The sequence below is a fragment of the Rhamphochromis longiceps genome, linkage group LG12 (genome assembly GCF_057381845.1).
Source record: "Rhamphochromis longiceps isolate RC_006_pf linkage group LG12, R_longiceps_female_GT1.1, whole genome shotgun sequence".
Lineage (NCBI taxonomy): Eukaryota > Metazoa > Chordata > Actinopteri > Cichliformes > Cichlidae > Rhamphochromis > Rhamphochromis longiceps.
The window spans coordinates 35,031,871-35,257,211 of NC_140568.1; the positions used below are offsets into that span (position 1 = coordinate 35,031,871).

At 39.6% G+C, this 225,341-nt stretch overlaps 18 protein-coding genes, 2 long non-coding RNA genes and 1 pseudogene across 30 annotated transcripts; 11 read left to right on the top strand and 10 right to left on the bottom strand.

The window, feature by feature from the left end:
* Positions 1-9,234: 9,234 nt before the first annotated feature.
* Positions 9,235-13,879, bottom strand: LOC146657732 (uncharacterized). The gene is made up of 3 exons (XR_014914217.1): positions 13,516-13,879; positions 11,877-11,953; positions 9,235-11,518 (listed from the first exon to the last, which is right to left on the bottom strand). It is a non-coding gene; the product is annotated as an uncharacterized LOC146657732 (long non-coding RNA).
* Positions 13,880-28,190: 14,311 nt separating this feature from the next.
* Positions 28,191-46,444, bottom strand: hic2 (hypermethylated in cancer 2). Of its 3 annotated transcripts, none has more exons than XM_085426043.1 (2): positions 46,323-46,444; positions 28,191-35,574 (listed from the first exon to the last, which is right to left on the bottom strand). In XM_085426043.1, exon 2 carries the CDS (start codon positions 35,510-35,512, stop codon positions 33,749-33,751), a length of 1,764 nt encoding a protein of 587 aa, XP_085282169.1. In that variant the 5' UTR covers positions 35,513-35,574; positions 46,323-46,444; the 3' UTR covers positions 28,191-33,748. The 3 variants fall into 3 exon arrangements, with proteins under 3 accessions (XP_085282169.1, XP_085282168.1, XP_085282170.1); XM_085426042.1 differs by having other exon boundaries at positions 46,315-46,441; XM_085426044.1 differs by lacking the exon at positions 46,323-46,444 and adding an exon at positions 37,666-37,837.
* A 1,708-nt stretch (positions 46,445-48,152) lies between these two features.
* Positions 48,153-49,431, bottom strand: LOC146657734 (uncharacterized). Its single transcript, XM_085424250.1, has one exon. The coding sequence runs from the start codon at positions 49,429-49,431 to the stop codon at positions 48,565-48,567; it is 867 nt and encodes a 288-aa protein (XP_085280376.1). The 3' UTR covers positions 48,153-48,564.
* Positions 49,432-52,670: 3,239 nt separating this feature from the next.
* Positions 52,671-55,937, top strand: LOC146657735 (uncharacterized). Its single transcript, XM_085427026.1, has one exon. It carries the CDS (start codon positions 53,990-53,992, stop codon positions 54,854-54,856), a length of 867 nt encoding a protein of 288 aa, XP_085283152.1. The 5' UTR covers positions 52,671-53,989; the 3' UTR covers positions 54,857-55,937.
* A 318-nt stretch (positions 55,938-56,255) lies between these two features.
* LOC146657736 (uncharacterized) lies at positions 56,256-58,436 on the top strand. The gene has a single exon (XM_085427027.1). It carries the CDS (start codon positions 57,316-57,318, stop codon positions 58,246-58,248), a length of 933 nt encoding a protein of 310 aa, XP_085283153.1. The 5' UTR covers positions 56,256-57,315; the 3' UTR covers positions 58,249-58,436.
* A 3,284-nt stretch (positions 58,437-61,720) lies between these two features.
* Positions 61,721-66,854, top strand: LOC146657737 (uncharacterized; annotated as a pseudogene).
* Positions 66,855-67,099: 245 nt separating this feature from the next.
* Positions 67,100-74,161, bottom strand: LOC146657738 (protease-associated domain-containing protein 1-like). Its single transcript, XM_085426045.1, has 5 exons — positions 73,946-74,161; positions 73,606-73,706; positions 73,383-73,492; positions 68,233-68,400; positions 67,100-68,127 (listed from the first exon to the last, which is right to left on the bottom strand). Exons 1-5 carry the CDS (start codon positions 74,019-74,021, stop codon positions 68,007-68,009), a joined length of 576 nt encoding a protein of 191 aa, XP_085282171.1. The 5' UTR covers positions 74,022-74,161; the 3' UTR covers positions 67,100-68,006.
* Positions 74,162-76,307: 2,146 nt separating this feature from the next.
* il12b2 (interleukin 12B 2) lies at positions 76,308-84,375 on the bottom strand. 2 transcript variants are annotated; one of them, XM_085426057.1, is made up of 7 exons: positions 81,617-84,375; positions 81,258-81,500; positions 80,852-80,954; positions 80,510-80,700; positions 80,080-80,228; positions 79,871-79,981; positions 76,308-76,503 (listed from the first exon to the last, which is right to left on the bottom strand). In XM_085426057.1, the coding sequence occupies exons 1-7, from the start codon at positions 81,804-81,806 to the stop codon at positions 76,351-76,353; spliced, it is 1,140 nt and encodes a 379-aa protein (XP_085282183.1). In that variant the 5' UTR covers positions 81,807-84,375; the 3' UTR covers positions 76,308-76,350. The 2 variants fall into 2 exon arrangements, with proteins under 2 accessions (XP_085282183.1, XP_085282181.1); XM_085426055.1 differs by lacking the exon at positions 76,308-76,503 and having other exon boundaries at positions 79,221-79,981.
* A 149-nt stretch (positions 84,376-84,524) lies between these two features.
* Positions 84,525-87,052, bottom strand: LOC146657740 (transcription factor BTF3-like). Its single transcript, XM_085426058.1, has 6 exons — positions 86,964-87,052; positions 86,023-86,091; positions 85,827-85,940; positions 85,276-85,477; positions 85,120-85,173; positions 84,525-84,887 (listed from the first exon to the last, which is right to left on the bottom strand). The coding sequence occupies exons 2-6, from the start codon at positions 86,089-86,091 to the stop codon at positions 84,841-84,843; spliced, it is 486 nt and encodes a 161-aa protein (XP_085282184.1). The 5' UTR covers positions 86,964-87,052; the 3' UTR covers positions 84,525-84,840.
* Positions 87,053-87,350: 298 nt separating this feature from the next.
* Positions 87,351-94,281, top strand: utp15 (UTP15 small subunit processome component). Its single transcript, XM_085426054.1, has 12 exons — positions 87,351-87,520; positions 88,085-88,196; positions 88,699-88,791; positions 88,955-89,139; positions 89,963-90,141; positions 90,503-90,628; positions 91,478-91,613; positions 91,808-91,892; positions 92,086-92,241; positions 92,390-92,491; positions 92,672-92,805; positions 93,591-94,281. The coding sequence occupies exons 2-12, from the start codon at positions 88,107-88,109 to the stop codon at positions 93,889-93,891; spliced, it is 1,587 nt and encodes a 528-aa protein (XP_085282180.1). The 5' UTR covers positions 87,351-87,520; positions 88,085-88,106; the 3' UTR covers positions 93,892-94,281.
* Positions 94,282-94,505: 224 nt separating this feature from the next.
* On the top strand, positions 94,506-142,210 carry LOC146657742 (rho guanine nucleotide exchange factor 28-like). 7 transcript variants are annotated; one of them, XM_085426047.1, is made up of 41 exons: positions 94,506-94,692; positions 95,335-95,421; positions 95,524-95,556; positions 101,436-101,577; positions 102,663-102,772; positions 102,998-103,184; positions 106,456-106,639; positions 107,619-107,820; positions 108,111-108,186; positions 109,433-109,479; positions 110,034-110,127; positions 117,884-118,005; positions 118,193-118,575; positions 120,304-120,478; positions 120,887-120,998; positions 121,204-121,284; positions 122,080-122,122; positions 124,603-124,692; positions 125,278-125,401; positions 126,257-126,401; positions 126,663-126,718; positions 127,978-128,035; positions 128,560-128,698; positions 129,315-129,445; positions 129,534-129,674; positions 130,041-130,291; positions 130,366-130,491; positions 130,594-130,711; positions 131,045-131,299; positions 131,390-131,466; positions 131,580-131,758; positions 131,857-131,954; positions 132,086-132,283; positions 132,569-132,700; positions 132,853-132,986; positions 133,078-133,125; positions 134,231-134,335; positions 137,450-137,614; positions 138,274-138,525; positions 138,713-139,091; positions 141,143-142,210. In XM_085426047.1, the coding sequence occupies exons 3-41, from the start codon at positions 95,524-95,526 to the stop codon at positions 141,331-141,333; spliced, it is 5,583 nt and encodes a 1,860-aa protein (XP_085282173.1). In that variant the 5' UTR covers positions 94,506-94,692; positions 95,335-95,421; the 3' UTR covers positions 141,334-142,210. The 7 variants fall into 7 exon arrangements, with proteins under 7 accessions (XP_085282173.1, XP_085282174.1, XP_085282175.1 ...); XM_085426048.1 differs by lacking the exon at positions 95,335-95,421; XM_085426049.1 differs by lacking the exons at positions 94,506-94,692; positions 95,335-95,421 and having other exon boundaries at positions 95,509-95,556; positions 132,853-132,980.
* LOC146657743 (uncharacterized) lies at positions 132,707-136,455 on the bottom strand. The gene is made up of 3 exons (XR_014914095.1): positions 135,583-136,455; positions 133,062-133,119; positions 132,707-132,950 (listed from the first exon to the last, which is right to left on the bottom strand). It is a non-coding gene; the product is annotated as an uncharacterized LOC146657743 (long non-coding RNA).
* Positions 142,211-142,407: 197 nt separating the features above from the next.
* Positions 142,408-156,588, top strand: osmr (oncostatin M receptor). The gene is made up of 17 exons (XM_085426059.1): positions 142,408-142,489; positions 142,675-142,826; positions 143,052-143,202; positions 144,762-145,034; positions 145,129-145,258; positions 145,770-145,918; positions 147,753-147,886; positions 147,984-148,125; positions 148,882-148,967; positions 149,095-149,302; positions 152,107-152,289; positions 152,376-152,477; positions 153,678-153,833; positions 154,044-154,196; positions 154,333-154,414; positions 154,516-154,600; positions 155,448-156,588. Exons 1-17 carry the CDS (start codon positions 142,408-142,410, stop codon positions 155,853-155,855), a joined length of 2,676 nt encoding a protein of 891 aa, XP_085282185.1. The 3' UTR covers positions 155,856-156,588.
* Positions 156,589-157,844: 1,256 nt separating this feature from the next.
* LOC146657745 (uncharacterized) lies at positions 157,845-162,813 on the bottom strand. The gene is made up of 5 exons (XM_085426060.1): positions 162,649-162,813; positions 162,174-162,228; positions 161,308-161,376; positions 158,795-158,879; positions 157,845-158,545 (listed from the first exon to the last, which is right to left on the bottom strand). The coding sequence occupies exons 1-5, from the start codon at positions 162,733-162,735 to the stop codon at positions 158,497-158,499; spliced, it is 345 nt and encodes a 114-aa protein (XP_085282186.1). The 5' UTR covers positions 162,736-162,813; the 3' UTR covers positions 157,845-158,496.
* A 772-nt stretch (positions 162,814-163,585) lies between these two features.
* ykt6 (YKT6 v-SNARE homolog (S. cerevisiae)) lies at positions 163,586-168,558 on the bottom strand. 2 transcript variants are annotated; one of them, XM_085426062.1, is made up of 8 exons: positions 168,486-168,558; positions 167,839-167,975; positions 167,621-167,703; positions 166,771-166,871; positions 166,564-166,668; positions 166,296-166,361; positions 165,648-165,749; positions 163,586-165,537 (listed from the first exon to the last, which is right to left on the bottom strand). In XM_085426062.1, the coding sequence occupies exons 2-8, from the start codon at positions 167,940-167,942 to the stop codon at positions 165,502-165,504; spliced, it is 597 nt and encodes a 198-aa protein (XP_085282188.1). In that variant the 5' UTR covers positions 167,943-167,975; positions 168,486-168,558; the 3' UTR covers positions 163,586-165,501. The 2 variants fall into 2 exon arrangements, with proteins under 2 accessions (XP_085282188.1, XP_085282187.1); XM_085426061.1 differs by having other exon boundaries at positions 168,315-168,527.
* Positions 168,559-174,472: 5,914 nt separating this feature from the next.
* On the top strand, positions 174,473-179,007 carry gck (glucokinase (hexokinase 4)). The gene is made up of 10 exons (XM_085427028.1): positions 174,473-174,712; positions 174,834-174,996; positions 175,112-175,266; positions 175,348-175,467; positions 176,001-176,096; positions 176,195-176,294; positions 176,408-176,591; positions 177,218-177,373; positions 177,712-177,945; positions 178,255-179,007. Exons 1-10 carry the CDS (start codon positions 174,632-174,634, stop codon positions 178,400-178,402), a joined length of 1,437 nt encoding a protein of 478 aa, XP_085283154.1. The 5' UTR covers positions 174,473-174,631; the 3' UTR covers positions 178,403-179,007.
* A 1,813-nt stretch (positions 179,008-180,820) lies between these two features.
* On the top strand, positions 180,821-182,702 carry myl7 (myosin, light chain 7, regulatory). The gene is made up of 7 exons (XM_085427029.1): positions 180,821-180,943; positions 181,086-181,187; positions 181,423-181,498; positions 181,673-181,777; positions 181,867-181,945; positions 182,251-182,299; positions 182,396-182,702. Exons 1-7 carry the CDS (start codon positions 180,836-180,838, stop codon positions 182,498-182,500), a joined length of 624 nt encoding a protein of 207 aa, XP_085283155.1. The 5' UTR covers positions 180,821-180,835; the 3' UTR covers positions 182,501-182,702.
* Positions 182,703-185,483: 2,781 nt separating this feature from the next.
* LOC146657749 (myosin regulatory light chain 2, atrial isoform-like) lies at positions 185,484-188,558 on the top strand. The gene is made up of 7 exons (XM_085426066.1): positions 185,484-185,591; positions 185,743-185,844; positions 186,222-186,297; positions 186,473-186,577; positions 186,667-186,745; positions 186,845-186,893; positions 186,973-188,558. The coding sequence occupies exons 1-7, from the start codon at positions 185,484-185,486 to the stop codon at positions 187,075-187,077; spliced, it is 624 nt and encodes a 207-aa protein (XP_085282192.1). The 3' UTR covers positions 187,078-188,558.
* Positions 188,285-197,472, bottom strand: agpat9l (1-acylglycerol-3-phosphate O-acyltransferase 9, like). Its single transcript, XM_085426064.1, has 14 exons — positions 197,393-197,472; positions 196,890-197,079; positions 196,718-196,784; positions 195,308-195,456; positions 195,065-195,210; positions 194,691-194,765; positions 194,489-194,578; positions 194,304-194,397; positions 194,088-194,203; positions 193,788-193,843; positions 193,493-193,578; positions 193,246-193,374; positions 192,958-193,037; positions 188,285-192,758 (listed from the first exon to the last, which is right to left on the bottom strand). Exons 2-14 carry the CDS (start codon positions 197,031-197,033, stop codon positions 192,650-192,652), a joined length of 1,341 nt encoding a protein of 446 aa, XP_085282190.1. The 5' UTR covers positions 197,034-197,079; positions 197,393-197,472; the 3' UTR covers positions 188,285-192,649.
* Positions 189,097-191,452, top strand: LOC146657751 (uncharacterized). The gene is made up of 4 exons (XM_085426065.1): positions 189,097-189,224; positions 191,043-191,088; positions 191,172-191,214; positions 191,314-191,452. Exons 1-4 carry the CDS (start codon positions 189,097-189,099, stop codon positions 191,421-191,423), a joined length of 327 nt encoding a protein of 108 aa, XP_085282191.1. The 3' UTR covers positions 191,424-191,452.
* A 2,787-nt stretch (positions 197,473-200,259) lies between the features above and the next one.
* Positions 200,260-219,035, top strand: LOC146657752 (A disintegrin and metalloproteinase with thrombospondin motifs 12-like). The gene is made up of 24 exons (XM_085426063.1): positions 200,260-200,643; positions 200,786-201,144; positions 205,731-205,908; positions 206,062-206,270; positions 206,352-206,435; positions 207,229-207,353; positions 207,456-207,605; positions 208,392-208,535; positions 210,156-210,300; positions 210,388-210,480; positions 210,633-210,778; positions 210,954-211,123; positions 211,703-211,836; positions 212,004-212,124; positions 213,056-213,300; positions 213,502-213,643; positions 213,762-213,888; positions 214,536-214,746; positions 214,878-216,032; positions 216,128-216,280; positions 216,479-216,655; positions 217,118-217,264; positions 217,393-217,546; positions 217,737-219,035. The coding sequence occupies exons 1-24, from the start codon at positions 200,526-200,528 to the stop codon at positions 217,853-217,855; spliced, it is 4,806 nt and encodes a 1,601-aa protein (XP_085282189.1). The 5' UTR covers positions 200,260-200,525; the 3' UTR covers positions 217,856-219,035.
* The last annotated feature ends 6,306 nt before the right edge of the window (positions 219,036-225,341 follow it).

Consider the following 225,341-nt stretch of genomic DNA (forward strand, 5'->3'; position numbering starts at 1 on the left):
TTTATCAGTTTTAATCTTTTAACTTTGTGCATCAAGCAAAAATTTAATTATATGCAACATTCTCTGACTTGAATAAATTAGTTTAACATTTAAAGCTATTTTCTACACATTCCAGCACATAAAATAAAATATTTTTTGTGTTTACACTCACTCTTTCAAATAGATGCAAGTAAAACGCAGCAGAAAATAAATAAAGTCAAAGACTCAGCGGTCCTGTTGCTCTATTTTCACCTGTAAAGCAGGACTGCGGTAGGCGGAGGTTTACCCTGGTGCAGGTGTGCTGCGGTCAGTTGAAGAATCCGCGAGTTTCTCTGTGAGTTTCCCATTATGTCGTTGTGCACTCGGTGCTTGCTTGGAAGTTTAGGGGTTTTTTTCGCTGTAAAAATAAGTTTTCTTCCCACGCACGATGGACGCTAATGTTTTTGTCACTTTTTATGGAATCAAACTCAAAGTAAGGTCAGTACTTCCACGCTTTAAACGCTGCACGCTCATACTCTCTCCCGCACTCGATATATGATCCATTGTTGATCTGCACACAGCTGTTGTCACTAACGGCGCACTCGCTTACGGTTTTAGTAACGCAGTAACGCAGCGTTCCTACGGGAAAGTAACGGTAATCTAATTACCCATTTTGCAATAGTAATCCCTTACTTTACTCGTTACTCGAAAAAAGTAATCAGATTACAGTATCAGGAATCAGGTGTAAAACTCTATTGAAAACCTATTGAATGAGGTCGAAAATGATGCTGAAAGTAGCTTTTTCATCTCCTTTGTGATTGATGTCACCCAGCATTTCCTAAGCAACCCCCAAGAACCACTCACCCAGGAGCTGAGGAATACATATTTTTCTCTTACAATTAGTGGTTGCATCACAACCACTATGGCAGACAACTCTCAAACAATGTGTGCATGATATTGTGCAAGAAACCTGTGTAAATCGTCCGTTTGGGTTTAATAAGGATTATAGTTACGGGTATGATTACTTTGTTTGAAAGGAATCCTGATGTCATGGTGGCTACATTCACTACATTGGTAAACATAAACATGTCTAGAGGATATAATTGGCATGAACTGAGCTAATGTTTTGCTCCTACTGAACATATTCTAACTGAACCCTTTGGAAGGACTCCGGATCCAACAACTTATCATTACATTTTCACTAAAAAGGATCTTTTCTATTAATAAAACTGTCATGTTCAGATCACCTTGACAGAAGACGACTCCAGAGTGAACGTGCTGTTTAGTGAGGGACATACCTTCAGTGTTTTCCTTTACAGCTATATGCTTCGAAGTGGCCGAAAAATGATAGAACCAATTATAAAAGACAATATTGTTCTGTTTTTTTTTTTTAAAGTTATCTATGATCTGTTGGTAAGACCATAACCTGAGGTGTCCTGGTGATAGCCGTTCATTCACTTGAGCTCAGCTGTTTTAAGGGGATTCATAAATGGAAGATGAGCCTGCCGCTGACTGTGGTCCTGGGGCAAATGCAGCCATACGTGATTTGATTGGAGGTTTTAGGGGTCATCACATGGTCATCTGTAGCCAGCTGACAAGCTGAGCCGCTCTCTGATAAGAGACCAGACGGGCAAAGGACAAGGCGAAGCATGACCAGGCAAACAACACGTGATCCTGACAAAGATCTTCAGTTATTCTTGTTTGTCCTGTATAGTCTGTAAAAATCTCAGTTCTAAAGTGTGTCATGCTCAGCTCCTCTTAGTAGTGTTGTAGTTCTCTCAAGGTTTTATAGCCAGAGACTTTTAGCTATTCAGCTCCATTTAACTGACATGTCCACACTAACAATGGTGCCTGGTCGGAAACACATTCACACATGAGTACATTTGTTTTGTTTATCCACTTTCAGTCAACGTGGCCGAAAGAAAAGTTTAGTTCATAAAAGATGTGAGTTTTCAGATTTTCTCCCTCTGGCAGGCTTTCGAATAGAATGTACACAAGATCGAAATGATAAAAAGTCAATTATATGTTGTGATAAATTATGATAAATGGAAACCAGGAACTGATTTTAAACTAATCATATTAAAGTAATTAGCCCTATTATCCTTCTAATCCTATAAGCCCAGACATACACAAACACATAGAAGTTTATTCTGTACTTTATTTTTCCAGTAAATAATTTTCCCCTCTCACTTGGCCTCACCTCTGCTTATTCTTCTTCCATTCGTCCTTGCTCTTCAGCTCCTCCTTATCCCACTTCCACACTCCATTCCTCCCCTGCCTGTTAATGGAGTTTTGGCAGCAAGCCAGGGGAAGCCTTAACTCTGCAGGTCTTCCCTCCTTGGCAGAGCTCCCAGTGTGTGTGTGTGTGTGTGTGTGTGTGTGTGTGTGTGTGTGTGTGTGTGTGTGTGTGTGTGTGTGTGTGTGTGTGTGTGCGAGCGATATAAAGCTCTGTCTCATAATCACTGCCATTCAGCACCTCTTTGGAGTGTGTCCGTGTTTACACGAAAGGGGTCATGGAGCAGGCAATAGCTCTTTCTCTCTCTCTTTCACATCAAACATGCGAACACACTATGCACAAACAAGAAAGACACATGACACATGCTTTAACATACAATCAGAGAGAGAAGGTTTATCACAGGGGTGCATAGAGTCCTGTGAAAAGTACTTCATTACTGCTTCCTTAGGAATTAAGAGGGTAAGTAATCAAATGCACTTGTGTAACTGATCATCAGCAAGTGTGACCAGAGGTTTGTGTGGAGTGGACATTCCAGCAAATGTGCCCCATACAATGCTCAGAGAAAGTACAAACCCCCAATATCTATCTATCTATCTATCTATCTATCTATCTATCTATCTATCTATCTATCTATCTATCTATCTATCTATCTATCTATCCATCCATCCATCCATCCATCCATCCATCCATCCATCCATCCATCCATCCATCCATCCATCCATCCATCCATCCATCCATCCATCCATCGGAGGTGGTGCTGTGGCCTTCTGCTGCTGTGGGCTACAGCAGCCCCTCTGCATCAAAGTTTGATGCTTATGTGTTCAGCGAGGCTCTTCTGTTCTTCTACCTTGGTTGTAACAGGTGGTTATTTTAGTTACTGTCGTCTTCCTATCAGCTTGAAGCAATCTGATGATTCAGCCTCTGACCTCTGACATCAACAAGGTATTTTCGCCCAGAGAACTGTCGCCCACTGGATAGTTTCTCTTCTTCTCTGTAAACTCGAAGCGATGGTTGTGTGGGGAAATCCCAGCGATCAGCAGGTTCTGAAATACTCTGACTAGCCCCTCTGGTATCAACAATAACGACACGTTCAAACCCCTTTCCTTCCCATTCTGATGCCAACTTCAGCAGGCAATCTTGACCAAGTCTACATGCCTTAAAGCTTTGAGTCGCTGATATATGATTGGCTGATTAGATATTTGCCTTAATAAGCAAATGAACTGACATATCTAAGAAAATGGTTGCTGAATCTGTGTAGCTTGACTTTACTGGCATATACAGTAGTTGTTGCTATTCTAGGAATATGGCCTGACTGGACAGTTGGGTGAAGTGGGGAGCTACACCTATATTTTCAAAAAAGGATTATTTTGAACATTTGAGTCATCAAGGATAAAGAAAAATGCGAGGAAACAAACCCAATAGGTGCAATTTAATGTCAGATTCACCAGAACATGTATAACATCATCATGCTTTTGAACAAGATATTTTAATGAGGTTACTGTGACATTCAGCCAGTTGTGATTTCTTAAAGTGGTCTCGTGCAATAGTTCACCATGCTTTCTCAAGGTCTTTGAAAAAAAATGTTTTTGTCTGCTTTTTCACTTATTTTCAGTCCACTCACGGTGACTGACCTTCTTTTGTTTGTTAAGCCACTTAACACTGACTGTGAGTCATTCAAGCATAAAAAAGGGATGAACCAGTGATGTGTCCACACATAACAAACAACTTAACAAAGAACTAATTTGAAAATTGTAGCAGCCAGTAGCAAAACATAGATGAACAGTATCTGTAAGTCACATCCTTAAGAAGAAAAACCACACAAAAAACCCCCAAACCTGAACCTGAGAGATCTGGTTCTGATCCTGTTACTCAGCCTCATCAGCAGGGTGGCTGGGAAAAAGCCATCCTTAAAGAAGGTAAACAGGGACAAATGGAAGGCTGTTACATAAAATCATAATATTATGTAATATGGTAAATTATGAAATTTGTATAATTTACAAAAACTGTATACAACAATTATCTCCTCATGAAATTGTAGCTGCGGTGTCATATTTTTGTTTGTTTGCTTACCATGGTGTAATTACTGAAATGAATGTCATTTTAATGGCATCAGAATATCTTATCAGACAAAATATAATTATCTAAAGGTTTTGAAAGATCAAAAATACTCTGTGAGTATTTATTTCCCCTTAGGGCACTTCATGTTTATGAGTAATCAATAGTCGATAGTCAGAGATTTTCATTATGCTTTTTCAAATTATTTACACATATATGTGTTTTGTACATGAAATACTGTGAACACAAACAAGATTGGAGGCTAGTAAGTAATAAAGACATACAGAGGGACTCTTAAATTATGCTATGACTTTAGCTTCCTTTAAAGATTTTAATAAAGTGTTGACAAATTAACCGTGCAGCTTTATGCCCTGCACAGTTAATTTGTTTATTACTTAGTCTTTCTGGGTGATGATGGACTGGTAGCACTACAAAAACTCATAAAATTATTATGTGATTCAATTAATTTATTGTGATGTCATGTATTTTCAGGTCTTTCAAGTCAGACTGTGTGTAAGGCATACATAATCTAGCGTCAGTTAGTTTTAGAAACCATAAAGTTAGTTTGTTGCCATATTAAGAATCTTAATTCTGCTGCAAATGAATGAAAGTTGTGGTGTAATATAACACAAACTTAACTGCTAACATGTACATGAAAGGCAATGTCTTAAGTTTTCTTTGTGAAACTGATAGCTGCATGTCAACAAGGTAACACTGTGCAAAAGATGTTTCAAGTAGTAAAGAACCCCATAAGCAACGACATGATCATGCAGGTTTGGGATAAAGCAGCGGGTCAACTGAATTTAAAAGAGAATACTTGATGCAAATGTTAATCATTTTGCAGACTCTTTCACTTTTGATTTCAGTAATTATCATCTATCATCTGTCAGATTTCTATTGATGTCAAAAGCAGGCTGGTATTTAAAATGGCACATGCCAACGCCACAGGTTATCTGCATGACTGCATATAAGATACATGAACTGCATTAATACTTTCAGCATTTTTATTTATTTGTTTGCTCTCTGTTTATTTCTAGGTCAACGACTTCCAGCTATTAGCTTGTACCACATAGTATGCGTTAAAGTGTGTTAAAAGTACATGTAAACAGCTTTACACTCATTATAATCATCTGTAAGTCTTAATTTGTAAGTCTGTAAGTCTTTTTGGCAATACAAGCTTGGAGCTGTCAGCAGGTTAACATGTACCACAGGTTTTAATATGTGGTTTTGCAGTGGTTACAATCGCTGGTATAAGGAAGTATCTCTGTTATCTATTTATCTCTGCTGCAAACATTCTCCTTGCTGTTTCTGCTCTGCTCTGTTTTCGTTGTTTAGTCTGTTATCCCCCGCCCCCTCCCTAATAACTACCCTGTGCAAGCCCGAGGGAATGAGGGCCCTTCCCTTTATATTTGTATGTTAAAAGTGGGTGTGTGAGCAGTTTTGCTGTCTCTGTTTGAATGTCAAATAGCCTTGGGATCACTGGGTGGCAATTCTGCCTCTTGAAGAAACGACAAAATACTTTCAGCTATGGCACTGACTACCTTGGGGCCTGTCCAAACACAATTATGATTTACTGTGTTAGAGCGTTAAATCAGGACCCTGATAAATAACTGATGTAAGTCCTCTAGTGTTTTATTTTTTTTATATTTATTTTTTTTATTTATTTTTTGCCAGTATGTGTTTGCGGTATGCATCTGGATACATGTAAGGTGTGCATAACTACAAGCAAAAATCTGATGGCTCTTTCTTGTCTTACACTAAACAATAATCTAAAAGAAGGAAACAGTTGGTTAACATTGATTGATTCTTTGGTCCAGGCATGCTTAAAACAAGTAAGACAAACTGAGATCACCAGATTACATTTGTAATTTCGCTCAACATAAAGCACACAACACAACATGCATTCAGATTGTTTAGTGACAAACAGCGAGAGCAAAGCTCCTGCTGTGAAACAATTGGTGTTTGAGATCATGTGATAAAGTGAACTGAAGTTAGGTTTCTGTTTGCTCTGCCTGCTCTTTCCCTGTAGACCTCACTACTGGAAACACTGAACTAGTTCAAGTAAGCTTGGATTACTTACTTTTTGAAACAGTCTTGCAGTTTTTTCTCGGTTCAGATGTTTAAATCTTTTCTTTTGAAGACAGTTTTTGAGTAAAACATCACATCAGCAGCACTTTTTATTTCTCTTTGTATGAAGACACAAAATAAATGTATTTTTTGTTTGCAGTAGTAAGAAAAATATGATGAAACAAATGTGATGATTAAGACTGCGATATATATTTAATATAGTGAACATGCAATAGATACAATGACCAGTGGGTTAAACACTAGGTCCAAAATCCCCTTTTTCTTTAGCATTTTCCAAGAAACAGCAACACTTAGCTTTAAAATGGTTTAACAATTCTCCAAGCAGATTAGGATGCCTACTGCATGCTTGCAGAGGATTGAGCAAACAAGCACAGACTCGAACAATGCAGAAAGACAGATTATCTATCCATAGTGGCACATGGCTGCCACAGCTACAGATTTTCTTCCTCTTATTTCCACAAGCGTGCAACCATGACGCAACTCCTTTCAGATATGTGGCACAAGCGAACATACACCCAAAGACACGCCTATAGCACACACCAATACCCGAGCACTTGAGCCCGATCACCTGGTGTTTCTTTCTTCTGTATGAACAAAGGTCAAATTACATTCAACAATAAAAATAATTGTATAAGCATGCACAGTTAATTCAGTGTTTGTTTTCACATCCGAGATTATTGGCTTCAGTCATTCCAAGGGAAATATAAGTCTTGGGTTTTGACAGTGCTCTCTGGAGAGTGTGTTTTCTTTTTCCACAAACACATGTTAGAGCTTTGCAGAGACCCCGTTCCATTCATCTGTACATGCAGAGAACAGCTAAAAGCAGCAAATAGGGGTAATATACATCTCAGAGAATGGAGAGCCAGCGGCACTTATTCAAGTCACAACATCTGTGGATCAAATGTATGCTGGTCTATTGCACCTGCACTCACTGGAGAGTTATATACAGCATGAATTCTCTGTTTATGACTGTTGAGTACATGGAGAGAAACTGGCAGAACACAAGCAAATGACAAAATGGGCTCAGGAGCGCAAGATAAATTAACTTCAGAATGTTTTAAGGATATTTTACATTTACATTTTCAGTAGATAAACATGTGTCCTTTTACACTCTAAATACTAAATCCTTGTTTTTTGCTTTTAATGATACAGAAGTGTACGCAGTGCATATAGAAAACCGATGAATGTATTTCTCAGTAACTGCTGTTAGAAGATGACAGGATCACTTTTTGTTTAAGGGATTATGCCACCAATGCTCTTTACTGTTATAAACGACTTACTATAAACAGAAACACCACAACAAAGGAAACTAAGCAGTGATAAAAAAAAAAAAGTGATGAAAGTAATAAATGTTTAAAACACAGTCATGGGAGATTTGTATGTACCAAAGCTATAAGAAGTCTCAATAACAGTTGTGATGTAGAAACACTGCATCATGTAATGTAGACAACCTGAATTCAGTGTCCTCTGTGGCAATCACTGATACATGACTGATATGGAGGTAAACGCTCCTTTCCTATCTGCAAACACAGAGCTCATGGTTCCTCTTCATTATACCCAAGAACATTGTGTCCAAACAGAGGTGTAATGCAACTGTTTTCAATGAGAATATAAAACTTGAATCTGCTCTTGAATAGATTGTGCAACTAAACATGTATCGCAAGCAAAGGGTTTATATAAGTCATACATGCACACACACAAAGACTGGTGGTGCTGCGTTGGTAAAACTATCTGCATGACCACATTGAACAGGTCTGATCCAGTCTTAAGGCTTGGAATCCCGCAGGGCCAACGAGGGTCTCAGGGCCCCAGTGGTTGAGAATAGCTAGGTGATCTATATTCATTGGCCAGCTTTGGTGAGGCCTGCTGTCATGGCCTCCCCACCCCCCATGACAAGCCAAACCAGGGACCTGTGTGTGTACGTGCTCCTCATGGTGCTAATGCAGTCTGACAGAGATGAATGGACCTGGACCACACGGTTTTCAGCAACGAGTGTTCCAGCGTGAGGGGAGTTATCTGCATGAAGCAAAAAGTGGGAAGGAATGGAGAACGCGTAGGTGAGGACAGAAGAAAGGGAGAAAAAGGAGAGACTGCAAGGGTGGGAGGAGGGAAGAGAAGAAGAAAGATAACATCAGGTGAATAAAGGACTGAAAGGGGGAGGATGCAGGTGCTGGTCTCAGTCTAGACTAGGCTGGTTGCACCCCCACCCTGTGCAACCAGTTCCTAATTGGCACTGCATCTCCACTGGAGGCGAGGATGGAATAGATCATTTAGGTAAGAGAGTGGTGAATACAAGAGAATGACTAAAGATAGACAAAAATATTTCAGAGGTATAGCAAAAGGACCATGAAGGGAGAGTTGATAGTGATGAACAGGACAGGGTTTTGCAGAGGAGGAAGAAGGAAAAACAGGAGAAAGGGCAAGCAGAGAAATGGGGGCTGGTCCTATTAATGTTAATCAAAACAGCCCTGACGGGTCCTAATGAAGGTTTCATAAGAAGGTTTATTCATGATTTCTCCTCATGTGCTCAGTGTCACATATCCATGTCAGAGAGGTAAGAACAAAAGTATTCATCTTTGGTGCCCTTGGTTAATTTGTGCAATTGAAGGAGTAATATTTTATTTAAAAAATAAATAAAATAAGAAAGCATGATCAGTTTTGGTTGCTTGCTGGGCTGCTGGTAACTGTAGCCTTTACCACCACATGACATGACAAAAAAATCAAGTGCAAATGATAACCTTAAAAAAACATGCAAAAAGGCAGAAAAACACCTTTACACATATTCTAAGATCTTTGTCTCTCTGACTAACAGAGCCTGTTTTTGTTTTTGATTTTCATCTACCAATTTAAAGCAATAATCATTGGCACTAAAATGTAGAGTGCTAAAAAAGAATGCAATGCCTTGTAATTTTACAATTTGGATTCAGGGTTTTGTAAAAATAAAAACAGCCGAGCTAAATGCACAAAGTTTGTGTGATGTGCAAATAGTGCAATTAATATCCCAATGTTTGGAAAACTCGAGTTTTGTGCCTCCTTCGTGCTCTCCCAGGGTTTCCTTGCTTTAAATCACATGGAATATTTCCAGTGGTGTGAAAGCATTTGAAGTGTGTATTTGAAGTATGCAGTGTATTTTCCAGTACTGAATTAATTACAGTTTTCTGTAATTTAAACAACCATTGTGCTAAATCCACAAATAAAAACTAAATTTGCTGATTTCAGTTTGTGTGGCGCAATGAGAAAAAGGGTAGCGAAATTAACAATTTTTGTGGAGCAAGAATATGGACAATACTTTTAATTTATTTCACAAATCAGCAAAATACGAGGCATGAAGTGCAAACGGTGCCCACGTCAGAAACAGCTATTAACTGATGCTAACATGAAAGCAACTGAGAAGGCAGCATGCTAACACAAAGGTGGTAACAAGGATGAGGTTAAACCTGCCCATCCATGCCAAGCAGCCAAAGCTTGATCTTCAACAAGTAACAAAAGCAATGAAGTTGTGCTTGCAGCCTTTCCTTCTATTGTTAAGGGGTCTACGGGCTGGTTTTCAGCCAGGCGTTGTGTTAATATTTTAATACTAAAAGCAAGCATCATGAGTTAGAGACTGAGGACCCAAATGCAAACTCCAAAATAAACCAAATAACAAAAAAGTGAGCCAACAAAAACACCACAGTTCAAAGTCAAATGGCAGACTGGAGTCAAATCAGGCAGGGGACACACTGGGAGGCTAACAGACACTGCGACAAACAGTGATGAGAAGATTATTTATGCACATGGGGTGATCACGGAAATAGAAACAGCTGGGGAAAACTAGGCACAGGCGTAAACCAACTGCCTAACAATAACTAATGCAAAGGATAATCACTTCAGTAGATAAGCAAACTATACTGAAAAAATGGAACCAAGGAAACTAACCACAAATAGCAGACTGCAGGAGCAATAACCAGACCTCACATACAAGAACTAAAAGTTGTAAAATGCAATTGTGCAGAAAATTCAAAGCCACATGGGGGAAAAAAGAAACACAAACAAAGAAAATAGACTCACAATAAAACCAAACAGAAAACATAATCAAACCATCAACTCATGACCCAAAAGAATACACACTTGTACACATGGACACTTGGGGGGTTAAAATAGTAAATGAAAACAAAACTGTCTCTACATAGAACACAGAAACCAAAGTATTTAAAAATAAAAGTAAACCACGAAAAAAGGAAAATACCAACACATAATCTAAATAAACTTCAAAACAAGATAAAAAGCTGAGCATCATGACAGAAAGATCACGTGTGTGTTATTATTAGGAAAGTATTTCGTGTCACTGTGTGAGGCTGTAAAGTGAATTTTATACGTATCGAGTATAAAATATGTAACTAGAATGAACATTGTGTGGCTCTCTGGTCACGATCATTTCATTAGCAAAGAAGCAGCCTGTCAGATGTTATTGTATAAGAAACAAGAACACGTTCACTTCTTCTTCTTTTTTTAATCAATAACATGATTAACATTTTATGCTTTTTAGAAAAAGGTCTAACTGGATCACAGTTTGCTGTGGAGCTGGTGTCATTTTTGGCTTGACACAGTTCTTACTGTGTTTGCTTTGTAAACGCACAAAGCCACTCGTGACATAGTTAGCAAATAACATTTGGTAAAACACTCTAGGTGACAAATTTGTTTAGGAATAGTTGTGTAAAAAAATAGTTGAGACAGAACGGCAGCAGATGAAAGGTTTTTTATACAGAGTGGTAGCACTTCAAGATCACAGTGACTTCCATTAACATCCATCTGATGTGATTATCCAGCAGGATTTAATAAGTACAGCTGGATGAGCTGGAGAATAAAACACAACACTTAATAAAAATACACGTTCACTATAATGTACACTATGGCTGTTTGTCTGTGTGGGCACAGTGCTGATCATTGGTCTTCCTTCCCCAGATACCTGGTGGATCAGCTCTCAGTCATGTGTGTACCCAGTGCCTGTTATGGTCATTATAATGACTATTTTGCACTGGACGTGCACACAAACACTTTCTTGTTCCCTTTCTGTCGATCGTCTGAGGTGGCAGCATTGATGTGTTTATGTAGCACATGTACCACGCTGGTTCCCATTATGGACCTGGGGCTCTCTCATCTCCGTCCTCCGCTCGCCACGATTAAAAACACTCTCCTGTCAGGCTAATGAACATGCGAGAAAGCAAAGAAGGAGAAAAGAGTGGGAGGAAAAACAGAGTGGGGGGTGGTCAAGAAAGATACAGAATAAGAGGAAGATTGCCAGATATGTGGATGGATATTAATGAAGGAATGAAAAGAGGGGAGAAAAGGGGAAAATCTTAGCTTGATCTAATATAGGAGAAAAGTTACATTAAACGAAGCCAAAAAATTTTTGGCTTCGTTTAATGTACTGTTTCAGAAATTTAGTACAATGAGCAAATATAACTATTATTATACATAATAAGTATATAACAGGTGGATAAACCAAAAAACTAAATTGGGTTTATTCAGAAAACAGTAACAGTGTTAAGTTTCTTTTTACCAAACAAAGAAGTTCTTCTCTGGGTCTGAAGCAAATCACATCAAACTGCGATGCGATGGTTTTTCAGTAATTTGTTCCTGGTTTGATACGTAAAGAGACATTGGAGCATTAAGATTAGCCTAATTTATATGCTGATATGGTGGTTTATCTGATGTTAGTGGATAAACATAATGAAAAAGAGGCATTAGGCTTAATTACTTTTGATCCTTCATGACTGTAACGACTGCAGGAAGAAAAGAGAGCTGTGGCATAAGCATCACTTAAAAATACAGTACATCAATCACTGGTGTCATTTTCTGAGTGACAAGCTGTTCAGACCTGATGACCGAATTTCACTAAACCCCATTTGCCTAGAAACCCCCAAAAACCACTTACTTATATAAATACATAATAAACAGCTGCAGTAGTTGCCTTTTCCCCCTTTAAAGCCGACCACATACCTCACAGACTGCACAGTGCTGCAGTGAGACTGGAGCGAGACAGTGATGACAAGATTATTAACTCTGACAACCCTGCAGATGTTCTGCTCCTTTATTCTGCGTGTTAAATGAAAGTGAGCCAAGGTAAGAGGATGATGATGACCTTTGTAAATGCCCAAGATGTAAATGGCTATTTGTACAGCAAATGTTTGCATGTACAGTGTCACATTTGAGGACTTTGAAATGTAACGTCCATGAATGATGATCAAAAATAATTCCATCAGCTTGTTAATAAATCATTTTCTGGCTCTTCGCTGTATCTGAACTAGATTAGAGGGAGAAATTCATAAAATGAGAAAGGGGGGTTGCTGTGGCAACACTAACGACACCCACCCCCACTGTCTTTGTGTGCGGACTCTTTCCTCAACGTACATGTAACTGCAGCTATGCTGAGGTTGGTAGTACAAAGCCCTATTAAAACAAATAACTGGTTTAACCTGGCAAGTATGCCTATGTTTGATAAGGAATTTCCCCAGTAAGAGACAGCCACAGGCTTAAGATGGCAGTGCCAAGACTTTGATATATTTGATTTAATTAGGTGTAACAACAGCATGGCTATTGCAGCATAAGCAAAACGCAAGCAAAACACCAAAGGCCTTCACATGGAACATGGTCTCATTATCTGACTGAAAGTATGTGCAGCTATAAAAGCAATTCAACCAGACTGAAATGCTAAAACAAACACACAATAAGGAAGTTTCTTACTTTTATCTATGTTCCTTTGATGGTTTGCTTATTTTATACAAACAAAAAAGGATAATCAGTTGAAGAAATGTGTATTGTTATTGTTAGCTGTAATTTTCTGAGTGCATTTTAAGTTTAAAAAGCATCTTGTTTCAGGCGCAGAAAGGAGCAGAGCGGCAGGGGTGTGTTTTTTCCACTGGTGTGTTTATGCCACGTTTATGCAAGTGTCATATTCAGTATTTACGTGTACTTCTTTTTTGTTTTTCGTTTGCTGAATGTGTGTTTACATTTGCATAAATATGCAGATGCATCTGGTGTCACACTGCAAACACTGTGCTGTCTGTGTTCTATGTTTATCTGGAGGGCGTAAAAGAAAACAATTGTCTTTAGTAGTTTGGAAATAAGCGTTTTTAATCCAGAAGAAAAAAAAATTGTAGCCTATGTGAAGAAAAGGCAAGTAATATTTTAGCTCTCACCTTCTGTCTGGGATAAGATGAGTGAAGAGCCCACGCTGATGTGCTAGAGGTGTAGAGAGAAGCTTAAGACTCCTAGGCTGATTACTGATTACCACAGTACTGCTGAGTATGCTGAAGCACATAGGCTCAAGGTGGGTTGGGTCACTATGATTAAGGAAAGAGAGGGTGGGTGTTGGGCGCTGTGGATTGTAGAGCGAAAGGGGGACAGGGCCAGTGAGACCCCACCAAGAGGACGAGCTGCTGAGGTGTGGCCGAGTGAAGCGGTTACAGGCAACATCCCCATTCTCTCTGCATTTGGTGAATGTTCACATCCAAAGAAAACACAACATAAAATCCTGTCAATGTTATGTAACTTCAGGGTTTGAAGCGCTGCTTGGGAGACTCAGCATTAAAAGTGCCCATCACAGCTTTAGACCTCGACCCCTTTTAAACACTAGGGGAGAAAAGGGCCGCACTGAAAGCCTGGAGCAAATCCTATCAGTTTGTGTACAGCTGTGGAGTCTGGTCTTGAGGGGAGGAGGTTCACCACACTAATGAGGAAATCCAAAAAGAAAATGTGGTTTGGCACAGTAACCACAAAAGATGCTGAGTTTAGCTTTAATCTAATGTGTGTGTGTGTGTGTGTGTGTGTGTGTGTGTGTGTGTGTGTGTGTGTGTGTGTGTGTGTGTGTGTGTGTGTGTGTGTGTGTGTGTGTGTGTGTGTGTTCACACAGGGTGTACGTGCATGTCTTCATTTGCTCCCTTGAGGTAGCTCATGATTTTATTGCCTTTCGACTTATTGCCACGGTGTAACTGTCCAACTGCTGGAGGTGAGACCATAATGAAGTTGTCTTTTATTAGCTCAATGTTCGAAGTCAAGAGTCCAGGATAGTCACACAGATTTTTGCATAGATGTGTGTGTGCATGTGTGTGCGTTTGGGATAGTAAGATAGAGATTAAATGAGTGCCACTTAACTTTTACATGCTGGAACATATTTGTTGGGAGATTATAGGCTTGCAGGTGTACCCTTGTGCAAACACACTTAATTACCCCCGACAAGTGTTTAAAGACCACAAGGTTTCCAAACTATCATGTACACTTTTTATGCTGAAAGCCTTTAAGTGCTTTAAAATGGCTTTTCTGTCTGATTTTTATTCAGTACTTTTCCATGCTTTCCAGTCACTCAGAGATTTCTATTCATACATGACCTGAAATTTGCTACATTGCCATGACAAAAAAAAAGATTTTATAGGATACTTCCAGTTTATTTCATTTGGACATATTTCACATTAATGTGGTTATTGAGGTTCTTTCTATCTGGGCCAAATTACTGATATAATAATCAGATTGTTCATCAGTGTACGCCTGTTTCGTTACATTTGTGAGGCTGACTCTCTGGTAAGTGTCAAACTCCATGGCAAAAAAAAATGGTTTTTAACACCGAAGTGCTAAAAACGGCGGATCCTTCTATGGCCACTAAATGGCAGCTTGAAAAACGAACGAGTCAAAATACAGAAACAGACAAAACATGTTTACAAACATTTCTGGTATTTATAGTTATTCTTGTCCTGGTGAGAACTCCACAGGGTGGCTTTTTTATATAAGCAGTTTAAACCACGGCTTATAACTTACAGCTTGTGTGATCACTTTGACTTTTAAATGGGTACCAACACATCTGTCTGTAACTGATAGCCATCAGTTATGTCTCACCTCAGCCAGTTCTAGTCACTAAAGCGATCTCTCGGGTGTGTTTGCATTTATTTTTTTTGCATTTTTAAAAGCAGTTAACAGTTGCAGGTAACCAAGCTAGCATTATCTAGCTAACCCTCTACCAAATTACGGTCACTTAACATTTCTAAAGAAAAATATCAAGATTATCCCCCCCCCCCTCTTTTATATACAGTCTATGCTTTCTCTGAAATTTAGCAACTAACTTAGGTGCTAGTTCTGGGTTAGTACAAGTGGCAGTTTGGTTAAAAATGCTAAACTTCTAAGAACAACTTTGCCTTTCCAAAAGTTAGAAAACTAACAATGCTAACAAATAGAGCCACAAAACTGCATTAATGCAAATGTTAAGACTATGATACTATTATCCCATAAAATTAACATATTTTTTGTTCTAAGTTATCTAATGATTGGATCGTAATCAAGTGGCAACAGTTAATCCAATCTCAAGGGATGAGAAATGACACCAATACTAAACAAGCAGTTCCTTGAGCGGTCACCTAAAGACTAGCAGACTAAAACACCCCCATGGTAATATGCAAAACCTCAACAATAAAAATATCATATTTAAAGAAAACAATTGGTAAACTTGGACTCTGTAGCTGTATGGGGGAGTTCTTTCATAACTTCATTCATTTAGATACTGGTAAGGTGTTAAAAGTAAGGATGTGACTAATTTAATTTACATGCATTCTGGCACTTCCAGCTAATTCAGACCTCTCAACAGTATTGTACTGTATGCTTTTTCTTCCTTTTGGAACATATTAATAGAATCATGCAACAAATAAAGTGACTTGCTTCATGGTAAACTGTACTGAAAGTCTTTGCTTCACTTTTGGTGATTAAAATTCAAGGATTTAATTCGTCTGTTACTTTGCTCCAATTATCAGGTATTTGTATGTAGATGATAAATTATGAGAACACGATCTGGTCACATTCACCTTTTATGTCAACAACATAAAGCAAAGTCCTGAAACCAGCAAGTTTTTCATAAAGTCAGTTATGTTAATGCACTTTAGAGAGGTGTGCCAGCCAACTTACAAAAGAAATATTGTGCTGCCTACCTTTTCTTTTTTCTTTTTACATCCCAGTTGACAGAAATAAATAATAAAACCAAAAGGACCAATATTATCAAAACATCAACAACAACAATACACTTGCAGAATTACTGCTGTCAACCATTTTTCTGTGTTTTTCATTGGTACAAAGATTTTTTCAAATCAAACTTTTAACAAAAAGCGAAGTCTGTGTGTTCACTAAAGAAACTGTGACATAATTCTGAAAGAATCCAACTGACGTTTTTGTCTTCTGAGAACATAAATCTAATTAAGTTACCTGCACTGTTATCAGTTTGCTCTGCTGTATTGTAGTTAATCCCTTGTGTAGTGGAGAGTGGTTTGAAATGTTGCTGACTTCACAGTTATATTGTCACGTTATCAAATCCTTTTGCTTCTAGTAATTGATTCCATTGTTTCAAGAGTTACGAGAGCCTCGTACCTAATTTTTCACAAGCTCCCAAAAACAGCTTCTTTAAAAACTGCAGTTGCAAAGAAATGAGAGGCCAGAGAAGCTGATTTTTCTGAGTCATGTGGCACCATTGAAAGAGAACTGACCAATATCACGACAATGAAGAAGTATGACAGCAGAGCGTCTTATGACCAGCAGATTCCCTCCCACAGTAAATCAATAATCAATAACACTGGGTCTATGTAATGTTAACTCCAAACATGGGGTTATACATTATGGAGAAACTGAAATGTTTGCTCTAATCAATTACATGAAGTCCTTTCTATGACTTATTGTATCATCTGCTCTTTGTGCTCATCTGAGGAAAATTGATATTGCTGCGGAAGCACATATTAGTACAAAATAGATAAGCTCCTCGTCTTTCACTCGTGTGAAATCTAAAAACTGCTCACAGGTTGCGAGCCACAGCATATTTACCATCCTGCCACATATATACGCGCTGCCGCCAGGAGGGTGGAATTGCCAGAGATTTGCTTCAACTTGCCCATAGACATTCCCCAGAAACCATGGCAACCTCACAAGGTATAGCAAGAGCGTGTGTGTGGTGTGTTTACTTGCCTTTAAGGGTCTCCAATACCCATCAGCTTCACATAGTCTGACACAGTCCTGCCCTTGCTCGAGCCACTCCACATCTTTCAGCAGTTGAATAGGGTCAAGCCTGCATGGCAACAATCTCTTCTTCCATTGTGGATCTCTGGGCTTCTTAAAAGAAACCAGGAGGGCATAAAACTCATTCACTGTCTCACCCACTCACTCTCTCACACACACACACAAGGACACAGACACACACTCCCTCTCTGTTTCTTGCACACACACAAACACATATGCACAGAAACCAACATGTACAGCCGCAGAATGTGGTGATCTCGTGGGAATAGAAGAAGTAAGTGCAATGCAACCTCAGACTGACCCTTGGTGAATGACGGTGCATGCATTTGTGCGCACCCACGCACATATACACACTAAAATTATCAAGCACCATGTTTCCAATGGGAAATCTAGCAACACCATCTTTTCTATCTTTAACACTTTCCTATAACTACAAGGTATATTCTGTTTTGATTTGTTATGTACATTTGAAGGTGGATTCCTGAGCAGTGCTGGCTGTGGGTGAGGACAGCTAAGGGTCAGTTTACACATATCTCCCCTTCTCTCCTGCTCTCTCCCCCCTCAATTATTCATACACTATAACATCCTTTCCTGCTCCCAGCCAATCATCACACCCCCCTTCGCTTGGGGGAGGGCATGGAGAAACTTGGGAGAGAAGAAAGAGCTGATGAATCCATGGACTCTGCAAGAAGCTGCCACTCACTCACCCACCGTGGACTCCATTATATCCTGTAAAGTACCAGATATGGGAATATCTAATTCCACAAGCACAAACTGTGGATGGTAAGCACACAGATGTGCACATGCACACTTATTCCATGCAGCACCTTTTCTCTCTCCCCACTTCTCTAATGCACTCGCACTCAAGGAATCCTTCGGTGAACAATGCGGCCACAACTGCGGTGTAAGCATTAGCATAGTAATGGTGTCTTGAATACAGGGCTAGGCACTGCTCTTACATTATTAGACTCATTCCAGGTGCCTTCCATCTAAAAATGACCCTATTCAGCTGTGACTTCAGGCTTTATGTGTCAGTGCAGCGTTTTTCTTTTAGGGATTACTGATATTAACGAAGTTCATCTAATTGTGTATAAAGAATGCACAAGAGTGCAGATGTTCTCCAGCGTGAGAGGATTATTTATGATTCTTGCTTGGACAGAAAAAAATGGGAGGCCAACCAAGAGATTTACAGTATTTCTTTATTTGGCAAATGGCTTGAATGCATTGGTAAGTAGAAAATTTAGGCTCCATTTCCTTTAGTATTGTATTCATTCTATCTGCATTAAAGGTGGAGTTTTGGGCAAGAAATACTTTTAGTTACTGGTTGAGTTTTATGAGTGGGTGCAATCCCAACTGCAATCCTTATCATGATTATGAGGAATATTTCAAAAGGACAAAATACATGTCTGCCACACATACAAACCACTTGTCATCTGTATTTTAAAAAGGGCCCAGTGAGTCATATATCATTGCACTAACCACTGACCATGCTCATGCTTTAGCCTGGTTAAATTAGGTCCCTTATTACTGTAAATTAATGGTTTTAATTTAACATTTAATGAGAATACATTGTAATTATACTGTAATAAATAACAAACATAATAACTACATGATAGTTTCATTGGATAAATACATACTGTTGAGTGGTTGATTGAGAAACTGGACAAACAGTGTAACTGAGGCTACCATTTACCTCCTTCTCACAGTGCACTCTTACTGCTTCAGGGCAAAGGGTGTAGTTCTCTGCAGCCAGAAAGCTTTCCTTCTACCCTATAACACACAGCCCTTAGCTTTATCTTGGTCCTCCTTTCTTCTTTTTTTCCTGCACCTCCTCTGTCTTTGAATGCAAAGTAAAGACACCAAGGGGAGTAGACGAAAATGTTCAATGAGATCATATGAAAAAAAATGGACAAAGGATTGAGAGGGAAAAAGCAAAAAACTGAATATACCGCATTCTAGAGAAAAAGAGAGAGAAATAAAAATGGGTAAGAAGCAAAAAAAAAGGGAAAGAAATAAAGAGAAAGGGAAGCCGATCAAATCCTGTCCAATTACAGCAGGAGCTGAGGCGTAAAGTGAAATGGTTTGGCGATGGAGGAGGTATTCTCAGTAACCTAATGTAACCAGATAGAGAGGAGAGGAGGACTGAGGCATTTGGACCTAGAAATGTGAGAAAAGAAAAGGTCATTGAAGGATGGAGATAAAGGGGTGACAAAAGTAACAAGACAGACAAGGGACAAAGACTCCCAGTAATGATGAGAAGCGGTTTGGGTGTATGACATCCTTTTGCTATTCAAAAAAACAGAGTGTTGTGCTGCAAAGGAGAAAATATTTGAAAATTCATAGGAAATAATATGTTTCTGTGATGGTGAGATATAACGATATTTTGACAGGATCGAAGCATGAGAAGAGCGAAGAACAAGAATTAATTGTCGAACTTCTCCAAATGAATGTGCAGTGTGCGATTCCTCTTTTTTAATTTTACAAAGTCTCAAAATTATAACAGCTTCGTATAAAGGATTCCTATACTCAACATCCTGTTCGCCTTTAATTAGGGATAAAAAAAAAGGACAGAAGAAGAATTCCTCAGAAACTGAAGTGTGTGTCTTGACAGTATCGCTGGTAGATCTTCTGAGGCTCTTTCATGGCTTGGCAGGGTTCATCCTTTCAGCATATTCCCTTTTTTCTTTCTCTGTTTGTACTTTGGCATATCCTCAGAAGTGATTAGAAACTAGAGTGAAAGAGAACTGACGTGCAAGAGATTAATACATACAGCTTCTTATGTAAAATCTTTAGTAAATGCAGAGATCCTTTTGTAGTTTCTCTGTGTAGTCGTTTTGAGACACAGAAACAAAAAATGTCTCATGATCTCATTAGTAAATGTACATTTATGTTTAACTGTATATAAGCAGCAGGAGGTAATTTAATTGGGGTGTTTTTCAACACGGAATTATCTGTGTGATTGTGGCTGCGCATGTGTGCGATAAGTGTGTTTATGCACACACTTTGATTAAGAATGAAAGTCAGGCAGTGAATGACAAATTAGGGGCAAGTTTTAATTCACTGGCCACCAAAGGAAATTACAATCAAATACGCACGCACGCACACACGCACACACACGCACACACAGAATGAGAAAAAGGGAGAGATATAAACAAATTATTACAAAGGGGAGGAGATTAGAGAAGAAATGAGTTTACTCACACACCATGACACTGATTATTCTTTGAGACAAATATGTTCGCCCCCTCGTGACAGTTCATGACTTGAATATATTGTACATCATATAGTAGGGGTTAAATCACTGAAATACAGTGGATGGCCTTGTACTTAGGAGGCACTATCATGTGGAGGAGTTTGAGTTGTTTGGAGTTACAATATAGATCTGATGCAGAATCTAATTCACGTGTATTTTAGACTGCTGGTTTCAAAGTTTTTTCCTCTCCAGACTCTGTATGAGGTCAATGACAGTGGAAGGACTTAGATGGTCACACTGGGGACAACTTTTGGCTGTCAGCACAGAAGCCTCACCCACCTACTGTTCGAACTCTCTGTTTGTCATGGGAAGCCAGTCAGACTCAGGTTTGCATAAAGTGAACTGAACTATCTTGGACATTTTCTTTTTCTGTCTATTAGTTTTCAGGAATAGTTTTCAATGCTTCTTGAAGAACATCCGAAACTCGTCTTTGGATGTTGCCACACTGCTTCAGTGATGTTGAGGTCTGGGCTCAGGGGAGGCCAATCCATGACTGATAGTGTTCCACTGTGTGTTTTTCTGTCCAGATATGTTTTTACTGTATTGGCAGTAAATAAGTATTACCAGCTTTCCAGGTGGTCCTGCATGGTGGACCAAAATCTGATATTTTTGTTGTGTTCATAATACCATCACTTCTGACTAGATCTCCAGCACTGCTAGCAACAATGCAGCCCCAACCATGACCAAGCCTCCACCGTGTTTTACAGATGGCTATACACAGTCACTGCTATACTTTTGTCAAGTTGCCTGTTTTGTGTTGACACAACACTGGTTCATTCCTTGAATTAAGTGCTTTTTTTATGTTTCAATGATTAATGGATCGGTATTAAGTGAATGAACAAAAACAAAAAAAGAATATTCCTCTAAAATGGTCAGGTACAAAAGCTGGACAGAAATTGAATGAAAAATAGAACTTTTCCATTCAATTTCAATTCAGTTTAATTTCATAGTTTTGTTTCTATTATCTTTATTCATATGCCATTGCCCACATTTTAGATTAAATTGCAAGTAATGGGGTATCTGTTCTTGCACGAATACAATCAGTTGGCTTTGGTTTTGTTCATGAACTACATTAAATTGAAATTATAATATTTTCGGGGATTATTTAGTCAACACTTGATTGAGTGTGAATGAGGAAATTGAAACGTTTAAGCCTGTTGAGCTACATCCACCGAAGCTACTTTAGAGGACTCTAAAGTATTTTGGGAGGGTGCTATTTTTTGGATAGACTGAGGCTGAGGAAGAGTGATTTGGGTATAAAAGAGTGGACTTGTTTCATCCTATATTTTGAAATTTCCACGTTCTAGGGTGTGAAGAAAAATCTACAGAAAGTATACTGAAAGACTTGCAACAAATAAAGAGACTCAACAACTGCCACTCTGATAGAACAAAACCCCAAACACAGAATGTACCACGAAGCAGGTCAGCCAGCCGCTAATTCTTATTTAGCTCTGAAAATGGGATAATAATGATAATGAGTATGATTACCAAAATGGACGTCTTGGAGCACAATTATCTAAACTGTCCATCACAAAGAGAAAAAAGGGTTCTGAGCATTTTTTGCACGGGTCTGTGTGTTACAGCTTACAGTACTACACTGTAAATGAACTGGCATTAGCATCAACTGAAAGGGGTAGCACTGGGGTTGAAGGGAGCAGGTGAAAATCTCACTTTGAATCATTTCCCCTCCCGGTCCCTGCCATTGTTCCTGTCCTCACACATGGCAGAGGCAGAAAGAAAGGAGCCTATTATTCCGGCCCAAGCCTGTTCTCCTCATTTATCGTTTAAAGAGGGGGAAGAGAGGGGGAATATTCTGATGGAAAGCAGGGCCTCTGTGGCAGCCTAGCAGTTGTGTGCCAGCTGAAAAGACTCCGCGGGCTGAAGCTGCGGCGGTGCCCACCACCTGCCGAGCTCTTTCTCCTTCATCTCTCCCTGGCTCTCTGCTCTCTTTCTCTGCCTTTCACCATCAACCGCTTGGTGACTCAGCAGTCCAGGTTCAATTCTCTTGTGAGGCCTCACAAGAGAAGAAAAAAAAAAGAGAAGGGCACAAAAACAGAGAGAGAAGATTAATTTCTTGAGTGGGAGAGTGAAAGCGAGAGAAAAGAGGTAGGCAGATACATAGGTACTGTTTTTCTTTTATGCATTAAAAGGGATACCTAAGCTGCACCTGGCTCAGGATTTGGGAGTGATTTTCACAACTGTTAAAAGTGGAAAAGATTTATCTAACTATGCTGCAAAAATATGCACTTTCAAGAGCGTACTAACCCAACATGCTACTTTAAGTTAGTATATCTTATACAGTTCACCTTTTCCACCCCTGCTTTGGCCTTGTGCTCCTGCCACAGCTGCAACACAGACCTTGGATATACTCCCAATGCTATATAAGCAGACACACTGAATTTAAGATCAGGTATTGATGCTCAGAGTGTGCTCAGCTCCCATCAATACTGATGGGTTATTGATGAGGGAGTGAGTGAATCCTTGCACCACACCGTCATGAGACCTGTACTGGCAGGGAGACATCTGTGTGTGTGATGAAATAATGAGACAGAGCTACAGCAAGGTGTTGTCATAAATACGTGTCCACAATCACGCAGCAAAAATCAATGAAATCCCACAAAATGGAGATATAGTATACATTGCCTGGAGCCTTGCACTTTTGTGCCAAGACCCCTGTCTTCCCAGTGGGACGTGATCCTCTACCCAGTTCCCTGAGGAAGAAGGAAGGCATAGTTAACTGCAGGGATGGAGGGAACAGCCCCACAGGCACATGCTGGGAGATGAAAAGATGCAACTATGAAAAAGAGAAGAAGCGATTCAAGCAGAGGATAAACAGGACAGAGCTTTGTATGAGAAAGGAAAGCAGCACTGAATCAACATTTCCCCAGATCTCCCCCCAGCTCTACCAGGAGCATCTTAGAAAGGCTCTTCAGACAACCTGGGGCTGTGCAGCATTAATTCAACATATTATTAATATTTGATGTGCATCAAAACATTGAAGATATATGCACATGTTGAGAATTCATACATTTTACCTGGGGCGGATTCATGCGCTTTCATGGGTGAGTTTTATTGGTCTAGTCTCTAGGTAGCTGGTGTATTTATTCATTCATCACATGAACTTTATAGAAAATGCTTTGCATACAGTTTCATAAATCTCGGCGCCAACACAAAGTTCACCTTTTCTTTAAACTGTACTGCAGAAGTTCACAAAACTGCACAAATCTTAATATATCTTTATACAGGAGATGGATTGATGAGATATGATCTCACTTCCTATGAAGACGATTTCAACTGTTTAATGGACAATTTCAAACACTGAATATCCACTTGACAATATTGTGACATGTCTGTAGATCATCAGTGCCAAATTTAGCAAAAATCTGGACAAATTGTGACCAACGAAAAATGTTTGAAGTGGAAATCCAATGAGTGGAAATTGGTTTCATGGGGGACTTTGACCTTTGCTTGACTGAATACATCCAACTTTTTGTAAAAAATAAATAAATAAATAAAATTAAATTTGAAAAAAAAAGGTGCAGACATGAAACATGGTGAAAGAAATTAGGCAGTGTGTGAAGTTTCTAAACCTTTTACCATTAAGTTCTGGGATCGACCTCAGACTGCAGCAGGAGGTGAATAAAGTAGATGTAGGAGTGGTTATAACTCCTCACAGTTACCTTATACGTACTTTGCAGATACACTGGTGGTAAAAGCAGCAACCTAGGGGTCTGAAAAAAATAAGATAAGGTAAAAGTGCAAAGAACAAACAAACACTGAACTGATCGTTTTAACCTTTTTATAGTTGAACGTATGAGCTACAGTTAGATTCAACTGTTTAGCCTGTTACTTAGCACTGATTAGCAGGTTTCATATCTATGCGCCACACCCACACAGTTTATGGTTACAGCTTGCTAACCAAGCTCACCAGCCTTAAGCTGATAACTGAGCACTGCACCCTCCCATCTTATTATGGTCACTTTTGGCTCCAGAAAGCAAACATGGCAACAGCCAAAGGTCACGTAACAATGGTTATGCCTTTCTTACATATGCAGTCTATGGTGTTCTCATATGACTTTCAGCAAGATCACCAATATATGATTGAATAAGTTCTCAAAAAAGCTAATCTATTCTGGACATTGAACTTTAAACAAAGCTAGGGACTGGGGCAGGACTACAGTCCATTCATCTGCTTAGTATCAGCATTCAGACCAGAAGGTCATCTGGCAGTGGAGATAGAGTTAGGCGTAGGTTTTGTGTGTGGCTTAGTGTGTATACAATTTATAACAGACATTGTCCATTTCCATGGCTCAACATGGGCAAGCCAGTCAACTCTCATCCACATTCCTCAGATTATAGAAAGCCATCCCAGACAAGCAGAGGCAAGTCTGGACCCACCTGGGCAGACCCTGGTAAATTCCACTCATGCTCGCAGACCCACTAGATAAGAAAAACTGGGGAGAAGTGGGGGGCATTTTTGTGAATGTCTCTCTTTGCTGTTCCCCAATAAATAAACCAACTAAAAAAGCATTGTATTCAGCAGAGGTGCCAGACTGTTTTCAAGGAGCCAAAACTGCACTCAACATGAATGACCCCTGGCTGGCAGACAAGCCCTCCATCCAATCTTTTCTGTGGGTAAGGTCCACTCTGTACCCATCAACCCCCCTCTGATATCACTATTGTGTTAGCTTGGCGCTGATGTTAGTGGAGAGAGGGGCTCTGATGGGGGAGGGCTGGGTAGGGCTATCGACACCAGGGCCATTGTTTCCCAGCGACCCCCATTCAGGGTCATTTAGCATGTGACACCTCGAGGGGCACAGTGCAATACTAATGGCACAGAGGATAAATAAATGTGCCAGCTCCCTACTCTGACCTGAGCCCAGATCACAAGAAACACTAAGGCAAAATAGATAAGGGGAAAGTGAGATTATGGACTTGCTATTGGGAACAAGGGGAAAGAGAACAGAAGGAAGGTAGTGGGAAAAACCACATAGACAAAGCACTTTGAGGAGCTCATCTGCATACCTGAAGAGGGTGGGTCAGTGAGAATGTGTGATCTATCACACTTCCAGTGTAAGTGATGGGCAGGCTAGAAGACCTTTGGTGCCAGGAATGTTCATTGCATGAAAGTAATATGAGAAAGAGACATTGTTAAAGGGGCTGTAAACAGGCTGAACAAGACTCATCCAGTTTATCAAGGCTGGGTGTGTCCTAAATGCAGAAGCTCGACATGATGGGGAAACACCCATGAAAGAATGGAGGGGTAGGGTGCCTACAGGTCACAATGCGGTCCTGGCAGGAAATTAAACCCTAATTCCTCAATACTATGTTTATATATTTTTTGCTTACTGATATTAATATTGCATTGTTAGTGTTGCACAGGCATCATGGTCAGTCTTTTCATGTGAAGTATTGGCAAGAAAGTGAACCCTGACCTGGGGCTTTAGAGAGTACCTGTTAAGTTGTTAACAACTGTTATTTATATCTTTGAGTTGGTGATCAGGAAAGTTTTCCTGTGACCACATGCTGAAACTAGAGTCTTCCTGTGGTTGGCATTTCTCCTCAAGAGACATTTCCTGTTACCACATAACACCCTTCTTTCCTCTCAGTGCTCCACCAGAAACAACTGAGGCAGCAGAAAACTACAAATGCAGATAGCAATGTATCAGCTACACAAGAGGTCTGACAATCTCTGTCACCAAAATGAAAGGTTCACAGATGCAAGAAAATGGTGAGAAAAGGTAGGAATTTCAAGTGAAAAGATGTCCACCAATTAATGTTGTGAGCTGCAATTAATTAATAATTATAGTGGGGCTTTTTTCACTCCGTTCTCTTCTTCACTTTACCGGTTCTGGGTTTCTAACTATAATCTGAGAGGGAAGCTGCCAACAGGTTTTCATTTCGAAGGAATAAGCTAGACCTCACGTCATTCACTGACTTCGACATGTCTGTCGAATATACATAATTTATCTAAGGTAAAGCGAACGGTGTAGGAATACCTGAAGGGAGATGTTAGCCTGGGAGATTATGATCTATGAACAGGATCACTTACGCCAACACGGCAGCAGAAACTTCTTAAGAGAGGAAGCCAAAAAAGATGAAGTATAACTCAAACACAGTCTTGGTTTTCAATCAAGCTTTTAATGAAAAGATCATAAAATAACAGTTTATTTTTCCTCACTGCTGTACATTAAGACTGCAAGGTTATGAGTGCTGAGGTCAGCTGTATTACACTTTATGACACTTTGAGTTTGCGAGCCACGCCGCTGCACACGGTTGTGGCTCTGACCTGAATAAGAGCTCTCTGAGGAGTGGAGATAAAGACAGAGAGAAAGAGAGCCCAGCCTGGGTGCTGCCAAAAGCCACAAAAGGTGAGAGAATCTCACGTTAAACACTAGTGTATGAGCATGTTAGAAGTCCAGACGGTAGAACGTGTGTTTACATTGGTGAAGGTTTATGCACATGCTTGCTGAAGTGTACCTGGGCATATACACTTTTGCATGTGAAGTGTGTTTGCCAAGGGGGAGGCCTTCTTGCCCTTTAATTATTTATGACCAAAGTCCCTACATGTCCAGTCGCGAGCCTCTCAGGCCATGGATCCTGATCCATAATTGAGAGGCTGTTCCCGAAGAAAACCTAAGAGAAAGGGTCAATACGCCCGCTTTATGGGCAACTCCACTAATCGACTCTTCAGTATTTCTTAGCAGCTAATTATGTCTTTCCATTAATGTAGTGCACATGAAGGTGACAACGTGCCTTTAAAAATTAATAAACATAAATTAACAGTTATGGATGAAAATACGCTGCTGGAAACTTTACTTCAAAAACAGGATATTCTTGTTACAGAAGGACGGCAGAAAAACAAGAAGTCTAAAGGTAATGGCAAGAGAGTGCATTTCTGTAAACACAAGCTTTGAGGTAATTTGGTGTGTTCAGTTTATTAGTCACAGAAAGTACAGTAAATACTGAAAAATTCAGCAAGGAGCGAGATAAAGTCCACTGTGTGGTAACCGAAATAACACAGGGTCAACAGGCTAAAGCCAGGGTCTCGTGTGCGTGTGAGATAAAGCAAGGGACAATAAAGCTAATAAACAGGGTTTAATGGCACTGGAGGCCATTTTAAAAGTGGCTTTGGTTAAGTCTGTCAAAGTAAGAAGAAGAATCTCCATAATATCTAGACAGACCAGCCCCTCTACTAGAGAAAATGCCTGGAGAGGATGGCAGAAGTTAATGACGACGAAAAATGAGATGGAAACTTGGAAGTTTAAAGCCAAGTACGGTCTCTCTGGTGAGTTTCCCGCTTTGAATATGTCACTTTAAAGCTTTTTTTTTTTTTTTTTAAAACAAAAGCAACTGCATATTGATATGGTAGCTCAACAAACACAGCAACATAGATGAGGTAAGAAGAGAAAGAAAGAATAAACCGTCAGTTAAATCGGAACTGATGGGAGAGCATCTGGGTTTTCCCAAAGACCTTGAAAAACATACAAAGTGCACTTAGTAAAGCTATCGTATTCAACGTTTCTAAAAATCCTCTGATGTTAAACTTACAGATACTAAAAACATTATGTAGTTAGATTTAAAAAAAAAAAAAAAGGAGTAGCGGCAAGTGGTTTAATAGAAGAAATGTAACAATGGTTGAGAGGAAAACGACGGCTGAGAGGAGAGATCTGTGGGTTACGTGCACATTTCTGCTGTGTGTTTGTTTGTTTGTTTAAAATATACATAAAATGTCAGCAGGATGGCAACACCCAGGGAAAGCAAGCTCGAAAAGATACAGTAGCCTCTGCGCTGCACAGGCAGGGACAGCGTCCTGTCTGTGTCCACAGAAACACACACACACACACACACGCGCACACACAGGGTTTACTTCCACTGGTGTGCAGTCATTCAGTGAGACCTCAAGAACAAATGGGCAAAAGAAATGTAATAAAAATAAAATAAAACACCCATAGTGACTTACTTGAACTAAAAACCCTACAGACTGTCAGGTATTACAGAGCAGATAATTAATGCCATAGACCATTTTGTTTTTGAGTTAAAAAAAATAAAAAAAGGAAGCGAAACAAAGAAAAGAAATTCGATTCTCCCACAAATAAGGTCAGCTTCACAGATTGTGGTTAATGGCTATGTCTTGTGTCTTAGTTTTGATTCTCAGCTTGAAATCCTCAAAACAAAAAAACAAAACAAAAAAAAGGGGGGGGGGGGGGGTCCTGCCTCCACCTCAGTCTCACACACTGAGCAAATTCTTTGAAAAAGGTGAGGGCAGGCCCAGAAATAAATACATTCATCACTGACAATAGACATTTGATTAAAAAAAAAAAAAAAAAAAAAAAAAAATAAGAACACTGTCAATAAGTGTTTGCACCAACTTTCTTTGAGGCTCAGCCAGCCAGAGTTTTGTGCTGCTTTTACCCACAGAACACAGGCAGCTTTAAAAAAAAAGTTTCAAAACAACATCATAAAAGCAGAAAACTGACAATAACATTCACAGTTAAGACTACCAGATAGGCTTGTTTACATGCAGTGAACAAATCAAAGCTACATTCTCCAGATAGGTTTCAAGAACCGCCAGCATAAGAGATGTACCACGTCGGACTACGAAAACAACCCAAAATATTCAAGCATCATTCACCCACACCTACATATTAAGAGACCCAAGCAGCAGAGGTATTCCTCGAGTGTATTTGGGTAAACAAAGAGACAAACATTGAGCTAAAGACCCTGACTAACAATGCCTTTTGATTAATACGTCAAGGATGCACAGCCCCCCCCAAACACACTTTCTGTGGTCCCATCTGAAGACAGGCCAGAGGGCAGGAGGATTGGGGCGCAGGGTCATCCCAAAGCCAGCTGGCAGGGAGGGGAGGGGTGGGGAGTGCCCCTAAAACCACACACCCTCCCCTTAATTGAATATGCAGTAGTTCACTCCATGTTTAACGCTATGCTTTTGTTTTGGCAGCAACCTCTGTGGAAAAGCATCTTTCACAAAAAAAAAAAGAAAAGAAAAAATGATAACGCACACAAAACCATCTCCCTAACTGGCCGAGCCTCGACTGAGGTCTGTAAAACTGTAAAAGTTTATGTAAACAATGAGATAAATACATATGTTTCTTTTTAGAGCCACACATGGTTCCATAATCATTCAAATGTGCTTTGGTTTAAAAAATAGTTTGTGGATTTGGGTATGAGCTTTTTTTTTCTCTCTTAGTTCTTTGTACAACGTTGCAACTATTTCTGAACATAGTGTGTTACTAACTAAAACGTAGACTTGTTTTGAGCTGCCTCACCTTTGTCAAGGCTTTTTGTGTTAGTTGAAAAAAAGTAGCCCCCTGTTTGTCTTAAATATGAAACTAGTGTTTTGCTTTTCCCATGATCAAAATACAGAGAAATTGATACAATGCTATATTTTACAAATGTAGCTGAGAGTCTGCATTCACAGATGCAGAACAATCCCTGAAGTATTTGAATAGTAGTAGTAATAATAGTAGTAATAGTAGCATGGTCACAGTTTGGAGTTCGTAGTATGTTTTTTTTTTCCTTTTTTTTTCTCTTCGTTACGTCGAACAAGCAAGCATTCAAATGCAGCTGCAAAAACCTTTGCAGAGATGGCTAGAGATCGTGTAGTACAAAACACCTTTTGCATTACAGACATTACACTGTACTGCAGTAAGGGCTGCGAGTACAACAACGTTTGAAGGCAATGCATTGTGGACTCCCTCTTCGGCTAGAAGAGGTCACAAGCAACAATGTATCAGGCGATAAATAACACGTTTGTGGATCTAGGAATGGGTGGGTGGGGATCGAGGAGTGTGAAAAATTCAGATGTACCATGCAATCACTAAACAGCAACTGCCTAAGAACAAGACACCAACATCCAACATAAGTAACAAGTCTGGGAGCCCAAGACGCAGGTACCTTAAAACGGTAGTGATGTTTGTGTAACTGCAGCTGCATCCCTATAATAATCAAACATTTCACAGACCATAACATGAGGACGAAAAGGAATTACAAAAAAAATAATCATGAGGACAGGTAAACCAACATAACAGAGGAATGCCTATAAAAATAAAAAATAAAAAAAAAAACTTGTAGTGAGGGTTCATACTCTACAGTAACTGTTAAGAGGCGATACACTGGACAGGTTTGAGTGAAACAGAAGAGACAACGGGGGGCCATTCTCAACTTGTCATTGTTTACAATGAGGTAAAGCTTGAAATAGTTTAAAAATAAGTTAAAACTAATTCTGTGGTATAATGGAATACAATCAGGAACAAAAGGATGCCGCAAGAGACCAGCGAGTTGTCCAGCTGTCCAGTGCATCTCTGCTTCTCCCTTCTTATTACAAGTTTTCACATGTCTGGCTCACAAAAAAACAAAACCAAAACAATTAAGTTGAACTTCACATTAAAATTCTGATTATATTTTCTCTTTTTTTTTTCCTTTTTCTTTTTTGGTCTGAACAGAACACATACAATGTCATCAAGTCCTGTTTTTAAAGTCATGGAATATAAAGTGATAAGGACTCTGGATATAAATGAAAAGGAAACAGGAAACATGTTCAGGGAACATGTTTTTGTTTTTTTGTTTTTTTAAATAAACTTTACCAATTTTTTTGGGTGGTAAAGTTTACGTCATACCAGCCCACCAATCAGCACAAGCTTTCCTTGCAATCCACAAGACCCTTTGTCAGTCATTGGCCAAAAACTCCATCAAAAGAGTGGATTTCTTTCTCTGGACTTTGAATATAATTCATAATTTGTTTTATACAGCAAAAAGAAATCAAAAGTGAAATAATTTAGTATGCTATATATCTTAAGTACATCTTTTTAAAAACTTTGGTTATGAACTTGTCTAGCAAAGTTTGTTAGTTAGCTCTGTTCTCCTCAACATTCATAAGATCTTTGGAACTCTATATATCTAAACTAACCAACTAAGCACTAGTTGCTCCAGGCTGGAAGCTACAGTACACTTTGAAGTGGAGCCACAATGAACAGGGCACCCAAAAGCTATATCTGACAAGTACAAACAACAGCTAAAAACAATATTAATGTGTAAAATCTATAAGCATTAAAAACCTGTGTTGAGAGATGGGCAGGTTAAAGCATTAGATAAAAACTTACCATAATCTACACACTTTTTACAATTAATTACATAGGAACTTTCAACTAATCAACATAGAGTTTGTAAGAGTAATCAGAGGTAGAGAGGTCACAAGCCTACATAAATAGACTTTTCTTTTTTCTGAGGGGAGGAAAGCTATACAGACAGAAAAATAAACGTACCCACTGAACATAACGCTCAGTCTAAAAACACCCTCTTCACCTTATCCCCATGAAACCACCCGCCCCGCCCCGCCCTGCCCTGCCCCAACCCAACCCAGATCCCTCCCCTCCACAAGAAAAGTCCCAAGACCTTCCAGTTTAAACATTCACTGAAACATGACAAGTTGTTTAAGCAAAAAACAAGTACCTCAAGGGTTCATCTGTCCAACCAGGTTTCATTCCTGGGAGCACTAGCAGGCAAATCTGAAAACAATGAAAATCTTCTCTATATTAATGCAAACAGCTGTAGAGAAGACTGAGTGTTTGTCATCTGTGAAACAAAAACTTAAATCAGTGTCCTCCAACGTGAACCTTCTTTCAAGAACTTCCAGTTAAAGCATGGAGATGGTCCCAAACCCAGTTACCCCTCCTCTTAAGCCCCTTTCAGACATGTTTTCTGAGTGCCTCAATGAGCACACCAAATTACTTCTCTGTAAAAGTAGTGACAGAATTCGCATTAGATACCGTTTATGTGTAGCTTTTAACACAGCAGAAGTCTGAATGCATGCAGACATGAGATTGTGACTGAACACCTGCGTAGATGTGAGTTGCTTAGCCCATAAGAAAAACAATAACATGCACATAACTGCATTTTATCCCACCAGATCTGCTTCTTTGTGGTAGTAAGATGAAAACAATTACTCTCTAATACAGTTTTGCTGTTCCCAATCCTGAGGAGAGATCTTTCTGGGGGAAAGCGGTGGCGTACAGCCCATGCAGCAGCACTATTTAGCAGGCACACTTAGTGTCAGTGGCAAAGAGAACTACAAAAACAAAATTGGCAAAGAAAAAAAAATTACTTTTCTGTGTTTGTTTTTGTTTCTAAGATTTTACATTGTGTTCCTGAGTGCACTGCTTTCCTTTACAGTAGTACAGTTTTGCTCCTTGCCAAAAGTTCGAGCTCTTTATTCCTAATGGCCCACCACCTCAACTCTTTTCAAGCCTTATTATTTTACATTATATTCCGATTTAAATGAAATCCTCTGTAAAAACTGTGTATAGTTTGATTTATTTTACACAATCGTTTGGAAACAACTGTGCAAAATAAATAAATTTTTTAATACTGACCAAAATAATCATGATTGGGATTTTTTGCCAAATCTAGCAACTCTCTTCATCACCTTCACATCTATGACGGTATAACTGTGAGAAATATGGATGTAGAAGTCATCATGTCTGTATGCCAGAAGGCCATCACTTTAACAGATTGGGGTAGCGAGCAATGTTACATATCCCATGTCTGAAAAGGGCTTTATATACAGATACCCATCACCAACCAACACAACGAAGCATATAAAGCTGTCAGGGTTAAAATAATCTTTTTGCTGAATTATTGCCAGTATTGTTTGCACGTGGTTTTTTTTGGTCAAAGTAGCACTGGAGTACACAGGGGACTCTTGAGTCATCTGAAAACTTCAGAGACTCAAAGGTAGAAGAGAGAAAAGCTGCTGAAGGGTATGAAGTGAGAGGCTTGACATTATATCAGTACCCACATTCACATTTAACAGACCAGACGTTATGCAACTCCACCATTGCTTTGTGACTTTGGAGAGAGACAGCAGTAAACTGTCCCTTTAGAGCTCCTGAGAGGTGAGCAGACGTTGTTCGATATAAACAACAACTGAATCCTTGCATCAACAAGATCCCACCATCACCAAGAGCACACTGTGGCTAACGGCTACATCATTCACTTAGCCAGGGCATCATAAACTGGATTAATATGTAGAACTATGTGTATGTGTGCATTTCTTTGCTTTTGCGATGGAGAAAAGGTTTGTATTTTCTATTCCCAGAGTTCTTTGGCTTGATGCATTTCTAAGAGGGTGAGGTGTGCATTCTCAGGTGACTGATGAGGTTGCGCTGCTGGGTAAACTTCCCCCCACATAGCTGGCATTCATACGGCTTCTCTCCAGAGTGGACACGCATGTGCTCTGTCAGACGGTACTGGCGTGTAAAGCGCATGCCACACTCTTCACATGCAAATGGCTTCAGGCCGAGGTGGCTACGCATGTGGCGTGTCATGGTTCCCCTCTGGGTGAACATTTTGCCACAGATGTTGCAGGGGAAAGGCCTGGTCAGCCAGTGGCTCTTTTCATGTTGTCTCAGGGTTGCTGGGTCTTTGTAGCTCTTACTGCACACTGTACACTTGAACGGGCGCGTTTCAGAACCAAAGGTAGAAGGACCTACAGTGGCAGAAAGGTCCTCGGCCTCCTCCTCATCTTCCTCTTTCACAAAGGTTCCTCCCTCCTCTTTGATGTAGAGCTCATCCTCAGTATGCGTCTCCACATGAGCATTGAGCTGTTCAGAACTGGGGAAACCCTTACCACAGGGAATACACACATAGAGGTTGTCTCCAAATGCTGGCTCAAAACCTTCCTGCCTGTACACATAGTTGGCGCTGTGGTGCCCCCCTGCTGTTCCCCCTCCACCTCCTGCAGTCTCTCCATCACTCTGACCACTTTCCTCACTGTGATCCTGGCCATTCTCTCCTCCTTCTTCCTCGTCCTTACACTGGAAGGACTGGTCAGATGTGAAGCTGTTCCCACTCCCACCTCCAATCCCAGATGAGCGGCTATCTTTAGGACCAACAATTACCCCATTAACCAGGGGCCTGCTGTGATCTTCAGACTTCAACCCTGAAGCCTCTCTCTTAGGCCATTCATTCTTTCGAGCTCCCTGTCGGGACTTTTTCTGTGGTGGAGGACCCTCTGGCTGGTTTTGGATTTCCTCTGAGGTTTTAGAGGAGGAGTTGAGGTCCATGGTCTCTGAGATGCAGGTGTCTGCACCCGGCAAGGTGGTAGACGAATCATCCAGTGAGGCACTGTTGGTTGTCGATACTGAGGCAGATTGAGGGGATCCTTGGGAGTTGCTGTGTGGGCTGAGGGCATCTGTGGCTGTGCCCGCAGAGGGTGGACTCTTCTTGGAGAGGTCTAGTCCAAGGTCCGGTTCCCCCGCACTTCCTCCGCTGCTGAGGTTACCATTACTGCTTCCATTCCCCCCATTCCCGTTCTTCCCAGAGGTGCCAACAAACATCTCGTCATCTGAGAGCTTGTCCCGAAGGCCTTCATCTGGCTGTGGCTGGTCGGCATCGGAAAGGGTTGGAGGATAGTGGTTATTGTGGCCAGTAGGGGTAGAAGAGGAAAGCCGCTGGTTGTTTAGACGCAAGCGGCTAAGGGGACCTGGAGTGGAGGGTTTACCTGGCAGGGGTTTCCCACCATTGCGCTTAAGCTTCTTTCTGCACAGAGCAGCAAGGTCGTGGAGCTGGAGGTAGCTGGCTGCAGTTAAGAGGGCACTGAAGTTCTGCTCATTGCTCTGGTCTGATGAGGACAGTAGCTTCCCAGTGTAGATGAAGTCAAGAACTTGTCTGAATACCGAGGGGTTAACCATCTCTGTGTCGAGGTTGATGAGGTTGTCATGGAGGACCAAAGATTTAAAGTAGATGCTGCTTGCCGCCAGGATGTTCTTGTGGGCACGGAAGAGAGCATTCTCCACCACAATGATAACATCACACAGGAAGCCCTTGGCTCTCTGTTGGTTGAGTTGCAGCAGCAGTTGTTTGGCATGATTTGGCAGTTCCATTTCCTCCGCCCTTCTTTCCCCTCTCTCTCGTCTCTCTCTTCCTACACGTGCACCACCTCAAGCTGAAAGAAACAAAACAAGGACATGATCAGTATTACATTAAAAAAAATAGTTTTATTACACTGAAACCACATAAAAATAATGGGTTATTGAGAAAAGAAATAAAGAGTGGTGTTTCTTAACAGATAACGCAAAAATCAATATTTAGTGGCATTGGCGGTGGATGAGGGGGAAAAAAAGGCTGAATAAGCAATGTGCTGTAAAGGCTTAGCTAACGCTTCTCTAATGGCAAAATTGAGCTCACTGGGAAATTAGCAAACTGTTAGCAGTGCATGCCATATAATCACACAGCTGCTTAGAAACTGGAACCTTCTCTGTGTCCGACTTTTCTTTTTAAACAAACTGTAACCCTACATGGATCAAGTTCTGACTGTACACATTACCACTTATCTGGCACAAAGGTCGTAGGGGTGGAGGACAAGAATGGGTAAAGTAACTTCTTTCCTAAGTTGCCTCATTCCACTATCTCACCAGAGTAACTAGTTTCGATGGGATGCCCTCTCTGGAAACTCAGCTAACTCTAGTCTCCATTAGGTCATGGTAATGTCAGCCCTGCCCTATTGTCTGGGGGTTGGAGATCTGTGGAAGAGCAGGGCTGGGGGGGGGGGGATTAGGTGACACCTGAGCAAGAAAAACTACACAGGCGCTTGGGCAAGAGAGGAGGGGGAGGGTGTGGCCCCAAGGCAAGGACAGCACCACTCGATCCTCCAGAGGGGCCCTTATTTATGGAAATAGGACGAGTGAATCCAATTCACTGCTAAACAACATACTGATGGCCTAATGGTACACACCACAGTACTTCTATTTCTAGTTTTCTCTACAAACACACATTTTGTGTTAATGCAATAGATGCAAAACTTCTGAGGGCAATATCAGTGGTATGATTTGGTTGAGGCAGCAGTCTGTCCATGTTTAACGTTCCCTCAAAGCCACAGGCAAGCTTAGACAACACAAATTTTCAATAACCACAACAGGGTATGCCATACTACAAGAGATTACAATCTAAGACAAAGAAATGTTTAATTCAAGTCAAACACATGTAGAAATTGCCATTTTAAGTGCCAAGCAAGAGCTTTGAAATCACATTTAAAAACACCCAGCACCAAGGGTTGAAATGGATCTGCATGTTGTTTAGTGATTGCAGTGTGCACATCTCAAACAGTGGATGAATCAACATTTGAATAAAAAAAATAAAAAAAAATCATTTTTACTGTAAATAAACAATAACATGGTTTAATTTGTGCTCAAAATCCTGACTCTATGGGCAAAAATACCAGCTGATATCAATATTGTGCACAGATCACCAGATTAAAAAAACATTCTAGAGTTAAGACACCAGTAAAAGAGGAGACAATATTAATATTGATTCAATAATATGAATTGACCAAAACGAACTATATTAATGACATACGTAGTAACTATCGACCGAGGTAGTTACATTAGCTCTATAGTTTAACTTGAACTTATTCTAGGTTAATATATCTTAAGCATGATGCCCTTAGATACCTTTTAGTAAAATTAAAGCACACATTATCAAAAAAAATTCTGAATTTCTCTCCTTGTGTATACCATCTCCTTAACCTAACTTCAACAATCATACAGCTTCTGTATAATGCTGTAGGTATGAGATATGCAGTAGCAGGAAAAACGGCAACGAACAGCTGAAAGCAACAAACTAAATATCAGGTACTGATAACGACACATTACTACTGGCATTTGACCTGGTCTTAGATCAAAGCAAAGCTTTTAAAGAATATTTCAGTTTGTAATAGATGTGAATTATCCTCAATTGTCCTCAAAACGCCATCAGGGCAAAAGCATAAGTTAAAATTCAAGTAACTGTATCTGTTTAAAATAGTTTTAACTGCACAGTAAGTAAGCACAACTAAGGAGTCCATCACAGCGTTAAACAAAGACATACATATCCTGGCTAAGGCCCTCCAGTATCCCTTCAAATACTACAGAGAAAAACAAAGTACCACTAAAGAAGATGGCACACTAGACATAAGAGACTTGTTAAGGATGGTAATGACCACCCATTATTATAGTCAAAATTAAACACCATCAAAGAACAAGAAGGTTAAAATTTTAACCTGGTAAAGAGTGCTGAGTGTATCCGGTATATAGCCAAGCTGACTCTGTCACAGACTAGCTGATACAATCAGCTGAAGTGATCATTACCCCCAGGTCCAGGCCTGGGCTTGCCTCCTCTGCTTTGACACTTCTACTCACGATCTTCTTCCCCTCCCCCGTTTCTCCTCTGTACCTCTCCTTTCTCTTTATCTTCCAGCCCTCACCAGCCTTTCACCAGGCATGCAGACACATCCCAGGAACAGCTCACTGTCCTGTCCCCAATGTAAATCATAATGAGCTATTCTGAAAAGCACAACCCAGATGTGTTAATCGTACAACAAGCTAGGGGAGTTTACGGCACTCAGCCCTGCAGGCGGTAATGGAGAAGAGGGCTACTAGAGAAAGAAGGGCCTCTACTGTGATGCCAGCCAGGAAGCCATATATCAAGTCTCTCTCTTAACATACACACACACGCACGCACACCTCTGCAGGCTTTATGGGGGGATTCAAGAGGCTTTTCCAGCGGACCAACATAAAAGGGGGCTGGGCTCACAGTAGAGAAGCCAGTTCAGGAGAGAAAAAAAAAAAAAGAAAGAAAGAAAAAAAAAAAGCCCTCCCCCATCACCCTCCACCTCTCATCCCTCGTTGTCTCCCTTTCCTCCCCTCCATCACCCACCCAGCTACCCTCTCCCCCTGGCCCCTCCATTGCTGTGCTGTGCCGGCTGGATTCCAGGGAGCCGCTAATGGATTATGGCTGATCTATATGCAGCTAGGGTAGGACACGTGTAGGCCCGGCTCACCTTCCAACGATGCTGCCCAGGAAAAAGAGGCATGATACCACAGGGGACAGAGAGGCCTGCACCATGAATGTAGCTCCAAGTGTGACTGCATGGCACCCTTTCCACCTAGAAACATTTCAATACTACAAACCACACCATTGTTCCCGTTTAACTCCGCAGTTAGAGTCAGGGATGATGTATCAACTGACAAAAACAGCAAAAAAATAATACTATTTCCAGCATGCCAAAAGACTAGTTTCTATGGATAATATTAGTAAGTTAGAAAGCAGTCTGCAGGGTTCGATCACCATAGTTTTAAGCCCTACACAAAAAGGCTGGTAGCTCATTGGAGAGAAAGCATGATAGCTGGTTTAGAAGGGCTGTAAGAAAGACTTCTCTCTCTGGCTGAACACCCTACAACATACCAACTAAATTCAGCCCAGGGAGGTTGTTGTCTTTGAGCACACACAGTGGATCAGCTTACCATTCCCTGCAGTGTAACCTCTTCAAAAACTATGACATAATGATAGGGGCAAACTCATCTTAAAAAAAAAAAGAGAAGAAACAAAGCGCCCTGCTACTTATCCTCAACCTTGACTTGTGTCAGGAGCCTGATGATCAGGAGATGAGAAGAGAGGTTTACACACAACTCACAAACACGGCAAGGCTCATGCATGCGTGTGCAGATTGTAAAGTAGAACGAGTCAAAGAGCCCTGGGCACTGAATTAATGTCAACCTTTGAATTAAAACTGGTTACACCTGAAATTTGGATGATCAGGTTTGACTTTATTTACCACCCCTGTTTCTGCTTACAATTTTCCAGCGCATATAGATCCAACAGCAAGTCGGTGTTCATGTAGCAAAGGTGACAGAGAGCTGTGGCACTAATCTCCTGAACACAGAGTAAAAAAGCCAAGAGAAGGCAGAGGTGAGCCAAAGTCCTGTGGTGCAATAACAAAACACACCCTACTGCTGTGAAAGGTCATCTGCTAACAACCAATAGAAATCAGGATTGACCAGGATTTTACATGCAACTTTTGTTTAATTGGGGCTTCTTTCACAGAGATTCATTTAAGCAAGAGATAGTACTGGGTAGAGCAGGGCGATATGGCCAAAAATATTTATCACGATATATATTTGAAAATTTGCGATAACGATATAACTGACGATATAATTGATGCGAGACAAAATACAACTCCACAACATTACTAGCGCAAAAAGACAACCTTCCATTTATTTTCACTTAAACAAGAAGCTGGTTTTTATGTACATTAAAGCTTTATAAAAATGTAACAGTGCAAATGCAAATTCCTTGCTGAAAGTTTAACCAAAAGGCATTTCCAGTAGAAATGGGCTGACATATCCTGAGCATAACCATGTATAATATCCACTGAAGTTAAAAAGAGGTGCTTTGCAACATTAAACTGCAGTGTGCAGTACGTATTTTTTGGACCATAAGGTGCACGGGATTATATGGCACATTAAGCGAAACAAAGCAGTCAGATAAATCAAACTTTATTAAACTCATTCTTCTTGCTTCCTCCACTTCTGTACCATTGTTTCATTAATGTTGAATTCTCTGGCAGCTGCTCTATTCCCATGTTGTTGCAGTATATTAATGACTAACCTCGTATTGTGGATGGATTATCTCAGTTGTTCTCCTGACTGAAGTTTGGTCCGTTTACAGCATCCTGCCATGCGATTGCATTTGTCTCTAACCATGAAGAACCTTCACGTTAACTTTTATAAGTGGAAAAGTGTTAGTGTTCGTCCTCCAGCTTCACTGTTTATGTTATGCTAACATAGCTGTGTCGCTAGCGATCACGTAGCACATCATTATATACCAGCTAGCCCAACTTCAGTAACCCTACAAACGTCACTGCTGTTTAGTTTCCTGTCTTCATTTATGTTGGAAGTGATAGCAGAGCTGTACGTTTGATTTTTTTCAGAAATCTCTCAGTCAGAACATGCAATATCATGCTTAGGTAACTAGCGAAACTAGCGAGCTAACTTCCGCTAGCTTCCTGCTAACTTCTAACTCCGTTAAATGTAATAACTTTTGTTTTCATGGATGCCTGGAAGTTAAACTTTATAGTTACACCTGGTAAAGCAGCAATGCTGATCGTTTTATTAAAGATGAAAGAATTTAGACAGTTTTTAACTCTAAGTGATGCTGCAGTGTTGTTTGACCTGAAGCATACGGAGTTTAGGACCCAGATTACTCCCAGATTTAAGAGCATCTTAGTCTGACAAATATGACAATAACGACGGCCGCTTGCATGTTCTGCAAAAAAATGTGCTTTGTTGTGTATCTGACGGACAAACACCAAACCAGTTCCACATCACGGAAGTTGCACCATTTTTACAAACCAATTCTGGTTCATCAGTTTCACTCAACAATCGGCCATGTGCGTATGAAAACAAAGGCACTGCGCATGCGCGTTTTACTCCCATTCTATCGCGATATTTCATTTTCCTATCGTTGCCTAACATTATAACGGTATTACCGTGAACGGTATAATATGGCCCAGCCCTAGTACTGGGTTTGTAGAACTGCCATCACACAACATCAGAACCTGCATAAAAGGATCAGTGGTAGAGACAGATAGGTAGGAACGATTGAAGTAGACACAGAATGAGAGGCAATCAAGGGCAGGAGCAAAAGGCCTCACTGTGTGTGTGTGTGTGTGTGTGTGTGTGTGTGTGTGTGTGTGTGTGTGTGTGTGTGTGTGTGTGTTAGATGTGTGCATGTGTTGTGTGTGCACACACACAAACAGAGTATGCTGGTGGGCAGAGAGAGTGGGGGAGGGGTTGGGGGGGATGGTACAAAGCCAGTTTGAAATACAAACACCAAGCAACCACCTCTGAGCCATTTCAACATGGCTGACACTGCTGCATGGGTAAGGCTGGTCCATGCAGGACTCATGGGTACAGCAAGGACCAGCTGTGGAAGGACAGCTCATAATAAAATGAGATTAAAGTAAACAGTTAATTTAAAAAAAAAAAAAAAAAAAAAAAAAGCTAACTACTATGTATGCTCTTAACAGACATTACATGTGAGCTACATACGAAACACATTGAAGATTTATCAGGTTGCTCTAAACCATTTCTGACAATGAATTAAATTCTTTTCTTAGCAGAGCTGTGCAGCAGGGCAGCTCACAGTATTTTATTACAGGTGATATGTAATGCTAGTTAGTCATGCAAATTAACATAATCATTTCCATTTTAGTCTCATTTGATTGGTTACAAAGACGCACGTTGTTTTGTTTTTTCATCCTGCTACACGGCCTTTACACTGCATTACTCTATCACGCACACACATTTAAAACTTCATTTAGAACATCTGTTAGGCATATACATGATCCAAAAATCAGGTCTCTCCTGTTTCCATAAAGTTTCAGAAATCACATTACAGCAAAGGCTCCACAAAACTCAACTTGGTTAGATTCAGAAAAAGCTTCAGATTTACACAATAAACAACAACAAAAAAAAAACCCACAACCTTCAATCTAAAACCTTTTTACAGTTTAATTAAAAAATAAAATAAAATCATTCACTTGTAGTAAGATCAAGTCTTTTAGGCAAGTTGGCAATGCAGGCATAAGACAGAATATAGAAGGTAAAGATGACATATAAAGTCACTAGCTTCAGTCATTTCTTGAAATAGCCTGCCTAAACTTGCAGGCTCAGTGGTAGATTTTTAAGTGCATCTAGTGCTGGATCCATTCTGGATGTAATCTTTTCAGAAAAGCTGCAGAGGACATATCCTGCTATTAGAAAAAGCTCAATAGGTCAAATCGGTTCTGTCCTGTTTTTGGAACATTCCGTTTTTCAGAACTGCTGGACTGCTGGGTGAACAGGTGCATGATTATAGTATGTATGTGAACTACAGTACCCTGACAGTTTGGGTGAACACTTCCAGTGAGGAGTTCAATAGTTAAGCAAGATAAACAAGTCCTGCCCACAGTGCAGTGGAATGACAAGAACCTCATTCTGTTTATCACCGATCAGAAAGCTGTGGCCACATGTGTACATCCTAAAACCTTACACAGCTATGCTGGCATTCAGACCATAGATTGTCGTGTAACACCAGGGAAAAGGAGGAGGAGAAGTTTGCTGATTTTTTGAAAAAAAATGAGATTAAATCCTTTTTTCCTTACCACATACCTTTAAAATGGGAAATGAATCAATTTATTCTGTGGTATGAATGATATCTGGAGGTAATCTTAGCTAATAAAACAACAGCAACCAGTGCCAGATGAATTTTTATTTTATAAATTGTCATCAACTCATTTAATGAGATGATTTAGTAACTCTAGTTTTTCAGCTGTTTTGTAAACGTGGGGTGTAGATGCAAGTGCAAGACTAAAAATACAGCGCTAGAAGAAAAATGTCATGAGTAGATTTTGCATAGTACATTTCTCTTATATTTATAGAGACATTCGTTTGTTATTAAACTTGATGTTTCTCTTGTTAGTACGGGTTAAAACGCAAAAACACAGATTAAAAAGAGAGATTTAAAGTCTACATATAAGTGGTTTATTTCTTTGTAACTGTAAGGGACTGATTTTGACTAAGATGATAGTCTTATAAAAAAAAAAAAAATTCAAAACTAGCTGATGTATCTATTGGTTATGTCTAAATTTCTTTACATGCAGTATTAACTCATTTCTTTACCAGGAGGTAACACTTACTGTCTGCTAATCAGGTCTGTGAGTCGATCCCCAGTTTTGTGAGTGTGTGTGTCTGTATGCATTGGATCGAGTGCCATATGAATCTGTGTGAATGAGAGGCTATAGCTTATAATGGGAACGCTGCTGTGAGTGGTCAGAAACACCAGAAAAGTACTAGTTCATTTAGTATCTGGCAGTTGGAGGTAATGGAATTTAAGATGAGGCTATATGTAACAGTTTTCATTGCTGAAAAAGGACTTTGTTAAACTCTCATTTGAAACATGAAACCTGAATCTGCTTTATGCACTGAAAGAGTTCCAACTACCATTTTCTCCTGCTGCCATGGATTTAATATGAATAACTTTGCATCTCTGCTGTGTCTTGAGTATCGTGTTCATCTAGAATGTCCTCAGGAAAAAAACTAAATAAACACTGAGACCTTCACCAGCAATCCTGTTTAGTAACTGGTGCCCACATACATCACAGTGCGTGCCCTCACTAAAAGCGCAGTAATCAGCCACTTCACCGACAACTGAACATATGATTGGTATGATAAAGTGACCTCTGTCTTGCGAGACAACAACCCCCAACCCACATGACCTGATATCTAATGCTTTGACTGAGGACATCATGTTGGGCGAGTAAGAGATCTTGTATGGTCCAAGGTTTTACAGACCTGCCAGCCCCCCCTCCTCCTTCAGCCGTTAAACACTGCGCAACCTTCTGGCTATCAGCACTACATTCCACATTCTTCTTCTTAAAGAACAACAACAACCCTGTCCCGAGGTGCTTTATCCACTGAACAAACCAAACAGCCTCTGAACAGGCAACCACCAAATAGAACAGACAGCTACATATAGATACAATAGCCCAGAACAATCTATAAGTCCCCATCCAACATGTCAGCACATATAGCCTAAGTAGCCTTCTTACTGTATTGCACTGCCCACACATGCTGCTGTAAGCCTGCATCCAATACACTATGTGTGTGCTGAGAAAGAGAAAGGACAAGACCAACTGGCCGATCATGAGGCACACACACAGACCTCAAATTACCCTCCAGGCCACACTCTGCAGTCCATAGTAATCAATGAAACTAGTCACACTGACCACTTGACTTGGTCATTTTTTATTTGTTTGACCCTTGCTACTTGATCTCTGACCTAAAATGTTCATTTGACAAAAGCATCAAAAAGTACAGCGGTTACTGTACAATATTTTACAGGATTTACTGGAGAGACCAGCTTGCCCACATAATCCATTTTCAGCGTAAAACTTGATCAACTCTATAAAAGTAAAGAGATCAATAGTCTCACTCAGTTTCTTCAAGGTTTATGAGATGGACTGGTTTAAACACAATGGATTAAGCAGTTCGCTCATCAAAGCACTGTGCTTTTACTGTGCTGATATCATCAAGTGCTTCAGGCATAACAGCCAGGAGTCCCATTTCTCCTTTAGAGGCTTTTCCAAATTGGATTATAAAGTGCAATACACATTTGCATGTGTCCCGTTCTTAACAATACAGCTTTTAGGTGTGTTGTTGAAAAACACACCTAAGCTACCCCTCCAGCCAAATTTTGAGGTTGGCAGACAGAGCAGCTGAGCGCTACACCTATATGTAATCTTTTTATTACAGGCTGCAGTCCCCTGCAACTCTAACCAGAAAAAGAAGCCATGAAAACAGTTGGATTTTATCTTACCTTTACTCTACTATCAAAGCAAGAGCTTGAAAAAAATGATAACAATGCCAACTTGAAATGAATTCACACCAATGATCGCAGAAACAAACAGTTAATGTGCAGCTGAGCTACTGGAAATGTGTGCAAAATAATTTTATCATGTGTAAAATGAAAGACATTCGTTTCCCTACCAACTGGCAAAATATGAGACAACTGACCATTTTTCTACAGCCGTTTTACAAGGGGGTAAGTACATTTCGTCAACTGTTAATTAAAGTGGAAACGTTTCCACAGAACTACACTTTGGTTAACAGCAGCCAGTCGAGGAAACGCACATTACTGGCATTCTTATGCCTTCTTATCGCCATGCCCCTTGGTACTTTAACAGCAGTAATCATGAGGAGCAGATCCGCCTTCACACCCGAGTACATGCATTGTTTTATTGGCTTACTTTAAGTTAATGATGAAGTAATTAACGTACTGGTGTGATTTTTTTCCGCCTTTTTAAAAAAAAAAATGAGGATGCTTATTTACTGACAGAAACCAACGACAGTGTAACAGTGTTTCTATAAAACAGTGCAGTTATAGGTCAGAGTGTAACGTGACACCAACGCTGTAGCTGATTACAAAGATGGTAGCTCTGGTAGCACCAGCGCACCTATAGTGCTTCTAAAACGTACACCCCACTGCATCGCTAGAATCGACGTTTAAAAAGCAACGTTTCAAACCAGGCTCTGCATGCATCCAACATTTTAATGGGTATATTTGCAAGACACTCCAGTTAAATGATTTTAATGTGCCTCACATAAGACCAAAGTGGCTTAACCTACATATAAACAATAAACAAGTGGTACCATACTATCTACAAACATCTCAAAGACTATCAGCTGATTGCGCAAAAAAAAAAAACATGCGCAAAATCCACAGAATCTGCCCCGCTCCATTTACCACACAAAGTGCAATTCAATACCAGCTGAAGAGATCTGCTCTGCTTACGCGAAAGCGATTGGTTTTAAAGAAAGATTCAACTAATCAGCTTGCAATTTTGTAAACAACTCACTGAACACGTTGGACTGCAAAACTGAGAAAATGAGGTGAAGAGTAGAAACGTTTTAGCGTTCATATACCACGTAGCGACGTGCCGTCCGTGGACCCTTTCTGTCCCCCTGATGTGCTTTGCCAACCTGGTAATTCTTTGGTACACACTCGTCCTGTGGGACATCTCTCGTAAGCTCACGACGCCTAATTAAAAATATAAAAGGAGCACATCGTTCGCAAACGGCGCATTGTTACAGGTTTGGGCAGAGACCGCGATATGTTCGAACAAATAATGTGGGAATCCTCGGCTTGCCAAGCAGGCTGGTAGAGCCCCTTTTTGTTGGCACGCCGTGGAAAAAAACACCAGCGTAACAGCGAAAACCTCTGCGATTCTTGCAGTGGGTGGTAGGAAACGATCCGATCAAAAAACGACAGAAATACGGCTCCGACAAACATTTACACGCCGCGGCAAAAGGAAAGAATTCATTTTAAATACCTTCTTACATCGGTATGGTCGTTCTCAAGCGGTCTTTACCATCCTCTTGCTCATCTCACAGCCTTCGGGACGCCATGTTGCAAGCTTATGACGTTAGCTTCCTCACCCCTGACCCACATTTGAATAGAAACCAGCCCCAAAGTGCAGCAGTGAAAACATCCTAATGTGGGAGGGTTTTCACTTTTTTACATCAGGAATCTTACTAACTTTACCTGCAAGATGGCACAGAAGGAAACAAAGAGTGCTATTTTCTTTCATTGTGTTCAAACATCTTAAGGCCTTCTCCTCCGAGCAAACCGACCCAGTTATAGTCCTACCATCCTGCTGTGTGCAGGTAAATGCTCCGTGAGATGCCTGACTTTAAAACTAATTTTGTAATATGTGTAATCTATGAAGGGACTGTGACGGGGAAAGAAATAGAAGAAGGGAGTTAAGTGATGTGCAGTTTTAGAATCGATTTACTAAGACTTGAGGGGTATTTTTATATGTGGCATAAGGGATTGTACACGAAAAGCTGTAGTATGTTTTAAAGCGGACTGTTGAGTGTATCCTCTTTTATCTGCAAAGGCCTTCACTCCTAAAATATGCCAGTTCGGTGCGCAATGCACTGGTGATAATACATACCACAACCACCACAGAAAACAGCATTAGACTTGATAAATCTCTTTATCAGCTGGACTTAAGACGGCTGCATTGCCTTCAAAACCTCAAGCCTCAGTATCTAAATAATGATAAGGGGAACCCATTGACTTTCTGTCTGTTTTTCATATTTTTAAATAAAGACAACGTAGCTTAAATTTGTGTAAATACCCGTTTTTGCAGTTATCTTAATTCATTTATTTATTGTTTTGTTTAATGGGACTGTGATGCCTGGTGACAGAACTGGCTTAATGATTTCAAAAAATATATATATGAAAGCAAGTGAAAAGCAGAAAGAGAGGTTCAGAAACTGGACCAGATGTGCGGAAGTGTTGCGATACGCAGGCTCCTCCTCTTAGCAAAGAGAACCAGGCTTCTTATTGCCTCACTGATAGATTTCACTGAAACACGACTTATTCAGAATAGTTGAAGAGTATGCAGATGTTAATAATGAAAATCTTAAAACCGCATTAGCTGCAAGGGGTTGCATCCTCTCGGAATCATTCGCCGTTTCCCAAGTAAAACCTTTTGTGTTTATGTGCTTAAATTGAGCCGGTCACATTCCGTGGAAGTCGGCATTATGGCGGCGTGCCAAAGGCCACTTCTGACACTGTGTGGTTGCCGCGGAAACTGCATACTCAGCGCGAGGGGTTACGTAATCAAGGTGCTCTTACGTGCTCCACGTAAACACAGGTAGAAGATTCCCAGCAAATGTGTGTGTGTGTGTGTGTGTGTGTGTGTGTGTGTGTGTGTGTGTGTGTGTGTGTGTGTGTGTGTGTGTGTGTGAAAACTGTTTAAAATCTGCTAGAACTCTTCTATCCCAGCCTACGTTCACTGGAAATGTACATAAGAAATCATTTATCAGGCGGACTACAGTTTGTGTTATGCGGTGTTGGATCGTTTGCCCAGCTATGTTTGTAATCTAAGAAATGTAGAAATTACTAATTATTGTTTGAAAATTAAATTAAAACTTTGTTGATAATTTAAATAAACTTACAAGATTCTGCCACACTTTACTTTGTAATTGTTTATTCAGTTGGGCTATTAAAAAACTAGAGTCGAAACACATTACTTGCACTGGAAGACCATTTTCATTGTGAAGTCCATGATAAAACAACATCTTCCAAGAATGTGTCGCATTTTACAGTTGATTTCCTTTCACAGTGGAGAAAATAATACATTTTTAACAGTTTGCCTGCCGTGGCATGTTGACATCCATCCATTTAGAAATGATCCAACTCTTAGGAGGAACTCGGTGTACAGAAGGACTAAATTTTACTTGTTATTAACAGAGGAGGAACTAGAATTTTTTTTCACTCTATAAACATGATGAGGACTTTCAATCAAGAGCCAACAAGAAGAAGAAAAACATGTCTAAAACATAAAATGTCACAGTTCATACATTTATACCAGTAAGCCCCGAAAAGTGATAGATAATTAGAGGAACATTCAAAGTAACGGCTTACATATTGATAGAAAACAACAATTCAAATAAAACTGGTTTTATGTGCATCCTTTCTGGCCTCAGGTGTGAGCCCTATCGCGAAAAGCATGTTTGAATGGCACTGTATAATTTCTTAATGAGCTGACTCGTGAAACACAACCGGCCTCTCACCTTTTCCCACGGCAGGGTCTCCACACTTTGCCGAGCAGCGTTGCCCTGAGCGCAGAGCACCCTCTAATGTACAGAATGGGGGTCAGGGCAGCATTAACTCGGGGCAAAATGCGAATAGGGTCAGTGCCCTCATTTTTAAAGGTATAACAGGTCGTGCCGATGAAATTACAAATGATAATATGACAAAATATAGGAAGCCAAGTCCCCAAGAAGAACACCACAACCACCAGTATGAGATACACCGACGAACGCTTGCTGTCTCTCTCCTCGGAGGGCTGCTCCCTCTCCAGCTGAAACCTGGCAATGATGAACAATCGGATATTGAGCACTATCATTATGATAACTAGGAATATGTTCGCGACAAAAGTGCCAAAGCCTGTGACCTGTTTGGCAACACCGACAGTGACCAGGTTCTGCACAGCGACGATTAAGAAAGCGTAGGCCCAGTAGGCAACGATGACCATCACGGTCCTGTTTCGGGTCATGCGCTGGGAGTATTTAAAGGGGGACAAGATGGCGTGGTATCTGTCCGCCTGCGCGGCCAGGATAGCCATGAAAGACAGTCCTAGAAATGTGGGAGCAATGTAAAAGGTTCTCGTGGGGGAGTCATAGACATCCCTCACATCGAGAACACCAACATAATAATAAGACACTCCCGTACAAATGTCACTGAGGCAAGTGCTCAGCATGTACATGAAGCGGTTCTCGCTGCGCAAAGCTGTGTTCAGCAGGATGGAGAGAAACACAGACACGTTGAGGAAAATGATGGTTGCAGCCAAGAAAACGCTGAAAAGGAACATCAACACGTTGCCAAAGTTCGTGAGGGGCAGCGCGAGAGTCAAAGGGCGGCTGGTGTTTCTCATCAGGGCGGATGACAAATGCTGGCAGTATTGCAGCTGTGCCCGAACAGCACAGTGGGGTTACTTCAAGCCCGATTTATGTAGCAAGCACAGTCAGTCTAAGAAGAAGACGTCAACCTGAGTGACTTCAACTCCCAAGGAGAGCAAGCCCACAAGGCTTTCATGAAAAATAGATAGATATTATAGGTTATGTAAAAGAGAAATAAATAATCAAATTTAGCAAACCACCCTTTTACAGAACAGTTCATGAACAGCTGATCCTACATTTTATAGATATATAAATACATATTCTATAAATACATAGATGTATATATTTATATACAAGTAAGATGTAAGGCCTTTTTGCATTTCCTGAGTGCAACTTTAAGATTAGAGAGGTTTAAAAAAAAAAAAACTAGTAGTACGTCCACTAAATATTTAGTGATATAATTCTTATTTTTACGTCGTCTTTCTTTACTGGAACTTCAGCTGTAGCTGTAAATTTGTCTGTAAATCTACGTCTGTTTCTTTAGGTTTATATTCCAGGGCACAGAACAGAAACTAGAAAGCAACATAGTGAACTCTTCCAATGTTAAATCTTCTGCTTTGCAACCATGGGTCAACCGGGGGGAAAAAATGATATATATTTTTTAAAATTGTTAGTTGTAATAAAAAGAATCTCTCTTGCTCTTATCTCAGCTACAACTATCCTCTCTAAAGAAAGGCCCTAAAAGCGCATTCCTGCTTACTTATCAGTGCATCTGAAACAAAGACACTGATAAGAACTCAAACTGATGTTTTAAAGATTACCTTACCAGCTGATGGTTTCAAAGAAAAGTGTGGTGGTTCAAAGGTTAATACAGCAACATGTTTATTGCTCCCCCTTGTGGCTAAAAGTCCGATATTACAGGCTGGTGTTTCTTGGTCGGATGATGCAGCCGCAGACGACAGACGTCATAGGCTTATGCCTACATAAAGACTAAAAGTTAGCAAATAATTAAAAATAAAAACAAATAAAAACAGATTTTATGTAGGGAGACCGGGGATAGTTGTAATGTGGGTCAGTTGTAGCACTTCCAATTTCTGCAATCAGGGCTAAGTTTCAGATGATGTGATTCATCCTGTACATGCCCAATTCAGGTCTTCTATCACATGTGAAAAATGAGCACATTTTGGCAAACAAAGACAATTTAAGAAGAAAGAAAGTAATTTGCATGCCAAAAAGTAAGTTGTTTTTTGTTTTGTTTTTTTACTTTATTTGCAATTTCTAATAGCATTATCTGCATTATGTTATTTGTATGTCTATGGGGATTTATTCCGTGTAGGTCTTTAGTGCTAATGTTTTAGCCGTTGGCTGTAATGTTTGCTAGGTCATGGCTATAGGAGTCTGGGTCAGTTGTAACAGCAACAGTCTGGGTTAGTTGTAACAATAATGCAAATGTTACTACTTACCACACTATTACTTTAACTTATTAAACAAGTTGGGGCAACGACATCAGCAGAGAGAGGTTCACTGGTCATTTTGTATATGCGTTTGATGCCATTGGCAACACAATTCTTCCAATGTTTGTGTTCCGACGCATACGTTATGCAGACCACTTTGTCAGAGATGGGCCAGTAGGAAGTATTGGTAGTGGAAATAAATCATGATGGGTGCAAGAAATAGACTTCCTGATTTTTCTGAAGCACTTTGCAAACCACACCAAGGTCAGCCATGAAAAAAAAGTAATTGGACATCATGGACATCGCAGTGGAATTGGAATGCTGGTGCACAACTACATTTTTTCAGCTTCACTGTTATGTTCAAACGTTGGTGCAAGAGTTGTAGGTTACAATGCCCACTGAGCCAATGAGGCCAAACTCAAGAAAGACCAACCAAAATTTATGAGATATTCAGTTTCTGAAAATTCCATAATTAGTCTTTTTTTGGGGGTTGGAATATGTTCAAAAGTTAGATTTCTGCAGTCACACACACACACATAGCTACGTAAATAGTTCTAAGTGCATGATTGTGTTGAATAAAAAAGATTACATGTTAAAATTTTGTCAGTATCCTTATTTCATTGTGTTACATTTCACCCCAGGATATGTTACAACTAACCCAGACTATGGGGTTAGTTGTAACATTTCACTCTTTGTGTTTGAGACCATACCATGCAATGAGTAACTGTGCTGCAGAGAAAATACTGTACTATTTAATAGCAGAGACATGTAAATACTTTGCATTACATTTTAAATCCACTACCTTAAAAGAGCTCCAAGCTACAGACAGAAATGTCAAAAATGTTACAACAATCCCCGGTCTCCCCTAAACTCCAACTTTTAAAAGTTTGGATTAAAAGCAATTACAAAGTTTCTTCCAGTTTTTGCGTCCATGTTGTACTCTATAAACTAGGAGTATTGTTTTGTCGCTAGTCAAAACGTCTGGGTTAATTGCAGTGAAAAGCATGTAACAAATCTCCAGGGGCTCCCAACAGGTGACCGTTGGAGGCCCCTGTAGTGTGCCAGCATGGAGTAGGCAAATAAAAGAATAACATAAAGTATTTCTGACAGATTGAACAAAATTTACCAGGCCACATTTGAACACCAGGTAGTGCTTTTTCTATTGTCGAAGCCACAGACTACAAACTATAAGTCCCTGCTAGTGTGTTATGGCAATAACTGCGGGAGCTATCCAGGTACTCAGGATTTCATTATCATTATAAGCACCAGAGATTTAAATGATTCTTTCGGGAGCTGAGTTTATTGAACACTGGCAGCATGTGGGTGGAAGTCGTGGGCAAGAGAAGTGTGCCTGTTCTTTAACAACTGCATATAATTAGTAGATATCAGAGAGAAGGATGTATATTTTTTGTCGCATAAACTCTTCCTAATCTGAGACTGAATCTGTGAGGCTTCATTTATTCCTTTAAGCCCACACTACTGTGGCGACTCATTCTCCATCTAGAACTTATCTTCTGAGAGTGGAGGCATTATCAGGATATGCATCTATGTAACTGTACTGTACTTAAGTCTACTTTGTATAGTGCTTGAAGATGTTGGCAGGTGGAAATGGGCTCAGTTTGAACTGCGGGGAACCACCACTTTGCGGGGGTTTCCGTTTGCATGCCAAAAAAGTGATGTCTAATGTTTCCTTTTGCTGGTACACAAGCTGTAGTAAACAAGATTGACGAAGGTGTGCAAGATATGACTTGTTTTTAAGTATCTTTATGACGTCGTCGTACCCACTCAGTGTTCTACATTATAATCAGATTAGCCACTTAAAAGATTTTTGCAGAACAGACTGTGTTACATCCCCACGATGAAGGTCTAGGGGTGTGTGTGGGGACTGGTAACAAATGGGTCCAGAACAGAATGAAAGGAGAACAGACAGAGGTGTTTAGTAAATAAAATAGTTTTTATTATAGATAAACTTAACATAAAGAGCCAGCAACGCCGTTTTACCAATAACACTAGAAAAAGAAAAAGGTTGCAACAACAAAGAACACAACAACCAAACAAAAAGCTCCACACCACGAGGAGGCACTTCCAGGGGCCCACAAGCTCACCCTGTCACTAGCAGCAGCTAGCTTTACTGCTGCCGAGGCCCACAAGCCCACACTACTCATATGTAGCAGCTACACTGCACACTTCTTCCACAACTCCACACCACAGGCAGGACAATCACACACCTAGAACACAAAGCGGAGACACCAGAGAAAACCACCCTCCTACATACAGTTCATCCCCAGCTTATATGACCTCAGAGAGGCCATTGCTGACTGGGCCCAGATGGTAAATGAGGCCAATGAGCAGCAGCTGTGTCCTGGGGAGAGGAGCAAGAGAGGAAGAGAAGGAGAGAAAACACCATAACCACACAAGGGCAGTTTCAGGAGGCCCAGCTAGGGCCGTAACAGACTGTGTTGTGTTTGTTGCTGTTTCTGCTGCCCTCTGAGACTGATCTTGAAAAAGACATTTTTAATGTAAACGAGACTTGCTCAAAAGTGCAGCTTCTATACCTTATGACAGGAATGTTCTTTCTGCTTGAAGAGGACTTTATATCATAAGTGTTTGACCAATTAAATGCCAACAAGAAATTTACAACAGCTTAAATACAGGAAGCCACTTTTTGGCATACTTTAGGTTTAAACACAATGAGTACCAACTAAAAAAGTGCTGCAGAATGCTAAAAAGTTCAGGCGAAGTTAATATAAATGATAATAAATACAATTTTTTCAGAAATATTATGAACAAACATAGCTGAGTATTGTGAAATGTTAAGTTGGCCTTTTGAACAAAGGAGATAAAATATTTTATTTATGGATCACCGAGATGAAAGGTTATGGCAGCAAGCCCCAAACAGCAAAAGCTACAAATTTGACCAAAAGCTAAGGATCCATTTCTATTTTTTTTAACACAAAATATAAAATTATTCTTGTGATTAGGCCTATCTTATCGATTCCACAAAGTAAGTAAGTAAGTTCAAAAACGTCACTTAACCCATGTCAGAGCCACCAAGCCTCCAGAGATCAGAAAGTTTGAGCAGCATCGTTTGTTGGACCTATAAATATAATGAGTGCTCGACTTCTTGTGGAGCTCCAGGATGCTCTACAACGCCACGGTCATCCTGTCAGTGGATTTCAACAGTCCGGAAGACTTCCTCATCTTCACCTTCCACATTGTTTTCGCCACGTGTGCCGTGCTTGTAGCCGGCTCGGTGATCATCGGGATCACCTCCACTCCATATCTTCGAGCCCAGAACCGCTTCGTGTTCATGCTGAACACGAGCATCAGCGACACTCTGACCGGCTTCTCCGTCTACTATCTGGGGCTCTTTGACGTCCAAGAGGGCTATCCCTCGAGGAATGGGACATACTACATTTTGCCATCTTTTTTAGGTGTCAATGTGTTAACCTTCCTCTTTGCTCAGTTTGACCGCTACTTTGCCGTTTGCCATCCGTTCTTTTACAGTCGCTACATAACGAGATCCGTTGTCATTGTAATCTGTGCTTTCTGCTGGATTTACACATACTTTATTCTCACTGTGCAGAACTTGGTGCCCATCTCAAAGGCGGCTCAAATAAACGCGTTTGGTGTGATGACTCTACAGGTTATAGTGCTCGTTAAAGTGCTCATGACAATTAAACTGTACATCATAGCCAGGAGTCACGTTGTGAGAGAGGCGCCTAGTGCCGAGCGAGACAACAAGAAGGAATCACTGCGCATCATTGTGTTTGTGGTTATCTGCTTCTTGGCGCTGTGGTGTCCCTCGTTTGTCAATATCATTGTGAGGCAGTTGACTAGAGAAGGTCTCAGGTTTAGGAATGAAGCCACTAACGTGTTCGCCACGATGGCACGCTTAAACGCGCTGGTAACCCCTGCGGTGTACATCTGGGGCAGCCCTGCGCTTCGGAGGGCCGTGTGGAGAACGGTGTGGTGGATGTTCTGTCCCAGGCGCAGTGCAAGGTAAGACGCGGTCCAAGTGTTACGTAGAATTACCGTATTATGTCAAACAATATGCTGCTTGTGAATAAAAAGACATTTTATCCCTTATCTCCCCTTCTTCGCACCGGCACCCTACCTCTCTCCCGCTTTCTCCCCCCTCTCTCTCTTGCAGGATTGACTTTAACTCTGATGGGATGACAAGCAAAATAAGGCAGCCAACATCAGCATCATCATAAGTTATAATAAGGATAAAATACTAAGAGCCCATCTGATGGGAAACATGTTGCGGTCACTTTTGAGTTTATGCGTTTTCTCAGTCTCAGTGTTTTGATTTTTCAGACAAAACATAACGAAGCTGGGTTCCTGTTCTCTTGTTCTGATTCAACTATGTCATAAAAATGAAACTGCTGTGATTCAACTAGATATCCTAAACTAGACAGACTGCCACAGAGCAGTCTATCAAGTTTAGGATAAAGCGTTTAATTTCTATATTTAAAATCTTTGTATTATTTGTTTGTTTGTTTTTACTTATTACTCGCAGTACGCACATTTATCTTTTTATTGACCGGCATTTGGGATCAGACTGCAAAGGTCTTTGGTCAGTTGTAGGCTACACATCGAATAAACCTTGTCTTGTATCTACAGCCAAAAAGATGGACTCCACTAAAACCTCTGTAGCAAAAAAATAACTTTCACAATCTAATCGTTTAAACTCGAGGCTATAACAGCAGAAAATGTACAACAAGATCCGAATAATCTTTAGGTTTAGTTCATTGATATTTGGATGGAATTCAGCATTTCCGACTGGATCCAGCTTCCTGTTCACTGGTGCAGCACATTCAGCACCACGTTCAGCGTCTTGGCGCTGACACCCGTAGGTTCAGCACCAAGGATAGCCCCATAGCCTAGTTTTGTTTTTAAGTCATGGCAGTGATCCCGATGCTAAACTTTAACTATATTTAGACACAATAAATTAATATTACAAACGTATATTTCGTGGTCAGTTGACCACGAAAGGAAAGGGAAGTCTTTATCACATATGACAATAAGTTTCATCGGACACGTTTTCGTGGTTGTTTTTTATCAACACATGACAACTTAAATGTGTCAACGCTGGCGGACTGAGAGAAATAGAGTGAAAAAGATTGAATTATTTTATTGTATTGTTTTAAAAATGATAAATATAATGTTCGCATTAAACATCTCAAAAACTGAATTTTAAGTTGTGCACTTTAAATGTGCACTCAATATGAACTTGTAAAAAATAACTGCAGTTTGTACAGTTTGGATACACGTTTTGTATTTGAAATAAATTATTTCAAGGCAGATATTTTAAGTATCTGTGTCCTGCTATTTTCACTTTAATATTATAACATTTATTCCTAGATAATCCTTAAATGCTTGTTAATATCGAAGTGGCACAACGTTCGTGGTGAATATGTTTTTCATTAGTGTAAATGAAAAAAAAAAACTGTGATATAGATACAGTTATGGAAGCAACTGGGTTGACTCAGCTCACTTAAACATACAATAAAGCTTTCTTTACATACAGTAGCAGTAATCTTCTCAGGAATAAATAGCAACGGTAAGTTTGTCAGTAAAACTGATACAGTTTATTATATGATAGCGGACATTTTGGAGTCTTTTTCGTTTGTTTATTGATGTTCTTTAAAGAGTATTGAAGGGACACTTGTCCCATCTGTCAGGCTTTCTGAATAATACGATAATAATAAGAAGAATTCAATTCATTGACATTTTGTCTTTTTGAATTTCCGCTAGGAGACCTCAGGAAAAGTGTATAGCACCAAATAGCTGTGGATAGTTCAAATTTACCAAGCCCCTCTCATTCATATGCATTTACCAAGTGATTTACTTTACAATATATGAACTGACTTTACTGACTTGATTCTTGATTCTTGACTGTTAGTCTGTAGATGTCCACAAGAGGATGATGTATTGCTGGATTTTTCTATATTTTACTGATTATTTCTGTAACACAAAATGTTTAAAAAAATGTAAACACTTTGCAAGCCAATATTTATGACTTCTTAAAAGCCAAACGAGTGGCATGAATGTCCAATATAAATAAATGATTCACATATTTCTCTGTCCCGTGCTTGCGTTAGAATGTATTTGCATATCTTGGCGACCTTATAGTTCCCTTTTTCTTCCTTTTTCTGATCAATTTTCTTGTGTGCCAACTACTGCTGAGAAATGACCGACTATATGCGTTTTTAAAAATTCAAAGTCTCCTAAATCCATGCTTTCTGTCAACTGTTTTGTCAAAAAACAAATAGCAAAATGCAGTTTATAAAGGGACGTATGTTGGGTGTAATTGAAAAAACTGAACAAGATACGATGTTTGTCGTGTCAGTTAAAATAAACAAATATGATTTAACAGGATTGAAACGTGAGATTAAGCCATGCCTCCTGGGAGATACAGTTTGGCTTTAGCGCAGTGTCTTATTGAGCAGCTCTATAAAAATGTTGTTGTCGGTATGCGTCTCTGACACAATGCTGCTCACCAACATCACTGATTCTCTGACTGCAGGAGTGCCTCTGTCGGTAGACTTCAGCCATCCTGTGGATTATCTCATTTTCATTTTTCAGATTTTATTTGCCACAACTGTTGTTTTCGTAGCAGGACCTATAGTCATTACCATTTTTGCCACCAAAGAGCTCCGCCGACAGAACAGGTTTATTTTCATGCTGAACACCAGCATCTGTGACACGCTCATCGGGTTTTCAGTGTACTATGTCGGTTTGTTTGATGTTCAAGAGGGATATCCATCCAGAAATGGAACTTATAACATGTTAAACTATCTCCTTGGGGTAAATTTAATAACATTTTTGTTCGCGCAATTTGACCGCTATATTGCCGTTTGTCATCCTTTCACTTACTCTCGCTTCATTACGAGGGGCGTGGTGATTTCTGCAAACATCTATTGCTGGCTTTATGTCTATTCTCAGGCGGTTATTTCGATTTTCTTGCCCTTTTCCAAAGCAACACAGCTGTACGTGTTTGGTACCCTAACCTTTCAAATCATAGTGTTCACCAAAGTGGTCATGACTATTAAACTGTATGTTGTTGCCAGGTACCAGCTGGAAAGAGACCCCCCTAGTGCAGAGAAAGAAAGCAGCAAGGAATCATTAAGAATAATCGTTTTTGTTGTCATAACCTTCTTATTGTTGTGGTGTCCCTCCTTCATTAACATCGTCCTCAGACTGGTTGTAGGGAGAGGGCTGATATTTAGGAATGATGCTACTAATCTTTTCGCCATCATGGCTCGATTTAATGCCTTGTGCACGCCGGCCGTGTACCTGTGGGGGAGTCCCTCTTTAAGGAAAGCCACGCTGAGGACGGTGTGGAGCAGACTGTGCCCAAAATGCAATAGCAGAAAAATCTTGTTTCAATGAAACAAGTAAAAATACACCTCATCTCATTCATAATGCTTGAGCCAGCCTATTGAATAAAAACAAAATGTTTAAATAAATCGCCACTATTTTTTTTAAATTTCATTAAGGTTAAAGAATCTATTTTTATGAAGGTCAAATTTTTTTTACTGTAGCGTTTCTTATTTTGCTCAGGTGACACAGTTGACTGAGATGCGAATATTCACATTTTCTTCGTTTATGATCAACTTTCTGTGTTTTCTAACATGTTTCTGTATTTAATACCTTCTCATTATAAACAGTCTTAGAAATTTTGAAATGTATAAACTCTGATTATTTTTGTCTTCTCATTGGAAGCACGGGGACTCCATACCAGTCGTCTGAAATAAATAATTACACTAATGTGAGCTTTTTTTCTGCAGCGGGGTTTGTCTCGTTTGTTTCGAATCCTTAGCTTAGTTTGTTTGGTCAACTCTTGGGCTCCGAGTAGCTACTGCATGAATGAATAATGAAAGGCAATACTGTGATGACTGTCGCCATTTCTTCCTTTCTCTTTCTTTCAGCATTAGATCTGAACTGAAATAAACATGTGAGTCTTTCATGCTGCGGGTGTAGAAACGACATAATATGCAGAGCGGGTAGATTAAATTGTTCATATCATGTTCAAGTGAAGTAAGTCAATAATATAGCAATGTTAAATATAATGTTAAGTAATATGAAGACAACATGTATTTTAGTGACGTATCTAAGTGATTATTTTACTGGGGTAAAAGCTATTGAATAGTGTTGAAAAAAATGACAAAATTGCGAAGGATTAAAATATTCCAAGAGCTCAACTTTCTTCATCTAAACATGTTTCAATCACGTTTTATCAGCACAAAATGCACAGGTTTATTGTGTGTTGATTTAACTCAGTTGTTTAAGTTTCTGCCAAATCAAAATATTTGTGTGCAACCAATGTCCACTATTGAATCAAGTAAATCTAACATGGCCTTTTTTTCAGTGTAGTTGTAGTGACGATTCCATTGTCCAAATAAACATCCAACAACCTAAAATCAACAAGCCACTGCTGTGCTGTGTTAATATTTTTTACTCAGGAAAAAGAAGTCCAATGTCCAAAGCTTGAAGGTTGCGTTGCACGGTTCATTTACCCAGTTTGGCTAAACAAAAGATCATTTTTTGTTGTTTCCTGGTGCTTCTCCTGCTCTGGTAAAAAAAACAAAAAAACAACAACATAGGCCCACCCCAGTGCATGCTGGTCCTATACCAGTCCCTTTACTTATAGGGCTTTGGAGCGTGATGTCACGGGGGTGGGCGTGGAAAGGATTTTGGCCCGATCCGCCATTTTGGGGGTCTAGCGCAAGTGAAAAGGGAGCGAAGGCACACACAACAGCCATGGTTCGTATTTGCTGTGTGGTCGGCTGCAATGTTCGATCGCACGACCAGCAAGAAAATAAGCTTGAAAAGGGTTTATCTTTTCATTCTTTCCCAACCTGGAAGCAACATGAGGCAGCTCGTGTATCGATGTTAGCAAACGAAGGCGTCCAGCCTGGATAGCAGCTGTGAGACGAGCTCCAGTTCTCTTCCATCTCCAAATAGCTGTTGGTGCTCCAGACAGTTTCATTCCGGTAAGTTCTAAATATGTTCATATCACTCTTTATAGCCTATTAGTTTCATTTTCAATGCACTCTGAGCTCATAGCAAATTAGAACAAACATCCTACTGAGTGATTTTGCAGAACTACCGTCTATTTATAGAGTTGCTAATTATTTGGCATTATTGCAGCAAACCAGCCTATGAAATGGATGAAACATCGTGACTGGGTCCCAGCGCTACACGAGGGACCTGCTTCAAACAAACCACCATGCCAATCAGATTACTTCTTCCATGTGAGGGTGAAGAGGTGACCCTCCTGGATAAGATGGTGAAGGTTTGCTGCGTTTGGTGAACAGTGTGATAATAAAACCAGGGAAGAATGAAACCTGCTCCTGTTAAATGTTCTTAAGTCTTGTGCTGTTATTTTTTCAAAAGATACAGTAAATAAAGTAATGTTAGTAGTGGGTGATATCATGTAAACACTCATGATTTTGTGTAAACATTTTGTCATTTGTAAACTATAAATGTCATGGATTCTACACTGTTACTGATGTGATGCTCTATAAGGTGGTTTTAATAAAATAAAATGAGGCAAAAATTAGTTTGTTTCTTTATTCAACTTTTGAACAGTGGGACTCAGTCAGTACATATTCAGTAAATGCAAATTATTTACACGGCAGTGCACTACAGGCATACATCTAGACTCCTCCACAGTAGCAGGTGGGATTTTCCTTTTTTGAGGACGGCTTCTTTTACCTGTCACTACGGATGGTCTGTTTATGTTTTGATCAAGAGACTTTTTTTTGGGCAGCTGAAGAGGAGAAGTCTATCTTATGGCCAACCTCTGGCTGTATCTTGGTCACATTACCCAGCAAAACCCAGTAAGCAGGTTCATCTGTAACAGTCCTTGTGCCACGATCAAGACTGTTGCTTCTACTTTAAACAGAAGAGCAGCGACATGGCTGCAGTTCTCTGCGACTCCGGCCATACAGCTGCAGTGGGCGACTTCAACCTTCCCTGTGATGCTCACAGTGACCCATGGCTGCAATGCTGGTTCATTCAGTCTTTGAGAGTGCAGCACCTGAAACACACACAGACAAAGTTCATTTAAAGACAAGAACTAATGAGCCATGGCCGACATAAATGTGTTTTATCTACTTTATCATAAATGTAACAAAGTGTTTAGAAAGTTAGCACATACATGTGATTTTTCATTTCTTTATGTGTCCATCGCTGCATGTTATAGTGTAAATCTGTCTGTTCTCTGTCAGAAACCTGCCTGCAGAGAATGAACCTAAAGTATGTAATGCAAGGATGTCATCACTTTAGAGATGGGGAAAGCATAAAGTGACAATTATGAATCACTTAATATGATAAGGAGATTCTGCAGGTCATTAATCAATGTATAAAACTAAAATAAAATGTATTTTTAGTGACACAGGATACAAACATGGAAGCAAGATGTATAATTAGGATTATTTATAATAAATATGAATAAATTAGTGCAATTTCTTTAACCATAAAGAATAACTAAATCCTTCAGGACAATGTCACATCAATGCACTGAACTCACTGTTATCCCTCTAACAGCCTCCACATGTTCTCACTGTAATTTCCCCTCATGAATGAATTTATGCTGCACTAATGTGAATGTTTGCAGGGAAATCAAACGCATTTCACACGCAGTACTCGAGCTGACTTACCTTTGTTTGAATGACGACTTGTACGCGCTGACTCCACAGACAAGGTACGAAAATATGTCAGGCTACGTCAGTAGCGCTAGGTGTTCGGGGTTTCTACTCCACGGCTGTATTTCATACGGGTCCACATTTCCAATGCACGCTATTTTCTGCAAGTACCGCTGCTTCGCCTCTGGACGCAATCGGTCTCTATACAGTTCACTCTCTTTTGAGCTGCTTTTAAGCATCTTTCTTGTAGTCGTCGTTCCAACACAGTGTGTTTTTTTGATTCGTAGACCCCGAAAATGGCGCTGCGCTCCCACAATGCATTGCGGCGTGACGTCAACTCCAAAGCCCTATATAAAATGGCCCAACAGTTCTTCCTGACTTAACAAGGTAAACAACAAAACAAAAAATGAAGCACGTATTAAACTACAAAAAACCTCTAACCCCAAAATATAAGTAAACCAACAACAAACTTTAACAAATTTGAAAATAGCAAAAATAAAAGTAGCTCCAACGCTAGTAATAAAGTTTACATTAAATTCTGGGCTGACAAAGAAGGTGCAGGGTTGCAAAATGAAAAACATAAAACCTTTTGTTTTTAAAAACTTCCCTTCATTTGATCCCAGCGAAACAAATACTCAAGCATATTAAATGCAAAAGAGAAAAGAAAAAGAGAAAAAGAGAAAAACGACAAAGCGAAAAATCTGAAATGAGCGACGCTTTCTGACTTTGCTGCAGCTGATGCTATAAGTGCATATCCCGTCAGTGCTAGTGGCAGCTGGCCCACAGTCACACACGAAAGGACGAAGTAGCCGCCATGATGTCACCGGTAGTGAAGTCCTATTTTTATAACATAACTGTAAAATCAGACTGCAGGCCAGTTCATTAACAACTTGTGACTGACAAGTCATACGCCCTGATTAATCCTGACTCAAGTTTACGAAATTAACTTCATGTCGTCATTATAACCTGATAGTATTTTCGAAATAAAAGCATGAGGCAAGATGTTCTCTTTAACTACTGGATAAAGTCTATTTGCAATCTGGAGATCTGCCCCTGGTGGCGATTTAGAGGAATACATGTTTCAATACTTAGATGAATTAAACAAGAAACGGAGTGAATCTAGAGGCCACAGAGAGAGAACTTCTACTCTTATTCCAGCGTGCAGTGTAATATTTTTAATAAATACACATATAATTTTGAAGTAGACTGCAATAGGTCAAGGCCACAGTCAATATAAAACAGCAGCTAAAGGTTAAGTCATGGTATTGCATTTACATTTATATGCAAAAGTCTGACTACAAAAACGGAAGGATGTCCAGGCATGCAAAAAGCTGTGGGTTATTGTTACCAGAGGTTTATACTGAAACCAGCGTGAGACCTTACCTCACCCTCTCATGCGATCTATTACGGGAGATGTGAGTGGGGGGTGAGGTGCCTGAGAAAAGATCTCAAGGATGCATTTTAAGTGGGTCACTTTAGATTAGATCTATAGCCTGCGGTGTGCTGGTGTGTAAAAGCACAATATCAAAGAGCCAGTCAGGGCCAACGTAGGCTGCTTTGACTTTTATAGCGTAGAGGTTCAGACGAATTTGCATCTACACATACCTACAGTGTAGATTTAAGGAGATAATTTAAAGGTCTCTTATATGGGATTTATACTATGCTCAACAACCATAACAGCGGCGTAATGCTTCCCCCTCTTAAACAGATGATGGAGGTCACAAAATGCTCACTGATAAAATTCTGTTACGTTATACGGATTATGAATGCAGGGAGTTGTCCACTATAGCTGGACACACATTCCAAATGCCCATCACTGCACTTAGGCTCATTAAGGAAACCTGCATACATTATCAATTACTTTATCTGCTTGTTTTTTTTACAACAGTTCCATTAGGTTGAGGACCAAAACTCGCCAAATCGCTATAAAACCATTATATTCTTCTGATAAATAATTATTATAATCATCTGATAAATGGTTTAGCTATATAGGGGCCAAAAAAAACAAACAAAACACACGAGTAGAGTTCCTTTGTCATCTCATGAGATTAATCCTGTGACTTCATTGCGCACATAAGAGTGTTCTCAAAAGCCACTTGCGCATAAACAATGCGCCTCTCTAACATGACAGAATCTTTGGGCAGGGCTGTGCCTCTGTCGGTGGACTTCAGTAAACCCGAAGATTATTTCATCTTCATTTTCCAGATTTTATTTGCCACAACCACTGTTATGACAGCTGGAACAGTAGTCATCGGCATCTTGTCCACCAGAGCTCTGCGCATTCAAAACAGATTTATTTTCATGTTAAACACTATTGCTGACACGCTTATCGGGTTTTTAGTGTATTATCTCGGTCTGTTCGATGTCGATTTGTCTAGAAACGGAACCTACTCTGTTTTATCTTCCCTTTTAGGCGTTAATGTATTAACGTTTATGTTCGCGCAATTTGACCGCTATTTTGCTGTGTGCCACCCATTTATCTACAGCCGCTTCGTAACGAGACAATGTGTGATATGCATTAATGTTTACAGCTGGGTTTACACTTATGGCCACTTGATCATCAGGAATATGCTACCCCTTTATCAAGCTATACAAATGTATTTAGTCACCATTCTCATGTTTCAAATCATAGTGCTTGTCAAAGTGGCCATGACATTGAAATTGTATCTCATTGCTCATTGCTTGAAAGAGATCCTCCCAGCGCCGAGAAAGAAAGCAAGAAGGAATCTTTGAGAATAATCATTTTTGTTGTCATAAGCTTCTTGGTGTTGTGGTCTCCAGCTTTTGTGAATATTACAATTAAATTAATGACAGGAGGAGGTTTGAATTTTAGAAATGAGGGCACCAATTTGTTCGCCATCATGGCTCGTTTCAATGCCTTGTTCACACCATCTGTGTACATCTGGGGGAGTCCGGCTCTGAGAGAAGCCGCGATAAAGACTGTGTGGGGGAAAGTGTGCCCTAAATGCAGCAGGAGGTAACTGACACAATGCGCAGCTAATTTATCATTTTACCTCTGTTGTTTTTTTAATCCAGATGATGCAGTCAATACTCATTTCAATTCTCTTTCCTTCAGAGTCGCCTCTTTTCCTGTGAAGTCGTGTGTCAACAGGTGTAGTCCTGCCGGGACCCACTGATGCGACTTTCTGACACTTCTTTTTTTCTCTCCAAATGGAGGAAATAAAATATGCACATTTAGCTTAATCGCTTGAATTTCATTTGACACTTTAATAGTATTGAATGCAATAGCATTAATAAATACAAACTTTTTTCTACAGTTGTTATCGTAATATTAAGGGTCTGATTTAGCAAAGGTCTGCGCCAGCCCCAAACCCTCTTTTGGCATCAAGTAAGCTCCTGTTGGGGTTTAAGAAGAGGAATGGGGTCCGTTTTGAGTTTAGAGTCGCCCTGTGATAGCTGGAATAGGCTGTCAGCCCCCCCGGGTTGTACAAAAAAAATAAAAAAATACGCAAATGACGCAGTTAGGAATAACCTTAATACACAGACGGTAACAAATGTATGTGTTCATCTGCACACTTTGAGGTCAACTAAAACTTCAGCTTTAACTCTGTACATACTTTTAAAAACTGTAACATTTAGAAACAAAAAACAGTTCAAACGTGTATGTTCAGGCGATACGTGCGACCGATATGCTGCGTTAACCAAATAGCGGCAGATTTAACAAAGACAACGTTGACTGAAAGGAAAAAGGGGATTTTGTTGTCCTTTTTTTTTTTTTTGAGGGAAACGTAAAAGAAACTTTATTTGGTCGACAAATAAAATAAAAAAAAGTACCTTCCACATCAAATGTGAGAAGATTTTAGAGAAAAATTCTGGCCAAACCGAGTTCCAGAATCTCAATCAAGTTGTTCTAGTGGCACATTTATAGTGTCACTAGAATAATAGTATAAATAACTAGCACAGCAGTCTATGGTCTACACTGAAGGTATATACTACTCCTTTATCAAGCTATACAAATGCACATGAAACACTATGCCGCTCATTTATTAGTGTGCCTTAAAAATACTGATGCGGTCAATGCTTATTTAAATGGTCTACTATACAGTCTGCTCTTTTCCTGTAAAGGTGAGTACCATTAAGTAATAAATGTAACAAGGCCAGCAAGGACTCCACTCAGGGTGAACGGTCTTGGCGGTGGCTGCACAAGTGAAAATGAACAGGAACATATCAATCATCGGATATACGAACTTTGGGAGGAGAGGATTTCAATTAATCATGGGTCGAACAGTTTGATGCCAAATTTAACACTGGAAAAAGAAAACAGCATGATCTATTTTTTCCGTTGTGGGATTTATGATAGCCAAAGTATTCATTTATTTGAAATAAGACGGGGCGATGTTATCAGAGTGCGTAACTGTGACGCGTGAATGAATCACAGCTGAGTCCAATGCCAAAACCTTTGGCTGAACCGAACTGAAGGGAACGTGAGGAACGAGGGGAATCCTGGCACAAGCCTTCTTGTTTTACATGTAGGCAAGCTGCTGTTTACAGTGAGCCGAGTAGTCTGCAGCGTTTACAGTCTATACAGAGATCAGCGCATAATCGGTAAACGTCTCTGCCTGTATTTACTGAGCAGTGTGCGCACACGCAGGGACACAATCGCTACCATTTCATATACCATTGATACCATACGTCAAGAAAAATGCAGGTAGGGCCTCGTTAGTAATTTAAATTAATGTATGAATGTCTCAACATGTAACACTGACTTTCCTAAGTGCCTACAGTTTCAAACACCCTGCAAAAATAGCACTGCTGATATTTATGCATTTCTTCATAAACACAGCCTGATCTGACGGATTTAAAAAAAAATATTATTTCCATCACCTATTTATAGTAAAGGTCAGGTGTTACACAATTTCTGCTTCATATGGCTGGGATCGTTTATAATACAGCAGCTCTCCTTCAGATAAATGCGCTCGATCTGAGTCACAGTCCATCAGGACTTCACAAAGCCCCCAGCAACTTCTAATAGAGTAGTTTTTGGTAGAATGCTGACTATTATTGAAATGAACCAACTGCGTCTTTGTTTCTAAACTAGCACATTGTTAGTACACCAGCCGCAAAACTGACGCCAGCGTATCCCATTTAATAAATATGGGCCGTCAGTGGCTGATGGAGTGGCACCTGTGCAGATTCTTTGCGGCCTGTAAACTCATCAGGGCAGGCCAAAACAGGCCTTGGGCCAATCATTAGTGTCAGTCTGAGTCATTATGTGTTCATACATCCAGTCCAATTACGCAGACTTTTTTTTCCACATGGGTGTCAATTGCACAGCTTACACATCCTTACCATCATCTCTGGTTTGACAAAATATCCTTTTCCCCCCTGAGTGCTGAATTTTGGTGCTGATTTTTATTTTTGTCACCATGGCCACTGCCACTTTAGTTGTATGTGGTATTCTGATTTCATTAGATACACAACAATGAAGTATTATTTCTTCACTAACCTGGAGTGCTGCTTTGCTCCATTGTCCAAAGCACTAACTATTTGCTGAACTAGAGCATCTTTACTTTAAGCTGACCAGGCAAAACTTTTCATCCCAAATTAGTGTTGGTATTTATCTTCTGGCCAACAAATAAAGTCTTTACAACCTTAAACATACAACTTTATTTACAAAGACTATTCAAATCAGGACATTCTTAAAAATAAAATACAGGATAATGTAGTGGCAATTATTTTCACTAGGGTGAACTCTGACATGGTGTTTCCAGAGCAGTCAAAGCTCTCTTTAGAGCTTTACAATAGCTGCCTTCCAGTTAACTTTGTGCAGATTAACATGTCTTTGCAATATCATCACAATGTCTATTATTATTTTCAGCAAGGCTATTCGTGGCATCTCATGCTTTTAATTTTCATCAGTCCTGTTTACCGAAACTACAAACAAATGTGTCAGTGAACTAACTAAAATGCACAGACAAAAGGCACTAAAATATCAAACAAGTCAATTTTTCTTTTTTTAAATTGAAGTTTCTACTTATCCATAATGAGAAAAAAATTTTTCCATTCACACAAGAGAACCACACTGTTACAAGCTGATGCGCATAAACAGGAATGTAATGGCCTGGTTTTTCCCCCCTGCAGTTTCGACTATTTGATAAAACAGAAGGAAGGTCGTTTCTGTTTCTCAACATTTTTTCACAGTTTCGTAACCAAAACGACATACAAAGCATCTGAACACAAGTTCCTGGAGACTGTTTTCCTGGACACACAAGTTTAGCTAAGCACTAAGAATGAGCATGCAGGTTTCGTTTTTTATTTGATGATTTGTTCCAGGTTCAGTGGCTAAACAAGTTTCTCCCATACTCTACAGGCTCTGAGTGCAATCATTCTATATGTTAGATTTAGTGACTTAGCGCAGGTGCACGTGCCAACCATAATCAGAAATGTCCTTGTGAGGCTTCAGATTTAGTTGCAATTTACATGTTGTGCACCAATGACAGAAACTGTTTATTGGATGAATTTGTGAGTGAGTCATTTCTACCAAAGAGTCCAAGGAGGCTGCTTGAATGGAAACGAGGCCAAAGCAGAAACATTGACAGGAATTGAAATGACAGCCCAAGGCAGTGCTTGTCTCTGAAGAGATCTTCTGATCATCATCCTAAAAATACAGAAAGACGAAATGGTGTCCCTGCTTTTCATAGGATAATTGCTCGAATGCAACAGAATTTATATGTGTGTGTGTGTGTGTGTCTGCATCTCTCACCCATCCCGTCCTAACAAGAAAAGAGCAGGTATGCTTGGTTTGGCAGTGCTTCCATCAGTGACCATGTCAAGGTACTGACTGTCGTTGTCCTCTGCGTTATCAGCAATAAGAACTGCTTTTCCTCCTGCTTCCTCTACATTTCGGGCTTTTTGTACAAAGGAGCAACCTCTGAAGTTTATAAAAAAAAAAAATAAAAAAAAAGCATAACCAGTTTAAGATGTGCTGTCAAAGCTTGTTATAGCACTATGTTATAGCAAAAACTTTCGAAGTGGACAAATCTACAAATTGGCAAACAATTTGCTAAAAAACAGGATTGCACTGGCAAGCTCAGCAATGCCAAAATGCCTGAAAGAATGCAAAAGAAAACTAAAGTAAATTATCACAGATTATTTTATTGGTTAAGAATAAACCCTTCACAACATCTATCCAAGAACAACACCACTCATTGTCAAGGTCTAATCTAATTAACAGAAACATTCATGAACCAAAATACAGAAAGTGTACAACAAGCTGCTAACCACTGGTTAAGAACAAGGAGGCCAGATTAAACTAGTTGACTGATAAAAATGCCTTGATCTGATTTAAAATCTACTGCACTAATGTAGGGAGGAAAGTAGGGCTGTTCGATATAACGATATATATCGGATGACGATATAAAAACGTCTATCGTTTCATTTTACGCTATCGTTTGTTTCGTGGTGTCGCAAAATAAACTGTTTACGGCAATATTTTTTCATCGTTTTGATGGTCACTGTAGTGGCTATATTAATTTCTTAAAGTTCTCTCTTTCTCTTATATTTTATATAACCACACTATGAAGGGACAAGCGCCTGTTTTTATGCGTTGTGGTTAGCAACAACAAGGGTAACAGCATCGCTTGTCCGTTTGTTTATGTTCCACATAAACCTTTCACAATAAAGTTCAAGATCTAGTTGAGACTTTTTCAAAATAAACTGAATCACGTGAAAGAGCAGATAATTTACGGATGTGAATTAAAAAAGAGCCGCCAGGTGCTAAAAAAAATAAACCTTATACTCAAACGTTAGAACAGGCTTTTCCCCGCAGCACGCTGTGTAATAAATACTCACAAAGAAAACGGTGGCCTTTACAAAGGTTAAAACACTCGACTCCAGCTACATGACGCGCAGCTGGAAACACTTCCCGCAAGACGAGCTGCCCGAGATTCACAGAATTTACAGAAAATGTTACATTTTTGTGATTTATATCGTTATCAGACGATAGAATTCTTATATTGGGATATGAGATTTTGGTCATATCGCACAGCCCTAGAGGCAAGATTACAAATAATGTCTTACTGTCCAAAAACTTATGGACCTAACCTAAGTAGAAGTGACAACAGTTCTTGAAATACTATCCTGAAGTTAAGTAGTGGCTATGCTTTCTTTGAAACTCTGCTGACTGTATCATTGTTGGTAATCATGGGTAAATAGCTTTTAGGCACTGTTTTGACCAAAGATTCAACATGATAGAACCAGAATAACAGCTCACTGAAGTTTCACTTGGTATCATGGACTCGATTACAAGACTAAGGAGTTTGAAAGTCAATGTCCCGTGTTTGCCAAGAACTCTCCAGCTATGTATGAATCACTTTGCGATTGCGCAATCATGACTTTTAACTGTGTCAGCATATTAAAAATTTAAAAAATGCTTTCAGTTATGTTCTTTAAGTAAGAAATAGGAGTTCAACAACAGGGCAGGGCTGTCCACTACCCAATGTGAAATTATCAGTCTCAGAAAAGTTACAAAAGGGGTCCCCCCCATAAATGACAAACCCTCACATGAACAGATGAAAATACTGAGAATAATCTTTAATTTATCCTTTATTTGCGCCTCTCTGTGGATTTCTCTGCCTGTTACTGTTACTGTTATTCTTGTGTCCTTTAAGTGCTGTACTGCCAGAGGTTGACAGGGATTTTTGAGTATTTTCTCACAAGTAATTGTTGCATTTGGCTCCACTATATAATGCAACAGGGCTCGCAAAATCGCTAGCCCGACGTCCCGGGGCTAGCGATTTTTCCAGTCGGGCTACCAAAAATCTATCTCTGCCCTGCCCGTCGGGCTATCGTAGGAAGGAAAAATGTATGTCAATGCTTTTGCATTCTTTCGGAAATGTAGCTGGGTAATTATGTCATTGGCATCGATGAGCCACTGTCAATATGTGACATATTGAAATCACGTTTTAATTTGCGCTTGTTTTTTGCTTTCACTTTGCAATCGCGTGAACTGTGTATAGAGAGCGACAGCACTGATTGGTGAGTGACGATCATTTGCGCACCAATTCCTCTGACATCGTCTTATCAATCGTTAGCTTACTATGCAAACATGACAAGTGAAATCTCCCGCAGCAAGCTTAAACATATGAGAGGTTGATTGCGCAGAGAATCGCTGAGCTTATGTGAGTGCGTGTGTAAAAGCAGCAGGATATATATTTTAGTTCTGCTGAGCCAAATAAGACAGGTCAGGGTGAAGAAGTGACAGCCAAAGAAAAGCTTACCACAAAATGGAAAAGTTATGACAAATCAGACTATAAGGCAAAAAGAAAGTGCAGCTTTATGGTTTCATGGACAAAAGAATTTCTGTGGCTGCAATATGACGAGCTAAATAATAACCAGGGCTGCACATAAGTGGTCCGCAGGTGCGCATTCGCTGTCAAAATAAAAAGAGCGCACAAGATAAGAAGTTGCAACGCGTGTTTGGGTACATAAGATTTTCAGGAGGAGGACAGACATTTGTTTAGAACTCTTAAAGATGTCGAAGAAGCTCCTTTAAGCAATTACTTTGGTGTTCCTCCACCTCCAAACAAATGTCAGGAGTCCGAACCACAAAAGAAGCGCGTATTCTCAGAAAAGTGGTTGCAGGAGGTGAGCTGGCTTCAAACAAATGATGAACGCACAGAGATGTGGTGTGGAATGTGCCGTGAAAATCCCACTCTAGCGAACAAAAACAGTGCTTTTTATATGGACGCAAACGCGCGTTGCAACTTCTTATCTGGTGCGCGTCTTTTATTTTGACAGCGAATGCGCAAATGCGGACCACTTATGTGGGCGATCGTGGCTCAAGAGTTGGGAGTTCGCCTCGTAATCGGAAGGCTGCCGGTTCGAGCCCCGGCTTGGACAGTCTCGGTCGTTGTGTCCTTGGGCAAGACACTTCACCCGTTGCCTACTGGTGGTGGTCAGAGGGCCCGGTGGCGCCAGTGTCCGGCAGCCTCGCCTCTGTCAGTGCGCCCCAGGGTGGCTGTGGCTACAATGTAGCTTGCCATCACCAGTGTGTGAATGTGTGTGTGAATGGGTGGATGACTGGATGTGTAAAGCGCTTTGGGGTCCTTAGGGACGAGTAAAAGCGCTATATAAATACAGGCCATTTACCATTTACCATGTGCACCCGTGTAAATAACAATGTTCTGCCGGGTGTGTTGTTGGTTTTCCCTCGATTTCTGAGTCGACAAGCGCCTTTGTTACTGGGACCAGTAATTTTAAGAAAGGCCCCCATTAGAACCCATGAGAAATGCAAGAAATGCATTGCTCAGTCTGCAATATCTTTCCCAGAACAAATACCAATTGCAAATAACATACTAAAAATAAACCTGAAAATCTGTTTAAAACAGCGTACTATGTTGCAAAGAGTGAACTACCACTGGCACAATTTAGCAGTCTTTGCAAACTTCAAAAAGCAAATGGCCTAGATCTTGGTTCCACTTGCCTCTTACCCGCGACTTCAGTGGAAATTTCAAATTCAGGATCTGACACAGACTGATTCATGTCCTACACAGTTCTTACAAGTTCATAGAAATTTCTGTTTTCAATTAGAACCAAGTATTTGAGTTGATGATTGTAATTTTTATACAATGTTGTAATTTGTGTTTCAACAATTTTTTGATTAATGTTTTGTTTCCGTTACAATATTATACGGAAACAAAACAGGAAACAAAACATCAATCAAAAAATTGCTCTCTTTTTTTATTCGGGCTACTTAAATTTATTTTGGGCTACCAAAAACTGAAGAGTCCCTCCCCGAAGGGCTACCAGGGATTTTGAAATTTTGCGAGCCCTGTGCAAGGTCTTTAAATTATAACATGGCACATCCTGAGATACCTGAAGATGTGAAACAGTCCTGGATCTGGTTATATTCCGATAGAACCGGATCAGCTGCTAAGTGTAGACAGCAACATGTGATTTTCACTGATATCACAGTTAATGGCTGTATTATCAGAAACAGACTGTATGTAATTGCCAACTTGACCCCATACACACAGACTGATTCGGGCTAATGGTAACATTTATGGCAGGTTTGAGTAAGACCTTTGGTATACTAGACCAGCGGTCCCCAACCCCCGGGCCTCGGACCGGTACCGGTCCGTGAGTCATTTGGTACCGGGCCGCGAGAGTTGAGGCTCAGGTGTGAAATGTATGGTTTTCAGGGTTTTCAGCGTTATTTTGTTATCGTTTTTATCGTTAACTCCGTTTTCTTGGGTCTTTTCACGTGTGTTATGAATAAATCTTCTTTTTTTCGGTACCGGTACTAGTTTTATTTTGTTGTATTTATCTGCGACACCTTAAAGGCCGGTCCGTGAAAATATTGTCGGGCATAAACCGGTCCGTGGTGCAAAAAAGGTTGGGGACCGCTGTACTAGACGACCTCATTTTGCAACAAAAAACAAATAACGGAAGTCATAATTTTATCTTATTGGATAAAACAAATATTGGCAAAGATTAACTTTGAAGACACAATTTGCAGTTGAAAAAGGGGATAAATTAAAATGCACGTTATTGAAATACAATAATAAAAAAAATTTATTAAAAATATCGTATCATGAGTAAGTGAACTATTGTGATAATAACGCATTGTGGGGCATCTGTTGATTCTCACCTCTTTTGCAACATATGCTCACATTTTAAATCAGTACGTTTTTAAGCCAATCAGACGTGGTTGAGCAGAAAATGTTGTAAAATCTTGATGATTTGAGATGGGATAAATTTAGCTAAAGATAAAATTAGCTGCCTTGTAATTAGGCTATCTCCTTCCCTACACTTTTGCTGCTAGATGTCCAAGGTTATATTCTCAGTTCCTAACCCCTGGTTTGTGTTCACATAGTTTACAATTCACAATGGTACAGAGGCATGTATGCGTACCCCCTTTCCACCAGGATCACTTGTCCTTGAAGGATCTCTCTGTCCATCAACTCTGAGCATCCATCTGCAGGGTCTGCTGGCACGAGAAAAATCTCATCGTAAAATGATGTCTGTGGGTCAAAGGAGAAGGAAAGAGTATGATTAGAGGGAAGGTGAAGTTGTGCACCTGAGACTTTAAAAACATTTGATTATCAAATTATTTAACAGAAGACTGAGGCCTCACGAAAGTGCCTCCAAAGTCTTTAGCAGGTGCAGCACTGAAGAGGTAGCCTATCTCCTCTGGACTGATGACCCGGAAATACAGCAGTTCATTGACCCCAAGAGCTGAAGGAGGTCCGAAAAGAAGCACTTATCATGCGTGACTTGTTTATATCAGAAATATTAATAAACCACAAACACTGCACGGATATGCCAGACAGAAACCATAAATAAATGCCACAATAAGCCCCTTAACTCAAGTCGCTGTTGTGCAAAAAGAAATACTTAAAAAAAACAACTCTTGCAGCTAATACGAACAGTTAGCTGTTAATTTCAAACGTTCCCATTTCTGTTTTTATTCTCACCTGACAGACGACTGAACTGCATAAAGAGACCCCAGAGGTATAAAGCTATCGCTGCTGTTCGACAAACCTTCCCCATGTTCAAGGCATTAGTAAATCTCCCTCGCGTTACAGAGATGAGACTGTAGTGTGTCTCTTTGTGTCTTAAAACAGTGCAGCGTCCATTGTCGCTGTGCTTCTGTCAGATCGCCAACCATTTCCGCCGTTCTCTTTCCGCGCATGCGCATGTCCCAGTTGTAGCTTCTGCTATGAGGCGACTGGGTAAGAAGTTGTGGTGCTCTTTTAGCACCAGTTTTTCAAACTACTGGTAAATGTGTCTCTGTGTTTTATTGTTATTATTATTAACATGCCTGCAAGATGCATATGAATATGTATGATGTTTATGAAGCTGGCAGTTACTTATTTAATTTATCACAATGACCTAAAAGTCATTAGTTGATCTCCCTATCGTGTACAATCATCAGAGACTTTGTTAGGTGCACTTTGCTTGTACTGTCACCTTTTACTTTAAAAACTCCCTTCATTCTTCATCCTCAGAGATTTAGGTTCATTTTGAACTTATGGCACGATATGGCAGCCTCGCTTCTGTCAGTCTGCCCCAGGGCAGCTGTGGCCACAACTGTAGCTTGCCTCCACCAGTGTGTGAATGTGAGAGTGAATGAATAGTGGTATTGTAAAGCGCTTTGGGTGCCTTGAAAAGCGCTATATAAATCCAATCCATTATTATGTCTGCATGCATAAATGCACTGACTTGCTGTCATGTGACCAAGTGTTTTAATATTTGCATTAACAAGCAATTATGCAAGTGCACCTAATAAAGCAGGTGTTTTTTCTCTCTTTATAACTTCCTGACCCAAAAAACTCTCGTGTCCTTCCTGACAACTTAATTGCTGTAAGAAATTCAATACCAGAAAAAAAAATCAGGTAGAGTGTTAAACTAGAAAATAAGTACCTTTAAATCTAGGGGGAAAGACAAGGGAAAAATATAGAACCACACAGCTTGAGGGGACAGCACAACAGAGGGAGATACACAGGAGGAGAAGCGGGCAGACAGAGCACACCTGGGGAACACAGCTGAACCAAAGTCAGACTGATGAGACAGGGGAAGAAAAACTAAACATAATACACACGAGACTATCAAAATGGAAGAGGAAGTAACACACAATGAGACTCAGACTAAGACACATGGGCTTGAAACTGGGACTGGGGATAAACAGACATGGAAACGTGACAGATTGGAGAGACAAAGGAGCAAAACACAGAACAGACAGACACGGGTACATGACTGGAGAGACTGAAGGAATGACAAAACACGGATATGAGACTAGGACAGATATGAACAGAAATCAAGAACTATAAATACAAACTTAGAGGCACTGGAAAGTAGCAGGTTGTCCCATTTTACTGTATTGATTTAAACTATTTGCCAAAATGACAGAAATCAAATCCCAGTTAAATGAAAAAACAAAAAAATGTAATGCCCTAATAAAGGTTAATAAAGCTCATTTACATGTGAACTATCCACAAGCCTGCATGGCAAAACACAAACATTTATATCTATAACAGACAAGTCAAATACCTCATTAAAGTAAAGTTATTTACATAACGTAAAAAAAATAAAATAAAAAACCAACTAAAACCTTTCTATCATGCTGAATTCATCTGACAAAGATGTAAAGTTTGTCAGTGTCTCTTTAAAGCCCATTTCCAAATGCATTTATAAAATCTTTTAACCAAAGTATTCTAAATTTTATTTGACAAAACAAGCACATTAGTATTTATAAATGATTTCAACTGAAGACATACAAAAATCATAAACAGACAATAGAAAAAAGCTAAAATCAGATCAGTCATAAGAACTTATATGTCCCAAATCGTGTATTCAGTAAAGTCTGCTTTGAAATTTCTTCTTATTACAAACTTTAGTGGGAATAAAATTCCTGCATTTTTCATTTATCTACCAATTCACAATCAACCAAAAATATCACATAAACATTTGCAAATTTTGTTATTTATAAAGTTTGCCATTATTTATAAATGTTATAATATCACATATGTACTATTATGATGAAAAAATCATTTCAAAGCTGGACATTTATAATTATAATTATATAAAATAACAATAAGAATAAACTTAAATACAGAAAAGTTTTTTTTTTTAAAAGTGTTAGCAAATCTTTAAGGGTTTAATATCTCCATAACTGGTAAATGAAGGATATATGGTTTGTAAGGGAATTAATTGATGATGTCATGTAATTTATACATTTAAAAAATCAAGTATAAAATCCTTACCATCCACAGTATTGAATCTCGACTCAAAATCAATATAGTTTAATAATTACATTTCATATATAAATCTACTCTCACCAAATGTATACACTAGACCACTATCAATCACTGTCCATGTTTTATTGTGGATAATATTTCCAACTTGAGTTAGCGTGCTTCTTCCTTTTTCTCTTCTCTTCCTTGCAGTCATTGAAAACCTCAGGCGACAACTCTGGGCAACAATATTTTTCAGTTTTTTTGCATCGGCATAGTCGATGTTTTCCAGTTTTCACCTGCAATGAATCAATGACGTATTATTATGTCTGAAATGATAATGTGAACATTTCAAATGCAATGCTTCGTTTACAAATATTAGCAGTCACACCTATTCAAGTAGTAAGTAAGTAAAGTTTATTTATTAAGCGCTTTTCGTAGACAAGCAGTCACAAAGCGCTGTACACAAACGTCAAAATAAACAGAATTTTAGGTACCAAATTAGGCAATATAGACAATACAAAAGTAATACTGCATTCACACTATAGCACAATATTTTTGTGCTATATTTTGAGGGGTTTGTGTGTCCCAGGGATCCCACGGCTATGTTGTCGGGGGCTTTTTGCCCCCTGGTAGGGTCTCCCATGGCAAATTGGTCCTGGGTGAGGAACCACACAAAGAGCGATTCAGAAGACCCCTATGAGAAGACCATCAAGGGAACAGGGTTACCGGGGCCCCGCCCTGGAGCCAGGCCCGGGGAGGGTGCCCAAGGGTGAGCGTCTGTTGGCCGGGACTTAGTCCATGGGGCCCGGCTGGCCACAGCCCGTAAAAGGGGGCATAGGCCCATCTTCCTGCAGGCCCACCACCTGCAGGAGGCACTGTAGGTGTCAGGTGCATCGACCTGGATGGGCGTGACTGGGAGAAACGGCCTGTTATTGGACTTCTGTGCAAACCACAGTTTGGCCATAACGAACACCATGTTCGAACATAAGAGTGTCCATAAGTGCACGTGGCACTAGGACACTCAAGGCCGCAGGTCAATGATCAATTTTGAAATCGTATCATCAGACCTAAGGCCATATGTTCTAGACACTTGGGTAAAGAGAGGGGCTGAGCTGTCAACTGATCACCACCTGGTGGTGAGTCGGATGTGGTGGCGTGTGAGGACACTGGACAGACCTGGTGCACCTAAACATATAGTGAGGGTGTGCTGGGAACACCTAGCAGAGGCCCCAGTCTGTGAGATCTTCAACGCACACTTCTGGCAGAGCTTCAACAGCATTCAAAGGGAGACTGGGGACATTGAGTCTGAATGGACCATGTTCAGCATCTCTATTGCCAAAGCCACTGCACTGAGCATGCTGCTGCAAGTTGCTTGGTGCCTTTCGTGGTGGTAACTCCTGAACCAAATGGTGGACACCAGAGGTGAGGGGAGCCACCAAGCTGAAGAAGGAGTCCTATTGAGCTTGGTTACCCTCTACAATGTTGCGTGGAGATCAGGGGCAGTACACCTGGATTGGCAGACCGGGTTGGTGGTTCCCATCTTTAAGAAAGGGGACCGGGTGATGGCCTCAAGCTCGCTTTGGAACGGTTCGCAGCCAAGTGTGAAGCGGTGGGAATGAGAATCAGCACCTCCAAATCTGAGGCCATGGTCCTTAGCCAGAAAAGGGTGGAGTGTGCACTATGGGTCAGGGATGAGTTCTTTCCCCAAGTGGAAGAGTTTAAGTATCTCGGGGTCTTGTTCACGAGTGATGGGAGAAGGGAGCGGGAGATCAGGAGACGGATTGGTGCTGCGGCTGCCGTGATGCAGGCGCTGTACCAGTCTGTTGTGGTGAAGAGAGAGCTGAGTGTAAAAGCGAAGCTTTCAATTTACCGGTCGATCTACCTCCCTACCCTCACCTGTGGTCACGAGTTGAGGGTAGTGACCAAAAGACAGAGATCACGGATACAACTGGCAGAAATGGGCTTCCTCTGAAGGGTGGCTGGCCACGCTGAAGAGATTATATCTCTTGGCTGGCCTGGGAATGCCTTGGTGTTCCCCCAGACAAGCTGGAGGAGGTAGCATGGGAGAGGGACCTGGCCTCAAATAAGAGGAAGAAGATGGATGGATGGATGGATGGATGGATGGATGGAGTTTTCAGTATGCTAACTACTATGTGAAAATCAGTATGCTCTGGTAAAGCTTTGATAACCTTTCTTGGATTTTACTGTTAAATATTCCTGGCTGAAAAAAAGCTAAAAAAAAATTCAAATTGTATTGTGTGTTGAATATATGTATAAATTACTTGTGTGTTGTATCTATTACAAGAATTCTTTGTCCTTTACTTTTGAAAGTTGTCATTTTTTAAGCAACCTAATTGCAAAAACTGATTAAACAGTATGTGGTATGAGAAAAATGTAAAACTTGTTACTATTGCTGGAAATAGCAATATGTTTTTGTTTAAATCAATACGGGCATCTGTACTACCATAAGGTCTACATTCACACAAGCTTATCTCTGGGAATGATGTGTTTAAATGAAAATATTAATATTTTCTAAATAATATTCTAAATTTAAAAAAACTTTAAAGCATTTACATTTGTTTCTCAGTATCAATCCTAAGAACTTAACAGTGCATGTAACTTATCAATACAACATAAGGCATGTACTTATAAATAGGCTATAGTTCAGACATGTATATAAACTACATTTTTATATGCATGTATATTCCTCTTCTTTCAGCTGCTCCCTTTGGGGGTCACCAAATTGAAATGTGATGCAGTTAACTATGAAAGGAAAACTCAGTAGACCTACATGCTTCTAGTAACTAAAGTTTCATGACAAAACACATAAGTGTAGGTTTAAGTACCATTGCGTTACAGAGGAATTCTAGAGTTTCTTTTCTGTTTTGGTCAGTCACTGCACGCATGACATGAGCAACACATAAATGAAGTAGGAACGTATAAAAGGAAGGAAGCTCAAAGCTCTTTTAATAGCATGCTGATTTGCACTGTGGCAAACCACCAAATACACAGAAACGCCAACTCACTTGCACAGAAGTAACAAGAACATAAAGAAAAATGTGTGACCATTGCTCAAAGTTCAGCCTATTCAATGGCTCGTTCAAACTTCTGATTCATGTTTGAGATTGTGTGCTACGCAGATTTTCCTTAACCTTGATGTCCTTAAATGAGCAAAACTATAGAAACCCTTGAAACCTCAGCTGACTGCTAAATATAATTTCACAGTGAATCACACACCCGTCTGTGTTTTAAGTTGGGGCTGGAAGGCTAACAGTAGGTTTAAATATATTTAGTGTCTACGTACATATTTAGGTTTCCATTGACTTTCCCACAAAAATTTGGTCTTACTAGCCACCTATTTGGGGAATAATAGTGCATTTTTGGTCTATAATGGTGTTTACTTTACTTACTATATATGTAATTTCAAATAAATAAGTATAAATAAGCATTTAAATAAATAAAAGTTTGTGTCTTAATAAATAAAATCATTATAACAAGTGTGTTGGACAGATCCTTTGAAGTAAAGACAAAACAAAACCAAGTAGAAACAGGAGGAACACATGGCAAAAAACCACAGGGACATGAGAGGACATTGCAGACTTGTAAGAAGAGATAACGAGCAAAAGCTGACAGTGGTGGACTCAGATAATATCAGTAGGTTACATTTTTCCAGGGAGTCCACTGACTCCAGTTGGAGAGCACCAGTGAGTCTCTGGAGCGAACCCTGAGCTTGCTGATTTTCTTTGGTATCAGAGTAGATGATGAATGTCCGGTCTAAAATCAGACAAGAGATAAGAGATCAAAATGCAGTGGCTATAATGACAGACATTTAGATCTCATAAGATTTTGTTTTAGTGTAAGATTGTGCATACTTGGCCATCATCTCTAAGCACATATTCAATTTGGTGCTCCAGACTGAAGAAGCTGTAAGGTGCTGACCAGGTGGATGGTGGAGCAATGGTCACATTCACGTCCTCGTTCACTAACTCACACTTGACAATCTGGGGACTGTCAGGTTGAACTAAGAAGAAGAAGAAACAGTAAATAATATCGTCCATGTGTGTATATAAAACAATAATTTAAACACAAACATATGTGTATATATATTTAACATGAATCCATTTGCCTTTAGATTCAGTTAATGCATTAACGTTACTGTTTCACTTAAAACTTTATCATGCATGGACTGCATACATAGACTTTCTTTTTCATCAGAAAATGTTTTCAAAAGGGAAAAGGTGCTTTGTAGTTGATAGTCTTCTACTGAATGCCATTGATGTAGCTCAGTTTTACTCAGCTTACCAATGTCTCTGAGATAAAATCTCTTCGATGTCCTGAAAACGGACAGATCACGTATAGCCTCAGCAGTGAGTTCAAGCATGGTGCTTTCCTCTGCGTAGGGTGAGAGGTCGTGAGACATCTCAAACTGCAGTTCCCCCTCTGCGAGCCGCCGACTGCTACTAATCCACTGGCAGGACTCTGAACTTTTACTGCTAATAAAACAAGCAGTAAAAAAAAAAAAAACAGAAAACAAAATATAACAAAAAAATCAAAAATACACACATCTCAGGTGATTCGTCTAGTTTGGGCATCTTAACTGTAATTTGTCTAGGTTATTATTTCTTTTTAAGTTTTAAAATTTACCAGTTATGACCCAGTCCAAGACGCACTGCTGTGTATCCATTGCCTGTCCAAGTGCAGTTGAAGTTACAGTCATAAGACTTTGCCCGACAGTTAATGAGAGAATCTGTAATGATAAACAATATCTTTAAATTCTAAAGTAATTTAAATGTTTGGGTGAAAAATGACAGCAAACATCACTACATTTTGTAAAATGATACTTCACAGAATGGTTAACTTAAAGCCCTAATCTCACCTACTAGAGAGAGAGAGAGAGTGTTTTACCCAAACTGTCAGGCAGTATAAAAGTGTCTTTATTAGTGCTATATGTTGACTGTGTATTAGCAATATAGGTTCCCCTAGTTGAAAAAGTCCCATCATTTAGAGCATGTGAATGGTAGGATGAATGAAAAATGAAAGAGAAACTCACCAATTGTGTCTTCTTCATCAGCCTTCAGCAGCAGATAGGTTGAGGATAGCATCTCTTCACCTCTCCAGCAACTGTAGTCACCCAAATTTGGTGTATCTATATCTGACACGGTCAGGTTCTGACCATTTAGCTCTACATTTTCTTCATCTTCCAGTGGATCGCCATTCAGCTTCCATGTGACGATGTCGTCAGGTTTTGAATTGCAGGTCAGTGTGTAATTTTCATTCCTTTTTGCCACCGCAACTACACAAAGATAGAGAAGATAGACAGATAGATAGACAGAGAAGAAGTTAGTAGGTGAACATTTTAAACCACAAATGAATATTAGGAAAATGTTTGGATCATAAAAAAAGACATACAGTTTTCTGGAAAGTGGTTGAGTTCGTGAGCTCCCGTGAGGCTGATCATTAGAAGCCCAAATGTCCACAGTGGAAAGGTCATCTGAGGAATTGTGTGACAGCAAAAAGCATTTATTGAAAAACAATTCATCACTTGCATTAAAATAAGTATCGTGTGATTTTTAGTGAAACAATATGTAAAGTGACTCATGGAACATTCAATTGGCTCAAAGTTAATTTAGTTGAGAAAATGCATTGAAAATAGGTAATTTGCTTCTTATTCTGTAATATAGATATGAAATTAAACTAACTAGAATTTAATTTATATATATGTATAGATAGATAGATTTATATCTGGAAAAGAACTCACCCTGAAGTGATGTCAAAAGCAAAAGTGCAGACGTTCTGTCACCGCGATCTTGATGATTGTATGGTCTAACTGCCCACAGAGCAACAACTTTATATTGCGATGCATGATACACATCATCGACACCTCCACCTCCAATGTGACACTTTGGGAGAGAGAAACTGACCGATCTAGTAAGTGATAAGAGTATGCACATTTCCTCTATACTGCTTTGCATGTCAAATTTTTTTACACAGTGAAGCTGTGACTTTCGTACAGGGGACTAAAAGATAAGAAATGTGGGTGTTCAGTAGGGTGGGGGGTTGCCCTTAGCCTTTAAGGTGAAATACAACAGTATAATACAATGTTTGATAAGTGCTTATCTGAGAATGGATTTAAAAAATTATTTTTAAAAAACTATTGCAATCACAAAAACAGGACACACAACACATTTTATGTTCAATATTAATGCGACCAAACATTTTCTTGGTTGGCTCTTTATGTGCTAACACGCACACAGACACACTGGTTCCTGCTTCTCAACTTTCAGTTTTTATGTTGGTTTTTTTATATAACCAGGGCTGTAAATGTGGGGCAATAGCACTCCTTGGTATCAGTCTATGCAACCTGTGAATAGAACAAAGAAGCACTGATCTTTCAGTCATCAAAAGCTAATGTAATACTATAACATAAACAACATTTTTTTTAATTCAAAGTCTTTTGAGAACAGGCTCAACCCTATTGACATTAATAAATACAGCTGGTAGCAAAAAATATATCAGTCACTTATGATTTAAAAAAAATAAAGCAGAATAAATGTGACATTTATGACTAGTAACCACCCTTATCCGATCAGACAAACCTGGGCTAAAGGGTGCATTTTTTCTGTATTGCTCTGAATCACATGCTGACTTTGCTACTGATGTTAAGAAATCCATGATCCACAGTAAATGCCTGTTTTTATAGTGTTTCTCACAAAACAAGCCGCTAAAAAATGTTACAGAGAGGTTACGAGAACAAGCTATTTCCACTATTTCCTCGCTCTTTGCAGTCAGAATGATTGCTCAGCTCATTGCAAAACATATTGTGAGATTAATCCAACAAAATTGCAAAACATAAGTGGAACATTTCTTTTTATTAGCTGCTTATATGTACACTGTCTTTATTGTAATTCCAGACTGAAATACCAAAAAAATGATCTAACATTTCTTTGATCAGATAAGCAAGACAGACCAAAACTGTTCTTTAAGAGGTTTCCCCCCATGATATTATCATTGTCATGCTCCCAAAACCTCAAAAACATGCACACACATTACACCGGAAAGGAAAGACGGACACAAAACAGGACTTTCCCTCTCATTAGTCATGTAGACCAAATGTCAGCTATGACCTAACTAGACCTTTAACTAACACTTTGGTCATGTTTTTTATTCTCGCACATACTATGCACACATCAAATGCTCCCGTCATATCTTTAACTATGTGAAAGGTACTTCCACAAAACTGTAGAGGGCTGTATTATTATTGGGTCTCAAAAATCTTTTCTGCCTTTCTACATGCTGGTTAAGGTTAACAGAACCTATGTCCAATAAATTCAGAGAAAATTGTTAGGCACTTTGAAAAGAAATCGTTTCAGGTTTCAGTTCCTTAAAAACCTAAAAAGCCGTATTATTCATTAATCATCTTTCATGCATGACTTCAAAGAGCTGCATAGTCACAGTTGCTCAAATTATTTCATACTTTGTGTTTTTACAGTTTATCATACAATACTTGAACCTAGTTTCTACGACTGAACTTAAAGCTTATTTTGATCAGTTATTCATTTAATGTGTATATATTACATTTCAACTTCAGCTTAAGAAATTTACAACTAAAATGTTTACTTACTAGTAATTGGACTTTAAAGGTCAATCAAAGCTCATAAAATAAGGTAAAGTTTTAAAGTCCCAGTTAATTCAGTGTTACTTCCGCATGAACCCCAAAACTGAAAACATTTGTATCCACTCCACATTCAAAACTGTGCCAAGCTCTGAGATCACGTCAGTCCAGATAAGATTCTGACAAACAGAAAAAAAAAAACCACTATGTCAAGTGTTTTGTCAACATATTAATAGTGATTAAAAAAAATTAAAGAACAGAAGTACACAACACTGAAGAGGAAAGAGATGTTTTTTTGCTGTAAATGAGTGGAATTCTCTAACTTTATAGACCACATGTTCTATTTACATTAGTGATGGATGCCTTTTATTCTGAATAGAAAAAAACAACAAAAAAACACTTAAACACACTGGGGAATCCAGAAGAGGGGCTTAATGTGGTACTTTCCATATTAAGAGGAACAACACTGCCTGTTTATAGAAGCATATACAGGTATTTTTCTACCCTGAATGTGTTTGTTTTTAACCTTTAGGATTATCAAACAACTAGAAAGAGGTAAATATCATTTCTGCCTACACATGCCTCCTAATAGGTTACACACTTAACATTAGACTTTGTGTTTGGCCGCAAGCATTTCAAATGTACTGTGGGGATAGCAAAATACTTTTCTTTTGAAATTTGAAAAAGAACAGCCAAAGCATATGATAAATGAGAAAAGTAATTTTTATTACATGATTCATTCCACCATAACATTTTTCCACGTGTGGACATCACAATGCAGAAGAGGCAGCGTGAGAAATAAAAAGGTTTGCACATTCCACTTAAATAATTTCACTCGTACTGCAGAACAAGTGACACGAAGGGCTTCGTAAAAGCTTCCATAAAAAGCTGATTTTACTTGTTTTATACCAACTGTAACACTTTGTGAACACAAAGCAAAAACAGATGAACAAAGCTGATGAACCTTCTGTGCCAAAGCACGGCGAGCCAGAAGGTTTTCCAAAATGTTTGCTGGTGGTTGTTAGTTTGCTTCATCCTTTGAAGCCTCATCAAAGTTTTCAACGAGATCTGAAAATGGAAAAGGGAGAATAGAGAGGGGTGTATAGCAGATCAAGACAAAAAAACAAAACCGTTGCCCAAGTAAGAATAAGCCCTTAGACTTAGAATTGGTGGCAGAAGCCTGCCTTACACTCATATCCACATATGTTACTAAACATTTTAAACCAAATAAGGGGACATATATCCCATGTGATCAAGTCCAGGATAGACAGACTTGAATGTGATGGTTATATTTTCTTACCTGGAACTTCATCATCTTCCTCTTCAGCAGCAACCATGGGAGCTTTGTTGTCTCCTGGTGTTTAAGAATGCGGGGAAGGAGGAAGACAAAGATGTTGAGAGAAAGAATTCAAATCTACTGCAAACAAACAGGTCAAGAAAAGAGCAGTGTGGGCACCTGGTTTAGGCAGATTCTCTGCTAATCTCCGGAGGCTGGTGAGACTGTCAGCTCCCAGCTGGTTTAGGATTCCCGGGAGCATCTCTGTGATCTGTTTGTTCTCAGCGTGTCCTGTGATTGTAAAAGTGTTGGCAGCCAAGGAGGCCTGAACCTTTGGGTTATTAAAGTGGATCACTGTCCCGTGGTTTGTGAACATATTCACCTGAAGTGGTGGTGGGGTGGGGAGTGGGGGAAGAAAACAGTTTAAGGTAAGTGTAAAAGAAGACAATGCACAGTCCAAACACCCTTTTCCAACCATCTCTCGGGTCCTCATCAGCTGACAACAACTGGTTTCCACTCAGATGGCTTACACCACAGATTCTCTTTTATTTCCTTAAAAAAAAAAGCTTATCTAAAATGTTGTTTTGTTCCTCAGAACCAATGAAGTTTAACATTTAAAAAGTACTTCAGTATCTTAACATTGCTTATTAATAAATTTCAGCACTATAAATCCATTAAATGTGAATGACTGCCTATGCTGTGCTGTACATTACAGAAAGAACCTGCTGTACCTCTTCAATGCCAGAGATATTGTTGACTCCCAGTTTCTTCAGGGAAAACTGCAGCTTCTTATCATCTGCTGTAGCCGTTCTGTGCACCACCTTCTTCTTTCTGCGAGCTGACCCCTAAAGAGCAGAAACGTTAGAGTCGATTTTAACTCACGACTCAAAGATTACACCCAGTCTCTAGCATATGAAACCGACTCACCTTGCCGCCTATGCGGACCTGAGCCTGCAGTTTGGCAAGCTTTTCCTGGTTCATTATCGACTCCTTCATCTAGTGTTAGACACAACAGATATATATAATAAAAGGTAGGTTAGTCTGGCTGTAAACAGTTCTTTTTAGTGTTTCCAGAAATTACTGTAGAATCTTTGTATCTTAGAAAAGTTGCCAAGGAAAGCCACCTGGGATTCAGTGCCAAGTGCCTTACTCACGAATGTCAGTCATTTGGGGGAAAAGAAAAGAAAAATCTCCCTTGACACAATTACTCAGAACTAAATTTGGTTAACTACTCATTTTTCATTTAGAGGCTGAGCAAGATGTGGGACTCGCGAAAATATAAAACATGCAAGTTTGTATGAAGGATCTCTCTGGATACCCTTATGACTAACACAAAAGCAATTTCTAAAACTATACGCCATCAATCGATGACATAAAACATGAAAACGGTAATAACGAAGTGCCAACTTCAAACTTCCCCAACTCCCGACCTGAACTATGTTGTCTCAAGAAATTAACGAGAATGCACAACTGTCCCGGCCAAAAATAGCTGTACACCACAAGTCTCGGCTGAAGCCCTTCATGAATCAGAGGTGGTCAGCTGAAGTCAGTGCCCTGAAACGTCATAAACCCGCTTTCCCAATATGTTCTTACGATGCAAACTTCTGCTTTTTGATCAAACTCTGACGGCATGACACTTATTTAGTCTAACAATATTCACAAATTATGTCAAAGGAGCTACCGGCTAGTTAGCAATTCGAGCTAAACAACTAGCCCAGGCCTCTTAAACTGATGTTAGCATTCAGGTACAGCTGATGCCTTCATTGCGTTAAAACCCGTAATACAACTGTGGAGGGGATGTTCAAACGTCAGGAGTCAAACTTTATGAGTCTAAGACATCTAAAAGGAGTAGACGGTAGCGAACTAACCTGAGAGTGTGTAAACACGCGGGTCACACCGTTGATAAGGGACAGGAAAAAGGAGCGAAATCCGGAAGTGACGCCTTTAGATGCCGGATGGCAAAAAAGCTTACAAATATGTCCAGTGATTTAAAAACAGCGTTAATCCCAGTGTTATCGAATAAAAAATAGTTAAAAACTTAGAAAACAGCTACTTTTAATGTAGTTAAAAATATGGGCTACTGACGATGATCAGATTTCATTAGCAGAAAAATACATATATTTACTTAATATCCAAATATTATCGTTCTATTAGCTTTATTACCAATCACATATATTAACAAAATTACATATAAATATAAAGGCTTTCACTTTAAGTATTCATTTAGTGAACATTTTACGGTATTCCACAACGGAAGTAGTCACGCATGTAGTCATGGCGTCCTCCTGTTCACGAGAGACAACGTGATTACTCGATAACATGAGAAACTTTTTGTTTACTTAGACAGCCAATATCAGTATCATCCAATTTCAGCATATCATAAGAAAAAACTACGTTTGCACTTCTGGACTTTTTCACTTGAAAGGTGAGAACCGCCAGAGCTCAGTTTAAAGAAAATGCTAGCTGGCTAAAGTGCAGTGTGCTAGCTAAGTTGTGCCTTACTGAACACGTTGGGCCACTGTCCGAGTAATTAACTGTGTTTGATTTGAATGTAATAACTTTGTAAAACTTTCAGCTATTCGAGAAAAACTGCATGTCTTCGATTGTTATGTACAACAACGCGTTACAGTGAAGTAAAGTCGTTAGGTCGCCAGTTCCAATCTCGGGAAGGTCTAATATTCGAAGTAAAAGGTGGAGAGCACTCCAATACAGTCCGCGTTGAACAGAAAAAAGGTTTAATTTAAAACTGTTTAAATGTTGTTGAAAAATCACAGTGATACTGTCACATTCTGAATTCTGCTGTACTCCCAAACTGAAGCAAAATCATGTTAATGTTATCTAATCTGTTACAATCGAAATAGAATTTACCGTTTTAGACAGAAATGTACGTTTGGATATTGTTGGTCACAAAAGGAGTTCTTGTTTTTCTACCTGCAGTTTTTAAGAGTAAATATGTATCCCTATTTTTATCCCTTATTTATCTTCACAGACGTAAAGTGATTAGCACAGAAATGGCTTCATTTAAACCCACAAAAATTCAAGTTTATCCAAAACTTGGAGAGAAAGTCACTCAAGACACACTCTACTGGAAAAACTACAAGGTAAGACTTTTCTCTCCTATGCGGTTTATTATCAACTAAAAATGTCCTTTATGGTATAATCACTATTTTGGTTTGTTTATTGTCCCCTAAAACTTGTTATTTTAAGACCATTCTATCTCAGTAATGCGTCATTGTCAATGTAATAGCTTAATAACAGAGTTACACTTTTCAGAAGACTAACTCTTCAGCATATTCAGACTTTGGAATTGGACTATGAATAAATAACAAAATATGTTGAAAGAAAATGACTAATTTTAATTACTTTGGCACTGTGCTGTAGTTGTTTGCACTTCGCCTCACAGTAATATGTCCAAAAACATGCTTAACTGGTGATTCTAAATTGACCATATTTTTTAATATTAACCTGATTGGTTGTCTCCATGTTAGCCCTGAAACAGATTATTGATATCAGATAAGACAACGGAAAGAAAATGGATGGATGACATTTACTAATAATTGCTTTAAATCCTTTTCTCGTCTTACTTTGTTTCTCTTCCTACAGGCTCCAGTCCAGATAAAAGAATTTGGCGCAGTCACAAGCATAGACTTCTCCCCGGTGACTCCACATAATTTTGCTGTGACAGCATTCACAAGAGTATGTTAGCTTTGCTTGTATTAATGTAGAATTTTCCACTCAGTTTAATCTGGGTTCACTTTAACAATTCTGGCTTATACTCGCTTCTTAATGAGTAATAAACTTTTAAGTATGCAGGATGTGTTTAAGATGTCTTCTAATTCAAACACTCATTTTGTTACAGATCCACATTTATGGGCCATTTTCCCAGGAGCCTGTCAAGTCATTTACCCGTTTTAAGGATACAGCTTACTGTGGGAGGTTCAGGTCAGATGGTCAGCTCCTTGTGGCAGGATGTGAGGACTCTGTCGTGCGACTATTTGATGTTAGTGGCAAGGTGGCCCTCAGGCTGTTTAAAGGGCACACAAAGTAAGTTTTACGCAAGCCTCTGTCTGACTGTGACAAAGTGTTCTGTCATAGAATTTAAAGGAAGGGTTACAAAATAAGCTTAATTTCAATTTGCTGATGCACTTTGAGGTTACTACTATTCTTGGCACTCTAACTATCATCTAATTGGCTATGATGGCAGTTAGGAGGAAATGCCTGTGTATCACATTTTCTTTGCTCACTTTCAAATCCACATATAGCCTCTATAGCACTAATGTTGAAGGAACCAAAACAAATCATCACTATTTAAAGTTTGTGGTTTACAGCATGTTGCTGTGTGGTGTTTTTATCTTTAATAATAAAATGTGAGTGAATTGTTGAGGATTCTTGCTTTCAGCAGCCTAATTTCTTTCCTTATGTCACTTTCACCGGTAGTTACAAAAGTAAAAATCAAAACATGTTACTAATGACCATTGCTGATGATTTATTTTATTGTTTATTCAAACATTTTTGACGATTTCAAACTTAATTTTAGTCTTATTGGTTATTACCTGTTCACCTGCAATACTTTTATGACCCACCAGGTGGATACTCTCCACATTAGAAATCAATGGTCTACCACTAAAACCATAATGCTGATGTCCTGTTAAAATGTCTGATTGACTCTGATGAGCTGGCAGTGTCTTATGAGGTTGTTTTTTTTTTAGTAAAGGAGTAGTTGAATGATGATTTCTTGAGTGATCCATCGACTGAATTTGATGATGACATCAAGAATTCTGACAGCCTGTATTTCTGTCTTATAAAAGTGCAGTCTCAAACGTGAGCTGATATTAATCATGTCATTTGTTTTTTATTTTTTTCCCAGAGCAGTACATTTAACAGACTTCACCTCAGATCGTTACCAGATCCTCACAGGGTCGGATGACTATACTTGTCGACTTTGGGACATTCCAAATGCCACTGAGCTCACCACCTACACAGAGCACACAGATTATATTCGCTGTGGTGTCACAAGCAAACTCAACAGAGATCTCTTCATAACTGGTGAGATAGAAGCTCATTTTTAATTGTGTGTGGAAATATCGAGAGGAGGACAGGAAGTTAACATTTTGCCCTGTTGGCATCAATCACACTCATTTTATATTTCAATTTCGAGTGCAATTTTTACCAACAGTCATGTAATGAAAGAAAAACATCTCCTGCACCACATAATGGAGGATTCAAGCAACGAACAGTAATCTCATTAATGTAATGTTAAGACAGAAGTACACTAATTCATATTCAAAGTCAGTAACTGCAGAAAAACTACATAGTCTCACTCCAAATGCTACCATCTATTGTTGAATCAAGTGACGCTGCAGATGGCCTGATTTTGTGTGACTAACATTTGATGCTCTTTTTCTAGGATCATATGACCACACAGTGAAACTGTTTGATGCCAGAGTGGAAAAGAGTGTGATAACCATGGACCATGGCCAGCCAGTGGAGAGTGTCCTCCTCTATCCCTCTGAGGGACTTCTTGTGTCTGCAGGTAGTCACCAGTATAATTCATATAATTCAAACACTGACTGTCTGCTGAGCTAATTTTAAGCTTCACACCTTTTTTACTTCCTGGAATTAGTTGGCATACTTTTAGTCATCTGCAGTTTAAAATAATCCTTGTTTATCTTGCACTGGGCCTAGGTGCTGCCCCTAGTAATAATCTATTGTCTGGAACTAGACATGGCTACGAATAGCCTACCTTTAAGCCAGTACTCTTCTTAGTAGATGGATGGAGCTGCTGTGCTCACAACCCTTTTATGAAATGACAATTTGAAGGATGACCGACACAAGAGTAGGAGAAAACTGTCTAAAACTGACCACTTAAACCCGGCTGAAACCTGGGTCTGTTTGCCTATACGGATTACCTGTACATATGCTGACTTCATTATTTGAAACTTTGGCCATGTTTAATATGAGCATCCACCATCCTAACACTACATATATTGTAGAAAATAAGGAAAAGCATCATAGACCGCGATTTAATGATTTCATTCTTATGTGCCAGTTCTAAGGCTGAATAAATGGGAAAGTTGTGCCAGGAATGGTATCTGGTGCAAAATCTATGCCAAATTATCCAGCTGCTATGGCAACTACTTGGAATAACTAACTTGTGTTGAGTACTTATTTAGTACTTGTTAAATACTCATTTAGAACGTAATTTTCTTGGACTACAACATAGGGCAACAACAGCAGTCCATTTCATGCTTCACTGTGGCTGCAGTTCAGACAAACGTTACAATATTTTTATTTTATTACGTGCCCTCATCTACAAACCTTACATTATATTTAATCATGGTTAACCACAGCATTAAAAAACCTTCAATCCCTTTTTTTTCAGGAGGGCGCCATGTGAAGGTTTGGGATCTGCTAAAAGGAGGCCAGCCTCTGGTGTCACTGAAGAACCATCACAAAACTGTCACAAGTTTGGCTCTCAGCAGCAACGGACAGAGATTGCTGTCAGCTTCTCTTGACAGGTAAATGTCAAACGCATGCACGTCTGTCATAACAAAGAAAGAGGAAATGTTCTAACTGGTGGAATCAAACGTCACAATGCTGAATATTTAGTTAATAGTACATGTGTAAATCATGTGCTTGGTTTTGTTCTGTGTACCTAGGGCGTTCATGAAAGGAAAGTTGATTTAATGCATATCCCGTGTTTGTCTTTCAGGCACGTGAAGGTGTACAACACAACAAACTACAAAGTGGTCCACAACTTTGACTATGCTGCTTCTATCCTCAGTCTGGGTTTGGCTGTAAGTCATGCACTTGAGCCTTTGTTAGTTGCTAAAATATATATTTTATTTACTATTTCAACCTTTCTGTAGATGAAGTGCATTCACTGAATACACCACCAAAGTGAGCTTAGATGGGCGAGATCAGCTATAAGAATTCATTCTGTTTCTTTAATTGATAAAAGTAAAACTCTGAATATCTTTTTCTTTTTAGCCGGATGATGCGTCCATTGTTGTGGGTATGACCAACAGTATTCTGAGTATCAAACACAGGAAAAACCAAGAAGATTCAAAGGAAATAGCTGGCCAACAGAGGCGCCGTCCATCGTATCGTGTCTTTGTGAAAGGGAAAAATTATGTCCCTAAACAGGCAAGTTCACGATTAGTAACACGTAGAAGGTGTGAAAATCATTCTCAGATGTAATGCAAAGTGTTAAGTGTTAACACAAAATCAGATTGACTCATGAGACTGTTTGATTTCTCACCCTTGATTCATTCAATTCTTGGTTCTTCTCTAGGATGATTATCTTGTCAGTAAGCCTGTCAAAGAACATTTGGCCAAATATGACAAGCAACTTCAAAGGTTTAACGTATCCAAGGCTTTGGATACAGCTCTGGGGGTATGCAATTTATTGATTTATAGTGTTATCATTATATCATTGCTGAGGTGCCTTTTAGTCTCCGTGTTGTTCATTTTACAGTGGGCAGTACACAACAGTATGTGCAGTTATTTTGGAAAAATAAAAGTTTAAAGTATTATTGTGTTTAATGTTCAAAGGTATTGTTTTTTTTGTTTATAGACATATATTAGATTCAGAAAGCCTGAGATCACCGTGGCTGTTATAAAGGAGCTGGATAGAAGAGGAACACTGAAGAATGCACTGGCAGGAAGGGATGAACGAGGGCTCTCTCAGTTACTCAACTTCATCATTGGGTGAGATGCCAGAGAAAACTGAGCCATAATGTTAGCATTATGACCCCTCACAAACGAAGTGAATAACAGCCTCAAGGTCTAAAAAAAATTACACTAATTATTTGATCGGTCACTTTTGGACCACAGACACTTTTGTGTAGTTCCTCTAATTCTTGAAAGACGTCTCTCCAATTTTGTGTGTCTGCACTGCAGGAATTAAAGTGAACTTAGGGGGTTTTTTATTTTTATTTTAAGTACCCGTTTCAGGGTAAAGAACCTTTGGCACAAAAAAATCCCCTTTGACTGATGTAAGTGTGATTTACGAATTTGTAGGTCAACACTTGGTTCTAAAATACGCACTATTACTTTACATCTTTTGTCTAGTGTAGAATTTACAAATAGCTGTCTGAATTCTGAAAATGCTTCACAGAAAGTACCATTGCTCCCAGCGTTTTTTGTTCTTTTTCTGTTTCTATCATGGATAGTACCCCATATAAAACATGGGACACAACCACACGGTAATTACCACATAACAACAGTGCAACAACAGTGGCTGCATATTTAGGTTCTGTCGTAGGGGAATCTACAAAGATTCCCCATGGAAGTAGAAATCAGGTCTTAGCTTGCTCTATGTCTGTGCCTCAGCAGGTTAGAGCTGTTTTGGTGGCACAAAAAGTACCAAAAGAGAAGTCATAATGTTTTGGCTCATTGATTTGAATGCTTTGAGTTTTATAGTTTGCAGCTGTACAACAGATCATGCAGAAAAATGTTTCCCACATTCATTCTTTTTTTTCTGTTTCATCCAGGAACTTGGTTGATGCCAGATTTACTCCTGTCCTCGTAACAGCAGCCGAGATGATCCTGGACATCTATCAGTCAGTCATTGGCCAGTCACCCGTGGTGGACCGACAGCTGCTGCGGTTGCAGGACCTTGTGAAGAGAGAGATCGAATTCCAGAAGGACCTTTTGGAGGTGTTGGGAATGTTGGACACAATGTTTGCTTCCTCCCTCCCAAGAAAGGAGGTGCCATGCTCTGGCATTGGCAGGTCGAATGGTCTGACTCAGGGAGAACCAAGCACCTCAAAACCACAGCTGCAGGTCACCTGAGACTTATAAGCTACTTTAGACTGGGTTTAAGTACCTTTAAAACATTTCTTAATGGACCATCAGACGCAAAGCTCCTGTCTAGGACATTTCGAAAAAGAAAGGTGCAAGTTTTAAGAGACTGATGAAACCACAGTCTCACTCTGGTGATTTAATTCAGTGTGACTAGCACAATAAGGATCAGAGAGACCATACATTTACTGTATGAAGAATATCTGAATGTGTGGATGTAAAGCAAAGCATTTCTTGTATTAGAAAGCTTATAATTGCAAGTTGAATTGTAAATGCGAGTCTGTATGCATGGTAGTGGCTGAGTTCACTGTGTGTATTTTTATAATGTAAATGTAAATGTTTCATGAGCAAATAAAAAATAAGTCGTTTGCCATTTCCACACTGACTGATTATAATTGTTTAATTGCTTTGAACAACAGGCGCAGTAAATTTCCATTGTTAAAATGAATGTTTTTGTTTATATAGCCTGGCACAGTTTTATCGCCCTCCATTGGGGGCGCTGTAACCTCAAAGAAACTGAACTTTCACTCGTAAAGGAGGAATTTGCATGTAAGCAGACGGAAGACCGAAGGCTTAAACAGAGACAGGAGAGGATGCTGTGTCAGTGGAGGCTGAGGCTCAGTCTGCAAGCGCATCAGCACCGACTGTCGACCCCTTCCCAACTTGTAGCCTAAATACGGACAGTTGAATTAGCAGTTAGCAAAAGGAGGATGAATCCGAATTAGAGGGATTTTTCTCCCCCACATATAAGCGTGCTGCCAAGGTTCTGTCGGAGTTTGAGCCCCTGTGCAGGTGGGTGCGTCAATATTTTACTTGAGGAATTAGTTCAGTGTGTTTTGCATGCAGTCTTACTGACAGTTTGCTAACTCGTTAAGACTCCCAAAACAGCGTAATTTAAAAAGCTTTTAACAATAAGTAAAATGACTTTGAGCCATCAAGAAAAAATACAATTGCACCTTAAGATAGGTGGAGGATATTTTATGAGAAATAGCCACTGACGTCCCAACTGGGATGAGCACTTCTGCTGTGTCATATAGCTAGCATATTTACAAAATAGCGCAAAGTCCCCCTACCCCCTTTAAATTGTTTTTCCTTTGACACTCTGATATTTAGTTAATGTTATTTAAAATATATATACCATTTTAAATGTAAATGCAATGCAGTAATAAAAAAAAAGAAGCAATTTTTTTCTTTAAAAATAGTTGTTTTACAGGGATTGTGTCCAGTTTAGGAAGTGACCACTGATACAGAACCGATCTGAACCCTGCAGGCTGAAATCCAATCGATTTCCTACTAAACACGCAGGCACACACACACACACACAGCAGATTTGGGAACATTTGGCGTTTCGGTGCTTCAACACACCAAGGCAGAATAGTATCATCATTAAAATCATTATTCTTGGGATCAAAAGATTATCCTGTCTCATCACAGGACCCCTGACTCAGCACGGCACATAAAAGGTTTGGTAATCTCTTCAGGATCAGAGGAAAAAGCAGAATAACCAAAATAACAAAAGAGGTAATGGGTAGTCACATGGCCACTCCAAGTGTGCAGTGTGTTTTCTCTTTTTCATTTTAGTCTCTCAGTTATCTTTTTGTTTTATGTTTGTCTTCCCTGCAGATGGAACTGAGCAGAAGAAAAGTGCCTCTGTATGTAAGTATGCGCCCCAGTTTGCAGCCTAGATCAGCTTCTTAAATTAATCTCAACAGTTAGTTTTCCCTCTGGAAAATCTCTAAAAATTGAGTTTGGAATTCAGTGAGAGATCAGCATCCTTGTTTATAAAATGAAAGTCACTGACAGATTGTGCTGTGTCTGAAAGGGTGTGACTGATATGTCTTCCTATGTCTGTTCATCATGTTAGCTGTAGTTTCTCTGTACGATTTATTTAAATGTGAACCCAGTGACCCTTTCACTGTGTTGTTGGAAATGGTGTTTTCAGACATATGAATAAATCATTTCTGTGTTGTTGTTTTTTTGTTTGTTTGTTTGTTTTGCTGTTGAACGCTAATTCAAAGTAACTCAGGGAAAAAAATAAACACATCTATCAGCACATACAGTGGGGCAAAAAAGTATTTAGTCAGCCACCGATTGTGCAAGTTCCCCCACTTAAAATGATGACAGAGGTCAGTAATTTGCACCAGAGGTACACTTCAACTGTGAGAGACAGAATGTGAAAAAAAATCCATGAATCCACATGGTAGGATTTGTAAAGAATTTATTCGTAAATTAGGGTGGAAAATAAGTATTTGGTCACCTCAAACAAGGAAAATCTCTGGCTCTCACAGACCTGTAACATCTTCTGTAAGACGCTTTTCTGTCCCCCACTCGTTGCCTGTATGAATGTCACCTGTTTGAACTCATCATCTGTATAAAAGACACCTGTCCACAGCCTCAAACAGTCAGACTCCAAACTCCGCCATGGCCAAGACCAAAGAGCTTTCGAAGGACACCAGGAAAAGTATTGTAGACCTGCACCAGACTGGGAAGAGTGAATCTACAATAGGCAAGCAGCTTGGTGTGAAAAAATCAACTGTGGGAGCAATCATCAGAAAATGGAAGACATACAAGACTAGGGATGGGTATTGATAAGATTTTAACGATTCCGATTCCATTTTCGATTCTGTTTAACGATTCGATTCCTTATCGATTCTTTTTTTTTTTTTTTTTTTTAAAAGGAGAACACTAAAGTCGATTAGCTTAGAACTGTGTTTTATATCTTCTCTTTGAACAAGATAGAAATTTAGGAGTAACATGGCCTTACAAACCCAACAGTGAGATCTTAAGAGATCCACAGCCTACGGCTCTTCAATGGGGTGTCACAGGGTCCCCAGGAAAAAAAAAAATGTATATGTAAAATAATAAAATAAATATTCTCCTGTAGCAATAACAAAGTTTAACATAAATTATTCTGTAGCAATTACACAAGAATATCCAGTAATGTCCTGCCTACAATTAAACACATTCACTTACCAAAGTGAAATCGGGGGCATCTGCTGTGGCAAATGGGTGCAAGCCTTTGACCACAAACTTAGACACTGCTGGGTAACATTCGTCTATCCTGGCCTGAAAGGAGACGCTACCGGTAGACTGCAGCGAGAACTGCCAGCATCTGAGCCAGCCAGACTCTGTCTCTCTCATCATGGTTATCTAAATGCAACGCACAGTAATAGCAGGTTTTGTAATAAGGTAAATCGCGCTAACATAATATGCAATGCTAATTGATTAGTTACCTGCAGTATTAACGGGAGAGGACGTGGAAACGCTACCGCTGCTGCTGGGTTGAGCTTCGCTAGTCCGGAGCGGATCAAAAACACGACATTCGTTGAAAGCAATCGCGTGTTTTTTGAGCAAATGCTTTTGCATATTCGTAGTGTTTCCTCCCTTTGATGAAATCTCTACTTTGCAAGTATTGCACGTTGCCCCGTTGTCATCCTTTCTCATAAAGTGTAACCAAACTTTTGAGCGTTTGTGCCGCTCAGGCGCCGTGTTTCCTACTGGGTAAAAGACGCTACTCAACGTGATGACGTCATTCGGGGCGACTGGAATCGATAAGGGAATCGTTTTTAAAAGTGGCAAACGATTCCAAGGAATTGAAACAGTGGGAACCGGTTCTCAACAAGAACCGGTTTTCGATACCCATCCCTATACAAGACCACTGATAATCTCCCTCGATCTGGGGCTCCACGCAAGATCTCATCCCGTGGGGTCAAAATGATCATGAGAACGGTGAGCAAAGATCCCAGAACCACACGGGGGGACCTGGTGAATGACCTGCAGAGAGCTGGGACCAAAGTAACAAAGGTCACCATCAGTAACACACTACAACGGCAGGGAATCAAATCCCGCAGTGCCAGACGTGTTCCGCTGCTGAAGCCAGTGCATGTCCAGGCCCGTCTGAAGTTTGCCAGAGAGCACATGGATGATACAGCAGAGGATTGGGAGAATGTCATGTGGTCAGATGAAACCAAAGTAGAACTTTTTGGTGTAAACTCAACTCGTCGTGTTTGGAGGAAGAAGAATACTGAGTTGCATCCCAAGAACACCATACCTACTGTGAAGCATGGGGGTGGAAACATCATGCTATGGGGCTGTTTTTCTGCCAAGGGGACAGGACGACTGATCCGTGTTAAGGACAGAATGAATGGGGCCATGTATCGTGAGATTTTGAGCCAAAACCTCCTTCCATCAGTGAGAACTTTGAAGATGAAACGAGGCTGGGTCTTCCAACATGACAATGATCCAAAACACACCGCCCGGGCAACAAAGGAGTGTCTCCGTAAGAAGCATTTGAAAGTCCTGGAGTGGCCTAGCCAGTCGCCAGACCTCAACCCCATAGAAAATCTGTGGCGGGAGTTGAAAGTCCGTGTTGCTCGGCGACAGCCCCAAAACATCACTGCTCTCGAGAAGATCTGCATGGAGGAATGGGCCAAAATACCAGCTACTGTGTGTGCAAACCTGGTAAAGACCTATAGTAAACGTTTGACCTCTGTTATTGCCAACAAAGGTTATGTTACAAAGTATTGAGTTGTATTTTTGTTATTGACCAAATACTTATTTTCCACCCTAATTTACGAATAAATTCTTTACAAATCCTACCATGTGGATTCATGGATTTTTTTTTTTTTTTTTCACATTCTGTCTCTCACAGTTGAAGTGTACCTCTGGTGCAAATTACTGACCTCTGTCATCATTTTAAGTGGGGGAACTTGCACAATCGGTGGCTGACTAAATACTTTTTTGCCCCACTGTAGGTGACAATAAGATCCTGGCATTTGTGTAGCTACCTACCAAATTGGTAACTCCGTGATTCATTCGCAGTGATGTTTTTTATTTGTATTTTACTTGATGAAAGAGAAATTGTAATTGCTGTGTATTTGATATGTGGCGTTTTTGATCATGGTAACCCTTTGAACCCCTGCTGCCTGTGATTAAGCTGTACACAAACAGGGCATGACTTTGGTCAAATATTATTTTTATTGGTTTGGTGGCCAAACAGTGCAAGAAAAATCATGCTCCTTTCGAGATCAAAGGCAGATGTTTTGCTCACATTTAGTTCAGTAATCTATAACTAATGTCATGCCCCTGATAGTTATTACAATTTTTAAAACTCAAAAGCATGTGTCTGAAAGTGTGTGTCTGTTACTATTGTGATCATTGTCCTGTTGCATGACCCAGTTTCAGCCAATCTTTAACTGTTGGGACAGTTTGACTCTAGAATACTTTGGCATACAGATGCTCCACTCAATGACTCCAATGTGCCCAGGTCCTTTGGCTGTTTGTGCTGATATGCTGTGCTTGTTTTTTGCCAAATGGGGCACTGTGCATTATGACCATCTCCACTTTGGTCTCCTCTGTCCAAAAGACGTTGTTCCAGAAGTCTGTTGATTTGTTCAGGTGCAACTTTGCAGACTTTATAGGATAATTTGATCACATACAGAAAAATGCTTTGTTGTATTAGTGCAGATCACTTAGCAACACAACAATGCATTTGACCAAGTGTATGACACTGGATTTCTGCATTTTCTGGATAATATTTTTGAAACATAACATTAACCTAAGTATTATAACAAACCAAGCACACCCCTTTGCGAAAACAAAACAACTTGAGTAACAGTAAATGGAGCAGAATCACTGAACTGGTCGAGTCAAACTTGGAGGCAGCCCACCCAGCACCTGACAGGACCTATAGGATGTGCTGCCAACATCCCTGTCAGGCACCACAAGACAAGCACAGAGCTCTCATGTTCATACCTCAGCAAGTCAGAGCTATTTTGGCAGCATCACTTGGATCTAAACAGTATGAGACAAGTGGTTTTGATATTGTAGCTGATTGGTGTATGTGCTCACATCCACATAATAATATGCTATCCTTCAAGGTGCAAGACAAAGTAAAAAGTAGCATATGGCCACACTGGCACACTTCATATCATTGAAAGCACCAGAAATAGTTTTGTTTGAAAGTCTGCTCCAATCCATTCTTCTTCTGCCTCTGGCATTATCAACAGATATTTCCAGTATTTCATTTAGTGACCACATTACCATTAGTGGTCACGGTCTGGTCAATCATACAGATGTAGAGAGTCTTAATGAGGGTCCAGGAGAAGCCTGGTTGACGTTTGAGGATTTGTGGTCAAATAGAAATCTTCCAGACATGAAGAAATAAATAAGTGAACGCAAAGGTTAGATTAGGTGAGACAATGAGAAATGGAGGCAGGATTACTCAAAGTGTCCTTATTTTAGTCAATAAGAGGAGTGAAAGCAAAAAGCCTCTGGTTTTATTAACCATGAGAAATCAGGTCAGCTGTTGAGGCCAAAAGAAAGACTACTGAAAATACACTCTTAAGCCATCTACACTAATCTGTAATGTATATTGCATTTCACGGTAAACCTTACCTTTAGGACCTACATTTTGGCTGCAGCTTTTTTTGCCTCAGGCCTGTTCCTCTACTCCCGCCTCAGTCAGTCTTTTGATAGGTTTCCAAGAATAACCCACACAATATGTCTTGTGGCCTCAATACACTGGTCTATTGAGGCCACTGTAGGTGGACAAATTGATATTGTCTACAATAGATTTCTTCCCCTGTGACTGTTGGATGGTGGTGAAAAAGCAGCAGCTCTGTTAAAAGACAACTAGCCTAGGAAGCTTTTATTTTGTAGCTAGTGAAGCTAGTTCATGTTCAGCCTTTATACTTGAAATCTTTTGGTTGCATTAGTTATAACCACGTATTCAAAGTGGAAGCATCACATGAAGACAACAGCATGGACCCAGAAATGTGCAAAGATGCAGAAATCTGTTGAAAAACTTTGGAGACTGCAAAAAGTAGCAACTAGCCAAAGAACATAGTGGATGTATTTATATGTACTTGTGAGTAAAGAGTGAGTGCTAGACTTTCTCAAGTGGTTACTAAGAAGACTGATTAAATGCTAGTGTTGTTTATATTTACTGAAAGTGTGAATAAACAGCTGTTTTCTCACAATTGCCATATGAACAGCTTGCCACTTTTTGGCTGACAAGTTAAAAAAATGAATAGCTTGTGCTTTCAATATAACATAAATATTATTTCAATATATAAAACCTCAAGGTCTCAGCAAATCAGATTTCTGGGATCCTTAAAGACTTGTATTGTTTTAATATAATTAACAGAACAGTTATAGGATGTCTTATTTTTAGATGTGTACTAGTCTATTTATTTATTTATTATTATTATTATTTATTATTTTTATTTGTATCATTCTTTCTTTTGCCTTAAATGAGAAATCTAAAGTCTTGTAGCCTGTCTGGATCAGGACAGGTCTTTGAGGAGGCGCTAAGGCATTCCTGTTTTTATTGAGGAGGGATGGTTTATTGTACCCTCGAGAGGAATGCTATCAGGGGATTTGGTGTACTTTACAGAAATCTAGAACATCAGAATCAGAATAAAGTCTTGCTCTAAAATGAGCCTGTATACTTAACAATAGATGTATTTTTTTGATCGGTAGCGTCTTTCTTCTTTGTTTTTCCTCTCGACCTCTTCCACCTTCATTTATCCCAGGGCGAAGCAAAGGTATTTGCATTGCTGGATGGTTTTGACTCTGCGCCAGAAGATGCAGAGGTTTACATTGTTTTGGAAGGATCCACACTGATCCATGTCACCAGGGCTCACAGTGATGTCATGCTCTGCTTTATTGTGCCCGGTATGTTTATGACTTTCTGATGTAAATTACACAGTGATTTAAGACTGTGTAAAAGTCTTAAATCACCCTCTATTTCTTTGTATTTTCCTAGGAAAATTAGAAATACATACAGCGAACATACATGGAAATATAGTTTCCTCACTGTTTCAGTACCTTCGGATGGTTTCTTAGATCAACTGAATAACAAGATGCTTCTCTCGGATCCTGTGTCACAACTTTGCTCAATTTTTTTTCTTCCTATTTCTTAACATGGTTTTCAGATAGTGTTCCTCCATTTTAATGTTTGTTTGTTTTTTAGGCCTTCCACTTCTTTTGTCCTTGACTTATTTGGATATCCTGAAGCTATTGCTTAAAGAAAACTCATAAAAATTACATGAAAGTTTGGCTCTTTGGAAGCAAAATGTAAAGAAATGACGGGTGCTTTAGGATTTTTGCACAATATTTTATGTTCTCATGTCTAATGCCGTATTTTGGTATTTTACGAAGCCATCGTCAAACATTAGTATATTCTAGCAATCCCATGTTTTTCCACTTTTTCACTTCCGATTATATATCAGAATACCTAAAAGAAGTATGTATTTGAATTTGGCTTACACATAAACATGTCCCTACAGTGGCTTGAGGTCTGACAGGGTGCAGAATCTTAGCAGCTTCCACATAGGAGTGAAACAGCTCCATGAACAATATGTCATTATTACTGAGCCTCTGTGTAGGTTGACTCAAACAACAGGCAGTCCTGCAGGCTTTGCACTCTCAAACATACTAACTCAATGCAGAAATGCAGAAAACAAAAAGTGCCTTTGTTAGCATCCAAAAAGAAAAGCTGATACTCAAACATATCCAAGGGCTTGGAGGCATTCTTAAAGCCCTGTAACCATAGTGTGTTTTTGTAGTGTTGACTCATTTCTCACAAACCATAAATCCTTTTGATAGATTTCCTTTCACCCTTTTGGGCTTCTATTTCTGTTTATTAAACACAGTTTGAACAAAAAAATCTGTAACTTTTGGAGTTTTTTGTTCCACCATATAAAAAGATATTGTTTATTTAACTGATGTTAAATATAACTTTTGTTGTGCTTGCTTAGGCCATAATCTGGCAGAGATGGTTTCTGTCCAGGCATACCTGTGCTCTGAAACTATACCTCTCACCTGGGTAGGCGAGGCTTCATTAGAGTATGTTCATGATGATGCTCAGGTAAGAAAAGCCAAAAAAAGTGTGCTTGTGGTAAAAATTACATGTTAATACAGTTTTTTCTTGTGCACGTGCTTTTTAGTTCATATATAATTGATAAGAATTCTACTGACATTTTTGTATTGGAATGGGAAACGCTCCAATACAAAGGCAGCAGTGAAAATAATGTTTTGTAGAGCTCTTCAGTTACACCTGATTGTATCTTATTCACAACTGGCACCCTTACAGGACCTCGCAGAGCACCTGGTAATCCATGGACATTGTCTGAACTCCACGGATCACAACGAGCTGAGCAGCCTCTTCAACCTGGGCCAGCAGAGCTCCCATTGGGCTATGGATCACCGAGTGGCCCTGGCTATGGCCAACCTCGATATCCCCCCAAACTGGAATGTACTCGGGAGCCACAGTGGAGACGGTGAGAGCTGCACTGTCTTATCTTGCAGAACAGGGATTCCTACACAGTTATGCTTATCAAAGACACATAAAATGCAGTTTTTATTTCATGAAAAAATGTATTTAAAAATACAAAAAATTGAAAATTCTTAAAATGGTACACTCTGTTTATCCAAACAAAGTTGTAGCTTGGAAAATGTCATGTTAGAGGGAGGGGTTTTAATTAAAGAGTGGATTTACAGACAAGGATAATATATTTAATTATGTACACGTTTATTCATACAAAAAAACAAAAAAGAGGACAGCTATAGATTAGAAATGTAGCTGACGGCCTTTGTCATAATGCATCACTCAGCACTGTCCTGGTAACTATACCAGGAGGTTGAACTCTTCAACTCTGCAACCCCTCTGCCCACCTTCTCCCCAGCCATTATTCCCATTTTCCATGCTCACCAGGCTGAAATCGGAAGTGAACATGGTCCAACGTGTTCCTCTGTTAAATTCATCAAAGCCAATTAAGCAGCATGTAATGTGGTTAATAGAGCCTTTCCATCTGGAAGTAGCCCTAGGCAGAGCTCAATAAATCTGAGCGAGCATGTGTTTGTGTGTTTGCGTGTGGCCTGTGTGTGTGCTGACCACCAAGTTTACTAGATGCCACCATCTGTTTGTATGATCTGAGTGTTTGTGTAGGGCCACCTACATAAATAACAAACTAGATTTAGCTGTAATATAGTTATGGCAGTCTGTTTCATTGCAACGTCTCTCTCTAAATGTCTGCAGTTAATTTGATAACACTGCTTATGACATCATTCTATTGCCGATGCTTAATACAGCTCAATGATCAATCCCCGAATCTCCTAAGTACTCACTGTTTGCATGCAGTGCTTTCAATAAAAATTTAAAAGCACTGGAACATCTTAACAAATCCTTGTTACTGTCACAAAGACAAAAGATGACACTGGAGGTAATCATGTTCTTCCTGAGAACATTTCTTAAACTGAGCATACTAGAAAAATTGTAGCGTTGTATTAACGTGCATTTCAATGCTCCGGACCTGCAAAATGCCAAAACGTCTGTTGTTGTTCACAGTTGCTGATGATCAGTTAATGAAGTGCATTTTATCAGTCACACCTGACTGTTACACACTCTCTTAGTTCTTATGGAAGCAACAAGTGTGGCCTTAGTCTTTCACAGGACTGCATGGAAAGCTGTTTGTTCTTCACATGGCTGTATTCATTATATTAAAAATAGAAGCTGCACAGTAGGAAGTCAGTACAGTCAGTAGTAGTCAGTGCAGCTTTCATGACATTTGCATTTTTATTTTTACAGTATGTCTTCTGTCCACCCTACTTTTCAAATATGCACTAAATCCTGGCATGGATGCCAGTGTTGCACATTTTTGGAGAGAGATTCTGTCATTCTTTTTCAGCTGTTCTTTCTTAGGTTGTTTTGTTCTGCCTTTCTCTTCACATGTTATTATTGGATTTAGGTGGCAACACACTTGAGCAAGTCTTCAAAATCTTTACTGATTCAGTCATTGAACTTTGGATTTTTGTCAGAGGATAAAGCCTAGTACTCCTCTCCTGACAGGTTTCTGGAGATTAGGAGTCATTTTATTAGGAAGCATTCTGGTTAATTTTCAGACATTAATGGCTCCATCTATAAGTCATCTCCTGACATCTTTTGCACTCGCCACACTGTCACCTCTGTGCCTCATTATTTCAACTTTTCAATTCAAGTCAGTTTTATTTTTATATTGTATTTATAGCACCAATTCATAACAACAGTCAGCTCATGGTTCTTCTGTGTGTATTTACTCTGGTAGTCCTGGCCAAGTTCATGCTGCACCCAGTCAGAGCTGTAAAAATGTATCTCACCCAGTATTCGTCAGGCACCTTTTCATGTTCATTAGCAAAGTTTAATCTTGCAGCAATGTGCTGAACAGCAAGCCAGGACATTTTTTTTTCTTGGACTCTCTCCACAGAGGTTGTTATGCAATGTTCTTCATACTGAATGAGCTGTCACAAAAACTCAAGATTTCAATTGGTAAGCCTTATGCTAAGTACGAAGCGCTTCCTGTCTGTTTTATGAAGCTAGATTCTTCACATCATGCACCGTCTTTGGCATTATTTCAGGAGGAAGCTCACAGCAGCCTAATTAGTTGTACTGTGACTCATTCTCATTACTTCTACAAGTATATAAAAACTGATATTTTTAGTTATTGTTTTTACTATTTCTTCTTTTAAAAGTATAAAATCTTGAAATAATTATTTTTTGTTTTACTTTCGCTGGTAATTTATTTCAGTGTGAACCCATGTAAATCCATGATGCACTTATGCATCGTGATAGAAACATCAAAGTATAAAAGGAAGAGAAAAACTAAACATGGGACCATTCTGATTCTTTTATAAAAACCTTTTCTTTAGTTAGTATAACTGGAAGTCACAGGTGTATTCTCTTTATTTCTACTTTTGGGACTGAAGTTTCAGTTTAGTTTCTCTAAAGTATGTTTTATCCTCTGTAAAGGGAAATACCCTAGTTGTCAGCTTAGAAATATTGTGATTCTGGAAAGGTGATACAGTCCTGAATTATTTGAAGTTTAAGTGCTCTTGCACAGAGCTTGACTCATTTCTCATCATCCTGCGGGTATTTCTTAATCTTTACACAGCTACCCATTACAGTAAAAAGGGCAAACTGTATGGTATCACAATGTAAAAAAAAAAACAAAAAACTACCATTTTTATGATGAGATGACAATTTTAAGTGATACCAAGTGTTGCTTCTGTTATATTTGTATATTTTTCCTGCAATTTATTCTTTTCAGACAGCATTTGTAATTTATATCGGAGTTAACTAACGTACTTTAATGTAAACTTATTCTCTCTTTTAAGGTATAGTAATAAGATAAAAAAAAAAAACTTGTTAGAGAGTAAAATGTTTTTCGGCTGGAGCAGTTTTATCTGGTACAGATAGAAATCTTGTCGGACTGCATTAAATGGCAGACACAAATCTAAGAAGTCGTCACATTTGTAGACTGTCTGTTGTCACGATCTTGTTAAAAGGCTTCTGTTGCCTTAAAATAGGTCAGTGGACCAGAGGGATCCAGTGCTGTGTAAGAATAGAAATCAGTTAGTGACAGTTCAGATAGTTATCCTAATTAGACGGTTATCCAGATTTCTGACATGCTAGTTTCCTCCTGGTTAAGCAGTTGTCTTGGATCCCGCTGCATTCTTTCATGTCTTCAGAGATGTCATTTTTTAAAATTGTAATATATTTTTCTCCCTATTCTCCAGAGCACTGTCCCAGAGAGTCTCCCCTCCACCTAGCTGTTCGATGGGGTATGTGTCGACTTGCAGAGCTGTTGCTTTGCCAGCCTGGGGGTTTGATGGCTGTCAATCTGCCAAACGAAAATGGAGTCACGCCGCTGCAGCTGGCACAGACAGCAGGCAACACTGAACTGTTGGAGCTGCTCTCCAAGTAAGATTATAAACTTTAACGAGGTGCTTCCAGGAGAGACTCTGACAAATGAATGACTGTTTTGATAAAACATTGTGTATTCAGGGTAGAAGTTTCCTGTGCTCCTGTCAGGGCTCTGTGTGCAGGCGGATGGAGAGGAGGATCCAAATGCGAGACTCTGAGACTGAATTGAAACTGAGAACCTTAGCTTTATTGCTGGTGATAAAATTCTGCGGGTACGACGCGACACAGAGCATGGGAAAACACAGGGCTTATATACACAGGGTAGTAATGAGGGAATGGGCAACAGGAGGGAAACAAAGCTGGGAGAGATCAGGGCTAACGAGACAGGGGGGAACAAAGCTGCACACACTAACCTAAGACAACGACTTCCACAATAAAACAGGAAACACTACTAAAAGACACGGACAGAAAATAATACATGAAACCACAATTCCTAAAACATGGATAACAGAAACATGAAACTCTAATAATAAACATCATCATCATCACAACAAGAGAATGAGAAAACAAAACACCAAGATAACTGAAACACAAAGTACCAGAGAAACATGAAGAATAATCCATGATGCCAAAGTAAACGAAAACATAATGAACTCAATTGCTGGGTCCAACGGACCCAGAACCATGACAGCTCCACACTAAGGGAAAACTTTCCTTCAACTATATACACAACCCAGTTTTATGTTTGCTATTATCCTATCCATCCATTTCTAAATTTCCAAAATACTGTGATTATATTGAAGTGATGAAGTGCATTTTGTTATTATATGTCACCTGTTTGTGTTACCTGAAAACTCCACCTCTAACTGGATCCACACCCTTACAGGTTAATTTATTTTGCCTACAAGACCAGATCATATGCACTTAATGACAGTAAATGTGATATGCAATATGTTAAAGAAGTTTGGGAAAATAGTAAAAACAGTATTCGAAATATCAACCCTAATGCCTAATATTTTTTTCTGTTGTTTTGCAGCCCACCCAATCCACTAGCTACACCTCCCGCTGGTCTTTCCCAGGTGTGGGCAGACAGATCTCGCCTGCTTAGGTTCTGTCATGACATGGGGAACCTGACTCTGACTGTCAGACAAAACCTGAGGTGGAGCTCGGAGGAGAGCCGACATGCTGACATCCTGCTTCTCAGAGAGCGACTGAGAGATGAGGACTTCCTCAGAGGGGTGAGCAGAACAATATTATGATGGTCGTAAAGATTGTAAAGGTGATATTTGTAAACACAAGAATAAATTAGAAAAAGGTAGTTGATTACAATTATATAAAAGCAAAACAAAAAAAATTACAGATTAAGCTTTTGTTGAGGATGTTTTTTTTTTTTGTTCAAGGTTCTTAAAGGTACTATTAAATTAAGGTTAGGTAGCAGGTGTGCAACTAACTAAACAGAAAAATCAAAACCCATAAATACAATACTTTCTCGAATCTTTTGATTTAAATGCTGCTTTTTCTCCTACAGATCAAAGCACTAAGGAGGGAGCGGGTGGAGACGATCTTAGGGAAGGAAGAACTAGTGGATGATCCTGCAGACAGTGGTATCATACACATTCAATCTGTCTGATTTGTGGGATTTGGAGGCCTGATTAAACTAAACCATGCAGTCTTAGCTCTCCTCTTTCATGTTGAGATGATTTGCTATTTTTCACTGTATTGAATCTACACACTGTGGTGTCATGCAGACTTCAGTAGAAATTGACTGCCCTCATCTGGGCTTTGTGGGTACTGCAAAGATATGGCAAAAAACAAGTCAACTGTATGAAGGTGGTGGTTTGTCATTTCTTTGCTGAATAGATGATCAATCGTTAGTCAGTTATCAGGGAAATAATTAAAAACAATAACAACAGTCTACTTCAAAACTTTCTGCTTAAAAGTATTTCTCATCAAACATAATCATTTAAAAAACAAGGTAGTTGAAGATATTTTGTTTATAAAATAAAATGTGGGAAGTTTTGGGCAAGTCTGCTTAATCATTCCTTCCAGTGGTAGATTTGGATAAAGAGTAGAGGATGGATTTACTACTTCATCAAGCAGATATAAAGGAAGCTCAGTAAAATAAAGAGTCCTTCAAATCTGATGTAGGCCTTGTTTTTAAATGTGGATATTTAAGGATATTTAAATAGATGAATAAAAACTTTGACCTGTTCCTGGTGCTACAGGAAAACTCAGCATGGCATAAAAATTCTTATAAAAATTCCCTACATGAGGCCTGTGGACATTAAGTAGGGAATTTTAAAGCAGTTTACCCACTAGTATTTGGCATATTCCACTGAGATCCCAAGCCACATCACTAGTGTGATTGACAGTATCTTTGACAGTATCTGAGCTAGTTTTGTTTTTATTTTTGAAATATTTCATCCTTCTCTTTTTTGTCCCTCTGTCTTTGTCTCTCAAGCTCTGGCACTACTTTTTCTCTTCTCTCTGAAACTCTGTTCCAGCCTATCTATCTTTTATGGGCCACTTCTGCTACATATCCTGCCTTCATTTTTCAACATCACCCAAGGCCACTAATCAAACCACCCAAACACTAATTTCCATGTATTTCTGCCTTGTTACTGGTAAGCCATCATACACCGTGCCCTTTGATCTAGGATGAACATGGTAATTAAATGAAAATGGAGATCAAGGCCACACAGTAAAAATAAATAAATCCCCCAGGTTTATGAAAAGAAAACAAAAACCTGCGTTTACGTGGGATCATTAAAAACTGGCAAGCATCTGTGCTTACTTGTGTTTCTTTTGAAGTTTGATGGCTGTGTCTGAAAATGTTGTCTTTTTTTTCAGCACTGTATCCTGACATAAATGGAGAAAACTCTGCCGTTGAAGAGAATGTAAGTATTTAACGCACGGCAGTAAAACATTTTTATAAGGATTCACATGCATACAAGTCTATGGATTACAATATGATCCGAATATTCTTGACAAATTCCGTGCAACAAGAGGCGTTCCTTCCAATTTTCCTGAATATGTTATTACAGGTGGCATTTTAAACACACTTATTCACTTTCCATGAACATCTGTACCAGCTAGTGGCAAGCACTGCTACAATAACTGTGGAGCATTGTCTGCTTCTCAATGCTCCACAGTTGTTGTTTGTTTTTTTTCACTCTTATTGTCAAGGTGCTGGATTTGGCACCTTGCACACACCACTGAATAGCTGACTTTGTGAGCGGTCAAGTGTGTGTTTCGTGTTTTGAGAGGTGTGGTGTGTGCACATGATTCTTGTCATCCAGTAGGAACAGTTTAATGTGTTACAGATGGTTAACTAATTGATCTGTCTCACACACCTAGGCACTCGCCAAACACTGGTGTTTTTTTACTTAGTTCTACTCGTTTTTTTCGGTTTTTGTGGTATGCTGGAAATGTGCATGCTGTTTCGTTAAAGGTTCCCAGTTTCTACTCCGAAGTATACGAGGAGCCGCTGATGTTCTGTCTGAATGAGGAGGACGAAGAAGACGAGCCTTCACAGTCTGACTCTGGTAAGATTTTCTTTCAAAGTAATTTTGTTTTTTTAGAAGTCCGTTTTTAGCTGTGGTTTTAATTGTAGAGTTTGTGGTACATCAACTTTTGTGCAGACGGGAATCGATCACTGTTGTTTTAGGTGCTGTTATGTTCATAGGAAGTTATCCAAGTAGCTTCAAATTATTGAGTGAGTTCAAACTGCAGGAAACATTTCCTTTCCTGAACAGAACTTGGAACTCTAACCATCATCTATGGCTGCCGACTGTCCCCGCTGACTATAGGATCACATTTCAGGCCCCTGGCTTGTCTTGCCCCCCTCTCCCTGAAGTTTTTTTAGTCGTGTCACTCTGTGTTTACAGTTATTGTTGAACCGAGCAGGATTTTTTTCTTTTTTCTTTTTTAATGAACACTTCATCCTGAGTCATCCTGCTTCTGCCAGTAGTGACAGGAGACCAGAAACAAACCAAGCCAATTCCTGACTAAATGGCTGAAGGTGGCTTCACTCTGATGTACTCCTGGATTGCAAGAGGAAGGATTTGAGAGTGGGAACATCCTGTGGGTTAATAATTGGCTGGTATTACTGCAGACCAGACTGATGCCTCAGTGTAAGAATGCTGTGGTGACAAGCCGAGGCTTCAGACTTTATAACACTTGGCACTGAACATCTGTAATCTTAGCATCCTGTGGTGAGTGTAGTTTTTCATGCTAAATGGTTAAGCCATTTTGTCCTCTGTGTGCATGTTTCTCTGTGTTTGTTAGCTGAGTGGAAGCTCTTCATCATTTTCGTGTAGCCTGTGATGTCTGCCTCCCTCTGCCCTCTTTTGACCCCTTAAATCACCTTCTGTGGCTCAGATCAAATAATATTGGTCACTTGAATGATGTTTTGCACAAGTTTCCCCTCAGTGGGTTATGTTTGAATGAACACAGCTCAGACTGGAAATGACTCAGGTTTCATACATGCCATTCTTCTGGGATAAAGGTGCTCATTTGACCCTTAAAGAATTTAAATTCTTCAGTAAACATTCCAGGCCTGTCAGGTATCGTGAGTGGCTAGAAGGTTTTTACATTTTTTAGTGAAGTAGTGAAGCTTATATTGTGATTCTGGTCTGTTTGTTAACACTAACAATATGGCTGCATACGTTGAGCGAATGCGTCATCGAGTACACAGACAGAACTTGTGTATCCAGCGCTTCAGCTAGGGATGAGGAATTTCGAATGTAGCTGTCATCTTTCCCCTATCTTCTTGATGTCATCTTTCCTGTCTCCATTTCAGATTACTGTAACTTATTTGACATGACTGTATGTACATAGAAAACTTTTTTTTTTTTTTAAGGTTTTACTCTTTTCAAGATTCATATGATAATTTGGATTTTTTTGAGAGGGATAAAGGACTGTTTGTCTTCTTCAGTCACACATTCTCCCATCTCTGCCTTCCTAATGCCCCCGATATTTAAATACCCCACCCAAAACACACTCTTGCACCCAAATGCCTACATACAGACAAATACACATACCATTCCCCATCACATCCTTCCAGGTCAGCATTTTAATGTGAGTTTAGCGAACAAATAGCAAAGGCCACTTCATCCCGAGGAGCGCTGCTCTCCTCCACAGTTGAGGAGAGGGAAGAAGTTTCTGTGTGCGTGTGTGTTCACTTGTGTATTTGATTGGAAGAATTCAGTAGGGAAGAGTGCTCTGAGTGGGACAGGGGTATAGGGAAGTAAAAAGGGGGTGTTTGTGGTTGAATGGGGGTTGCCAGGGCTTTGCTGAATGCAGTTTTCCAGCAGCTTGTTGAGATCTCCAGAGAAAGGAGAGCAGAGGAGTGTTAAAGCAGTGTGTGTTTATGTGTGTGTGTGTGTAATAGGGGGGAAACTGTGAGAGAAAGGGATTTATGATATGGATAGTTTGGCAGGGTGTCAACAAACGATAAGTGCAGCACCAGGAGCGCAGAGAAGAGTCTGCGACCCCGACTGTGGGATCTAATTGGAGAATGGAAAAAAGGATTAAACCTCACACAGACCCCACAAAGGCAGCATTAATGTTCACTAGCCCGGTGCCAACACCCTCCATCACCCCTCCCCATGCACATACACAGAAACTTTCTATAGTCACAGTGTACCTCTTTTTCTACTCTTCGCGTATATTCTGCCTGCAAAACCCATCTCATCTCCTTTTTCTCTCTCTGTTTTTCACATTCCTTCATTTATGTGCATTTGTAAACCCATGCTTGACCTCTTTTCACAGTGCCATTGTCCAGTTTGTCTTGTAAATCCTCTTTACCATCCTTTTTGCTGATCTTCACTTGTATCTGTGCTGATGCAATTGGAGCACTGTACTCCTGCAGTTTGGCAAGAGGAGGAAACATGGATGAAGAAAACAGCAGCAGCTCTCTGTGCTGTCTCCATGGAGAAGCTGCTAACCTGGCAGTCCCTCCTCCCCTCTCAGCTGGGCTTTGACATGCTAAAATATAGAGAACGAGAGAATGGAGTGATTGAGAAGGACTCTCTTCAGATGGCATTAGGCATATTTGGGATGAATTGCCAGTGCTTTTAACTGGGTAGTGTTCAGCTATGCAGCCTGGTATCTCTCCGAGACAGTTATGGACTCACAGGGTTAATGATTTCTATCATGTCTGAGACTCACTTTCAATAAGCAGTCTGGCTTCATGTTTCTCTTCGCTGCCGGTTCTAAAGTCATTCCTATATTTGACTGTTTCTCTCCCTTCCTCAGTCCCTCCTTTCAGCTGTCAATACCCTCCTCCCTCTGTTGCTGTCAGCATGTGTATATCTCGCTCCCTCTTTCTCATGACCGTGTGTGGTATATGAGCAAAGAAGGCAGAGACTGACTTAGTTACCTAAAAGTTTGCTCAGATGTAAGAAGAGCAGACAGAGAGGAAACTCAAAAAGAAAGAGTTCAGCCCCGGCTCTGCTGGACAGTTGGTTGAGAGCTGTGGAGGGGGAAGGGGAGTAGTTTAGGGGGAGGGGTGGTTGGGGGAGACAGAGGGGAACATGCTGGCTCACTCCTGAAGTGTCAGAGTGTCTGCAGCAGGGCTCCGGGAAAAAAAAGGAGAGTGAGTGCTACAGCTAGTCCGCAGTCTGTTCAGCCATGTGGGAATAGACGTAACTGCTCATTTATTCATCACACACATCGAACTGTTCGGATGAAGATTTTCTATAAGATCGTAACTCATGGACTCTGATTCCGACTGCCCTTTCAACTACTCCTGGCCTTCTTTTCCCAAGATGAGGATGCGCCGGAAGATGGGGAAAAAAGGTAACGCAGCATTAAAAACCATATTTAAAAGTAGTTTTGCTATTCTGTCGCTTTGACAGGTATAGTTCTGCGAGTGTCCACAAATCTTAATTCACTTTTCACTTCACTGTCATTGACGTCCTTAAAACACATTTCTGACATGTTGATGTCTGCAGTGTTTGACAGACACAAAAAAGATTTGGAAAAACATGTGGAATCATTTTTAAGTGAAAAATGTTAACTTTTTAAACACAGATTAGGCAGCTCTTCTGGCAAACTCAGGACTTAACTTCTAAATGCCCTGTTGGCAGGCATGTTTCACCATTCACTGTGGAACAATAAAGTTAAAATTAGACTTTTCCCATTACACACTCTTACTCACAGACATCCACTGCAGTACCGAGTCTGTCAGAAAGAGCTAACTGCATGTTTACCAGTGATGTAACCTGATACCTGACAGTATGTTGGGGAATGTCAGATGTCCACTCGAGGCTGATTGAGTGGTTTGGGGCTTTCGCCATCTTCAAACTGTTGTGTGCATCTAAACCCTGCTGAGAAGTCGTGGCCTCATGTGACTGCTAGGTTGCAGTGCAAATGGGAGGCCCACTGTTTAATATGTGCGGTCATATCCCTAGCCTCAGGGAACTGCACTTGATAGCTCTAATTGGTTGTTTAGGTGTCAGTGAAAGAGTGACTGTGATTGAATTGAGTATTGGTTTATTATCAGGCACGGAACCAAAATCTGGTTAATACTTCATCCTGGCATAAAAATTTGTTATTTCATTGTTAGTCATGGGAGAGTTAAATTAAATGCTAAAAATAGTGCATGATTAAACCAGAGTGGTTAAACAGTCCGTTGCTTATGTACAAGTGATTCTGTGTTTGTTGGGAGAAGCGAGAAAGAGAGAGGGAGTTAGGATCAGAGAGACAGACACGGGGAAAGATTATGTTACTGCCACGGCTGTGTCATGGCTCAGCTCCAGTTGTCTTTTCCTCATCTTTCACCATAAACCTCTGCAAGATTATCTATGTTATTGCTTTGTAATTGTGATTGACACAGGCTAGCTTTATACACACTGCTGGCCCATGCTCTCTCAATGAGGAACAGAAACGGTGGCACTGCATCAACTTTTTGAACTGAACTGCTTCTACTCGATTTCGACTTTCTTTTTTTTCTGGTCTAACAATACACCTGCAAAGTGAAATGTGATTTCAGGTGCGCACAGACAGACGTTTATTTCTTTGCTCTGAGAGTTGCACGGCTCGTTCTGGCTTCACCTTTTCCTGTAAATACAATGGGCCTGTGATGCTTGGATTGGGATGTTTGACCACAGGTGTCATAACTCAGAGTGGTTTTGTGGATGTTGGTGGACAATTGTTCTAATGATTTAAAAGTCCCGAACACTAAAGTTAAATAAATGCCTCCCCTATTTTTATAAGGTAATAAGACCTCCTGTTGTGATTCTTTGAGACTTGGCTTGTTATTTTACTTTCAGCTCTCATCAAAGTGACAGCTGTTTAGTGTGGTCCTTGTAAAGCAAGTTACATCATAAAAGAAGGAACAGCATGAACAAATAATCCATTTATAATTATAATAAGCAAGCCTAGGTGTTTATACGATTAATCATTGTTATTGTATGTTTATCTTGCATTTTATGTTTTGCCCTACAGCTTCTAAAAGGAGTGAACCTTGAGAAAGAAGCCTTGTGGCTGCGCTGCCTCCCCCTCCTCTTCATCCTGCCTACCTCGGTCTCCCTCTCCCAGGGGTGTGCATGGGTTGAAGGGTCACTCTCTGTGTTTAACTGCCCTGGTCTGGAAACCTGGCACTGACTGCTGTCTTTGTCTGTTTTGCTATAGAGTCTCTCTCGGTCTCTGTTTTTCTCGCTGCTGCTACTTTAGGCATTGCTACTGTATACGGTTGCTTCTCACTAAGGGACATGCTCTGAATATCACATCACTTCAGCTTTACTTTTAGCGAGCAGAAATCCTACATAAATAGATCCGCATACTGCTCTGCTTTTCTTTAAAAAAACAATCCCCTTTCAAGTCACAGCTGATTGACTGCTTACTCTGCCTCGGGAATAAAGACAGCTTTTCCAGCAGGACGAATTACTTTTTGCTTTTGTAACTTGTTGGCAATATGAACACCCTGCTTCTGTTATTCCCCCAGTTAACTAATGTTAAACACAGATCACACTGCCCGACAGTAATGTTCACTGAGCCAGAATTTATGGGTCAGAGGTGTGTGAATGATTGAGGCCACAGCAGCCAGCTGTGGCTTTGGACCCTGCCCAGAGCCTGAACTATTAGGTCTGTCTGTCAAGTCCCTAAAGTAGGTTTATATGAAATTATATCTGCTTTCAAACAGCAGTTTGACCCACATCCAGAATCTAACCCCATTCTGTGGATTTGATGTTGGACTAAAACGAATCCTTTTCTACATAGCAGAAAGTTTTATGTGACTTTGCGCAGGTACAGTGAATTTGGTTTGAGGTTCATATACAGTATAATCTCTTCAGGTGAAACTAAGAGAATCCAGACATTTTTAACAATGGAGAATCAGGTTGTAAAAATGTAAGAATTTCGCTGAGAGATATAAAAACTTTGGCTGTCCTGGAGTGATGTGCAGTCGTCTCTGTATATGCTGCAGTACTTAAACTTCGGTTAATTCGTTTATGTTTAACATGGATGTAATGGGAATCATCTGGTGTCCTCATCAGTGTTAGCTCAGCTCCCTCTTGCCTCTCATATTTATCTAACTTGCAGCATATAGGAAGCACAGCCAGTTTCTTCTTTGATTTATTCACTGTTACAGTTGCTGAATGCCTTTTTTATTATTATTCTGCAGTGCTGGCAGCTTGGACACAATGGATAAACTATTGATTTACTTTAAAAGAAGAATGTTGAGTCTTGCTTTAATAACTGCTTGATGAGCTGAGATTTAAAACAGCAGTGCCAAAGACACTGTTGGAGGCAAAGCTCGGTCACGGCAAGGTGAGAATGTCATTATTAGCTTAATAATGTAACTGTGCTAATGAGACCTCCTCTTCTGGTTACTACGACCAGAAATGCACCAGCTGCTGGTGTGATTAGATTTTTCTGTTGAATCTTCAGCTTAATGTAAATTCCTCTACAAGTTTTCTTTCTTCAGACTGATGACTTTTTTTCTTTTGTTAACAAGTAATGTAATGTAATGGTGGTAGTTTCGCAGTTCAAGTAATCATAAATTGACTTACTTTGGCGATTAACCAATCATTTTACTGTACGTCCCATTTTCACTTTGATGCTTTGAAATCAAAAAAGGCAATCGCTGAAACATTTGTGCTCTTTTTGTCCTGTTCCTGCTACTTGTGCACATGTGTAGTTCACCTAGCGAGATGGCATAGAAAAGAGAAACCTTCACTTTGAGGAAGTTAACAGAAAGTAAAACAATAATCTTGTAGCTTGTTAAGCATTTTACTTTTAAAAGTAATATTACCTAACACTGGCAGAAACACACATTTTGCTGATGGTTATCTAGTAGCAGTAAAAAAAACTATATTAAAAAAAGTAAAGTCAGTGTACCTGGTTAGTGTTTAATAGAGATTTTTTATGAGCAGTCAGAATTCGCAAGTAAGTTTGAAAATAATTGTTACTGTGGTTATTTTTCACATTAAAAGCAGCAGCTGACTATTCAGTCTCACCTGATTTCTAGCTGTTTTATAGCTTTTGAGCATTTTTATCTGATGCTAACCATTTTATATACATTTTTTTTTGTGTGTAAAAAATTATGATTTTATGACCTATGTGTTTATTTTGCTGCCAGTATCATTTTAAGTTGCATTTTAATAGTACTCTATAAATAATGACTATTTTATTGTTGTTGTTATTAGTAAAGAACTAGTTTGTATAGAGCATTTAAACTTTCTTAAAAGATAATATGCCCATTAGTGTCTTACCAAAGGTTTATTGTTATGTGTAGTATTACTGGTAACTTTTACCTTCTTTGTTTATGTGAATCGGTTATTTTCAAACCTGAAATACTTCATAAGAAACTGAGTTGTGGAGAGTGTGTGTGCTTTATACAGAGCAACATCCCAGAGGGAGCTTTGCGTGTTTTGAGAGCAGGAGTGTTTTTCCCCGTTTAACAGTAAAACCAGGCTGCTGCTCACAGTGGCTCTTCTGTGTTGAAAGGATTCCTCTCAATGCTACTGTGTGCTCACCAGGAGTTATTTCCACTCACCCACTGCATCGAAGGCAGGGTGGAGAAGAAACAAGCCTACAGATGTGTACTCTCGACTCCGTGCACGCCCTTTCACGCGTGTGTGCAAAGAGCCATTCAGATAGAGGCACACACACACATGCACACACTCATACACACACAAACGCATATAGAGACTCTTAGTCCTGAACAATGACAAGCAACTGCCCAGGATGTCTATGTCACTTCCCGTGTTTGTGAGAAGTTATTTGGTGTTGCTGTGGAAACTAAATGTAATATTGAAAAATCCCGGCTCTCTGTGCATTCTTCTCTCTCTGTAGAGAAAAGCCAGTCCATAAGGGAGAGCCAGGCCTCGTCTCCAACACTGGCTGCAGCTGCCAGACTGTCAGCGATGATACACGGCAAAGACCAAGTGTATGCCAACGCCATGCTGGTGGATCAGGTGAGTTGCTCAAGTTTTTCTATACAGTGTCATTAGGTAAAATGCAGTTTACGACAGGGATATAATTTAGAACAGCGCATGAACAACAGACTTTGCTCATAAGATGTGAATCGTTTCACTGGATGAGCTGCAAATCATCTGGTGGAACAGTTTGGGGTCTCATTGCATTCTCACTTTTCTTTTCCAGGTGGACGATGCTGACATTAAATACCGCTCTCCAGGGGAAGAGGAGGTCAGCCCTGCATCTCATGCTGACAGCTCCAGCTGGGATTCGTTCTCTGTGACTCCCCCTAATTCAGGGAACTGCTCCCAGAGCCGGTGCCTATCGTCACCCCACAACAGGCTGAGGGGAATCCAAGGTTCTGGCCTGGAGAACCACAGAGAGCAGTCCCCTCTTGTCTCCCCCCCCTGTCCTTTCGCTTCCTCCCCATCTTTTCCTTCCTCGCCCCTGGCTTCCGCCCTCCGTTTGTTTGAGGAAGCACACAAGCGTCAGCCGCAGACAGGCTTGCCACGCTCTCCTTCTTTGAGTCGTAGAGGATGCAGCTTCACAGAGGCAAGCCGAGGCCTGAGGTAGGACACAATTGCAGTTATTCTTGAAAAGGTTTAGACTATTTCTTCTATTGAGATTATGTTAAAGATCACTCTGACCCACTTCAGAATCAGATCAGAATCAGAATCAGAAAGGGTTTTATTGCCAAATGTTGGGCAGGTTTACAACATTAGGAAATTGCTGCAGTGCTTCAGTGCAGACATACTGTCATAAATTACGCTAAAATAGACATGAAAATAAAGATAAGAATAAGAATTAAAAGTGCTAAGTAGATCGATATATACATGAGTGCAGGTGGTGATCAGTGCCAAACATGGAATGATGCAGTGAACACAGCATAGGGTCATGTGTTAGTGGTGGGAACAGTCATACGGTTATTGTTCATGTGTCCAACAGCAGAGGGGAAGAAACTGTTCTTATGGCGAGAGGTTCTGGTGCGAATAGACCGGAGCCTCCTACCTGAAGGGAGCAGGTCAAACAGACTGTGTGTTGTGAAGTGTGTTGTGGGGTTTTGTTGACTTGGATGATAAGCAGTCTTCCATTTAATCCATACAAAGACAGCAGACTCCAGTTTGCTTGGAATTTCAGCAAGATAATTTTTTTCCCCTGCATTGTTTTAAGTGAAGGTGTGGAAAGCGGCAGGAAGCATGCTGAAGTTGCTGAACATTGCTTCATTTTTCTTAGCAATGCAGAGTCTGGCAAAAGAACTGTCAACATCAATGTTTGATTTGAACATAATGGACTCCTCCCGCACCCAAATTTTTCTTCACCTACTGCCACCTACCTGTCAGCTGCCTCCGGCATCCCACAAGCTAACTAAGTCTGCGGATGCCATAAACAGCAGCGCCATAAAAGTAAAGGACTCCTTCATTCAGACTCAATATCCCCACTTCCCTCGGAATGCTGGAGGTGGGAATTGAAGGTCTCTTGGAATGGAAGAATGAGAATCCAGATACAGGTTTTCTTGTGTCTGTAATGATTTTTTTGTGAAGAGTGGCTCGAGCCTTAGAGATAGGGTGAGAAGTTCAGTCATTTGGCAGGGAATCAGAGTAGAACCACTAGTCCTCCACGTCTGATTAGGATGAGGTGTTCCAGGCATGTCGTACTGAAATGAAGCCCCAAGGTAGACTCAGGACACGCTGCAGAGATTATGTCTCTTGGCTGGCCTGGGAACACTCCTTGGGTTTCTGTGGATGAGAGCTGTAGGAGATGGTTGGGGAAAGGGAGCGCTGGGCTTCACTGCTTAAGCCGCTGCCCTGCAACCCATCCCTGGATAAGTGGTAGAAAATCAATGGTTGATGGGCTGATTCACAGGTCATGAGGTCCATCTGCAAAATATTACAGCTCATCAGGATCCAGTGTGTTATTTTGTGGAATGCTGCAGTTTAGAATTAAAACTTGCCCTTCCTACTTGAGCTTCTGAGCAGCTGGTGATGTTATGGTCCTTGCACACTTTATTATTAGTATTTCAATCAGAATAGGTGTTGTTATGGTTCTGCACATTTTTCTGGTTTATGATAGGTGTCGGAATACAGTTTGTCTCCAACTATATTCTGCAAATGTGAATGTGTGATGCCAAGAGTTACACTGTCAGTAGGATTTTTAAGTAAATCTTTATAGCCAGTTTTATTTTGTTCTTAACATAATGTGGAGTAAAGTATTAACAGTCAGTCACTTTTAGCGAATGACAGGACCTTAACCTAGACACGTGTGTGTTTAAATCCGTGTGTGTGTATGATTGTGCACAGCCCTAGTCTAGAGTGTGACAGTGGAGAGGAGGACATACTGGGACATTCCTACCCATCCTCATCTATAAGGCAACAGTCCACTCTGCGCTCTAGCTCAGGAGAAGAGAGAGACTCTTTTGACGCTTCTCCAGATTTCAGTCGTGCGCAATCCGACATCACGCACAAATCAACCAAGGTATACCCCTTCCCTTCTGGTTCACAAAACATTATCATAAGCTTGTATAAACTATGAATTAAAAATGTGTCTTATTAAGTCACCATAATATCCTCGACACAGTTTTTGTTCCATTTGAATATTTTCCTTGATTGTCTTCTGTTTTTTTTAATTAATCATCAATTTTTCAGTAGGAAAAAATGAAAAACCCATGTCATACAGTGTATGCTAAGCATTACAAAAGAGACAGCTTTGCCTTACAATCTTTAGTAAATAAGCCCAGACTATAAACAGCTCAATAACATGGACGAAAGGGCAGAGTCTATTGGTCTGTTTGTCCTGCAGGTTTCTGATGCACTCTGATTTTGCTGTTCACAGGATTGAATCTGTGAACTTCTAATTACTGTTGTGATTTGTTTTCTCACCTAGAGCCCAGAGGAGGCTGAGGTCCGTCTTCGCTCCTACTCCTACTCCTCCCCTAAAGCAAAGCCGTCACGGCCACTGCTAAACCGCGATGCAACAATCACTGATTTGGAAGAAGGTGAGTGAACTTTGCCCCCTTTGCCCCGATAGTTCCCAAGAGGCAGCTGAATGGACAAATGTGCCACATGTTCAACAGTGGGAAGACCAGACAGGTGTCAGAAATCAGCTGAAGCTCCATGAAGTATATCTGTGTCAGCTTTGCTTCAGAATAGATCTGCTTGTGAGGGTGTTTGTAAATAAAGGTCATGCTTTATCCTGTGTAGATGGAGCATTCAACAGCAGCGGTCGTTCTCTACTTCAGGCTTTATCTCTTTCTAAATCCCTATCTCGTCTCAACCAAGTTAGTAAGTACAAGAAAGACGTCGAGCAACAGCTTGAATACTACGGGCTGGTCGGAAAAAAGCATTTCAGTCTCTTTCTGGTGAACCATGGGGCAGGGCTGCACAATTAAAATTCATATCTGGTATCTATAAACTTTTTTATGACACACTGTAAAAAGTATATTTATGCAAAGCTGAAAAATCTGCAATAGGAACTCGTGAGAAGCAAAATCATTTTACTACACTTTGTGTTGTAAAAGGATTTTTCCAGATATTTTCACACAAACAAAAAACATGTTTGTCATTGTTGCATAAATTGTGCAGCTCTGCATCTTCTGTGGGATTTAATTTTTGGTACACTTACATGCACAGTTTTCTCTAAAACTAATTAAGATTTTTTTTTGTAATAAAATAGTAGTTCTCCTGCCTTATAGAAAAAATGACTGAGCAAAAGAGGACTGGGGCATTGGAAGAATGAAGATCTCCTTTAGATCATCTAATAGCAGAATTGTTCCTGTCCTGAAGCTTTTGTTATTCTTCCATTTGGGTACATGTTGCGTTTCTCCTCTTTGTTTTTTTTCCTTTTTCCATCGTTGCTATCATCTGGTTTTTCGAGGCAAGACTTGCTGCTGTGTTTGTTCTTTCTCTGTAGGGGTTTGCTGGCTCCAGACTCTTTCCATGATCTCTATATTAGTTTCTGACTCAATTTTAAATGGGGAAGATTTTTTAACCCTCTCTGCTGATTCACTTTGGATCTATGCACCGTATTGACATCTATGTCTGGCATACTGATATGCTTGTCCTTGTTGTCGATTACAGAGCAGAGAACATTCAACTTGACTGAGACGCCCAGAGAAAAGAGGTAAAGCCAGTGTGTCATTTCATGAGCTCAGGCAAGAACCACTCAACTGTGTAGGGTCCTGCTCAGAGGTTCCTCCCTTTTTAGGCAACAGTGCTGACCAGTGATTAGTGATTGGTTTACATGGGGGTCTGTGTGTGTGTGTGTGTGTGTGTGTGTGTGTGTGTGTGTGTGTGTGTGTGTGTGTGTGTGTGTGTGTGTGTGTGTGTGTGTGTGTGTGTTTTCCTAGATTTAAACCTGTGGTTGGTGTCTAAGTGCACAGGATGTGACATGCTTCCTGTTGTGAGGCTGGGGCCAGCATATTCTCTGATTACAACCTCAAAATAACCCTGAGCAAACAGTAAAACTCGGGGCTTTCTTGTATGTCAGACCTCACAAACATTTTGCAAAATTCTAGGCCACATCAGTGATGTTGAAAGGGAAGCATGCACATACTGTAGTATTTATCTTGGATAGAGATTTTAACAGTTACTATGAATTAACATTTGCTTAACATTCCTGCTCTGTAACGCAGGGATTCCCAACCATTGTGTACAAGTGCTTCCCGGGGTAGCTAATCAAAGCTAAACAGCATGCAGAGCCAAAATACATGCAGAACTGATTAAAATAGATTTTAATCATTTATCTCAACAAGAAGTGAAAAGTGGTTAAAGTACAGTCATGTGAAAAAGACTATGCAGTCTTCTGGAAAACGGAGTACATCCCATGTGCATTCTTTAGCAGCAGTAACTTGAAGTGATAATTTTCTCTATGACTTTAGCAGTTTTTCGCATTGTTGCAGAGGAATCTTGACCTATTGAAGTTTGCAGTTATTTGTTTATGCACAGTTTTCTTAAGGTTCCACTTCAGCATTTCTTTGGGGTTGAAGTCTGGACTTTGACAGGGCCGTTGCAACACCTTGATTCTTTTCCTTTTCAGCAATCCTTTTTGTATATTAGCTGCTCTGCTTGGAATCAATGGGTCTCATTTACTAATATTTGTGTGGAAACTGTTACCCTGCACAAATAATTAGTTCCCACGCAAAAGTACTGTCACTTTAAAATGTATAATTTGGGTTTTTAGTTTCTCTGATCATTGCACAGCCTGACTTTGGGGAGAATTTGCTGAAGATTGTGACATTGTGTTGTGAGACACCTGACAAAACTTCTTTTATAGAGATGGTCACACTTGCTGATGATCAGTCCAACCAGGTCCTGCACTATTTGATCATAAGTAGCTGCACATGGCTGCTGCTTCTTCTTAATTTCTATGGAAGTATTAAGGATATAGTCTAAGGAGTTTGGGGAAAAAAATTAACTGGACTTTTTCACTTCAAATTCTTGCAAGGATGTACTCGCACTCAGTATTCTGCATAGACTTGTTTGGAAACCTTCTTTTTGACGTGACTGTAGCTTGATTTTAAAACAGGTAGCTGAAAATATGGCTGTTACAGTTTAAATCAGTAGCTAAAAAGCCCAAAATGATATCTAAACATAACTAGAAAGCAGATGAAAAAGTGAGCTAAAATTATGAATAAAGGGTTGAAAATTATTAGCTAAAAGTGTTGTCAGCTATATAAATTGTTTGCTAACAGTTTAAATAAATAGCCGAGATTATAAGATAGGCTCTTGGATAAATAAACACAATGAATAAACATTTGAAACTGGTCACTAAACATAATGGATAGCAGTTAAATGAAGTAGCTGCTATTTAAAGTAAATAGTTGAAATGGTACGCCGGTAGTTATGGAAAAATGGTTGAGATAGTTTGCTAATCTAGCCTACTAGTCCTCGTGATCCCATGTGATAGAAAATGTCCCTGGCTTATGTATGCCTGAATGGAAGCTGAATGGGGTTAGGGTAATTGATAAGCTAAAAGTAGTCCTGGTCCAGGTTAAACTGAGGTCAAATGAACACATTTATACGTGGTGCTGATGAGGGGCTCTTGTGTCCATCTGACAGGGCAGAAAAAAGGTTGGGGACCACTGTAGTAACATTGCTTGTTTTGATTTCATTTAAGAAATGCTTCTATCCATATCCATTTTATCATCGATTTCATCTCATTGCCTCATAAATTCATCATGTGCTAATATATTTTGTTTTCTAACAACCATTGCTAACAGAGGAAACACTGTAGAAGATCATATTAGGCAATCAAATTATATTACACCGTTAGATTATTGTATTAGGATAAATTACATTTATATAACCACACCAACCTGATTAGACTCACCAACTGTTTTTGTCCTTTACGATATCAGAATCCATCTGATTTAACTACCACTGCCCAAAAAGCGCTGGTTAATATTTAAATGTTCAACTAAAAATAGCAGATAATACAAACACCAGTGTAACTCTTCATTGCAAAACCTGTAATTATCTTAATTTTCCATTCCCACACTGTTCTAGGAATGACTTGTAGACTTTAGAATATTATTGGCATTTTGAGTTACCTGATGAGAAGAGACACAACAACTTGGCCTGAGGTGCTTTATATCCATGCAGGGTTTTGGGTTTCCGTAAGCGGGCCCAGTCAGCAGAGGAGGAGAGCAGCGCACCACTCGAACACCTCACCCTCACAGAGTTCCTCAAAGAGTATGTTATTCACCTAAATGGCCTCACATGTGCATGTGTGGCTTAAGTCATTTTAACCCCGCTGTGCGACCGTTCCCAAGCTCATCCATTAACCATGTAGGTTTTTTCCCAGCTGCATCTGATGATGTAGGAATCTGCAGAAGCAGATTATATTAACACTTCTTATGACGGGTGGCTGCTGTAGGTTTGATGTGATAATGCATGGTTGTTTGTTTTTACGTTCTGTCATTGTTGCCTTTCACCTAGAATGCCCAATGTAACTAGCATAACTCGCTGAAAATAGATGACACGTATTAATTGCATTTTGGCAAGGTCATACTATAAATAGCATGCACTAGAGTCCATAGTGACTTCCAAGCATGCCGAGCATGTTGTGAAGAGTAATAATCCGTAGACTAGGGGTCCTGGAAGACTGTCTGGACATTCTTTCATTCCGGCATGATACCAGTGTACCTTATTATGCTCTCTTTAGTCTATTAAACTACTAAAATTATGATGTCTTTTTGTTAGTGTGTGCATGTTGGATGGTAGTACTGCAGTGAGGAGTTGTAATGACCTCTGACTAAAGCATTTACACTAAAACAGGATCGAGGATGAGGACTGGGATAAATACATAATCCCATCTAAGGTCGAGTCAGAGAAGTACAAAGTCAGCCGGACCTTCAGCTTCCTCAAGAGCAGGATGTCGAGCACTCGCAGCAAGACTAAGGTGAGACAGTGCAGTGGACTTTCTAATTCATGCTGGCTGTGATTTCAGATCTACTCAAATGTCATTAAAAATGCCTACAGTTAAAGGTTACGATAAAAAAAAACACACACACACACACACACACACACACACACGGCTTAAAGGCTTCTAAAAGCAGTGCAGTAAAAGTTTACCACATCTCAGACATGCCAGGTCGGAATTCTTGTGCTGGGGGGGCCATTGTCTGAGCACAAGTCTTTATTTGGTGAAGCAGAAAATTCTCTCTCTCTTCAGGTCTTAGCAACAAGACACAGTGAAAATATTCTCTTACATAACATGTAGACCCCCGCTCCACACACACACAGCATGGGGAACCAAAACACATTCTGTGCTGCACTCCTAATCTTGTGAACATATGTGCGTGTCTTTAAGGATGTGCATGTTTTTAACGACAGTGTTTCCCTATATTTACGGAAACACAATGCACATGAAGACTCAGAAAACAAACACATTTTCTAGACCTCCTTGCAAAGTTTCAAAAGATAATAAACATTCTTCTATCGCAGCATACACTGAGGACACCCCCCTCCCCTCCATCCCAGTGCCCCCTAATGATAAAGCACCATAACAGCAGCAGTCCCAATGGACCTTAACAAAGTAAACAAAAAGGCTCACTCAGAGGCCCCTTTATCTCAACTAACTTCACTTTAACAGGTGTTTTTCAGCAAGAAGATGGCCGCTTTAAGCCTCTTTTTTGCCTGCTGCAATGAGTCATATTATTTCTACTCTCCTGCTTTGCATGTTATTATGGCATTATCTGCAATAACTGTCAGCTGAATGAGCACATTTAAAAAATATCTATCATTTGCCTCTCAGGTGAAGGGTAAAGAGGTGAAGGAGGGAAAGGAGAAGTCAGTCACTCCTAATGGTCATCAGTTTGTTCCTGTGTCTCCATCTGGTCCTGCTCTTTGTGTGGCCTGTGATAAGTCTGTTTCTGGGAAGGAGCTGTTGCAGTGCTCCAGTAAGTATTACACTGTCAGTGCTGATGTTGTTTTATGTCCTGTGGTGGCTGAACTGTTTTGGATTTGTTTAAATCTCTTTGCACGTGCTGCTGTGATGTTTTGTTCAGTATAAGACATGAAGTCATTTTTTTTTTCTTTCATAAAGTCAACATTTCTAGTGACAAACAACAGTTTGTCTGCCATCTGGATACTGGATTCACATATGTTGTAATAACTCAGTTCATGGAATTAACTGACATTTTATATGTGCTTGTCTGCAGACTGTTTACTGAATGTTCATAAGAACTGTCGGGAGTCTGTTGCAGCCTGTGCAAAGGTAATCATTAACACAATGCACCTCGTTTGCGCTCAGAGCAAATAAGCAAGATTATTGATTTAAAAATAGTTTTACAAAAGAAAAAAGTCAAGCCAGAGAGCTTCACAAATGTAAAAAAAAGAAAAAGAAACAGCTGCTGGTGACAGACTGCTTCATGTTTGATGTGCTGTTTTAACATAGTTAACAATGTTGTTATTTTATATTTGGCAGAATATAAAGTCCTACCTCTTTTTTTTTTTTATTTTTAATGTCGCATGTTTTCATTTGTCAGCTGACTTCTTGGGGACAAAGTCTTTGTCCGTTTCTGTATGGCTTACACAGTCAGCCAGGGATGAGGTCAGTTTTACAAAAATAGGTCAGGCACTTTCAGTTAGCACTAGTCAGCCTGTATAAATAGATGAGAACGAAAAGGTTTGTTATGTTATAGATGGTGTTATGGAAACTGTAGGCTCTGACATTACTAAAGCTTGACCTACACTCTGGATTGTAAGTACAGCTTTTCTTCTGCTGCAGATGTTAACTTGTAAACTATCCATCACTGTAGTGATCCTTTATTACCTGAACAGACCACAATGCTGTAGAAAGAGATTTTATGCCCTATGCATTAAACAACACATTCATTTACTTTTACATCTAGCAAACACGTTTGGTATGTAAAACACGTGTTTATACTGGTTGTTTTGCGTTCATTATTTACATCTGTGTTCAATGTCAGCTAGCAGAATGGTGTCAAACCACTGCCCACATGTGCACACAAACACTCCTAAAAACATTGTTGTGTAGCACTATTTGGACCCAAAATCCACAGATTGCATTTAAGTACATGCTAGCTAAACCAGAAATCTGTCACTCAGTCTGTTACTGTGTTGTAGCTAGTTATCTAGTTTTAATCATTCCCTTTGTGTTTTCCTGTGTCTCTTATCACCCCTGTTTTTGTTGTCTAAAGAGGGCAAAATGCAAGAAAAGAAGGAAAACAAAGAAAAAGTAGTCAGTTACTTTAGTAAAGACGAGCAGAGTGAAAGTGGGTACTTTTTTCCACAGGAAGAGTAAATTCCTGGACATGGTGACAAAGGAACTCCGGGAATGTGTTGATATCACAAATTAGTCATGCATAAGTACAATATCTCCCAGCATGTTTCTCTTTAACTGATTCCAGTTTTGACTAAATTTGTTGTGATTACAACCACATCCTCCTGTTATTCAAAGCAAAAACACTCAGATTTACAACTTTTGGTGGCGATATGATTATATCTTTCCAGAAACTGCAAGACAGGAATGCATTGCTGATGAAGAACAAGGCCTTTTCTCTCCCGCAGAGTGAGTGCCCCCACTGCTCCTCCCTTTGTCTTTGATTCATTTAGTTTTCACCTGTCCTCCCTTGTCCTGTAGTAGATAAGTAAGCCATTGCTCTTCACCCCTCGTCATTCCTCTTCTGTTGTTTTTCTTTCCTGTTTAAAAAAAAGAAAAAGTTAAATTTTAATCTACCTCAGTGGGGGATCTGGTCTGGATTGTGTTTACGTGTGCATGAGAACACGGGTTGAGTGCTCTATTTGCACTAACATGATCATTTTATTTCTTCAGTTTAAGCTTTCTGTCTTCTTTGAGTGCTTGGTATTAGACAGAGGTGTCAACATCTGCAATGTATTGTCACAACTGTAATCAAACTGCAGTTAAACAGTGAAAGATTATAACAGTTTAATGATCCTGTAAATTTTATAGCAGTGACTACATAGATATAAACAAAACATCTGAATACTAAACAAACACGCAATATTTATTTTTAGAGTGGGAAAGCTTCCAGTGTATGACGTATTTCTCCTCCTTTTGATCTTCCTTTTTAGACCCTGTCAAAGAAAACCCACCATCCTCCATTTTCTCTTCTTCTTCCTGCCCGTCCTCTTCGCTTCCAACAATGAACAGAGAAAAAAGAGAAACAGTCGCACCGCTTACTAAAAGCCTCTCTATCTCTGCAGACAGCAGGTAGGCTGGTTATGATCTGGGAAAAGAAAAATATTACCACCGGTATGAAAAAAGCATTAAGAATGAATGAACTGCATTCATTTTGTCTTTTAATTCAATTTGTTTACTTTTAAATGTGACCTATTATGCTTATTTCCAGCTCCATGTTTTTACTCTCATATTCTTTTAGAGATGTTTTCCATGATTTATAGGTTCGTCCATAGTTCATCCACTGTATGAAACAAGCCATCGTAGCTTCCCCTCCCTTTAAGCCAGTTTTCTTCTGATTGGCTGGCCCTGACAAACAGGTCTGAACAACAGGTTGATGGGGTTTCTGTACTCCCAGTCAGAGCTGTCTATCTGAGATGACCACATTGGGGATACTCCCTCATGTTGATGTCACACAGATCCAGGAGTAGAAAAAACATTTGGAAATTAAAAAAAATGTATTCTTCTGTGCCCTACGACAGCTGGGATAGGCTCCAGTGCCCCCCGCGACCCTGAAAAGGATAAACGGAAGCGGATGGATGGACACAATTGAGACTTCCAAAAAGCAGACTCTATTTTAGTATGCCTAAAAATAAATGAAACCTAGATTTTCACACAGGCTCTTCTGACCTGGCTCTCTTTCCCTCAGACGGCTGAGCGACTCAGCAGGTGCGGACTCTGAGTGTGCTGCTCCAACTTGCACTATTAGCTCACTGTCTGATGACGGGACACCAGTCACAACGACTCCCCCAGCCATCGACCTGCCAATCACCACACAAGGTGAGGAAGAACAGAGAGGCTTGGTACATGCATCAGTTGTAATAGTGATCCAGAAATAAGACGCTATTCATCACTTTCATTCATGTAGATACTGTTGATGCTCCTTTACTGGGCGACCTGTCCGCTGACCTGCTGGGACTTGAAGCAGAGTCATGGAGTCTTGCAGTCACTGCCGAATTTTGTAGGCAACACGACAGACACACAATCAAACGCCAGGATGTTATTTATGGTGAGAAAATCCAGCCGGCCTGGAATTAACAATAAATTAACAATACTGTTTTAATATTTTATATAAAAGCACTGTATACTGTACAACCAGCATCTGTAATCATATAGCTGATTATGTTGGATTCTGTGGGCTGAGTGAAAAGCTAACTTTTTTTGCAGTTTCCAAAGAAATGTGTTTCATTATTACTTGTACCACCAGTGTTGTCAACCTTTGTGTGTTAACATATCAAAATCCTGTGAAGCGCAGATGGTTTATTTTCAGCCTGTGAGAAACCTTTGCCAAACTAAACATTGCATCTACAGTTTGAAACATAAACCCTGCCAGATATTTCAGTATCCCTTACCCAGTTCGGCTGTTCTCTTTCAGAGCTGATGCAGACCGAGCTGCACCATATCCAGACCCTAACGGTCATGTCGGAGGTGTTCAGGAGAGGCATGCTGGAGGAGCTGCAGCTGGATTGGGACTGTGTGGCCCGGATTTTCCCCTGTTTGGATCCCCTGCTGGTCTTCCACAGGAACCTCTTCAGAGCTCTGCAGGAACGCAGACAGGCTGAAACCCAAACAGAGAACTCCCAAAATTACATCATCCACAGGATTGGAGATATACTGCTTCAGCAGGTTAGTTGATATTTAGTTATGTAAAATAAATATACTCAGATGGACGTCTGTGCTCAGCATCTAGTCTCTCTCAGTTCTCAGATGAAAATGCTGAGAAGATGAAAAACTTGTATGGAGAGTTCTGCAGTCACCACATCGAAGCTGTCAACGTCTTCAAAGAGCTACAGCAACAGAACAAGAAACTTCAAAACTTTGTCAGGGTAAGCCCCTGAATCCAGATCCACTGTTTTTTTTTTTTTTTTTTCAATTAGTTATATTACAGTCAAATATTTTGAGCAGCTAAAATTCTTTGTCTCTCACAGCAACAGAGCAATAACTCGCTGGTCAGACGAAGAGAGGTCCCAGAATTTATCCTGCTTGTAACTCAGCGCATCACCAAGTACCCAGTGCTGCTGGAGAGGATATTACATTATACCAAGGGTGGGTCTACTCTACTGTGACTTGTGCAAAACTGCAGATATGCAAATGTTAAGTCTGTTGCATATTTGTTGAAAGGAGAAGAACAAATGAAAAGCAAGAGGAAGTTTTAGTGATTGCATAACAAAATGTTGGCCTAAAAGTTTAGCATTTTAAACCACTTCTTAAAAAATTATTGATTTAAAGACCTAAAACGGAAATCTTTTTTAATACATTTTAATGCTGCTTATTTGTCTGTTATCAGTTAAGAGATCGTAACAAAAAGCTGCATTATTGAAAAGCTGTTTTCCAAATTGGATTATTCATATGACCTCTGGCTATTGTTTCTGTTCGTAGAGGGAAGTATAGAACACTCTGACCTGTCAACTGCCCTGGCTCAGATCCGTGATGTTGTTGCAGCAGTGGACCTGACTGTAAATAAATATGAGAAGTTTCAGGAGCTTCAGGAAGTGCTGGCCCGGCTGGAGAACAAAAGCTTTGCCAAGCTTAAGAATGGCAAGGTGTTTCGCAAACAGGACCTGCACAGCAAACATAGGGATCTGCAGCACAAAGGGCTGGTCTACTGGAAAACAGCCACAGGACGTCTGAAAGGTGGATATGAAATCATATCGGGATCTATGATGTGTTGTTTATTTAGGTTTTAGACAATCAAACTATTTGTGTCCACACTTCTCTTTTCAGATACGTTGGCTCTTTTGCTCACTGACATTCTAGTTTTCCTGCAAGAGAAAGATCAGCGCTTCATATTTGCTGCTGTGGTAAATATCAACCCCTCCCCCTGAAAAAAAAGAAATCTTTTAAATCAAAGAAACTAGATTAAACTGTCTGTCCATGTGTCTCTGTCTATTAACCAATCTGGTTCAACCTACAGGACCAGAAGCCTCCAGTAATCCCTCTACAAAAGCTCATCGTCAGAGAAGTTGCCAATGAAGAGAGAGGGATGTTTCTCATCTCTGCATCCTCAGCGGGGCCAGAGATGTATGAAGTTCATACCACCAGCAGAGAGGAGAGGAATGCATGGATGAGACACATTCGACAAGCTGTAGAGAGGTACATGTAAGCACAAGTCAAACCTAGGGTGTTTGTGCAGCTTAGACGCCATGTGTAGGTCCGGTTAATGTGTGTTAACGATTGTCACAAATTACTAGCTGCCCTGAGGAAGAGGAGGAAGATGAGCGAAGTGCTGAGACCGAGGAAGCCAGGCAAGCTGCAGAAATGAGAATTCAGAAGATCACCAAGTTCCAAGGTAAAAAAGGAAAGTGTGTTTGAGACCAGAAGATTACTTTAGAGTTTATTTGTTCATATCACAGAGAGTTTGTGCAGTTATGAAGCATAACAAGACCCATTCCTCGTAATCTTTTCGTTCATTTTGTGTAGAAACGCTGTTGGGTCAAGACCAACGAATCTGCAACAGCCTGGAGGAGAAGTTACAGCTTTATGCTGAGCTTACAGAATTAACCCTCCAGTCACCAGAACCTGTACCACATCGCCACCTGCTGGTAGAATCAGTACCATACACCGACAGTGAGACACCAAGACAGGCCTCTTCACTGCTCACAGCTGCACTCAGAGAAGGTATAAAAGGTCGAGTGTGGCAGCAATTTTTGATTTTGGAGGGGATTCTAAATAAAGAAATGTTCTTGGGAAATAATATTTTAATGTAGCAATATAAGTTTAGTTGATTTCTTATAACGAAAATATTCGTTTTAACAAGTATATTAATTAGTATTACAAACTTGAATAAATTAGCAAATTATAAAAAAGTCTATATATTGCACGCTAATGTAGGAAACAACAAATAAATTGAAATAAAAGTGTTGCAAAACATTAAGTTTTGATCAAAATTTGCCTTTCCTCCAGCTGAAAACCTGATCACCATTCTCCAGGCTCGTGAGGGCATCGCTGTGCAGAGTCAGAGCTCTCCTGTCCGAGGCCCTGAGTGCTGCAGTTATAACAGCCACGGCAGCAGCATTCAGGAGTCTCCGTCTGAGCGTGAGTCACTGGCAGACACTGCAGCATTACATTTTCTGGGATATGTGTCACACTGCAGCTGATGTGTCAGTGTCTACTGCAATGTCTACTGTAATTTCTTGACCACATTGCATATATGCAAGCTGTCACATCTCCTTCCCTTGTCCCTACAGCGGATTATCTGAGCACGCTAAGCATGAGCTCCACCTCTCTTGGATCTGACAGTGAATTAGCCGGGATGGACAATTCGTTGTGGAGCTCCGCTGTTGAGCTGAGAAAAGGAGAGAACAAAGGGACACTGGTGAAGGTTCAACCTCTTTAGTCCCCCCATGAACAGTGTTTGTTGATGGATTAATATACATTACTGTTTCACTGTACTGACCCATTGTTTTCTGTAGGTGGCAGAGAGTGTCCAGAGCCTGACCCAACTTCTATACAGTCTACAGGTGAGAAGAACAAATATTTTACCTAACTGATTGAAAGACTATATGTTTTATGTGATATAAGAATAAAACAGTTCAGCTAAAATACTTGTTACATGTTAACTCAGTGAGAAATAAATCTCTTAGGAACTTTTACTGGTTTCTTTTGCTAAATAGTGAATTTGTAATCTGCCATAACTTACATTTTCAGACTCTAAAATAAAGAGGTATTTAAAAGGTTGTAGATAGATATAGATAAGGGATTTCAAAGACTGTGCATCTAATAAAGCCTTAATAGCCTTAATATAGTCCCGATCAAAAGTTTAACACCACTTGAAAAATTGCAGAAATTCATATTTTGCATGGTTGAATCTTAACAAGGTTCCAAGTTGAGCTTGAACGTGCAACAAGAAGAAATGAGAGTGAGACAAAACACTTTTTCGAGCATGCAATTTATTGAAAACGATGCTTAAACTGAAACAGGCTGTTTTACAGCTGATCAAAGTTTTAGGACCACATGACTTTTAAAGGCCAAATTCTGCCAGGTAGTCACACTGTCGTGACGTTTGTTTGCAAAGGCAAAAAAGATTCCCTTTTTGAATGTGGTTGGGTTATTGAACTGCAAAAGCGGGGTCCATTGCTACTGAGGTGGGACGGAGTAAGACAGTCATGTGGAATTTTTTAAATGAGGGTTATGGTACAAAAAAGTCAAGTGGAAGACCCCCCAAAAATTTCACCAGCACTGAGCTGGAGGATCCAATTGGCTGTCCGTCAAGACACTGGACAATCCTTGAAATTAAGCCCATTCCTGGTGCCGACTCCAGCCCCATAACCGTGAGACGGCATCTGAGGTAGAGGCGTGGTCCTACCTCTGTAAAGCTGTAAAGCCTGTTTGAGTTTAAGCGTTCTTTTTAATAAATCGCATGCTCATAAAAATGCTTTGTCTCACACCCATCTCTTGTTTTTGCATGTTTAAGCGCTACTTGGAACCTTGTTAAGATCCAACCATGCAAATATGATTTTTTTGCCATTTTTTAAGTGGTCTTAAACTTTTCATCAGGACTGTATGATGATGCTTATGTTACATTTAGTAACTGGAGTGTGATTAGTTGTCTCCTTATGTTTGCAGGCAGCTGTGACATTCCAGGACAGCTGCTATGAAGTCCACCAGCTCCTTCTTCAGGAGGGAGAAGGACCTCAGCTCCGAACCCTCGCCTCCCTTCAAAGCAGCCTGGTATCAGTCACATCATACCCACTGAAAGCATTTTCTCAATGTAAAACCTTACACGTTTTGAGGAAGCTGAGATTTTAGAGTTACAGTGGGGCAAAAAAGTATTTAGTCAGCCACCGATTGTGCAAGTTCCCCCACCTAAAATGATGACAGAGGTCAGTAATTTGCACTAGAGATGGCACGATACCACTTTTTTATGTCCGATACCGATACCAATATCATAAATTTGGATATCTGCCGATACCGATATGAATCCGATATAGTGTTTTTTAATCAACAAAACTGTTTTTTAAAATATCTTGCTGCATTTTGCAAGTCTGCAAGTTCATACTCAAATTTAAAACAACAACTACACTAAAGCTATTCTGTTATACCTGTATACAAAAAAAATATTTCATAGTTCAGCAATACTGATCAATCTAATAAACTTAAACCTACACCATCCTCCCTATTCTGGTATTTTAAAGAGTACTTAGCGTAAATATTAAGCAACCTAACTAATAGGGTTCCAACTCCCAGCAACAACAAAAATAAATAAATAAAAAATAGGGAACCACCCCTCACGCTCCACCTCATGATGCTTAATCGACGTAATCAACCTTAATTTGATGCAGTGTGAAAAAAAATGCACAGAAATCAATTATTTTTCAAGAAATATTAAATAGATTCAACATCTTTCTTCAACAAAATTGCAGACTGCACAGATGGTACCTTCCCAAAGTAAAAAGTACTATAGCTTACTAGGGTATATATATATTAGACTTAATAGTTACTATATACAGTAATTGACTTCTATTCATTTTACATCAAATTAAAACTTTGGGTGTCAGATAATTATTTATTAAAAGCTAGACATTTTAAATGAGAATAAGAAAGAAAAGTATGTCTTTGTGCCCCCTTTTCCCTGTTAATGCCCTATCGGCCCCCCTGGCTAAACTTTGCTAGATCCGCCCCTGCACAGTTACCAGCCGTCAGCTACGTAGAAAAAGATCCTGGTGTAGAAAGTAATATTAAATAAATTCTAACAACAGCTTATCAAGCTTAAACGTGCTGCTGTTGTTCAGCCGCTGGTTTCCTCTTTCTGGTGCAAAGTGGACCAAAAACAAACAAGAGAGACGGACTCGCCACAGAAAAGCCGATCAGCTGATCATTAGCAGTTTCACGATTGAAGTAGCAGCCGGAGAGCGAGAGGCAGTCGCTCGTTAAGCTTAACGTGGGAATGCTTTACAAACATTCAGAGATGGACTTACACACTTGCTTTACTTCTCTCGGGGATAACTTTGTCGGAGATGAAATGCCAGGTTGCTAGCGAAGCTCCACATGCTATCCAGACCACCGACAGGTCCCGCATGCCACAGCTGCTCTATCACGTGATGCATACTGCTCCGACGTGCTAACGTCGTTCTGAGGCGAGTTACGGCGTGTTGCAAGTTTTGTGAGGTGCTTTCGTGATATTTAATGGATCGGATTACATTTTTTATTTTTCTCCGATATCCGATCCAGTAATTTAGGTCAGTATCGGACCGATACCGATACGTAATATCGGATCGGTCCATCTCTAATTTGCACCAGAGGTACACTTCAACTGTGAGAGACAGAATGTGGAAAAAAAATACATGAATTCACATGGTAGGATTTGTAAAGAATTTATTCGTAAATCAGGGTGGAAAATAAGTATTTGGTCAATAACAAAAATACAACTCAATACTTTGTAACATAACCTTTGTTGGCAATAACAGAGGTCAAACGTTTACTATAGGTCTTTACCAGGTTTGCACACACAGTAGCTGGTATTTTGGCCCATTCCTCCATGCAGATCTTCTTGAGAGCAGTGATGTTTTGGGGCTGTTGCCGAGCAACACGGACTTTCAACTCCCGCCACAGATTTTCTATGGGGTTGAGGTCTGGAGACTGGCTAGGCCACTCCAGGACTTTCAAATGCTTCTTACGGAGCCACTCCTTTGTTGCCCGGGCGGTGTGTTTTGGATCATTGTCATGTTGGAAGACCCAGCCTCGTTTCATCTTCAAAGTTCTCACTGATGGAAGGAGGTTTTGGCTCAAAATCTCACGATACATGGCCCCATTCATTCTGTCCTTAACACGGATCAGTCGTCCTGTCCCCTTGGCAGAAAAACAGCCCCATAGCATGATGTTTCCACCCCCATGCTTCACAGTAGGTATGGTGTTCTTGGGATGCAACTCAGTATTCTTCTTCCTCCAAACACGACGAGTTGAGTTTATATCAAAAAGTTCTACTTTGGTTTCATCTGACCACATGACATTCTCCCAATCCTCTGCTGTATCATCCATGTGCTCTCTGGCAAACTTCAGACGGGCCTGGACATGCACTGGCTTCAGCAGCGGAACACGTCTGGCACTGCGGGATTTGATTCCCTGCCGTTGTAGTGTGTTACTGATGGTGACCTTTGTTACTTTGGTCCCAGCTCTCTGCAGGTCATTCACCAGGTCCCCCCGTGTGGTTCTGGGATCTTTGCTCACCGTTCTCATGATCATTTTGACCCCACGGGATGAGATCTTGCGTGGAGCCCCAGATCGAGGGAGATTATCAGTGGTCTTGTATGTCTTCCATTTTCTGATGATTGCTCCCACAGTTGATTTTTTTCACACCAAGCTGCTTGCCTATTGTAGATTCACTCTTCCCAGTCTGGTGCAGGTCTACAATACTTTTCCTGGTGTCCTTCGAAAGCTCTTTCGTCTTGGCCATGGCGGCGTTTGGAGTCTGACTGTTTGAGGCTGTGGACAGGTGTCTTTTATACAGATGATGAGTTCAAACAGGTGCCATTCATACAGGTAACGAGTGGGGGACAGAAAAGCTTCTTACAGAAGACGTTACAGGTCTGTGAGAGCCAGAGATTTTCCTTGTTTGAGGTGACCAAATACTTATTTTCCACCCTAATTTACGAATAAATTCTTTACAAATCCTACCATGTGGATTCATGGATTTTTTTTTCACATTCTGTCTCTCACAGTTGAAGTGTACCTCTGGTGCAAATTACTGACCTCTGTCATCATTTTAAGTGGGGGAACTTGCACAATCGGTGGCTGACTAAATACTTTTTTGCCCCACTGTATGTCAACACATATATTGTTGTCCAGGAGCAGGAGAAGCAGAGGAGTATTGAGAAGAAAAAAGAGGAAGTGGAAAAGAAGGGTTTAGAGAGGAAGAAAGAAGAGGTGGATGAGGTGCAGAAACTCCAGGTGAAGCTGAAACAAGAGCAACAACGTTGGGACAAAGAATGTCTGGCCAGAGAGAAACAACAGGTTAGCTTCATGCTCGTGTTCTTTAAAAGTGATTTTATGTTTCTCAGTCACTTGTCTTTCTGGTCTCTCTGTCTTTGTTTCATAATAGTTTGGTCTGGCACAAAAAAGCTCGGTTTAGTTATGAGTCTACGCCAATGACTGCAGAAAACAGTCATTGGTCTACGCCCATTTCTTTGATCTTTACCAGGTTATAAATAGATCACATTTAATTAAAGCAAACAAAAGCAAACTGCAGTGCTAGATGAGACACTAGACTCTTGATAAATAAAATACATTTTACATTTTCTATAATTACTTCAAATTTCAGTAACAAAAACCGGAAACATGTCATATACGATCAAAATGTGTGACCTGTGAATTTCTTTTTCAAGATAAGATATTTTTAAACATGTGTTGTAACCTCATTTTCATAGCTGCATGTGCATCTGCCATTTTCTATTATCTTATTCAATTTCCTGTGCTGCTGTTGCCATGGTTATATTTTACTAAGTGCTAATATGGAACAGGTCAAAAAGGCTGTTACCTGCTTTCAAAACCTCAACTTAAAACCCAAGTTGTGGTTAAAGTGCTTAAGTTTCAAATATAGTATTAATCTTTAGACCTAAGCAATGTATGAAGTCTGTTACAACAGTAGAATAATAAGCCTTGCATGCTTACAGAGTGAACAGGAGACTTTGCTGGAGCAGCGGGAGCAGCAGTGTCTTCTGGAAGCTGAGCGGCTGCGCTGTGAGCGTGAGGAGCTGGAGGCCCAGCTGCTGGAGTACCAGCAAAATCTGGACAGACTGAGGGAGGGTCAGAGGAGTGTAGAGAGGGAGAAGGAGAAGATCGAAGCGCAACAGAGACTGCTCCAGAGCTGGAGACATAGCCGCCAGAGCAGCCTGCCTGTTATGATTCCACTGGGTGAATACAAGGTAATTCAGGAAGCGGAAGATGATACAAGAAAGTGCATTAATGCAGGGGATAAAAGTACAGAAAGATTCAAGTAACAAAATAGATAAATACATAAATAAATGAAAACAAAACTAGGAACGATAGAAAAAATAAAGCCAAAAGAATTTGTCACCTCTCCTTCTATTTCATGTCATTTTGATGTCCTAGGGGTCTACCCACAGCCGCTCAGGGAGCCTGGATAGCAACTGTTCAGTGTACAAGAATGAGGCAGCTTTGCTCACCTCACTCCAACAGAACCACCTCCACCAGCCCACCAACAACAACCAGCACCAGCATCCTCTCTCCATGCCAAGAAAAAACCACGAAGACCCCCTGCACAGTTCCACCTATTCGACCAACCTCGGCCTCAGTGCCAGCCTCTACAACAGCCTCAACACCCTGCTGAGCCAGACACACAGCAAACAGCCGCTGGATGGCATGACATACCCGAGCTACGGTAACAGTCATGACTGTCCTCAGGCCCTGAATGACTCCATCCACCCCTTTGGCAGCAGGATCACTACACACTCACAGGAGACCAACACTTGTAAGACTACTTACTATATATAAAGCATGGTAGAAAGTGCATGCCTTTTTAAATGAGTATTGTACATATTGTGCTTTTTCCAGCCCTCATAAACAACATCTTTGTCTTGACAGTTGAAAGTGATTCTTTTGACTTCCTGCAGTGGGTGTCTGGACCCACACAGGAACGTGGACACACACTGAACCCTGATCTGTGGCACTGTATGTGTCTCATTTGACATTGCCTTGCTCTGTAGCTCTATTAAACCTCATGTTCCTGCGAGGTGCTGTGATATTATTAACCCATCCACTGCTGTGCATTTCTCTGCTTATTTCAATCAGAACTCTTGAATTCCTAAGTCTGTGTCTTTAGATACAGAGAAGCTCCGCTGCTGGATGATGCTGTGGCCTTATTAAAAAGCAGAGACCCCAAAACTAAATCTGAGCCCTGGCTAAATGAAACAACTCATGCCTGTCAGATGTGAATGCCAAAAAGCTGAAGGAAAGTGGGGGGAAAAGGACATGCCTAAAAGCTGCTTTTGACACAGTGAATTATAGTATTTTAAATATTGATTCTCACATTTCTCAAAGAACGTTTTGTGTTAGAACTTGATTTCAGATCTTCCTCTGCTCCTTTGTCTTGTGGGGTTCCGCAGGGCTCGATACTTTAGAAAGCAGAAAATTGCTTTCAATTGTTATGCAGATGATACTCAGATTTATGTGCCCCTAAAACAAAAGGATGTCTACTCCATACAACATGCGACCGTGGCTCAGGGGATTGGGAAGCTCATCTGTAACCCGAAGGTTGCTGGTTCGATCCCTCTGCTCTCTCTGTCCTGGTCGTTGTGTCCTCGGGCAAGACACTTTACCCTACCGCCTACTGGTGTTGGCCAGAAGGGCAGATGGCGCGATATGGCAGCCTCGCTTCTGTCATTCTGCCCCAGGGCAGCTGTGGCTACAACTGTAGCTGCCTCCACCAGTCTGGAGTGAATGAATAGTGGAATTGTAAAGCGCTTTGGGTGCCTAGAAAAGCGCTATATAAATGCAATCCATTATTGTCATACAAACAGCTAAGTGCTTTGAGGAATCAAATGAGTAGATGGCGCTAAACTTCCTAAATTTTAACGAGAATAAGACAGAAGTTGTGTTTGGGCCTTGTATCACTGGTCTGCCTTTTCCTATCGACATAAGCCCGCTGGCACAGTACATAAAGCCCGCTGGCACAGCCTGGGGTTTTAGGATGGACAATCAGATCAGTGCACTGGGATAATCCAGCTTCTTTTAGCTGAAACAGCTGGTTAAAATGAAAAACATTCTGTCAAAAGATCACTTTGAAACAGTAATCCATGGCTTCATTATGTTTGTGTCCTCTCTGTCCCCTCTTAAGCTGGTGCAAAATGCCCCAGCACGACTTTTAACTGAAACACGAAGAGAGAGCATATTACTCCTGCTTTATCCTCACTGCACTGGCTGCAGACCCATTTTAGAGTACATTTTAATATATATATATATTTTTTGTTGTTTTTAAGTGCTTAAATGGCCTTCCCCCAGCTGACCTCTCTGAGCTGCTGCACTTGCACTCCCCTTCCCGGTCACTCAGATCAGCTCACCAACTGCTCTTGGATGTCCGAGGACACGGCAGCTGCTCATGGGGGCAAGGCTTTTGTTGTAGCAGATCCCAACTTGTAGAGTTGGGAGCTGGAGTAGATGGGCCTCCTCAATCTGAATATTTAAATCTGCTCTTAGGTTCCCTGACTAACTTGTTTTGCCAAACAAAGCACCTCTTTTGTTGGGCATTTGACCCAGTTTGAGATTTTTATTTGATTTAATTTTGTTTAAATTTTTATTTTATTTTATTTTATTTTATTTTATTTCTACTGTTTTTACTGATGTGTCATGTTGATGTCCTTATTTTGTTTAGTAATTTTTATATACATATATATTTTTTCCTTTTTTTTGTATTCTTTAAATTGTATAAATAATACAAAACCACTGACCAAAACTTTGGTGTTTCTAAAGGGCTTTATAAATAAAGTTGGCTTGACTTGACACTTTGTGTTGTTCTTCTTTCAGCAAACTTCAGACCAGTGGTGGACAAACAATCCCCGGATCTGTGGAGGTCAGAGGTCACAGGGCATAGACTTTATGAGGACGGCTTCTCTTCCTCTCACTCTCTTAACCCTCTCCTCCCCCCTCAGGCGTACCTCTCTCTCGAGGGGCAGAATAGGGATGAGGGAGTTGAGGAGAACATTGTTTACCTCTAAAGGTCCATGAGAGAAAAATAAACAATATAGGCCACCAGTTGTATACTGAACAAACAGTAATATGTCTGTTGCTTAAATGTGTGTGTGTGCATATATGTCCATGTAAATATGATGGATTTATGTTCATCTTTTAAAATCGGAGTACAGTATGTGCCTTTATCATTGTATGTTGTGAACTTTAACCATTCTCCTCCTGTGTGATCAAACCATTGTGCCTTTTCACAAACAAGCTCTTTGTAAATCAGCTTTTATATTTGTACTTCTCGTGTTTTCACTTCTACCACAAATCTTTTAAGTATCTGTGCACTTGGTTTGATGACAAAGGTACCTTTGTGCTACAAACCTTTTGACTTCAAATACAAGAAAGTCAGGACAGATTAAAATTGATGTAATTTACGTCTTGAGCACTTAAAATGAAATAAGAATATATGAGAAGCCAATCAACCCCTTTTTTAAACTATATATAGATTATTTCTCCAAGTGATCTTTAATGATATTTATAAGGGATTGTGGGCCTCTACGAGAAATAAAAATAGACCTATATTGTGTATAAATATGAAATACATGTATAGTTTTTCGGAGCGGCTACCTATGCACAATATGTTGAATTGTTTTCTCACTTAAGTGCCAAAAATATATTGCTGTCTGATGCTGTAGTGTCTGTGAAGAGAGGGTGTATTTTTCCCCCCTGTTCCTTGAAATTTCAGATAATTTATTGCTTAAAAATTGCTTCATGCACTGTCAACGTTTATAAGATTTTGTTTGAAAATTTGACTTGTAATCTTCATAATCAGAACTGTGTTATCATATTGTGTGTGTGTATATATATATGTAATATATATGTATATATATATATATATATATATAAAACTGTTGTGGCAAACATCTGTTTTTGGTGCATTCTTACTTATGTGAAAAACGGCACAGCACCATTGGTTTAACATTTAAACACTCCTCTCTTGACTTCCGATTATACATTACGCAACACTCGCACTTCTACTCATACTAACACTTGCTGCTGACTTATTAGGCTTTCAGTTGGCGTGCTCGGTGAAAAACGGTTCACATGAGAGGATGATAAATGTCAGGAAATCCTTTTTCAGCCTTTTCGGGTTGTATCTGATATTTTCGAACACTGAATGTTGCTTTGACGATGGTAAGTTGGGTTCGTTTATGTTCTTTCTGATCATTTTAAAGTTCTCTCAATATGTCATCTTGATGTGTGCTCAATCACAGGTAAAGAAATTCCGGAAAGTTGATTCTGTTCATTGTCTAAACAGGACCAACATTCTGGGACCCTGAATGTGTAACTTTACATCCTTCTGTTCTGTCATACGCCAGGCTGTTATCTGCCAAAACCAAACATCACTCTGAAAGCTATTAATGACAAGCAGACCCTTGTGGTGAGCTGGTTGGTAAAACACAGCAGTTTTGTGGGTGACATTTATGAGATCGAGCTCAGCCGCACTGAACAGCACACCGTTATTTACACTGTGAGTATTGAGAGGTGTGTTTTCTGTTTTTAATGCTGTTTAAAAGTCATAGAATACAGTCAGAATGTTACATATAAAAGATAATTTGTATTTTTTCTGCCAGGTCATCACAGAGAAAGACAATCTTTTTTTTTCCATTACCACCACATTTAATTGATTCTGTAATCCTGCTTTTAAGACCTACCAGTGTTATTATGAACAATTATTTCCTGTTTTTTAACCTAGAAAAATGTGAGCGTATCACCTGGAGTTTCGGCCAAATACACATGGACATGGATCTCTGATCTGCCTCTGGAGTGTGTTGATCACTCTGTCAGAATGCGATACTATAATCAGTCTGACCAGAGTCCTTGGAGCAACTGGATAACCAACTCTGGTGAGATGTTATGCTGATCATTAAATGTCAGCCTACGTGTTTTACTGATGAGGTTAAAAAGCAGCAGTTGTCGTTTTCTTAGGAATGAAACGTTTCTCAACATCTGTCTCTTTCAACATATATCTTACGCGTACAATGCAAATATGTACATGGTTGGGAAATAAGGCGTTGTCTGCAACACTTTTTTTTTTTTTTTAGTTTACTACCTATAAGGGAAGTAAAGTAAAAAAAAAAAATGTAATAAAAATTAAACTTTTTAAAAATGTTATAGTTTCTGTGGGTCATCAGTCTGGACTCAAGGCAGGGTTGTTGTTTTTTTGTAATAGCCAAGCGAGTCCAACAGCGAGTCTGTTTGGCATTGTCTTGTTGAAATAAGTGAGGCTTTCACTGAAAAAGACATTTCATAGATGCATTTATTACGTATTTATCTTTTAGAATGTTGGTTATCTACAATTAATCAGGCAAAATGTTTACATTTTGCCTACAGGGTTTACATGAGCTATTATATATATTATTTAAACTGCATTTTGTTGCCTTGTACTTGTGACATGTGCAATGACAATAAAGTTGAATTCTATTCTATTCTACTGTATTATACAGCAATTTTTTAATATAATTTCCCGTTTTCAATGACTCAAAAGGAATCGGGCACATTTACTACTGGACACAATTTTAAATATATAGATTTTTGTTAATTCTTGGATGAAAATTATTTTGAGTCAATGACAGCCTGAAGTTTAGAAACCATCACATCACCAAGTGCTGTATGTTCTCCCTCCCACTGTTTACTGCAGTTTGTTGCTTGTTTTTCTGTCTCTGTGACATCCTGTGTCATAAAACTGCTTCTTCCAGCAATCATATCATGTAACACTTACAGTCGTGTCCATGTCATAACATTGCCTTTACCAGGTGTGACAGAATACTTTACTGCGTAAAAACATATTTTTCCTCTTTTCTTTTGTGTTGCTTATCCTTGTGGTCAGACATGTTTGACAGAATACTTTGAGTCAAAAGGTGTTTATTTCTTCTTCTTGGACTCTTTTCTTGGGGGGAGGGGTTGTTAAGTTATGTAAATTCTAATCGATTTCATCTTTCGTCTAAACAACCATTCTTCCGTTTCTTGGAATCTGTATAGTCCTCAGGTACGACGTCACTCATGAAGTTAAAAGAAATTGCCCATGCCGTATTGCACTAATCCAACCCGATATCATTAAGGATGGTGAATGAACGACACACTAATGACAAATCAGATGGCCTCTCTCCTCAATAAGCTGGAGGATGCAATGTTCATCATTTCCAAAAAAGAAAACAAAAGTCTGAAAGCTTTGATTGGTCAGACTACAGAACAGTTTGCCACGCAGCCTTAATCCACCTTAATGACCTTGGGTGCAAAGAAAGCAGAGGCATTTCTGAATCCCCTTTGTTTTTTGTGTCTCTGTCAGTGCAACAATACAATTTTTGTTCCCCTTTTAAGAACCCTAGAACATACCAAGGGATTATGCATGAAATTCTGAACAGCTCTTCATCAGACTGCACTGTAACTTTACTTTGTCTTGCAGGATTCAAAGCAAACGATAAGATCCACATTTTCCCCTCCAGCCGTGTGCTGAGGCAGGGCAGCAGTGCCATGTTCTGCTGTATTCCCCCAACAGGGGTGAACGTTAAAAGAATGACCTTCAGGAACGAGGAATACCGTCTTTTGAGCATTGGAGGCGGAGTAAAAGCTATCACTGTAAACAACCTCACTATCCCAAAAGGAATAATTAAGCATTTGTTACTGACCTGCGATGATGCAACAGGCAAAAGTTTTCCTGTCTTGAACTATATCAGTTGTAAGTTTGAATCTTTCTTTTTTTGTATTCTTTATTAATTTAATGCAGAACTTGTACATGTATAACTGTATATGTATATGTGTGTATATTGTAGTTCCACCCCAGAAACCCAGAAACCTCAGCTGTGTAACCTTTGACATGGTATCTGTCAGCTGCACCTGGGATTCACCCAGAAAGCGACTCCTGCATGATCGCAACGTGCAAATTTACACTCTCCACATAGAGTAAGCACATGAAGTACACACCTTATATTGTAACACAATGTAAGGCATAGATGGCAGTGATTTTCATAATATTGGACTGATTCAGTGCTGTGGAAAGGTTTTGAGCCACCAGCCATATTTTTATATTTTGTTTCAAAGGAGCGACACTTATTGAGAAATTTTGAGGTTTTCTGAATGTCTTATAAGGTTTTTCTGGCATATATGAGCATGTCGTGCAGTGTGTTCCCAACAAATTTGAGGAAACTGGAAAACTGGAGTACAAAAAAAGAAACAGCAGCCCCCCACCCCCACCCCCCCAAACCAAAGTATCTACAGCAGATAGCTCAAAGTCACGTCTCCCTGAAAGATGAATCATGGGAAAATTCATCAGTACAAATTTCATAGGACACAAAAGATTTATTAAGCCTAATATAAAGTAATCAAACCATAAATATTATTTCACAAAAGTGTAAGCTGATGTGCTGGATGTGTTTGACGTCTTTTCCAATTCTATTGTTTATTAAAAACACAGAAACTCAGACAAGGCTCCCTTCACCTGTGAGCAGTCATCATGTACTTTTCCAGCTGTGCCACACCTACAAAATTATAACATCAGTGTGTGGGTGAAGGACAAGCTAGGAGAGGAGATGGAACGTTATAGCTTCAACATCTCAGACAGAGGTCAGGGGTCATCTTTGTGTATACAACATATTCTCAGTTATGTTTTTGAAGGCATAAAGACACGTACATGTCAATTTAAACTGCTCTGTGGTTGATGCTTTCACAATTTACCTACACTGTGTAGTGAAATCAGCGTCAGTGTTGTTTTTGTACTGTTTGAATGTTCACTGCACAACCAGAAAATACACTGATATAAGATACAGTGGGGCAAAAAAGTATTTAGTCAGCCACCGATTGTGCAAGTTCCCCCACTTAAAATGATGACAGAGGTCAGTAATTTGCACCAGAGGTACACTTCAACTGTGAGAGACAGAATGTGAAAAAAAATTCCATGAATCCACATGGTAGGATTTGTAAAGAATTTATTCGTAAATTAGGGTGGAAAATAAGTATTTGGTCACCTCAAACAAGGAAAATCTCTGGCTCTCACAGACCTGTAACGTCTTCTGTAAGAAGCTTTTCTGTCCCCCACTCGTTACCTGTATGAATGTCACCTGTTTGAACTCATCATCTGTATAAAAGACACCTGTCCACAGCCTCAAACAGTCAGACTCCAAACTCCGCCATGGCCAAGACCAAAGAGCTTTCGAAGGACACCAGGAAAAGTATTGTAGACCTGCACCAGACTGGGAAGAGTGAATCTACAATAGGCAAGCAGCTTGGTGTGAAAAAATCAACTGTGGGAGCAATCATCAGAAAATGGGAGACATACAAGACCACTGATAATCTCCCTCGATCTGGGGCTCCACGCAAGATCTCATCCCGTGGGGTCAAAATGATCATGAGAACGGTGAGCAAAGATCCCAGAACCACACGGGGGGACCTGGTGAATGACCTGCAGAGAGCTGGGACCAAAGTAACAAAGGTCACCATCAGTAACACACTACAACGGCAGGGAATCAAATCCCGCAGTGCCAGACGTGTTCCGCTGCTGAAGCCAGTGCATGTCCAGGCCCGTCTGAAGTTTGCCAGAGAGCACATGGATGATACAGCAGAGGATTGGGAGAATGTCATGTGGTCAGATGAAACCAAAGTAGAACTTTTTGGTATAAACTCAACTCGTCGTGTTTGGAGGAAGAAGAATACTGAGTTGCATCCCAAGAACACCATACCTACTGTGAAGCATGGGGGTGGAAACATCATGCTATGGGGCTGTTTTTCTGCCAAGGGGACAGGACGACTGATCCGTGTTAAGGACAGAATGAATGGGGCCATGTATCATGAGATTTTGAGCCAAAACCTCCTTCCATCAGTGAGAACTTTGAAGATGAAACGAGGCTGGGTCTTCCAACATGACAATGATCCAAAACACACCGCCCGGGCAACAAAGGAGTGGCTCCGTAAGAAGCATTTGAAAGTCCTGGAGTGGCCTAGCCAGTCTCCAGACCTCAACCCCATAGAAAATCTGTGGCGGGAGTTGAAAGTCCGTGTTGCTCGGCGACAGCCCCAAAACATCACTGCTCTCGAGAAGATCTGCATGGAAGAATGGGCCAAAATACCAGCTACTGTGTGTGCAAACCTGGTAAAGACCTATAGTAAACGTTTGACCTCTGTTATTGCCAACAAAGGTTATGTTACAAAGTATTGAGTTGTATTTTTGTTATTGACCAAATACTTATTTTCCACCCTGATTTACAAATAAATTCTTTACAAATCCTACCATGTGAATTCATGTATTTTTTTTTCCACATTCTGTCTCTCACAGTTGAAGTGTACCTCTGGTGCAAATTACTGACCTCTGTCATCATTTTAGGTGGGGGAACTTGCACAATCGGTGGCTGACTAAATACTTTTTTGCCCCACTGTACATGGTTCGTGTGTGTGTTGCTATTAGTGTTTCCTGTTGTGAAGTCGCTGAGAGTGAACCGCGGGGTGACAGACGCCACAGTGTCCTGGAGCATGCAGGAAAGCTTGACTCGTATGAACCTTATCTGTCAGGTTGCTACAGTCCCACTCGGCACCGTGGAGGTGAATTCATTTAAGTTAACAATAATAATCATCAAACTGTTGAGTGTAGATTTGACATTTTAGTGCATGTTTTTTTCCCCATTTACTTCTGTAACAGCTGAGGTGCAACAACATTATGAGCAGTTTCTGCGACACAAAACTGGAGCACCTGGTTCCCAACACGAAGTACAATGTCAGAGTACGCTGCACTGTCAATGGACGACTGTGGGGAGAAGGGGCAGAAGAAACCTTCATAACAGGTAAATATAAATATAATTAGAAAAAATGTTGTTTTACAAATATCATATCGTGTTCAAGTCCAGATTTAATAAAGTGTGAGAAAGACTAAAATTATTGAAGGGCAAAAATTAAATTTCAGTGTTTAGCTTTTATCTGCAAAATGATGCTGCATGAAGGAGCAATTATTGCATACAAACATATTTTTCTCTTGTGTTGCTTATCCTTGTGATGGGTTTGTTCATTTGAAAAGAGACTTAAATGCAACATTTGTGTTTGCAGTTGTTTTTCTTAACATGATCTTCACATGAAAAGTCATCAGTGCACAACGATTTATTAAGCCAGTTATAGAGTAATCAAACTACAAGTATTACTTCACAAAAGAGCAAGCTGACACTTTGCTGGATGTGTTTGAGGTCTCTTCCAATTCTCTTGTTTGTTAAAATTACAAATACTTGAAAATATCAGTAAAGTAAAAAGCAAGAGCTTAGCAACAAACTCCCAAAGAACTTTCATTCTTTCATTTTCTTTCATTCCCCATGTACTATCAGGCTTTGATACAACACTTTTCTTTTCTTACTGACCACTCAAAGCCACATTTCACCATATATTTTAATCTACATGCTGTAAGTACTTTATCTACTGTGGCCAATTTAGAATCACCAACTAACCTAACAAGTCTTGGTCTCGGCTTGCTTTGGTACATACAACAAACAAACAAAGTGCTCTAGTTCAATGATCTGCTGCCTGTTATGCTCTAAACAAGTCATTTTCCTCAGATCCACTGGTGTCCTTGGATTTATGGAGAAGAATACAGCCGCTGTCTAACTCGCGCACTCGTCAAGTTACTCTGATGTGGAAGCCAGTAAGTCATTTTTCTGTGCCCTTTAAGCACAAATACTTGGTGGAATAGTACTCTGGTTTTAGAGAATATACAGTATGTCACCGTTACCTTGAACATCCTTCACCCTTAATTACTAATTTATTCTCAGCGTATTGCTGGCACAGCAGCCACAATAAACATACAAGAGTACACGGTTCAGTGGTCACAGGAAGGCCAAACAGAGTCGAAGAACAGCAGCGTGGGCCAGGCAGTGGTGTCCATTGGCCCAGGAAAGTGTGACTTCACTGTCCAGGCTGTCCTCCCCTCTGGCACCTCCATCCCCGCCAACATCACCATCCCACCAGCAGAGCACAAAGGTGAACAGCTTCTCTACACCCAGAGTCTCTTAAATTTAAATGCTTACTTAGACATTTAACTGTTTTTTTTTTCCTTTGACAAAACAAAGGGTTACAAAAGGGTTAAAAGGGACTTTTTAAAAAACGTTTAAGACTGATTATAACAATTTCAAGTAGTCCAGCCTAGAAATGTAAATGTATTAACAACAAATATCTCTGTTGTTTGTTTCCTTGAATTAAAAAACGAAAAAAGTGAAACAACGAGTGTCACTAGAGATTAATAACAAGTATGATTCAATGCAGAGAGGTCTATTAACACATAGTGAGTGAGGAAGAAACACCCAGTGCATCATGGGAATCCCCCAGCAGTGTACGCCTATTGCAGCATAACTAAGGGAGGATTCAGGGTCATCTGGTCCAGCCCTAACTACAGTGGGGCAAAAAAGTATTTAGTCAGCCACCGATTGTGCAAGTTCCCCCACCTAAAATGATGACAGAGGTCAGTAATTTGCACCAGAGGTACACTTCAACTGTGAGAGACAGAATGTGAAAAAAAAATCCATGAATCCACATGGTAGGATTTGTAAAGAATTTATTCGTAAATCAGGGTGGAAAATAAGTATTTGGTCAATAACAAAAATACAACTCAATACTTTGTAACATAACCTTTGTTGGCAATAACAGAGGTCAAACGTTTACTATAGGTCTTTACCAGGTTTGCACACACAGTAGCTGGTATTTTGGCCCATTCCTCCATGCAGATCTTCTCGAGAGCAGTGATGTTTTGGGGCTGTCGCCGAGCAACACGGACTTTCAACTCCCGCCACAGATTTCTATGGGGTTGAGGTCTGGAGACTGGCTAGGCCACTCCAGGACTTTCAAATGCTTCTTACGGAGCCACTCCTTTGTTGCCCGGGCGGTGTGTTTTGGATCATTGTCATGTTGGAAGACCCAGCCTCGTTTCATCTTCAAAGTTCTCACTGATGGAAGGAGGTTTTGGCTCAAAATCTCACGATACATGGCCCCATTCATTCTGTCCTTAACATGGATCAGTCGTCCTGTCCCCTTGGCAGAAAAACAGCCCCATAGCATGATGTTTCCACCCCCATGCTTCACAGTAGGTATGGTGTTCTTGGGATGCAACTCAGTATTCTTCTTCCTCCAAACACGACGAGTTGAGTTTATACCAAAAAGTTCTACTTTGGTTTCATCTGACCACATGACATTCTCCCAATCCTCTGCTGTATCATCCATGTGCTCTCTGGCAAACTTCAGACGGGCCTGGACATGCACTGGCTTCAGCAGCGGAACACGTCTGGCACTGCGGGATTTGATTCCCTGCCGTTGTAGTGTGTTACTGATGGTGACCTTTGTTACTTTGGTCCCAGCTCTCTGCAGGTCATTCACCAGGTCCCCCCGTGTGGTTCTGGGATCTTTGCTCACCGTTCTCATGATCATTTTGACCCCACGGGATGAGATCTTGCGTGGAGCCCCAGATCGAGGGAGATTATCAGTGGTCTTGTATGTCTTCCATTTTCTGATGATTGCTCCCACAGTTGATTTTTTCACACCAAGCTGCTTGCCTATTGTAGATTCACTCTTCCCAGTCTGGTGCAGGTCTACAATACTTTTCCTGGTGTCCTTCGAAAGCTCTTTGGTCTTGGCCATGGCGGAGTTTGGAGTCTGACTGTTTGAGGCTGTGGACAGGTGTCTTTTATACAGATGATGAGTTCAAACAGGTGCCATTCATACAGGTAACGAGTGGGGGACAGAAAAGTTTCTTACAGAAGACGTTACAGGTCTGTGAGAGCCAGAGATTTTCCTTGTTTGAGGTGACCAAATACTTATTTTCCACCCTAATTTACGAATAAATTCTTTACAAATCCTACCATGTGGATTCATGGATTTTTTTTTTCACATTCTGTCTCTCACAGTTGAAGTGTACCTCTGGTGCAAATTACTGACCTCTGTCATCATTTTAAGTGGGGGAACTTGCACAATCGGTGGCTGACTAAATACTTTTTTGCCCCACTGTATATGCTTTAGCAAAAAGGAAAGTTTTAAGCCTAATCTTGAAAGTAGAGATAGTGTCTGTCTCCTGAATCCAAACTGGAAGCTGGTTCCACAGAAGAGGGACCTGAAAACTGAAGGCTCTCCCTCCCATTCTACTTTTAAATACTCTAGGAACAACAAGTAGGCCTGCAGTGCGAGAGCGAAGTGCTCTTATAGGGTGATAATGGTACTACAAGGTCATTAAGATAAGATGGGGCCAGATTATTTAAGACCTTGTATGTGAGGAGCAGAAGAATTCAATTCTGGATTTAACAGGGAGTCAATGAAGGGAAGCCAAAACAGGAGAAATATGCTCTCTCTTTCTAGTAACCTGTTAGTACTCTTGCTGCAGCATTTTGGATTAACTTAAGGCTTTTTAGGGAGTTTTTAGGACATCCTGATAATAATGAATTACTGTAGTCCAGCCTAGAAATAATAAGTGCATGAACTAGTTTTTCAGCATCACTCTGAGACAGGATGCTCTAATTTTGGCGCTATTGCACAAATGGAAGAAAGCAGTCATACAGTTGTTTAATGTGCACATTGAAGAACATATCCTGGTCAAAGACAACTCCAAAATTCCTCACAGTGTTACTGCCATCAAGAGTAAGCATCTGGTTAGATACTGCATTTCTAAGATTTTTATGGCAGAGTACAATAACTCAAGTTTTATTAGAATTTAGAAGCAGAAAAACACTTTGCATTTTCAAATCTACTCAGCCAGGGTCTAAAGTCCTGAGTTATTTTGCTTTGTTTTGGACTTTTCCCCCCAGAAAATCTCCCAGTACAGAAGCGTTTAGACAGTACCAGCGAGGGTGGTTTCAATCTGACATGGGAAGATCAGAGCACTGCCACCTGTGGCTATGTTGTGGAGTGGTGCGTGCTGGGAAATGCAGTGCCTTGCACTCTGCAGTGGAAAGTGCCAGAGGGAAATAATGCATTGTTATTACATGCTAGTAAGTTTTATTGTTGTTTTCATTCAGCAATTAATGTAAATACATTTACTCTTGTTTAGCATTCACTGTCATATTTTTATTTTTAGGTGAATTCCAAGCAGGTTACAGGTATACATTTTATATTTATGGATGCACGGACAATGGATATGGACTACTGGAGATACAGACTGGTTACTCACAGGAATTCAGTGAGTTTTGTTATTGCATGTGTGTGTGTGTGTGTGTGTGTTGTATTCATTTATTATGTATAGAAGAGACATTTGAGGCTGAGCGTATTCTAATGTCATAATTCTTCTTACAAAGTGCAGTTAAGATTGACTCTCATGTGATTATACTCTTTGTCTGTTCTGGTAGGTTCCCAAGTTTGTCAGAAATACCATAATTTTTTTTTAATTAATTTTTGACTCTGCATAGCACCAAAGTAGATTTTAAAATTAAATATATGATTGAAGTGCAGACCTTCAGCTTTAATTAAAGGGGTTTAACAAAAGTATTTAGTATATACCTCAAGTATTCAACCTGAATTATACAATGTTCCCTGTTTTCTGAAACTGAAAAACAAACAGTTCCAGGGCCATGAGGCCTGTTTCCTCATTATTCCACGACAAATTAAGTAGATAAAAGATGTGGAGTTTAAACAGAACCAGTTTTTCTTGACTTGTAGGTTTTCTGACAATCTCGGCTGCTTCAATTGCTTATTGTGATCCAAGAATGATACCATGATATTGAGACTGGGACTCTGTAAGCATCATGTCATCTTTAGCTTTTTACCTTGTTCTTCTTTTAAGTCTCTGGTCTCTAGCACAGAATAGGATGGTGAGAAAACTTCTATCATAGTTTGGATCTGGAGTGTGCAGTTGAAAGTAAACGTTTTTATACACTGTAAAAAAAAATATTTTTTTTAAACTGTAAAAAAACAAAACATGAAACTTTTTTTTTAACAGAGGTTGCTTTTAATGGTAAAATTCAATGTGTTTACAAAACACAGAAAAAAGCCATAATCCTTAAAAAATTAATACAGAGTAGTCCTTTATTTTAAAATGGTACATTGTACTGTACGTTTACCATTTTTACAGAGTAGTAGTTAAAATTTTGACACAGGATATCCTATCTTTGACTAATAGGGGCACCCTGTAAACAAGATAGTCTTTCCTGTTTTGCAGTTCTGATATGCAGAGTGGAGTAATTACTGTGATGCAATCATCTGAAGAGCTACATGTTTAAATAACAAAATACCATATTAGTATAGGTATTTTATAGAAGTTGAGGTTTTGAACTCCGGGGAAACTTTGTTTTGAGAAACTGCATTGTTGCTTTGACACCAGCTAAGCTGCAAATGTTTTAATTAGTTCGGCCTTCCTTCCTCATTACTATCTCCTGTTTCTCAGATTCTGTTCAGCGCCCAAGTCTGGTTGAACCTGTTCAGAGTACTTCCTCTTCTGTGACACTGGAGTGGCATTACAATGAAGATGATCCAGCTCAGCCAGCATTCATCATGGGGTACCTGGTTACAGTGCAGGAAGTAGGATCTGTTTTGCTGCCAGGTCAGGTTGCGAGAGAGTGTGGAGGAATAAACCAGCAATGTTGATCTTCTTCATCTTAATCTCAGTCTGTGGACGTGTTCTAATTATTTACATGATTGAATTTATTTCATATTTCTGGGCAGTGTCAGATAAACCTGATTTGCGTTAAACTTAGTCAGGATGGTGCCCAGCACAATTATTTAATCTGTGTCTCATCCTGTGTACATCTAGATGGGTCCAATGTCTCAGTTGCAGAGCCCCATGTGAAGTTTGTGACCATAGAGAGTCTGAAGGAGAACACAGAGTATACTTGCTCTGTGAGTGCTCTCACTAAAGAGGGGCCTGGGCTACCAGCCAGCATTACCTTCAGAACCAAAAGCAACTGTGAGTTTTAAAACACGCAGGGGGATCCCAGAGATACCGCTACTGAACTGTATTCTTTCCTGGGAGAACCTTTGATAGAAGATGTCAACTTCCAGTGCATGAAGTAATTAATTTCAACTTCTTTTTCCTCCTGTAGACTCTTCTCTCATAATCAAGGTACTGACTCCCATCTTTTTACTCATGGGCTTCACTGTTCTCCTGTGGTCCCAAGTGAAAATGTGAGTAAGGTCATCTTTCAATAGAGACCTAAAGATAGAATCCTGAAGATGATGATATAAACCATTTTGAACTCTTTAAAAAAAGAAACTATCTGTTTCAGTGTGAGGAGCAGGCTGAAGGAGATATTTATTTACCCTGTGGATATGAACATTAAAACTCCAGAGTTCGAAAGCTTCCTGCATGAGGTATGAGCTAATCACTGAGAGAGCAAAAAAAAAAAAAAAAAAAAAAAAAAAAAGCACAAAGAGGAAATATCCAGCCTAGGAAGGAATGATATCTATTTCTGACACAAGATTCTAGCTGCTCAGCAGTCCTAGGTCTTTGTCATATTTTTGTTTCATCATAAACCAAATGTTTTTCCACTGATGGACTGCAGGCAAGCCAGTTCAGCCAGCTGATTCTCCCACTACAAAGCCATGTTGTTATAATGACTGCAGTATGCAGTTTAGCATTGTCTTGCTGAAATATGTAAGGCCTCCTCTGAGAAAGATGTCTGAATGGGTGACAGTGTTGCACCAAAACGTGTAGATCAATTGCATAGACACCTATTCCCCCCTAATACCATCAGAGATGCAGGGTTACGAACTGAGTGCAGATAACAAACCGAACGGTCCTTCTCCTCTTTAGGTCCACAGAAGACGACAGCATTTCTGTGTTGTCTTCACGTTTGGCTTGTTCTTTGCATGGTAGAACTGTAACCTGTCAAAGATTTCTGGAAGTCTTCCAGTGCCCTTGCAGTGATTTGCAGGAATGAATCATGCCTGTTTTAAGTCAATTTCACCTGAGGGCCCAAAATTTAAAGCCATCCAATAAGATAATAATCAAAGTTTTCATTAGTTGTCCAAACATTATAAACAGATTGGTGAATCTCTGCCTATCTTTACTTCTGAGAAACACTGCCTCTCTCAGATGCTTTGAGACATGCTGCTACCATCAGTCTAAACCTTTGATTCCCCGCCCCCGCCTAACTAGGTTTGTGTTTATATTTGGATTTGTGCCTGTCACTTAAGTTATCATATCTTCTTTGCACAGACTGATCAGTGGCTGCAGTCTCAGAAGCCAGAGGAGTGCATCAGCTGTGACATCCAGATTTTGAATGGCAGACCCTCTCTAAATGAAATAACCGCACTGAGAGATTCTGAGCTTATGAATGAACCATGCTCTCCTAGTTTGCAGTCCTCGCTTTCATCTTCATCACCTTCTTGCATGCTGCTCGAAGCAAATTCCTGTCCACAGTTAGCTACTCTGCCCTGGGACAGACCAGCCTCTCAGCAAGTCACAAGCCTGATGAACAGGAGTTACTTATACACTTTGAAGGAGGGTTACTCTGAACCACCTAACGTTGTATTCAGTGAAACCAAATCAAGCTTTGAAGCCTCTGACTGCCCCCTTGAATCATGCGGTGTCATATATGGTTATATCGCCAATGATTCTTTATAAATACTGAGTCAAGTCTGACTCAGTATTTCTTCCTGTCCCATACCGTAAATACATAATTTGTTTATTAGACATATTGTGAATCAGCTATCCTGTATTCATGCTAAACTGTAAATTGCAGAAGTGGTTTTGTTTAAAAATGATATTATATGGGTGTTATCATAACAAAGAATTAGTAGTGCACAAAACTCAAATCAGATTGTCTAAAGTTTGATGTGAGAAGAGAAACAAAAACTCAGGATTTTGCTCAACTGTGAAGGAACTGGAGATGTTATCTACAGGATGTAAGTGCTGCAACAGATAAGGTAGATGAGCAGGCTTAGATGTTTGCATATTTTCTGAGCATGACTTTTTAACATAGCTTGTGATGCAGAAGGTGCTGATAGTGGTGTAGTTGTTAATGGGATGTAGGTATAATGCTTGAAGTGCCGTGCTATATGAATCCATAGTTAAAAACGCGACTCGTGTAGCATTGCTATTAGCTCATTTGGTTCAGCAGGTGACTCATGTGTCCTTTGAAATGAAAACATGAATAAAGTGCTTTTCTATATAAATGTAAGAACATTATTAGAGGTATTAGTTTAGGAATTTTTAACACTGCCATCTTTTCGCCTTTTCTCCATATCCTTTTAGACATCCCAGCCCTGTCTGATTCTGTGGCATGCATGCTCACATTCACACTAGATTAACTTGGCTCAACTTGTTTTCTTTTCAGAATCCTATTAAATGGCTTTCTTTTTATTTTCAAGCATTATTAAAATATCCGTTTTCTTTCTTTTGTCATGAAGGTTGAATTAAAAAAAAAAAAAAAAAAAAAGGAAAATTAGAGGAAATGTTTAGTCATCATTTCTCTGGAATTTCTCGATCAGTGACTCATAATTGGAATTTTACACTTCAGCTCAGGTCTACTTGTTGTAACAGGTTGTTCAGCAAATTCTCACCTAAGTTTACATGCATTGTGTTCTATACAGTTATTATGCAGTTAGCACACCGGGTACAGCTCATAATCTAATTTAATACAAAGTAGATTCAGGTTGTGTTCTATCGTCTTGCACATTTACATTTTACAGTTGAAATTAGTGGGGGGTTTTTTTTAGCTCAGTTATTTCTAAGCCTTCTAGGAAACTGAGTGAAGTCTATAGCATTTCAGACTCCAGTTATGATTCTATTTTAAGATCACACCTTTTGATAACATGTTGATTTATAAACTGTTACAATTTGTTTTTGACCAATAGTTGAAAGTACTAAGTATTTGTACTCATATTAGTTTTAGTAACTAACACAAAGTTGCAAAAATGCCCTTCTGACAGGTTGTTCAAATAATACCTTGTATAAGGCAGAACTCACACATTCACCAAATACTTTTCATAAAAAGTAAAACATGACAATTAGGACATCTTAATTAAATCAAGTCCTATCCTTGTATATTCACTGTTTCTGCTGTTAATCAAACCACACATCTGCCTTTTTTCCATGCCTTTAAATCAAATGCAATCAAGCCATGACTGGTTTGGATAATTCAAATGTGGAGTATCATATATATTCATATTTAAAATCAAAAGTTTCAGTATCTCTACTGAAATCTATTCAAGCTTCCTCCACCTGACACTTCTCCCCCACATTCGCTCGTTATGAAGAGCCAAGCGTCAAAAATGGTTAAAATGAGTCACATCTGAGTTGATATGACAGAAATAACTGCTCAGACTTAAGAAAATGTGGTTCATCAAAGACATGCAGTATAGCATATGTATATGTATGTGTATAGCATAGAAAAGACCAGAAATACTTTTTCTCCTCCTTTGCTTCTTTCACATAGATTTAAATTGAGTCACACAGGACTACATGACTGGTAAATCAGAATAGATTCCTCATTACAGTCACATGAGCACTTAAGCTGTCGATTGCTTTTTTCCATTAACATTTCTGCATGAATTCTGGAGAAAAAAAAGACCAAAAGAAACAAAAACAGGTGCTGTACAGCCTGAGAGATATTGAAACTATTGACTCAGAACTTTACTCAGCCCATATTATAAACACCTAAAATAAACAAAGAAAGTAGTTGATTAGATTCACCAAACAGTCGCATCCACTAAATGTAAAAAATACTTTTATTATAGACTCATACAGTAGTTACAAAATCCTGAGGAGCAATTGCGCACATAAGCTTGTCTGAGGCACCACTAGGTGACAGAACAGGATAAAATGGTGAATGCTACTCTGATCTGATAATCAAATCCAAAATATTATAAAGAAATGCTAAAACGAAATAAGGACACATGCTTAAAATATAAAGATCCATTTGGTACAGTTGAGAAATAAAAAGCTTAAATAGCTACATATACTAAAAAAAAAGAAAAAAAGAAATACTATATTCTCTATGTCTTAGAGTCATTTACATGCAGCTCAATAGTCACTGGAGCGAGTTGTAGCCTCCCTCAGTAGTGCATAATTCACAGAAAACAGAAAAAGCAGACTGACCTGCCAAAACAGTGTTTAACGTCACCATGACTCTTTAAGTAAACAGAAGCCACCAGCAGACCGTAAAGCTGAGGAGGCACATGTGGCTCATCCATTTAGTTTAGCCAATGTCCATGAAATTTAAAATCCAAGATAACAGAACAGCTGCCAGATATCGTCCATGTCTTCACATAGAAGCTCTCTGATGTACTCTTACCCTCAACTTGTTGTGTTTTCTGGAGAGAAAAAAAACGAGACAACCAACACAAATGAGTGTGTTTGCATGCAATAAAGCAGTGAAATGGAATAGGTGCTTATCAAGAAATGGGGCACAATTTGTGTTTTTGTGACGAGCTCAGATACAAAGTTCAGACGTGTGACCCCTAAAAGCAGGTGAACAAACTGCTGTTTGCTCGACTACAGTGTCAACAAGATCCAACAGAAGCTTCGGCAAAATCAAGTTTCAACTTGCACCCGTTCCTTACCGTTGTGGCGGTGACACCATACACTTCCACAGAATAGCATACAGTCCAAGCAAAAAGGCGATGAACAATGCGGCTGCAATGGAACCTAAAAAGCACAAAAACATTCATGTTTTACAAATTCATTCATATCATGCATTAGCACTTAAATCTCTAAGGGAAGCGTCGTACGATATGCTGCTTCTGTAATATCTGACAAGCATGCATAATTTGTTTACATGCTTTTATTACTGAATTCATCTGTTCTTAAACAGATAATAAAAACTGTTATATGGCTCTATATGCTCATATACACACTCCTCATTTCCCTATCTATTTGCTTAATAGTATTAAAAGAAAGATTCACTCTGCAAGAAAAAACAAGACGAATCCTGTTTAGCACTTCGTGCATTTCTTTTGCCACTTCTTAGACCTCTAATCTCTTATGATACAAAGACAATATAAAGTGCAGTTATAAATTCTGGGACTCCACCCACAAAACCTGAACATCGATGCTGTAATTCCTTATCTGACTCACGATCCATCACAATTCACAGGTTACTGCAGTGTGTAAAGTACACAGAGAACTTGATGAGTTTTCTTGTCATTGGTTGGCTCTACTTCACAATGAGTGTGAATAAGAGAAGGACCCTCGCAAACAATCATATCAATTTAGGAATATTATGATTACAGAGACGCACTTAACACATCAACATGTCGCAGCATTGACCATATGACCAGATCCTAATAGAATGGTGACAGGAAAGTCACCAAAAAAAAAAGGAAAAAAAAAAAAAAGGTGTGAAATGACAAATATAAACTTGACCTTGAGGACAGTTTGGGTGAAAACCCTTTAGCTGGTCGGTGTGTGTAGGTTTTACAAAAATCTTAAAAATACTCTAGAAGTGCCGATTCTTGTAAACTGTAAACAGATGGATGAAAATACCTTACCATAGCATGGTGTTAAAAAAATAATATAAAAATCCTTTAGTTAAATTTGCCCCCTCCCCTTCATGAGCATCTTTCTTTTCTGCATCTCAGTGCACAGCTTTTCCTCCAGTGTGTCAAATTGGTAGCGTGTTGACTTGGATTTTTGTTTCAGGGAAGCGGCCTGCCTGCAGACCAGACCTTTTATCACTTTAAAATATTTAGTGCATCATGAAACAAACAGTTTGAAAAGAAGAACCAGAACTGCTGAGCAGCTAGAATCCTACATCAGACAACAGAAGGAAAGTCCTCTCACAAACGTCCAGCAGCTGGTCTCCTCTGTTCCCAGATGTTTACAGAGCGCTGTTTAAAAAAAAAAAAAAAAAAAAAAACAAAACCCAAAAAACCCCCCAAAAAACCAAAGAAACCACATCTCAACTTTTTTGAGATGTGTTGCTACCACCAAAGTCAAAATTCCATTTTGTTTTTACATCGCATCTCAACTTTTTGGATTTGGAGTTGTTGTGTTAATGGATAACACAACAAGAGGATGCTTCAGGTCATGCATTTATCCTGATACGCTAAGAAACCTGAAGTCATCATCTTAAAACTGCTATTTGTCTCTCCGGGCTGTAGCTACAGAATCAGCTCTCATTACCAGGGTTGATCCTTTGCCACATAAGTTGATGTTTGCTCTGTGCACAATGGGCCTTCCAGGCAGCGATGTTTAAAAAACAAACAAACAAACAAACAAAAAAAACCCTCCAGATACACAAGGAAATGACTGAAGGAGAGAGACATCAAATTTACATCAGGTAGGTTTTTTATTTTTATGACCACTGTCCCTAAAATGTATGACTGCACCTAATAATAATGATGGGATTTCATTCGACTTTCAAGTTCTGGGTGTTTGATCCTCTTCACTTACACTTATCTCAAACATCAGATAAAAAGTGTACCACAAACTTTGCTTACAGAAGCGCAGTTTACTTAAGATGTGCTATATGCTCTTTTTTTTTTTAGCCCTCTAAAGTTTTGAACTTTAAAACAACTTTTAAGTTTGAATTCTCTGGTCAAGCATACGCATACTTCAACGGCGAAACACGTCCGGTCACACCGACAGGAGCTCCATGAGCAAACAGCAACATGACAACAAGAGCAATCTAAAGTCACAGGGGTGCAAAGCTTATTTAGCACAAGGGTCCGAAGATAAGAGAAAAATCTGCCTCCGTGTCTCAACAAAACCATGCAGGATATCAAAAAGGTCATATACAAACACAAACTCACACACAGCACAACAGCAAAGCATCATATTTGTGTTTATGGCTCATTCAATAAATATAGCCCTAAACAATTTGACCAAAGTCAGACAGTATTTTGCAGTCACACTCCTAAAATAACTGTAAAGTGTTTCTAAGGTGTTTTCGAGCTTGGCTGACTGTTGGTTGTGTAACTTGATTCGGTTTATTTTCAGTCTCGACTCTCTGGGAGAAACAGGCATTTTTGTTAGTTGTTGACTGAAGGTGGTCCATTTCACGTTTTCTCTCTCTCTTTGCAACAGGCCCTACATGGTGTAGAAAAACTTAATTTTAGACAAAAATTATGCTCACCTGGGATCATTCCATTAGTAAAAGTAGGAGAGTCCTTTGAGTTGGGATGAGTGGCAGCTGCAGTAGAAACTTTACAAGGAAGAAAACAGAAATACATGAATCCACAGCTAAAAAAAAAGTCTATTTAAGATATATACTTGCCTGCGTAACAAATGTAAAAATATGACACAGTATTTTAAATTTTTACTTAAAAGTTCCATGTGAATGTAAAGGACATAAACAACATTGAATTAACACTGAATAAATAACATAATTGTGAAATACTCTGATCGGGATTCAACAATTTTATTCCCAAGCAGCTTTTGCTGTGATGCTGGTGAAACTGTGTCAGTTAAAGATTCAAATCTACACAGTGCTCACACTGCTGCAATACACATGCTTCCTTCTCAGTGAGCACACTTTTTTACTACATGAACAGTTCCAGAAGCAGTTGGTTGATCCTCACTGTCTCCATTAAAATCAGAAACACCCCTTTCGTGTAATCCATACCCACAGTTGTTGCATAACACAGTAAATAATTTGCATTTTTGTGCAAGTTATTGCTATGCGTTCGTGTTGAGCAGAGACTATTGGGCGTCACTGAAACTGTGCCATGTTGTTTTTTTGCTCCCTATAAATAGAATGGACTGAATGGAATTCACCTGAAGTGAATTTATTGGATTCTTTCATCGAGTTTCAGGTAGTTAAGGCACTTTTTGGTGGAGTTACTATCCACGCATAATACCGTGCCTAAAATGAAAACACTACAAAATATTGCAGCATCTCTTTCATTCTGTTATCTTGGGACTCTTCTGGTGAACTTACGATTCCAACCCAAGAGGAAGAAGACAGGTATGAGAAAACCTCAAGGAAGAGATAAGACCTACCATTGCTCTGCTGCACCGCATGTGACAACTGCTCCCCGAGATCTCGGTCGACCATCTGAAAGTGCAAGCAAAACATTCGGGTTTGAACACAAGAGTGCTGCCTACACACACACACTTTTAACTCGCCTTCTTTGTTAAAAACGTGTACATCTAACGTGTGTTACAGCAGATGTAGGAACTTGCTGCAGGAAGTTAAGGTGAAAAATCGGAGCGTTTGGGGGGCATCGACAGGCACAAAGGTAAGAGAATGTCCAAGAAAATGTAAAACGTGTGCGCCAGAGCAACGCTTGAGCGTGTGAATCTACTTACAGCCAAACAGAACAGGAACAGGTTACGCTCCCAGTAAAAACAATCAAACAAGCCCGCTTATAAACACGTAAATCAGTACCGTGTAACCGTCGTCAGACAGATCCCGACAGACTTGTTTTTGGTACATTGTCGCTCACAAAACACACAAAAAGCGCTTCCTTCTCACCTTTGAACTATTTCCGTTATTGGTTAGAGCGCTGCTTTTGTTTTTCATCTCCGTCCACATTTTCAGGGCTGTGCGGCCAGACTTCATCAACTCATGCTGTTTTTCTCACCTCAGCGGCGCCCTGAGACGCACCTCTCGTGGTGCGTTCATGTGCTTCTTTTTGAACTCGTACAACAGCGCACACAAGCTTGCTGCTAATTTTCGACGCAGTGTAGAAACGATTAGGCTACATAAGTAAATTGATTCTTATGTGCTCTATAATGCTGTAATATTAAGGAAATGCAACATATACTTGCTTGTTTGTTTATCACTTGGACTAACCTTTGATTAAAAGGGCTCATTGATGCTTAATTTACAATGAAGTGGAACTAATGCCCTCATTATTTTCTGTCATGTATACCGCTACAATGGTTGCTCTTCATATTAAACTTAAGATAATACACTGAGTGTGAATAAGTGTCAGGCTTTGTGTGACGCTGGTGACACACAAAGAGGGAGCCAATTAAAATAAATATAGAAATTAAAATGAAGGAGTTAAAACTGATTGCTTTATTTTTTGGGGCCTACGCCAATGCGTCCTAAAAGATATGAGAATTATTTTAAAATGTAAATCATACAAAGCTGCTCAAGTAGGAGTCCAAGAACGAAATATGAAACTGAGCATAACAACTCCACTTTAAGCCACGCTGCATGGCTACACCATTTTAACATTTCTTTAAAGTTACATTTCCTACAGCAAGTGAAGGAGGCGCCAGATCGGCCCAACTTCCTGCAGGAAGAAAGCAGTCACATATCGCAAAAGTATGCTGATCCAAGATAATTATATTTACAGCAGGACTACTGATTTTCAGTGAGTGTATACAATGTTTTCCTGCCACCACATTCACCCTGATAAACGCACTTCCACTCGGATAGATAAAACAATAAGGACATGGGACACAGCAAAACACTCGGCTTTTTATCTAAGCAAGATTACATGTTCTGCAAACAGTGTTTGAACAAGTCAGTGTTCCAAAAACAAAACGTTAACACAGACAGAAAATTCATTTATTATCAGAAGTCTCCGTTTTGAATTTGAAGACCACATCTTGACCAAAATATGTTTAATGCAGACCGTTTAATACACTGGTCAGAGTAAGACCTGACCTGCAAATAGCCACAGCATAACTCCACAGATCAGACAGACAATCAAATTCAACTTGTTAATTGGAAAATTGCAGGGGGAAAAAAGAAAGAAAAAGAAAGAAATTAAACAAATTTGCCAGAAACAACCCTGGACAACCTTCATATGGGAATTAGTCATATGAATAGAATATACACAAAAGTTAATTTATGAGAAATATTTGTTTTTCTCTCCATTAAAGAGAATCACACAAACAGTCTGCAGATATTGCACAAAGGTTTACACTGTAAAAGCAGAAAGAGCAACTCCAGATCACACATACAAACCTCAGCGCACGCACACACACACACACACACACAGCATTAATAGAGCCTGAAGCCGGATGGTATATTTCACAAAAAAATCACTCACACTCACAGACACACACATACAACAGACAAGAGCATGGAGAAACATCTAAAATGCACAACCAAAGGCATATCTTCCTGAAGAATGAACTTTCTACCCCTACCACCAAAGGAAAAAACAAAGCTCCTCTAGTCAAACCGCGTCGGTCATGGAGTGTCTTAAAGTAAGTGGGGTCTAAAATATTAGTCAACAATTGTTTGTTCTCACTTTAAACTTAATTTAATCAAAACTTGACCAGCACACAAAAACAGGGCAGAGAGTGCATGAGCACCTGAGGTTACCCAGAATCACCATTGTCAAAAAAAAAAAAAAAAAAAAAGGGTGGTAAAATGCCAGTGATCCCAGAGGGATTACAGACAGATGTACAAGTCGTCCAAACACAAAAACCTGATTAAGTGTTGTGTGTGGGATATCAGTATGGAAGCATGGCTACGGTACACATCGTAAATGAGTGCAAACACGGCAGCGGGTTTCATGTTAGTCACACTGTAATAAGGCTGCATCTATGGCAAACATCGTTATACATTTTATATCTAATCTCCGACTTCTCATTAGCTTCAAGCATTTTCATCATCACTTAACAAAGCAGTTATCCAAAGTGGGAATGTTAACGATTTCAACAAGAAAGAAATTATGTAACCGAACCCTGTACAGAAGAGAAGTTTAAAAATCTCTGTCTAAGCAGCTATCACATGTCAAAACAGCAATCTGCTGTCTTGGCTCATTTTAGAGTATTTCTACTGACCTCAGCACTGAGGTTCATGAAACCATAAAGTGAATGAGCAGGGCCACCTTGTGGGCACAGAAGGACTGAACTGCAATGCTGACACGCCGAATGAACAGAGATAAGACTGTGGGATTGTCAGAGTTGCCATGAAGCAGTAGCACAACCATGGTTAATACTACTTCGAATTTTAAGAGTGGAGACCAGACAGTCAAGATCTGATTCAATCAAAATAACATTAAATGGTTTGAAGACATTTTAACGACACATCACCAATACACGACGTCACACTTATGTCTCCGGCTGGTACTGAAAAACTGCACAGATGTTTACCTTTTCAATGGTTAAAAATAATTCATGTTACTTTTCCCCCCTGACCAAACCCCATCACTCCTTCAGCCCCCATCAGTCACAATCCGCAGAGGTCGCATTTCAGACTGGCCATCCTTTCTTGCTCTCTTCTCGGTGTCCCATCTTGGATTTGACGGCCCCTGAACTGTCTTGGTTGAGAGCTGGTGGCAGGTGGATGATGGGAGTTGTAGGAAAAGCAGAAAGGCAGAGATAGAGAGGCATGTCCAAGAAGGACGAGGCAGCGACATCACATGATTTCACAGCAAGAGTTCTGTTTCCGTGCCTGAAGGTTAAACACAAACAAATATGCAAATAATTTGCCCTGCTTAGTAAATTCAGCGCACAGTCTTGAAATTTAGCATAATGTCAATAAGGTCAGTCATTCAAACTTACAGTCTTGTAGAAGGCTTTAGACTGGTTTCCCAGATGCTCCGACTTTGCCACAAGATCATCCAGTTTCTCTCCTCTTTCCAGCAGACTTTCCATGGTGTTGTGCTGCAGACAACAAAATATTTATTTATGAAACAACAGAAACACTACAACTTTGCTTTAGTTAAATAGATTGCCCAATATGGTTAAAAATTGCAGTTAATAAGAGAAAGTTGCCTTTCAATCCATTACATTTTGTCAGATGACAGGATAACATAAAGTCCAAATGCAAACCTTTCCAATCCTTGCCAATCTGAACCCTATGCTATAAAGCGAGTTCAACATACCCAGGGTATGTCTAACTCCAGAGAAGTTAATAAATGTCTAAAGAACATAAAAATGTGAATGTAAAAGGAACAAAAAAAAATGCGTTTTTGTGCTTCATTCCTAAGTTTTAGTAAGGTATAAGTTGTGATGGCTTTTCCATCTGCATTCCAGAGGGATAAGGAATAACTATGAACACATCTGATTTCTGAAGTAATTGAAAGCATGTATTAAAAAGTTTTTTTAAGAGTCCATCATCTCTTTCTGTGTTCTCATGCAATGCAAAATTTGAGTATAAATTAATGTGGACACTTCTCTACTTTGATTTATGTATGAACGGTGGTTTACCAAAATGATCTTTGTCTCATCCAGCTCTGCCTGCACTTTGGTCATTGCATCAGCTTCCCTGGGGTTCTGTGGATAAATACAAAAATACAACCAGCTATCAAGTAGATGCATTTCGCACTATACAAGTAAATTCTGCCAAATGATGTGAGAATCTGGTGATTATGGAGTCCTTCTGATATTGTTTTAAAATCACACAAACAGTCTAGTTGCAGTCATACACTATCAGATCTTTCGTTAAAATAAATTCTGAGAAGTAAACCAAACTGACCTGGTATTTAGAGAGGTGAATGTCAAGGGCTTTGTAGTTAATGGTGTCAGGATTACCAGAAGGCCAGTCTATACTGTCCACTTGCCTAGAGAACTCCTCTAATACCTAAAAAACAAAACAAAACAATGTCAATATTGAAATCACAACAACAAGTCTCATAATATATATATATATATATATATTTTAAAAAATATATATATAAACCACCTTGTCAAGCAATGTGAAACAGACTCTCTGTGGATATTCAGTATCTGCGATGACTACAGCACCCAAATTGTCATTTCTCACATACACATGGCACAGGTACTCTGAAAAGAAAAAAAAACAAAGGAGCAAGGTGTGTTGTTATCAGAACAATTTTCACCCGATCTTATTGTACAGGAAAACTACTGTGTCTACTGGTGCATTGAAGAAGGGCCAAAGAATAAAAAAACTTATTAAAATACAACTTAGCAAAATGTTCTCCATAAGACTCCCAAAATAAAAACAAACAACACACACTGATTATGAAGCATAATTCTGTAATGACATTTGCTAAAGTCCATGTCACATGATATGATGATTCAGCCTGCATGAAATTGAAGAGAGGAAAAGCAGTCTGTGTACTCCAGGAACAAGGAAATGTTTAGCATCATTGTTTTGAGACAGCTTACATTTTACTTTATTATCTCCAACTGTTTAAACTTGACTTAAAATGTCCATTTTCAGGCCAGAGAACATGTTACAGCCCCATCACAATTTCCCAGTCAAACATCAAATCACTTTTAAGCAGAAATCTCCTTCTGCCCTGCTGTGACACAGGACACTGCAGGAAGTAATTTCTTTATGATATTACAAATCACAACTGTTATATATCAAATTATTTTTCTTGTCCTTTGAGATCTGTGATAGTCTTTAGTTATCCATGTAAGCGGCTAATGTGCAGCCTTTTATACCAATACCACTGTAAGAGGATACTTGGCAAAAGGTTACCCTGAATCTGTAGGGTCCTCTCTGATGCAACAGCACTAATCACTGCATCACAGGGCCACACCTAAAACACTCTAAATCTGTTTACCTTGTTCTTTGACAGAGGCACGGGTTCCTTGAGATGTTCGTTCAACAATCAAGGCACTGGTGAAGGTCATGAACTCCTGAATGCTAAACAAACCAAAGCAATACTTAGTGTAGAGAAGGAAACACTTAAAAATAGTGAAATAAATACTACCCGTGATGTGTGAGGCACGGGTCAGTAAACTACAGTAAAAACTGTTTCGTTTCGTTAGTGAGACGCACCTGGAGCGCTGAAAGAAACTGAAGGAGGACAGGTCGTAGGCCGCTTTGAGAAGATTGGATTTGGTCGCTCCTTTGTAGAGGATGCTGAGACTGTAGAGCTTCATATTGCCACCGGTTCGTGTGTCAGTTACACAGTCCTGATAACACAAAAACAATCACATGAGAGCATTATCCTTTATCCGGCTCAGCTAACTAGCTTCCCTGCTAACAAAAAAGGGAAACTTCAACGATGTGAAGCTCGCAGCAAAAGCAGTCGCCGCCTAGATAAAAGCTTGTAGGCTGTTTACTCTCAGCCATAGTCATCTTAGATTAACAATTTTCCCTCCTTACAGATGGGATTAACAGGCTGACTGACGGCGAAAAGCAAAGACTGCAAAGAAGTTGATTCAAGTTTTAAACTTGTCAAGAAAATTACAAAATTTAATCAGATTAGCTCTAGGTGCTATCTACTCTAAGGCAGGCCTCGGCTAACTTACCAGCTAAAACTATCGCAAACCGTCTGATTCCAGTAAAAACAGACAGAAAAAGTCAAATTCCGTATTAAAATAAAACTCGTGGGTATGCACGAAACACGTCCACCAAACTAGTCACAGTATAGTTAGCGCTAACTTAACAGTTTTTAACATGAACTTAAAGTGACCAATCACCACGTCACGGTCCCCAAACGGTGCAATCTGACATTCACTCCGCTGTAAACACGCACACCGCTGTGCTAATAGTTCCGGTTGGTTGCCAGATTCAAAGCGATATTATATCTACCTAATATAAACGTATTTACACGGAGGGAAATCTTAGACACACGGATGGATAACAGTCAGTCTTAAACGGATCATATTTATTTTTCATCTAAGGTACTATGTACATTATTGGATGCAGCAAATCTAATTTTTATCGGTTTAGATTAGCAGGATTATGAGATTGTAATAACTGGTTTAAATGGTGATATGTTTCAACATTTCAACCATATTTATTGATATTTAATGTGCTTTTATACTAATTGTAGAATTATTATTATTATTATTATTATTATTATTATTATTATTATTATGTCCTTAATCTGTAAACAACAACAACAACAACAACAACAACAACAACAACAAAAAAAACCAACAACCCTAAAAGCCCCAAAACTATTTTAACATTCAGCTGTTTTATGGCAACCTCAATTCATGTTTTTTCTGGTAATCTTGCTCCATTTAGCAATTTCCTCCTGGGCATTTAACTCAGTGTAAGTAAGTGTTTTCCATGTCAGATGTGAGCCTGTTATTCATTTCCTTGGTGACACATTGAAATCCTATTGGCATGGAAACCAGTAAGTATTTAGGTGAATCTGATGATCGTCAACTGCACTGAAGGGAGAAATGAGGTTTCTTTTCCTGGAACTAATTTTGTTTGAGTTGAGATACTGTCAGTGAGAAGTTTGCCTACAAACTGGAGGTTGCTTTCATATTTTTCTCCATTTTTGCTTAAAGATGTAAGGATTTATCAATGCAACAAAGGTTTGGTTGGATAATTTATTGTCTTGTTGTTCTTGTTTAACTGACTCTTGGATGGCATACTCATTGCGTGGATATTAACTGGAAGCGCTAACAAGAATGAAGACGTCCATAGGTTTTTGCCTAGAAACAAATGTTTGAATATTTAAAATATGTAGCATTTATGTGTGTAATAAGTAGATACATACGTAGATAGCAAAAATTAATACTACATTTTTTCCCATACATATTCTTTAGGATGTAATTTAGGCTATTTATCAATGAAGGTTTGAGTTTACTGTGTGTAAGAGTTAAGACAAATTCTTTTTGTTTTTATACTTTCTGCCAAAAGTATCTGCGAGAATGAAGAAATTTCCAAAAGTTATTTAAGATATTTAGGACGCCTGCAGATTTTATTTTTCTGTTTAAAACTTTGAAAGTAGAAAAACTGCAGATATGTAAATGTGGTTTCAAGCTGCTGCTGAGCATTATGTAGACCAAATGCTGGGGACATAATAATGGTTGGGCCTTTCATGCACCTATGCCGAGGCAAAACACCATAGGAGCAACAACTTGGGAATCATCAAAACTCCTAAAGGGAGGGAACCTCCACCTCCAACACTAATGGTCAGCAGGACACTTGGGATTTAATCATCATTGTAATACGATGGAAAAGGTAAAGAAGTAGTTCTTTGTTTGTTTTTAAATCTAGCTATCTGCAAAATTTTAATGTGATCAAATAAATTTCTGAACAGATGCATTCCAGATAGATTAATATATGCATAATCATGACAGTAAACTAAAGAGGTACACAGGAAAAGTCACAAATTGTGTTTGCCATATTACATGATGCACTGACTTTTAGAAGAAGGGTATAGCTACAGTATAGTTCTCAATTCAATGATATTGATATCAATGATATGATATTATACTATAAATGGACTATTAATGGCAAAAGGTAAATAAATGCATGACTATCTTCTAAGTATCTGTTGTATCATGGCTACAGTTGGATACAGAAAACAGGATAAGACGGAGCTAAAATATTTCCATTTCCTTGCACTAATTTTTTGATGAACATGGTTAAACAAATGAATTGTCCTTGATGTACAGTTTGTAGTAATACACTATAACGCTACAGATCTTTGTGTTTCTTTTCGTGTAATCGAACAACACAGTTGCTTCAGTCTCTGAAGTTTACTTTGCGAGAGACAGCTGGAGATCCATTCAGGCAGGCTTCTGTGCAAACAGGCCACATGTTAAATTAACTGGATAATCATCTATTGACAAGCACTTGGCACACATTCAATTTCTCCCTGTAAATGGACACAAACTAAACAAACTGCGTGCGTGTTACAACATGCTTCTAACAATTTCATCGCCCAGCATTATAACCCCCCCCCCCCCCCCCCCCCCTTTAAAATATCATATTGTTTTATTATTAGAATCAGTCAAACACATACCAGCTGGTGAAAATCAAGTAAAAATCAGACAAATCACAAACACATTAGTGCTTCCTCAGTGGCTTTGGCTCAGTTGAATGACACTTGAAGGCAGCAGAAAGAAGACGCACTAAATTTTTCTTCACAGTTAAAAGTATTACAGTGCAGCAACTTCTTGTGAAGGAGAGGTTGGTGAGAATCTGCGGCCAAGCCAGCTGGAATCCAGTGAGTTCCAGCACAGATTTGTTACTGTAAACATAGTTACGATTTTTAGGTATTAATAGCAATATTTGTGTAACATTTTTAGCTTTTGTTGTAACTGCATTTAGTGTAGTGTGTGACCACTGCAGTAAAATAAATTAGTTTTCCTTCATCCCACAAAGTTTTGTTTTTCTGGACGTAGTGTTTTCAGTGGGAGAAACATTTAATCACATATCCAAGTGACTATTTCAGTCTCAACTGACTGCAGCTTTTTCCAACCATTGTTTATCAGTGGTGCTAGTTTCATTATGCAAATGTACTGTTTATATTGCTGGGAAACCTGCATTCAGCTGAGACTGAAGAAGTCACTTGGATGAGTGACGAAACGTCTCTCCCACTGAAAACGTTACGTCCAGATGAACAGAATCAACTTTCTGGGATTTCCTTACCTGGATGATCGAGCATACATCAAGACATGTTTTCCCTCATGTTACATACAGATGAATGCAAATGTCATTTTGCTTTCAGCATCAGAAGACCATCCACTTTGATTTAAAAAAAGAAGAAGTTATTCTTTGATAAAGAAGTCTGTTAGAGGTTATATTTGGCATCAGGGAAGACGTAACAAGACAAGACTTAAATCAGAGCACTGACAAAACATCTTTTTGACCATTCTGGTTGATCTCATGCCAAAGGAACATGTCATTTTGATAGCAATACTTCACTTGAATTAAGTTGCAGCATTTTGCAGGTTTACTATGGCAAACTACCACATGTATGAACTGTTTTGGTATATGCACATTCAGTGCTGAGAACTTCAAAAGATTTTCAAGAAATGTGTCAGATGTAAGAGACCAAAGTTTAAAAACATATCAGATATCCCACCTGATAGAAACAAGTTGTAATTTTATTTTATTATTTTTATTTTATTCATTTTTAAGCATTGTATAGTTATACCAAAGCAACAAATACATATAACATGCACAGTTAATGACTATTCAAACTTGAAAGTAAGTCATTCGCATTCTTTGGGTTTACTTATCTCACAGTACTGATGCTGATCCTTCAAAAATCAAGGCCATTACTAAAAAAACCCTGAACTCAGGTCCAGCAAACTATTAGAGAAAAAGGTCAGAGCTAAAAAAAGCTCTTACCTCTGGACAGGTAAACTGTTGGAGCTGATAAGCAGAGGAGACCTTCACCTCTGGCGTGCTATTTTAAGTTTTGGAGGTCATTCAACCCTTTTTATTTCTAATTTCGGCATGTTTGCAGTTTCGCAAACATAAGAGTATCTTTCAGGTCTAACATTGAGCAACCCCATAGCTTTGCATGGTGTTCTTCTAAAAGAAAAATCAATTATAAGTTTGGGCCACAGGGTTAGTTGACATGTCATGTTAAAAAAAAAAGCATTCTAAAGTAGATTGAGGCTAAAAGTAATTCCGTATATAAAAGTAACAGATAACCTTGAAAACTTAAAACTTAACATTAATGGATAGTGAGTTCCTCAACTTAACAAATCACATAATATTACTGGGAGATCACGTTTATTGTGATGTTATTATGATCTAATTTAACAAAAATGCATTTTTTGAGAGTTTTCAGGCTTTTTTGTGAAGTCTGAAAACCACGGCAGTAAAGGCGAACAACATTAAAACATATTCAGTGCTCAAAATCAGAATCACAGAATCAGAATTAGATTAAAATTATGTGGTAGCCCTAATGTTTATTAAATAAATTTTTTTAATTGTGATTATGTATTTAAATAACCGATTAATAAAATATGAATGTATACTGAGCCAAGATAGAGCCTCTGTAGAAATAGAGTAAAGGCAAAATGTCATATCTGACTATTTCTATCAGCGTAGTCATTATAATAAACTCTAACTAAACTTTAGCTAAACTAAAACACAGCAGTCAAAAGTAAAATTAAAACTAGACTTAGAAATAGGGCTGGGCGATATGACCCAAAATTCACATCTCGATATTTTTTAGCTGGATGGCGATATAAGATATATATCTCGATATATATTTTTAAAGCCATAAAGTAAGAACAAAAAGAGAGTTCTTAGTCAAAGCTGTGTCCCAGAAGTCACACAGGCACTTTTATTAACATAGAGCAGATGTACATAAAATTTACTCAAAAATAAATTATGAGCATTTATTAAATAATAATGCTCCATAAATAAAAGAAAACAATGTTGTTTTTGTGCATAACAAAAAGCTCACAATTGTGCAGTCAAAATGTAAACTAAAAGACGCTGAGCACAATAACAAAGACAGATTTCACAGCTGCTCTGTTCCCAACTTGTACTGCGTGACTGACAGCCTGGAGTTTGAAATCCGCTTCGCAACCACGTCTCTTAACAGGTGCCATTTATGGTCCTTATACACAGGGTAATATTACGTTGAAGCACAGTACGTATCCGCGAGGCTCAGCCGTAATGCTCCGACAATCCATCAAGCGGTGCAGCTCTGTAGCTTACCAAAGTCGTACTAAAACATTTTTTGACAGATTGCTGAGCGCCGTGTTCCACATAAAATCGGTTCGCGGCCATCAAGCACAACCAGAATTCATACATAAGGCGCGCTGTCAACTTTTGAGAAAATGAAAGGATTTTAGTCCGTGCAGCCCCTCTGGGCTGCATGGCGTTAGCGTGGTTAGCTCGTTAGCGTGGTTAGCTAGCTAACACGTTGACGCCGTCCAGCCCCACGCACGGGGCGATGCGCAGTAACTCGTTAACGGAGATTTGCCGTGTCCATCTTGTCGCTTCCTGCAGGTGAAGCGATGGGGGAGGAGGGGGAGTTGTGTTCAGTGAAGGAGAGGCGAGGCCGAGTAACGTTGCGTAGAGACGGAAGTGGACGAAAGAGAGGCAAACTTGCGGCTCCACAAGTATAATTATAACGTAACATAGACTATATCGATATAAAGGATATTGTCACATCTTATATCTCGTATAAAATATATCGATATTTTTTAAAAACTCGATATATCGCCCAGCTCTACTTAGAAATAAAAATTAACAAAAGATTTTGTACTATTATAGCAATTACTACTGCTTACGAAGCCATTTAAATAAATGCAGATGTCTATGTGATTGCCTGCTGGCGTTGTTGTATTGCATCATCTTGCTTTTAAATATAAAAGTTTGCAAAATATCACCAATAGCAATACAACAAAATCAACAAGTAAACACTAAAACAAGCCAAACCACTAAACTAAACTGAATTTAGAGCAAAAACAAAACAAAACAAAACCCAAAACCTTCTAACTAAATAAAAAATATAACACAATAGAAAATATGACACTAAAAATCTTATGCCAATAAAAAAAACAAGTTAAAATTTGTCTTCTTGCAATAAAATGAACACGTCATGAAATATATCTTGAGGAACAAGGTCAAAACATTTTAGAACTTTGCCCAGAGGTTATACCTCTTTGTGTGCATGTGGGCTTTTGTGTATGTTTGCACTTCTTTGGCCAGATGGGGTGAGGTTGGGAAGGGGAGGGCGATAGGATTTGGTGTGTCCAGCCCCCTTCACCTGAGAATAAAAGCAGCGGAGGATTGTTCAGTGGTACTCACACTTCACTCACTCTGCACACACACACTGGGTGGTCTCACACTCACCAAACTCCTAAAAACACACGCAAGCGAATTTTTTGTTAAGCCTGTGAAGATGCCTTGTGTCAGCGTTCAACTCGACCAGATGGTGAAGTTGCCTAGTAGCTACGACTCTGTGGTTGATAAAGTCATCGCGGTAAGATTTATAGTCAGCAAATTTCCGGTGCTGTGATTCTTTTGTTCCTGTTAAAGTTTCTGTCCGGTGTTTATAATATGGTGTCAAATGGTTCTCACCTACTTCTCTCCTCTGAATGCAGGTGGACCAGATCCTGTCCGAGTTCAGGCTGAATAAAGAAGACCTGAAAGAGATCATGAAGAGGATGCAGCGTGAAATGGAGAGAGGATTGCGTTTGGAGACACATGAAGAGGCTAGCGTTAAAATGCTTCCAACTTATGTCTGCTCCACCCCTGAAGGATCAGGTGGGTCATGACTTCTGAAAGAGAGGATTGCCAGTGTTTAGATGAAGTCTTTCCTATGTGAACTTAAGTTTAATGTAGCACTGAAAGACTAATGTATGGTGTTTTCTCCCAATAGAGGTTGGTGATTTCTTGGCTCTGGACCTGGGAGGCACAAACTTCCGTGTGATGCTTGTGAAAGTGGGTGAAGACGAAGAGAGGAGCTTCAAGGTTGAAACAAAGAACCAAATGTACTCCATTTCTGAAGATGCCATGACTGGGACTGCTGAAATGGTTAGTAATACTCCGATTTATCTATAGAAGCAAGCATTTCTTTTTTTACTCTTGTGAAATAACTTTTTAATATCTCTGCAGCTATTCGACTACATAGCAGAGTGTATGTCAGATTTCTTGGACAAACACCACATCAAGCACAAGAAGCTTCCTCTGGGTTTCACGTTCTCCTTTCCAGTACGACATGAGGACATTGACAAGGTGGGTGAATTTACTCTCATACCCTTCTACCTCTAACAATTCCTTTATTTGCTGGACTTGTAGAAGCTTTTCATCTACAGTTCTTTATTTATTAGACCACCTGTCATAAAAACAAGAAAACAAACATTTTATACAAACATTTTACAAATGTTTCAAAATGTCTTTAGAACTAAAAATTAATGAAGAGCAGAGATGATTTCACTTTTTATACCCAAATGGGAGCCAACAAACAGTATAACAGTCTGTTCAGCAATGCAAGTAAATAACCAAAAAAACCACGATAGACAGGAGGTGGCAGAGTTTAAGATGTAAAGACGCGATTAGAAATGAGTATGCTAGAGGGACAGCTCAGGTTGAGTGGTGTGGAGACTAAAACACAAAGGGATAGTGAATATTCTGGACAAAGGAAAGATGAAGATTAGTAATGTTAATTTAAGGTAGGTGATGGTATAATAAATAAACCACTGTATAATAAAGGTCATGCATTTAAAGTTTACTTCTTCTCTTTTTTTTTTTTTTTTTTACCATAACAGGGAATCCTGCTTAACTGGACCAAAGGCTTCAAGGCCTCCGGTGCAGAAGGGAACAATGTTGTGGGTTTACTCAGAGACGCCATCAAGAGACGAGGGGTGGGTGGACGTATAGGATTCTTTCTTCTTAAAAGTACAGCTGTAGATATAGTGGTTGAATTTAATTCTGTGAATTAAAATTTTGTATCGTCACACAGGACTTTGAGATGGATGTGGTTGCCATGGTGAATGACACAGTTGCCACGATGATTTCCTGCTATTATGAAGATCGCAGCTGTGAAGTCGGGATGATTGTTGGTAAGAAGTTGTAAATGCACACGTGCAACCAGCCTGAAGTCTGACTCATATCTAGACTCTTGCAGAAATGAGCATCCATATAATGTTTGTGGGTCTGTTTGCATTGCAACCAGGTACTGGTTGCAATGCATGTTACATGGAGGAAATGAGGACTGTGGAGCTGGTTGAAGGGGAGGAGGGCCGGATGTGTGTGAACACAGAATGGGGGGCTTTCGGAGACAACGGGGAGCTAGAGGACTTTAGACTGGAGTACGACAGAGTGGTGGACGAAGTCTCAATTAACCCCGGACAGCAGCTGTGAGTAAACGCAGAACATTATATTTAGTTCAAACATATAGCATACATGTCACACAGCTCTTTCATTTTCAAACGTCTACTGAATACACGTGCAGTCAGGGCTGCCACCTGTTTGAAGGGCTTAAAGTGGTGGGCGTGGAGTGTAAATTAAGTCATTTACAACATGTTACATGTTTTTTCTGAACTCATTATCATTGTCTGGTAGTACTCACCTGACCCTCACCTGAGCTTTCTGTGCAGTTGCTTAGTTACCCACTATTTTTCCTCAGGATGGTAGTAAATGGCCAGAGCCCTCATACGTCAGTGATGAGTTCAATGAAGCGGACGTCGGGTTAATCATCTATCTCTGCTGCTGCTTGCCAGTAACTGTTAGCCTAATGGCTGTTTACCTTTTATGCAGAGATTTTGCAGAGAGCTCAACCTCATTCAGCCTCTTTAGCTTCGGCGTCGCCTTCCCAACCCATTGTCATTCTTTCCCCAACCAGTCACAGTTGTTTGCTCATGTGTTTTATGACACACATCATTCCTGTTTAGCCCTCGTTTTCCCTCACATCTCCCATAAAATATTTTCCTGTCATTAAAATTGCCTCTCTCTCTCTCTTCTTTTCCCCCCTTATCTCCTGCAGATATGAGAAGCTTATCAGTGGGAAGTACATGGGTGAACTGGTGAGGCTTGTTATGATGAAGCTAGTAAATGAAGACCTGCTGTTTAATGGTGAAGCCTCAGAGCTGCTGAAGACACGTGGAAGCTTTGAGACACGCTATGTCTCACAGGTGGAGAGGTGAGTATCCTAACCTGGGCTGAGTAAACATTTTTTTTAAAGGAATGCTGCCAATTAAAAATATGACAAAAGATCCTATTTGTTATGCCTGAAAGCATTACATCTGTATATGAACAGATGGAAGAAAGTAACATATCATGACTTGAGTTTATCAATGGAATATTTCATTAGGACAAAATTAAATAGTCTATGTGATGAAAACATGTGGCGTTTATTAAATTTTATATATTTAGTGGAACCAGAAATGAAAGAAAATATATTTTCAACACACTACATTTTCTGCATTGTGCCTCTAGAAGCTGAATTTGTAAATGTTTCTCTCTCTCTTTTTTTTACAGTGACACTGGGGATAGAAAACAAATCTACAACATCCTGTCCTCGCTGGGAGTTCTGCCCTCAGAGCTTGACTGTGACATTGTGCGTCTGGTCTGCGAGAGTGTTTCCACTCGCTCTGCTCACATGTGCGCCGCAGGGCTCGCTGGTGTCATCAACCTGATGCGGGAGAGACGCAGCGAGGAAGCCATGAAGATCACAGTGGGCATCGATGGATCTGTCTACAAGTTGCACCCATGGTAAGGAATGCTCTTAGACTTTTGAATAGTGTATACTTTAATTAAACCTTTTAAATATATAAGCAAATTTAATCGTATGAGATTAGATGTACCTGCTCTAAAGAAAAAGTCAATTCTCCAAAAAAAGAAGAAAGAAATAGTCGAATGTGAACAGGAGAAGCAGAAAGTAGAAGATTCAAAACACATTTATGTATAGGGATTTTGTGTCTTAAACTTAAAAATTATTAGATAGCTGTTCTAAAGACACAAGAGGAAGTGAGAGAAATTAGGATGAGAAGATTGTTCTGACCAATTGTTTGTATGTCTCAGTTTCCGTGACAGGTTCCACAAAGTCGTCAGGGACCTAACACCTCACTCTGATATCACCTTCATCCAGTCAGAGGAGGGGAGCGGTCGTGGAGCTGCTCTTATCTCAGCAGTGGCCTGTAAAATGGCTACAAATCTGTTCGCAGATTAAGGGCAATTATGCACTGATCAGTCTCCTGAATGCGCAGTGATGAGGAAAGCTTGAACTCTGATGGGAGGATATTTATGAAATCCACTGATGTGCCCTTACTACAGGCTGTTTGTAAGAAAACTGATTGGTTATTGTTGTAGGGTGTAAAGACAAGAATGGATCAACCTCTTATTAGAGGCTGCACTTGGTAGTATCACACCAGGCTTTAGCAAATCCATAATTTCTGAACTTTCTGAACGTTGATTGTTGCACATAAGACAGACGTTAGTGTGAGAGCTGTTTAAGATTCATACTTCTTGTGTGTCACCTCCGTCTGGTTGTGTGGATGGGCGTATTTCATGAAGGACTTATGTAGTATTGATGACAGTGTATTATAATGCCAGTTTTGTAAATACGGCTGTAAATTATAACTAAATCAAGTTTATTAGTTTGTTGTGTAATTCCTGTTTGTGAGCAATTAAATATATCTTTGGTATTGTATATTTAAATGTTATGTTTACAAATTTTGTTACTGTGTTACCTAGTATAGTGTTGTTCTTTAAATGTGCTTTGGATGTGAATAAACCTAACTGTAAATAAAAGTACTTAATAAACTATAATACTTCAACTGAATCTGTTTTTATTTTCAACACCAAATATCAATTATTTTTGATAGCACAGCAAAAAAAAAAAATTTTTCTTCTTCTCTGACATTCCAGCCTTCAAGGACTAAACAACATCAGTGTAATGTATCAAAACTGAAGGTAGTTGTCCTGATGTCATATTAATGAAATAACTACCAAACATCAATATAACATCCTTCCTGTAAATGTAGCATGTATTGTAACAGATTGACAGGTCTGCTCAAATGTTCTAAGGAATATAATGAATACACTATATGAAGAAAAGATATCCATATCGTGGAAGATATCGGGCCACAATTAACATTTTTTCAGTTCCATTGACACAGATGTATAAAATCAAGCACCTAGCCACAGAGTCTGCCTTTAAAAACATATGTGAAAGAATGGGTTGTTTTAAAGAGCACGCTGAGTTTGAGCACAGTACTGTAATAGGATACTACAGTTGCAATAGATTACTCTGTAAAATTTCTTCACTCCTGGATATTCCTTCCTAGATATGCAAACCTCCTATGGCATTTACATCAGCAGGAAAACTGTGCACCAGAAGCTTCTTGGCATGTGTATTGCCCAAAACATTTGTCCGTATATTCATATGTATTATTAAATACATCAGTGTTAATTACACAAAGAGAAAGAAGAGACAGATACCTAATGTACCTGTATTTTAACTTGAAAATATATTGTTTTTTTTAATAATAATAATAATAATAATAATAATAATAATAATTATTATTATTATTATTATTATTATTATTAATAGTTATTTTTATTTAAACATCATTACCAAAAGAAAAAGAAAATAAAACAGAAAACTTCTGAGAAAACCTTTGCATTGCAGTATAATTGTCATGAATCGCTGTGCGGCAGGCAGGAGTTGGACCCAAAGTGCAGGACACAGACTCAGGGAGGTGAACTCAAAACTCAGCTTTATTTGCTGGCAGGGAAAAAACATACAAACTAATCTAAACTGGGAACTTGGAAAACTCACAGAGAGACACACAGGGAGATCCACACAGCATGAGGGACGACGCGACACTGACTCAGAGAAACACAGGGTTTAAATACACTGGGAAGTAACGAGGGGAATGAGACACAGAAGGAGGGCACAGCTGGGAGAAATCAGGACTGACGAGACAAGCAAAGCAGGACGCATTCACATGAGACACGGACCATCAAAGTAAAACAGGAAGTATCACACAGAGACGCGAACTTGACACAGTGGAGACAGCAACTAAGAAATACAGAGACATAAACCATAAGGCAGAGGTCTAAGAACCAAAATACACAGGGAAATACTCAGCTGGGAACATAAGAGACTAGACTAGAGAGAGTAACAAAAAAACCAACCATGAGAACATAATGCACAATGCAGAGTGACAGAAAACAAGAAACTCAAACATGCAAAGACACACAATTACACAGAACAGAGGGGACACAGAGAGACATGAAGGGCAAGGGATCAAAACTAGAAGCCATAGAATAAATCACACACAAGTACAATAATACAAAAATCACAAAGAACTAAAAACGCTGGGTCAGGAGACCCAGGACCGTGACAATAATCCAATATTATTCTCTGTAAAAACCTCCATCATAAATTAAGCTTCAGAGCTTGATTTAATCCGTGAATTATAAGAATTTATTTAAATGACTGTCAAATGTCCAAAGTCACTTTGCTGGTCTCCTTTCCTGTCGTCTCTGTTCTTATCTGTTTTTTCCAGCCCAGGGGAATCCTGTGTGCTTCACACTTATCACGTCCATTCAGCCACACACTGAAACAGCTTTAACCATGTAAGGGCCTCAGCTATCCATGGCAGTCTATTATAGGAGGGTAGGAGATAAGATAACACAGGCTATACATAAAACCCACCTAGCATCATCGCCTGGCTGGGAGCCCACCTTCATTCATTCAGACATGGTAAGGGAGTCACTGTTTTTAGTCTTTATGGTGATTTTAGAAGTCTTTCGCAAAATTGTAGATGCTGTGTATTTAAAAACATTCTTTACGTACTGTGCCCTCTATAGGATTATGTATAAGAGTAACTGTTTCTTTGTCTCAGGCAAGCAAGAAAGCTTCCAACAAGAGACAGAGGGGAGGACAGAAATCCTCCTCAAATGTCTTTTCCATGTTTGAGCAGTCTCAGATACAGGAGTTCAAGGAGGTAAAGTACCAGCTAATGACACCACTTCCTTTAAATTCCTGGGGAAATGATCTTGGAAAAGATGTATTACTGCAAACTTATTTTTGAGTATTTCCTAAAAGTATTGACAGTAAGTCTCTAAACTTGTTATTCGATAAAAGTTAACAAACATTTTTAATTATAAAACGCTTTCAAAATTGAGAAATGGTTCTGTGTCACACTTCATTTGAAATATTCTTTGTTCTTCATCCTACAGGCGTTTGGTTGCATTGACCAAGACAGAGACGGTGTTATCAAAAAACAGGACCTGAAGGAAACTTATGCACAACTGGGTAATTTCTTTACTTCCAACATTTGATCTTTTCCATATTTCAAAGGTGGAAAATAGGTATAAACTGATAGCAAATAAACTACAATAAGTGAAAGCTGTAATGATGTTGACCTGCTACTGTTACTGCATTTAGTAAATGTATATTGGCATGTCTCTGTGTGTTTTTGTGTACCAGGGAAGCTAAATGTCAAAGAGGAGGAGTTGGATGAAATGTTGAATGAAGGGAAGGGTCCCATCAACTTTACTGTATTTCTGACACTTTTTGGGGAGAAACTCAATGGTGAGAGATTTACAGATGTTCAAAGAGATCTTTGAAATTCCTGTGAGGTGCTTTCAGGTGATGGAGAATTATATTTGATCTTCCTCCAGGTACTGATCCTGAAGACACCATACTAGCAGCCTTCAAACCTTTTGATCCTAATGGGACAGGCTTTGTTAATAAGGATGAGTAAGAACTCTTATCAATTAGCTTTCACGTTGTTCCGTGTGACCCATAGCATTATAGCAGGGGTCTTCAACTGCAGTCCTCGAGAGCTACTCTCCTGCAGCTTTTAGATGCATGTTGAATTACCTCTTTAGTATGCTATCAGGTGTGGCAAAGCCCTGGTAACAAGCCATTTATTTGATTCATGTGTGGAGCAAGGATGCACCTAAAAGCTGTAGGATAGTACCTCTCAAGGACTGGAGTTGGAGACCACTGCATTAAAGTATCTTATTTTTCCTCTCCTTTAACATTTATTTATTTTTATTTAGATTTAGACGACTACTGATGAATCAGGCTGATAAATTCACAGCAGAGGAGGTTTGTGTTTTCAACTTTGTGTTTTGTTTTTGACAGATTCTCATATAATTTTTAAGATATTTTCAGTGGACAAACTTTCTCTTTATAAACCTACAGGTGGATCAGGCCTTCGCTCTCGCTCCCATAGATCCAACTGGAAACATTGACTACAAGTCTCTCTGCTACATCATCACACATGGAGATGAGAAGGAAGAATCATGAACGGCACAGTTGTGTGAAGGCATGTCGTAAAGTCCAACTAAACCCAGCTTACCTAATATAAAAATGCAAATGACTGCTATTAAAATTATATCTGAAAGTATTACACTCTCTCCACCTCATACCTTTGTAAAACAATTGGAAATTGAGAATTTTCTCATTTGTAAGTTACTAATAACGACCAATAAAGTTTTGGCCTCCTCAATACTCTCCTATTGCTTACAAATGCTCATGTTGTTAGGGAAAACTATATATTGAGTAAGACCAAAAATGCTGTAATTCCAAAAGAAATACATCTCCTGCATATGGAAACGGTCAGTACAGATGGTACTTATTTTCATTCCACAAAATATTTTAAGAGATTTTTTTCTATAAAAGAACATAAAGTAATTCCCAAGATGTCTGTGAAGCTTCTCAGTCATCCAGGTCATCGTAGTCTAAGGAGCTTGGAAAGAAAAGCGTCTGGACTTCTTTGAGTTGCTTGAAGACGTTTCACCTCTCATCCGAGAAGCTTCTTCAGTTCTAAGGTCAAATGGTGGAAAGTCCCAGATTTAAACCCAGTGGGAGTTTCCCCCCCAAAGAGGGACAAAGTAATTCCCAAGTTTAAAACCTAAGTTTGTCACAAATGCAGGATACTGCAGGCACAATGGTAAACCAAAAGCAAGCCTTTAAATATTAAAATAACTTCCCATAAAATAAATAAATTCTTTAGACAAGAATCCAAAAAAGCAAAAAAAAAAAAGGAACAAGCTGGGCTGCAAGAGAGGGAAATGTGTGATATCTTGGCACAGGACACAGGGAGGATTGAGCACACACGGAGGGCTGATCAGGGATTAAACAGAAAATTATTGATATATGAATGATCAACAACAGGTGAAAACAATCAGGGAATCGGGTAAGGACAAACAGCAAGCAAAGTTAACTTTGAAAGTGAAACAGAAAAGAGACAGACATGAAAACTAACACCAGACAAGTGAACACTGGTAAATGGACTGGTTCTCATATCGTGCTTTTCTACCTGCGCACTCAAAGTGCTTTATACAAATTGCCTCATTCTCCAATTTACACAAGGAGATTTTTTAATGCTTCTCACATAAGTGCTTTCTATCTAACATTGAGACACATTCACACACATTCATACTGCATCGGAGAGCAACTTGGGGTCAGTATCTTGTCCAAGGATATTTATCATGCAGACTGGAACAGCCGGAGATGAAACCCCCAACCTTCCCAATCACTTGATGACCTCTACCTCCTGAGCTAAACATGGAAACGAGACATGTTGGTTACGGCATATAGTTGTAAAAAGGGTTTCTGGCTACGTTGGAAGTTACCATATAGATTTCTCTCGCGCTAGCTTGCATGGTCTGGTTCTATGCTCTCTAAGTGAACACAATTATCATGGCCCTCCTCCATAGGCACCTTTATTCCACAACTTTAAACAGCTGTGCTCCCCTGGATTAGCCCTAATCCATCAGTGAAATGTGCCGATTATGACTGAGGGACATGCACTTGGGGCACAAGTCACACCTTATACTCTTAATGTCACACAGGTTTGCCTAAGAAGCTTTGGATGTTACGCTGTTTCTTTTCTATAACAGGTGGAAATGAACAGCAACTAAGCTCTCCCACAGTGCAGGGTTTTCCCAGTCCCCTAGCTCTGGAAGTCAGACAGAAATTGTCCACACCACACTTTCCCCCTGTCTTTACTCTCTGGCAAGTCTGACATAACTTCCAACAAGGTCAAATTTTGCGTTGGAAAATAAAATTTCAGTTCCATTTTATTTATATAGTGCCAAGTTTTGCACCGGCCTGTGTAGGAGAGACAAAAGCAATCCCTGAGAGGGGTATGGGGACCAGCTCTCTTCTGGCAAGGTAAGATGACACACGTATGCTAGACTATGTGGAAATCAGGGATTTGAAGAAGCCACGCATGCATAGTGTTTATATAGCTACAATGGCAAGTAGGGCGTGGCCACCACAGGTGATGTGTCTTAGAGTATCCATGTCATCAGTCCTCATACATATGGAATATGTGTAGGGTTTCCAGAGTGTCCACACAATAGAGAACAAAACAGTATCATTGTAATGAATCCACTTTTGACCAATAATGCAAGGCAAAACTGGATGTGGTTTTGATTTCAGGTGTGTTCAGTCACATTACCACAGGTGTATGAAATCAAACAACTCTCGGCTTTTACAAACATTTGTAAAAGAATTGGTCGAACGGTAAATGGATACTACAGTCCCAGCAAGTCAGTGTGTGAAATTTTCTTCTCTGCTAGATATTCCACAATCAGCTGTAAGTGGTTTTACTGCAGAGTGGAAACATTCAGGAAGTGTAGGAAACCAGAGGCTTTGTGATGCATGATCATCACAAAACCCGACAACATGAAGTGTCTGAGAATTATGTAAAGAGACAGAAGAAATTGAAATGGATAGCTTCTGTACCTGCCAGGTATTTTAAAACCATATTTTCTACCAAGAAGGTTTTCACTTTAGTTAAGGAATAGAGCTGGGTTAAATAACTCTAGATTTATACTTATTTTAAGTAGAAAACATACTAGGCTTAAAAAAAATGTATTTTAGCGGTTTCATTTGTTAATAGCTGTATATGTTATTATTATTATTATTATTATTATTATTATTATCATTATTTTACTAGTTAAATAAAAACAGAAAGTTAAGGCATTAAGAAAAAATATTTAGTTTTTGAGAAAACCTTTGCATTGCATTATAATCCAATATTATTCTAATATTTCTCTGTAAAAACTTTAAGCTTCATTGCCTGATTTAGTTGGTGAATTATAAGAATTTATTTAAATGACTGTCAAATGTCCAAAGTCACTTTGCTGGTCTCCTTTCCTGTCGTCTCTGTTCTTATCTGTTTTTCCAGCCCAGAGGAATCCTGTGTGCTTCAACACTTATCACGTCCATTCAGCCACACACTGAAACAGCTTTAACCATGTAAGGGCCTCAGCTATCCATGGCAGTCTATTATAGGAGGGTAGGAGATAAGATAACACAGGCTATACATAAAACCCTCCATCATCACCTGGATTGGAGTAATCCTACATTCAGACATGGTAAGCCAGTCACTGTTTTTAGTCTTTATGGTGATTTAGGAATCTTGAAGATGCTGTGTATTTAAAAACATTCTTTACGTACTGCGAAATCAGTTGTTTTGATCCGTTCAGTGCCCTCTGTAGGATTATATATAATATATACTTTTTTCTTCATCTCAGGCAAGCAAGAAAGCTTCCAACAAGAGGCAGAGGGGAGGACAGAAATCCTCCTCAAATGTCTTTTCCATGTTTGAGCAGTCTCAGATACAGGAGTTCAAGGAGGTAAAGTACCGGCTTATGACACCAATTCCTTAAAAATGAATTCAAATTCATATTTAACTTATTTTTCATTGTTGTTTAAAGCCTACTGCAAGACTAAATAGAAATTTTAAAATGACCTGTTAGTTAAAATGAAATGTTAGTTATTTTAACCAACTTCAAAAGAAACGCAAAGTTCCCAACATCCAAGAAAAAGCATCAGGTTTTCACTTTTTTTATCCTCTGTCTGAAAGAAATGTGTTCAAAGTATTTCTAAACGTATTGACAGTTGGCCTCTAAATGTGTTATTTATTAAAAGTAAAACATCATTTTTCAGTTATAAAACTCTTTCTATGATTCAAAAATAGTTATGTGCCACAGATGTGTTCTTCATCCTACAGGCGTTTGGTTGCATTGACCAAGACAGAGACGGTGTTATCAAAAAACAGGACCTGAAGGAAACTTATGCACAACTGGGTAATTTCTTTACTTCCAACATTTGATCTTTTCCATATTTCAAAGGTGGGAAAATAGGTATAAACTGATAGCAAATAAACTACAATAAGTGAAAGCTGTAATGATGTTGACCTGCTACTGTTACTGCATTTAGTAAATGTATATTGGCATGTCTCTGTGTGTTTTTGTGTACCAGGGAAGCTAAATGTCAAAGAGGAGGAGTTGGATGAAATGTTGAATGAAGGGAAGGGTCCCATCAACTTTACTGTATTTCTGACACTTTTTGGGGAGAAACTTAGTGGTGAGAGATTTACAGATGTTCAAAGAGATCTTTGAAATTCCTGTGAGGTGCTTTCAGGTGATGGATGATGATATTTGATCTTCCTCCAGGTACTGATCCTGAAGACACCATACTAGCAGCCTTCAAACTTTTTGACCCCAATGGAACAGGCTTTGTTAATAAGGATGAGTAAGACAGCAATTAGCTTTCACATTGTTGCAAATGGGCTGTAATGGTATAATATTTTATATTGCTCTCCTTTAATTTTTGTTTTTGATTATTTTTTAGATTTAGACGACTACTGATGAATCAGGCTGATAAATTCACAGCAGAGGAGGTTTGTGTTTTGTTTTTGACAGATTCTCATATAATTTTAAAGATATTTTTTAACAGACAAACTCTTTATAAACCTACAGGTGGATCAGGCCTTCGCTCTCGCTCCCATAGATCCAACTGGAAACATTGACTACAAGTCTCTCTGCTACATCATCACACATGGAGATGAGAAGGAAGAATCATGAACGGCACAGTTGTGTGAAGGCATGTCGTAAAGTCCAACTAAACCCATTTTACCTTGGCTGTTAATAATTTGACCTGTCTACAGTGCAGTGTTGTCCTTGAGTTAGTGAAAGCAATAAGCCCTATGCCCAGTACATGTGAACTTAACTGAAATCTAAGCCCAATGAGATGTGGGAGGAATAATCAAGCATGATTTTAAGATGGGGAATCCTTTTCTGACACATGGTCACAGGACCGCATGGTGTGAGAAGAAGGTAAGAATTTTTGCTCTAGAAATCATTTTTAAAATGGCATAAATTGTAAATGACAGATACGTGTATGTGCTTTATAGAGGAGTTTTGTCAAGTTTCATGAAGTTTTTTGTATATTGAATGTTCAGGAACTCAGTTTTTCTTTTCGTTGCTTCAAGGCAACGTTATGAAATAACGTCTTCTTGGAGGGAAACTTTGCTAACATTGTGTTGGAATGTAATCATATGTTACTTCATGTATTTGTGCACATATTTGTGCTCATTTTACATGTTGCTGATGTGATGACTCTTGCACATTGGGATGCCATCAAAACAAGTCTCCCTTTCAGAGACAGTTGCCAGGCCACAAGAGATATGGGTGATTATGATAAGCCAAGATTCAGCCTCTTCTGAATCACATGATAATAATAATAATGGATTGCATTTATATAGCGCTTTTCGGGACCCCTCAAAGTGCTTTACAATACCACTATTCATTCATGTCTCCTGTATTTCTGTAATGCTTTAGATATAATTATTGATGTGTGTGGGCAACTGTGTATGGCGCATCTTTTATTTTATTTAACAACTTTCCTTTCAACTTTTTTGTTTCAAATGTGCTTTATATTTGGTAAATGGTAAATGGCCTGTATTTGTATAGCGCTTTTACTAGTCCCCCCTAGGGACCCCAAACCGCTTTACACACCCAGCCATCCACCCATTCACACACACATTCACACACTGGTGGAGGCAAGCTACAGTTGTAGCCACAGCTGCCCTGGGGCAGACTGACAGAAGCGAGGCTGCCATATCGCGCCATCGGCCCTTCTGGCCAACACCAGTAGGCAGTAGGTGAAGTGTCTTGCCCAAGGACACAACGACCGAGACTGTCCTCGAACTGGCAACCTTCCGATTACAAGGCGAACTCCCAACTCTTGAACCACAATCGCCCTATTATATTTATATATAAAAATGATTGGATTGGATCAAATAAAACATCAATCAACCATAAATATCATATCAACCATATATCAAACCTCAAATACATCAATTAAGAATACAAAATAGAAAAAAACAACAACAGCAAAAACCCAGACCAAATCCTGATGACCATGAATCCATAAATGGCAATGACATTATCTTATATTCTCTGCTTACAAAAAAGATATGGCATTATATATTCTTATTGTACTATTATTTTTGTTCCTATGTTGAGAGAGCTGCAAGAACACTGATGAATTACTTTCACTTCAACCCTTTCTGACTTTGGTGTCCTATTTAAAGTACAAAAACAAGAATGCATCTGTAATCAAAATACGAAATACATCTCATCTGTTATTTAGAAGTCTGTTGAGTATGATGTCTTTTTTGAGAACATTTCCTTTTTTATAACAGATTTGATGTTAGTTTTTACTAAAATTGAGTCATTTTAAAAAAAATAAATCTAACAACAACAAACAAATATTTATATAAAAATACATATATACTTTTTAAGAATTAAAAGTAAAGAAGGTGGCCCTGACTGCATTCATTGCAGCCACAGGCACTGCTGTTTCATTTTTTGGGGGGTACTGTTGCCACGGATACAACAACAAACATCCACATAAACTGCAGAGCCACTTTCTTACCAACATATCAGCCAAGTCTACAAGAGAACAAGGAGTGTGTGAAGTCCGGAAAGGCAAGCTCCTCTTTCAGCTACAAGAGCGACTGTGCATATTTGCATCCACATGACTGAGAGTTTTGGTTTTGATTTGGTTTTTTTCTGATATTTGTACTTCTGCTATCAAAGATGCCAATTGCATCTGGAGCTGCAGGCAGGGTGGATGTAGGAATAGACACAAGCAAAACATGGACACCACAAGGACTGAAAAGGAAAACAAATTCTACCCACAGAAAAAACGACTCCTATCTGCAAAGGTGAGATTACTACAGATAATGATCAAATGTAACTGCATCTTTTTAAATATGCTTGATCAACAACATTTATAGCCTCGTCTGAAGACAAATCACTGGACAAAACTGTGACTATTTCATCATTAGATGAAATTGTGTTATTGTTTAACACAAACTGAACAGCAGTACTTTATAATACAGCAACTTAAGATGTTTTTGCTGTGAAACTGCAACTGTATTCGTCATTCGTCTGTCTTACAAATGAATACTCTGCATATACTGCTGGTTTTATTTGTCTGGTTTTATGATGACCAGCTGGCTCATGTTAGAGGCAAGACTGCTCTTAATGGAATAACCATTGCATTAAACTATGTTGTACTGTAGACCTGCTGGCCTTTATTGCTAGGAGATAAAGGCATCCTAATTTAACTCTGTCCATTTGAATCAACAGCAACCTGTTTGTCATCCGAACTGGGCAGAGGAGACGCAGATGTTTGACACTAATTCCACTCATAAATATTTCACCATCCCGTTTGTTTTTCCAAACCGGGTTACAAAAAGAAGAGACAAAAAGACTTGAAAGCTGTGACACACAGTTAGATCATTTTTTATTTGGACAGTGAGCGTTTTTGTAGTTTTACCTCTGTACCACACCAAAGGACATTTTAATTCAACCAATCAAAACGAAGATTCTTTTACTCAATAGTTAAGATCAATTTAACATTAGCTATTTAGAAATCACAGCCATATTATACATACCGGTAGTATCCCATTTTCATAGGTTTAAAATGAGTTTGACAAACAAATATAGTTTTATACATAAAGACTGGTTTTGATACTTGGCTGAAAATCCTTTGCACTCACCGACTGTAAGTCTAGAAACCATGGACATCACCAAATGCTGTATTTCCTCCCTTGAGATGCTCTTTTCTTTTTCTGCAGTCACTTATAGTTGTTCCTTGTTTGTTGGCCTTTCTGCCTTCAGCTTTGCATTTTTTATAACTGAAAAGCTGCTCTACTAGGTTCAGATCAGGTAACTGACTTCTTAGCCTTTCTTTGCTTTGAGAAACTCTTGGTTTGCTTTTGCCGTTTGCTTTAGGTAATTGTCCATTTGCACTGTGAAGCACACTCTGATCAGTTTGCAGCATCGTCACATGCTCACCTAACCTATAAACACCAATAACCCAGTTCCACTGGCACATCTCCATAATTTCTCATTATTTTTGTACAAGTTCATCTTGGTTTCCAAAGATTTTATTTTTTCCAGAATTGTGCATTTAGATGTTTTTTTGGTTTTCTTAGTCTAACCAGTGGCTGTTGATCGCACCTACCTCCCCCAGTTTGTTCTTGGCTTGTCTAGATGTTTCAAAGCTGTTTTCATAATAATTCTGTCATTGTGCACTTCAGTTGCCTTCTGTGGTCTTTTAACCCTTTCGGTGTTGCTGAGCTGGCCAGAGGATTTCTTCTTTTTAAGAAACTTTGTACACATTGGCGATTTGGCCATTAAAGGCTTTTTTTCACCAACATTTCTGTTAACCTTATATTGAGAGTTCCAGTGAAACAAATACAAGTTTAGCACATGGAATTAACTCGTGCTATTTTATCTGCTCCAGTTTTCATAAATTATGGCAACAGACCTTGCAAGATCACAAAACTGTGTCTGAGGACCATGTATAAAAATAGCTGTATATTAACTGCGTTAAGGGTCTTGGTTAACCCCTTGAATGAAAACAAGAATATTCTTATCTGAATACTTATGGGCCAAACTATAAAACACAAAGTCATTCATCTGACTGCAGAGTTTCTTAGCTATGATTTCTACTTTGTCATTAATACTTGCAGATATCAGGAACTCAAAGCACAACAGAGAAAAGGGGACTCCTTGCAGGTGAGTACTTCCATCAGTCAAAGGCCGACTGGTTTAAAGGTTTTCAGACAGAATTTCATTGATTCAAACTTGTTTTTAAACAGAGCACTCAGGACAAATCAGAACCCAGCGATCACAAAAATGATGGTGAGATCATTGACAGTTTGACAAACAAACAGAAAATATCAGGACACGCAACATTCAAAAAGTCTCCCTAAAACAAATGCTTCTTCAATCTGCTTTAAGGGTCCAAAGAGGAAGTCCCAGAGAAAAATGGAAGCCATGAGGATGAAATTTCAGAAAAACCATCCAGTGAGAAGCCATCTAAAAAGTCTGTTCTGTGCGTTATACTGTGAAGCAGTTACAGCTCATGTTGTCATTAAATGAACTGGACTGTCACGCACAACAACGTTAACATTCATTATTCAAGTGTCAAACTCGTGGGCTTTTTTTGAAAAGCAGACGAGGTCAAATTTCCCTTTTGAATAACAAATGCTAAGCTGCTGTCAGTTTTGAACTCAAATGTGTTTGTTCGTTCAAGCTGACTGAGAACTAGCACGGTTTGGTAGTTATCGGCGTGAATTCTTTTGCAGTATTACACGGCAACACCTGAATTCATTTGTACAGTACAACATTTGTACCATGGGCTTTTGACATGTAGACAAACAAACAAACCAAAAAACACAACAAGTAGAACACATTTAAGTCGACAAATTACACATTCATCAAGCCAGTTTTTTTAAACCAGTGGCTCATCTGCAATCACACATTTCACATCAGTAAACACTGTGCTCAGTAGTTTGGGGTCACTTAATGCGTCTTTGTTTCTGAGTCAAAAAAAATGCTTGTTTTCATTTAATATGAAATGTTGATGAAAAGGTTGTAGAATCAGGAGAATTTAAAATCATAACTTATGATTGCAGCAATGTTGTTCATGTATTACAAACACACTGCTACCTACCACAAATGTATCAAATTTATCATGTTAGCACAGCTGAAAACTGTTGTACCCTTTAAAGAAGCAGTTTAGTTGGTTTATTGAGTGCATGAAGCTTTGTTGCATTATAGTTTTTAAAATCCTAAAGTTGTTTTACTGGACGTGTTTGAGACTATGATCAAACCGACAGGTGCTGTTGCTCCATACACTTAATGCTTCTGTAATCAGTGGGGGGAAAAAAATAATCACTTAGCCTTTTCATATGTTGAACTCGCATTATTTAAATCAATGTGCCACTGGAACACTGCAGTAATCATTGCTGAAACAAAATGTCTCTGTATTTTCTAAAAAATAAAAAATATAGAACATGCTGTGTGACCCCAAACTCTTTTTTAAAGCAGCAGTAAACACAGGGAGCTTGCCTTTTTCAGTTCCTCATAATGTTCAATATTGCACTTGTGTTATCTATGAATCACTGAGACTTCCCTCTCTTTAGCTGTACCTAAGTTTTCACAGTTTTTTAAATCTACTGTTGTGCTTTCCCAGTCAGTTACAGCCAGAGAGAAAACACTGGAGGACCACTGCATTTTTTTTTCCAGTAGATATTCTCCAACACAAGACAAGGCCTTTGTTTGACTGAGGATCTCAGTCGCTGTTGCTGCTGCTGTCATCTCTCACCACCATGTTGCTGTACTTCTTCTGCTGCTGCTCTTTGAATGTCTCCTTCACCTTTGCCCTCTTGAGGCCTCCATCCCTGCATGCAGACAGAACTAAACGATTATTCAGTGTCATACGTTTCCCTATGGCCAGGTCATAAAAAAAAAAAGAAGAAAAAAAAGAGCTGACTGACACTTGATTAGCATTCAGACAAAGGACTACATCTTTCTCTGTTACTCTTGTCTGTGAAATCATTAAATTAGAATCACTTTAAAAGGGATGAGGTAAGAGCTTACCATTGCAGATCTACCAGCCCTCCCTGGTGAGCGATGGCTGACTTCACTCTGTTGGCAAACTGGACAGCATCTTCACCCTCCTGACATTTTTTGGGGGAAATAAAACTGTGTGAATCCGTTTATTGTCACAAATAAAAGCAGTTTTATTATAAAGACTAAAGACCAACAGTCAATTTAAGCAAGTTAGGCAAGTTGAAGTCTCAAGAAAACAAATGTGATCCGAGTTAAAGTCCTCCTAAGTCTATACAGATATGTACATAGACTTCATTCATCACATGTTACACACACCTGTTGGTGCATGGCTGGCAGGTACCAGACATTGCATACAAGGGCCCAGCTGGTCATCATCCTCAGCAGGTAACTGACCATGCTGTGCTTGGAACTGTTCCAGAAAGCATCTCCAAACTTTGGGTCATACTAGGAAAAGTTTAAAAAGCACAGAGACAAGCATTAAGTAGCAGAAATGTGTGACCTAAAGGGCTCAAATATATGTGACTGAGAGATGAAGGAGGAACGCTAGACTGGGCTGAAGTACCTTAATGGCGACTGGGTATATTGTTGTTCCAATTTCAAAACTTCCCTTTTTAAACATCATGACAGATGTGTTGTTAATACAAGTTCCTATAGAAACAGGAGATTAAACAGACAGCTGTGTGAGCTTCTTCCAAACCCACATAGAAAATATCTGCTCGTGTGTCACAGCTCAGTGGCCAGACTGCCATCAGACACGGAGCTAAAATAACAGCTCTCACTCAGGCTTTTCTTTGATGATACAAAGATCAAACTGCAGTGGATAAAGTAACTTTATCTGTCTACTTGGTGACGCTTACCCTCTGGAAATATCAATATAGGAAGCTTTTTTTTGTCGTTCACATGGTCTTTCAACCTGGAAACAACAGAACAGGTAATAGAAACCATTTATAAATACACACAATAAAAAATACATTCAACAATTAGAATGAGTGCCTTATTGAGAAGGGATTAAAGTAAAGAGACTGGAATCTAAACTGCAGTGAATCCAGCATCAGCGTTCCAAAACATACTCGTTCTTGTTTTGACGATAATACGTTTCTACTTCCAAGCAAAAGACCTGAAAGAAACGTGTTGAAGTGAGGGAGTGAAATATGAACCTTTTGGTCACTAGATGGCGATCTTTCATCTCTGACCTCTCAAACCAGACATGAGGACAGGATCTCACCATGGCTCTCTGAATAATTCCCATCAGGCCTCCATGGACCTGACCCACCTAGGAAACACATAATGCAAAGAAATAGTTTTACAACAAATCAGTTTCTTTATATGTAAAACTCCAAATAAGTTGATCTGAGGGTGACTTCTTTGCATACCATAGCATAGCAGCCATCTGTGCACAGAATCACAATGTCAATCGGAGAAGTATGATTGGCAACACAGATTCCTCCTTTTTTGGGTTTGTTTTCCCTGCAGAGGAAATGACAACACTGAAATCAAAGACAAAGGGTAAAACCAGTCTTTTTTAAGGATGTGGTACATAACAGGAAAGCATTTTTACCTGTTGTGATAGCAAATCGTGGCAGAGAGTCCTCGAGCACAGATTCTGTAACACATCACGTGGACCAACTCACTGAGCCAGAACTTTATCCTAAAAATAAATATTTACAAGGAAAAAAAATGACACACTGTTGAGAAAAGATTTCCATTATAGTACTTTTTCTAATGTATAAGATAAAAAAAAACAAAACATTTTTAGTCACCTCCAGTTTGGAAGCAATCCAACTGCAGATGTTCCTATTACCAACCAGCTAACACCGATGATGGTCAACGTTATTCTGGAGAGAGAGTGACACATTTCACCTTCAAGCAGCAGGTCAGTTGGAGTTTAGAGTTTTTATTGAAACTTAACAGAAATATAAATTACTGCATGTTATGTAAAAAATGAATTTGAATTGCATATTTTTATGGCATTAACTTCTTCCTCTCATACAGCTTGCAATTTTTTCAGTAGGTTTTAACTCAGTTGAGATCATTTTTAACACAACCAGGTGAGTCTTGACTCCGTCTTCCACATTGCTTCTCTGTGGAGGAAAGAGTAAATTTGGGGTGGGTGGACTCTGCAGTATTTTTCTACCTGAGGGGGGCAAGGATGCAGTATCTCACAATGATGCCAAGGCCATAGACCAGCGTCAGCTTCAGACTTATGTACTGGAAATCATTGTTGGTGCGAGTCAGTAAGTTCCAGGACACCAGCTCCTCAGAAGTGAACCGCTGGGTCACCTGATTTTAAAATAGAAAGTTGACAAACATGACTAAAACATTTTCATTTTAAAATTAAAACCAAGGTTTGCAGATGTGTTAATAAAAAAAAATGTACCTCATCATCTACAATACTCTCAATCCCTTGTCGGGTGAAATAGAAACAGTCACTTAGTGTAAAATCACCCCCCACTGGTGGTTTTGGGCGACTTCGTCGAAGTTCCTCGAGCTCCTTCTCCATTGATCCATTTTCCCTTTGGATGAGACCTGACACACATGCAAACACACACACAGACACGCAGACACACACAGTGATGCAATTAAACTAGCTGATATGATTTTTTTATATTAGTAACAATCACATAGATAAGTCAACCTTGGCAAACGTCTTAAGGCAATGTTAGGGTTAGAAGATTAAAGAATGTGTCAGGGAGTTCAATCGGGAATGTTGTTCCTGGAAGAGCATTATGTGCTGCACTTTGACAAAACGCATTAAAAAACAACAACAACAAAACATGAGGACTGAAGCCATTCAGAGCATGAACTCAAGATAAAATTCTTTAAAAAGAACAGAACTGAATCTACATCACCTCAGTGTTATATGGCACAACAGGCAGGCATGTAATACTTTTAGTGATAAGATACTGTATCTGGAGTTCTCATCATAGGAGGGACTTTACAAGAAAGAGCAACTCAATTTATGAAATGTGTCGCCTAAAACATGTCCTTAAACGTTCTTACTTGTTTTTGCTTGCAGTCTTTATTAATAATGGTCATACTGAACAGACTGTAAGGCAAACAGGTCTGAGAACAGTTTAAAAACAGCCTCAGCTTGGATCCACATTACCTCATATCTCAGCAGGCAAAGTCCAGAACCTACACTAACACACGCCGTATTCACTCAAAACATTCAGTACAATGTCTGCCCTGTTTCTGTTCTTCAGGGACTTTTACTTCTTGCACTCATTGCTCATGTTAAAAATGTTCGGCTCACACACTTTGAACTTTGGAGAGAGCAATTTTTGCTGACCAAACTGTCTTTCTGTGCTCCAGCATGGGAAACCATCCTGTGAAGCTTGGAGATTGATAAAGAGTTTATTTATTGCATCTTGTGAGATAAGACAAGGTTCCCAGAGCAACTTTACTTATTACCTATCATAAAGGTTACTGCGCCTCAGCGCCACAAAGAGACTTTTTGGTGAAAAATTAGCTGTAGTATGGTAGAAAATATGAACATTTTTCCTTAAGACACAGCAAGTTTTGCTCCGTGAGTATTTTATATGCATGCATTTTTAAAAAAGGCCACTTTAAAGGTAAATCAGTCTATTTTTTATAATGTGGCCATATCATTGCAACATGCCAGCACAGACTTATGATGAAGTATCTGATGAAATCTCATATTGCAGCAGACGCAAAGCTTTCCTTAAACCAAAGTTTCACAATAAGGGATATGACATCAAGTTATCTGTAAAAGAGTGCCCCTGCCTCATTTTCTTTAGATCTATCAATCAAATTTCTTTCTACTTACCATTAGATGAGGAGGGTTTGAGTGTTCCTTCATCTGAATTTGCTTTCTGTATATTCAGAGTGGCCCACTGTGGAGAAAAGACAGCATATATTAATGGCCAAGAATCAAAATCTATCCACCTGCTTAAAGCATATTAACCTATGAGGGACATAAGAATTACGTGTGTTAGTACCTCCAAGGTTTTCACCAGTATGGTCATGTAGATCTCGGAAATGCCCAGTGAGAATCCAAACATGGATGGGATCATGATGAGGATGATTACGAGGTACAGCCAAATCTTCAGTGCCCAAAGGGCTCCCGCCCAGAAATCGTCCATCTCTACTTTATTCCCTGAGTTAAACAAGAGCAGCCCTGTGGCTCAGCTGCATGAGAACAAAGGAGGGAAAGAAAGACTTCACTTTCCTTTCTTTACTTCTTAGACAACGTGGAAACATGTAATCATAACAAGGGGGGGGGGGGGGGGGGGGGGTGAAAAAGACAAACGAAACGCTGAAAGACTCCGGGTCACACTACACGGTACAGGTACACACTGATCCCACGTACAAAAACAATGGCGATCAATAGCACATGTAATCCTTCCAATATAAACAAATCCACAAACTCTGACAGAGCTCCTCTATACTTTAACTACACAGCTACATTTATCCTGTTTCAGATTGTACGAGATCAACTTACCTGTCAAACTTTAGTCCATTTCCTTTCCTACAGCGGGTAATTTAAGAGACTGAACACACACAGAGCAAACACGCCCATTTACTTACTAGAACAAAGTTCATGACCTACAGCGCCTTCCTGTGGACATCTTTGGACACTATCAAAAAGACTGAGGTCTACAGGTTTGATTCATAAAAAGTTTTATATTTTAGTCCATAGGAAGACACTTTAGTCAAACGTAGACCAAACTAACTACTATACTATACTATACAAACTAGTTACTATACAAGTTGACCCTGCTAGGATCACATTTGAAAATACTTTTTGGAGACGTGTTATTTTTGGATGAGTCTGAGCGAGAGGAAGCACTCAAAGCAAATGCCACTAAGGTTGAGTTAAAGTATGTAGATGGAAGCTGCTTCTTATAATACTGAACTTGTATTTACTGATCGTATCATCATTTTTTTTAATTTTAAGAAGTAAAGCGTTGTTAAAAATGTAAAAAACAAAACAAACAAAAAAAAACACTGTTTGAAAACCGAAAGTTGCTCTTTCATATTTGCCAAGCCTCCGTATATATCAGGCATCCAGGTTGTTTAAAGCTGACATAATTGACTGAAGCGTGAAGAGAATCAGTAATATTAATAAAATGCCTCAGACAACTCACAGGAAAGCCTTAATGAGGAATGTGGCAACAGTCTCTGTGTGGCAGAGCCTCCCTCTCTGACCTAAAACTAACAAAAGGTCCTGATTATTTTCTAGGTTCAGACATTTCACAGTCTGTTGCTCATTACTGTAACAGGGGACTTAAGGGGGGCGGTTTGGGTAACGTCTCTGGGAATGATAAGAGGTTCACTTCATCCTTCTCTGAATGGCGTTCAGTTCATTATGAGAGCTTTCTGCACTACAGCGTTGAAGCTTCGTAAAGATCAATTTTCAAAAGACAGCTGGCTACAGAGAGACACACAGATATTGTGCCATACAGTCTTTAGATTCATTGCAAAATGTTTGGACCTTTTAAACATTTTAAATCTTTGATTGATTACACTGTTTATTGTTAATGAATCAAACAAACTGCTCAGGCTTGAGACTCCAGATGTGTAGTGAAACTCCTGTCAACAACACATTGTTTGCCCTTTATTGGGTGTGTTAGTTGCAGTAAGGCAGTGCCTGTTAGTATGAACGAGCTCATTTTTATTGTAAGTCTCAACACAGACAGCTCACCTCGTGTTTCAAGGTGGTTTTACTGGGTCCTGTTATTGGACCTCCCCAGTGGTGCCCATTAGTGCTGCTGTTGTTGTTGTTGGTTTTTGGTAGAAGAAGAGGAAGGTTCCATATATTCTGTATGGAACTGTGTGCTATCTATTGTTTGAAAAGTCTTATTTCAAGACCTAAGTTTTCCAAGATTATCTCCTTTCAGTTCTAATATATACTTGATGGAGATGGAAAAAAATCTATGCATTAATTATTTAAAGTCACTCCCCTGTAAACCAGCTAGAAGATAAGTCGGTGGTAGCCCCACAAGCCTTCTCTTGTGCTTTATATAGATAAATAAAAAGGATAACACTGATGAAATCAGATGAGTTCACTTTGTCTCCCTCTGTGTCTCCTATGTACAAAGGCAACCCGGGTGGCAATGTGTCATGTCTCAGTAATCTTTTAGTCACACATAAGTCTCCACCAGGGAGACTATTTAAGTAGACACCACACAAGTACGCGGTAAGAACTGTGGCTTTAAGGCTCTCTTCAAGAGGATATATCCAAAGTTCTTAAAGAAACCTCATATCTTTTAAGCGTCAGAAAAGCTAAAGGTTAATTTCCTTGAATTCAGTACATCCTGCACACAGGACATCAATGAATAAAAACTTTGAAAGAATACAGCTGAAAGCCAAGCAGTTCAAAGAACACTGTTGCCATTGCAACTTGATCTAATCACGATGAAGGTTAAAAGTATCCGTCCATCCAGACGCTAGTGTAGATGAATCACTGCAAAGAAATTTCACGTCTAAAAGAGCGTCTGAAGGTGCCTTCCTTCTATAATAAACTTTTGAACAGTGAATGAGATGAGTCGCCCCCTGCTGGCTATGAGAAAAAAGGGCAAGTTTTAGACAATCCGGGATTGCACACTTCTTTTTTTTTTTTTTTTTTTACATAGGTTAGTCTCTGGATGTTTGAGAGTGGGCGAAATAAAGACCGGAGCATTAAATAATCTAGAATTCATTTGTTCAGTAAAACAAGCGGGCTCATTTAAATATATTTTCCACACAGCTTGACAGTGGATCGATCCCGCTCATAACGCCGATTGGTTAATCGTTCATCTTTCACCACGCCCACTCACGGACACTTATTTTTAATAATTAAGAAACCAACGTTTCACATAACATTATCACGTCATTCAACCTAGTGAGGTGGACAGTTGGTTGATAGGGTCAAGGCCAACACATATGCCTATAAATATAAACTAATACGTAACTATACTGAGCTAATTCATTTTTACAATCTTCAAAGCACAGCACAGTATTCCTCCTTTGTTAGCAGGGCTTTGATTTTTGAATGACAGGTATTTAGTCTTATCATGGAGCCAAAAAACGGGATGATGGACTTCGTGCGTGCACGTTTGCACATCTTTGCAAAGCTGTAGAAAACTCTGCAAACTTTTAACGCCCATGTACTAGTGATTATGCCACTGGTAAAGGCTGACTGTAGCGTAGACAAATGCAAACAACAGTTTTGATTGCTAGAGCTGCTGGATTTAAACCGATGCAAGCAACAGTCCATTAATTTTATTTGCGCGTCGAGTCGCATTAATGATGCGCCATCTGCGGCGCAGGAGACAAGTCTCGACACAGGGCGAACCGGGCTACTCTCTGAAGCTTGTTCTTCTGCGGTAGCTTCTTGTTCTGCTCCCTCTGCTCCCCCTCACTCCTGCAAGGAAAAAAGACACTGGTCCAAAGAACACTCCTCCCCTCCTTCCTCCACAGAGACATTGCTTTCTCCCTCTTTAAACCATGATCTGGCTCCCAGCTTTCCTCGGCGCATGTTTCCCCTCTGAGCTTGCTCGTGTCATGACACAGTGCAGCGAAGGGTCGCAGTGGTCCCCTCTAACGCCACGGGAACCCCAAAGACGTGGGGTTTGAGTTTGGTTACATGAAATATGCCATGTTCGCAGGACTGCACGGTTCTTTTTCTGCTGCACTTTGTTTTGAGTTTGGCAGCTGGCCACGAAGGGCTCTCAGTCTCTGGCAGTCTCCTCTCCTTCTTTGCAGAACAAGGTCAGTGTGCTGTGGTGCAATTCTGTGCATGGCCCGACTAAGTGCATGACTAGAAGAATTTGTATCGTTAAGTGCATATCACAGTCAGTATGCACTAAAGGTAAAAGGTCTGTATTACCTGTGTTTAAACTCTGTTTTGTAGGTCAGTTGTCAGAGTCAGAACTGTCCATTGTCCACCCAGTGAAAACCGGCGCAGATGGAGGATTCATCTCCCACTCTTTGTCTCACCACTTTAATGGTGGGAGAATCAGGCGAGACTTACAGTCCCATCCTCAAGAGAAACAGGTTTACTACAAGGTCATCTTCAAGGGAAAAACCTTAATGTTCAATTTGACTGCAAACAATCACCTGGTTTCAAATGACTACATCCTGGAGAGCAGGAATGGCAGTGCCAACAGGACTGAGCATCGTCTTTCTGATGGAAATTCTTGCCACCTTCTTGGCACCGTGGAAGCGTCTGATGTGCGAGGAACTGCTGCCATCAGCACCTGCAGTGGGCTGGTAAGGTGTCACAGTGTTTTATAGCTGTAAAGGTAATTTTATTCTCACTCTCATTCATCAAATTGAGCTGGTGGATGCTTGTGTTTAAATCAACATGCTTTTATCATGATTTTTTTTAAATTACACCAGATAGCAGCTATCACTATGGGTAAACTGGTATGCGGTTTAGGCAACTCCTCCATCTGACAGTGCCCGTCTGTTAGTTTGCTCTTCAGAGACTTCCCGACACTGTTTGCTGAAGGACTGTGCTGCAGACCTTCTGACGACTGCTGCTTCTCAGACTGACATGAGACCCTTTCCGTCTTTCTTGTGGTTCAGATGTTTTTCGTCTTCTTTCACCCTCACTCATTCATAAATTTGCAATCATGGATTGTTCCTTTAGAGACACTTTGCAAACGCAACAGGATGCAAGAAAGTTTCAGTAATAGATCTTGGCACATTCTTGTGCGTGAGTGAAGCAGTAACGTTTGACAGATGGACAGATTTTTTTTAACTTGGGCTATAGTGTTTCTGTTCAAATAAGCAGTTTAACTACAAAACAGAGAGGACACCTGGAAAAAAAAATCAGAGTGATCCAATATATGAAGAAATATTTTTTTAAATACGACGTGAACAATTTGTGGTTCACTGATTTCCGAGAATTTTTAAGTTGTAATCCATCCATTCAGCACACAATCTTATTTCAAAATGCACTCTGGGGTTTTTGTTTACACAATATTACAACATTTTGAAAAGGCTAAAAAGTACGAGTATGTAGAAGAGGATGAACTTCCTGCCTTTGAAATGATAGGATGTGTCACTTTTAGTCACAAAGAATGTTTCAGTGTTCATGTTTGATTGTGTCACAGCAGGAATTCCACTCCTGCAGGGTCTTGCCTCCTGCCTCTGTGCTATGTGTGTGTGGGTTTCCCTGCATGTTTACACAGTTCATTTGTAACATGTGACTCAGGACGAGACCAGAATGACAGCCAACCTAGCAACATAATTTATATCTGACCCATTTCACAGCCGCTCATATAATCCTAGAAGGAAAAATGTGTTGCGTCACTCAAAAATCCACATATCTGCAGCCTAATGGCGTTCTGGGGATTTTCCTGCAACACAGAATTCCCCAGTTAGTCCCTTCACTCCAACCTATGAGGGAAACTGCTCTGATTTATTACACAGACTTTCTGTTCTGTGAAAGAAGGTTTATAGCTGCTAAACCCAAACAGAGACCACTAAACAGCTAGACTCAGCCAGACAGATGTGGGAGTGAAGCCCTACCAGCTGCTGCAGAGATTATTCACCCTCACGACACAAGTTGAAATGGACTACTTACAAATAGGAATTCAAAATAATTATTTGTTAATGTTGCATGAATAGGAAGCAAAAGGGATGGAGAAAAATGCTTTATATAATTAATAATAACACAGAGTTGGTTCAGTTAAATTGTTCAGCTCCTTCGTGTTTTGTTTTAGTAAAGATAATTTCTCTATAAATCTTCTCTGTAACAGTTAGCATTGTTGTTGTCTTTAAATTCAGAGCTGACTGAAGAAAACAATATAAAATCTTTAACTGTCTTCCATCTTCATTTGGTCGACCAACAACCCCAAAAAAAGAAAATTAAGTTATTTATATTGTCAGAATTTTAAAAGTTGGAAACAAAGGCAGTTTTCACTTTTTATAGTCATAATAAATGAGTTACAATTAAAATATTGACCAAACGTGACAAACTCCACCCATTACGCAGCAGACAATAGAGCAGTGTCATGATTCTTCGTTGTTGTAAGGCAACAGTGAAGCTGCTATTACATTAATACCTCCAACTGCAATTTTAACATCCTGCTTCTGGTTGCAAAAACAAGGGTACAGTTGCTCAAACAAATACACTTTTGCATTACACTGTGTCTTTACAGCATGCAGGTAACCCTTCACCTTTTCTATTTACTGCAAACATGGAACCATGAAGTGGATAGCAAAAGGGTGGAAAATGCTTTCACTGTTCCTTTTATGTTTTTTATGGTAAAACCATTAATTTAGGTAAACCTAAAGCTTTCTCAGTGGAGACTTTTCTAATCCCTGAGGCCCAACGCGAAACAAGAATTTACAGGTTCAGACCTATTATACTGGTATTTTCCCCACTTAAATGCATGTTTGTTCCACCATGCACATGAAAAAATGGCAATAATCTTTTTGACCTCTCGGGAAGAAATGAGCTCGCACATGGGAATCATCTTATGAATTAAAGAGAGAAGAGAAGTAAGTGTAGGGAAACATGCAACTACTGATAAAAAGCTAAGAATAAATGCACCTTTGTTTGCCAGTAAATTGTTGTGATTAATCATATTGCAGTAACAAGCACCGTTTGACCCCACCTTTCCTCGTGTCGCTCTAATCACTGCAGAGTCAACAGGCTATATAACAGAGACTTTATTTCAGACCTAGTTGGCCAGCACTCAGAAACCCACAGAAGCAGGGAACAGAAGAAAAGCAGTTCCATATGGCTGATGTATTTAGAGCACAGACCTGTGTTATGGTAACCTCCCCTGTCTTTGCCACCTCACACCCAAACAACATGCTTCCTCAGAGAAAGGGGATTATTGGTCAAGGGGGGCTAAAGGGGAAAGAGCTAGTCAAAGTGAAGACTGATATCCAGTTTAATGCTGTTGTCACAGAAATTCATAATTTCATTCTTCAACATTCTTCACTTTGTTAAAATGGGAAGCAAAGTCCTTGTTAGTATCCTTGCAAGTTTCCTTTGTTTGTTTAGCAGAGGCATCACAGAAGATCTGTACCTGGTCACAAGTAACATCATAACCATATGTATATGTATAAGCAACTGCAGACTGTGTTCCACAGTAGAACAGCATTTGGTATGCACATCAGGCAGAGAAATGGTCTCAGTGTTTGGAAGGGCCTCCCTGTAGCATTCCTGCTTGGCTGATCTGTACTCCACCACCTGTCTGTTTCTGCTGGGACTGACTTGTGTTTTCCCACAGGAATACGTACAGGAGACTATGATAGAAAACATTACTAACAGAACTGCCCATCACATGCTTGATTTATTTTCATACAGTCTATGTTTTTCTTGCAGGAACACGATACAACTCCAAAAGCAAAGATGTGATGATATATTATTCCACTCACATAGTGTTTGCATGAGATATAGAGAAACAGTGAAATCAGCTGAGTGTTCTCTGCACAGGGCCTTCGGGAAGTCTTCCCAGCTGACTGTAGATATCATCGTGCATGCCTTGCAGATGAGGCCACTGCAGCTCTGGGAGCTCTGGCTGAAGGCCACACTCTGAATAAGTCCTCTTTGACCTTTATCAAAATTGTTTTTCATTTGATATATATATAGGTAAAGTTTGTTTAGTACTTGCAAGACTGTAGCTTTTGGAATGACTGAAAAAAACAGTCCCGAGCAGCTTGTTTCATAAATTCATTACAGCATATAGGGTAAAGTAATCTTTTCAAAGACTGAACTCCCTGAATCAAGCAATGAGATATTCAGTCAGTGACTTTTTTCTTTTTCTAAGAAACAGATGTGAAACTTGTCAGGATGACCCAGAAAGCTGAAACTACTACTACAGTAAACAGTGGGGTAGATCCCCAGAACCACAATCAGCCAAACCATAAATACTGCATGGCCTAATTTTTCACATCTGCCCTTGGCTGCTGAAACTATCTGAAAAAATCCAAGAATCATGTTCATGTTTTTAAAACTTTATTTATTTTTTTGTTCAGAGAGCCTCTCTCTTTGCTCAGCTGCACTGACGCAGACTCTCTTCTTTCCATTCGACTGTTGAAAGACTGTTGGTCGTATGTCTGTCAGTCTGTGTTTTGCCGGTTGGTTTAATGAAGGAGGGACAGGTTCATCCTGGATCAGTCTGGGCATGTTTGGACTTATCTTGATTAAAAAAATAAAAGCCCATACAAACACTCCCAGAGTCACTTTAACTTAAACAACATTCCTCATGAATATGTTTATAAGCAGAAAAGTGAACAGAATTGCATTTTATGCCTGATTGCATGCATGTCCTGTATTTTTTCATTTGCATTTATGTGTGTGTTCACCAGTAGACCTCACTGAGCGGCAAGTGAAGAAGCCGCACCAGTAAGAACACGTATTGGCATACTTAGCAAGAAGTTGTTGTATTACTGCAGCAGCATAGAGAATGTGCCTGAGGGAAAGGCTGATATTCAGATCTGTTCACTAATGATAGCTTCCACTCAGATGGAAATTACTCTGGAGCGACGTTTTTTAGCAGGTTTAAGGGGACGCCTATGCCTCAGCTTTGTGGTGTGGAAATTGTAGAAGCACTATACTTTTTGGTGATTTGTTGTCAGGCTTTTAAGTGGTTCAACACAATAGTATGCTTGATAGGCTTTTTGTTTCACTCACAGTCTGAGAATGCCTGACGTTAGACTTTAATCCACATTAAGTCTTTGGCATGATTTGGGGATAAAATCTGTGACTGAGTACAATACAATGATGATGATTGAGAGTGTAGATTTGCCCTAAAACCTAAGCTTGCTATACCCACACTTGTTGTGTGTTTTTACTGTACACATTTATTCCATCAATGTATTATTTTCCACAGAGAGGCTTCTTCGCCTTGGCAGAGGGACACTATTTTATAGAGCCTGTCCAGAAATCTTCTGATGATCCTGCTGGGAGTCGAGAGTCCCACATTATCTATCCAAGAGTTTCTACACAAAGTCAAAGAAAAAAACGAAGTCTTGAGTCCAAAAAGACGCCCAATCCCTGTGGAGTTCGAGGTGTGTATGTGAGTCCTGAATTAGTGTATGGCGTGTTTGTGAGTACTCTTCTGCTGGTGTTCAAGGATTTTTTTTTCCTCTGGCTGTGCTTGTGTCAAGAAAGATAAGCCACAAGTGTACTGCAAATAATGTCTTCAATTATTCACGCTTTAGATGCTCCAACTGACTCCATCCAGGTGGAGATGGAGAGGGAGGAATGGGAGAGGGAGCATCGGAGAGGGGAGGACCAGGGTCAATCGCGTTCACAGCGCTCAGTCAGTAGAGAGCGTTGGGTGGAGACCATGGTGGTGGCTGACTCCAAACTTATCCAATACCATGGCAGTGATAATGTGGAGTCCTACATCTTCACTATCATGAATATGGTGAAGGGTTTGAATGAACTTTTTTAGTTGATGTAAAGGTCTTTTAAAGCCTTTTACAATGAATTCTCTCGCTGTTGACAGGTGGCCGGAATCTTTCATGATGCTAGTATTGGGAATGCCATCCACATCATCTTGGTGCGCCTCATTTTGCTACATGGAGAGGAGGTACTCTTCATCTGAATGAAGTCTTTAAGAAACCTCAATGTGCTTTTATAACATTTGCTTTGGCAATTCTTACACTAAATGTGGAACAAGAAAAGCAGAAATGGATTTGTGAAAACTGAGCTCACTTTCCAGGTTAGTCTGAGATAAGGTGGACAAACTTCTACAAATTTGCATAGTTTTCTAATGTGTAATAACGAGCTCTGATGTCTTGTATATAATGTGTATGCCTTGGCTTACGGCCTTACCACACCCCAACACACCAGCAGGACCATGCCTTCTTAGTACTTGAGTGGAATACTAGGTGCTGTAAGTTTAGAGTGGATGAAGCTTAGATGTTAGAGCAGGTCATCTACTAATCGAAAGGTTGGTGGTTTGATCCCAGGCTGCTTGCGTCTGCACACCAAAAGGTCTTTGGGAAAGATACTGAACCCCAGTTGATCTCTGATGTGCGCATCATCGTGTGACTGTTAAACAGAAAGCACTTAGGTCGAAGGAATGTTGTATAAAGCAATTTAACTGTTTGTGAAGAAGAGTGCAGTATAAGAACAAGTCCATTTAATAACCACATTATTTGGAAAATGTGATTGAAAATTAATCAGTTCTGATGTCTCGCCCCTCCTCCTGACAACATCTGAAGCTCTAGGTTACACCTCTTTACACCTTATAGTACACACTGGGATCTGCAAGTATTGAAGAAAAATGTTATCAAGTTATTTGCTAACTGTTCTGTAGCTACAGTTTTAAAAAAAAAGAACAACAAGTATGTGAAATTATTTGTTTGCGCTTGTTGCAGAAAGGGTTGAAAATTGTTCACCATGCAGACACCACCTTGGCTAGTTTCTGTGCTTGGCAGAAAAACCTAAACCCCCAGAGTGACACACACCCGGCTCATCATGATGTGGCTGTGCTGATTACCAGGCAGGTGGCAGATAACCCAGCATACATCGGCAACCTCAAAAGCTTAAATGAAATGTTTATACAGATGACATACAGATGACTTGTATGCGTCTCCCCCTATAGGAAAGACATCTGTGCTGGAATGAACCAGCCGTGCGAGACTCTGGGTCTGTCTCATCTGTCTGGGATGTGTCAACCCCACCGCAGCTGCAACATCAATGAGGATTCGGGTCTACCTGTTGCCTTTACAGTAGCTCATGAAATGGGCCACAGGTCAATATGTGTGTGTGAGAGAGTCTGGATTTGTAATGACTGTGAAATACTAGAATATTGTAACAAAGAAAGAGTCTGTAGTTCCTGTGTTCGGTTACTGTCTTCAATGTAGTGTCATAAAATCCCCTACCATTAGCTCACCAGCCTATTAGTGGACTGCTGGTGTGCAAATAATGACTAAGTTTCTAATAACCTGAAAGAAAAGGAAAGGATACCTGAGAGTCCTGTTGTATTGTGGGTGTAGATCATGTAATAGCACTAAAAGTGAAAGGACAGAGGTGTTGGGTTTCTTTTTAGCTTTAAAGTTTAACTCAAGTTTAGTTGAGTCCAAAGAATCATTTGTTCCATCAGAGGAGGCTTTAACTATAAAATGAGAGCTGTTCCACGTTCCATTTGTGGTTAATTTCTGGTCTTTTGTCATGTTCAACTTTGGTTAAGCACCGTTAATGTCAACAGCTCGACTGATGTCAAACCACACCATATAATGTAGAAGTTATGTGTATTTGTCTTCTCGTTATCTTGTTTGTGCAGTAATTTAAAGTGCTTTTCCACTTTGTACTGTCATGAAACTCTAGAGTAAGAGTTATATGTACACAAACAAAAGTAAGTCAAATATCTGTTGACCTATTTCAAATGTGGAAACAAATGTGTTACAGGACTCAGCACATTCACTCATTGTGATTGCTCCATTATGGCAGTGTGAGCCATACAGACCACTATCCTTGTAAAATACTTCTGTGTAATCACGTTATCATGAATATTAATGCGGCTTGTGTCTGAACACAGCTTTGGAATTCATCATGATGGCCAAGGGAACGACTGCGAGTTGGAGGGGAGACATCCGTTTATCATGTCCAGACAGCTGATGTATGACAGCTCGCCTCTCACTTGGTCTTCCTGCTCCAAAGAATACATCACACGTTTCCTTGAGTAAGCCTGAATCTGTACTTTTGTCTAAAGTGGGTTAGTTTTACATCTATTTGTCTTTGTTAAAAATGCATGAGATGTGTGTAATCTATGGGAATTTCCATGTACCTTTTTTCTCTCTCTCTCTCTCTCTCTCTCTCTCTTTTTTTTTTCTTGACAGCTGCATGGAGATTTAGCAGATATGCTAGTGCGGATTTGTGTTGAGGTTGTGAAATTGATCCAAAACACACATTGGGTGTGGTGTGTGTTGGGGGGGGAAAAAACACAGGCTATTAAAACAAACATGCAGTAAACCATGGCTGCAATGGCAAGTTTAAAGTGAAGCAAAGAACTGAAGCAGGAAATTATGTAAATGACAGAAAAGTAAGAAGAGCCTAAAGCAACATTCAGAGGGTGGCAACCCCTGCACAAGTATCTGCAAAGCTGGTTTCACACGTTAACTCTGGACAGCTTAGGATGATCAGGACATAGCATTGTTGGGAATTGTTCTATTTATACAACACGACTTAAACACATATGTAATCCTGGAAAAACTTAGATGATGGTGCTGCTTCAATATAGTCTACACGAGATCAGTGCGATCAGTCACTACAGGGACTTAGTGTTAGGGAGTAAGCGCAGTAAAAATCATTAAATTTCCAGTTTATCTGGGCCAGACATCTACATCCTTACATGAAGATAAACTGGTAAGAAATTTCACATCTACAGAAGTGCAAACATATATGATCAATCGATTAAAAATATATTTGTTCACAACACTTTAAAAGTCCTTTTTTAAATCTAAAATCCTTCTTCTCATAAACAAGGTCCTGAATAATCAAGTCCCATCTTATCTTAAAGACCTCATAGTATGATATCACCCTAATAGAGAAATTGGCACCGAGACTGCTGGCTTACTTTTGGTTCCTAGGATATTTAAGAGTGATGTAGGAGGCAGAGCCTTTAGCTTTCAGGCCCCCTTTCCATCGAACCAGCTCCCAATTTGGATTCAGGAGATAGATTCCCTTCTTTCTTTTAAAATTAAGCTTAAAATATTGTTTTTTGTCCCTGAACCCTCTCTTAGGTGTACTGCAACAGGCCTAGGCTGCTAGACCTAGGCCTCCCTCATTCACTCCCTTAATCATTAGTTATTATTAGTTATTAATCTCTGCCTCTCTTGCACAATGCTTCTTGTGTCCAATCTCACCCCCTCACCCCAAGCCAGTCATGCCAAATGGCTGCTCCTCCCCAAGCCAGGGTCTGACAGAAGTTTCTTTCTGTTAAAATGGAATTTTTCCTTCCCACAATTCCCAAGTATTTGCTCATGGGGGTTCGTCTAATTTTTTAGGTTTTCTTTGTATTATTGTGGGGTCTTTACTTTACAATATAAAGCGCCTTAGAGCAACTGTTCTTGTGATTTAGCCAGTTACCACAAAGTCGAGGTCAGAGCTCATATATGTGAACTGGATTATTTTTGCTGTTATAATTTTTGCCTTTTTAAGTAGTTTTCCCAGGTTCTAGTCTATTTAAGTGTTAATGTCTAGGTCTCTTTGCTTGAGTTTGAGCATTCAGATTTTCTCCTTTGACTCCCAACCACCATACCCTGTGATAAACAAATATCATATCTTTGTTTATCTGCCTTAGTCGTGGTTGGGGTTTCTGTCTGGATGACCGTCCTTCAAAGAGGGACTTAACCACGCCCCTGGCACGCCTCGGTGTACGCTACACCACACATCACCAGTGCCAGCTCCAGTATGGACCAAATGCTACCTTCTGCACTGAGGTTGATGTGAGTATTGCACAAGCACAGAAAAGTAAATCTTGTAGAAAACACTTTCTTCGCTTTCTTATTGTTTTGGGGTTATGTTTCTTTCAGAATGTTTGCCAGATTCTTTGGTGTTCAGTAAATGGTTCCTGCCGCTCTAAACTGGACTCACCTATAGATGGTACTCGCTGTGGACCAGAAAAGGTGAATTGTGATAGTCTAAGTTTTGTTTCCTTGTGTAAACAGACGGGTACCAGCAGCATCAAGAAGGTGGTACTGTCACAGAGACATCAGCATTGTCTTATTCCAGCTGAAGTGGTATTTAACTTATATCACTATTCTGTATTCTAATCCAGTGGTGTATCTCCGGAGAGTGTGTGATTGTGGGTAAACTCCCAGAGACAGTGAATGGAGGCTGGGGACAGTGGAGTACCTGGTCTTACTGCTCCAGGACCTGTGGTATTGGAGTTCAGTCATCAGAGAGGGAATGTAACAACCCCAAGTAAGAAATGAGTCTAACACCCATTTGAAATAGTTTTCACACTGTATGGCTATAGAATTGTTTTTTTGTTTTTTGTTTTGCAGTTCACAGGTTTAATGTCATCTGCCCCCAAAATACTGACATCATGTTGATTTTTTTTAACTGGTTCGTTCAAGTGTGGTGCTCTTTTCCACAGGCCAGAATTTGGGGGCAAGTACTGTACCGGTGAAAGAAAGCGTTACCGGACCTGTAACACAAAGCCCTGTACAAATAATATACCAACTTTTCGAGAGATGCTGTGCAGTGAGTTTGACACTGTGCCTTACCACAATGAGCTCTACCAGTGGATCCCTGTGGCAAACCCATGTAAGTACTCACAGCCTTAAATATGCAAGAAGCTTTATTTTTCAACATGCCAGTGATCACAAACACTGTCAGTGCATTAAAAGCAAACCTGAATAGCAGATCACACAATAGAACACTGTCAGTCTCACAGTACAGTACTGTATATTTTTACTAAAATTAAACTTCTTTTTTTGTGGGACCACACAACAAAATTGAGACCCACGGATATAAAGTGGAAGATTAGTAGATGTAATTGTATGTGTCAAACAAAAGGGGGCAGCATTTGTATTTAAAAGTCCACACTGATGCAGCTGCCGACTACATTACAGCTCAGCAGGGGCACAAAACTGTAACTCACTTCCTGTCTGATGTATTTTTGTTTTTCTTTTCTTCTTTTGCGTTCATATCGCTTTTATTATTGTCAATCACTATATCTTGAAAATAACAGAACAGAATTATTTTCCCTTTTTAGCTCTTTAAAAATATATAACAAAATACGCTCACGTCTTAAGTGAGAAGCATGACTCATAACTGGCTCAAATAGACATTTTAGCAATTTGACAACATTATCAATTTGTTTCATCTCACCGTTATTCTCAGTAAATCCCTGCGAGCTTCACTGTCGACCAGTCAGCCAGTACTTTTCTGAGAGGATGTTTGACACCGTGACAGACGGAACACCGTGCTTCATGAACAACAAGTCCAGAAACATCTGCATAAACGGCGTGTGCAAGGTAGTGTGGCTGGGTAAGAGACAAATAGAGACTGGGGAGGGCTGTAGTGAAGCAGGCTGATACACTGCAGAGTTACTAAAATGTTAAAAAGGGATACTTTATGGAAAAAAACTTGAATTGTTATGTTTTTGTTTTATTTTAATGTGTTGTGTGTCTTTGGTTTCTAGGAGGTCGGCTGCGACTATGGCATCGACTCAAACGCAGTGGAGGATCGTTGTGGAGTCTGTTTGGGCGACGGCACAAGCTGTGAGACAGTTTATAAGTCATTTGATGAAGAAGGAGGCTTTGGTGAGTGCAACACAAGGAGTATTTTCAACAGCTGGAAACAAATTAAATTATCTCAACATAAGACATAATGCCATTACAAAATTGTGTTGTAACGCAAAACAGACAACCTATTAATGAGGAAAGCTTTGATGTACCAACTAGAAGAGTGTGAAAACACAGAGAATTCAAACATGTCTACAGGCACAAAGTCATTCGAGGACAGTTCATTACCATTACACCATTGTGTTGTTTCTTTGTTGTCATGGCAGCCATCTTGTCCACATGGTGCAGCTGTTTGTCCTGCTGTACTTGGCTGCTGTTATGTTATGGTGTGTGCGTGCATGCATGTGTAGCTACAGGCCCGTGTTTGCATTTGCCTAAAGATTCGCATCTTGTGCTGCTTTTACTGCCTTCGGAAAAGTATAACTCACCTGCCAAATCAACATGCCGCCAAGACAGATTCATAGAAAAGAGGCTTTAAAACAATAAGAATTCTCTCCTTTCTCTCCTCTCGCTCTCTTTCTGTATGTGTTTGCCCTGCAATGCATCCTTTCCAGATAACCAGCCCAGATGTGTGAGACTTCAAAAGACTTAGACCAAGGCCAAACCTCCCCCTCCTTTCACAAACACACACCTTCCCACAAACATCATTAAACTCCAGAGACCCACTCACTGCTGTTTTCGTCCTCCCCCATCCCGCCCCCCCATCTACACAATAAAAAACAGAGACAGGGCAGTGCCCCCCACGCTGAATGCACACACGTACAGTCACAGACATATGCACACACACACACACACACACACACATGCCAACCACCCCCACAGACGTATCCCACCCTCTATTAAAGATCAGAGAGAAACTGTCTGGTAGTCTGGATGTGAGTGTGGCAGCAGCCATGGTGGGCCATCCATTACTCTGCTGTGACTCTGACTTCCCTCCTGAATCTCCCAGGGTACGTGGATGTGGGTGTAATACCTGAGGGGGCACGGGACATCCTGATAAAGGAAGTGGTGGAGGCAGGAAACTTCCTGGCTCTGAGAAGCGTGGGGTCAGACGAGTACTTTCTCAACGGCAACTATATCATCCAGTGGAATGGGGAGTATGAGGCCGGCGGGACGACGTTCTTCTACGAGCGCAGTGGGAACATGGAGAATCTCACCGCTCCTGGACCCACCAAGCAGCTAGTCATGCTTCAGGTAGGTCGTCATATTACAGAGGTGAAACATTTTTGATATGTGTAGAAGCTATTAGAGAAGTAAATAAAGTTCCCTGCACTTTATTGTACCCCATACAATTAAATATCTCTGGGCACTTAAAAGCATAAGACAAGGAGTACAATATAATATTGATGAGATGGTCTCCTTGGAAAGGTACTCATAGTTCATGTGGTTGTTCAGTTGCTGTTTCAGGAGAAGAATCCAGGTATAAAGTACGAGTACACCATTAAGAAGACCAAAGAGACAGAAAATGAGATCCATGAGCCTATTTACAGATGGAGACACGGAGCGTGGACAGACTGCAGCACCACCTGCGGCTTAGGTCTGAGTCACATTTCAGTAAAACAATTTTCTTTCTTTATTCTCTCATACCTAGTAGGATAATTTAAGGATTTTTGATAGGATCATGATATTCTTTCTGGATTTTTGTCCTTTCTTAGGTGAGCAACACCAGCCTGTGCGCTGTTTTGAAGTGGATGTGGGCGTAGTGGATGAGTCTCTGTGTGACCCAGACAGCCGTCCAGAAGATAGACACAGGAAGTGCAAGAATATGGATTGTCCTGCAAGGTCTTAATATTTTATATTTTTTAGCCTTTTTTTGTCGCGGTCTGTACTATTATGTCCAAAAGAATTGCTTGAAACTTAAATATTTCCATTTATTTTTATTAACTTTCATTTAAAACCTTATCCTTACAGCTTTGGTTTGCAATTAACCTGCCCTGTTGCACTGTGCTTGATTATACTAATTAAAAACAGTGAAAATAAAGGATTTTTATCACAGATAAAAATTCTCTTTGTCGGTTTGAAATCTCAATAATTTGTTTTAATGGCTAAAATGTGTTTGCATCAAAAGAAGTTCAAATTTATAGTTTTGTTTGCTTTAATCGCATCAAAGAGTTCATCAAAAAAAAGAAAAACGAGTTCCTATAAATCACCAGTTGTGGACAACATTTTATTTAGCCAAGTTTGCTATTTTAAAAGTTTAGCTTATTTGGTTAAATAACAAAGAACTAAAATCAAAAAATGCACTTCTTTGGTTTTGGCACTGAAATGCAGGTATTGAGAATACTATAAAGCATTTTGTAAGCTACAGCTCTGTTCGCTGTGTGAGAAAGATAACAACATTGTCGCTTGCCTTGCATTCCCCATTTATTTATTTGTTGCCAGCGGTCTCTTTATTCACCTTCTTTTCCTGTCTAACTCCTTGCCCTCAGGTGGTGGGTTGGGGGTTGGCAGCAGTGTACAGCCACCTGTGGCTTAGATGGACTGAGGAAACGAACGGTTCTCTGTGTCCGCACAGTGTTGGGAGAAGAAAGAGTGCTCCACCCTGTGGAATGCAAGCATCTCCTAAAACCAAAGCCTGTGGTGCCGTGCAACAGAGACGTACCCTGTGGACAGGAGTGGCTAGTTGGCAACTGGGAAGAAGTAAGCCTTTTTCTATGAATTTTATTTGCTTTTGACTTGAATCTTAAAGATCACAGACTTTCATGGCATACTGTAAAACCTTTCTTTATTTGTAAGGTAATGTCTTCTTTGTGTTCGTTTCTTCTTTGCAGTGCCCTGTCACATGTGGAGGAGGTGTTCGCTCCCGCCTAGTCACCTGTGCACTGGCACCCACAAAGACCTGTGACCCCTCGACTAAACCTAGGGCCAGATCACTGTGTGGCTTGCAAAACTGCCCAAACTCAAGTCTTCGTAGACGATTTGGGCCTGCATCTAAATACCGCCGCATAAACATCACTAAACCTCACTCCACTAAGCATCCTGGTTCTCCTTCATGGAATCCCATGACCACCCCGGCCACTGCTGCACCTACAACTGCTATCACTAGAACCAACAAGCAAATTACAACTACCATTTCTACCACCATCTCCCTTTCAACTCCTGAAATAATAAATCCAGATGATCATGACTTTAACAGCATGATGAGGAAAAATGAGGGTGAGAGAAGGAAAGTTTTCCCAGTTAAATCCAAATCTGCTGAAAAGGATGGGAAAGCAGATGAAAAAAAGGTAGACGAGGTAGAGGAAGAAGAGGAGGGTAGCACTCCAAATGTGCTGCTCTTCACCCCAGGATATGATTATGTTGTTGATCCGATGACCGAGGAGGACAGGATTATTGATCTAGATGTTTTTACCACAGCTTCACCACTGAAAAATCCTGTTAAATCAACCACAACAGTATCACACTCACTCATCACACCCACTCTCCAATTGAGTCCACTCACTGTGCACATAACCAGGGCGCCGACCACATCTGCATACTCCACCCCACACACCAGTACTGAAACGTGGGCAAAAACCACTCACTTTTTATCTGACCCCCACACCACCTCACATGTTAATCCCCCCTGGACACACCGGGTTGCGCTGACCACTCCCATGTACAAGTATCACTCAGTCACATCAAAAACTGGTTATCACGCAAGGAAAGCGCCTTCTACAACAGCAAGCAAACAATCCACTATGACAGCATTACCACAGCCCACATTAAAGACGAATAAAATGAAGAAGCTTGCTGTGACACCCAAAAAAACCACCACTGCCACTCGTGCTAAAAAGCCTACATCCAGGGACAAAGGTAGTCGGTCTAAGAGCCAAAAGCAGCGATCCGGACATCATAAGAGCAGCTCAGGAAGTGACCAAAGCAACTTGATGGCCATAGAGCCTGTCGATGTGGATGTATTCTGGGTTGTAGGAAACTGGAGTGAGGTACTTTATCAGGATGCTATCCTACTCTCTAACTACAGGCTTGACATTAATGGTAACGTCTGAAATGTTTTTAATCAGAAATTTCTCCTCCTCAGTGTTCAACAACATGCGGGATCGGAGCAGTGTGGAGGACAGTCAAGTGCAGCTCCCAGAACGACGAGGACTGTGCCAACGTGAAGAGACCTGAGCCTGCTCGTACCTGTCACCTGCAGCCCTGCGCCACCTGGCTAAGTAGCAGCTGGAGCAAGGTGAGTAACGTTAGATTTCCTCCAGTCACTGAATCTGATAATTGCGCTTCTTACTTATTAAATATGCTTAATACTTAATTGTACTTACACTCATTGTCTATTACTTTTCCAAATGAAGTTGGTTCATTCAGACCCGACTTTTTTTTTTTTCTTGCCATTTGTTTATGAGTCGGTTATTGTTTATAATTTTCTCCAAAGTGTCCGGATGATTGCGCGGTGGTGGGAAGGAGGTACCGTGATGTCCAATGTGTTGATTCCCAGACTAAACGTCCTCTCAGACCCTTCCACTGTCAAGCAGTGTCCAGCAGACCCCTTAGCACCTTGATTTGCCCCCACAAGCCCTGTATGAGCTGGAGTGCATCACCATGGGGACCGGTAGGAAAAGCATCCACTCACATCTCTATATATGAGACATTTGTAATCATGTTTATTAAAAAAATAATATTTTTTTTGTCTTTTCATCTCCAGTTGTGACTATAGTTTGGACTTTACCTGCCTTGGCTTTTTAGATTTTTCCCCCCTTAAATTCAACAATGTTTTGGAGCCTTGTGAGCCTGATTCTTTAATCTTGAAAATTATCATCGCTGTTTCTAAAGCTGCCCATTTTTATTTATTTAATTATGTATTTTCAGATTTTGGTTCCATTTCTACTATTTTCATCACAAGCCACAGTTATTTCTGTTCTACTGGAAGATGTGGCCTGAACTGTTTGACACTGAGGATTTTTTTTGCCACATGGTGTCTCTTGTGTTACCGTTACAGATACAGTTAGAAGAGACTTTATTACAATCTTAGAAAAAGAAAATTCACCCTTTTGAATGCTTTTGTCTTTCTCAGTGTTCTGCCAGCTGTGATGAAGGTGTCAGAGAGCGCCTGGTGTATTGCCCTGAGCCTCATCGCTGTAGCAACACACTCAGGCCAAACAGTACTGAGCCGTGCAGTTTAAAACAGTGTACTTGGTGGAAGACTGGGGACTGGGAAAAGGTCAGCTATACTTTACACATTTAATGAATCTTTAAATGTTTCTGTGCAATATAAATTTATATTAATTAGGTTTAAAACAGAAGTAAACTAAACTATAATTTTATATATTTTTTGGTGTGAATTTGCAGTGCTCTGTGAGTTGTGGTGGAGGCCAGCAACAGCGTGCTGTCAACTGTGTAAGCAAAAAGGATTTGGCTGTAATGCCAAACAGCCTCTGTGAGAAAATTTCCAAACCAGAAACACTCAGGAAGTGCAATATGCAGGAATGCAAGACAAACAAAGGTTTGTATGCCAAAATAAATTATTTGGATGAAGATTAGCAAAGCAGATTACCTGTTAAAACATGAATGCAGTTTCCATTACGTTTTGTTTCTTGAGTGAGTGAGGGAGGTGTTTTGGTCAAAATCACTTAAATTTGATATCTATATGGCTTTAAAGTGTTTGCTCTAAGGTTGTGTTCCTTGTTATGCAGGTCCACTTTGCAAGAAAGACACCATGTCCTCTCGCTTCTGTGACAAGCTGAAGCGATTGGGTCGCTGCTCTCTCAGGTCGGTCCAGAAACAGTGTTGTATCACCTGTGGTTCTGGCTAACTACAACACTTACTGTATCCTTCTGAAATACTGGTATAAAGCCATGTCATCCACAATCTAGGAGACCAAAGTATTAATGACCACATCAACAAGCTCCTCTTAATCAACACAAACAAACAAGGATTTCTTTTTTCCCACCAATTTGGGGTTTTGTATTTTATTTTATTTTATTTTTTCTTGAAATATCAGAAAGGAAACAAACCAAAGCACTGATGGTACACATTTGGACTGTTGGAGATGTTCAGTGTTAGAAGAAATGCTTGAGCTATACAATTTGAAATATTTTCTTGGTAAATTTAAATGATATTTGAGAAGCACAATTCAAGAGTTATAAAATCTCACCACGTAGTGTCATAAATTAGGTTATAAATTAAGACAAACTATGGACATTTCTTCTTTCTTAGTCCTTCGGAAAATATCTTTTTGTACTAAAGGTGCTTTTATAGGCGATGTGCTGATGATTAACAGCACATGTTACTATTCTTTTATGTCTTTCTGAGATAAATGGTAAATACAGAATGTAAATAAAGATGTTCTAATACTGATAATCTCAGGCCATTTTCACACATGAACTCGGGTGCAGTCATTGTCTGAAGTTATCCGAGACAATGACCTGCAGTACTCATACACGGGCTTAATTGGTAATCGTATGGACTTTGTGCTGTGGAGCTGGTGGAGCAAAGACACTTTAATGTCTTTTAATTTGAATTTGCTGTCACACAACTCCCATGGGTAATTCCTAGAAAAGTTCAGGGCTGCAGTTCAGTTCATGCGTGAAAACGGTTTAAGTCGATTTATACTTTTTATGAATGAATTTCTTTTTTTCTTTAAAAAAAATGCTTGAACATGTGTTTATGTTCTGAGCTGGCACTGGATGTTTACATTATCATTGGTATATGTTCCTGCTTTTAGTCATTGTTGTTACAATTTTAAAGGATAATTAAATCAGCTGCAGAATCTGCACAATCCTGCAGTTAAACCTGTGGTGCTTCTCCTCTGGTGTGAGATTTACCAATGAGAAAGAGGTGTTGCAGGTCATCCCTCTCAGGTCACTCTAAAGTTGGCCACTGTGTTTAATGTGATGTTGTACAGGCATTATCATTGTCACGCCCTGGGTATGTCACCCTGACTGATTTGTCCTTCTCATGGCTCCATCAATAAATGTGACGATAAAAGACAATTGTGCTGAACATCCATTTGTAAATTTACACCTACACTGTTGCTTGAATACCACAAGTATAAATAACAATCCAGCCTTCAATAACCTTCTTTCCATAAGTGACTTCTACTTTGGGACCTTTTGCGTCGACAAGGTCATTCTCACCTGAAAGTGCCGCATGCTTATGAATGTGTAACACCTGAATCAGCAGCACCAAGCTCTGTTTCAGGGATTGGGTTCAGCTGGCCCAGATTTATCAGGCTCCTCTGTGCCGGATAACTTGACACGAATGGACTTTGCCCTGCTACACGCACCCTGCGGCTGTCATTCAAGCCAGAGACCAAAAGTTAGTCAGCAGTAATGGAAGGAGTAACACAATACAGGGTCAGTGTGGAGCCTTGTGTCCTAAAACCCACCAGTGAGTGTGTGTGCGATTTCTCTGCGTGTTTTCATTACAAAGCAAACACCCATCAGTCGTATTACCCAACCACACGTGTTGCTTAATAAGCAGTTGACCTCAAAGTTGGGGAATAACTAAAAATATCTGGTTTGATTTCAGTTTCGTGGTGATTGTAACTTCCTTAGTATGAGATTCTATAAACAATGATTGTGATTAATGACACTGGTTTTCTGATGTCATACGTAGTTTTAATCAATGTCATCTTGGATTTTTCATCCAACAATACAGTGTTTTTACTCATCAATTTATTGCTTAAGTGACTGGCCCGGCACAGCTCATTTTTAGCTGTTTTGAAAGCAACATAAGTGTCTGATTACTGCTTTTTCTTATAAAAGGGCAAATGGTAATAAAATTACTCTCAACAGCTTGTGTTCTAAAGCCAAACAGTTGTGGTTTGGGATTCAAAAGTCAAATGTTTATTTCATTACTGTCTGATTTTCCAGACCTTCTCTGCACAATGCCAACAGTAGCGAACAGATTTTGCATCCAAATCTTTAGGGCATATTACAGGTGATGGTTAGAGCATGCATGGCAGGTATGAATTTTATTGATAAATAATATCACCGTGATGTCACGCACTGGTTTGTAGACTTACTGTTGGCATTTTGTCACTGATGATGCTGTTTTGTTTTTGTTTAGTTTTTGTTGTTGTTGTGGAAGCCAGGTGTGCCCAAGGGCGCAACGCAGAGTTGCACATACCTCCTCATTAGGACTTAAAAGTAAAAGACTAGAATTTTACTCATCCAAACCACACCACAATATCTGTATCTCACAGTAGGTCACATTATTTGCCAGAAAAATTATTAAAAAGGTAAAAGACTAACACCACAAAGCCTAAAAGTCCACTCCAATTAGTGTCTAGGACTGTGAGCCCTAGACAGCTTTCAGGTATACTGGACTGCATTAACAGAATACCAGTGGATGTATTAAACAACTAAATTACCTACTCCACAGTTCCAGAAAGGCCAAAACAAGTTTCATGTCAGGCTGTAAACGTGGTTTTTAGTGCTGTTAAGTTGGGCGTTTTAACATGGAAGTAAATTCGATTTTCGTATTTTTGGCTAAAGCCTCAAGTGGTCACTCCAGGAACTGCATTTCGGCTTCATTTTTTTTTTTTTTTTTTTTTTAGCCGCTGAGTTTATCTATGACACATTTAGATAGATTTGCAATCATTGCTGTAGCATATTGTTCTCTTTTTCAGAGTCATATGCATCATTGTATTGCGCTATTACTGGGGTGGGCGATATGGTTACAATTTTCTTGTCAAAATACTGAATAAATCACGATGATGTTTTTTGAAAAACCAGAGGTGCAATCCTTATCCTATCAGGAATGTCTTTTTTTTCCTAATCCTGCAAATGCATAACAATACAACTTATCTAAACATTTAAAATCCACAATTAATATACAGTATAATTTATTATTATTCATAAAGCTGACTTGGAATTGTGCGCACAGAATCGTCACTCTAAAAGAAGAGCTTCTAAGGTTTACAGGTTATATATAAGGTTATATATTTATATAACAGTATGGTAATATTGTTTGCCATTATATTCCTCGGTGTGGTGAAAAGTATAGTTAATAAAATGCACTGTCACCCCATATTACCCTGCAAAAGTCACAAGACATCTCTGTGTGGATCAGTTGATCATCAGTGACTGACCTGTAAATAAATTCCTCTGCCCTGCTGAAACTGACACTCAGCACAGGAGGATGATGTAAGTCCTGTTCATGACCGGGGAGATAACACGACAAATATCTATGGATCACTGCAAAGCAGGAAACAGCAACCTCATCTTGTGGGTTACCAGACACCCCCTTCAACACAACAGCCAGGAACACATGAAATATTTACATTTGATGACCAAGGGGAAAACGAGGCCTCCCGTATGAGCCCGGCAAATGTTAGCAAGTTATCTGCTTGGAACGTGAAGTAACACATTTTCCTGTGATCTATCAAAAGCTATCATTAAAAGAGAATGTTTCTCTAATCTAGTTGCTTAGCCCTCAAATCCCAGAGTAAACCAAAGCACAGGCTTGAGGAAGAAGGCAGTTCTATGTAATCCCTACACCAATTGGCTGCTTTTGAAGGAAGAAGTTCAGTGTGGTGACTTTCATCTGGACCCCATCAGGTTGCATGTCCCCAGGCAGTTAGACTGGTATCTCTGTACCAGGCGTGTTCCTTTATTAAAGCCTTGGCCTCCTCTGACCCAGCACACACAGTGCAGGCCCCAGGGAATACAGACACGCGTTTACACACACACACAGTTCCCACAGGCCAGTGTAGCGGTTTGCGAGTTTAATTCCTTCATGGACCACATATGGACTTGAGTTTAAGTAACTGAGAGTGTGGTGATTTTCTTTGTAAAACATCTGCTTAATGATGGTGTACCAAAGAGGAGGGGTCATTATTCCCACAGTGAGGCCAAGCAGAATCAGGGACATATGATATGAATAAAGTGCATTTCCACAGTGGAACTTGTTAATGTGATACAGAAAAATGGATCGGACCATACTGCCAATCCACCTGCCATAAAGGTCAAAATTATAGCAAAATGGGCCAGAATTGACTTCAACAACTCACCACTGGGGTGGAATTGCTCCACTTGGCATGCAACAAAAAATAAGAACCTCTAACTTATATTGATATACCAACAATATAACTCCTATGTTCAAATAAGTGCTACATTTTTTGACAGGGCTGTCAAAAAATACGATTCAGATTCAGCCGCCAAAGACTCCAAACCGGCCCACAGGAAAATGTAAAGACGTTGGACTTCTCATTGCATTTTCAGTTTTTCTTTCACGGCTTTTCCTCCTGATAAACACATACCCTGTGGTCATTCATACTAGACTATAGTAAGTAATAGATACATATTTAAATGACAGAAACATTCCTGTTTTTTTTTTACTATCAGTCGTAGAAATTTCTAATTTTTTTTATAGGGGGTCACTAGTAAAGAAAAAAAGTGAATTTTCCAAAGTTTTGTTATGTCAGGACACTATAGGAAATTAGTTTCCTTAACTTTTTCTTTAATTTAACATGTCTGTTTCTTACAATTTAAAATTCATGCTGACATCTCTTCCATTTACGACAGCAGCATTTCTTTATCATGTAGAAAAAGAGAAATGAACTGTTGATAATAAAGGGCTAATTTATTTTTTTATTAAACTGCTTTACACTGACAGACTGACTGGTTTGGCACACTTAAGGTCAAAGTGAGCTGTTTGTGGCCTGTGGTCCAAAATGAGTTTGACATTGCTGTTTAAAGATGATTACAATATTTAATTAGAAATAAAATCAGAGTAGAAAATTGGCAAAGAAAAACTTTGCTAGACTTATTATGTGTAAAGTGGCCAGACTTTAGGCACGTTTTGCTAAGTGGAAAAAAAAGTATTCCAATTTTTTTTTTACTTTCTAGAAGACAGAATTCTATTTAAGTAGTTTAATAGTGTGTAAGCTGTAAAATATAATATAAATATAAAATCTATTCAGTATTTATATTATCTCAAATAAACATACTCAGGATGGAGAATTGTACTTTTCAGAATCATAAACATATTATAGCATAATTATTGATTAACTGATGTGTATTAATTGCATCCCTGTGCTGCTTCTCCTGGAGGTTTCTTCCTGTTAAAAGGGAGCTTTTCTTTCCCACTGTTGCCAAGTGCATGCTCAGAGGAAAACATACGCAAAAAATGTAAACACAGAATGCTAATTTAAATAAAAATGCATTAACCTTTTAAAGTAAAAGGGAAACATTTTGAAATATCAAATAGTGTTTCACCTAGAACACTTCCAAAAGTAAGTCTACTTGTGATACACAAATATTCTGCTTTGAAGCCCATGTTGCTCCAGTTTACTAATATTGCAGCTACAAGTAATACTGTTTCTGTGCTTTCTTTCTAGTACAAATGTTGGTCACTGAATAATCAGCAAGTGTGATTATTGTGTCATCTTGTCCGTTGTATGGCCCGATTTTTAAATGTGAAATCTAAAACAAATCAGAGTAAAGAGCCACCTGATGTGCTTTGTCAGTGCAGAAACAAAAGAGCCGTATCATGTGAAAATGTTACAATTACATGGTAAAAACAATAAAATGAATCTCTTCCATGTGTGTCACCTTGATTCATTTTGCTTTTTGGCAATTGGAGCTGTGTGAAATCAAATCTCCTCTAATGTGTTTAAATTTCCGGTATTTGCTTTTATTGTAATTATGTTTTTACTTTTGAGAATAGTGTAAAAACAGAGCTAGAGCTACAGCCTGTAGGGAAGGATCAGAAGAACATTTGTCTGTTCTATTATTTTTTGTCTTGAACTTTGAAATGCAATTCGGGGAGATAGATCTATAAAGATAAAACTAAATGCTAAAGCTGTAGATCGAGGAGAAGAGATGAGTCTGTCTCCAGGCCCTGCAAATCTCACTTATATTGCATTTAGCTGGAAAAGAAAAAGACAGTTATGGTTGTGTTTACAAAGAATTTGCTCCTTGGCCTCTAAAGAAATCCTCCAAATCTTATGAGTCTGTCAACATCATTTGAAGCCTACATCCCTCTGAGGCATCCACAGATGACAATCATGTTAGACCTGTAGGTATTTCTGCAGCGTTTTAGACTGTTACATCTCTAAAGGTTTAACAGCATTTCAAAATGTAATGCACGCTTTCAATGTGAATTTTGGGGGGGGGATTATTAAATGCATAAAGTGTAAAACTGGTCTTAGCTGTAAGTGAAATAATCTACAAGCTTGTATATTACCCCTTGGTAGCATTTAAATTTAGTATGTCATTGTCTAATTAGCAGGACATACAGTATTTATTCATATATTCTGCATCATTTAAGTGCTTCTAAGTTGTTTGAGCCAATCAGTGGAACATTTTCATTCATCATTAAATTTAATACATTGTAGATATATGCAAATGTACATGGAATTATTTGTGCACATGTCCTTGATCCCCTATGTCCACTACGTGGATTCAGGTTATCACAGAAGGAGCGGACGCCACAAAGGAACTGCTGATAACACTGTTTTGTTTGCAACCTCAGATAAAACCAAGACCAGAATTGAAGCCAAACTGCTTCTCTGGCCATGGACCGCTGACAGACATTAAAGCAGGCCCTAAAATTGAGGACTTAAGGGAAAAAAAGCTGGGACCAGGAAATATGCTGACATTAAAAAGAAGAGGATCAGGGAAAATAGATAAGAGTCCCAGCAGCAAATTTTGTTTATCGTGCTGGATTGTTAAAATGCTACTTTATGGTCCTTGATAATGGTTAACCTCATAATAATCTGCAAAAGCTCAGCTAGTTTTGATTTTATGTCCAAAACACACACAACAGACAATCAAACAAAACTCGTAACACTTGATATATTGTGATCTGGAGTTTCAGCATCGATGTGCTTCGTGAGACGACTGACCGTCCCTAATATTTTGCACATTCACTGCACATATTCTACATTGTTGCCTAGTCCACTATGACATTGTCCATTCTGTCCCTGTCTTGCCTTTAGGAGCAAATAATGCTTCGTAAGACAGTCTTGTTGGCTGATGTCCACTATGACACCTGAGTCACAGAGGAATAGAGGTCTGGTGAGTGAAACTGGAGAACTTCATTGCATTACAGCACTGCAGGGGAGATAACACTCTACGATAAAGTGCCTTGAAGGAAGAAGAGAGGCATTAGAAAGATGGTAGTGATAAGGCAGCATCCAGACTTGTAACTTAATATGATTTTAATCTGTAGAGGAGGAAGGACACTTGTCAGGATTATCACCTTAATGAGGAGCAAGTGAATTCATTTTCAGTTTGTAATACTTATCTGCTTCACACTCAATTATACAGCCCTTTGTAGGCCCCCTTTTT

Bases quoted from the DNA above. Each gene is read 5' to 3' on its own strand.
- gck (XM_085427028.1), top strand. From the start codon at position 174,632: ATGCCTTGTGTCAGCGTTCAACTCGACCAGATGGTGAAGTTGCCTAGT. The intron at 174,997-175,111 runs GTGGGTCATGAC...TTCTCCCAATAG, and splicing joins CTCCACCCCTGAAGGATCAG to AGGTTGGTGATTTCTTGGCT. The intron at 177,374-177,711 runs GTGAGTATCCTA...TTTTTTTTACAG, and splicing joins TATGTCTCACAGGTGGAGAG to TGACACTGGGGATAGAAAAC.
- ykt6 (XM_085426062.1), bottom strand. From the start codon at position 167,942: ATGAAGCTCTACAGTCTCAGCATCCTCTACAAAGGAGCGACCAAATCC. The intron at 166,669-166,770 runs GTGGTTTATATA...TTTGTTTTTTAG, and splicing joins GTTTCACATTGCTTGACAAG to GTATTAGAGGAGTTCTCTAG. The intron at 165,538-165,647 runs GTAAGTTTGAAT...TTTAACCTTCAG, and splicing joins CTAAAGCCTTCTACAAGACT to GCACGGAAACAGAACTCTTG.
- LOC146657749 (XM_085426066.1), top strand. From the start codon at position 185,484: ATGGCAGTCTATTATAGGAGGGTAGGAGATAAGATAACACAGGCTATA. The intron at 185,592-185,742 runs GTCACTGTTTTT...TCTTCATCTCAG, and splicing joins CATTCAGACATGGTAAGCCA to GCAAGCAAGAAAGCTTCCAA. The intron at 186,894-186,972 runs GTTTGTGTTTTG...ATAAACCTACAG, and splicing joins ATAAATTCACAGCAGAGGAG to GTGGATCAGGCCTTCGCTCT.
- LOC146657740 (XM_085426058.1), bottom strand. From the start codon at position 86,091: ATGAAGGAGTCGATAATGAACCAGGAAAAGCTTGCCAAACTGCAGGCT. The intron at 85,478-85,826 runs GTACAGCAGGTT...CCACCACTTCAG, and splicing joins ATATCTCTGGCATTGAAGAG to GTGAATATGTTCACAAACCA. The intron at 84,888-85,119 runs GTAAGAAAATAT...TTCCATTTTCAG, and splicing joins GGAAGATGATGAAGTTCCAG to ATCTCGTTGAAAACTTTGAT.
- utp15 (XM_085426054.1), top strand. From the start codon at position 88,107: ATGGCTTCATTTAAACCCACAAAAATTCAAGTTTATCCAAAACTTGGA. The intron at 91,614-91,807 runs GTAAATGTCAAA...TTTGTCTTTCAG, and splicing joins CTGTCAGCTTCTCTTGACAG to GCACGTGAAGGTGTACAACA. The intron at 92,492-92,671 runs GTATGCAATTTA...TTTTGTTTATAG, and splicing joins CTTTGGATACAGCTCTGGGG to ACATATATTAGATTCAGAAA.
- LOC146657734 (XM_085424250.1), bottom strand. From the start codon at position 49,431: ATGAGAAACACCAGCCGCCCTTTGACTCTCGCGCTGCCCCTCACGAAC.
- LOC146657742 (XM_085426047.1), top strand. From the start codon at position 95,524: ATGGAACTGAGCAGAAGAAAAGTGCCTCTGTAT. The intron at 95,557-101,435 runs GTAAGTATGCGC...CATTTATCCCAG, and splicing joins GAAGAAAAGTGCCTCTGTAT to GGCGAAGCAAAGGTATTTGC. The intron at 128,036-128,559 runs GTGAGTGCCCCC...CTTCCTTTTTAG, and splicing joins GGCCTTTTCTCTCCCGCAGA to ACCCTGTCAAAGAAAACCCA.
- LOC146657738 (XM_085426045.1), bottom strand. From the start codon at position 74,021: ATGGGGAAGGTTTGTCGAACAGCAGCGATAGCTTTATACCTCTGGGGT. The intron at 73,493-73,605 runs GTGAGGCCTCAG...TTTGACCCACAG, and splicing joins AAGACTTTGGAGGCACTTTC to ACATCATTTTACGATGAGAT. The intron at 68,401-73,382 runs GTACGCATACAT...TATAAACTTCAG, and splicing joins GTGATCCTGGTGGAAAGGGG to AGGTTGCTCCTTTGTACAAA.
- myl7 (XM_085427029.1), top strand. From the start codon at position 180,836: ATGGCAGTCTATTATAGGAGGGTAGGAGATAAGATAACACAGGCTATA. The intron at 181,188-181,422 runs GTAAAGTACCAG...TTCATCCTACAG, and splicing joins AGATACAGGAGTTCAAGGAG to GCGTTTGGTTGCATTGACCA. The intron at 181,778-181,866 runs GTGAGAGATTTA...ATCTTCCTCCAG, and splicing joins TTTTGGGGAGAAACTCAATG to GTACTGATCCTGAAGACACC.
- agpat9l (XM_085426064.1), bottom strand. From the start codon at position 197,033: ATGGACGATTTCTGGGCGGGAGCCCTTTGGGCACTGAAGATTTGGCTG. The intron at 194,766-195,064 runs GTAGAAAAATAC...CTCTCTCTCCAG, and splicing joins TGCATCCTTGCCCCCCTCAG to AATAACGTTGACCATCATCG. The intron at 192,759-192,957 runs GTAAGCTCTTAC...GTCTGCATGCAG, and splicing joins GGGCTGGTAGATCTGCAATG to GGATGGAGGCCTCAAGAGGG.
- il12b2 (XM_085426057.1), bottom strand. From the start codon at position 81,806: ATGAGTCACTTTACATATTGTTTCACTAAAAATCACACGATACTTATT. The intron at 80,955-81,257 runs GTGAGTTTCTCT...TTATCATTACAG, and splicing joins TGATGAAGAAGACACAATTG to ATTCTCTCATTAACTGTCGG. The intron at 76,504-79,870 runs GTAACCTACTGA...GATTCATTGCAG, and splicing joins AGTGGACTCCCTGGAAAAAT to GTGAAAACTGGAAAACATCG.
- osmr (XM_085426059.1), top strand. From the start codon at position 142,408: ATGATAAATGTCAGGAAATCCTTTTTCAGCCTTTTCGGGTTGTATCTG. The intron at 145,259-145,769 runs GTAAGCACATGA...TTAAAAACACAG, and splicing joins ATTTACACTCTCCACATAGA to AAACTCAGACAAGGCTCCCT. The intron at 145,919-147,752 runs GTCAGGGGTCAT...TGTTGCTATTAG, and splicing joins CTTCAACATCTCAGACAGAG to TGTTTCCTGTTGTGAAGTCG.
- LOC146657752 (XM_085426063.1), top strand. From the start codon at position 200,526: ATGCCATGTTCGCAGGACTGCACGGTTCTTTTTCTGCTGCACTTTGTT. The intron at 206,271-206,351 runs GTGAAGGGTTTG...CGCTGTTGACAG, and splicing joins TCTTCACTATCATGAATATG to GTGGCCGGAATCTTTCATGA. The intron at 206,436-207,228 runs GTACTCTTCATC...CGCTTGTTGCAG, and splicing joins TTTTGCTACATGGAGAGGAG to AAAGGGTTGAAAATTGTTCA.
- LOC146657745 (XM_085426060.1), bottom strand. From the start codon at position 162,735: ATGAAGTCTGGCCGCACAGCCCTGAAAATGTGGACGGAGATGAAAAAC. The intron at 158,880-161,307 runs GTGAGCATAATT...TGTGCTTTTTAG, and splicing joins TACTAATGGAATGATCCCAG to GTTCCATTGCAGCCGCATTG. The intron at 158,546-158,794 runs GTAAGGAACGGG...TTTTCTCTCCAG, and splicing joins ATGGTGTCACCGCCACAACG to AAAACACAACAAGTTGAGGG.
- LOC146657736 (XM_085427027.1), top strand. From the start codon at position 57,316: ATGTTGTTGTCGGTATGCGTCTCTGACACAATGCTGCTCACCAACATC.
- hic2 (XM_085426043.1), bottom strand. From the start codon at position 35,512: ATGGAACTGCCAAATCATGCCAAACAACTGCTGCTGCAACTCAACCAA.
- LOC146657735 (XM_085427026.1), top strand. From the start codon at position 53,990: ATGCTCTACAACGCCACGGTCATCCTGTCAGTGGATTTCAACAGTCCG.
- LOC146657751 (XM_085426065.1), top strand. From the start codon at position 189,097: ATGCCAATTGCATCTGGAGCTGCAGGCAGGGTGGATGTAGGAATAGAC. The intron at 189,225-191,042 runs GTGAGATTACTA...TAATACTTGCAG, and splicing joins AACGACTCCTATCTGCAAAG to ATATCAGGAACTCAAAGCAC. The intron at 191,215-191,313 runs GTGAGATCATTG...ATCTGCTTTAAG, and splicing joins CAGCGATCACAAAAATGATG to GGTCCAAAGAGGAAGTCCCA.